Source organism: Arvicola amphibius, chromosome 10 (genome assembly GCF_903992535.2).
Source record: "Arvicola amphibius chromosome 10, mArvAmp1.2, whole genome shotgun sequence".
In the NCBI taxonomy this organism is placed as follows: domain Eukaryota; kingdom Metazoa; phylum Chordata; class Mammalia; order Rodentia; family Cricetidae; genus Arvicola; species Arvicola amphibius.
In genome coordinates, this window is record NC_052056.1 from 67,666,615 (window position 1) to 67,954,972 (window position 288,358).

Here is a 288,358-nt window from a genome sequence, read left to right on the forward strand (position 1 = left end):
ACAGTACAGAAACTTCGAGTCCCTAGTGCCATCTAAATAGTGCTGAAATGCCTCAGAGTCCCCAGTGCCACCTTAACAGTGCTAAAACAGCCCCAATACTCACAACACCCAGGAAGTCATTTGTCTTCCCGACCTGGCCAAGACACAGCTTCATTCCCCAACTAAGTGAATTTGCAAAGCTGTGAACTTGTTACAGAAATTAATAATGTTTCTCATCATTTAAACACAACAAAATGTTGAAATTAAGGACTCATTCTCTTTAACATACAAAATTTTAAAAAAAATTAAAAAAACAAATTTCCCTTCCCCCCATCTTACAATTAATGTATCATGTCTTATTTGACATTATATTCTCACTAAATGGTGTTTCTCCATATATATATATATATATATATATATATATATATATATATATATATATATACATACACATACAGCTGTGGTTCTGGAACACCCAACCATCCCCAAAGAGAAAACCCAAACAAACAAAAACAGCACAGTATGCAATTTCACACACCCACATACACAATGTAAGATTTTCTGGTGAAGGCCATACATTACAACTCAGAGGCACATTTGCCCATTTGCACTTTCAAATACCAATGGGATGTCATGTGCAATGAATGACAGCCTTTTATCAAAGTACATGGCAGGACTGTGGAGCTCATTAGCATATCCACAACACATGCTTTCCGTTGGGAAGAGATATATCTGTGCCAAAATGCTTCCAAAACGTCTAGGGGGAACACCGACTATTGCATGCCGACATAAAGTGTAAGACAAGTCTTTGTGATGTGGTTTAAAAGGCTTCAGTGGAAAGCGTTTTCCCTGACTTGTGGACATCTCTATGTCTACACAGCCTGGAATGGGATGGGTGGAAAACTGGATCTTGACACCTGCTTTGAGGATCAAGAGGAAAGCAACGGCAGTGTGACTCCTGCCACGTGAAAACCACACTCCTCAGTTTCTAGTTGTCAACCCCTGCTCTCATTCCAGACCCTGAAGAGAGGCAAACAAGCCTCCCCATGCAGTGTCTGGTGGACAGGAAAGGCTTTTAAAGGTCTGTTTCCCAAGCATCACTCCATGCTTCAAGAGGAACTTAAATTCACAGTTGGATGGGACATCTTTCTTTATAGTAGAGATTCAGGATTTGAGTCAGGCTTATTTTTCCAGAACATTCCCAATAGATATCACAACTCCCTGTAAAAACCAGACAAATTCCTCTCATCCTGACTAATTGGCCTAAATGCTTACAAAGCAGTGAATACGTATTTTACTTGCTCAATCCAGTAGTGAAATTTAGTTTGAAGGCTATTCTAATGGCAGCAAATATTTCTCTGTTAAATACTAAACTGTTGGGCCTTAATGTCAAGGGGCCACTGTATACTTGGCTATGTCTGATCAGATGTTTGGAATAGCTGACTTGGAACATTTAAGAATTTCCAGAAGAAAAAAAAAATGCTTTCCTCATTCTCAAACAAAAGCAAGAGAGGTTGTCCTTTCCTATAGTGGGTGACAAAAGCAAACATGAAATTTTGCTTGTAATAGCCACAGAGTGAACCAGTCCAACTGGAATGGACACCAGTAACATGAAATATACCGACAGAGAAACTGTGTACATATATACAGCTTTACCTCATAGTAAGCAATGGTAAACACACTGGATGCATCCACAGGTTTGGTGTGCTCAATGCTCAACATCCAAAGAACTGAGAGGACCTATACATCACTGATATTCACATAGACCACTCCACTCTACATATTTGTCACCATACATGTTACCCCGATAAAGGGGGACAGATCAATCATCCAAACAAGCAAATTTCAAAGGCTGATAAGTGCAACTCATTTTCCATTAAATTACATTTAAACAATACTCAATACCCCCACCCAAAATATATATTGTATATTTATATATTTATATATATTTATATATATATAGTCTTAGACTATAATGCTGAAAATGCTTTATAAAAGTCAATGAAGAGTTCTCTGCTGCTTAAAGAGACCCGCTGCTTCTTTGCTAACTTCTATCTAGCAAGGACAACGCATCCTGCAAGCAAGAGTTTTGAAGGCTTAAAGCCAGAATCAGAATTACGTGACAGGTGAGACTTTAGGCAACAGGTAGCCTCTTACTTCTCCGTCCCTTTAGAAACCAGACTGAGAAGGAAAAGGAGAAGCGCTAGCAAGAATGCTTTGAAGATCAAGCAAGTGTGCCCTGTAGGGGCTGGGAGGTGGAAAAAGACAGGACAAGCCCTGCAGTGGGTGCTCATTCCCCTTCCTCTTTGATGCGCTGCTGTTTGTTGCGACGGGAATCCATGTCGAAGTTGAAGTCATTCCACTCGTCGCGGGGTGGGAAAGAGATGGTCTGGCGGAGAGTAAACCGCACGGCATCAATCACGCGCTCACCACGGGTCTCGCTGGAGCCCACACTGACTGTAGAAGCACCGCTTGGGGTCCTCAGGAGATGCGGGGGTGAAGAGAAGTCATGCAGCTGCCTGTGGTCCAGGATACCCTTCCAGATGGCATGCCGGAACTGCTCAGGGATCTTTAGACTTGCCAAATCCTGTGCAACAGGGAGGAGCCCAGACATTAGAAGGCAGACACCTAATCTTTTATTACATGCTGTTTTTCGGTCTTTTTGGTTTTAAAACGATCTGAGTTTATCATCACGAATTTGGCAGATAAAACTAGCTTTCTGACTGACCTCCAGATGTTATGTTACTGAGAATGGAAATAGGACCCAGCTGGGTCACGTGTGCTGCAGACAACAATTCACTCATTTTTCATTGGCTTCAGTTTCTCCATGTGCAAAATAGTGTAGACAGTAGTTAAATAAGAGGGCAAAAATCTCAAAAAGAAATGTAAGATTCTTCAAATCTATGGGGCTTCAGCCACCAGAAGAAAGTTATTAATGGAGTGTCCCTAACAGTGGGGGAAGAAGGGAGGAGGACAGATTTCTCTTAGGGACTGAGAGTTTCCTAAGTACCAAACTATTTAGTTTATCTTCACAATCCTATTTAATCTTGAAATTAGTGCTGGATATTTTTATACCAATTTTATGGAGAGAATAACAGAAGATCAGGTTAACAAGCCCTGTAGTTCTACTACAAGGTAAATAAATTGTGAAATTAGGAGTAGTTTTTGAGCCTGCAATTATCCTATGAACCGAACAGTCTTAGGGTGTGTGGATAAAGAACATCGAAATGCACAGCAGTTGTCTCTATGCACTATGGGAGGGACAAGAGGCCTTTCCAGCAGGGTTAGTCTTAAGTAGGCATGGTGCATGCCTTGCATTGGTTGGCATTAGCTTGTTTAACATGCTTCAGCTAAATGAAGCAGCAAGTTGGGCAGAAAGCAGCTTAGCAGATGGAATCTGTTCTTAGTTCCCCACTTGGATGCATTGGAGACAACTGAATCTTTGCATTCTAGGTACTGTGGGCTCATAGGTGAGGGTAGGTATGACATTCTCGATACTCCAAAACACACACTATCCTGTTTTCATTTGCATTATGAACTCAGCTTTGCATCTGAAGATACTCAATGTATTCAAAATCCTCAGCCAGTAAGGGACACTAAAATAGCAGACTGCTGCAAAGACACAGGAGGTGTCTGTTTCCAGAAGTGCAAAAAAGGATGCTGAGGGGAAGGTGAGAAAACGGAATCGTTTTCCAAAATGTCCCAACTCAGAAACCTGCACCATGCTGTCATATTGTCCCATTATATGTGTTTCAGACCATCACAGCGACCCTAACTTCTTCTATAGCAGAAGAAAGCATAGTAAGAAGACAATAATCCACTAATAGACTAAGTTAGCATGCTAGATGGCTTCCTGCATTCTTTATACCTCTGAGACTCTAAATGAGCCCAAGATTCTGTATAACTGCAGCCCCACTACAAGGCAACATCAACAGAGGTAGACTTGTGGGAATCGCCTCTGAACATTAACGGCTACAGGAGAATCCTGGCACTCCCCAGAGGGGGCAAGTCTACAAGTGAGTATTTTGTAAGGACACAGGGAAACAGCAGACTTTCTGTTCTACCACATAGGACTGCACAATGGGTATTTCTCAAACACAGGGCCACTCTGCTTTCATCCGTGGAGAAACGTGATTTGCAAGTAGTCTAAGTCTGTCAGAACTTACTCCTAAAGCATTTTTTTTATAGTTTCTACCTATGGCTCTATCAAGGAAGCACCAGGAGTAACATTTAGAGTTGGGAGGGATGGGCGTAAGACAGGTGGGTACACACTGATCTCTATGGGGCTGGGACATTGTCATGCTGCAGGGGCATCTCTAGCATCGGTGCTCAAGGAGGGGAAGGAGTCCCCACTACAGAAACAGCAGCAGAGGCAGAGACTATCTCCTCCCATCAGTCCAAAGTGCCATCTGGAAGCTAGAACGGAGAACAGCACATGCCACAGAGAGCGCTAGAAAGAGCAGCCAAGGAGGGAGGCGGAGAACCAGGTTGCCGAAAAGCAAACAAAGTAGCTCCCATGTATGCAGAAGTTCAAGAAATGGAGTGGAAAGCCTGAGAAAGTTCCATCACATGCAGCTTGTTTCAAAGACTTTCCAAGCCAGAGGAGAGAGATTTGTAACTCAGTTGGATTAATTGAGACCCCGAGAGGCAGTGACAGCCTCAAATTTCTCTGCTACTAAAAGTCCTGCCCAGGACGCAGACTTATGGCCAGTAATCATTCCTGATGATAGAGGCAGCGAGCTGGGCTAACAGCATTTCAAATGAATAGAGGGTCTTCCAGTATTAAAAGGTACAGTTGACTCATCCTTAAAGCTCTGCATTAAGAAGAGGTGGACACAGCCAGTGAACAGGGTCACAGCCTAGAGCTTTACAGCCAGGCTTCTCTTTGTGGTACCACTATGAACTCACTATGGCCAATGACACTTTTGTAATTTCTCTGTATGTCCTTCCTGTTCTCTTCCCTGGTGATTTAAATAGACTAAGGAGAACATTGCAACCAATCTCTGAGTAAGCCTCACTATGTTGCCCAAGCAGGTTTCAAACTTCTGAATGGAAGTAACCCTCCTGCTTCAGCCTCCCAAGTGCTTGGTTTTCAGCTACCTGTCTTGAGACTAAAGTTTCTTGATTGCACAAATTCTATATTTTCTTTCTCATTTGTATGCACATGGGTGCAATAAGCCATAGCTTAATGATCAGGTTTATTGATTGCTTAGCTTCTAACCTGGAAAATCTTTCTGACAGAGTTATGGCTCCATCAGAATTGAGGTTTAGAAGCATGACCAACACAAAGTCTAAAACTAGCGTGGATGGAACTATAAGGCATATGGACCAGAGGGAGAAAAATGAAGAAATTTTACTAAAGAGAAAAGTCTAACAGTTACTTACATCCATGGAGTAATGCTCAATCTGATAGATGGTGGTCAGCCCCTGGGTCGTGAAATAGTCCAGACATGATGAACAGCCCAACCTTGCTAAGAAACTGCAGAGGGAGGAGGGAAAAGGAAGGAGGAAACAGAAAAAGAAAGTTCACCCCAACTGCATTGGCGAGATAAAGGAAAACCCATTATTTTGCCCTTGGATGCCCTGCATAAGAGTCTGGGGGCAAATGAAGTATGTGTTGGCCTTGGATTTGAGGTTTGAGGATTGCTAGAAACTCAAACTTTAGGTAAACTGACCACAGAAATTGAGCATAAGCATTCTAGAAGGTGACGATTTTTCAGTTGGCAATCTGAGGTATCCTTTTGAACAAAAGCAGGAGGAGTCATGGGGGCGGGGTACAGGTGAAGGGTCCAGTGGTCAGGTCCCCAGTCCTCTTGCCTCCTGTCTCGTCACAGCAAATTGAGAATCATTACATTTACTCTTTTGTGTTCGGGGGTTTCTTAGAATGTTTTAGACAGTTGAAATATCGCAGGCTAGTACTCCGAAATATCAATACGTGTTGATCTAGATGCTCAACACAGGGATATTTCTCTTTGAGGTACTAGCCTGAGAATGGTGATGTCATTCTCATCCCAGAATCGATTTCTGCTGAGCTAAGCCATGTACTGCATCACCTTTATGGCTAACATTGCACACGGACGAAACATGCTTGACCAGCAGCCAAAGGAACAAAGCATGCTTGCCCCAAAGCAGAGGACACGCCCAAAGCATGGACCATGGAGCTGCATGTGCCTCTGTGAGAAGCGTCTTTAAGGCTTTTGTTAGCTTCTGGCCGTAAGAAATCTGCTTCTCTGGAGTGTCCCCATTTCTCAGGGGAGTGGCAGGGGCTCTTCAAATTTCAGAGTTTTACTAATATCAAAATGTGTTACAGACATCCAACTCCAAAATTATGGTCCTGTGGTGACTAAGAGCTGTGAGGGCCTAGAGAGCAGGAAAGGGAGTAAGAGAGCCAGTTTATGTCCCTCTGGGGAGACCCAGCCCTGAGCACCAATTCGTGGACCACAACTGACCTGTAGAACGAGGAGGGAGAAGGGAGTAAATGAAGACCATGCAACAGGTCTGAAACCTGTGTGCACATGCACACATTTTCACTTCCCCACACTGGCTATAGGCGTTCTCGAGAGAGCTATGCTGGCCACCCTACCGATCAGACTCAACTTCCTCAAATCCCAGGACAGCATCCTTTCTTCTCAACCGTGTGATCAGCCTTGCTAGTGTCTACCCTCCCCCCTCAGATGCCTAGGGCCGCCCCAGGAGCACATGCCGTGCACTCACCTGACAATGCTGCAGTCTGTGGGGTACGGAGGTGGGGGGGTGCAGTGGGAGGTGGATGGCATGGAGAGTGGGGGAGGGAGGGCCTGGGTGGGGCTGAGTCCATTCATGTCTCCAGCCATTGGCATGTGAGTGCCCATCATAGGAACTGGACGGAAGCAGGAGGAATAGAAAGGGTTACTAGACCATCATTCCCCAGCATCCCAGGGGGCTACCTTGCCTTGCTGAGTATTACCAGAAAGCTGTGGGTTTTGTTTTTCTTATTGCAGGGAAGGGTGACCTAATTTCTCTGTATTCCTTCACACACTTCATGCCTAGTCAAGCAGAATAGAACCAGAACTCCAAACTAATTACAGATTTCTAGACCTTTGTTCCCTTAGGACTCTCTTCTCACTCTTGTTCTTTTCTCCTAAGCTGATATGTTCCTCCTTCTTCTGGAGAGAATGGGCTAAAATTCAGTTTATCTTATGCACTTATAAGATAAACTCATCTCCTGTAGCATAGAGATTAGCTCTCATTAATGTTTCTAGCCCCACAGACATAGCAGATTTCTTGGCACAGTGAAAAGCACAAAAGCTTGTCCTGAGAGGGATGTGAGCAAACATGAGTCATTAAAATCAATGCGGAAACAGGAAGACTTGCTATGGTATTGGTTTGGAAACCTTATGCCTAGTAAGAAAAAAATCCCAGATTCTAACTCTGTTATATAATCCATTTGAATTCGCCGATATCACCAATACTTTGGGCGTTTTGCAAAACCATGAGCTTCAAGCATTCACTTACATGCCCACCCCCCAAAAGTTTAGTACTAATAAAATTTATGGAGCAAATTTTGCTTTCTGGAAAAAACAAAAAATAATATATCTAGAAAATAAGAATATAATTTCTATCTTCTTTCCCAACTAGAAGTGTGGCTCAGGGGAAAGACTCCTGTGTGATGTAGCCACCTACAAAGTACAGTTCTGAGGCTTCTCATCTACTTCCCTTCAGACGTCTCTGAGCACAGGAGAGGAGACCTGTGTGCTATAAATAAAATGTAAGCTGTGGAAAGTTGTGTAAATGTCAAGTGCTACCGCTACTACTATCATGTAGCTAGAGCAAGTGGAGATATTTTAATTACTGTTACAAGAAAGAAAATAAAATTGAATGGCTTCCCTTTGCAGTCGGGTTTGGGACCTCGGGGTGCATTATCAGGATGAGAGAGGCAGCCTATTGTAAAGTCCCTGTTGGCAGATTATCTCAATGAGAAATCAACACGGGCTGCCAGACCACTGACAATCCCAGGCTCTCTTAGCTTCTTTCGGATAGGCTGGGATTTCCAAAGAAAAAGAAATCAAAGATTTGGTCACGATAATTAGGGATTTTAAAGGACCAGATGATAGGATCTTATCTTTTCATCGAGTGGGAATTTTAGGAACCATGCAGCATCCCATTCTCTCTATCTGTGAAGATACTATTTATTCTTCTGCATTTTTACTATTATTCATTTCATTCAAATCTCTGCATCCCCTTTGTCTGGCTTACTTATAATAGACAAAGCAAATCTGTTTCTCAAAAAGCTATGTGCCAATTAGTAGCTACTTATTTAGATCCAGTTTTTGCACTGCCTTTTATATCTCCACTGAGTTACTACGAGGAATTCGTATGTGTACAGAAGTAAAGGGGAAGCCTCCTTATGGGTTGATTCCCTGCTTACTGCATATGGAATGAAGTCAGACTATAAAGCCAGAGAGTCATAAAATGCTAAACTGCGGAGGGATTGTTGTAGTGACAGAGCAGGAGAGCAAAGAACTAACTTGTTTGCAGTTGCACAGCTAATTCTGCAAGGATCCAGAGGAGAATCAATAATTCTGATACTTTTAGTCTAGCACTCCACACTTCTTCCCTCATGTCAGATACACTTCAAATAAACCGTGTCAGAGATGGTTGGTGGAAGGTCTCCTTCTGGGCTGTCTCAGTGAGATCTTTATCCCTACTGAGGGAAGACCCCCACCCTCACATCTATCTCTATGACGGTGTTTTGTGGTAAAACCCATACCTCAAGAATGAGAAGCTACCTGGGAAAGCCAAGGCAGTCAACTGTGGTGTGGCACTTAGCATAGAGAAGAACATTTGTGCCACCTTAAAGCATTCTTCTCCTGTATTAGCCCTGTGCATCCTTTGGCAGCTGAAGAGAGAGAGATGCTTACTGTTGGCTCCCATGCCCTCAGGCATGGTGGTGGGGGTGAGGGCGTTGCGCTGCTGTGGGTTGATAAGCTGGCTCACGGAAGGCAGCTTGTTCATGCTGTTCATTTTGCTCAGAGGTGGGGAGCTGTTACCGTAGGAAGACTGAGACTGCATCGAGGTCCTAGGAACACAAACATGGGAACGGTGGTCAGCATGGGATACTGAAAAGTAGGACCGGTCACTTCCAGCAGGCCTTGCCTTAGATTAAAACCTTCCCTAGAACTATGCATGGGCCAGATACTCCTCATGATTAATGACCTAGAGTCCTTGATTGTCCATGAGAGACTCAAAGGAAGGGCTACAAAACCATCACAAAAACCACTATTTTCTGCACGATACACAGGAGTGCTTAGTATCTCATTTGCAAGAGGGAGTATTTACACGCGTCTTTTCTTCTTACTTCCCCCATCGTCTTTCTCTCTCTTGTTTTTCAGCTTGATTAAATCTTAAAACCAATAAGTAGAGACAAGAACTTTGCAAGAAACACAGGCTGGTGAAGAACAGAAAGACACCAAACTCAATTTGCAACTGAAGCCTTCCATTTACAACTTGCCCAGGCATTTTGGGAGGCACAGCAAATATCTGAAAGAGTCAGTCATCTGAGGCATTTGACAATGCTGTCAAATATCCTACAGTCCTATGGAAACCCCAAAGGTATAAATACATTTCCTCAGCTGAGCTCTTCTTGAGCTCTGAGAAGACCCAGTGCATGCCAACCGTGATTCTATGTAGGAGAACCACTGGGGTGTTGACTTTCTATAAGTCTTTCGTGTGTGTGTGTGTGTGTGTGTGTGTGTAAAAATAGTAATCACATAAAGGCTAAGGCCATGTAAACAATAGGGCCAGTCATGTACCCTTGCTGTACGAGCTACACTGTTAGTAGCAGGAGATCTAAAATGCATTATTTTTCATCTTTGAGAGACTCACACAGTAGTGGTTCTAGCAGGGATAACCATCCCTCATCCATTGGAGGACGGATCTAGAAACTGGAGAGGAGATACTAAGGACCGACTGTGGAGACCGTAGCCTTCACAGTGACTAATTGCTAAGACTATAGGATGAGGCTTTGAGCCCGTTCCCAGCCTACGGTGGGAGACATTCTCCTTTACAATTCATCCAACAGCTCATCAATTTTGTCCTGATTTGCCTCCTTTCTACCACGGTCACAGTCTCATCGATGTATTAAAGACAAATTTAACTTTTTTTGTTGGTTTTAATTTTCTAAGTCTTTGTGAAGGATATCAATATTAAATGCTTTGTAAAATTTAAAAACTTTTAAATGATGGCCTTAAATATTTGTACTTCTGGTTTAATTTTTGTTCTTGTGAACCCTTTCCAAGTGGTACAAACAAGCATCATAAAATAACTCTGCAACACCAGCTCACCCTAGCTGATAGGAAACACCTTAGTTTACCTGGCTGTCTTTCTCCCAAGTCTGAATGATTGCCACTACTATGAAACATGTCATGCCATAGTATGGAAGCACATGGTGAACAGATAATTATTATTAATGTTTGAAAAATGAGCAAATATGAAATTCTAAGAAAAATATGGCCTAATGCCCAGAGCCCACTTCAAGATGGATGAATTGAGGATAGAAAAGAGTCTCCTGGCACTCAGTCCATGATTTTTTTTTCTATTTTGGGGGATATGCCTCAAGAAGTAAAGTGATGGTGGGTAACAAGGTTGCAGGATCAAGAAAGTGTTGAAATACTAAGATAAATGTGAAAGGCCAAAGTAGGCAAGGAGCAATGATTACATAAAGGGAATCTAACAGCTACCAAGAAATTCTAAGTCCACACCACCACTGTGTTTCATGAGCTTAATGGGTAGTCAGCACATTCAGATCAAGCCAGAAGCATCTGAAATATCGTATCTAGCACAGGGAGACACAGATTAATGTAGTAGGGAGGTATTCAAGATGCTGCTTCTACACTTTTCTTGGGCCATCATAATGTAGCTAAGAGCTAGTTAGCCACATTCCAGATACAGATAGGACCTTTAATTTGAAAAGACTCCATATTCTTCTCCATCTCCCCAAGTAGGTAAACATACAGCCAACGCCACGATAAGAATAATTTAACCAGTTGGGTGGTAATGGAGCACACCTTTAATCCCAGCACTCGGGAGGCAGAGATAGGCAGATCTGTGAATCTGAGGCCAGCCTGGTCTAAAAAGCAAGTTCCAGGCAGGCTCCAAAACTACAGAGAAACCCTGCCTGGTTAAAAAAAGAGTAGTTTTAACCATTAGTAACTGCAATCGGGATGATAAAAGTGTGTTACTGATGAATGTTGCATTTGCCCCTGGAGTTCAAGTCACAATTTATTGCTATTTCCTGTATCCTGCTAAAACCTGTGGTCATTAATTTTTTTGCTAACTTATTATCCAACTGACTATTTTTTTTACTATAATAAACTTAATTTTAGGAAGCAACACTAGAAAAAACAGATGAACAGTGAAGAATTCTGAATTTTACAGCCAATTAAAATGTTTGTTAGCTTCTCGATATGAGATAAATTTATGAAGTGCCTGAATTTGATCTGTGTCTCACCTGAACTTCCTTTCCTTGGGGCAAGCCTCAGGCTGGCTCTGCAAAAGTGCCTATGGCTTCTGAAGGAACTCAGGTGAGAGTCCTGGATGTCGCCCACTGTTACAGACACTGAGAATCCTCATCCATTCCTGTTTCTTTACAGCCCCATATGGTCAGTTTATAACCTAGTATTTTGTCAAGGAAATGTAAGGTACCAACATACAAATTCATAGGGAGAAATGGCCAGCCTTGACACATATATTTAATTGAGTAGACTTAAAAAATTATTTTGGGTAATGTCAAAAGGGTCATAAATTTTGAATGCACCCACTAGAACATGAGTGAATTTTATGGACTCAAAGACAGAGGTCATGGCACTGTGATCATTACTGACTCCACAGTGTCTGAAATGAACAGCCGTCACACACTCAGGAAACTGTGTGATCCTGGGTGAAAGTCACAGCCAATACAAAGGCCCTGAAAAACAGTCAAATGCTTGGCTATTGCAAGTGCAATACCATGTTCTTGAGCAAACAGTCCCCCCAAAACATCGAAAAGGGAACAGAAGCTATGCTGAGTTGATTGATTGTTCTCACTTGTGCCCTCTGTCCCTGCCACCCACTCCAACCAAAGGTCAAGAACTAAACTGTGATGACAGCTGCTCTAAAGGACATGTGGTATGGTTTCTACTGCAGGGCCTCTGTGGAGGCTTACTAGGGTTTTCTGGGATCTGAGTGCTATAAAGATACAAACAGCTAAGTCTCCTATAGCTATAATCTTAGCAGATACTTGGGACACATTAGTAATACTTAGGAAATTTAGTAAGCCCAAGTCATAGGTTTTGTTTTATTTTTTCAGTGGTGGTGATTGAACCTAGGTCCTTAAACATGTCATCAAATTCTCTACCACCAATCTCATTTGTCCACAGCTCACAATTCCTGGTTTTTAACTCTCAAGCCATTAGCTTCTGTGTGCCTTGCTAAGAATAACATTTAGAATTCCAGGGATAGATGTGCTTTTAATCGGTGGTTTTCAACTTGTGGGTCACGACCCCTTAGGGGGAATCACATATATCAGATATTCCACATATCATATTTTACATTATTATTCACAACAGTAGCAAGATTACAGTTATGAAGTGGCAATAAAAATAATTTTATGGTTGGGGGTCACTGCAGCATTAAGACCTGTGTTAAAAGGTTGCAACATAAGAAAGGTTGAGAACCGCTGTTTTAAATGATCTGGGATTAGAAATTAGGTTTCCTGTTTCTGACTTTCACGACTTTGCGGTGAAAGATAAACTTCATGCTAAGTTCCAGGCTATATCTAAGACCTTCTGAACCCTTGCTTGCTCCTCTTTCTTCATTTAAATCTTTTCATTATATGAACTAAAGCTTTCAACTCAAATTTGGAGACAGCAAAAAAAAAAAAAAATATTTTGCCAAGCCATTTCTAGAATCCTGAATATAGAAAGGGGGAAAGGAATAGGGAAGGGGAAGGACACTCTGAGTAAGAGAAAGGTTAAAAAACAGGAATAAGCAGAAAAATAATTACACCTCTTTTAAGTATTTCCCAAGTACAGGCCACGTCTGTGGCCTGTGCGCTAGGTAAGCTTGACTCTAAAGACCATGGGCAGCAAGAGATCTTTAGAAGGTCGACCATAATAAGAAAATATATTCCATCATTTTAAATACACACAATCATATAAAGGTTGCTATAAGTACAGAGAAAATTTACATAAGAATAGCTAAAAGAGAAAAATGTTTCTGAAAGAAATGTCAAAAAATAATCTAAAAATGTTCTCTAATTCTTTAAGTAATTATGGCTCAAAGTTACTAACTTAAATATAACAAGGGCATCAGAATTTACTAATATACTTTAATCTCTTGTCAAGATGTTTTTGTCGGCCGGGCGGTGGTGGCGCACGCCTTTAATCCCAGCACTCGGGAGGCAGAGGCAGGCGGATCTCTGTGAGTTCGAGGCCAGCCTGGTCTACAAGAGCTAGTTCCAGGACAGGCTCTAAAAAAAAAAAGCTGCAGAGAAACCCTGTCTCGAAAAACCAAAAAAAAAAAAAAAAAAAAAAAAAAAAAAAAAAAAAAAAAAAAAAAAAAAAAAAAAAAGATGTTTTTGTCTTATGCTTTTTATCTGCTACTTGCTTTGGTGCATTTATTAAAATTTCATTGGAAAGAGTAATTACAATAACATAAAGCCCAGAACACATAGAAATTTAAATTTCCATACTTAGGATATTAGCTGCACTCTTGATTACTAGCCAAAGACTATATGGTATATAAACCTAATTATCTGATACATTTGGATTAGTTTAACTTTAATTAGTAAATTGGTTGTTTTAAAACAAAGCTCAAAACTTGTTCAGATGCCGTTTGGTACTCTAGAACATGAAGTCTTCACAGGGCTAAACCTGGTCATTTAGACCGATGTTTCTCAATCTGTGGGCCACAACCCTTTTGGGAGTACATATCAGATATACTACATATCAAATATTTACATTGTAATTCACAACAGCAGCAAAGTTACAGTTATGAAGTAACAAAGGAAAAATTTATGGTTGGGGGTTGCCACAACATGAAGAACTGTATTTTAGGATCGCAGCATTAGGAAGGTTGGGAACCACTGACTCAGGCATTGTAACTAATTTTTCAGAGTGTTAACCTGGATATAATATCTTAAATAAAATTACAAAAGAGACAGAGACCAGGCCACAGTAACTGCCCTGTAACTCTTATTATTTAGACCCATGCATAGCACTTGCAACGCTTAAGATATGAGAATATACTGCACTGGGGGAGGGGAGAAGAGAGACAGAAACAATAACTACAAGATAAACCAAGATGCAAAAGTTTATTGAAAATTAAAACCACACATCCACAAAGCAACAGCGTCTATCACAAGAAATTGTTGTCTTGATGACACAGGAGGAAGCGCTGATGAGCCGGTTAGGGTGCCAGGTGACAGGGACATTGAAGGAAGAAACAGAGACAGTCCTTTGGAGTTGGGAAAATATTTGAAAAGGAAAGAGAACTTGGTTGGCTCCCTGTAATTTCTCGGCTAGGGATATTGATTTTAATACCTGTATGCTTAGAATATCATTCAGTCAGAGAAGAAGTCTCCCAGATAAATGCACATGAATGGTAGTGAGAAATCTGGCTGGTTCTCTGGTAGGCAGGGCTGAGGGCTAGCAGTTCTAATTAAACAAATCAATCACAGATCTGGTGAGGAGACTTTGAACTCTCCCGGCACTGAACAACAGTAAGCAGGTACCTGCTTATATTTCTGGGATAGTTTCAGCTCCTATTAACACCATAAAAAGTAGCTAACCTGCCTTAGCATCTCAACAACCATTTTGAGGACTGTGCAAAGACTATCACGCAGATGCTTAATGTCCAGTGGCAGAGATGGGACCTGGCAAAGCCTTAGTGAACTTTCTCCTTCCGTAGGAAGAGAATACGTGAATGATGCAACTGTTCAACAAGAATCCTGGCCCCAGTCCCCTTGACACCTTTGTCTGTTACTGTTTGCAGTATCACTCCATATCCAGCATTCAAAGGGCCCCAGACTCCCAGTCAATACAATTTGCTTAGGCACAGACAATAACAGATTTTTTTCTTGTTTCTTAAAAATACATCTTAAGTTTGAGACCTGCTCAAAAGCTTTATTATGAGTTTTAGAAACACAACAGAAGGTAACAGAAAAAGATTCCAATAAACATCGTAATGCCTCAGCCCAAGGGATCCCCCTCCCTCCTGGAAAAACAATAGAAAGCTCACAGACAAGCCCAGTTGGAGTTCCTGCCCAACCAGGGCAGGCTCTAAAGATACAAAATCTGCAGTAAGCATCTTTCCTTTGTAACACTTTGAGTCCCTTCAAAGATTCTCTCACTAGTGGCTGCGCCTTTGAGCAGCTGCGTCTCTGAGCCAAAGTGTCTTCAAGTCCTGTTTGTGAGGGCTGGATACATGTACACGCATGCACGCGCTCCCACACACACAAACACACACGGAAACACAACAAACACACGTGCTCCAACACAGATGGGGGTCTTATGGGTACACGGAGCGGTTTGGGGGGTTGGAATGTCTAAAGAAGACTTCAGACTGGGTCGGAGCTTCTCTCCGGGGCTCCGCAAGCTCATTCCTGAAGCAGGCTGAAAGGAGACTGCAGAGAGGAACCAGAGAAAGAGAATGAAGGCTTAGGACTCATGCATCCACATCAAATGAGCACAGAGCTACACCCTTCTACCTTCATGATCATAGTGCCGGCAGCACAGACCAGCTCAAACGCCGCTTCTCTCATTTCCTTTAAAATGCCTCCTTTAAGGCCATCCTGAACTTCTACTTCTCAAGAGTTATGTAAAGGAGAAACGAGGTAAGGCGGGGGCAGCTAATCAGCAGTATACATCAGAATCTTATTTTTAAAAATGCATTGTCCCAAGTCCTCCCTAAGAACTAGCTGGGGCCCAGTCGTGCCCATTTCTTAACATAAAGTGACTCATTTGAGGATTATGGTGACAGGCAGGTTCACTGTTTAGCACAGTGCTTGGCATGGGTCTACTGGACTCAATTAATTGACAAAGGGAATAGAGAGAAACAAGAATAAACTTTGATCCTCTGTAAAAATGTCACATACCCAATTATTATGCCTCATTACTGCCCTGTCTAGCCAAACTCTGAAGTCTGAAGAAATAGATCTTATCAGTGTGGGGGCTGCGTCATCATGCATCTGCAAAGAACTATTAATGAGCATTTTGTATGGGCCCAGATTGAGGTGGGTAAATACCTTAATCCTCTCCGTCACAAACTTGGCCTATAAATGCATATATCAAACTCATGAAAGCAACTTTTGCATAATTAAGAAATCAATTATGCCATAGGATGCCAAGAATAAGCTCTTTTATTTGGCTAAAGGTTGTGCAACCTGCTGAAGTGTTGGGAACTGTTTCCCAGACAGGATTTTCAAATCCTATTTGTTTAGTCCTTTCAAAGGAGCAAGGCCATTTTTCAATTCAATCCATGACCTAGTGTACCAGAGAGATTGGGATGTTTATAACAAAATATGCCAGAATATACATCAAAGATCCCGCTTGGAGACTTCTGTGTTTGGAAGCTGAAGCCTGGAGAATTTCTGATAGGGAAGCCTAGTGTAGTTGGCATGTACTGATCATATCAGTGTTCCAGTGAAGGCAAGACTAGATACACCCTGTGGGTTCAAACTTTCAGACTTAGAAGCAAGGCCAGCCCTACAGGGAGATATGCACAATTGGAGAAGTGATCTAATTGAATTTAATTAACCTCTGAGATTTCTCTCCATTAGTAATCTAGAGGTAAGAAACCTCTGTCTTGAAAAATACCATCATTCAGCTGTGAAGTTTGAAAGTAATACTGTGCTCACTATAAAAATTCAGATTTTTTATAGTTGTCAGGTTGAACAACATGAAATTATGAGGTTGTTTGCTGTTGCTGTTGTTTTCAAATCTACAGAGCTGGCAATTTTCAGCAAATGTTCTGAAAATGGGCGGCTTTATAACCTAACTTAGAAGTGTGGTTTTAATGATTTATATCAATTTGGATATCTGTGTTATTTACTTTTTCCTAAATTCATTAGTAATCTTGAGCATAATGTCTGCTTTTTAATACATGAAGCTGGGAGAAGGGCATTCCTGATTTAAAAAAAAAAAAAACAAGAAAAGAACAGAAAGGATAGGGCTTTAAATGGAAAGAGCAAGACTAAGGACCAAGCAGCCAGCAACCACGGCAACATGGGAAGGGATGCTCCCTGCAGCCTTAGCTGTTTTGTGGGCTTGCATGGTCTTCCCAGCCTTGGTGTGAGAGCTGGAACCAGTCTTGAAGAACCTGCTCACAAGTAGCATCCTCTGGCTTCTGTTTACTATGGAGCCACAATTATGACATCACTATAGAATGAGGGCATCTTAGAGTGTCACAGGGTATATTATAAGTTAATGGAATATTTTCCATAGAGAACAAAATACAGTTTTCCAGAAGGAAATGACAGCTAGGAAAAGTGTAAAGAAGCCATAGTGGTCTGAGAACAGCAGAGGACAGTGAGTGCCAGAGAAAAGCAAGTAAACAAACAAATAAACAAAAAGAAAACATGTCACATGGGGCTTTAATCTAAAAGTTAAGGCTTCCTAAAACAGGTATCAACAAAACAGCCTAGCATTATGAGCCAATGCCCATGGGACAGCAAGGGAGTGGAATTTAGTAAAAAATAATGGGCCCAATTTGTCCTTCATCAGATTTGAGATCTAGTAATCTATATTTGTACTACTGTGGGCAAGAAAATGGAAATATAATTTTATCTTTAACAGTGCAAAGCCCAAGCATGTCTATAATAACTTGAATCATAGCAACTCGGTTCAAAATCTGTTTTCCATACAGCCTATGATCATGAAGGTAACTATAAAGGGTTGAAAAAAAAGAAAGAAATGATAAATCCATGCACAAGTAAAAAGCAAGCAGAGAGAAAACATAGAATGGGAGGCTTAGGAAGCAATTAAACTGAAAATATTTTACTGCCACCTTGTAGGAAGTATATTCCTTTCCCACCAATTTTCATTCTACAAAAAAAAAAAAAAAAAAAAAAAAGATTCCTTACCAGCATTAAATCGGTACTACGTTTTAGAAAGGAAATTACAGGCTATTACAGGCACTTTCTAAGTTAATTTATTCTTTTTGAATGATTGTCAGGAAATTAGATTTCCAGTTTTTCTTTGTCTACTTATTCCTGTCTCCTGCTTTTGGAGATTCACATGAAAATAAAAGAGCTGGAAAATAAATCTCAGCTGAAGACTATAGCAACTGTAGGACCTACATGGATTCATGCCAATCATCAGGGAGACATGGATATATAATGGTATAAACATGTAATTGGACCAAACATCTGTATTTTGCAAAGCTCTCATTTTGCAATCTGTTAGCTCTCCATGCGCAAGCCATCACAGCTGTGAGAGACCAACTCAAAACCATGCACATGATTGTTTCCAACAAACACCCCGGGAGCTGTGCAGCATCTTTAGCTACTCCTGGAAAAGGATAAAAATAAGTCCCGAAAATCTTTTAGACCATTTTTGCTAGCACAACTTTATCATACATTTTCATCTCCGACAAAATAGATTGCCCCATAAAGACGAGATAATAAAACTTCCCTCAGGATCAGTACAAGGCGATCAATCAGCTACCAGCTACTTGGGAAAAATCCTCACACAGAGATACAAGGTCAGTATTTTCACCTATACAATGTAAACACAGATAGCATGAGCCCTTGACCAGAATCAAGCCACTTGAGTCAAAAAGTCTACAAAACAAAGATAGGTTATTTCCTTTCTCATCTAATCTATGCAGTCTTCTTTAATTTATACAATCCTGATCATTGCAAAGCTTTCTTAATATTACAACAGTGCTTTAGTTAGGAATTTACTATTTGATGCAAACTATCGGAAGGCAGAAGCCCTAATTCTTATTTCCATTTTAAAGTCACGTATTATAGTGTGCTTTACTAAAGGGATTATATCACCATGAGCACTTGTTATCTCAGTAGAAATGCTTTATTTGTCATAGAACAAAAGAGATCTATGGTGAAGGCTGCTGTCTGAAGCTGACTTCAGGACTTTTTGTGCTCGTTTCTTAACTCTCTAGAATACACATAATACATACACATAATTTCTGTTGTGATGTGCCCATCCAACAGAAATTCCACTTCAATGAACACAAAAAGATGAGGAGCCTATTCACCTGCAAGAGTGGTTGGCAAGCTCTCCAGCATGGCTCATGAGCTGCCAGTGGTTTTTACACTTTTAAACATGGAGGAAGTAGCAATTACAACATAAGAACATGGTATGAAATACAAGTTTCGGACTCCATAATAAGATATTCCTGTGACAGCCACCCTCATTCAGCTATGGTACCTACTGCTGTCCTCCCGACACAAGCACAGAACCAATCGGTTAAGATGCATAAAATACCTAACTCTCATGCTTCAGAAGAAGAGAATGCTTACTAGTCCCTGAACTAGATGGTTCTTTCTTCATTAGCGAGAAAAACAATGTCTGGAGCTGACGACTCAGAACTAGTTCAACACAACACATTATTATATAATACAATCCTCATCCTACTGGTGTTGGCTGAGCTAAATGTTTTGAGAATGAAATGGAAGCAATTCTCAGAGGAAGGCACTCTTAGTTATTCCTCTGCTGTCTACTGTGTTTCAGCGGTGCATTCCTTTGATGCCCTTTGCATGTTTTTAAGCGAACTAAATGGAATCTATACGTGATTATCTTAACATCCACTGATGTCAGATATCCAAAAGAATACATATTGTTGCCAGTGAGGATTTTGTGTGTTCTGATTTTCCTGTAGAGTATTCTGTATCTCAAAGAAATCACTTGACCGAATTTTATGTCTGGCCTTCAGAACAAATGATAGTTATGAACTGTAAAACGTCCACGTGAGATGCGATAGTCAAAAGGGTCTTACATTATCAACAGCTTTCAGCTGAGAAGGGGGCATGCTCATTTCCCAAGCTTCTGCTGTTCCCCACTCAGAAGTCGGCTATGGTTTTTAGAGATGGATCTAGACCCCCTAGCAGCATTTATATTGCTTAAGTGCTTCCTTTTTTATCTTATGTAAAAGTAGTCAATAATGTCAGAAAAGAACTAGTATTTCTTGCTCACTTACATTTCTATTTTAAAGATCTTCTATGGTCAAACCATATGACTATTAGACTAAATTATCAATGTAGCTTAAAAAGAATAGTAAACAAACCTTTTTTCCTCAGTCAAGGTACTTTTTGATACCTCTTCATTTTGTCCTGAAAGGTTGAGTGTTTAAAATTCCTCCAGTAGATTGAAAATATAGTATAGACATTTATCTACCGAGACTCTGTGGCAACACCTGCACTAATATGCAGTGTATTAAACTCACAAGGGACAGTACTTAAGCACCCAAAGATAGCTATAAGCAGAGCTCTGATTGGCCAATCTCCTATTCTTTCAGAAGAGCTATTTTCTTCTTGTTAGTAACAAAAAAATTAACACTAAAGGTCTGAGTGGAAAGGTGAAACTTAACACATAAGTAGACTGTATGCATATGCTAATAAGGTTGCCAAACCTTTCCCATTTATTTGAAAATGTATTACTGGAAGATAGTTCAGAACAAAGATGCTAAAACATAGAAACTTGATATGACTCTGTCCTGCGCTGAGACATCCCTCCAGGAACAGGGCTAGGTCTCAGAACCCTAGTTAACACAGCAGGCAAACAGTTCACCTCCTTATCCGAAAACCTCCTCGGTCCTCTTTATCTATAGTGGTACCCCAAAAGGGATTGCATGTATCTTAGGAGATACACATGCCAATCCTCTGTGATGAGGGAAGGGTTTTGAAAATGATAAGCTGTTAGAACAGAGTATTAGTAAGTGTTATCATGAGCTGGGAGCTTGTAATAGAACACAAGCGAAAACTCCAGATGTTACACGGCACACAGAACGAGGCCAAACCAGCTCGTCTAAACTCTTATGGACCACACAGTGTCAGCGTCAGCTTCTGCCATTAGCCTGCCACTGATGCGAACAGCCGACAGTCCCCCTTGCTCATGCCTTCCGCAAGGACGGTGGCACACTCACTGTTTCTGGAGTAAGTGCTGGTGCTGCTGCTGCTGCTGCTGCCTGTAAGTTTCGATCGTGTGCTGCGGGAGGTACTGCATGAGCTCCAGGGACTCCTTGATCTTCAGCAGCATTTCGTAAGTCTCACGGCCTCTCACCTAGACAGAACCCAGAAAACGGGGAGGATAAAGAGCTGCAGACCAGGCAAAACTCAGTCGCATCTCACTATTTGCGGATTGTGTACTGGTAAATACATCTCCTCACTAACACGTATTTGCAACCTGAAAACCTGTATAGCTGTCACTTTTCAGCCAGTTAGAGACACACACAGGGACAGATGAGCTAAGTCCTGTATACAAGTTCCCAGCTGAAGGTGAGCAAGAAGAGGCTATGCGCCTGTCTATGCCTTCATGCTGGGAACTAGCGTTCTTTCCCCAGCCTACTTATGCCCATCTGATTCATATTTTTGTGTTTTCTGTGAATGACCTTGTTTTAACTGAGGACAAGGCTGGGCTAGAGTGAAGGCAGCAGCCTACTTGGAGAACCCCCGGGGCCCTGGGAGTGAATGTCAGCTGCATTCTAGACCTATGCGCGTATCTGCCCCACCGTCATTGACCTGAGCACAAACGACAGATGTGCCCAGTTTCTCCTCGGCTGTTATTAGCCTGCTCTCGTCTCTTCTTTCCCTGACTTTAGGGCTGCTCTTCTCCCCACATTTGCTCCTTCACGTGTGTTTCTTCAGCCTTGCTCTACTAAGAACTTCATTACCTTGGAAGTGCTAGGTACTCAGTTTAAGGTAAATGTTTGGAAGGCAAACATTCATCCTTTCTTATAATTGCTTGAGAACTGGCCTATTGGCCACTCAACTTGAATTGATTCCATGGCCTTTCTCATCGTGTTAAGTTGATTTTTGTCAAACTGTTCACTACTTTAGATCCAACTCATCACAGTAGCTCCTTCATGATGGCACACTGGGATTTCCATGAAATATTAGTATAGTATAGGTGTAATGTTTCACCTGGAGGGAAAACATCCACATTCTATCTGTAGCCTTAGAAGCAAGACTGGAAACCTCAGCTGACTGCCTGTCAGATTTCTCTGAGAGCCAGGGCTGGGAAGACTGGGGAGGTGACATGCACACCGGAATGAACCTGCTGAGCGACTTATACTCTAATCCCAGGGTGGTAGCTCAGTCATTGCTCCTGGCACTGTCACCTGTGTCAGTTACAAAGTTTAAGAAGAACAGTAATAGCCACCGTAGGTAGTAAGAACCCAATGAATGCTAGCCATAACCTAATGACGTGATCTCATTAGTGATGGATAGTCATGTAGAAAGGATGGATAGTCTTACATAAGAACTGGGTCAAGCCTTCTGTCTCTTCACAAGGCTTCTGCTTTGCTTGGCTTTGTTTATAACATTCCCTAAAGGAAAACAAAGGTTCCCTGCACATAGAAATGGTGAATGTTTAGAGACATGGACATGCAGATTGCTGTGAGTTGATTGTTACATATGATAAACATGTATCAAATGACCCTAGTGTACCCTGAATATGGAACAGTTGGTGGCTGCATTATCAACTTTGTGAATTGCTTTTGACAAAAATTCAGGAATGGCAATGCTCTGTCACAAATAAAGATATGTGAATTAAATATTTGATTGCAAATGTCCTGTTATGGGGGTGGCTTTGTTAGAATGGGAGAGCGATGAAGTAGAACTCACAATATGAATATATTCTAAGGGAAAGGATCGCGTCATGATTTAAAAAGGAAAAGATCTTTGCTTTATTTGATACCTCCTTCTGCCACTATGATTGAATGTGTTTCCCTTCTCTACATTTCATGTGTTTTACTCCGAAATTCCCAAGTGGTGGTGTTGGGTGATGGGGCCCTTGGCATGCTGTTTAGGTTGCGAAGGTCGAGATTGGTGGATGTGATTAGTGGCCCTGTAAATGATTTCTCAGAGAGCTATGCAGCTTTCTATCCTGTGAAAGAGAATATGCAGAAGACGGCAGCATCTCAGAAGAGGGTCCTCCCCAGAACCTAATCAAGGGCAAGTTGACCTTGGCCTCAGACTTCCAACCTTCAGCCGAAGCACCGGGAGAAATCCATGGCGGTTGTTCACACGCTACATCATCTAAGTCCCCGTTGTTCTTATTCCAGGTGAGGGAGGGTTCTCTCCCTCTTTCCCCGAGGAACTGGGTGAGGACTGTCTAAGATATGCACGCTGAAGGAAGGGGAAATGAAGCGACTTGACAATTCAAGGTGACTCACCGGTAGGTAGAGCAGTTCATCATCTGGGGATCTTCGTTTCTTGATGGAAGTCATCTGGATGCCGTGTGTATTCTGGCGAAAAGCTGGAGGAAGAAGTACATAAGCTTCATTCTGAGAATGTATAAGTGTGGATGCATTGAATCTGATCTCTAAGGATATGTACAAAATAGAAACTGCCTAGCAACATGGAAGATGAGGGATGTCTGTCCTAAGTACCCATCAATTGATGCTAGTTGCTTTTACATAAAGTAAGAAGGTGGGAGAAAGATAGAAAACACAATAGAGAAGGCAAACCCAGGATGCTCTCGTGGGAGGTGGAGGGCATTCAGAGTATGTGCTCCCTACATTAGTCTCTGAAAGGTTGTTAAGAAAAAGGAAATGCTGTTTTCGTTTTTTGTTTCTTAAAATTTTTATGGTTCAGATCATGCATCTCCTAAAGAGTTATAAGTGCATGTTACAGGAACTGTGTTGGCCATAGTAAAATGGGGGAATCAACGAGTGAGAAATCACTAAGGTTTTTAACCTAGCATCTCTAATCAGCTAGGATCCAGGGTGTGAAAATGATCTTTCCATCAAAGCTCAGCTATTCTGTTCTTACTATAAACCACTAAATTGTTGGTAAGTAGAGTCCCCAAGATAGGCTGCGCTATTGCTCCATGCTAGCTGCAGGCGCAAGAGCAGTTAGAATGGGAATATGTATATATGGCACATTTGAGTTATTTGAGGAGTTGTCATGGGGACTGAGGGAATCTAGCAGAAAAACATATCACGCTCAGAAGTTGGAAGTTAGTGGTGATGGGTTCTCCTGTGAAGAACAGATCAAGTTTTAATCCATCTAAATACTAATAGGTAGTAAGATTAAGCCCTCCTCAAGCTGGGCGGTGGTGGCACATGCCTTTAATTTCAGCACTCGGGAGGCAGAGGCAGGTGGATCTCTGTGAGTTCGAGGCCAGCCTGGTCTATAAGAGGAGCTAGTTCCAGGACAGGCTTCATATCTACAGAGAAACCCTGCCTGAAAAAAAAATACTGTGGTACTGTGATATATTTTAAAATAGGCATAGCTGTTTATTCCTGGAATTCCAGAACATAGACTACTGAACGGGGGAAGAGTTGATGTGAGTTCAAAGCCAGCCTGGTACATATAGAGATTTCCAGGGGCACAGAGTAGAATCTCTCTTTAAGAAACCCAAACTAACTTGGTGAGCTGCCATTGGATTGACATTTATACAAAGTGCTTTCTAGAACAGCATTTCTCTATACGTCAGCGGTACATGTGAACAATGGTTTGCAGATATTGTCCGCTGGCCATCAGGACATCTCAGTGGAGGTGACTGAGATGAAGGCACACCCCAGCACAGGTCACGTGAAGCCCTTCTAATGATGGCAGCACTTCTGCTTTCAAAATTGTGTACTGCAGGATTCTTGAAATATCCCAATAAAAAATAGAATTAATTAGAATCCAAATTTAGTAACAAATGTTAAGGTGGCTGAGGCCCCATTCTGGTCAATATGTGCTGTCTAGGCTCAGTGGGACCACATTTGTACATCCCTGGACTGTGCTTAAGGAAATACATTTGCGAACGGTGCTGTTCCTTAGAGCCCCAAGGAAAACAGGTACCACTTTAATCCCGTGCTTAATAACTGAAAGAGAAATCGACACCTGCAGCTTTAGGTAACATTCGACCCAGGTGGATGGCTTACAAAACACAGATCGCTGGGACATCAAAAACAGCAAGTCTAGAGCCCGAGCATGTTCCCAGTTTCCAGGTGTTGTTGATGCTACTGGAGTGGACATCAGATTCCAAGTAATCTCCCGCTAAGATCTCCAAGCAACAGTTGTAGTTTAAGCAACGGGTAGAGTACCCTAGGGTAGGTCCGGTGGGATGCTATTTTCTTTGAGAGCTCAGGTCACACTCGCTCATAAAGCTTACAGCTTTCCTCACATGGCCTTCCTAATCTTATTTGTAGAGTCCCACATCTGGAGAAGACTTGACCTGCCCCATCTGGCCACTACATCTACTTACGGCGCTTCGTACCATCACCGTTCTTTGCGCTGTCCGAAACTTGCTGTTTTCGGATGCTGTCTTCATCGGCTTTCCTGTCTCTTCCAGGGCAAGCGCAGATCCGGGCCTCGAAGCATCGTCGGCCCAGAACTTGCCCACTAGGAATTAGAGAAGAACAACAGGTTAAAGTTACAGGTATCTTTTCCCTGACGTCGGCCCTCATACGTGTGCCCTCACGCCCTTCAGCATGGCTGCTCAGAGCAAGCGCCCAGAAGCACCTGGCAGAACACAGAACCGTGTACATGCCACAAGCAATACAAATAAAGAACATTCCATTCGCTTTGCAAAGACCCTCTGAGCCATTAGCTGAACAGCTGTATTTAGCTACATATTTTGAAGGAAACTTGAGTTAAGCCAGGGGATGTCCCAGGATAAAATCACCTCAGGCATCTCAGACTTCTCAAGGAAACCAGTAAATGCCTTGGGGGCCACTTGAAAACAAACACTGTCTATCAGAAACAATTCCAGTCAGATGTCAAGTATTCAGGTCTGAAGTGACTTGCAAGGCCCCTTGGCTCCCAGCCCCCTTCCCTGACCCACCCTTCTCTGCCTCCACTTTCTCAGATCTTTTAGTGTTTACAGTGGATTTATAGGACAAAGCACCAAATCTGGGGCAGGGGAGGGGGTATGCAGAGGTAGTGAGAGGGCTCAGGATTCTCCTTCACCGTCGGGTGGACAGTCCCACACACGGCACTTACTCTCTTGTCTCCAAAGTAACAATGATTAAAATTGGACGGCGGTTCATTCCTCCGACACAGCTGCTGTTGCACATGAAATTGTACAGGACTGTGGTGAACTCGGTGCCAACCTGGGCAGGAGGAAAAGAAAAGTGTATGTCCATATGTGATGTAACTTGCGCCAACGATGGTGTGAATTGACGCTTTTGCATCTCAGCTCGGCCCCCTTTTGGAAGAACTCTTGTTCCTAGCGGCTTGTTTCTATCTCAGAAAGGATATTGTATAATGCACTGGAGAGCCCTCTATGCCTTGCTTTCAAGAGACCTTCACACTAATGTTCCCAACACTGGAACAACAGATGGATTCATTATACCGGATCATTGCTTGTCGACCCTGCTCTTTTGCAAGCTAATTCAAATTACTCACTTCAGTCTATAACACAGACATCTCTGGGAAAGGCGAGCTTTTTTTTTTTTTTTTTTTTTTTTAAATGCCCAAAATAGCAGCAATAATTCAAGCATATTTTCATTGTGAAGATAAAATAATATTACCTAAGTTTGGATGTACATCTTCATGAAGGACATCCTAGTGCTAAAACACCCCAGGAATTGAATCATCTAAATCGCTCAATTACGCTTAAGGCGAATCAAGCCCACAGAGTCACATAGTATGTGAGTCAAGCCCAGCTCCCGGCTTTGTTCCTCCTGTAGTCTAGCTACTACTACATGCTTTCCACCGCTCCATTCTGCTTCACACACACATTCATAAATGTTCCATCTGTTCAGGGAAACCAGCTAAACAATGTACCGTAGCTTCACCCATTTACAGTCTACTATAAAACACACACACACACACACACACACACACACACACACACACACACACAGCATTTGTTTGCATCCACTACCAGTTCCCTGCCATCCAGCTAACACTACAAAACCAACCTTGAGCTGTGAGGCAGGCAGCACGGGCAGAACCCTACTAGCCAGGAAATTCAGTGCGCACCCACGGTTTTAAAGAGATGTATTCAATTTTATTTTATGCATTTTGTCTGCATGATGCATTTGTGGCATGTGTGTCTGGTGCCCCATCAGCCAGAGAGGGCGCTTGATCCTCTGGAACTGGAGTTCCAGGCAGATGTGAGGAACCCTGTGTATTTGGTGGGGAAGGAGTTGGAAACTGACTTGCCTTTGGAAAAGCAGCAAGTGCTCTTAATGGCTGAGCCTTCTCCCCAGTTTAGGATTTTGAAAGGGGTGACATGGGAACAAGATATATTAAAAGAATGTTTTGGAAGTATTTGGTGGCAAGGGTGAACACAGTGATAAACGCTAAATCCCGCATGTTACCAAATGTGTGGTATTCCTCTGCCCTGCTTTGCTTGTTTACCTGGGGCGGCTCATAAGGGACCAGCACACTTTGCCTTCCTGTGATAGGATCTTCCACATACTGGGCATGGCTGTTCCCTTCTACTCTAATCAAGTGACTAGGAGGGGCAATCTGTCCTGTAAGTCAGAGAAAGACAAAATAGTTAGTTTACAGACCTAATAATAATAAAGACTATGAAATGAACTGTCATAGAGAGAATGATAGCAGTGACCAAGGAAACCCTCTGTGTCATAAAGGACAGACCTTGTTGCAGGTGCCTACCATGGATGACACCTAACACTTTACACCAACACAGAGTTTTGTGATGATCAATGTCTAGGGACGGTTCTATGTTCTGCAACTAAAGATTAACTATCCAAGCTTTCCTAGAACCGTATGCCACATCTCTGATTTTATCCATTGCATAGAATTTTCCTAGGGAAATGGAAAATAAACAAACAAAGAAGTTCAGCCTAAGCCTTTAACTGGTAAAAAAAAAAAAAAATACAAAATGAGAAGTAGAAGAAATTAGCCGAGCAGATGGCTCAGTGAAGGAGCACATGCCTCCTACTTGCAAGGCCCTGGGTTTGAGCCCCACTGCTTCAAACAAAGCAGGTCCAACACTAGAAGGTGGTGAGCACTGCCGAACTCTATTTTTTCTCCTATCCATCTTTAGACCTGGATTTAGTCATAAAGCTAAGAAACTTTCTGGCTCTACTGCGTTGAAAGAGTCCCAGGTTGGAGACAAGAAAAGGGAGCGGGTTTTACAAAAAGTCCAAGCAAAGCTATAAAATTGAGATGTCTGGCAATGCTCCAAAAGAAAGTGTTCTGAGAGGGACCATAAAGCAATCTTTACCCTTGAGGTATCAAGTTCCAGTCTACAAAAACTATTCAACAAAAGTAAAAAGCTAAGAATATCAACATATTCTCTGCAGCACTGGCTATTTCAACAATATTATGCTGAAAATGAAGGAAACCTCCAAAATATTGTTGTTTTGATGGAACACTGGTATTTAGGCAAACTGAGGGTTAAGCCTGCATGTATAGGATATTTTTATGGTATATTATTAATCACAAAGCAAGACACAAAAATATGGATAAGGCAGCCATTTAGACAAAACTAGAAATTATTGTATAAAAATCAGCCTGGATATTGGCTGTATTTTCTCCTAAATATTTATTCAGGCTCTTTCTTCTTCTATGAATTTTTTCTGCAATCCCTTCTGTGCCCCATGTTCACACATTCCAGCTGCCTTCCAACCTGTATACTTGCAATGCTTTCTGTGAAGTCTTCTAAACCCCAGCCCCCCTGCACTCCCAGCCCCCAGAGGATTCCTTTATACTTCCGGCACTCTTTGCTTTCATTGCCCCTCATGGACCCATAATGCCAGATCTATGTGAACCCTTGGGAATACTCACCACTTCTATAACATTCTGGTTAGATTTGGGGCTCCAAAGATGGATATACATTACACATGGGCACCGAACTTAAAGGGAGCCCCCAAGACCCCTCCTGGAAACCTGTCTTTTTTTCCACTATCCATTTGTTTTGCATCTTTTATTTATTTATTTTTCTAACCTACTGTTTCCCTCCTCAATTTTTACTCTTCTTTCTTCTTTTACCTTTTCATTTGTTCATGATACCAGCTCTTTTACGTTTCTTCTTCCAGTCTTCCTTGCCTTCAGTTTCTCTAAACTTGAAATATCACTCAGGGAAAGACACCCAAGTCAAAGGATATGAGAGCCACAACAACTACCATGCTATTATGTTCCTATTTTCTCATACAGACAAATAAATTATTAAGTAGTTCAATTACTGTGAAAGTTACAATTTATCAATATTCTTCATCTGAAATCAGAAGCAGCACCTTTACCATCAAGGAGCCTGACTGGACAGGAACAGAATCCAGGGCCCCACTGTTCTTACCCTCGTTGAACTCGCGGCTCAGCTCGTGGTTGGGGCACCGCTTCACGACCTCAGTGACATGCTCGGCTTTCTTGTAGACAGGCATGGCACGGATGACAGCGCCCTGTGGGGGTGGCGTCATCACCTTGATCTGGATGGGGCATGTCTTTGCAATTTGACAGTACAGCTTCTTCAGTTCCGTGGAATACTGCTTAGAGAGGAGAGGGGCCCACAGGTGGAAGGGAGAGAGAACCGGTAGGAGATGTTACTTCAGATCAGAACAAGCAAACCACAGTCGTTTGTGTAGCCACGTGCTAGGCTCTCACTATCACAAGCGTGGCATGGGGTAACTTTGTAATAGGAAGCTACATTTAATCAGTATCCATAATTAAAGCGATAATTTTTGCTACTTTAAATAAAATTTCGTTTCCAAAACATAGTGCATTTATACTGTTGTTTCTTTAGTGCTTTCTCTGTTTCTCTGTCTCTCTCTTTCTCAGGTGTTTTTTTTTTTTCTTTTTCTTTAAACAAGGTCTCACTATATAGCACTGACTGGCTAGCTTGGAACTCAACAGATATCTGCCTGTCTCTGCCTCCCAGGGACTGGGAATAAGAGCCTATACCACAATGCCTGGCTCTCCACCACCCAAAAAAAAAAAAAAAACCCCACACCCACCCATCTTTGGTTGAGGAAATTAAAGTTCCCAGGGGTTTAAAAAGTATTATGACTTTTTCAAAAGGCCCAAGGTATTGGTAATTAATAGCCTCTGGGAGAGGGAGGGTCAGTTTTTTTTAAGCATATGGCCTCTGATAGGTGGGCCAAACTCCAGAGTAGGCACCACACTCGAGTGTTTGGGAGTTCCAATTGGACCCCATGGGTTTGAAAGGGAGAGAGAAATAGCTCAGGAAGTTGGGTGGGTAGGAAGAAAGAGTTGATCTGGGAGGACTTGGGGAAGGGTGAGCAAATATGGTTAAAACATTTGTATGAATTTCTAGGATAAAAATCTTAACCACAGTAACACCATGAACAACTTCACTGGTTACCAGAGATAAACAGGAAAAAAAATGTTTCAAGCTTTATGGTTGGCAGACTATAATATACCTTATAAGAGATTAATAGGAATTAGTATTTGTGGAACTTGGTTTTAAGTCTGGCAATACTGAAAAGATTTTGTCTGAGATCCGTAGCTAAAACAAGAGCTACAAGAGCTCCCCCCAACCCCGAGTTCTATCCTTATTGTCTGGTTCTGCAGTGAAAGAGACAACACACAGAATGCAGCAGGAAGCATTTGATCGTCTCACTCAAATGGCCAGCCTAATAGGAAGCAGCTAGTCAGGGCTCTAGCGGGAACCCATGCAGCCATGCAGAACTGTCCAGTAACGAGTGAGAGGACTTTTCCTTCCTACTCATTTTCTTCGAGGAGAATGCATGCCCTGGTGATGAGCAGGCTTAGAACTTATGATTTAAAAGGCTGAAGACTTAAGGGGACAAAGTCCTACCTGTATCACCTCCTCTAGCTACCTCTGACTCAGAATAAAAATTGCTCTTTCTAGTCCTAACTCCATGTTAAACTTTATCGTCCCAGCTCCCTGGGTCAGTGCCTTCTCGTTGCCTTCCGACTGACTCCAATGCTGAGGTAAAACCACCCAGGCACTAGAAATCCGGGCCAAGAGTGGGCACCTAGTAACACAGATCCAAACAGAGGGTAAACACTGAAAGTGGCAGACCTACCCTGGCAGCATCTTCCTCCCTGGGAGAAAGGACAGAACAGCAGTCAGAATGACAAAGGACTTCCTTTTGATAGGACTCACCATGACTATGACTAATGAGACAACACCTACCAAAAAGAAGAAGAAAGAGGAGGAGGAGAAGGAGGAGGAGGAGGAAGAGGAGGAGGAGGAGGAGGAGAAGGAGGAGGAGGAGGAGGAGGAGGAGGAGGACGAGGAGGAGGAGGAGGAGGAGGAGAAGGAGGAGAAGGAGAAGAAGGAGAAGAAGAAGAAGGACGAGAAGAAGAAGAAGAAGAAGAAGAAGAAGAAGAAGAAGGAGAAGAAGGAGAAGAAGAAGAAGAAGAAGAAGAAGAAGAAGAAGAAGAAGAAGAAGAAGAAGAAGAAGAAGAAGAAGAAGAAGAAGAAGAAGATTTAAATGGCTTTATCACTTTCTTTTGACACAGAATATTTATTAAAGTAATACTTCATTTTCTTCCAAGCATATGAAGCTCTCAGTTATAATTTCCTAGTGCTAAAATGGTATCGCAAAATCAGTCCTCTGTGTCCACAGGCCAAGGGATTGAAAACAGTCAAAAGGTTTTACATAGCTTGAAGAAAAGGAAGCATGCCAAAAATCAACCATGGAAGTAACTTTCTTCTTTAAAATACTGAACAAAAAGTAGATGAATAATTTTTGTTCCTGTGTTCTTAATTTTATTTACTTTTATTTCATGGGCATTGGTGTTTTGCCTGCACACATGTCTGTGTAAGAGCGTTGAATTCCCTGGAACTGAAGTTAGAAACGGTTGTGAGCTACAGTTTGAGCCTAGGTTCTCTGAAAGAAACCTTAACCACTGAGCCATCTCTCTAGCCCATGCTTTCGTGTTCTTAAATGACGACTGTGCAGACACGTTGTTTTAGGGCGTATTAATAGCTCAACTTCATGGAAAGCTCCAACGAAATCAACAGAACTATTTGTGTTTCAGCTACAAGAAATATTTTATATAATCCTTCCCCATATTTTGGAAAACAAACGGAGCCTTAGGACACTTGACTAAAGATCAGTCTGTTGGCTAACAACTGAAGGCAACCACGGTCTCTGTGCAAGCAGAGAAGGATTATAAGAAAAAGAAGAATAAATGTTCAGAAAGAACAGGACTGGTTCCTAAAAGTGACTATCCACGGTAGTAATTAATATACTATAAACGAAGCTGCGAAGACTAACATAACCAAGAAAGTGTAGGTGCAGGTGAGTAGCTCGGCTGACATAATGATTGCCTAGTTTAACTCCCCAGCACCACAGAAACTGGAAGCCATCTTTGACTACACGAGGAGTTTAGGGGTAGCCTGGGATACAGGAAACAACTGGTTCACAAAAAGAAAAGAGTAAGTTGAGGCTTCATCAAGCACGGACCCTTACTCATCCTCAGGGAGGTAAGTAGGCAGTCTAGCTTCCGACTTTAAATAATGAGCGCTGTCAATAGAAAGGGAATCTTCTCACAAGACTATGAGGAAGAGGTTGCCTCTTATCGGAACACCCCACCCCCACCCCTGGGGCCAGAGGATTCAGTATCTGTAATTGTTTAGGTATTACAAAGGGAAGAAAGTTCATGATGCAGTTATTATGAACACCAGTCACAAGGAATGAGGCCTGCACTCCATGGCCAATGCCAAGCCATCTGCCAAACCCATACATGTTCACACTGACGAGGGAATGACTTCCAAGCCTTCTACAGATGACTATGGCCCAGACTTAGAAAACCAAAAAAGAAAGAAAACAATGCTTGGTTTTGAATTCAGAATTGCAGATAACAGATAATGGACCTCTTACCATCATCATCATCATCATCATCATCATTATCATCATCATCATCATCATCTATATTTTAGATAAGAAAATGAAGGTGCAGCGGGTGAGGCCTTGCTTGAGGCTATACAGACTTTGCACAGCTTCATATTCTCACCCTTTACCACCCTTTACCGCCATTAGCTCCTAGTCTTTCTATTCTCTGGTGAAGGTACAAATTTGTACTTTTACATGTTCCTAATTTGCAGCATTAGGGCTCTTCTGAATGAACTTCAAATGTATACAAACTTCAGGGGCATTAGCATGAAGCTCCATGCAGAGCAAGTCTTTAGTTTTCATTGGTTGTGGTACTTGAACAAAGAAAGCAAGTTACAGGCTGGGTTAGGAGGAAGGCCCTACCTCAACTTTCTGTTAGTACTGTTGGCCAGTAAGGCTCAGAGGAATGCAAGGGCAAGCAAGCCATTGCCTTCGAACATAGCTTGATGAGAACTCTTATCTGGGCCTTTGAATTCTGGCTCGCCCACGTCTTACCCTTCCCAAGCCTGGCTCTTCTCCACTGTGCTTTTCTCAGCCTGCGTTCTACTAATACAAGCTTGTCTCCTCATGTTTTATTTTATTGATCTCAGTATGTTTTGCCTGTATGTATGTACATGTACCATGTTCAAGCCTGGTGCCTGCAGAAATTAGACAAGGCCCTTGGTTTGAGTCCCCTGAAGTGAGTTGTGAGCTACCATGCAGCTTTTGGGAACCAAAATGCAGGTCCTCTGCAAGAGCAACATGTCACCTTAACCCCAAGCCACGAAGCAAGCTGTTTCACCTCTGATATGAGCTTTTCAATGTGAATGAATTAAACACATCATCCGTTTGTCTCCCCAGTTCAAGTGTGCTGTTCTCCGTCCTGCACACGCTGGCTTCCCCTTCATTCTCTACATCAAGCCAGGATAACTAAGAGACTCCCAGGATGTCCTGCTTCAGGGATGGGACTTCTACATATTCTCCCACGCTGACAATGTTTCCTATTTGACTAAATCAATATATCTGACCAGGGCTAAGTTGCATTACGTTGTTGCTTCTGGTGCAACGACCAGGCCTACAACACAGGCACTGGGGGACCAGAAAGGCCTGGCAGGGCCCTTCTTTACAAAGTCAAGTCTCCAACACTCTGTTTCCTTCATTAATGGCAAATGAGCTCTGTGATGACATTATGATTTTCATATCTGACTTTCATATGCAGTCTCCCTGATTAATAACTCCTCAGGTTTGGCCACATCTTTTATCTCTTACAAAATAGCAAAAATGGGAAGCAGATTTACATAAATATTTTTTATATATGCTGGAGATTCACATCAGCAAAGACTGCGATTTGAAACCATTTGGTGTTTCCCAAAAATCTCTAATTTGTTCTCCAACTCTGCCTTGAGGTTTTCTGAACTCTAAAGCCTAATTTGTGCTTTACAAATATTTTGCACGTAGGTCTGTTTCACTTCAATCAGCTTTATTGTTGAATAATATTCTATAAACTATTGTAGTTTTGAAGTGTTTTAAGTTGGTGACTTTTGAAAAGAAAAGGTACGGAGTTGCGTAATCACAGGTCCATTCCAGATAGAGAACAGTTTCAAACTCTTCCGGGGGAATCTTCGCCTCGGTTATTAGCCCTCCCCAGCTCCTGGCCCCAAACAATCATCTGTGTGCTTTCTGTGCACCATAGTCGCACCTTTGTGGAACTTCAGATACACGGGCAGATGGATTACACAGTGTCCTGGGAAGATACTTCTGAAAAGTGTGCATGGCTTCGCATACATCAGCATTCCATCTCATCTACGAGTAGGGGTCTGCTACGGATCATTTCACTATTTCCGGTTTTCTCTACTACGGACAAATGATTACGTACATAACTGACTGTGACGACATGACATTTATGCTTTCCTTAAACAACTGACTTTTCTATGTTGATCATGTAGTATGGGGCTTTGCTAACTTATTTGATCTAGCAGCTTCCAATTTTCCACAGACAATCACGTCAATGGCAAATATAGTCTTACTTTTGACAAAGAGTAATCCTCTAGCCCACAGAGGTCTCCCATTAACTTTTGAGATTTTTCCCCCTGTACATATACATTCAAATAAACTGGAACCATAAAAAAAATTAATCATTAATTTAATATATCATGCATGTTTTAACTTAAAAAATGAAGATGAGCTTTCTGTTTTTATTCATTACATCTTATTAACATCTACCATCCCATTTTCTTTAATTCTGAAGCTCATTTTATATCTCAAGACATTAGAGCATCTTTTCCTTTGGTTTGTATATTGAGAGAGCCTGTCTTCTATATTCTCTACTGTGTTTCCCACAGTGAGTTCTGTGGTATTATATTTCAGATATTGACATAATTTCTCATTTCAAATTTTATTCCTTATGCCATTTATATCCATTTTAATAGCCTTCTCTCATTTTAGCCTGTTGGTCTGGCTTTATTATTTTTTTCTCTAACTTCATGGTGCCTACATTTTTATTGGTTTTTAGAGAAGCCACCTTCTAAAGACCCGTCTCAAATTCCTAAGATATATTCTTTGACTCTTTAAATTGGTTCTCTTTAGTTAACTTTGATTTTACCCTACAGACCCAGAATCTGCTGTTACTATTATCCAAGAATATACCAAGAAATAGTCAAGGCAATGTGTGTGTCACTTTCATGTTTTTCTTTTGGTAAAAGGTTGCACGACTGCATAAAGACACAGGGATAAAGAGAAGAGGCCAGACGTAAATCTGCTCTTTTGACTTCTAATCCAGTAATTGTTGCCCATAATTGTTTGTCAGACAGAAGTCTGTTTCCTGGCTCTGCAACTGGATCCTTTTGTCCTTCACAACAAGACTGCTTTGTTAACTCCAGTGTTACCTTATGTTGGTTTAGTTTCTTCAACTAGAACTATTAAAAAAAGAAACCCTCTCACCCCCATTCCTCAGTGTTTCCCGGTTTGTTGCTGACTCCATTGACTGAGCGAGGTCTTGGGTGACCACTAAACATCTGGGACCCTGTGCTAAAGCCAGCTCATGCATTCAGCTTGATTTTAAAAAGGGGAAAAATAAGAAACTGGCATTGTTTTTATAAACATTGTTCTAAATATTTCCTGATGCTCTGTGCATATCTTTTATGAGGAAAACAAGAATGCTGTACTTTATAAATCCACGCATTTTTTCCCACCTGTCCACATTTTCATTCGTTTTCCCCTGCCTTAATTTTGGCTCTTGATACTTCCTGCCAAAAGAGCTTAGTTAGGTCTTTAGCATTTTTAAGAATATCTTTAAGATTACTCCCATTGTGAAGTTTTTCTTTTCTACTCTCAGTGACTATATTACTTCTCTCCCGCCCCCTTCACTCCCTCCCTCCCTCCCTTCCTCTCTCTCTCTTATCCACAGTCAACCCATCACTAAAAATATCAGCAAAGCCGACTAAAATCCATCTGGAAAATACAGCCCTGTCCCCCGCCTCCCATCCATCAGTTATTCAAGCAACTCTACCTACGGTTCTGCGTACAAACATAGTTCATTCAGTTCACAGTCCAAAAGAGGGAGGAGGATGAGGTGATATGGAGGAAGAGGAAAATTTTACTTATCTGTAATATTTTATTTAATGTAAATTGTGAAGCAACATAAAATACTAAAGTGATGATAACTACTTGGGCATCGTAACTCACTTGCTTTTGCTGTCTGTTTTTATCGTTGAGTAATTACTGCCCAGCTAAGTAATACACAGCTAATATCCCTGCCTCTCAGCACAGAGAAGCAGGTAGATAGCAAGGTCAAGCCAGGCTGGGATACTCAAGGACTCTGCCCCAAAACAAGCAGACAAAGAATACTTCTTAATTTTGATGCTTAATTTTAATGGTTAACTCAAGTATATGACGAAATACCTAGAGCCGGGCAGAGAGAAATGCTTGGATTAGTAAGGCACACCTCAGTTGCTCGTAGGACATTGCTAAGCATCATCCGAACAAGGAGGCTCTGGCCTAAAGAAGGCTTAGTGCACTGATGGATTTGAAATCTGAGCAGACCACTGGGACACGTGGCACTGTGGAAGGCAGGATGTGTTGGGAGACTTAGATCACTGGGGATGTCACCTTAAGGGCTGTATCTTGTCCTGGCCGTGCTCTGTTCCCACCATAGTGTGAGAGGTTCCACTCTGTTCTGCCTACTGTGATGGAGGGAAACCTCTGAAACCATGAATTAATCTTTCTTTCTTTAAAATGGTTCTGTCAGATATTTGGTCACAGTGACAATGAAAATGACTAACTCAGTATAATTTCTTGTGCTGAGGCTAAAACCTCTTGGGCTTTTCACCGAGCTAAGCCTCTAGCCCCCTAATTTATGTTTTCCTTCTGTAAAGGAAGAATGAGCCTCACTAGCCAGTAAAACTGTGTCAGGTCTGTGATTTCAGAAGCCACGGAACACAATATGCCAGGACCCGGAGAAAATATTAGAGAGCACTTTGTCCAAACTTCCATTTCCCTTTAATTTTCAGATATAAAACAGCCACAAAGAGGTGCAGCTTACTCATTAATTCAGCAAATGTGTATTAAGCACTCTATGCATCAGGCTTGGCCTTGTAGCAGTACACTTTCCCATCCAGGAGCTGGCTTTAAGAAACATGGGTATTAATAATTCTACAACTTGAAAATAAGTTATGAAAAAAAAAAGAAAAGGAAAATTAAGGTCCATTTCATGTGAAGGGCATGAAGGCGTTGTGATGCTATTCCAGGCAGTTAGGGAGTGGATTCAAATGCCCCCACTTTTGCAAGGGACTGCTTTCACAACCCATCATATTTTACTTAGAGGGTTTCCTTAAAAAATTCAGCATGGCACCCTTAAGACCAGCCCTTGATTCTGTTCCCATCATCCAGCTACTCTACCTCATGGTATTTTGAGCTTCAGATACTTTGCTAAGGTTTTCTTAGAAAGTAAACTCAGGGAGTTCTGACCTATCAGGACCATGTGATTTAGCTGCTAGATTTACAGGGGAGAAGCTGAAGCCCAGAGATGAGATCGGCAAGCAGACTTTGGTGTGAATTCCAATGAGACCACGGGTATCACTGACTTTAGAGAAGAGGGTTGAACTGTTCTGATGGATAACAGTGAATTAGGATAACTTTCCAGTTACGAAAGCATATGAACTAGTAGGTTGTTCAGACGTCGTATGTTTAAGGCATCACCAACTTTCAGCAGGGCTTTAAGAACACTGCCGTATGCTTTGATTTGGGGGCATCCATTTTCGTCTTGTGCTTTTCTTCTTTAAATATAAGCACATTTTCAGACTGCAGTAAAAAGTAACTGGAATACAAAATGTCTACTGCTTGCTGAATAACCTACTGCCCGAGGTCCTGGGCTGAGTCAGCTGCCGTCCACTGATCTTGTTGCACATTTTGGTAAGGCAGTAGGTGCAGATGTGGCTCTCTAGGAGAGTTTTCTTGTAGTGTGGTTTGGTTTTTCAAGACAGAATGTCTCTGTGGAACAGCTCTAGCTGTCCTGGAACTCACTCTGTAGACCAGGTTGGCCTCAAACTAACAGAGATCCAATTGTCTCTGCCTCACGAGTATTTGGATCAAAGGCATGTGCCATCACCGCCCAGCAAGAGTCTTAAGGTGAAATTATACTACCAAACACTGTGATAGAGAAAACGACAGGGGGCAAAGGGGTGGATAAAGAAAGCACATTTGAAATAATTGGGTTCCAAAGATAAAAGTAATTGACTTCTCCAAAGAAATCACAAACATAGGATGATGCCCTGAGAAGCTGCAGGCAACTCATATGATTCTCCAAGATCGTGAGTTAATCATCCAGATGGAAAAATGAGGGTACTCATTGAGATGATCTTGTATCTTGTAGGCATGTCCAACTTTTTCTGCCCCCTCCTCCTCCCCCTCCTACTTCCCCTGCCTCCTCCTCCTCCTCCTCCTCCTCCTCCTCCTCCTCCTCCTCCTCCTCCTCCTCCTCCTCCTCCTCCTCCTCCTCCTCCTCCTCCTCCTCCTCCTCCTCCTCCTCCTCCTCCTCTTCTTCTTCTTCTTCTTCTTCTTCTTCTTCTTCTTCTTCTTCTTCTTCTTCTTCTTCTTCTTCTTCTTCTTCTCCTTCTCCTCCTCCTCCTCCTTCTCCTCCTCCTCCTCCTCCTCCTTTTCCTCCTCATCCTCATCCTCCTCCTCCTTCTCCTCCTCCTCCTTCTCCTCCTCCTTCTTCTCCTCCTTCCCCTTCTTCTTTTTCTTCTTCTTCTTCTTCATCATCACTGTTGTTATGTGTATGTCTGTTTATGATGTATGTATGGGTACTAGGTGTGGAGATTTGACTCATATGTGCCACCCTGTGCATACACAAATCAGAAGACAACCTTATGGGATCAGTTTTCTTCTTCCTCCTTGAAATGGATCTAAGGGATTGAACGTAGGTCACTAGGTTTGAGCTGGTGGTGCCGTCACCCTGCCTCCTGCACAACAACATTTTGGCATTTGGTCAATAGCTTCTCATGTACAAACCTCATGCTTGAGACCTGTACAAGTGATTAGAAAAGTTTCTTAAAAGAATAGCACAATATTTTAAGAATGTTCATGATTTTTGTTAGGCTGAATGTAGGCTCTGGTGTGGACAGGGCTGCCAGTGGTTATTCTGCTTTGAATATATTATAATTGGTGATGAATCTCATAGAAACACTGTCCTCGGGTTTGCACCCACTCAAAATGAGGTTTTTAAATTAGATAAAATGTTGGCACAATCTTTCTTTGGAAATAAACAAAAGAGTAGAAACCAACATGCATCTAGATACATATATAATCATATTTATTTCTAATTCCTATTCATGCCAAGGAAGCATTAGCTCTTGGTCAAGAAAGGGGAGCCTGATTTCATGTTAGGTCTCAACCAAATTCCCTGTAGACCATCATTAGACCATCAACATGAACAAATTCTCTCTCTAGTGGCCTGGAAGAACAGCACTGGATAGCAGTGGCTGAGCTCAGTTCTATCGTGCTATACAATACCCCTGACCGAATGGAAGAGGAAGCTTTGCTGAAGTTTTGTTTTGTTTTGGGAAAGAGGGGGACAGGTTTGGCATATGGAGAGGAGGTCTGCTCAAAACCAAATATCATGTTCAAATAAAATTATTCCACGGGATTTTGTGAAACAAGGGCAGATTCAGCTCCTTGGCTAATAATATGTTGCAAACAGAAAGGAGGGCCAGGAAAGCATTCCAGTGGTGAGGACCCCACTGCCACCACCTGCCTTGGTGACATACTATATTACACACTCTTGGCTGCTCGACTGGTAATTTGGTACCCCAGTGCATAGAAATGCCAGCTAATATCAGCACACACCTGCATATGTTCTGAGCAGCTCCCTTTCCTGAAGGCACAACCAAGACCTTCCCTCCCCACTACATCAAAAGAACACACAGCAAACAGAAATTAACTCTTTCGTTTTTTTCCAGAAAAGAAATACAATGTGTTAAATTCAATAGGGGTGGCATGAACATCTCTGCAAGGATTAGTCAGTAAGTATATAAACCACATCATCACGTTACCCCTTCTTAAGGGCAGCAACTACATGGGCAATGTCAAAGCCATCCCCAATGCCTTAATTTGAGATCACTATATATCTGCCGTGCTATTTTACTACAAGGAAATAGTTTAATGTTCTCTCTGAATATAATACCACACACACCATAACCCCTTGGGAGGGAAAATACACAAAAAAATGTATCCTTCCTTTATTAACATTTGGAGCAAATCACCTACCCAGAGAACAAGGCTGGGACTGAAGAAGAGGAGAATAAATCTAACCCATGCTTAAACACATCCATAAATATATTAGTCTTATTTTATCCCGTCTATTATTAATAGATTCAGGTTTGTTTAAAATTAAGAAAGAGAATCATCAAATTTACAAATAATTGGAAAGATAGCTCCCCTTCATGAAGAGGATATGGAAGATGGGTTTCTGATTTACGGTCCCCCTTTGAAGAGAGCTCAAAAAAAATGCAAGAGAGAGATTTTGTAGCGCCTCAGATAACCCAAAGAACACGACAAAAAAAAAAAGAGGCAGTGTCAAAAGCAGCCACATCCACGCATCCCAAATGAGTCATTAGTAGTATTACAGGAAGTTCAAAGTCTGTCTTCAGGTGTTTGAGTACTATCTGAAGGCATTCAGCGATCAATTTCTTTTTCTTTTCTAAAGTGTATTATTGAAAATGACCACATTTAATTGACTGTTACAAAGTTAAGGATGTGTGTGATGATGTCATAATTGGAACTGAGAGAAGAGGAAATCACACAACCCCATGCAGCACTGGAAGAGGACAAAGAGTAGAGCTGGCATGTGGTGTGGGAACGCAGAGATTAATATGCCGCAGAGTGAGACACAAGAGAAGCAGACACACATGACGAGCTCTGAGTTTTCATCAGGGGTTTTGGAAAATTAATCCCAACCTCGGTGTTCTAACATATGAATGAGCTGTACCCAGAGAATCAAGTAGACTTGACCTGAGAAAAATATATTGAGTAACAGTCACAGAGTTTGTGTGAGCTGAAGGTATTGCACTAGGAATTTTGTTCTCTACAAGCTCGCTGGAGAAACACTAAAATATTCACATCCAGGAATAGATTTTTTAAACTTAAAAAAAAACAGTTTCAAAGTTAATTTTGTCCTTTCTAAGCAGAACTCCAGGCCGTGTGTATTCTATGGTGGATTCTAGCAAAGGAAAAGTGGGCAGTGAGTATGTGATTTGGGGCGTGTGGTGAGGGCATTTTTAGAAATTTGGTTAAAAAACCGAATTATCAGTCAAGAAGCAACTGCGTCTCCTCTCTGGTGACTCTAGCATACTCCCCCCCGCCCTTTTCTGGAACTAGGTGCAGGAAGTCAAGAGCACAGAGTCCTCTTCTTCCCACTCACTTCCCGAAGCGTACTGGCAAGATCACTTTGGACCCCTACGTCCTGATGAATACACGGGTTGCTTGACCCTAAGACTATCTGCATTGAAGAAGAAGGGCCCTGCAAGTGAGCTCCTAGGCAGACCTCAGACCACCATAATCTCCTGGCTCTCCGGGCAAGGTCAGGCTGGAGCAGATCCCCACAATGGCCCCACAGCCACCTGGCAGGTACTCGGCTTTTCCCCACCTCTCTTCCTGCCGCAGCCGTCTAGCTGCCAGACATGTACGAATTGTGTTCTTGATAGTTTGAAAAAAGAAAAAGAAAAGAAAAGAAAACCTTCCTCCCAGCACTTTTCCTGACAGCCCCAGCCAAAGGGCCGCCTGTTGCCACCTGTCAGTTGTGGGGATTAATTACCTGAGCTGAGGCTGGGAGCGGCACATTCTTCCCAGGGCCTCGCCCGCAGATGCTGACATCAAGCAGGTGGGCTGTCTGCTGGCAACTTACTGTGAAGACCAACCAGCGGGTCCACCCGGCCTGGCAGGTGGGGGACAGGGGATACGGGATACTTATCCTGGAGCCGCAGTTCCGGTGTGAGGAGCAAGCCCGGGGACTTGCCAGGAGGTCATAGCCAAATCTGTGGCAGACTGCGGCACCTAGCAATGGGGAGACAGCGCTCCCTTTTAGGACTGGAGGGAAGCAGATTGGCACCGTTCTTGGGCAGGGGCTGGGGTGAAGCCTGCCAGCCTCCTACTTGCCTAAGGATACGAGTTCGGAAAGCCAGTTAAGAAGGATTTGACACGCTCGATTGGTAATTTTGCGACATTATCTTCGCTGCAGAGGGAAATGGTCTCCATCTAGTCTCAACTGTCAATGTCACCCATGGTACCAGGACCCCGGCCAGGAACACAGTCACAGTCACTTCTCAAAGCGGACGCTGGGAGACATTTGTCTCCAGCTGCCCAATTCGTATCAGTTTGTTTTCACATATTTCTCCCAAGTCATACTCGAAGGAGCAGAAGGCTAGAGAGAAGTGAACGGTGTGTGTGCGGTGTGACGGGAGAGAAAGGCTTGCACACTTCAATAACATGTAGAGAGGCAGCTTCAGGTAGACTGGCTCCTCACTTCTGACCAAACACCTGCAAACAGTTTTCCTCAAGAAAACAACCCCAGAAGGAGAGGAGAAACAGGAATCACCTATAGAGTCAGGTTCTTCCACTCTGGCCTGGAGAGGAGCAGAAAACGCCCACTCCTCACCTCTACCGGGCATATTTAGCGCCATTCCCTCGAGAATGAGAGGCCCAGAGAAAACCTCACACAAGGAGTAAGTTAGAATTTAGAACCCATGACTTCTCGTTTCCAACCCTATAATCATTTCAAGCGAAACACATCTGTAAAGCTCCCAGAAGACGATGCCTGGCCCTCCAGGGTTGAGGGGCAGATAAGAAAGCTTTATGAAGGTCGGGTGGTGGTGACACAAGCCTTTAATCCCAGCACTCGGGAGGCAGAGGTAGGCAGATCTCTGTGAGTTAGAGGCCAGCCTGGCCTACAGACCTGGTTCCAGGACAGGCTCCAAAGCAACAGAGAAACCCTTTCCCAAAAAAAACAAAAAAAGGGAGGGGGGCTTTATGGAAATGGAGACACATAGCTCCCCCCCCTCATTTTCCACCCTCTCCCTCTATACCAATCGCTCTCTTAATTTCACTATTTCTCAAACAGGACAACCCGTAGGTCACAATACCTTTGGGGGTGCATTATCAGATAGCCTGCATATGAGTTACTACAACTTATAACATAGCAAAACTACAGTTATGAAGTAGCCATCAAAATAATTTAATGGCTGGGGGTCACCACAACATGAAGAACTGTATTAAAAGGTCCCATCAGATGGCTTTGCCATCATTTGCCCTCAGGTGGAGAAAAGTCTCCTCCCTCTCCCTCAGGGTGACACAAGGTTCCCAGCAATCTCTAATGCCATGGGCTACCTCAAATAACCCCCAAATCTTTGCTCCTTCTCTTTCATCTGCCTGACCTTAGCTTATCAAGAAAGCCACTTTTCCTTAGTAAGTTCTTCCTGAAACTCAGGTCATATACGGCCACAGGGCTGTCTCTTCTCCCTACTCTGAGACCAAGCCTCACATTTGAAGTTGGAGCTGTCCCTCCCTGTCTCCCCATGATGCTACAGTGGAATTCACTGTCCATGTCCATGCTTAGATAGGCATACCCACTCTTTTCTCAAGATGACTCATGGTAGATTCATCCTTGACCTCCAGGTCCTAATGAGAGCAGTATCCTTCTGGATAGGAAGCTGCTGGAAAACCATCTGATCCTGGAGGCATCTACAGCTGTCTTCCCGTGTAACAGCCCAGCAGCCCAGGCACTTCTGACAAAAGGCTACCACATTCACCAGCACTTTTTTTCTTGCAGAAATGATGCTTCTTTGGAGTTCCATCCATACACCTACTCTAAAAAGAACCCACTTGTGGCCATTTGCTGGTGTCTCTGGTCTATTCTTTTTATCAGAAAGCTAAATAAATCATCAGATAAGATTTAACAGATGAGGACCAAGAATCTGGAAGCAAATGACATGCAGCTGATGTCCACAGAATGTCTACTCACCGTGGTGTGTAGTCCTTAACAGTTTGGAGATCACGCCAACGTCTACTGTTTAATTTCCTCTCTGCAGTAGAGGTATCCATAGATGCTTTGCTTACAGTGACATAAGGGTAGAAACCCAGATTTGGATCCAGGGCATTAACATTAAGTGTGTGTGTGTTTGTGTGTGTGTGTGCATGTATATGTATATGTGTGTATGTGTATGTGCATATATATTTGTGTATGTATGTATATATACTATGTAAACACATTACACAATGCTTCCACGTTTCTTATTTAGAGACCCTGCTCTAAATGTCCAAGTTACTGTACCACCTGCTATTGTGAGAATACATGGAGACCAAGACTTTCCCCAATATTGGGGGGGGGGGAAATCAACATGTATTTGTTTATATCTGACATATGGCAGATGTAGAACATAAATGTAAGCTAGGATTAGACGCAATACGATAGAACTCAGATCCCAAAGTGTTTTCGTGATTCAAAATCCAAGAAGGTTAACTGGGAAACTAGAGAAGCCGCTAACATCTCTCCTGGTTGTAGCTTTGTGAAAACTGCAACAGATAGCTCTGAGCCCTGAGTGTGCGAGCTCATCCTCTCATCGCCCCTCCTCCCCAGCCTCATTGCCTCTTCCTACCTCTCAGCTGCTCTTAGTAAGTCAATAACATTCTTCGCCTAAATTTGGGGGGAGCGGATTGTATTAACTCCTACAAGTATTCAGTTGCTGATTTCAGGTTCTCATTCACACACTGAACTTGGAATAGATATCTATGTGTTTGAGAATTGTTGCATGAGCATAAAAAACTAAGATGCATACCTTTCCATGAACTGCAAGGGTTCTCTCCCCTGTCCCAATATGCTGAAAACCCGGAACAGGGTCAAAAGACAGATTAGACAACTGGAGACGTTTGGTGTGAAGAAAACGCACAGCTAACACGTACTGATCAGACACAGAGTGCAGAAGCTCTGAGAAGATTCAGTTTAGAGGAGTCCCAGCTATCTCTGAAATACATCTGCTTCCCCTCATTTGCCAGTGAGGTGAACTGAGACTCTGGACTTCAAAGAAATGGCCTAGACTTTCAAAAACTAATTTCCAGCCCCATTTTCCGGCCACGGGGTCCTGAGGCTGAGTCATTCAGTACACAGCAGAGGATGTCACCCTGCGTGACTTTAGCCAGGTGATATCCTGCATACCAACCACACAATGCTTGGCTTAGGACAAGCCCTAAGAGAAAGCACGGCTAACTCCAGGCAGTCTCAGGACATCGTTACTGCCACCTCAGAAAACTGCACAGGTATTTGAGTGACATTAATCATTTTCAAGCCAAATTCCTAGAGATTCCTGTTGACTTAGGTCCGGTCACTATCCTGATTGGGGTGATAAGTTCACAGGATGAATTGGAACATTAAAAAAGTAGAGAAACAAAGGAAAAGACAGTAGGCCAGTTAGGGCACCTCACAGATGAATAGCCTAGCTCAATCTCACTTAATTGCAGAGGTTCATCAAATGCACTGTGTTTCATTGTCTTTTTTTACTTTTTTTTGGGGGGGGGGGGCTGAGACAGGGTTTCCCTGTAGTTTCTAGAGCCTGTCCTGGAACTAGCTCTTGTAGACCAGGCTGGCCTCGAACTCAGAGATCCGCCTGCCTCTGCCTCCCGAGTGCTGGGATTAAAGGCGTGCGCCACCACTGCCCGGCGGCGTCTTTTTTTACTTTTAAGACTGAGGGAAGAGCCTCTGCTTCATGCTTCTGTGTGTCTGCTTGCAGGGTATCCTCCAAGACTGTCCTTCTGACAGAAAGTTACAACAGCAGAGAGTTTCAAATAACCCCATGAAAGAAGTCAAGCAATAATTGTTGAGAATTACCATTAATCTGACATTTTTATCCTCCATTCTTTACCTCAAAGAAATACACTCCAGGGTGTAAATAAACAGGGTTTAAAGATGAGGGCAATAGCAGCCATCGGAGTACAAGAGAAAGCAGGCCTGTTGGTCTTCAATTTGCCTTCAAGTGCTAAGTCTAGGAAACTTCCAAGTCCCTTCCGCGATGGCTGTCCCCAAGTTTCTGACTGAGCAATAGAAATAGACAATTCTGTCGACATTACACCAACAAACAGGCAAAATGCTGAGTTTCTTTATTTCCATAAGTACAGGAAGCTAGCATACTCAAATACCAAGATCCTATGGTTACTGTTGCCAAAAGGAGAAGGTGTAACCCAATACATTAGACCAGGCTTGCTGGCCTGTTGCTTTAAGCCAACTTTCACTCCACCACCTCTGTTCAAATAAAGCCTCAGGAACTAAGACAATTTTGAGGCATCTACTTCCATGGCTGTTAATTCGGCACTCCGTGGCCCTGCCTTATGTAAGCGTCTGAGGGCTGGGGGTTGGGGGGCAGGGGGAAAGACTTACACAAACACTGTCCTTGCCTGCAACAGCTCCTACCAGCTTATCATAGCATTACTTCCTATGCCTTTCCAGCTCATCTAAGATGCAAACATGCTTCATCTTGCCCACTTAGCCTGCATTCTTTATAAACCTCATACTCCGGTTAGCTCCAACAGGTAAAAGCACAGCACAACTGTCTTGGCTATTCCATGGAGTTAAAGAATATTTCCTGAAATACTACAGAAATAATAAGAAAAAAACCATAAAGTAAGTCAGTAAGCAGCAACTAGCCCACTCTGAGAAACTCAGAAACGTTAAGTTGGGCATGATGACATGTGGCTGTCATCCTAGCTCTCTGAGAGTCTATGGCAGGAGGATTGCTTAGGATCAGCTTTGGGAATGTAGCAGGGCCCTGATTTGGAAGAGAATAGGGGAAGAAAGGAGAAAGGGGAAAAGATATAAAGGAAAGGAGGAAGGACAGGGAAGAAGAAGGAAGCATTAAGAAGCTTACAGCTAAGTAAACAGGGAAGAAAAAGGGAGGAAGGATGGAGTCTTAGACGAGGCTGTAAGAAATCAGTGCATCACCCAGCTTGAGTTAAGTCGCATGCTCACTAGTGCTAAATACATTTTTATTATTTATGTGAAATCTGTATTTGGCTCGACTTTTGAAATTTTGTCTAATCTAGCAACACTAGCTTGTACAGAAATTCTATTTTTACTACCTGTATTGAAAATTAAACCTTAAGGAACTCCACAAACCCATCATCTGTGTTAAACACTTACAATAATTACCAATATTATGACATAGAAAGGAAAGGGGAAGGGGTGTGTAGGGCAGAGGGCCTATCAAGGTATCCAAAGACCCAACTGTAAGAGAAGAGAGCAAACCAAAGCTCATGCTGCCACCTCAGTGAACTCTGCCTCTGGCTGTAGGGCACACAGATTAAGCAGAAGCCCAGCTCACTGTGAAGGACACAGCGCTCACACAGGCAGAGCCTAGCCCTGCTCTGATGAATAGGTTACATAACTCCTTATTTAAGAAATGAGGGACATGCCTGTCAGCGCAGCAGGGACGTTACAAGGATCAACATGGCCATATTTCTGTGTGTTTTGAAAACTCTAAGGCATTTTAGAAACAGAATGGGACTGACATTAGTAACCCAGGATCGAGCCTGAAAGGAGACTGACTTAAGAGGCCAGTGTGCGTCACCAGCAGTGGGCCATCAGAGATAAAGTTAGACAGATCTTTCTGCCTGACAAGAAGATGGACAGTTAGGAGAGCGTGTCTAGGAGCAATGGGGACTGAGTATCTGCAACAGCTGGACAAGTGGCAGCCCTATGGAGGGCTCACTCTGAAACAGGGACCCTGAGAGCAGGCGAATAAAGGGCATCAGCACGATCCTAAATCAAGTGTCTAGAACATGGGATGGGAGATGAAGCACAAGGCTAACAGTGCCAAAATTTCTAGAAATCCCAAGGAAAATAAACTTTTCCCATTTCTGGGAGAGGTTCTACCTTCGCAACACTCCCAGGTGGCCACCAAACAGCCTCACTTCTCTTCCAGAAAAACTGCCATTAAGAAATGCTAATGATTCTCATGTTCCCCCAATATTGTGTGTATCCATCAATGGATGGAAAGAACCCTTGTACTCTTAGAATTGAGGCTCTTTAACTGTCTAAGTCATACATATATCGTTGATCCATTGCCTTAAATCTTAAATAAAAATAATCTTTTCCCTCAAAATCGACATTTACTGAATGCAGAAAATGGGCAGACCAAGACTGAAATTTCTTGAGCATTACAAATAGCCTCGGGAATAGACAACTCTCTATTCAGTCCAAAGGACAGGCATTCCGAGTGACTTCAAATACAGACCCAGTGGCAGGAGCAAGGATCTGAACCTCTCTTAACCCATGTGTGCAGAACATCCCATCAGGATCTGAATCCAGCTTTGCCTAGTGCGGGCAAGAAGCCATGGTAAGTCAGCGATTGCACACGCAGGAAAAACAGACTGGCTTGCTATTGTTGGAGTAACGATGTCCGGGGCACCAGAGAATATACATACGGCAGGCAGTTCTTCCACTCACGTTATCTTACTGGCTGTCAGGTCAGATTCCTTTCCAATAGGGATGCCAGGAAAGAAAAGAAAGTTCAAGGTGTTCCTAAAATGGAGGACTAGGGAGAGACCACCAGCTGTGATGACCTGTTTTAAAGGCCTTCACAACTGGCCATTACTCGCTTCTCATTTCATTACTTTAGCATTTTGTTTGTTTTGTTTTAACACATTGAATGAGCAGGCTGTCTCCTTTCACACATACAAGTTCATGGTCTAGATCAGCACCGTGAAGAAAGTGACCCACAAGCCAAGGAACCTGTGCCCACTGGCTAGGAAGGTCTGTTCTGTAGGAACAGTATTGTGGACACACAAATGTGTACACTCACTCACACTCGGACACACGTCCACACGAGAACACGCAGTGGAAATGTTCATTTGTTTTCAGCGAAATTCCTCAAGGGAAATTCCAGCGTTGTTCTTTATTGGAACAAGAGACAAACTCATAAGCACGAAGGTGATAAAGGTGACTTTCCCCTGACTAGCAGCGGGCAGGCACAAAACTCTGTTTTCCAAGAAGTGCCTTAATGATTGCCCCTTGCCCCCCGCCCGCTACCCCAGTCTCTCATCCCAAAACTGAAAAGAAAAAAGAAACAAGAGAGAGGGAAAAAAACTCTGCAAGACTATCAAAGCTCTGCCAGGCCAGTAAAGTACATCTCTGCCGTGAGTAATTTTCCTGTTTACTTCAAACACTTTTTTTCCCAAACTCCAACCTGGGCAAGTCTGATCAGGTGAGGCTTTGGAACAGGTAAAAGCATCCCCAATTTCTACATAAACGCTGCAGGCCATGGGGCAGAGACAAGTCTCAACGGAGCTCTCCACAGTAGTCAAGCTTCCCGGCGCCTCTGGTCTTGTCTCGCTCATACCTGACAAGTAGCGTCATGTCTCCTGTGCCTTCAGACTCGGCTTTATCTGCTACACACACACCATACACATGCACGCATACACACACACACACACACACACACACACACACACACACACACACCACTATTTTCTTGATTGGATTTATATATGAATAGCTAGGTACATTGGAACAAATCTGCCTTATAACCATTATCTTTCTTGAGTTTCTTTCCAAATAAAATTTTCTCCTCTGAACTCATTCTTTATGTGAAACCATGGCTGAGTGCAAAAGCATGGCTGATCCTCCTTGGTAAATGCTTTCCTTTCAAATCCAGTGCTGGGGAGGTCTGACTGTTTTATTTATTTATTTTTACAGAAATAATGATTAAATAAAAACACTTATTTTCAAGCTCAACCTTTATGCAACTATATCTCCTGTATAATATGTGTTTTCCTTCCAAGTCAGAGAGAAAGAGGGAGGGAGGGAAGGAGAGAGAGAGAGAGAGAGAGAGAGAGAGAGAGAGAGAGGGAGAGGGAGAGAGAGAGAAGAGAGAGAGAGACACACAGAGAGAGACAGAGAGACAGAGAAACAGACAGAGAAAGAGAGAGAGGGAGGGAGAGAGGGATGGGGAGAGAGAGGGAGAGAGGGAGGGAGGGAGAATTGCTACTCATGATGGAAGATTAGTCACTTGGTATAGCCTACCTCTAAAGAGGGAGGAACTAGGAGTTAGAGTTTAATCTTAGATCTATTTTGTCAATATGGGCAGACTGCTGGGTCTTCTGTAGTTTATTTCTCAATCCATAAGCAGGGCATTATGGAACTCATGCCTCTGTTAGAAACTGGGGAGTTCTGCTGTCCACACTACCCTGCATTCCACAGGTAGGAGGTATCAGCTGGCTACTCAGTGTTACTGAACACTCCCGCAAACTTGGAAGGCAGTTTTCAGGCTGAGGGAACTGTGGTTTTTTGTTTTGTTTTGTTTTCACAGCAGAGATGAGCTAGTACAGATCTGGGAAATGTATTTGCTGCTACTAAGTCCCTCCATTTTTTCCCCTCTAGTCTCCCCTCCATGCTTCTTTCAGGCGGCATGTTGAAACTGAAAGGTAGCCGTGCAGGCTTAGATGCTAGGGTGCTCGTTACTGCCTAACCTCAGGGTTTGAAGGCCAACTAAAGGAACCAGGTAAGAGATGCACCCTGAGAAGGGCTGGTGTACACTCTACGCTTGACCTCTTTATCTCATGAGGAGTACTTCCGTGAGAGAAGCACTGGTGGGATCTCCACAGTGCATAACAGGTGCCAAAGAGTGGAAGTCAGAACACTAGCAAAAGGGCAGAGTTTGCAAGGGCCATTCACCCTTGGGCTTCAGCGCACTCTGTATTTAGCCAGTGGCTAAATACAAAAGAAAGTAAGTGCACCTGCTTCCTGGGGACCTTCCTTCCTGATCCTGGAGAATTTGCGCAGGAATCAGTCACAGCAATGTCAAGTACACTATGGCCTCCTTGGCTCGATGATTGCTAGTGCTGATTACAATTGTGGCTGCCTCATCCAAAGTTTCAGAATCACCCATAAGCTGGATACCCCTAAATATATTAGCATACAAGAAGAGTAACCACAGTCATCTGCTAGGGGTCAAAATTATGCCATGTGTGTCTCGTGAGAGAAAGAAGAAAGCAAGGGTCTTACTTGGTTAGCTTTGCTTGCTATGCTGTTCCTGAACTAACTATTGGGGTGGGCTGATTAGCTATATCCAGCTACAACTGTTTCACCCAAGTTCAGACTGCTGAGCTGGTCCTGCGCCACCTTCTTGGATTTACGATTTTGATCCCAAGGACTACCCACTTTCCAGTGCCTGGGGTTGGCTAACTACAACTGAGCCCTGAGCAGAAAGGTCTCAGATAACCTTCGCAATACCAATCAGTCATCAGGAAAATCCAATGGGGCAAAAGGGATCAGAATAGTCCCATCGTGACAGCTCTCATAGCACACCAAGTTCCAGACCGGAAGTCACAACGCCAGACCAATATTTTGTACATGGAAGCCCATGTCTTATGGGGTAATGATGTCTCTTTTATTACCCCACCCCTGCAGTAGAGAAATACGGTTGGCAGTGTGGGGTGTGGGCCTCAAACCACAGCAGTTGGAAACAAAATCACACTGTACTGCAAAATACACGCCTGGCAAGAAGTCAAAGATTCGGTAACCTACAGAATGAGGTCGTCACTACCTGTGCACTGCAAAGTCCATATTGTCTACACGACGGTGACCATAGCAACTGTTTGAAGCAAGTGTTTGAAGATCAGATGATACTGTGGAGTTGAAAATAAACTAACAGTGATAGTGACAGCCTGCAGGAGACAGATCCAAGCAAGCTCAAGCTAGACACAATACAGCAGGGAGGAGGGAACAAGGGACCCAAAGTCACACTTCTAACTGAGTAGTTATTGGCCTCTGGGAGATGCTTAGAAAGGGAGAGTTAGTTAGACCCCTGTTAGGTTGACTATTCTCCAGGGCAGGCATCACCCCCAAGGCTAGTTAGGGCACACACACACACATACACACACACACACACACACACACACACACACACACACACACACACCTTATTTTTTAAAGAGAACTTGAAGTTAAATGGGTAAGAAAGTAGGGATGGATCAGGGAAAAGTTGGGAGTGTTGCATATGATCAAGATAATTACACAAAATTCTAAAATAATTAACAAAAATATTATTTAAAAATACAATAAAGCCATTACTTAAAAGCAATGCAATGGAGAGAATCTGAGTAACTTTCTGCATATATTTCCTACACTCATATATTTGCATCAGTCAGGTGCATAGGAAATGATCTCCTCAGTTGGTGGTGGTGGCACACACCTTTAATCCCATCACTTGGGAGGCAAAGGCCTGCGGGTCTCAGTGAGTTCAAGGCCAGCCTGTTCTACAGAGTGAGTTCTAGACAGTTAGGGTTACACAGAGAAACCTTGTTTCAAAAAATCAAAAAGAAAGAAGAAAGAAAGAAAGAAAGAAAGAAAGAAAGAAAGAAAGAAAGAAAGAGAAAAGAAACAAAAAAGAAAATGGTCAATTTAACTGGAAATACTCTCACGACCCAAGAACTCTTGAGCAGCAGATCTGAACAGCCATCCTCTACATTCATATCATGGGGTTCATGGGGTTGCAGTGGTGCCCAGGTGGTCTTTCATGTCAGGGGAGCTGGCATCTGGAAACCTCAGAACACCAGAAGCATGAGCTTTGTAAGCTCTGTTGGTCCATTCCATTAGAAAAGGTCATGGCAGAACATTTTTATGGGCAGAACTTTTAGGGTTTTTTTTTTTTTTTTAATTTCTGCTATATTGTATAGAACCAATTTTCTACATTTAAACCCTGCAGAATTGTACATAGCTATTTAATGTTTTAGTTACTCTAGGTTTTATGTCTTACTCACTCTTCTACACTCATTCCTTTTCCCAAACAGGATCTGTGGAATATCCATCTATTCTTTCCCATCTTTAATGTCCTAAAAGAAGCTATCATCGTCCTTCTATAAAACACATTGTCTTTTTCACACCTCTCTGCTTTAGTTTGTTTTCTGTGACAGAACACTGAGTTTCAATGTCTTGCTTCATGTACCTTTCACTCACATGATAGGAACAATAAAATACCACCAGCAACAACAAGATTCCACGCGTGTACCTGGGCATGGGGTACACATTGATCCCCTCAGTACTGCAGAGACCAAGGCAAGAGGATCTAACTTCAAGGAAAGACCCAGTGCGATGGTATGATCACATCTCAAAAAGCATGAAGAGAAACAACAACAACAACAACAAGAAAGTATATTATTTGCCCTCCCTCTCTTGTATATTTGCCTTTTACTCAACTGAAAGCTTTCACACTAATAATACACACACTGGCAACCAGCTTTCAGTGTGTAATTTTGCACAGCCTGCTCTTATCCTTTGTCATGAAAACACATGGCACGAAGAATCAAGTTGAAGGATAAATCAAGTTGTGCTGTTTTCCAAGTCCATTTGTTACCAATGTTCTATACCATAAACTGCGATAGACTGTTTCAAGGCTAGCTCTTGACTCCGACTTTGAAAGGTTTAACTTTATTCAGAACCAGGTCCTTCTAGTCCAATTTAAAGTCAAACTCTAGCTTCGTCTCCACGATTCTTCCGTAACGGTAGTTTCAGAGCTCCTAAGAAGCCTTCTTCCTCTGCCCCCCACCCACCCAGTTGTCCTTCTGGGAAATGGCCACTGACCTCTTCCCAAGCCTAAGGAAAGGAAGGTGGACAGTAGGGCTAACCTTTCACAACTCTTTAAATGCAAGGCACGTGTTGTCACGTGGTAGATGGGACATATCTGTGAGTTCAGCTCACACATATTCCAGAAAATAATATATCCTAGTTACAAGAAGCTAAGGTTACAATTTGAATTGAAAATTTAAGAAATAAAGGGGCAAATATTTCAAGAAAATTAAGAACAATGTAGAATCTCTGTCCCTGAGTTTTGTTAGAAGTAAAAGGAAATAATTTCCAAAGTATCTTTCCCAAACACTGTTTAGTTTTAACTTTAAAGTGACAGAGGCACTCTTCTCAGGCTCCCATATTCTCTCTCCTAACCAGGGAACTGATAGTTGGAGTCTAGTTCGTTCCTACGGTGTGGAACTCAAGTGCACACTCAACAAGTCTGACTACATTATACTTAATTGCAGTGGTCTCCACCACAGACATTTTAAAACTGCATGTTCTAGGCACCAACACAGGATGAAACATTTTCTTGATATCCTGAATCTTTTTTTCTGGTTCTTGGTTCCCTGTCTTGGAAGGTTCTCTGAGTCCAGCTCCACAACACAACTTGGTAACATGGTACCCGACAAGAATTCTGAATCCTTTTTGGAGCAGAAGAAGTAACAACGAAAGTAGTAAATGCTCCTTGTAAGACAGCCATGGTTTCTGTTCTTCAGCCCAAATGGAAGGGTTTTATAATGGAATGAACTGACCCACCATGGAGGATGGCAGGCCAGAGGATAAAATACATTTCTTCTTGCTGATTTTGAAAATGGCATGGCTACATGATAGCTTGTGCTTTGTTTTCATGATGCCCAAAACTAAGAAAGACTTGCCTCCATCTTTTAAAAACTATAGTTAGAGGCAGTCTTTTCATGCAAAGTGTTCATTCCTACTAGGGTAAAAACCAGAAAGAATGCTGAAAGAGTTAGTGCAATGTATTCCTTTCAAAACTGGTAAAGCTAAAAATCTGGCTGGCATAATAGGCCTGGCTCTCTTTATAAGCCACTTCTTCCTTCTTTCAACACTACTTCCTCTCAGACAATTCCAGTGGCGCTGAGGCCACATATATACAGCATGTCTCTATTCAGTCAGTTATGTGTACTTTTGGGCCTTCTATACACAAACCAATCGCATAAATATCCCTGCTAATCCTAGATGAAGAAACACCAAACATCTGAGACATCTATCATTTTTTTGTTTGTTTGTTTGCTAATATGGGTGTGGCAAGAAAAAAATCCTAAATTATGTATAAGAAATGCCACAGTGATAAAAGTCAAAACATCCTCCTTGTGAACGTGGGTCTCTATCTCTGAAACACAAACTGCACTTCTTGTTCTTGTCATGGTCTGTATTCTTATAACGCCTTCCCTGTTTTGTCTCCTTGACCTCAGTCTTCCGACCTCTAAATGACCCTTAGTCATTTCCCTCCAATAGGATACAATATCTTCACCAATAACTGTTTTCCCCAGGCTTGTAAGATGGCGCTTAGTTCTTTGGGATAGTATTCCAAGATTGTAATCCCTCATTCTAAATCTGAGAACTTCTCTCCAGCATCATAGTCTTTCTCCAAATTCTTTGTACTCCAAGGATACTCAGCTTTTCTCTATCCTTGGGTATCCAGGATACATCCATGTCTCCATGAATTTAGTCACCCTCTAACTTGAATATCTTTTCTATGCTTACCTATAATAGTGTCCTGCTTATCACTTTAAAATCTAACAGGAAATATTAGATTCTCTGGGAAACTAGATAAATTAGTATCTTCTGTTCTATATCATAGTTGGTTCAGACAAGAAAGAGCAAACAAAGAAATATTGAGACTTGTTGAGTGCAGCAGTATCAAGATACAATGACCAGACAGAACTACCCCTTCAGACCTTTAAGTATGCATGTTGGGGATGAAATGGGAAGTCTTCGTCTACAGTTAATACTTCAAGTGAGTTTAAATGGATAAGCAGGAGTCTGCCTGGAAGACAAAGGTGGTAGTAGGAAGGACATTCCAGAGAGATTAGAGCCCCTGTCACACTGAATTACAGCCAGCTTTATCACTTCTCAAAGATTTACTGTGAGCCCTTTGAAGAAAGAAGAGGCTAACTCATCTATTAATATGATTCCCTACAGCATCCAGCCCTCATATTAGCTAACTGATTTGTCAGGGACATGCTCAGTGGGCAGGCTCTGGACTATGGGCTTCATACAGTGTGACCTCTCAGCAACCTTCCTAAGAGATTATTTCTGCCTGACAGAAATGGAAATTGAATCACAGAACGGTCTGGTCACTTGTGTGGTTTTTCTATCTAGGTGGATTTTCTTTTTCAAGAATATCTTCTGGCTCTCATGAAATATTCTTCGAAACTAAGTGCTGTTCTATGGGTAATAGCAACTAAGACTAGAAATATGGGATAACCAAACACTCATGTGCTTGACAAGTCCCGGGAGGCTCATTCAGATGTCAGCTTGGCTACATCAATCTGGGGGCGAGTAATTTTGAAGTTACCAAGAAGATCCAACTTTAAATAGAGTAACCAAAACTTTTAAGTGACATCTTCTTTCCACGTCATTATAGAGTTTTGTATATAATGTTAGTTTTTAAAACTTGCTGAAAAATAATGGTATTTGCTTTTTATTAGGAGAATTTCCTTTTATCTAGATTTCACTGGGGCTCTATCCATACTGTATTTTATTCATTTTCTCCAATCAAGACTGCACACATTTTGGAATGTCAAAAAACAAACAAAAAGTAGGAAATGAAAAATACATGCAGACTTACTTCCTAGAGTAAGCCATTTGCTTATATTTTGGTATTTGCAGATTCGTCTTTTTTTTCAGCTTTTTTTTATGTTTTTTTTTTATATTTAAAAATTTCCATCGCCTCCCCTCCTCCTTCCAGATTCGTCTTTAAAGTAGATCTGAGCAAAGGATAAATTCAATTTCTGGGTACAGTCTTTTCTACGATGTAAGCAAATATAATAAACTCAGACTCATTTAAGTGATGCAATATTTCCAACAATCTTCACGTCAGAGAAGGAAATTTTCTATAGGTTTTTTTTTCTTTTTTATTGTTTTTTTCTCCACGTTGTGGTGGCCGTTGGTATTTGTATTATCTACAGTTGACTCAGCCAGTGTGGAAAGACTGGGATTTACCAGCTAGGAAAGGACAAAGATGCTAGCTTGCCGAGAGGAAGTTTGAATGAGTCATTTCAGAACTACTGACTTTTAAATTTCCTTAGTTTTTTTCTTTGCTCTTCCTTTTTTCCCCTCCCCGTCTTCCATCCCTCTCTCTTGTCAACCTGTTTCCATCTTGACAGGAAGGAGCGAGAAGCAAGCTGGAGCTGACTGGGAAGAGAGGAGCAGAAGGGCAGCAGAAGCAACAGGGAAAGGCTTGCTTTCCCAGGCACTCTGGGCATCTGCTATGGAGCACGCCGCCTACTTCCCCCTTTATCGTGTGTTGAGAAATACAGAGCTGTCATACACCTAAAGAGATACATGAAACATCTGTATAAAAAGCTAAGAGGACTCCCCATAATGTTCCCACAAGATATTTCCTTTTCTGAAGGAAACAAAGAAAGCTACTAGGGTTAGAAATAATTAAATTTCCCTCTACTTAAATGATTTGTTCATCACTTAAGCATACTCGCTCACACTGATTTTTGTCTCCCATCCTGATAAGTAGTTTTTAAATCAAGTTTCAGCAAAACTTCAGTGTATTTATTAGCAAAGATCTAGGTAGTTTTTTTCTTTCTATAGAATAACTCTCATGAATATTTTAAAACTAGAAAATGTTGACTTAAAAATATGTATGTGACATATATTTGTATCCTGATGATTAATATAGTCATGAACTGGGCAATCATTTCATATTTATAATTTGTAATCTCATACTGATACTATCAGTTCAGTAGAATGCCTCCCTAATATTTAATAGCCAGTTTGACTCTAAACACTTTAATTCTATTTCATATGGAATTCCACTGTTGCCATTTTTAAAACAAAGCTTCCAGTACATATGCTGGTTATATAAGGAAATAATATGTGAAGGGGAATCTTCTAAAACCTTATAAATCATTTTAAGATTAGACCTGTTCAAACAGGCACTAAGGCATAAACACGTCTTGGCCCCATCCCATGCAGAATGGGTCGGCTCCAGATGTTCTCCTGCAAGCTATGTCTTGCCTAGTACAAGAACATTCATCTCCCAAACACATCATTCCACCTCCTTTGCCTGGAGCCACACACACACACACACACACACACACACACACACACACACACACACACGACACACACAAGACACACAAAACACACACACACACACCCCACACACCAAATCGCAGGGTTTATTATTACTATTATTATTGGCTCCTAAAGAAACTCTGCTTTATTTTATGTATATATTTCAACAGAGAACAGGAACTGAACATCTAATCTTTAGAATGTCACTTTCTAGTGGCAGGGAGGTTTCCTTTAGCCCTTCACAAGCAAATGACAATGGAGCAGTCTAACCAATGTCCTTTGTGTTTTCTTTAAAAAAAATAATAATCCACAAAACCAAAGCCTGGGCCAGCACTGACTCACAAAACCAGAGACATTAGCTCATGGCCATGAATCAGTCGTGAGAATTCTGCTGCGCCCCTCCCCTCTGTAGTGTCCTCGAGGGTAGCTGCTCCCTAGCAGAGATGGCTTATGACCTAGGCACTGTTGTTGGTGATCACTGAAGGCTAATGCTGGTCACAATCAAATGCTATGAACAAATTGGCAATGAGAACAGCTGTCGACGGGGAGAATCCTACAGACTGAGGATATCCCAGTTAGGCGAGTCCTACAGGAAGGCTCTTATCTCCCATAATTAGCCATTCCAATGATTCCAGGAGAGAAGAAAAAATAGAAAAAACCAAAAATCCTCTACCCTCTAGACTCCCTAACTAAAGGGCAGAGGGGGTCAGCTGTGGAGTAAAAGCAAGAGTGAAAGGATATACTTTAGGAAGTTTTAAACTAAGTTGGATAAGAATCACCTCACTCAACCAGAGCCTCAAGCTTAGACGTGTGAGGTTCAGTTCCCAAGTTGAGAAATGGCAAGATTCACTGGCAGCCTCTCTCAAGGCAGAGGCAACAGTTCCCATGGATACCAACTTATAAACCACTTATACCTCGTTATCTCATGTGGCCCTCATGAAAGTCCTGGGGGTAATTATCATTATCCTCATTTTAAAGTTGGGGAAACTGAGGCACCAGCAGGGCCCAGCCATTTGCCTAGATCCCAGCTGGAGCGTGGCAGCCCACTGTTGCTATCAGCTATTCCCTGGGGGTAAGCGACCACACTGGAACCTTCTCTGGTTCTTTCCCATTCTTCCTTCCCTGTCTGCCTAGACATACTGATCTTGTCATCTTCCTCCTGCCTCTCTCACCTCTCCTGACCTCACAGAGTGAGTTAGGTCACAAGTGAGTGGTGTGGCCACCACTCTGTGTATGCACAATGGTTCCCTTTGATGGTCTGTCCCTTCCAGCAGCATCCACACAGGACTGAATTCATCCGCCTTCCATATGATCTGAGCATAACTATGCCTGGGCTTCAAAGGAATATTCCACCTGTGATTTCCAGCACCCTGCCTATAGATGTGTGTCATGGGCTTTGACCTACATAGGTGGGCAGCGTCTTACCTTCACTTACTTAGTTTTCTGTACTTGAGCACAGCTTCCGGTGGAATGGCATTGTCCGGGGGGCAAGCACGAAGGCTTCCATGGGTTTTACTTAGGCTACGGGAAGGTCAACACTCCATTTATAGAATAGCCCAATTGCTTATTCAGCCTTTCCACGACGGCCTAACAGAAAGCTCCATGACAGAAACGAGAACTATCCCATGGAGTCAACTCCTTAATACAGATCCCAACAATAGCTACAGCTGGGCAAGTCTAACCTAAATTCTAACCCTACCCCTATAATCCTTTCAATAAAAGCCAGCACTCACGAGAAGCTGCAATTTATACTCACTATTAACATCTACTACTAATATCATCTTCATATTGGGGAAGATGAAGCCAATAGAGGGACAGGGTTCTGCTGGGGCCAAATTGACAAAGGTGAAATCCAACCTGGCTTCACCTACCAACAAACCGAATTCTGCCCCTTTACTTCTTTGTCTTCTGAGGAACAGATTTCAGTTTGTCGGTTAGCTGAAGTCAGGCCTGAAGCTCTACCTTTGTCTATTTGGCCTCTTCGTGTCTTGCGAGACTGCCAATTTTAAATATTGTATCTGCTATACTTTTTCCTCTTTTTAAAAGCAAGAATTTTGGCGTTTTACTAAATTTGTAGCCTGCAAGACATAGATACACTCTAAGAACCTCTCATTGTTTCAGGCAGTGTTTTGCTTGCTTTATGTCTCACTTCAATTTACCAGGGAGCGTTTTCATTTTAAATCAAGAGTTTATGAAATGCACTTCATTCAAAGCATTCCGTTTTCTGTTTCTGAAGTCTAAATTCCAATGTCAAACACATTATGAAAGCAACAAATTAGGACTGAGTCCATGCCCTACAGCCATACGCTCAACTGACAACTTCAAAACAAATTCTTAAGCCATTTTAAAAAAAAAAAAAAGAAAAAAAGAAAGAAAAAAAGAAAATCTGTTAGCTTGGAAATGCTTCTAAGCAAGCTTTAGCAGGATATAAACCCTCTGTCTGCTCATATTACACTGTGGGCAGTACCTAGGAAAAACATACTTCTTCTAATTCCTCTTTTCCTAGTTTACTTTGTTCTAGAGCTTCTTTAGAATGATGAGGATGCCTATTCCAATGAATAGCAGTGGCAAACAGATAACAATGCTGCTCTGGCCATCTCTTCTTTAAGTGGATGCTCATTTCCTCCGGAAGAGACAGACCTCTGTAGTCCCTGGGCACTCAAAGGCAAGCACTATGAATGCCAACATCAAATCAAAATCCCATCAAATCAGGCTATGTTCGGAATTAGTGGAAAAAATATATCCTGGTGTTATAGTAAGAGACTTTCTGCTTGAAACATCACCCACCTATAAATTCAGATAAGCAAGTGGCTGAAGCAGGAGGAGAGGAGTACTTAAGCCCAGGAGCGTGTGGCCAGCCACGTCGCACACTGAAACGCTGTCCCAACACAACTCATCACAGTGGGTTGGAACATTAAACTAAGGACCAAAATTAAACCCTGTGATTACTCATGGGCAGAGAGTCTTAAAAGTTTGATTGCTTCTCTGTCTTCACTAAATTCAAGCAGATGTTGACTGAGACCTGCCTGGAAGTTTAAAGGCAAATGAGGAAAGTGTATAAATTAGCAAAGTGTATAGAATTACATATTTCTTCATTAACCCCCACCTGAAATATATCTGAAAAGAAAATAGTGCTCCATAGGAAATAGACTTGCAAGAGGGAAAAAAAATCGGATGTGCCCCTCTCTGTTCCCTGTCTTTTAGTTCCCAAAATAACTCAATCAAGTTGCCCAGGAGGAAAAGTGAAAGAAACACGAAGCATGTCCTCACGTCTAAATGCAAAAACACATAATAGACTATGAAATGCAGCAATTAAAGACGGAAAGCAACTGGCTTGATTCTGCACAGTCCGTTTGAATTCGTTTGGGTCTCTTCCCCAAAATAGAAGTCCGTATCATAAACATACACCATGAGAGCTAGTACCGTGTCTTAGGAAACATCAGCTAACAAACACAATGTGTGGTTTTCAGACTTTTGAGTTTCCAGTGAGACATTCCACTTCCCCTGTCACAGCCAGAGTGCTAATCCCAGGGGTGTCTAAGATAATAGCTACTCTTGGGTGGGCGTTGGGGGAAGAGGGGAATATTAAAACCTGGATGACAACTGCTAGTAAAACTTGTTTGTGTTCGCAACTGCGTGTTTATGAACTACCCAGTGCAATGCTACCAGTTAAACCAACGCTTTGAAATAGCTGAAGATAAAATGTTTTTGATAAGGATCATTGAACACAGTAATGAAATCAAGACGCAATGAAGATTTGTTCAATGAACTAAGCGTATTGGTTCTCACGGCTAACTTCTGTCCAAAGTGGACGATAGAATTTTCATTCCCCCTTTCCCACAGGCCTGTGTGTCTGGAGAATGTCTCAAATGGTGTCCACTGAAGACTCACATATTTCAGTTTTCATAGTTCTGTGCTTTCTGCTCTCTCCCATTTTCACTGTTGAACACTGACCCCTCTGCGTTTTCTAGAGAGTTTTATTATTTTTATGCTATCCTCTATAGTTGCTTCTTCTAGGCCACAACTATGAGGCCTTCAAAGTATTATCAGGTTTTTGTGTGTGTGTTTTGTTTTATGTGATACTCGCTATCACAAGCAATGGCAATCTTCACAGATCCACTCCTACTTACACATATGTATGCATTTGGTATAGCCTGTGCTGTCCATCAGGTACCACCTTTCTGCCATCTAACAAATGACAGTCACAGTGAATCATGTCAAGGGAGCCTAGTAAGGAGGTGTAGGGTCTCACATGTATTTCTGCTCCAGTATTCCTATGTTAAAGATGAACATCTGTATTTCCCATACTTTTGTAGGAAAAAAAAAAGCACCATAGCTTAAAATGACAGCTGTTAGAAAGGCTATCCATTCTGGATTATCTGCACATTTTGAATGCATACACTAATGGGTACCCATTTGCTTCTTGGGTAGGAATTACATGAGAAGTCTGTAATTCCTCTGAATGTGGTGCTGAGTGAGTTGATTCCCTGTATCCAGACCCTGAGCTACCCAACTATATCATTGCTCATAGAGCTTTAACAAGAAAGTGATGGGTGCACATTTTTGAAGTTATAGGATGGTTCTTAGGCAGACTATAAACACCTCTGAAATATGCTTCTATTGAATCTATGCATGAATGTGTAGACATTAGGCTTTGAAGATTGGTGAAAGTTAAATAAGCTCTGTTACCAATGAAAGAGGTAGGGGAATAGGAGATTAAGAATGGCCAAAGTAACTCTTAGAAGCTGGCAATCCTATTTTGCAAAGACTGTTTTGGACAATAGGAAGAACAGTTATCAGCTATCTTCTTACATACAGAGGGAATGCAGATATACTAAAGCACTTCAACACAGCCTGTGTTTATGAATACTTGTAGAGCATCTACCTTGTAGACATATGAGAATAATAAATAGAGGGAGAGCCTCCTTGCTGATGAGGACTGGCTTGAAGAAGATCATTAATCAATACAACATGGACAGATTTTCTAAGGATGCATCTCAACTGTGAAAGTACAGAAATAGTTCTTCCAAATTCCCATTATTGAAAATACCCTATTCTGTTGGCTAATCTGTTTTATCTAGTTATAAACCGTCCTAACATTTCTCAGAGGCAGCAACTGCTACTTCCACAGTTTTTTATAAAAAGGCAGAAAGCATAAGTATAGACTACAAACCTACTGTGTAAAGGTAAGTCTCCAGTCTAATCCATCCTCTAGTCCTTAACTTCATCCCTGGTCACCAAGGCAAAGGACTAGAAGTCTCCTTGTTAGGTATTCCAAGCCTTTCTCAAATTTACTAATGTTGGGGGTGTCCTTTTTACCACTCTACTTTTGGGTATAGAGCATCAGACAAGGTTAGTAAGGGTATGTACTAATGTATTTTCAAACTCAATGAGAAACAAAGTTTTTTTTCTTACATGTAAAACCCTTAGTAATTTGATTAGAAACTATACACTATGTAAAAATCTAAACTCGTTGAAGACAATTTTGAGAATATCTGTGTTTTAAATTAGTGTATTAATTTAATGTAATTGAATGTATTAAAATTATAGGACATCAAAATATTGATTAAAATATTTGTTATGATAAAGCTAGCTTTAGGAAAGTCAAATTCATAGAAGTAACTTCTAATATTTTACAAGTAAAACTTAACATATCTGTCAAGGCATATAAGACGGTTAAGCAAACTATAGGACTGTAACAATGTTTTTGACGTTTTGTACAAGTATAGATGTTTATAGCAGTAATTACTTTGGTTTTTTGGTATATGGTTAATTTCATGCATGATTTATTTGATGGAGATTACTTGGTCAGAATGTCCAGGCGGTGATGGCACACACCTTTAATCCCAGCACTCAGGAGGCAGAGGCAGGCAGATCTCTGTGAGTTCGAGGCCAGCCTGGTCTCCAAGAACTAGTCCCAGGACAGGCTCCAAAACTACAGAGAAACCCTGTCTTAAAAAAAACCAAAAAAGAAAAAAATGTAAAACTAACTTATGACACTGTTTAATGTGAATTTTTTTAAGAATACAAAGTATGAAAATGGAGTAGAGGCAATTCACATCATTTAGGGCTTTATATTCACAAATATGAAAGTCCCAAATTAATACACAAGATATAAGGGAAAGTATAAGAAGAGCAATCATAGATACAAGATATATTTGCATCTCAAGTTATCAAAGGGTAATCAACATAAATTCATCCTACTGTTCCTCAGAGCTGGATTCAGTTAAATGTGTTCTAAGGAGAAACTATTTTAAAGGATAAAATAGTATATACAGGAGCAGGAGAGATGGCTTAGTGGTTAAGAACACTGGCAACTCTTTCAGAGGATCTAGGTTCAATTCCCAGCACCCACATGGTAGCTTTCAATTTTCAGTATCTTTCATTCCAGAGGAACCAGCACCTCTTCTGGTCTCTGCAGGCACCAGACATGTGTGTAGGCAAAGCACCGAAACACATAAAATAAAAACAACCCCTACTTTTAAAAAGTATATATTTTTGGCCGGGCGGTGGTGGCGCACGCCTTTAATCCCAGCACTCGGGAGGCAGAGGCAGGCGGATCTCTGAGTTCGAGGCCAGCCTGGTCTACAAGAGCTAGTTCCAGGACAGGCTCTAGAAACTACAGGGAAACCCTGTCTCGAAAAAAAAAAAACCAAAAAAAGTATATATTTTTGTTTAATATTTATACCCAATGACTTAAACATGTAGCGTGTGCCATTTCATATCTTTGTCATTGAGCTGGAAAACCTCAGGAAAGAGGCTGAATTGCCAACATGGGAATGTTGTAGCCCACGAAGGCAAATCGAAGCAACAAAAATCAAGGATGAGGTAATAGCATGCTGTGTTTTGAAAATAGAATCTCCCAGGCTCCCAAAGCACTTCATAAACTTTAATTATACCTCAAAGCCATCTTGCCAAGGAAATATTATAATACCCATTTAACAGATGGGCAGAGACAAAACCACCTGTCCCAGTTCCTCTTGCTTATTAGTCCCCGCACAGTGGCCTTCTGAGAGCCATGCTCTCCTTAATGAGCCGTGTGCTTCGGGACCCTGTCAGATGATGCCACACATCAAATGAGAGCCTTCAAGTAATCCTTGTTCTTATTTGCTACATCTTGGATGCTATTCAAAGAAAAATGCAGAGAATCTTCTAAAATATTCTCCTCGTGGTATTGATTAAAATTTTCCTAAGAACATAAAAAGGCCCAATAACAACAACCACAACCACAACAATAATCCCCTAAACTTTAGAACATACCAAAGGATCCTGTTTAACTCAGGAACTTGAAATTTCAGCATCAACTCCACAGAAAACAGATGGAGACTCAGTTTCTCCAGACACAATGAAATGGCAAATGTAACGCTTGCTCATATGAACCTTCAATATAAATTCAAACTAAACGAGATGGCTCACTCTGTTTGTAAAGGGAGAATCCCTTCTTAATTTATCACACAGTAAATTAAATGTAGGTAGACCTGCAATATGGCTCAGAAGGTAAAGGTGCTTGTCACCGACCCTGAAGACCTGAGTTCAGTCCCCAAGCCCTATGGTAAAGGGAAGAAGCAATACACGTGATTGTCTCCTGACCTCTACAGGCCCACTGTGTCATACCTGTCCACACACATAGGTATGTGAAATAAATAAATGCTGCAGCTTGGTCTTCCAAAAAAAATAAGTATAGGTTCCCTGACTACTTTAAATTTTATTTTGAGTTTCAGTTTGATGATAGGGTTAAGAATATTATTTTAAAACCACGGGAAGGACACCAACAAAAATCTTTCTCTTTGGGTGTTCCTGTGACTAATTACAGGACCTCATGGTCTAAAACTATTCCATGTCTAGGACCCATCATGAGGCCGAAAGAATCTAAGAGTTACCATCCCATTCTACAGAAGATTCCCCTGTAGTATAGAAAGAATAGAGGGCACTGGGCAGAAAACTGAAAAGTCGTCATGTATCTACCACTCCAGGAGAGCAGAAAAGCAGGGTACCGGGTGCCTGGCAACATTTACAAAACTCAGATGGCCACTTCTCATGCCATGGAGGAAAAAACGTAGAGACCAAAAAGGGATGAAAAACTTGGAAGCAATCTAAGTAGTGTATTGATTGTTCTTGACATCCATTCATGAGGCTTTGTTCGAATACAGTTGCTTTAACACGCCCAGTGGCAGATGATGGATGAACACCGTTCAGGAGAAACTCGCATGTGCCCTTTGTGAGGTGGATAGGAACGAGGGGACAGACTGTGCACACTATGGAAATGGTTCACCAGGAAGTGAGAGAAACGAGAGTGTGCAGAGCTCATATATGGGAAAGTACCGGCAGCAAACATCCCACAGTAAGGGCACATCCTTCAGGGCTGATTCTGAATACACATTCATTTTAAGGGATTTCTAGTGACCTTAATGATATAGTATGTTTTTCTTGAGTCATTAAAAAATTCTTCTGGTATTATTCTCTGTTTATGCATCAATTTTCAGGTGATCTTTATTCCAGAACATGCTGTATGTGCCAATTAAAAATAAACTATCAGTTAGTAAGCTGAGAAAATTGATTTGAAGCCCGTTAAACCTCACTGCCCTCTTTTGATTATAGCTTTGGCTAATTTTAGAGTTAAGGGACAGAATTCCATAAATTCTCTAATGATAAGAGCAGAAACAAATAAAATACTTTATGTAAGTCCAGAGCATACAACCAGGGTTTTTATAAGATAAAATTTTATAGACATGAGAAGGTGGGAAGGATAGATAATAAAATAAACACTGTGAATGTATTGCCTGGTTACATGGAATAAGATTTCAATCTCTATGTCCCTTAAAAGGGACAGTGAATTAACACTTAATGAAAAACGGCTGCCAGCAACGGGTAGCTTCTACCTTAGAGGCTTGCAGCTACTTTATCAGAATTCAAGTAACCTTCTCTTGTCTCTGTCAACACATTGCACTGGATGGAAAGTTAGCCTGGCTACTAGTTTTGTTTGGCTTATAGTATTTTACGGGAAGGTATTACTGTCAGTTAAAGATCTGGAGGTGTTACATGCAAATCAGAGTCTCTAGTTTCTCTTTAATTGTTTCATGATAGGCCTCACTTCTCCTAAGACAGCTTGGACTGTAAGGTAGAGGACCCTGCAGGCATGGAGTGTCAACCCATTTCCGTGCAGTCTTTGCGCTAGTCTTCCTGACACCAGCATCTCTAAGCTCTCTCCTCTGGGGTAGTCCATCGTTAGTCAAATACTCTGCTGAGTGTCAAGCTTCAGGTGTCTGACTCTTCATCTTGAAAATGCATCATTCATAGCATTCATAGTGATGGCATCATCAAGATTGTCTCCATGTTAGCCCAGAATTCCAGGAAGGCCGAGAAATGGCACACAACGTGGCTAGGGATCCCTATGGAACTCAGTTGGCCATTGTCAGGGATGACTAATGAAGGACAAGAAAGACAGGAAGATGAGGCAGAGAGACGGTGGGGAAGAAGGGAGGGTGAAAGGAATAGGAGGAAAAGAAAGAATAAGAGGGAAAGAGAAAAACAAGGGAAGTGTTGGGTATTCTTGTTTGTAGTAGTAAAAGCAATAAAAAAATTAAAAAAATTCTGTTGGATCAATGGTCCTTATTCCATCTGCAGTAAATCAATATTAATTGTTTTAAAAGAAACTCCATGCTTCAGCCCACAAATCACTCAGAAGCCAGTGGGAGAGTGATAAACTTTGGATTAGGTTAACTTGGACTTGGCTGGCTGGCTAAGTAATTATGTTCTGGACTGAGGAACATCTCTTCTGTAACATGCTTGACCAGGGAGGTGTGTAAATCCAAACCCCAAAGGCTCTCCCATTAACCATCACTGAGAGTCACGGAGCATGTTATTTGAGACAGAGTCTTAGTACTCCGTGTCCTAAGGAATGGCTTGGGTAACTCATTAGTGTGCTTGATGTACAGAAAAATGTGCTTACATATTTATCATGGACAGTTTATAGAACAGCTTTGCCAAGAACTAAAAATAACCTTGTTATGGGCTACCAATTTCTTTCTTGTTTCAGCAATAAAACCTAGCTGTCACTTAACTGTGAGACTATGCTAAGGCCAAATTAAGGCTTAAACTCTGAGGGTTAAAGTGAGTCAGTGTGTGGAGGGGGAGAAAGAGAAAGAGTGACAGAGAGAGACAAAAGCCAACAGATAGACACAGAGTTAAAGAGACAGAACGAGAGAGAGAGAGAGAGACAAAGAGAGAGCATGCTAGGAATCGAACCCAGAACCTTGTGAGTGCCAACCCTGTACTCCATCACTGAGGTGAGGCTACAGTCCAGAAATATTTCTGCAAATCACAGACAACATGGAGAAGTTTATCATGTGCTTTGATGGGCTAGCCGCAGAGTCTGCATTCCAGAAGGCCATGCAACAGGCCGGCTTGCATTTGATTTCTGCAGAGCTGGCTGCCTTTTTCTGAAAGTCTTACATTACAGGTAACCTGATGACAGGGAGTGGGCCACAAGCACGCATCACAGCCTGCCTGGCTCCCTCTGAGACTGAGACTCAATCGCTAGGATCAATGGAACTCTCCAGGGAACTAGCTGTTCCCTTTTCAAACTCCACCTCTCTAATCTCCCCACTGGCTCTAGGCAGATTCTTCAAAGCTCTGGACATAACCGGAACCCGGTATGATTAGGAAGAGCAATGGAAGAATGCTGTCCACAAACCACAGGCCGAGGCAGAAGGGCCATATCCATGGGCGGCTCATGGTAAGGCTCAGGACCGGAGGATCTGGCTCAACACTAAATACAAACAAGGTGTCCTTAAGTTTACTAAGGACCTACCATGTGTCCCACATTGTCCTGTGTCTAGGTTAGGGTTTCTACCTAGTAAGTCCTGGAAATCTATAATGAGAGAAAGACACAAGAACCCAAATGATTCTCCTCCCCAGAACAATATTATTCCTCACCTCAGTTGAAAAATAGTTAAGAAAAAAAAATAGAGAAAAACCTAACCTGAGAATATTCACAGAGAATTATCTGCTCTGTTCTGGGCTGCTAATTAAATAAATAATGTCAGAGCTATAAAGGGGTGTGACTGAGGTCAGTCATCAGAGGCAGCTTGGGTCAGTCTGTGGATGGCAACCTCATTGCTGCAGTCAGGAGAAAGAAAACCCTCTGCCTTCGGAGGCAGGCTTCCTTCCCTTCATTGTCAGCGTTCATGGGATGCTTTCTTCTCTGTACCACCAGTGTATGGCAGCCATCTAGCATTCTGATGTGCACCCATGCCTCGCTTTACTGAGCTAGTGACCTGCTGTGCAGTGTTTCAGTGCGAGCCACGTGTCTGAAGAGAAGTCAACAGCAATGTCTTCAATAAGTAGCATGCACTGCTTTCCTGACCGTACAGGGAAGCAAAACAACATCCTAACATACAAAATAAAATTAAAGGTAATAAATACGTGTGTTAAATCATGAAGTTTTGTAAGTAGAAAGGGCCCACGCTAGTGCTGGCAAGCTGAAGAAGCAAGACAGCCAATAGCTGTTGGCACTCATAAAAGCCTGTTTCCATGGTGTGTCCTTTGCCGTGTATTTGGATAGTGGATAATTCTATAGTCCTGTGGGGCTGAAGTATGCATGTTAATATCTACAAATCATCAAAAAATTAATGGAGACTCTCTTCTTATTTTTTTAAAAGATTATCCGTTATGTAACTGCACCCTCAGCAAAACAGCAATAAACTTGCAATACAAAAAGACTCAAATTCAACTTACAAATTCAAACCCAGCCAAATTAGACTCAATGAACACATGTGTGCCTATGACTAACTGAGCACTAATAGGTATATTTACTCGTCTTGTACTCTTTACAACCAAGTATTAATACCCATGCGTGTGAGCAACGAAAGTAAGGCTCAGAGAGCATGAATCTGAGGGTAACTCCACACGCTACCAGTGCATTGCAGAGGTGAAATCTGTGCTTGCGTTTCTTGACATCTTCTAAGTACCATTGTTTCTTATACCCTGTGGCTGATGAGTCTCAGATCAAACGCTGGGCCATTCATGTATTATTAAATAACAGGCCTCTCTAACTGGGGTCAATTTAATTGTGGAGATAAGAAAGTCTGAAACAAAACCATGAACTTGTAGTTGACAGGTGTGTATGTGTGTAAAACATAGAGTAGAGGAACCTATTATCACACTTCACTTTATTTCCTTGGGAGAAATTATACATATATACTATATATAGTATATACAGCATACATACCATGCATTATACATATATATTATTTATATTTATATATTTATATAATATATATATATATAATATTGTTCCAGAACTAGAACAATAGCCCTCCAGCTATTTAAAGCAGAAGTGATGAAGGTGCCTGTCCCCATGCTCTGAAAGTTGGCCTCCACTAATGACACCTGCTTCTTCTGCTTTGGGTTTGTGGGAGAGCCTAGCATCTGATATAGAATAAATTGCTTTAAATGCATAGATGCCTAGGGAGTAAGTGTCCAAAATACTCTCTGCTAGTTGACATCAGGGTATTGGAAGACAGCACTACAGGACACGGGCATCAGCGAGCTCTACAGGACATAGGGGCATCAGCGAGCTCTACAGGACACAGGGGCATCAGTGAGCTCTACAGAACACAGGGGCATCAGCAAGCTCTACAGGACACAGGGGCATCAGCGAGCTCTACAGGACACAGGGGCATCAGCGAGCTCTACAGGACATAGGCCTGCTCCTGCATGCCTCTACTTTTTGTCAGTTAGAAAGAGTGACAGTCTGGAGAGCATAGGAAGGATACTCTCTGGAGCAAGGGCCGTGCGACAGGATTCATCTTGTGATTTATTTATTGAGGCTTCCCATTTTAAAACTGGGGGTAAAAGACTTAGTCATCAGGTTAAAATAAGACAAATACTTATGTAACTCTTCTTTGGGGCTGGAGAGATGACTCAGCAGTTAAGAGCCCTGACTTCCTGTCCAGAGGACCTGGGTTCAATTCCCAGCACACACAGGGCAGTGCAAAAACTATAATTCCAGTTCCAGGGATTCCAATAGCCTCACAGACATACATGCAGTCAGAACATGAGTGAATGTAAAATAAAAGTTAGTAATTCTTATTTAGGATGCAAAGCCTGTGCATGACACAAGAATATGTAACTTGGCCCAATAATTAGATGTTGCTATATACAAAGTATAGTTATCCCTAACTAAAAAATGTTGTCATCATAGATGGTCACCTCAGGTACCTGACAAGGACTCCAGTGACCTAGAGTTTTGAAGAGATGCTTGTGACCTTGAAATAAGTCTGCTTGAGAGTGAAAAATTAAATATAATAAAACTATAGTTAGTGTGCAATACGCTAGTGGGACTGTTATTCTACAGAGATTGTAGACAACTAAACAGAGTCATCCAAGAGATGTCAAACTGTCTGGCAAGTACTGCTTTTACATGGCAGACAGTGTACATGCTGAGAACCTAGTCAGCTCTAAAGCTTTCTGTTCCAATTATTAGTACTGTCACCTCATCTCTGACAGCACTGTCACCATCTTTGTCCCACCAAAGCACCATGAAACTCCAGATGGCTGAAGTGACTTGGCTAAGGCCACACTGACAGTCACACTGCCATCTAAGTACATATATATATATATATATATATATATATATATTCATTCCTGCATGGGCTTCTGATACAGCTATACTACTGCAAGGATATTTTATACTACTGCAAGGATATTTTATCAGATTTCCAAATCTGTTTTCCTGAATCTATGCTTTAAGCAGGGGGAACTCCAATGCTTTTTGTGAGACGATTTGTTTCTTTGAGAGAAGATCTTTGATAGCAGGAAGCTAGGGTTTGTGTTAATGTCCAAGTGGGTCTTGAGCTTATTGAGAAAGGAGTGGTGGGGGCGGAATGGAGGAAGGCTGGTTTAATGCACTTGCCCCAAGCTTTGCTTCTGTGACTTTAGAAAAGACGTAATATTCATTTGGTGGTCTCAACATGCTCTTTATGCCCTCAAACAAGCAGACCCAGGACTTAGTAAGCAGTCAAGTAATGATTGCTTCTGAGGCTCATAAATACCACCTTCCACGTGCCACTCTACCCTCACATGCCTTTGTAAAAAGGTGGCTGTCCTGGAGGATAGCAGACCATCACTGAGAAATCCCAGTGGGTTCTGAAGGCCACTCCGGGATTGTAAATAGAATGAGGTAAAGAACTGTGACACAAATGACAAGCAAGACATGCAGGGAAGATCAAGGGTTAATCTGGCCCTTACATCCACGGCTGAAATATGAGCCATCACAGAGTCGCTTCTCGGACCATGAAAGGAGAGCCCCGAAGTAAGATACATTTGTAGACAGTTTAGGAACTTCCTGCTTGGGAAGCAACAAAAAGCCAAGCTATACTCCACTGAAGGAGGCAGATTCTAGAAACAGCCCAGCCCCACAAACTTAAACAATATCACTTGGCTTAATCTGCCTGTTTTCCACGTTTCCTCCCAGCATGACGAGGTAATAAATCCATGCTATTGGCTGCACAAATGAGAGGGAAAAGGCAAGGACCAGATGCGAGATGATGCCAGGAAATAGTAAGCGTGATGACTGTAGACAATCCTTAAACTCCCTCACCTGGGTGAAGGCAGGCGGTCAGCTGGGTACCGTCTATAGGCTAAAGGTAGAAGTACTCTCTAGAGAGTCGGGCTTCATAGAGTGGCAAAGAACTGGTCAAGCTCTAAAAATGCTTTTCAGTAGAATAATCATTTTTAGAAGGTTCTCATAACTAGTAAATTGTTCGATAAATCTACACACCTCTATGGTTGGTATCCTTTGGTTAAACTAGTTCAAACCTGTTCTGTAGGCGTCTTCCTTTATGTATTATGGCCATTATTAATGTTAGCCTGTAGTACAATATAACAACTGAAAAGTGGGATAAACATTCTTCTACTTCTCTCGCTAGGGCCTCGGATACAGGCCCAGTCTTTTAGCAATGGGCTATACCCTCCGTTATCCACTTCCTTTAGACTGGGTCTCGTGAAGCTGCTCAGTCTGGCCTCATACTCTCTGCATAGCCCAGGAAAGGAGCTGAACTGCAAATCTCCTGCTTGAGCTTCATGAGCAGTTGAGATTACAGGCCAGCGTCACCATCCCTAGGTCTTTTTCTTTTTTGATTTGGGAACATGGATGGATGGCCAAGCATTAGAAAACTTGTATCCAGAACATATGGGAAGCTAGGTTCTTCAACATTTGAAATCAGGATTCATTTGCACTAACTCATGGCCCTAAATAGTGGTTTTTGATGGGGGGATAGGCATTATAAACTAAGTAAGTATATACATACCAACAAATTACGACCCTTGCTATAGAGTCTACATGAACAAGCACACTGGTCATAGGAAATGATGTTTATTGCTTTAAATGATTGAATTGTTTTTGTTAATCACTTCCTTTTTTAAATTGATTTTATTGAGCTATTCATTTTTCTATGCTTTCCCGTCTTCCTCTCCCCTCCCCTTCAACCCTCTCCTATGGTCCCATGCTCTTAATTTACTCAGGAGATCTGGTCTTTTTCTGCTTTCCGTGTAGATTAGATCTATGTATGTCTCTCTTAGGATCCTCATTGTTGTGAAGGTTCTCTGGGACTGTGAATTGTAGGCTGGTTTTCTTTGTTTTGTGTCTAAAAGCCACTTATGAGTGAGTACATATGATATTTGTCTTTCTGCCTCTGGGTTACCTCACTCAGTATGATGTTTTCTAGATCCATCCATTTGCCTGCTAATCACTTCCTAACGCTATTTCTGGTCGCAACACTTTCCATTGTCCTGAAACTGCATACAGAGTACCTCTCAGGAGTGGGTCACAGATAGGAACTCATGGGCTGACGTCACTAGGCACTGGTCACAACTGGAACATTTGGTTGCCAGGCTAGGCCAGGTTTTTGCATTGACTATCACTTACATGCTCCACAAATGTTAAACAAGCAAAGACATTTTTTTCCCTCATTAGAGAGGCAATATATAAACTTGGAAGAGAGAAAACTGGAATCTGATGAAGACCGCTCTGGGTGTGGAGGTGAGGTGCACTTACCGTCCAGGTGGCCGACTTGGCGGTGCTTGACTGCTGGAAGGACACATCGAAGCTGTGTGGGCCTGGGTAGTCTGTGTTGGAAGGGATGGCAGGGGATGGAGAGAGGGCATCAAAGGTGGAGCTGGGCTGTGCGTAGGGCGAGGGCGCCGTCACGCTGTTTTGTGCGTGGTCTGTGTTGTAGGGGCTGGTAGATGACGAGCCATTCTGAATCTGCTGGTCCATGCTGTTCAGGAGCCCCAGGTTCGTGTACTGTGGCTGCAAGGACACCCACACACCCCAATGTTAGTCGTGTAAGCCACAGCTTCTTGCTCAATAGAATAATAAAATAAATAAACAAAAAGCATCATTTGGTGTCCTTTGTGAAAAATTGGATATAAGATCCCAAATACTTCATAACAAGTAAAGGCATCCCTGGTAAAAGGAAATACCCAATACAGTTGGATGAGTGTTGGAAGACAGAATTTATGCTAACTCAAAACAGGTACAAACTGCCCAGGGCACAGTACTGCTTAAACATTATTTGAAATAAATGCTGTCTGCATTTATTGCTTTCTTGAAAAAATGCATACAATATTCACAAGGAAAAGAGACCAACTGATAGATTTTAGGAGTTGAGCATAAAATTATTGTAAATATAGGGCAAATTTTCTTTTTAGCATTAAATCTAAATTTATTTGACAACCAAGTCAATTCTCAGTGAGATGTTTATGGAATTCGTCAAAATCTTCTTATTTACCTGCAAAACAACTTTCTCATTACCAAAGAGGGGAAGTGATTTTATCTAAGCACTGCCCACCAAACCGAGCAGAAGTTCTGTAGCAGCCTTAGGTCAGCTGGCAGTGACAGCCCCCCTTAAGTTATATTGAGCCTGTCTCCTGAGGGGTCACTGGCCTGTGGGGCTTGTGGGACAGTTTCTCTTGGGGGGAAGTCTTGTTTCCCACCTAATGAAGGGGAGGAGAACCCCCTCCCACTCCACTGGTGCATAATTCTTAAAAGGAAACAAGGAGGTTAGTTTTTCGATAGGAATATAACCTCAAGAGACCCAGACTATGGAATATAAGGAAGAACTAAAAAATATTTTTAAATATTAAAAAAGAAAAAAAAAGAAGGAAGAAAGAAGAAATGAGGGCTTGAATTTTGTTTTCCATTTCAAACTTTAATAACAAGATAACATGATTTTATCCAACTTAATTCTGTCCCAGGGGGAACTAAATGGGCTCAGTCATTCCATTCAGTCCAGAGAGCATCTGCCGCAAGGCCCAGGCCGCACACCCAAGCCATTACATTCATGGGCTCACATTCCACTGCCGAATGCCACCTCCCTTTTGCTCTGTAAAGAACCATTAATCTATTTACACTTAGCCCCATGCTGACAAGAGCAGCTGCTCATCTCCTCTTCTCTCCCTTCTGACTCAGGCAGCTCCTACCCCTCCCCTTCTAGCCTCGACCTCCCTTCCAGACAGGTGCGCTGTGGCTAAGCTACAGGAAGACCCCTGGGGGAAGGGGGGAAATAAATAAATAAGACCCGAGGAGGTACAAAGGTGTCTCTGCCTTGCTGAACTAAAGCTTTTAGGTACCAGGCCGGAGGCCACGGTTTGGGAAAGGAATTGAAGAAATCTTATTTGTGTTTAGTTAAGGGTCAGTATACAAAGCACTCTAGAAAGTCCTGTAGGGATCAGATAATGCTGGCAATGGCGCGTGCTTCCCTATAGCAGGACAATTAGGGAGGCAGTGGTCCCTGACCAGAAGGAAAGAGAAGCTGGCTGAACACTTTCTCGCAGGCAGTAAATGACTGCCGTAGCACCCCTCCCTGCCCCTCCGGCTACACAGCAGAAACATCAGCTAATTGTGGGCTTGGAGGAGAACAAAGAAACACAGGCCCTTTGAATTCCCACCCCCTCCTCCAAATACATAGAAGGAAAAAAGTTGGGGGCCCCAAAGTTTTAAAAGCCAGTAAGCAAACACATCAATTCTCCGAGGACTTAAGCAAAAGTCAAATTCCTTTTACAGAGGCATCTCAAAGGCAAGCCCTGCCCTGGCTGCAAGGCTGAACACAGTTGACACCGAAGAAGAAACTTCCAAAGAAGAGTCTTCCACAACTCGCTGAGAGCCCCATGGCTGCTGACAGATCTGCTTCAGATGCCATGCTAAGTTCTACACAGCTGAGTAAAATACTAGACTAGAAATGACTAGAAACAGCATGATTTGTTCTGACGAATTCCTTAATAGACACAATATAAACCTAAAGTTCTCAGTATTGAGTAAACTCAATTTGTTATCCAGCAATAAAAAGGAGAAAATCACTTCAATTTAAATTCCTCTGAAATTATGCTTTAAAAAGAAATCAATCCAAGTACTGTACTCAATTGTACTCTTTTTTTAAAAAAAAATATAAATCCAGCACTTCTTATTGTGGGCTTAGATGGGAACAAAGAAACACATCTTTGACTTTTTTCTAATATCAATAAAGAGAAATGAATAAACAAGGGACACAGTAAAAACATATCCGGGGAAGCCCTCCTTAGACACATTTCTTATGTTGTTGGGAATCAGTAAGTCGACAGCCACAGGAAATAGCTCTATAGAAGTTGAATTTGAAATATTCAGTATTTAAACGAGTTCTTGTTTGTTTACTTCTAACCAATGCCCAATGGCTTTCTGGAGATGCTCCCTGTAGGCCTTAAATGGGAAGTTTTCACTTGACTGTGCTTAATCCTAATAGAAATCACCACTCATTGAAGCTGGTGGTAGAAGCCTCATTCTCCAGCTAAGTGAAGCTGGTGGAGGGGAGGAACGGCACTGCCCCTTCTTTACTCTTGGCAATATGGTGAATACACAGAGGAGCAAGGGACTTCTGCTGGAATGCTAATTGATTATTGATGATGACAAGGAGGCGAATCAGACACTAGAATGTGACATTTGTGCCTCAGACACCAACACTGCCCTGGGAAGAATTCCACGGGGCATTTGTATTTCTTGTGTAACAAAGAGTGTCAGGGTATTTGAAATGAAATATGGAGAAGAGTCTCCCTTTCTAATGACTAAGGGTCTTGATCTCAGGTGCACACATACGCAGAAGGAATGGATGCCCAAGTTAGACCCTGTCCTGTCACATGTGACAGAAAAGGCAGCCTTCTTTTCAGAAAACATGAACACAGAAACGGGCACAATTTGTCTCTTACTGACTACACTCCTTATAAAATATGACAATTGATTTCCTCTGACTTTAACCAGTTGGTTAATTTTCTGTAGAATTTACTTGGAAATAAAAGACTCCCTGACTGGACCCGAAATATCAGCCAAGCTTCTCCCTGAAGCATCTTCACCTTCATCACAGATTAGCTGATCTTCACACTGAGAGGGTGAAGCAGAGTGCCCACAAGGCTAGACTACACTCTGGGATATCATGGAACACCCTTAGAATGTTGGGGTGCCCAGATACAGTTGTAACAAAAATAGGGGTCCCCATAGATAAAAATCTGTTTGCTTTCATCAGGAGCAAAGAACATGTAAATTGTCAGTTACCAAATAGAAGGGAGAGCATTGCCTCTGTCTCCCCCTTCCGTGTGAGTTCTGCATGCTCCAGTTGACGGCGCCGATACCTATGCCACTGTGCATCAGAATTAAGACAGCACCAGAGGAGACTAGATTTTCTCTGCATGATTTTTTCAAAATGTCTTAAGAACACAACCCTTGTGCCTTATTTTATTTTTTCTTTCCTAAATTATGGTCTTGTGGCCACTTTAGATTTTGAACATGTTATGTACCTGGATTTTCTTCTTATGAGCTCAAAAAAATATATAATGTTTTGATATGTTGTTATAAATAAAGTCCTTCTTAAATACCTGAATTTATAGCCATTTGAAGCTCAAAATTTATCTTCCTATACAAAATTAACACCAATAAAGTATCAAATCAAGTTATTTGAACACTGCCTTGCAAATGGGTCTTAAGTAAAACTTGTGTATATAAAAAAATTGTCTCTCCCCACAAATTCATCACTAAAAGGCAAATATACCAATCCCTCCTTCTTAGATATTGCTGTCTATGCTGGGTAGGTTGAGATCATGTGGAAAAATAACTAGCATTTCATCTGGAAAAGTATTTTTGGCTCTTGACTGTCTGTGAGGTAAGGCTAGGGGATTAGACAGCCTCGGCACTTCTCATGTTTCTATTGGGATTTTAGAAGTGTAGCAGAGCTCTCAGGCTGGTGGCATGGGATTAGGGCCTGGCACTACCAGTGATGTGCTCTTCCCCCCCGGGGTGAGGAAGGTGAGCAAACTTGACCCCAGTTTCCTATGGGCTCAGAATCTACATAAAACCACGAAGGCAAAGGAAAGACAACACCAGTTCTCACATTCCAGTAGCACCGCTGCCAAGTAATTTTTAAAATAGTGTTAAGATCCTACTTTCACAGCAGGTTCATGAAATCATCATTTTGTCTTTGTTAAGATTTACCTGGTCAAATCTTTAAAAAAAAAAGATCTGTTTTCAGCAGCATAGTTAGTTTCCTCAGTGGGTATAGTCTTTGGCCTCGGGCTTAATGGATGGGTCTCTGAGAGCTTTCTATGGCTCCCTTGGGAAAGGAAAACAGTTTCTTCATGGCCTTGGCTTTATAAAGTATCCATTCCCTTACACGTTAGCACACAGACAGCATTTTCATCCACAAATATTAGCAGGGTAGAGATTTTCAACACGCACTGCCTGAGGGAGAAATGCTTGTCATTTTTAAATCTTCCGCCACCTGTCCCCATTCAGAAAATGATGGTTTGCTCTATGCTAGAATTGAACATAATTAACTTCAAGCATTCTGTTTGAGGTCAAGAAAATATTTATAGAAGAATGTTGAATTAGATCAACATATTTTTACCTTAAAGGTGTAGGTACTATGATCTTTTCTGAAAACAGTATTTTATTAAACATAAGGTATTTTTCTTCTTTTGTTTGTTGCATAATCATAAAATGTGACTACCTGGAAACAAATCTACCCATTCATACAATGAACAAAGTGCAAGAAGAAAGTATTAAAACAAAAACAAGTCTAGAGTATAGGCAGAATGCTTACTAAACTATTTTATCATAAAGTTTTGAGAGTCTTAGAAAACAAAGTTTCTATGACTTATGACAGATGTCTTTAAGAACTCCATGAACAGTTGAGACAAACAGATTAAAGTTTGCTGATCAAGGGGACAAGGATGTCAACAAATGCTATACAGAGTTTTGGAAGGCAGAATATGTTGAAGATAAAACATAGCTAAAGAGAAGTGTAAAAAGTTTAGTTAAGGAAGAGTGAAAATTTAATTCAAGAACTTTATTAGGTAATCACTCTAGTAACCAGGACAGAGAAATACAAACCTTGAGGAATTGATACCATTATACACCATGAAAATGTAAGCACGATGGAAAGAAGAAATATATACTTTTAATTAATGCTATAATTATTGACAAATCAGAGAAAGATATTCAGAGCTTCGATTTGTTCAACCTGGCAGCTACTCATTAAAATTAGGCAAAAGTATGCTTGCTTATGGCCATTTTCTCCTATTTTGCTCTCTAAGGGCATCATCAGTCTAGAGTAATCATATATTTTGCTAGATCTATTTACACATACGGTAATGTTGGAAAAAGACAATATATGCTAGTAAAGATCTTTAGTGAGAGCTAGTCCATCTACATGGAAAATACAATCCAGTTACCGCCAAAGCTCGACAACAATTTCAGTTCATTTGCTTTGTCTATATCGGCAGCCATGACACAAAACAATGGGGCGATTTCATTGTAGTAGATGTATCAGCTCATGACGACATGAGGCAGAGGACACTTATTTCAATAAAATAACGATGAATGTCCAAGATAAACCCCCCAAAATGTGACATATATTTAGTATTCATATGCAAGGCTCTCTGTAGAAAGATATTAGCTATTATTGATGTTAATATTTCTATTAAGTCTTCAGCTGGGCCTTTATGGTATTCAACCACTTTGTACTTTTTGCCCATGTGTCCTCATAGATATCACATTTTATGTTTTTTATAGCTGAGGGAACTTAAACACAATAGATTAAATAGTACCAAGAGTCATAATGTGACACTAGAGAAGTTAATCCTCATATTAGCCCTTCATTCTGAGCACCTATGACAAGAATGGAACTGTCTACCTTGAATTCCCATCTGAAAGCTGCTTTCAAGGAAAGCACTTCTTTCATATAGCTAAAGGTTTCCCGCCTGCCCAATAAGCCATTACTTGTTCACAGGATTCCTCTACTTAATATATAGTTCCAAAAAGAACCCTAACTCCCTGGAGCTCCCACAGAAAACACATTGCAAATCTCTTCACGACACTCTTAGACTCTTCAAGGTGAGCCCCTTGAGAAGACCCGTATTGTCTTAAAAAATGGCCCCGTCTTTAAATTGACCTTGGAGGTAGTGTCACTAAAACTCCCCTTTGGCACATAGCCCTTCCTTCAACTTTTCAAAAGTGAACTCCAGCTTTGTTATTCAATTTCCTGCTTCCATGTCCTCTGCTCATGTCTCATCTCACTGCCCAGACAGATGATTTCCCCACTGCTTCCCATGTTCATAACCTTTCCCCTCGGTGCTACATAATTATCACTGCGACTGTCGTCAGGAATACTGTAAACATTGGTCTGCTCTGCCAGATAATAACCTTAGGTGAGATCATATGTGTTGCAGTCAGTGACAATTCCCTGCTACCTGGGAAAGTGTCTGGGGCACAGCAGATGTCAGGAATCTCTTAAGAAATATATAGAAAATCTGTCAACTACCAATCACATTCAAAACGTCTTTCCTTTATCCTAGCACAACAAAGCCATGTTAGTATATCCTGAAGTAGCTCTGCATGCACACTGCATTCACCTCAGCACTCAACTGTCAGTTGAACAATATAGGGCATCTCCCAGACCCCCTGTGTCCCTTGCTTTGTGTTCTTCATGCTCTTGGGAGGCAGGGAATCAGGCTTTGAGCTTCAGCGTTGGTGGGAACCTATAGCAGAATAGCCAGAATTGTCACTCCTGACGCAATGAGTAATAGCTGGTGGCTCACACCTAGCTGCTGAGCTTACTGAGAAGCCTCTACTTCCTTAAATTGAACATATAGTCACTTCTGTGCCAAGGAAGGGATCTTTCACCTGATGGTCTAGACTTTCTTCTCAGTGCAAGTATGTCAGCAAGAAGCGTTGCCGTCTTGATGGCCTCACTATTATTTACTTCTCCTAAAGGCAATTATGGGCAAACATAGGTTCTTTTGAAAAGAAGCCACTTAGAAATAAGCCTTAGCTTCTAATATATAGGTCATAGACTTGGCCCCGTCCTGTCTGACCGCCACAGTTTTCTACCCAGTAGTCAGAATTCTGTTCAGAATAATAACATGATTAATGACTTAGAAACGTAAGTTTTGAGGAATCAAGACTTTGGTATATCAAGCTTATAAAGTGTTTCGTGGGAATGATCTAAATTTATGACCTTGTTCCAGACTCTATAATGTACACCCAGAGGCCTCCACAGCAGCCTTTCCTTAAAAGGTGTGTGCTGAAACAGAAGAAAGCAGTGTGCTTCTGGAGTCTTTACCTCACTCCATTTCTGTTTCCTTGTCTTTGCAGTGCCAGGGATCAAAACTGGGGTCTTTCCTCCACGAGGCCAATGTTCTGCTGCTGTGCTCTGCCCTAGCCCTCTAATTTACTTTGGCTGACTACTACATATTTCACCTGAGGTAAAGCTTTCGGCGCTTTGCTACACGTTGTAATAAGACATCATGACGTACCAAGGGTTGGGATATTCTCTAGGCCGGCACTTCTAACTGCAAAACAAGACTGAGGTTAGCAGCTATGGCAAAGGTATGCATCATTCTGAAAAGCGTTTATTTCCTCAGCTCTCCCTCTTTACCTCAACCAAAAAGTGGCACTCCTTCGGTCAGCTCAACGGTGCCTTTGACAGAAAAGACTTCCATGTCGTGTTTAAGTAAAAGCACTCCTGATTTCTCGGAGCATGGAAAATAATCCGAGGAGCGTGTTTGCTTGTCATCAGGCTCCTTCACCCAGATGAAAGTACCCACCTCTCTGGGGATGACCCATGGACACACAAGAGACAGACTGAATCAGGGAAACAAGGTAGAGGCAAGCAAACACTTCAGCTGCCCTACAAGATAAAGATCTAATCTCTTCGCTTTGTTTTGCTTTTATCACACACACATTCTCTGCCCTCTTGGGTTTATCAATTAAATGAAAGTAGCATGTACTCCACCCCAAGTGCCTGTTAGCTAGCACACAAGCCAGCTGTAAAACAGGAAGCTGAGCCATTCCTTCAAAGATGTTGCTTGCTACTTGAAATTTACTGAAAGTGAATAAAACTCATCTTACTGCAAGAACCCCAAAATCAACCAACCAAACAAACAACCTGCCAAACAGCAAGGAAACCATGTGTTTCTGTTACCTACAGGACATACCAAGGACAAGGCTTGCGTGTCTTTATTATTCGGCACAACATTTAAAAATAGCATTTATTTTTAATAAGAAGGTACCTGGAACCGTACACACTTCTGTCTGAAAATACCATTTAAAGCCAATGCAATAGATGGCTTTCCAAAACATTCAGAGAACACTATTTAGTAGCCCTGGAGAAGACTCGCAAGTAAATATGCGCTCTCTATCCTTTGGGGTTGATTCATCAGGAGAGAGAGAGAGAGAGAGAGAGAGAGAGAGAGAGAGCGCAAAGACACCTGGCACACACAGGTCCAGGAAACTGAAGTCTTGCTCTGAAAGTCAGAATGAGGGACTTCATGGCTACAGTTCTTAGTTTCCTCAGAGCCTTAATGACTGCAAGGGGCTTCATCTGGAGATAGATGATCACGTGGGTACTGGAGTACCGGAAGGAAACAGGCAGAGGGGTCTTCTCCTCCATCTCCTCAGTCAGATTTTGAGCCTTTTAAGCACTCGGACATTGTCTGCTGAAGAATTTCCTGTGTACTAGGCTTACAAGAGTTTCCTTGACCTCTCCTGTGCTGCCAGCTCTCTCTGTGTAGGGGTCCGATAGGTCCTCCCAGGCTCTATTTAAAGGGAGTCAAGCCATTCCCCTGCATCTGATGTTGTCCTTTGTGAGGGGTAATGGTTTTCCTTTTCATTCAGAGTCCATCAATAGAGTGACACTAATCCAGACTGATTTGAGTAAACAGAGTTTATTCCACATTGTCTCTGTGATCTGAGAAAGAAGCACCTAGAGAAAGATCACTACCTGGATTGGAAACGGCCCCTGTGGGGCTTTTGCCCAAGCTTGAAAGGCAGACAGAAAAGGCCTGCAGCAGAGACCTGTCCAAAGCCAGCCCTCTTTGGGGGAAGGGGAGATGGTAATTCTCCCAGGGGTATTAGACTAACTGCACCTATTAGTGGCTTCTGCACCAATAAGAACAGAGAACTGTTTCCTTTGTAGTGTTTCCAGAGTAGCTGACCAGAGTGGCTCATGGGTTTCTTCCTCTGACAACACACCACGGCTTTTAGAAACATTTGTTATTAGGTTTTTGCTTGTTTGTTTGTTGTTGGTTTTTCTTTGTTTTGTTTTAGCTCTTAAGAAGCAGGAAAAGAAATGAAGTTCAGGTTATAAGTTTTAATGAAATATCAATTTTTTGAAAAATATTTCATACTTAGCCCCGCTCCTATCATCAATGTGTGACTCACCTTAATACCAGTTAGTTGATTTTAAATTGACAAATGGATATTATCTGGGGAAGGCATCTCAGTTCAAGTCTACAGTTGTCCAATCTTACTTTGTCTTCAAAGACGAAACCCGAACTACTTCATTTAAAACTTAGGGCATATAAACCAGTCACAGTAAAACATCAAAGAAGCTTAGAAATGAAAAGTCCCATGTCAGAAGGGTGTGGTGGCGCACACCTTTGATCCCAGCACTTGGGAGGCAGAAGCAGGCAGATCTTTGTGAGTACCAGACCAGCCTGGTCTACAGAGCGAGTTCCAGGACAGTCAGGGCTGCACCAGAAACTGTGTCTTGAAAAACAAACAAACAAAAGTCCCACATCTTTTTTTTTCACTAGAAAATGTAGAGGAATACAATTTTGAGTAGAATACTACCAGATAAAGTAAGAAAAGCAAACGTCGAGTATAAAGTACTGTCTTTGTGAAGACTCTATAGCTACTTCATTCAATTACTTCTTCAAGAGGCTGAAGAGCAAACAGCAACAGTTTTGTGACACTTTTCTGTTTGCTCTGATGCATGTAGAGCCAAAAGTTTAAGGCTGGACACTCCCCAAATCTGCTTGGTTTAGGGGAGCATTGAACTGGGGAGGAAAAGACAGAAAGAGAAACAAGCATGAGGCCCCTTGTCCCAGAGCCTAGCTCCTTCCCTGCCCACCTGCTCCATTTGTCTTTGTTTGCATCTTGATTTTTTTGTATGTTTGTTTTGAGACAGACTCTAGCCTGAACTTACTGGGGAGACTGGGGTAGCCTCAAACTTGCAGCAATCCTGCTGTCTCTGCCTCAAAAGTGTTGGGATTACAGGTTTGTACCACCACAGCAGATTTTTCTTGGCCTTTAAATTAAGTCACTAAGCACTCCGTCGCCACCTACCCACCCCATGGCCTGGCCTGCCCCTATTGTTCTTCTACCCTTTACTCTCTTTGGTTGTCTGAATGCCTTCCTTGGAGAAACAGGCAATGGAGGCGTCTGTGGCTACTACTTACTTGTTTCTGCCTTCCTTACAAAGATAGTTGGTGTGTCTAAACTTAGTTTCTAGGACATACTGAGTCAAGTGGAAATGTTACTTCTAATGGAAAAAAAAATAATCCGTATGGTTTGTAGCTGCTGTCTGATCTACAGACAAATCTATACTACTTCTCATTTGGGGGTCTTTATTTAGGAAAAGAATAAAAAGTAGAATAGAGTCCAATTATAGAGTAACTGAATAATTTGTGTACTTACTAGGACATTTTTGCAAATAAAAAGGGGTACTATTAATAATTTTGTTGGAATAGCAGATATAAACAGGCTAAAACAACACTAAATATTCGCAGTTTATCTATGGCAGAAACCACAGCTACTAAAGAGAGCTGCGGGCAGAGAGTACGTCAGTTGATGAGGCCTGAAACAGTTGGTTTTGACGTGAAGTGGTGGCTCTTCTTGCAGAGCTGGTAGCCGATGTAGAGTGCAAGAACTGTGTTTTTCTGCTTTCAAGCAGCCCCTGGCCAAGCCATGTATCCTCCCCAAGAGCCCTGACATAGGGCTCTGATTACACACGTCTCTACTCAGAGCCCATCCCACATTTGCCACGGCCACGATGTCAGCACACTCCCTTCTCAGTAACATGCTTCCTTGCTCAGCCGCTCTATCTAAGATGTCTGACTCCATGTCCCGATGACACCTGCTTTCTCTTCCACTGAACTGCAAACATGACATTTCTGAGCATGCCAGTGGCAGGCCAGTCCTGTGCCATCTCTGCTTGATCACTTTCCCGAAAATCTTCCTTCCCCCCTGTAAACCTAGGACTCTGGAAGTTCTATGTGTCTATCCAAGTTCAGCTGCATCCTACATCTACCGTGGAGTTTTCCTGGTCCTCTTATCAGGGGCTTTTATTCTCTCTCCTCTGACACTTTTCATAAGGCTCACACTTGCCCACTGTAGCAAGGACATCTATCGTCCATGTCACTGTGCTTTTGAAACTTTACTCTTAAGGGAATGGAAATAAGATGAACTTTGGGTCAACTGCCTTTCTTGAACCTTTCAAGTCACTGTGCTCTAAACCCAAATGCCCTGTCCTGTTGGATTCTCTCTATATGTGCCATTAACATTAGGACTGGATGACAGATAACACTGTGCCCATCACCCAACCTTCTTCCCATCAGGTATCAGAGAAGGAAAACCTTGCCATCTTTAAAAAAGTAAAGCTCTTGTAGCAATTATAAAAAGACTTTTTTAAAAAAGGCTGAGTTCTCTTTTGATTGTTGGCACTGTCTCTACTTATTGATATAAAAGAAAAAGTGAAAAATACTCAAAGGTAAAGGGAAATGTTTAATTTGATAGCCATACGGGAAGATATATTAACCTATATCCTTCTTTCCTATGTCATCAAATGCACATCAAAGAAAGCTAGCGTACTTTTGTGACAACATATTTCTTAACTCGTTTGCTCAAATTCTTCTCCATAAACAAGTCTCATGGCCACAGATATATACTTGCCTAACATGGCAGCATACAGAATTTATTGTAAATCCTCTGCATTCGACTCTAAGAAATCTGGAGCAAAGCTGTATTCAGGAGATGAAGGTATTCTGACGGAAGAACAGCCATGCCGTTTGGTGGCTGTGGATAATATCCATTCCTACTTCTCCCCTCTGTACACCCCCGCTGAGGATCGCTGCTCTTCTGAAACAGTCAAACACGCTCTCCCTTATCTAGATAAAGGATGAGTGTTTCATTATCAGCCAATCTCTTTTCCAATAGTAATGAGGAAGGCATGATCTATGGCCTGCCATCTAAGATCTCTTTTTCCCAGTCCCTTCTGGGCTTGAGGGCACCCAATTGGAAAACAGCAGGGCGAGGCAATGCAGTCGTGTGGAGAGTGGAGACAGCATGGCTAATGCGGAATTCAACCTGCTGCTGAGGCCTGCCACGCAGCGTTCGAACCCTGGGGACTTCCATTTTATTGATGAGGAAGAATGTTCCCTTCCATTTAAAACATAGCCAGTAGAAACAGGACAGAGATAGGAAATGCTTGCTGAGGGCATGCAGGCCCTAAGGTCAGCTGAGTGGGCAGTGACTTGGCCTTCCCCCAGGACCTTGCTGCTATCTCAGCGCTTTCCCCAAAGCTTTTCGTAAGGGTTTCATGGAAAGCTCTCTGGATAGCTACAGTGAGTTACAATCGTCTGCTGCAGAGTACATACAACTGTCCCAAGGCGTGTCAGATAAAAATAGTAGTAAATGGCACGCAATCGGACACACAGAACACTCTCAAATCTAAAAAGAAAAAACAGTCAACTCTGAGTAGGAAAATGGGAAAATGGAAGCTTGGAGTCTTGGGTTCTGTTTAGGATCAATCCACCAAACAGTCCTCTGTCACCAAAAACTGTACAAGGGTTGTTTTAGCAAAGGTCTCTTTCTAAAATGGAGCTTCTCTCTGCTCTCTCCCTCTCCACTCCCACCGCCATACTACACAAGCACTCATCCCCCTCTCCTACCACATATACTCATGAGCATGTGCGCGCTCCCCCCCCCCCCCCCTCTCTCTCTCTCCCCTCTCTCTCTCCCCCTCTTTCCTCTTTCTCTCCTCTCTCTCTCTCTCTCTCTCTCTCTCTCTCTCTCTCTCTCTCTCTCTCTCTCTCTCTCACACACACACACACACACACACACACACACACACACTGAGATACCAATACAGTGCAGTGGAGTGTGGTGCCAGTCCAGTGTTTTCGTTGTGTTGTTGTTTTAGAAAGTAGAGCTTAATCTGTAAAGAAATGCCTTTCTTGTGACATTTTATCTGAGTCTGGGTTGGTCTCAAGCTTGGCACTGGATCCCAGTGCTTGCTTGTTGTTTCTCCATTGTCACAGCAGGGCAGAACGTGAAGCCCTGCCTGTCACATCTTGCCCATATCCTCCTCCCCTCTGGACCCTTTCCTCTTCCGGCTTTATTGGAGGGAAATAACTGGAAAGTTAAAAAAAGTGTAGCGAAGGAGCATATTGTGCTTTTATTAATTTTATCAGTTCAAATTGTCAGTAAGTTAAACTAAAAAATTAATTAAGCCAGAAAGTACATTATAGTCATTTAAATAAGTCTCACTAGATATCTTAGTCCTTTTATAACACAAATCTGTTCAGTTTTAACAATCCTTGCTATTTTGATATTGATGGGTTCTTATAAACATGAATACCAAAGTGCCACAGCTTTTTATTAAATCTCCATATTCGCAGAAACATGTAGATCCAAATATGCTACATACTTATATGGAACAGTGCGCTTTGAGGCAGTGGTACATATGAAAGAAAAGCCTAGGCAAACAAGGGGGCCGGTCTTAGCAGATCCCAGCCATGAAGTTAACACACAACACACACACTGGTGGGAGAATATGAAGCTACGAAGCCAGTGTACAAGATGACAGAAGACAGTTGCTCGCTCACTTTCTCTTGTAGCTGTTTCCTACGTAACTCAGCAGCAGCATTCCAGCAGCCAGCACAGCCTCCTCGGGAACCCTGACCATTCTTCTGCCGAGCATTCCAAAACCCCTAAGCCTGTGTAGAGGAATTGCTTTCACAATGAGGCTGCCATATTCTCACGAAAAAAAAAAAAAAAAAAAAAAAAAAAAGGACTGTGTCTACAAAAGGCAGTCTTCCCACAGAGATACACTATTGCCATGGGGTTTGTAAGACTGTCTTTCTTTTCTGACACTATATTTTCTTTAAAGCAAACATTTCCTTTAACCTGACACCAGGTTTGAGCTCTCCTCACCCGTATCTCCGAACCAACTTGTGCTCTTCTTTCATGCTTACCCACAGATAGCTTTTTCTTAGACACTTCCGAAATCCTGCGCAAACTAGCTCACAAATACAGACAAAATCAGACGGATAGAGCGATCCTCTCTTAACTATGAAAACAGGACAACATCAGACCCAGTGGAAACAGCAAGAAACGCAGACTAGGTACAGGCATTTCTTTAAATTGTTTGCTAACATTTTAAGCTACCTTTCAGTGTTAAAGCAAAACGAGAAACTCAAGTTTCTCTGGTAAGGCCAAGCAAGGCTGCGTGCCGTGCCTGCTTTAAAGGAAAGCGGGCACTTCCTTTTCCTCCTTGAGATAACTTGATATTTCCCCTGTTCTATTTGCACAGTTAGGGCGTCTAGACAACAGCATGGTCAAGAACAGTGCCGGCCCTACTTGCTGCCTTTGTGTGTCTTCCTCTTGTGGTCTGCACTGATTGTTGTGCGTCCTGTTTTGACTTTTAAGAAGCTTGACTCCCATACCCCAGTACCCCTTTCCCTGGCATTCACCTGTAAGTGTTCTCGTCGGAAATACTGAACTCTCTCTCTCTCTCTCTCTCTCTCTCTCTCTCTCTCTCTCTCTCTCTCTCTCTCTCTCTCTCTCTCTCTCTCTCTCCCAACAGCCATCCCCTGGACCCCTCACCCCACCCTCCCACCCCAATCTGATTAGTGTCAACACAGCTGCCTCTTCCTAGGAATGTAAACTAATATTGTTGTTAGGCCTCTTGACCTGAGGAAACTTCCTCAGAGCCGGCCAGTCTCATCAGCCACTTACTTCCCCGACATCCCGGTGTCTAGTGATTTAAATCCCTACATCAAACTCGTGAAGGATCGAGTGCTCACTTTCGTGTACACATGCATAAATGGTTAATAGCGCACTATTCCAAAGTAACTCATCTATCTGTCCACAGAAAACTTCTAAGTCAGTCAGCACACAATGCGGACAGGACTTGAGGATCTTCAAATTTAACTGAGCTTCCAGACTGATACAGTGAAAAGTGATAGCTTTGAACAAACCTACTTCATTACCTTAAACAAATTCTCTTGCTTTTAATATGAAGCCTGAAGAACTGAGCAGTTAATGTACAATCAATTGATTTATCTCCCTGGTACATTAGCTCCCATCAATGTTCTTAGCAGAATGTGCTCTGCTTCTACTGCCCTTATAAAAAAGTAAATTTTCTATAATCCGAATATTGTGTTTCTTCAAATACATATGTCACCCAGGAATTTCTGCTTTCCCCTGTGCTTTCACTGTTTCATCTGATTCTCAAGGAAAATCAAAGACACTCTTACAGCCATGGCAGAAAACATTAATGAAGAAAAGGAGATTCCTACATACAACTTGCAGACACAATACATTGGGTCACTAGAACCACAACTACGCAAGTTATTATTTAAAAGAATAAGAAGAGAAGAAAAACAGAGTGCTAAAATCTAAAAGCCTTACCTCACTAAATTGAGTCTGGGCATTGTTTTCCAGGTACAACATGTTAGCAGTGAGACTGGTCAAGGCTGCTCTTCTCTCTTCTGCTTCCAGGGTTTTGCCAGCCCCCCCCACCCCCTCTGAGAGCCTTTCGCTACGAATCTTCTGAGAAGATAACAGAAAATCAGGTGCCTCTCTCTTTCTCTCTCTGTACATACTTTAAAGTTCCCTAATATATACCCAACTATAGGCATGAGGGGCGGGACTCTTCACTTTACCTGTCCAATCCATCAACTTCCACCTGGGCTCCTCCACTCCAATGGAGTGAAGCCTCTCCCATCTCATTAAGTAGTTAGAATTCCTTATCACCAATCTTTAAAAGAAAAGGAGGGGGGAAGAAAGGCAGGAGACAGACAGGTAAAACTTTCCCTGTCTCTTTCATAAGAAAGTGCACTCTGTCCCAAAAACAAAACAAAACAAAACCCTCCTTCAATCAAGCCTACCCCCACCACCCCCACCACCCCTAGCAGGACAGGTAGAAGGCAAGGCATTGCACAAAGTTCTTACTACACTTTTGCAGTGGAGAAGCAAAAGTTCTGGGAAAGTTTTGGAAGGCTTCTTCTTCTTCTTTTTTTCTAAACTGCATTTGGGATTTTTAAGAATGACTACAGAAAGAAAGTAGGAAAATGGCTTGTAAATTTTCTCAGTATAAACCTTAAAAAGGTATGTTTTGCTTGCTACCCAAGTGTTCAATATATTTTCATCATACATTAACAAGGCGATTGATATCAAACAACGCCAGCAGAAGCCACTTGATTTTCCAGAATCTATTTCATCAAGCAATTAAAACCCCCAGCCACGCTAAAGCTGTCAAAGCGAACATCCATACTGGAAACAATAAGCACAGGCATTGGGAAATACATCCATGCTCCTCAAACCTTCCTCTTACTTGTATATATCTTTTCTCTATTATATTCAGTTTTTATTAAAACTGAATTATTCGGAGATAATATTTTCTTAAAAGTATAATAAAATTCAAATTGATTATTTTCTGTCAGTGACTAAAAGAGTGTATCTTTCATCATAATTAAATGGATTTGCATAAATGCATAAGGATAATCTTATAGGCTCTGGCTCTGGTTACCAGACTCAGTGGAGATGGAGTGTACCCAAGTTCTGAGGTGATTGCTAACACTCCTTGCTCTGTCATTATCACCCAGGGCTTGAAATGCAGCTAGCCTTATATCTGAATACTCATCTGCTCTGAATCAGAAATGCGGTTCTCTCAGCTATACCTCAGATTAGAAATGGGTATTAGGTTTCTTCTGAAATTTAGGATACAAAAATCAGAACAAAAATCTTAGAAGTCATACTAGATTATTAAAATATCAGAATTAAAGTTTACATGTTGTCATAAGTTTATTTTTGTTTCCATTTATTTCTCTTTTATATTCCAGGCTTCATTTAGGGAAGGGATGAGATCATTCGAATCAAGGTTATTTTAAGCACCAATGAGTGATTATCAGTAATGAAGCTTTTTTTCTTAAAAAAAAAAAAAAAAACTCCCATAACATAATTTGATCTGAAATAGTCAAGAATAGGAGATTTTAAATTCTACAAAATCATCTCACACAGAACATTCACCTCTTTACTTAGATATTCGGAGGAATGGCTTTTCTTACTAACTTAAGTTAGCCAAACAGGAAGTGGGTGGGAGGGCTTAAAAATATAGGAGAATCATTAACTCCACATCTTTCCGTTTACTCCCACTGACAGGTTAAGAGTCAGTATAAAATCTGGACGATCCCAGGTATGTCTTTAAAAGCAGGTATTGGACCCAGCGCCCCGCTTGGAATGGGGTCCCCAGGAACTGCAAGCCCGACAGAGGAGTCTCATTCAGCCTCATTCAATCCTGAATGAATTTTGCTTGAGAATCACTGTATTAAAGTAAATCTGTCACTGCACTAATTTTTATACTAATTTGATAGGACAGTCATTTGAATCCCTTAACTGAGCTATTAATTACATATAATCAAAAGGTAAACAAACTTCTTTAACAAAGTTTAAAGATTCCTGGTAGGATTTGGGGAGGAATTATCTTATTCTTTTTATATGTCAATCACACACAAACAGCTCGTTCTGTGGCTTCAGTCAGACAGGAACCGAGATTCAGACAGAAATCTCCCATTCTTGTGCCAAGGCTGTTTGAGAACCTTGGGAAGTTGAGGAAAGGAGCCTGACAGGGAATTTGGAGAGGTGGTGTTTGCAGTTCTGGCTTTAGCAACCTTCATGCCCCAAGGGCAAGTTACTCAACCAGTCTAGATTCAGATTCCTCCTTTGGGAAATGACAGCGTGGAGGAGCTCAGGATTCCTAAACACTTTTACAAAGAGGGAAGTCTGTGTCTTTGTCCAGGATTAAGAGACGTGCTACAGAGGTTTCTCTCATTTTATCTGGATAGCTATAGCTGTACGTCAGTGTGCTTGTTTCTGTAATATACAGATGATGGACTTAAGCCGTGTAGATACTTAAATACTCAAAGGGCATAGAGAAAAAGAAGCAATGTATTGGGAACCAAACCACATGTTGTTTATTTATGTTTTTTTGCTTTAGGACAGTCCCATGAGGAAAAAATTAGCTAATTGTCCATATCAATTTGAACTTAACATAAACATATTCATGAGTGCTAATTAAAGTGTATCTGATAATGTTCGGTTTCAGAATTAGCACCCTGGATATAAGCACCATGTACTTAACCAAGCTGGAAGTTATGGAGAAGTAACAGTTCATTGTACTGTGCTTCCCCTGGGATCTCAGCGGTTCTGGAAAACTTCAACCCAGGCTATGCAGGGTTGAACAAGGAGCATCGTGGCACATAAAGAGCTCTAGACAATGAGACATAGAAGCATCTTTTGTGTATAAACAATAAGTCTATCCTAGCGGTGGGGTTAGTGCAGCAGAAAGGGAAAGTATAGGCTTTGAGGAGATAAGTTGTGTACACAGTAGAGTCCCCATCGAGAAACTCATTTTCTTAACCTGAAAGAGAAGGGAGGTTAGCAATACTTGGGATTATTTATTTGTCAAAGGAACCCCACAATTGGCGACTTGTTTTATGGCATCAGTTAAACTCTAAGGAAGGATGTATATCTAGCTAGCTCTCAGTTTAGTCATATTTTGATGGCTACCTGACTGAGCCAACAGAAGGAAGAAATTCTCTCTCCTGGAGTCATCATCATTCCTTTACCTTTCCTAGAGGGGATGATGGGGCACTCACAGGGTGTCCCAGTGACAACTATTAAGAAAGAGGTTCTGGTGACACACATCTTTAATCTCAGCACTCAAGAGGCAGAGAAAGGTGGAGCTCTGAGTTCAAGGCCAGCCTTGTGAGTTCCAGGGCAGGCTCTAAAGCTACAGAGAAACCCTGTCTCATAAAAAAGAAAAACAAACAAAGAGAGAGGGGGTGGAGGGAGGGAGGGAAGGAGGGAGGGAGGGAGGAAGGGAGGGAGAGAGGAAAAAGAAAGGAAGGAAGGAAGGAAGGAAGGAAGGAAGGAAGGAAGATGTTCTAATCCATTGGCATCTGTCTAATCTCAGCTTCCTCTTCTCCACACTCCACTGTGCCCATTGCATGAGAGCCTATCCAGTCACTGGTATCCCCCTCTTCCATCTGCATCTTCCTTTGGTATTCCCTATTCTCTTTAACTTATTCATGTTAACCTGTATTCCATGTTCACCTGACACAAACATTTGTTTTGATATTCTTTTAACACTATCTTTAGGAGAATTCTCTAACCTCCTAGTTGAAGTAAATATCCTTTTTTTTTTTCAAGACAGGGTTTCTCTGTGTAACAGGCATACTTTGTAGACCAGGTTGGCCTTGAACTCACAGAGATGCTCCTGCTTCTGCCTCCTGAGTGCAGTGCTGGGATTAAAGGCATATGGCTACCTCTGGCAATGTAGAATTGTACATTAGAGGATGTTAATTAAAGCAGCTGTGAAAAATCTACCTTTCGATAAAAATAGTGTATGCTCCTCCATCAGACTATACATTTTTGAGGTTAGAATGTTTTCCCAGTCCTATCCTAGTTAATGTCTAAAAACTCAGTGTGTCAAACACTTTCATTCGGTAAGAAAGAACAGGAGAGTTGAACAGCAAGTCTTTCCCAAAGCTTATTGTGAAACAAACGTTTATTTTCATGGGATACCTTTCCCATAAAAATCAAAGCACAGTACTTCATTAGAATAGAGAGGAAAAATAATGACTCCAATCTAAGCTCAACATCTCAAATCCTTAATAATCATTTGTGGAAAGGGAAACTTGCCAGCTTGATAAACCTGTAATAGTCCAAAAAAGGTTGGGGCTTTTAGAGCAGGGGGGAAGCTGGGAGCTGTGGGGACTTTCCGAGCTGCTGCAAACAAAATCAGCCACATCTTTAAATGTCAGCCTCCATCCAAATTAAAGGGCTACCGGCAGAGCGCAGGGAGGAACTTTTCAGTCTCTGAGCTTCTCTCAGCTAAGTGACTTCCTCCCCTCTGTGTTTCGCACTGGTGACAAGAACTAACATTCATAAAAACTACTGAAGTCACCAGATCAATTTTCTTTTTCGTCTAAAACTGCATTCAAAATCAACATCTATGACCACATCCAGTTTAGGGTTGCCAGTCGGGCTCTGACAGATGGGGAAGCCTTCTGAGTACAGAAGGGGAAAGGGGACTCTGACCAAATCTGAGAGTCGTATTTAAGACAGAAGACTTTTTTTTTTTTTTTAAAAAAAAAAAATGTTATTGGAAAAGGTAAAATAGGCCGCACTCAGTCTCTCTCTCTCTTTTTGAATCTTTCTCTCTCACTGTCTGTCTATCTGCATTTGAACCTTTTATTAGTCAAGTACTCTTCAAAGTATTTTACATCCATAAAACTTGTAATTCTTGTGAAAAATCATGACTGGAAGTGCTTCAGTGCCGCTTCCCAGATGAAGACATGGAGGCACAAGGCAGGAAGAGAGAGAGAATGTGTACATTTTTGACCCAGAATCTACATAAAACTCTGGTGCAGCCGGCCGGCGGTGGCGCACGCCTTTAATCCCAGCACTCGGGAGGCAGAGGCAGGCGGATCTCTGTGAGTTCGAGACCAACCTGGTCTACAAGAGCTAGTTCCAGGACAGGCTCCAAAGCTACAGAGAAACCCTGTCTCGAAAAACCAAAAAAAAAAAAAAAAACCCTCTGGTGCATGATTAGGCTCCAGCTTCGTAGTTCCTCTCATCGTCTGGTTAACTAGCATCCAATGCCATGTGCACAGCAGCCTGCTGTACATCCAGCCCGCAGCCCACTCTGTGATTACAGGATAGCAGGAGTTTTATCACATCACATGCCTGCTTTTAGATAATGCTCGGCTTCGGAAGGTCTCCCACCAACCCACCTCAATAGATGTAGAAAGATACAGATACAATCACCCGTCACATAATTTTTTATTATGGCGGAAAATTAAAGCGTAAATGCCTAAGTAGAAGCAAAAACTGAAAACTCCGGGTCTGAAGAGATGATCAATAGTTAAGAGCACTGGCTGCTTTTCCAGAGGCCCCGAGATCAACCTTCATGGTGGCTTGCAACCATCGGTAACCAGCCCCATCGGATATGATGCCCTCTTCTGATGGGCAGACGTACAGGCTGACAAAAACAGCTATATCCATAAAATAAGGAACTAAATCTTAGAAAAGAAAAACTGCAAACTTCAAATTTTAAGAACCAACTTTAAACCCATGAACCATTGTTAAAAGTTGCAGCCTCCCAGATTTACATAAAGTGACAAAAATTAACTTAATCCTCCATATTAATTTTGTTAATTATCATCATAGTAATATGAACAATCTCTTGGTAAACAGTCACAGAACTACAAGTACTGGGCCAAGCGTTAAGGCCTAGTTACTAGACGGGTATGGTATCCCCTGATTTTCCAAGACCACAGCACCAAAGCATGTTCAGAAGACTCACCATCACAGCCCTGCAAAATATCCTTTCTAATGTCAACCATGGAAAGGGAAATTCTCGTTTTAACGTGGGTCATTGGCTTGCTGGGGACACTGTGTGTCCACATTCACCAGCCCTTTGCATCTCATTGCTAATTCATCTGTTTGAAGTGAGGCTCAAGGTCAGGGCTATGTGCACACTGGGCCTTGATCTTGTAACAGTCCTTCGCTTTATTTCTGAGTAGCAGGATTACAGTCCTAAAATGCCAATCCCAGCAATCTGAAGGATTTCTCCTTCAGATGGTTGGTAAATATCCTATGTTTGCCCACAAACTTCTGTCCTATCAGATTTGTAAGTTTTCATTACTTGCAATGATAGGAACACTAACAAACTGATCAAATATTTCCAAGTTCCTTCTCTTTTGATTAGATATAGGCATAAGAATCTTGATTACTTCTATGAGTAAAATGACTTCTTTGATACTTAACACCTGATATCGCATGTACATATTTTAAACTATATGAAATAGAGTACACAGTATAAAATGCCATCATGTACTTTAGAACATAGAGGCAACCCCTATTAAAACTTGATATATCCTCAGACAAAGGAACAACTTACATATAAGTATGTATGACTCATGAACTATATATGCAATGTTAAATACTGAAGATATATTTTAATGTAGTGGCCATAAATCAGTGTAATATGATATTAAGAAAAATACAGCAACTTAAGTTCACTAATTCAATTAGCACATAATAGTGCCTAGGTGGAAACATGGCTCAGCAGGTGAAGTGCTTAGTATGAGAGCAGAAGAACCTGAAGGGCCTAGAGCACGAGCGTGGGTCTGCAGTCACTGTCATGACAGTGACGTGGGAGGCAGAGACCAGGGAGTCCTCGAAAGATCTTTGAGTCAGCTCCCCTGATACACACAGCAGTGACTAGTAAAAGTGTCCTTTCTTAAAGAGGTTGGAAAATAAGACTGATAGTCAAGATTATCCTCTCACTTCCACATACTTGTGGTATATGCAGACCTACACACACACACACACACACACACACACACACACACACACACACACACTATTCCAAAAGCTGATAGCTACCACCCATTGTTCTCTTGTATTTTTAGCCACTGTAGTTTTTATTGAGACCATACTGTGGTTTGGATCTTATGTGTTCCTCCAAAGCTCACATGTTGGAGGTTTGTTCTCCAGCTGATGGTGCTATTCAGGGCCTGAAATTTTAGCAGCAGGCCTTACTGGGAGGAAGTGGGTGTGGAAGGTGTAAGGAGTTCTCTGTTATGTTCTCTGACACTTGCTCAAGCTATGATGGTTTGTCTTAACACAGGACAAAAAGAAACAGGGCTGCCTGACCATAGCCTGATACCATGACCCTGATACCATGCTCCCAAACAAACATTTTGGTTTTTTTCTAAGTTGTTCATCTTGAGAATTTTGCAAAAATCTAGAGCAATCCCACAATACAAAATATACAGTATTAACACTAGTACCTAGTTATTATTTAAACTACTTTTTAATATCTTAGTATACAATCTCATTCTATAAGTAAGTAACTTCCTCATTTGGGTAGCTGGCATGCCTCACTAAACAGGCTCATCTCCACACCCACTGGCTTGATATACAAAGAATAGGTCTTCAAATCAAACCGGTTCTCATCAAATCCTGGTTAGGTTTATTGAATACTTTTGAACACTTCCATCTTAAACATCAGCATTTTATTCTATATTATATTTGACTTGCCTAACTAGCCCCATAGCAGTAGCTTACATGATAGATTCTACAAAAATAACTATCGTCTTTATTTCTTCGTGTGTACAGTTCCATTCTTTGCTATGAATGCCATCCACAAATACTTATTTCCAAAGCATTACACTGTCTTAAGCTTCAATAGTCTGATTAGTAAATATATCCCTGTCTTTGGCCGTCCCTATTTGCTGTCACAATGTCCATAGGGCTGCCAGCACACCAAGTGCCCTAGGCAGTGAAGTTGTCAACAGGCAGGGAGGGAAGGTTTACCACAGTAAGAGACAGAAACATGGGTCTGGGTCCTACAATGGCTTTAGCTTAGTCCCTTTGAATGAATAGATAATGAGCAAGTATTCATTCAAGAGAATTACAGAGCATATCAAGTTGTTTTCTACAATCTACTCAATTATAGCTCAATGTAATACCGTATGTTAACACTCTCCCTATATATAAAAATATAGAAATAGTGACCCTTGTTGCCTGTAATGATCATGTAAGATAGGCTTCTGGCTTTTGTGACTATTCCAAGTACAAGCCTTCCCTTTCAGTATTTCAATCTGTTCTTTAGACTCTGTCGTCACGGTTTGGCCCCTGACGTGACTATGACCCCAGAGTCTTGGGAACTTGCATTTGTCTATTTGACCGCGATATAAACTTTACTATTGGTGAAAAGAGACAACGTCCCCGTGAGCCACTTGTCCTCCTGGAAAGACTGGTAGGGCGGACGGTTTCTATCCAGCTTTAGGCCTGGGGACTCCACACTCCACTTTCCTCAAACTGTCGCTCCTTAACTTCAGGTGGAAGTCACAGCCTTTTGCCTTTGAGGAAACTTGGAAAGTCCTGCCTCTCTCTTGCCCGCAGACGGCACAGATCCTCTGACTCACAGCCTCTGCCCCTTGTTTCCAGCTGTGCTCTGCTATAGCCGCTTTGGGTTACACTACAAGATGCTAAGCATTAAAGGCAAGTGCACATGCGTGTCCTGGATAAATCTACTCTCCCAGTAATTTTCTACTTTCATTTGTTATTGCCTGTCTACTCCCTGATGCGCTTTAAGTGAATGGCTACATCCTGATGTATTTCTGCAGTAATTCTGTCTGTACCCTTGACGGCTTTGCCTCCTTAGCATTTATGCATATAGCCATGGATGTTGTGGTCCAAATCACCCTTTCACTAGAAAATGCACACAGAAATCATGACTATCTTCATATTAAAAACCAAAGAGTGGAAATACCAGAGAAATGACAACTGAAGCCCTAGGCGGATGTACAGTAATTGATGCCTCTCCCATCTCAAACAGGTATGACAAACTGAGACCAGCATATGGTAGATACCCTTCCAGACACACGTGGCATCAGGCTTCCTCATCTTCCATTCAGGATGATAGAGCATGGGAGGAAAAACTATGGTCTAAATTAAATACGTGCTAAGTGACTTCACAGTAGAGTGTCGTCTTTCACGGATGTGGAACACCTGAAGCATTTGTTAAATCCTCTAAAGGCCAACAGGGTTCATAGCATCAGATTTGAATGCAGCTCCTGGCATTATTTTCATAAAAGAAGACCAAATTTTCACATTGTGATAATTCGCTAGGATTGTCTCAAATGAGTACTTATGGGAAAATCTACTTTAACTGACAAAGAGGGACGTAGCAGCTTAGAGATATGCAATAATTGCTTTTGGATTTTATTTTCATTGTGCCTTATACATAGCACACATATATTATGTTTTACTATCTTTCAGCTAGTTCCATAATTTTCTCCAAAAGGAAAACTCGAACAAAAAAAAAACCCCAAAAACAAAAAACCCCAGCATTCTCAAAACATGCCACCGCCACTGCAGTCAACACATTCTGCTACATACTCAAGTGTTTCTTACTCATTCATGTTTCCTTATTTCCTCTAGGTAGTCAGTTGCTAATTTCTCCCCAAATTTTTGTTATTGTCTATCTCATCTTAGAACCTTGTGCTCAAGACTTTACGACTCCTAGAATAAAGAGGCCCTTGAGAGTAGTGGCTCTGCCTCCTTCACTTCTGTATTTCCTGCAGCTTGAGGACTGTACCATCAGCAAAAGTTCTGCTAAAGAGAGGTCTGGTTTGGGAAACAAGCTTGTTCTCCTTAGCGTTGGTTCTCAAATAAGGAAATACGCTTACAGAGAAATTAAATGTATAATGAAGTTCACACATAAATTATGCTTATAGCTGAGCTCAGAACTCAGATCTTCTGGCTCCATCCCCAGGCACTCACTCTGTGTGGCACCAGTGCTCATTACAGAAGAGATTAGTGTCTTGCACGCGTGCCAACAATGTGCGAGAACGCAGCCTCAGAAAAAGGCACTTTTTGTTTACATGGTCTGCAAGGGAAAATGAGAGGTCCTATGGACAGAACAGACTTCAGTGGACTGCCGCTTCCTTTCAGCAATGTGCCCCCTGCTAAGCATGGCTTTCCTGAGCCTTCTACTGTTACAAACATAGCAAACTGACTTATTCCCAGCTTCCCGATCCTGATTCACAACTCGATTAAAACGTGGTGCAACCAAGTAGGTGTGCCTCTGAGTCTGGGTGGCTGAGCCAGATCTACAAGGCTATGGAGGACGCTGTTTTGATTTTGTAAGAAAACATTATCTGTATTCATCTTTAGCTGGAAAGATCTGTCGGGAAGAATCTTAAAAGTTCCAAGAGAAGTGTTGCATCTGAGAAATATATGCAGCTTCAAGCAAACACTGAAATATCTTTCAGACTGACTCTTTTGAGACAGCAACAGGAGAGTAGCTCAGTAGTACAGTGCATGCTTAGCACCCATGAGGCCTCGGATTCAGTCCCCAGCATGGCAAATCCAACAAACCAACCAACCAAACAGAGACACCTAAGTCAAAACATCAAGAAACACAATTAAGATTATAGGTTAATAATAAGAATAATGAAGTAATTTATTTAAATGGAGTCTAGTCCAGGTACGTTCAAGTCATAGAAGGAAACAAGTGGTAAAGCCAGGCTTCAACATGTGTATCTAAAAACCCACATTGGTGTTGCATGTGCGTGTGTGCACATACATATATATCTACATATGCACGCCTGTGCATTCACACACAATTACAGTCACAGGCATATACACACATACACACTGGAACAGTGGATCTAACAACATGAAAAATAAAAACACAGACACTAGGGTCTGTGACATAGCATTTGCCTAGCATGCAAGACTTTGTTTGTTATTCTTATCAACACAAAGAGATAAAGAGATAGACAAGACAGGAGGACAGGTGTTTCTGTGTGTGTGTGTGTGTGTGTGTGTGTGTGTGTGTGTGTGTGTAGAAGAAAGAGGAGGCAGAAGGTCCCATAGAGAGACAGAGAGGTAGTGAATAAGAAAGGTTATAACTGACTCTGATTTGTAATTGGGTTGCTAAGTGGATCCAGCACTACTCACATTCTAACCCACTATGTATGATTTATTGCTTTTTACTTCTGGGAATTTCTACTCAGAAAGAATGTAGAATGGGGAGCTTAAGCTATAATGTCCCAGAGTGGACTTAATAGTATAGTTGCTGCAGCCTGGGCTTAGAGAATTATACCAAAGTCAGGTTGCTGATTCTTCGGTCTGAGCATTCTTAGAAGACACAAGATACATTCACCATCTTATTTCCTCCCTTAGTGCCCCAAAGGTCCTTTGAATAACTTTTTTATTTAGCAGCTATGATATGTTGTTAGTCAGGGCCACTAACTTGGCACTCACGTAATCAAACTGGCACTGATGCACGATCCTCCACCACCACACAAGCTATGCACCACTCCAGAGTGGAACAAGTCAAAATGCATTGGCTCTTGCACTGTGCAAAAGTGCCAACTGCAACCTTCTACTTCCTTTCCCTTGTTAATAGGAACATAGACAAAGAATATGAAAGTCAAGATTTAAAGTTAGTTGATTTAATTAGAACTTAACATCAAACCATGTATCCATAGAAAATAGTAAGTCTAGAAGGAATATTACAGAGTCTATTGGAGAGCAAACATACGTTTGCCCACATGCATATTGCCTTTAAGAATAAGCCTGCATATTTTATTACATATGGTCTATGAAAATATCAAAACAACAATATGATGCAGTGTTGCTCCTAAATCTTCCCCAACTAGTAGAGATTTCTATATAGACACATAGAAGGATCAGGATGATAACCATTCGAGATGATAGCTAAAATAAATGTTAGCATTCAGTTAAAAGTCAAAGTCACAGTACCCAGAAACACTGAAAGAGGGGTCACTGATTCTTTTGGGGGGATTAAAGAGGTTGATCTTTAAGATGGAGAAGGATTTGGGAAGAGGAAGAATACATCCTTAAAGCAAAGCATCAGCTAAAAGACAAGAAAACTTTAAAGTGTATCTGAGCAGAAAGCTGGAGTTTTTGAGCCTGGGGTCACATGGAAAGAGATGATCAGAAAGGTAGTACTGGAGTAAGACTGTGATGGGCAGGCATTCTGTACATATTACGCACGAGGTAACATATGCAGGCAGACTTTGTGACTTATAATCCATGCAAGGAAAAAAAAAAAAAACACATGGGCTAGAGATCACCTTTTTCTGACCATGACTGCTTTTCTATCTTTTCATTTACCATGGAAAATCTTCATGTGATTGAAAGTCTATCTAAAAAGACCATATGAGCGGAGAGCTTATCTTCTGGGACTGCTATCACCAAGATCAATAGCAACTCCTCATCTCCTTCTCACCCTCCCCAAGGACGTGGGCCAAGTCCACCCAACTGTCACAACAGCATTTACCCTCTGACCCTCAGCAAACAAGGGGACAGGATGCCTTTCTGCACTGCTGGATGCCATGCCTTGTACAGACTGACCTCTGTGGCCAATTACAGAGTACGACCTCACCCCGAGGACTCCCAAACACACTCAGACCCGTCTCCGGCAGATCTATGGCCTTGAAAGAGACTAAGCCAGTAGAGAGTGGGTGGAGCTTTATTCTCAGGGTAAAAATTTGAAAATCTAAAGGAGAATCCATTTCTTCACCAACACTGACCTGTGAAGTCAGGAGTAACAAGCAATCAGTAGTACCTCAGATGTCTACACACCAGTGCTGGTTTTCAGTATTTGCTGGGACACAGTGAGCGCTCAGTACCCAGGATATCTGATTTTTTTCTTCTCCAAGAAGCGGGGCAAGCCTAAGAAGAGTGGTGACGGTGTCCCAAAGGAAATGTGGAATTCCAGAGACGAAAGGTGAAGGAGAGGCGGAAAGAAAGGGCAGATGGTGGGGATTACAATGCCAAAGTTTGGGGAAGCGAGAACTAGATGTCACCGTAGTGGGGACTGTGGACACCACGACCAAAGGAACGCATCTACAAGTGAGCAGTAGAAAACTGCAGGTGCACAAAGACTGGTACTTTGCCACTCCTGTGTCAGCGCCACATGGCTTGTGTGCGTACCGTACCCCACATTTGAAGACTCCCATCACCTGTGACGTGAACTATAAGAAACACAAGCATTTCCCGTACATGGTATTCTGTATTTTTATCAATGCTGTCTCCCACAGTTCCTTCTCATGCACCTTTTGCATTCTGCTGTAAAATAAGTTATGATTTATTGCCCCCAGGACAGACTCCTCCTACAAAGTTCACTATTGCACAAGATACCTTTGGCTTTGGAGAAACATATTTCTGCTCTAAGCATGGAGACCATAAAAGATATCAGAAATGGGGGACTATAAAAGAGATGGAGAATTCGATAGCAGTAAAAGAAACAATGACAATAGTCTTCAAAGTAGTAAAGAAGTATAAGAGTGACCGAGCCTGTTGAAAGCCGTTTATTTAAAAGAGAATGAGGGAAAAAGAGGGAAAGTCATGAAATCAAGAGAGAAATGTGAGGATAACTTGGGAAATGCTGTTGAGTCTGGATATGGTCTAAATACATTGAATTCATGCATAAAAGTACCACAGGGAAACATCTTTTTTTTTTTTTTTTCAAAAAAAAAATAAACTGAGATGGGAAAAAAACCTAGAATCAATGAGAACTCTAAAATAAATGACAGACAGCAAGTAGAGGAACAGGGCGACACATGAGGACTAAGGGTATCCAACGCTGTTTGAAACACATCTGTCACAACTTAGAGTGAAAGAGCTTTGTTGAGCCATGGGTTCTGAGACTGGCTAGGTCTGTGACGTTAGGAAAGCCTCTTTGAGAGGGGGTACCACCCGCTAAACCACCTCAGTTAAACATAAATGTGAGTGTTGTCCGGGAGGATTATTTTACCACTCCTGAAGTAGAAAGAGAAATCGTAGAAGAGTAGAACTAGCAAGCATATATTGAAGTTTCCAAAACAGCAAAGCATAAACCTTAGGCCATCCTTGTCCTCAACACAAACTGACCACAATTTCTTTCGTATTTTCTTTGATCTCACTTGTGAACAATCACCTCATAAAAGAATCTGGATGCTGAAGCCGCAGCTCAAGTGGCAGAGTGCCTGCCTAGTATCCAGGAGCCCCTGTGTTCAATTCCAAGCACAGCATAAACCGGACATGGTGGAGCAGTGGCATTCTGGAATCCCGGCAGTTGGGAGGTGAAGCAGGAGAGTCCGAAGTTCAAGGTCATCCTCAGCTATACAATACGTTTGTGATGAACCTGAGGACCCCCGTTTCAAAAGAAACAGAAAAGAATTTGGCTACAATGAATGGTGACTTGTGGAGGTCCTACTTCTGATCTAATATTTATAAATTAGATATTCTGTCAAGTCTGAAATCATGTGCTCCATTTGCTTTTGTGTTTTGAGTTTGCAGTCCTAGAAGTGGGCTTAGCGGTTTGCATGAGCAAAGAAAACTCTCCACTTGAACCACAACCTTGTCTTGAAGTTTGGGCCTTCAGGGAAATACTTAGCAAATGTCAACAGTTTGCCTTAAAACAAAGCCTGAGCATCTTTCCACATATGAGATGGTGTTTTTATTATTGTGCTATTTACTAGTTTCTGTTACTTACTTATCGATACCTAGTGATGTATTTTCTTCTCTCGCTTTGTGTGTGAGTACACATTTCATGTATGGTGAATGTAATCCATGTATACATGTGTGCATCTGTATTGAACTAGGGGAAAATCTCTGGATTCATTCATTCATTCTTAGGCACCACACACCTTTTTGCTTGAGAAAGGGTCTGTCACTGGCCTGGGGTCCCCGGTTAGGCTACACAGGCTGTCTGGCGAGCCCCAGGATTTCTCCTGTCTTCAGCTTCCCAGCACTGACCACAAGCACACAACACTCCCATTTTTCTTCAGGTGGATTCTGGGGATCAAACTCTGGTTTTCGCACTTGTGGGACCAACACTTTATTGGCCAAACCATCTCCCTAATTCATCATTTTTTCTGTGATCAGAGGATGAACCAGATGACATTTTCCCCCCACTTCCCTCTAAGAGAATTAGAAGGTAGATGCTTCCAAATTGTAATTATGGAGTTAAAGGCCAGACTGCTGGGGAGGTTGAATCTGGTGACCTTTGTGATCTTCCCTCACCCAAGGATTTCTATAATTACACAGACACACAGGCGCTCATGCACGCACTCACTCACGCACTCATTCATCAGCATTAAGGAAGCAGGAAAATGCCATAAATGAACGCAGTTACTAAACAGTATTTTTTTTAATGCCAGCACCATGCAGGCCTGGCATGGTTCTCTAATTCTCCTGGGAGCTGACTTCTGATTTATCTGCTATAATGAAATGATTGTTGGTTTGGCAATGTATCTGAATTGTCTGAATTTCCAAGATGTGTACAAAATTAATGAAGGCAGACTCCTCATCTCTAAGAGGGTCCATCAACCTTGCTAATACAGCTTCGCTTAGTGTGGCTTCTTGCAGCCACAGTCTGACAGATTGACTGTCTGGGCTGACCTAAAATAAGATTAACAAGGAAAAGATTGGAGAAGTGAACGATTCTGACATAACCAGAAGGGATTGAATAAAGCACAGGATACTTAGTAGCATAGAAGTTTTGTGTTTAGTTTTTCAGGTTTTTTTGTTTGTTTGTTTGCTTTCAGAGTCAAACATTGTGGAAGAAGTGCATACAGAAAACATTGCATCAAGATCAAGATCACTTTCAGAGGTATTGCTCCATATCCTAATGACTTAGTTTCCCAGAAAAAGAAAAAAAATGTTACCACTGGTAGTTTTTGGAACATCTTGTACTCATTTATCAAGCAGGGAAAACAGCCAGAAAACATGAGCAGAGGCCGACCCACCCCCCTGCCACACACAGGAGGGGCCTTGGTATTTGATGGAACAGCAACCTTCAGCTGCTCAACAAAAGACGTTGAGAGCAAACCCAAAGAATTATCTACTTATTACCCACTTATCTGCTTATTCTCCCCTTGAAGTCCACTTCTGTCTGCAGTATCAATCACGTCTCTGGCAGCTTGTCTTACTACAAAGGGAGGATTTGATGCCTTGCTTAGTCTTCTAGAAGAAGCAGACTCCTGCAAAACTAATTCATTTTACCACCAAGGCTGTGGGATGAGGTTGTCTGGGGGCTGGGCATAAAAACAGGCTATTACAACATAATTCTTGAGAATAAAACAGAAATTCAATCTAAATTTCAACGAAATGCCACAGTCTAGGCACTAAACTTGGCACCGAGTAAACACTAAAAATAGGAGAGGAAACTTCTTACAAATGACAGTATGAGAACAGCTATCCAATATCATCTTCAGAATGTTGATAGTATTGCTGAGATAGAGTTATCATCACAAAATTATGTATTATTATTATATAGCCACACAATTTTAAAGGATAGACACATCCTATGGTCAGGAATGGACTTCTGGCTGGCTCTTTCCTCATCTGGCTGTGTGATCTTGGTCTGGGCCCTTCCTTTGCTGTATTTCTGTTTCCTTAGTTAAAAAGCTTTGACTGCCAGGTGATCGTCACCATCCACCCTGGTGCTGACATTCTCAGTGACATGGCTTTCCAGTAAGTTCAAAATAGGTGCCCTGCTTGGGAAGATACAAGTTCGGGCCAGGGACAAGAAGCAAATTAGCTGAATGCCTCCGTGAACCCTGAGACTCATTATAATAGTTTGTTTACTTAACTGTCTTCATTCGCTGCTCTTGCTTCATCAAAGGAATGCTTCCAGACCCTTACAATTAGACATGTAAACAGAAGCACCGTCTATCACTGCCATACTGAGACAAACAGGGTTTCTGATCCGCGATCAGTCCTACCGAGGATGACAGCCTCACTAAAACTATTAGGCAGGCATGCAAGTACTAGGGCAGTATCTATAGGAAAAAAATAAATGAAGTCACAAACTTCCCGAACGTTGATGGGAGCAGACCTGCTAATCAACACCTTGACCTTTCCACCATGGGCAATGGGAAACCTGGATCTTGCAGAGAATGATCGGCCAAGCAAAGCTTTATGCAATTTCTGATTGTGTGGGACTAACGAATATACCCAGCTCTTCTACCGAGGAGTCCCATATCAACATGTAATATTATTAAAGAAGTAGCATTCAGATCAGTAATTTCAAAGATGAAAGTTTTACTACCAACCCACAATATCAAAAATTCTTTGCTTTTGTTCTTTCTCTGTTTCATTATTTGTTTGGTTTGGTTTTTCGAGACAGTGCTTCTCGGTGTAGGTTTGGAGCCTGTCCTGGAACTCACACTGTAGACCAGGTTGACCTCAGTGAACTCAGAGATCCGCCTGCCTCTGCCTCCTGAGTGCTGGGACTAAAGGCGTGCACTGCCCACTGCCTGGTTCTCTGCTTCATTATTAATGATGTCAGTATGTATTATAATATGACATAATATGAAAATATTTAAGTTTTGAAATCCTAAACTTTTAAGTTGGGGAACTGAGAATAACATTCATATTTTCACTGATAGCAGAGGTCTGAACTATTATTTAGACATAAATACTAAAATATACACTTAATGGAGTTAAGTGGCTTTTAGTGACATTTTAATTGAACAACAAAAAAATAAGATAGTCCTGGCGTGGTGGCATATGAGTGCAGTACCTACAAGTAAGGAAATGGAGGCAGCATAAACCCAAATTTAAGACCAGCCTGGGCAAATTATCCAGATTCAACCTAAAAATAAAAGGTGAAAAACTATCTGGGGATTTGAGTGAGTATCAGACAATTTATCTAGCATGCTTCAGGCTCAAGAATCGATGCCCAGGGTTGGGAAGCAGGTGGGAGAATAAAGAAACAGTTACTTTGCACTTAGACTGTGCATTATATCAAAGACAATACTAGACAGAAAATAAGATTTTAAAATACAGAGAGCTATACAAAGCATTTTTTATGACCACATATCATTTAAAACCCTTATTGCAATTAATTTCAGTGCGTTCAGACAATCACTTCTGACATCTTACATCATTCGTACAGCGGGAATGGCTCACTACTCTCAAGAAAAGAGCTTGCAGTCTTAAACGTCTCTTCTTGCCTAACAATCTGTGGCAACGATGGCTTGGACTGGACTCTTTAAATTTGCATAAATTGAGAGCAAAAAAAATGTTCTTCAGAAAGAAAAAAGAACAGCCTTCCAGGCACAAGGCCTTTTGATAAGCTCCCAAATGTCCAGCCTTCTGCTGCTTAGCTACATTACAAAAGGCTTACTAGCTGCCCAGGAAACATTTTAAAGTCTACACATTCTGATTGCACAGAAAAGCAGTAACTAGCATATGTGAATGGTACAATACCCACCAAGGTGGATAAAATCATTAGAGAAATCACATTTGCTCACTAAAACTCACAGCGGGACAACCTAGGGGAGTTGGAATACAGTTCAGTAAATGGCACATGCTTTCAGATGTGTGAGGTCCTGGGTTCAGGCCTCAAGAGCAAAAGTCAGAAACAAAACAAGAGACTACACCCCACACAAGGTGAGCCATCAGGAAGGCTTGAATTGTACGGCTTGACTGAAGGGGCTAACAAATTTTGCAAGAGATAAGCCCTAACCATTCACCAGACATTTGCTGAATGTTGCTAGGTGCCAGGCTTTGTAATGTTTCTGTGTTCTTGGAGCTTGTAGCAATCTGCTGCAAATCATGAATCAATCTGTGACTCATCGCTGGAATCCCACCAACGGTGACAAATTTTCATCCTTTCAAAAAACGTTTTCCGCCGAAATGAGTAATCAAACTAGGTAAGATTATCAGGAAATAAGTAACATTAAAATAACGACATTTCAAATTCTTAATATGTTTGCACTGAATGGAAGGGCAAAAGAGACTTGAAGCAATGAGATTTGCTCGAGTTCACTTGTTAGAGACTCCTCTGAAGTTCTAAATGTATACAATCATTTAAAAGTGCATTCTTTTGATGATTCCTTTGCAGCGTACAAAAACTATCTATACATGCATGTTTATTAGAACTGTGTTGTTAACCAAAGACATTATTAGTATTAGATATTGGATTAATTAGTGACAAAGAGTGTTTTTTTGAAGTAGCTTTCAACCGAAAGTAGGAAAAACAAGAATAAAGAAGCCTTTACATCCACAGAGCCCACAATCTCTCACCCAGACATATGGCAGAGCTCTGACTTATCACAGATAAATCACAATAAATGTCTACAAACAACTTCTAAAATATCATTTTATTGTCCAATATCCTCAGGTAGACTAATTAGTAATAAGCTTAATAAAAAGCATTTTACCTTTCTTTTAGCTCAAAATAACTTTCTTCGCTGTTATTCAAATTGATCATTGCATATGTTTAAATATTTGGAAGACAATAGAACTTATTAAAGTATGAACATCAAATAATTTTAAAAATTCACTATTTGTGAAGTTGGGGAGATAGCTCAGTGGGGAGGTACTTGTGCAAGCAGGAAGACCTGAGTTCAAATCCTTAGGTCCCTCGGCTGCACATGCCTGTCATCCCAGCGTTGAGAAGTGGGGACAGGTGGATCCCAACAGTTCACTGGACAGCCTGCCTAAGCAAGCCCAGGTTTAGCTAGCAAGAGACCCTGATTCCATGCGATAAGGTGAATATGGACAAAATACACTCTGTGTCTTCCTCTGGACTCTACATTCGGGCACTCAGGCCCACAAAACTCATCTGCACACAATAGAAACACATACATGATACACACATACAAGGACATAAACAGTTTCAGGATGGAAATAGTGAACATTTGTTAGACACTTCTTAAGTAAGTCTCAATTCTCAGACTTGACATACATATTCTGATTTAACTTATTGGCCCAAGAGGGATTATTATTATGATCCCCTTTTTATACACGAGAAAGGTACACAGGTAAAAATGTAACATGTCCAATATCATGTAACTAACAAGTAGGAAGACCAGGACTGGACAGGTCTCTGGCAGCCGCATTAACTAGCTTTTGTGCTTGACCTTACAATGGAATTACTTCATCTATCTCTGTGAATGTACCTATACTTCTGAGTCCAATTCCACAATCCCACATGGCAGAAGGATAGGGATTGACTTCTGCAATTTGTCATGTGACTTTCACATGTGCTGTTGGCATGTGTATACCCACACAAGCACACACAGACAAGCTAAATACATATAGAGATCTTAAGATGGAAAGTAAAGTCCTAAATATCAAAGTTACTTACTATTATACTCAGGGTATCTCAACACAGAAGCCAAACTACTTAATCTTTAAAATAAATATCTAATATTAAAAGTCATGTACTTCACTAAATGTATCAACATACTATATATAATTTCACATTGCAATGAAATTCTTTAGAAAACCTATCATCTAGATTTGAATATCAATTCTTAAGTGATAAAACAAAATAATCAGAGTTGGTTAGTGACATGTTAGTTTATAGGACTCACGAGTCACAGCTAAAATGCTAGAGATTGATCATCAGAAGGAAGTTTCTGGAGCTGGTTCCATGCACAGCCATCTGCTCCCAAGGATGCTTATATCCAAGCATGCTTTGCGGGTCAGCCAGAGAAGAAGGGTTGTTTCCATGGGCCCTCAGACAGTGCGGCAACTGTCACTCAGTGTGACATAAACTACTACGTCTGGTTTGCCAGCCACGAGCTACTCATCAGCTGACTTCTTGGTGGGTACAGCTGGCATCCTGACTCTGTGCCGGGGAGATGCTGGAATCAACACCAAACTTCAGATCAACTCAAGTGCTTATGCTCTGAAGATGATATATGAAAAAACAAAATCGGACAAAGAAATGCCTTTTGTTCTTTCGTGTTTGCATTTTAATGAGAGAAATCAACAAATTCAGCTTATATAAGACTGAACTACCATTTCTATTACACAAACCAGGAAATGGACATACTTTTCCATCTTTGGGAGGCGAGATTCATTTCATTATTTGTGAAGAGTGTTTTGCTTGCATGTATTCATATGCACCATGTATGCTTGGGACTCATGAAGGCTAGAATGGGACATTGGATTTCTTGGAATTAGTGTCATGGTTGGTTATGAGCCGCCACATGGGTACTAGGAACTGAAGCTGGGGCTCCTGCAAGAGCATAAGGGATAGTCTCTCTCTCTCTCTCTCTCTCTCTCTCTCTCTCTCTCTCTCTCTCTCTCTCTCTCTCTCTCTCTTTCTCTCTCTCTCTCTCTCTCCCCAGTCCCCTTTTTTCTTTCATTGAATACAAAGCACAAACTCTCTCTATTTAGTTAGAAACTTCATATATTCATATCAAGAAAATTATCTGAGACAGCACTAGATTTTTTTTCTTTATTTTTAAAGTCCTTTTGTAGGACTAAATAAAGAACTGGATCAAAGTATAAATAGGAGAGGAAAACACACCAATTCCTTCAGCTATGGCTTCAGATAGCATTGCTCACTGAAGTGAGCTCACGTGTACTAAATTTATCGGCATTAAACGTTTTTATATATTTTTCCATGGCTTGGTGAGTGACAGTTTTAATTTAGATCTTTTGTTTCATGTATAAATTGCCGATCCGAAGGCACCAGCAAAGAATACACACACTAAATATCTTCAGAAAACCACCCGTAGGCTGCAGGGAGAAGGGCAGGGAGAGGTGTGCAATAGGAGGAGAGATTACATCGAGAGAGCCTAATCCCTGTCACCCAGAGAACAAATGCAACCTAGGGGGAAAAAGTCTCTAAAAGGAAGAAGGCAGCAGAGAGTTTAATCACTTTTGCTTTGGCTGGTTCAAAATGGTAGGTAGGTCTGTGCACTCAAAAAGAAAACAATAGCAAAAATTGTGTGTGTGTGTGTGTGTGTGTAACATTTACTACTTAAAACAGCAACATGATTTACGCTCTTAGAGTGTTTCAATTTCAGAAGAAATCTGAATGAGGAGATAGTCTGTGCAAAGACATTCCGATGAACTGGTTAGGCAGGTCCCTGTTTGGAAGGAACCCTGCCTGGGGCTGGCCAGGGAGATGGAGGCAGCTTTACTCCAGGGAGTGGAGAGCCACAGAAGGTGCCTACTTTTCCTTTCACCTCTCCACACAGGACTCACATTTATGACTAATCTCTATTAGCACAATCTGTTGCCACCCACAGTACCTTCTGACGGTAGACTGGGAACCAAGCGTTTTCGCAGACCGGAAAAGTCACTTTTGTGTTAGGTTTGCAACATTACAAACACTCTAATTGGTTAGGCCACATGAGTTTCATTGGTGTTGTGTTTGAACCAAGGTTCATCCAGGTTCTATAGCCCCTGCACCTCCCCACTAGAGGAACCCCAGTAAGATGGACTCAGGAGTAAGGGCCTGACAAGTGCAGCCTTTACCAAGCATGAGACAAGGGAGCTTCATCCTGCTGGGACCTGTGCTCTTCCTGATCGGCTAAGGAAACTAAGTGGAGCGGGAGAAGTGACCGGTGTCGGTCAACAGAACCATTAGTGCCAGCAGCATGGACACCAGAACCTGAGACTGTTGACTTGCAGGCCAGAGTTTCTTACCCAAACTTGACTACTACAGACGTTTGTATGCCGTTAGACATGCTTCATATTTTAGAGAGCCTCAAACTAAAATCTTCTCATGGCAAGAGACCACTGAAGAGCTCAATCTTGCATATGCTGTATCCTTTATTTAGTGACAAGGAATCAGAGATCGCATATTGGGACACTAGCTTCCTTTATCATTTATTCACCAAACAGATAGTTGTCCATCTCCAAACCCTCTTGCTTTTTCCCGTTGGGTCCATCACATGCACCGGAGAAGTCTCTTTTTCTAACTGGGCTATTTTTTTTTATCATTAAGAAGCACATAAAACAGCATGGTCAAATAAGGAGCGGGCTGCATGTCTTTAAGGCAGCGGCTAGGAGGCTTTGCTCTGCTTCCTTTCATCTAGAGCAGCCAACATCACCCCAATAAAGTTCCGTCTAACCCCAAATAATCAAATACCGCACCCAGACATCTAAAGGAGAGGCCACTTTACAAAGCCACATTTTACAAGGTCATCCAGCTCTCATTGGAAGAGTAACAAGTGGCAAGGTTCAGGAGGCCAAAACATGAGCTGATGTTGAACACAGTCTCTGCGTCCTTACCCTGTGCCGCAGAGGGACCGGAGTCACTCCTGAAAATCCCTGCTCACTTTCCACTGCTTTAGGAAGGTGTGGCACGAAATGACTTAAGTAATATCCATTAAGAATGCCCAGTTTCTTGGCAGGATGGTGAGTAAGTAAATGCAAAGGGGCCAGACCTGTTCCCTGTTGTTATTCTTGCTGTCTTGTCTTGTTTTTAACATACAGAAAAGAACTGTATATCTTTTCTAAACACAAAGACTAAGTTCAATAGACAAAAGAGGCAACAATGAAACTCATAGAGCTGCAGGAAGGATACTTCTGGTGGCACCAGGGGGCCCCCAGTGAGATGGAGAGTCACAGGCAAGAAGGGCTCTAGAAGAGTTCCCCAGGAGGCATGGGCACCCCACACCCAAGTGTGAATGCCATGCACACCTAGAGGTCTTCCTCTACCCTGGAGAGGTCCCTGTGACCCTGCCAACCAGAAATGACACACACAGTTGTTGGTATCGATTAGCTTTGTTTTATGCTGCATTCCCAGCCCTCCATCAATGTGGTTCTTGTATTCTAGTTACTAGGACACACAATTGTTCTTGCAATAGCAAAGCTGAGAACACTGATTTTCGTCTCTGTTGTTATGTATGAACAAGCCGTCAGTTCTCAAAAAATACGGGCAAGATGAATAGGGACTGTTTGAAAAGCAGACTGAACCATTAGCACCCCTCGAAACCTGCTTTTCTTCCTGATGAACTACAGAGAGGACAGAAGAGGAGACCATAGACATGTGCAGGTACCTTATGTCTCCCCCAGCTTCTAGGTACTGATGTCCAGCTCAGCAAGGACATGGCTTACAAGTACGACTCTTTTTCTTTCCTTCCTTCCTTCACTCCTTTTTTTTCCCTCTGAGACAGGGTTTCTCTGTGTAGTCCTAGCTATCCTGTAACTCACTTTGTAGACTAGGCTGGCCCTGAACTCACATAGATCTGCCTGCCTCTGCCTCCCAAGTACTGGGATTAAAGGTGTGAAGGTGTGCACCACCAAGTCCAGCCACACAGCTCTTCTCCTTTCATCTCTTTTTTCATATATATATATATATATATATTATATATATATATATCATAATTATTTATTATTTTGGGGGGTATTTCACATCAGACACACCAATCCCAGACTTAAACCCAGGGTTGTGCATTCTACGCAAAGGTCCTACTGACTGAGCTACATCTCTGTCCTTCCAGGAAAAGCTCCAAACTGTCATTTGAGTCACTAGGTGATTCACGTCTCTTTCCTTTCTTAGTAAGCACCACCATCCATTAACTAACATTCGCTCTTTCATGTATCTAGGCTGAATCCTTCCTTTCAGTCACTCCCTGTCTCCAAGAATACTTGCTGTCTTTTTCATTTTCAATAACCTGATTATTTCCTCAGCTTCCAAACAGAAATAAGCTCACTGGGATTCCTGCTGTAGAATTAGTTCCCTGCTGCACAACACCCTTTCCCTCAAGAAGGGCTGTTTGTACAAGGTGCTGTCTGCCAGGACCTAGGAAGTCCATGGGAGAGACTTTTTTTCTCATTTATTCCTTGATTCTGAAGACAATCGAAGTGTAGTAAGTTTAGGTGCCTGCCAGATGCAGGGTAACGAAAATGCTCTCTGTCAGTAAGCACTCTCTCTTATAGCTCCTGGTGAAGGTTGTCTCTGAAGCCTAGCAGTCATCCTACGGGACTGACCTCTGGGCTAATATTCTAGGATAAGTGCACATTTTTCATCTTTTCTATTCATCCTTCGGTATTCAGTCCTTAACCATTTTCCTGAGGAGCCCTAACAGAGTGTCATGAACTTTGAAGACTATAAAGAACAGGAAATGACATTGTAAGTTTTATCCGGGGAGGACACATGAATGAGCCAGCTCTATGATTAAGGAAGTACAGGCGAAGGGAAGCAGAAGAGAATCTGATCAAAATACATTGTATGAAATCCTCAAAGATTTCATAAAAATTAATAATGAATGGGAAGGTAATGGAATTTTCTTGCTTTTTTCTGATAAAGCATATGCAGTCAAACATTCAGTAAATATATTTTAGCTACAGTATTATACTTAACATTTGATTTGGTTTTCTTGTTTTTGTTTTTGTTTTGGATATGGACTCTCCCTATGCTGCTCAGGCTAGTCTCATATTCATGAGTTCAAGTGATTCTCCTGTTTTATCCCCCCCCCCCCACCTAGTTATTATTACACACTTGTGCCTCGCAAACACCACACCCGGACTTACCTTCTTATTTTCTTAATGCCACAATGTAGCAAATCCTTGCACATATTTTAATATGAGCCCCAGTCAGAAATGCCTATTTTAGAGTAGACACTGATCTAGAAGTTTCTTCTCTGTCATTACAGTTTTATAGCCTTGCCCAGTCACCTTAACCTCTGAATTGGTTGTGTACCTATGAAAACACGCATTAAATGTTTGCCCCAGAAGCTTTGCCCATCAGAACACCTGGAGGGTGTGGAGAAGTATGGACCCTAACATTTTCCCCATCAGGTTCTGACTCTAGATCTGGAAAAATACCCAAGAATTTCCAGATCTTAACAAATTTTGAAGTACTCTTGATGCTGTTGTTTCTCAGACTGTGTTTTGAGAATTAAACCATGTATTGGGTCTATGTAGATCTGACTTTACTGTTGTGTTAAGGGTTAAACCCAGGTGGATCTGTGTGTTGAGCCACTGAAGCTCATGTTCCCAGTCACTCCACTGGGAGAGACCCACTCAATGACAACTGAGTAACAACATATAAATAGTTAAGTAAAATAGGTATGTTTTCTAGTGAGTTCTGTGAGACCTCAACATAAGAAAGATTACCTTGGTTTTCAAAAGAAGTCGTCAAACTTCTTCGGCAACAGTTTGGAAATAACAGAAACCAGAAAAACCTCTGTTATGATTTATGGCGTGAGTGACCCTGGCAAGTCCCAGGTGGGTGAGGGACGCGCCAAGCAGAGAGAGCATTGGTATAAGGAGTTTATTTCGTGGGTATTGGGAAGATATGGGAGGGTAGGGGTGTGGGGGGAAGGGAGAAAGAGAAATAAAGGGAGAGAGAGAGAGAGGGAGGGGGAGGGAGAGAGGGAGAGAGAGAGAGAGAGAGAGAGAGAGAGAGAGAGGAGAGGGAAGAAGGGAAGGGGGAGAGAGACTGAAAGCTGAACGCTTCCGAAGGTGGAGAGACAGAAACGGAAGAGAGTGGAGACCAGCTTGCCTCTATCTGGAGAGATTGGGAGTGGGTGGAGAGGTCTCTTAAAGGGACAGGGTACTGACAGGGAAGGCCAGCAAAATTATAACAACCTCAACCATGTATAACTTTAAGTAGGAATGGCCAAGTCCCATTTCACAGTATGCTAACATGTCAGAAATAACTCTTGATTTTAAAAAGGATAAATATATAGAAATTTCATACTTTTTTTTTCTTTCGTCAATAGTAACTACCGCTATTGAAATTAAATTAAAAAAAATCATAGTTTTGAAAGTGATCACATTTTAGCCACACATATGTTACCATTGAGCAGCAGGCCCACGAAAAGTACAGCTCTAACCACTTTGTGCTCAAAATTCACATCTCAGGATTGTCTGCCTTCTGTAAGTAATAACAGTGCCTTCCTCCTCCATCCTGAGAGACAATCTCAGGAATATTCTGTACTTTTCCTTTTTGAATTTTTTATTCATTTTACATACCAATCCCAGTTCCCCCTCCCCCCCCTCCTCACAGACCAAAATAGTCAGCAAGAGAGCTGAATTAACTGCAGTCAGCTGGCTGTTTGCATCCAGAGACTGGACTCTTCAGATTACTTCTCACAACAGCCAGAGAGGTCTAGGAGCTCTCAGAAAGCGGGGCTTACCCCCAGAGCTCATGTTTATCAGACATGTCCCCAGGGTCACTTAAAGCTTAGTTATCTCAGAAAGGTGTGCTGGGCACTAGGGCATTTCCGAAGTTCCCATAATCCTCTAAGAGTTTTCCAAGTTTCTCTGGTTGAAACTCTGCCTCTTGGCTGAGGGAAAGCCTGTATTCTTTCTTTTCAAGTTGGCTTGCTAGGATGTCAACCTGCTGAGATTCTGAGACCAAGCAAGGTCACAATCAGCTCTTCTGTGTCCGCTGAAATCCCCGTCTGTTTATCTGTCCTTTTCAACTTCGGCATTGTGACTGCCGGCACACTGAGCACAGTGTCTTAAGTAACTTTACTGGGGTTACACCAGAGACAGGTGTTAAGGAAACTATTCCCCTGGGGCGATCATTTCGAACTCTCCCTCAGCAAAAGGAGAGGGAGGGATAGAAGGGAAAGGGTTTCTTTTCAGATTAAAGCAGGGACTGCAAACACCTTCCCCCGGGCAATACATTCTCTGCCAGTGTGGGCTGCAGTTTACCCAAACACCAAAGCAAAAAGCAAACAGCCTCTTTTGTAAGGGAAGAGCTGTCAGCTGTCAAGTGATATTTGTGAATTTCTAGAGAAGAAAGAAAGAAAAGAAAACCCTTGCCCTTATTTTATTAAGCAGCCTGTTTGTTCAAGGTTGAAATGCATATGTGTGTTTAAGGTAAAGTCTCTCAGTTGGCACTCTGGAACAAAGTGATGTCTTCCTATTGGCTAGGCCATACAAAGAAGAAAATAGAAAAACAATCTGCTGTCGGGGACATCTAAACTCAGTCTACACTAAGTGTAGAGTGAGCTTCCCCATACGTAGAATAGGTAATTACACGCGGATTCCGTAGGAATCGCTAGAGCATTAATTGTTTGGTGGAATGTTTCCTTGCTCCCATGTTTTAACTGTATGCATAGAGTGAACACACGGAGCTCAACAGCTGAGGGGATTGCCACGGCTTCTGCAGGAAAGGTTATGAAGTGCTGGAGGAAAAGGAGAAAATGATGTAGCCATTCCCATGCCCAGGACAAATTCTAGCCCCTGCGCACACTGTTTTTCCACCATGTCTTTGGCACACTGTCCCCATCACAATTTGCCCACACATGGACTAGCTGTTCCGGTCCCCAAGAGGACTTACTTCTCCTCAGCCACAATAGATATCTCAGCCCTGTGAATCCTTCCAGTAACATGACTAAATGAAAAGGTGTCAGTAAAGGAGGCCTTTCTGCATGGTGTGCAATCAATGGACAGTAAAGGAGGCCTTTCTGCATGGTGTGCAATCAATGGACACTTCTTCTACAGATATTTGCATTTTTTCACAGAAGATGCTGTAACACCAACATTATCTCCAGCTTGTAAACCTCCTCACAGGTAATGAGTATGCATAAATGGGCAGCAATATCAATAACAGAAAAATTCATCGAAACAAGCCCATTGTATATACAGTTTTATCTAATAATTATGCATTTAAGTATCTATAAGAGAATATCCATATCTAAATATATTTCTAAAAATTTTTACCAATAGAAAAGTTAAAGTATGGTAAATCTGAACAATCTATATTATAAGAATTAAGTATTTTTTGTGAAGATTAGCAAATAAGTTCTATGATAGACATACAAAAGAACATTTTATAAAACTTATTTATTACATTTCTGCCAGGGAAGCAGGAGAACATTTTATCTGGAACCACCAGTGGACCACACCTACAGGAATCCCAGAAGAATTTCCAACCAGGCAACATACAGCCACCACACTCTCCTAAGAACCAGAGAGTGAACAGAAATCAAGGGAGAAAACACCCATCCAACAAAGACAAGACCAGATATCCCAAGAATTACAATCTTCCCAACCCCAGATGCCTAGACACTAGCATGCGATCAACAACAGGACAGTATATCTCCACCTGAGCTGATCAACCCAACACAGTGGGGCCTAAGGATTGCAACAGCGCTGAAGCATGAGGAAAAGACCTTAAAATAGCCTTTATGCATATGATAAAGGTCCTTAAAGATTAAAGAAATAAACCCCATAAAGAAATCAATGACAGAACTAATGGGAGATCACCAACTCCAGTTGGAATGGGACTGATGGAACATGAGACCAAACCAGACTCTCTGAATGTGGCCGACGGTAGAGGCTGACTGAGAAGCCAAGGACAATGGCGCTGGGCTTTCATTCTTCTGCATGGATAGGCTTTGTGGAAGCCTTCTCAGCTTGGTTGATCACCTTCCTGGACCTGGGGGGAGTTGGGAGGACCTTGGTCTTAACATAGAGTAGGGAACCCCGATGGCTCCTTGGCCTGAAGAGGGAGAGAGGGGGAGTATGGGTGGAGGGGAGGGGAGGGAAGGGGGAGGAAAAGGGGAGGAGATGGAAATTTTTAAATATAAAAAAGTAAACCAAAAAAAGAGAAATCAATGACAGCACAAACAGTGGAAGGAAAGGAAGAAAACTGATCAAATCTGAAAGTGCAAATAAAATTAATAAAAAAAACCTCAAACTGAAGGAAATCTGGAAATGAAAAAAATCAAGGAACCTGAATTTCAGAGGCAAGCTTCACCAACAGAATACAAGAGGTGGAAGAGAGAATCTCAGGCATTAAAAAATTATAGAAAAAAAATGGATACTTTGATCAAAGAGAATGCTCAATCTAAAAAAAATTCTGAGACAAAACATCCAGGACATCTGAGGTAGTTTGAGAAAAAAAAAAATCTAAGAATAATAGAAATAGAAGAAGAAACACAGGTCAAAGGTACAGAAAACATTTTTTTATTGTTTCTATTGGGCTTTACATTTTTTTCTAGTCCCCTCCCTTCCTCCCCTCTCCCCTTCTACTTCTCCGATAAAAAATATTTTTTTTTCAAAAAAAAATCACAGAAAAAAATTTCCCTAACCTAAGGAAGGAGATGTCTATCAAGGTACACGAAGCATACAGAATATCAAACAAACTGGACAGGGAAATAAATTCCCCTTGTCAAGTAATATTCAAATCACTAAACATTAAACAAAGAAAGAATTTTAAAATCTGCAAGGGAAAAAGACCAAATAATATATAAAGGCAGAATTATTACAATAGCCCTGAATTCTCAGTGGAGATTCTAAACGCCAGAAGGGCTTGCATAGATATTCTACAGCCTTTCGGAGACCACAGATGTCAGCCCAGACAACTAGACCCAGCAAAACTTTCAATCACAATAGATGGAGAAAATAAGACATTACATGAGAAAACCAAATTTAAGCAATATCTGTCTACAAATTCAGTCCTCCAGATTAGTAGGGAAGACCAACATTAAGAGATTAACTACACCCATGAAAACATAAGGAATAAATAATCTCAAACCAGCAAATTTAAAAAGGGAACACACACACACCAAAAACAAATAACAAAGTTACAGTAATCAACAAACACTGTTCATTGAAAACTCACTTTCAACACCAACAGTCTCAATTCCCCAATAAAAAGACACAGACTTATGGATCAAATATGAAAACAGGATCCATCATCTGTTGCAATCAAGTAGCACATCTTAACATCACATATCAGCATCACCTTAGATAAAAAATTAGAAAAATATGCTTCAAATGAATGGACCTAAGAAGCAAGCTGATGAAGTCATTTTAGTATCTGACAAAACAGACTCCAAACCAAAACTAATCAGAGAGATGGGGAAGGGAGCTAAATAATCAAAGGAAAATCTACCAAGAGGATATCAATTCTTAACATATGTGTGCCAAACAAAAGGGCACCCAAGTTCATAAAAGAAGTGCTAGTGCAGTTTAAATCACATATTGTCCTTCAAACACCGATAGTAGGTAACTTCAATACCCTACTCTTACCAACAGACAGGTCACCCAGACAAAAGCTAAACAGAAGAATTATGGAGCTATATAGACTATATATTTATATACATTATATATTACATACATTATAAACTAAATGGACCTAACAGCTATTTACAGAACATTGCACCAAACATAAAAGAATGTACCTCCTGGTACATCACCTCCTGGAACTTATTCCAAAATTGAGCACATACTCAGACAGGAACCTACTCTTAAGAGCAGGCTTCATGCCCAGCATGAAGGCAAACAAGAAGTGAATTCAATGGTATCATTGGAGCTACCTTGTCTCATAATGCCATGTCAGGACTTTTCCTTCTTATTTTGTAAAAAATTTATCTTATTATAATTTTACATATATATATACATATATACACATATACACATACATATATACACATATATACATACATATACACATATACATACATATATACACATATATACATACATATATATACACATATATACATAATATATATATATATATATATATATATATATATATATATACACTTTTCTTTTTTCACCCTACAGGTCCATTTCACTCATATTATAGCTCCTGTTTAGTGTTTTTATGGTATACCTGTGTGTGTGAAAAAGTGGGTCTTTGTTTCTTGCTGTGTGAGGGTGGTATACACCTTTAATCCCTGTACTATTATTTGTGACATAATCCAAAATTACTTGTTTTTTTTTTTTTAACTAAAGAAGAGTAGGAGAAAATTGCAATCTTCATGTGTATTATAATTGTCTAGGGACATACATACTTTTGAGAGTTATAAAGTTTTTTAAAATTGATTATTATCTAATTAGGTAAATTTATTAGTGTTATTCTCAAAGCATTACATATTTACTGTATTTAAAGAGCTTATATACAAAACAGACAAATGATGATAAAAATAAGTTTTTGACTCTAGGTTTATATGTGAGGAACTTGGAATGAAGCAAATCACCATAATTCTCCTGGGTAAAGATGTGTGTTAGTAGACTTTTCTATGCAAATGAGAAAAGACATGTTTGTGAATGCATAGGGCCTCTTTACAGTTCTGAAGAAGCAGCTCCAACACCATTTTTCCTAATGGTACAATCCCATGATGCAATTTAGCATGAAAGGTAAATTGTGTGGAACTTCATTGTTAAAGGAGGGCCACTTGTCCTTCCCAGCCGCTTGGCTAGCTTAGACCCAAAATAATCACACAGAAACTGTATTAATTAAATCTCTGCTTGGCCCATTAGCTCTAGCTTCTTAATAGCTAACTCTTACATATTAACTTAACCCATCTCCATTAATCTGTGTATCACCACGTGGCAGTAGCTTATCAGCTAAAGTTTCAGAATGTCTATCTCTGGTGGCAGCCCCATGGCTCTCCTAACTCCACCTTCCTCCTCCCATGCTATAGGCTATGCCAGTTTTCTTTATTCATTAACCAATCAAATCAACACATAGACAGAAGGTCCTTCCTACACCACTTTATCACATACATAAAGTATTCACTGACCATTTTCTAATGCTTTTAACCAAATCTACATATACTGAATTCAACGAGTTTCCTAAAAGGCCAGACAAGGGTGTAGATGAGAAAGGGGAAAGGCATGAAGCAAAAGATGGTGATGCTTTGAAAATGGCTCTAGAGGCCTCATGGGAGCCAAGATTGAAAAAGAAGAGAAGAGAACTAATGATCCCTTTTTTTAGAGTAAGTTCTACCCATTGGCTCCAGGCTTAGCTGTGATAATGCACAACTCCAGAACCTGGGGACAAGGGTGCACAGGAAATGACAAATGAATTCACCCCAGAGATTTATGGAGTCAGGAGAGGGCATATACTAACTCCTGGATCTGATCTAAGTTAGCCAAAGCAATTTCTATGAACAACTTCTAAATGGTTTGCTTCCCCGCAGAGGGTATGTAGTTAATACATATATAAATCTTAAAATTTAGCAGATGATGATGGCATGACATTATATATGCCAGAAACTGCTATGACTTTATTCTCTAAAACTAGAATATCAATGCAGTTAAAAGTGCATTGCATGTGGGTGCATTCATGTATGCATGTGTACCTGCAAGTTGGGACAGAGGAAAGGAAGAAATTAAGAGTATTAATAAATTCAGATCAATTCAAGACTGCACATGAGAATTGAACTTGTCTTTCTGTTCTGCTTCAAAAACACAGGCACTGTTTACTTTGAAAAGAGCCATTCTGGTAACTGAAGGGTAATTTAGCAAAGCTCAGTGAGAACTGTAGTTTTCCCCCAAACTGATAAGCATCTTATTTAATAAATAGCCCATAATTCTTCTCTTGAGTTCACTGCTTGGGCAGTTGAAAGTCAAACTTCAACACTCAGTAGTCAATATAACAGGAGACAGAAAAACAGAAAAAATTTAGTTCTCTCAAGTTGCAAAGCCAATTGGATCCAATTGCTCTTTATAGAACTTTCCACACAACAGAAGCAGAGCGTGCAGACATGTACTTCAGTAGTATACTCCCCAACACTAATAGGTCAAAATTGAAGTTCCAAAAGAGGGTGAATATATTTAAAACCAAACAGAAACTGGAAAAAAAACCACATTGGGTACATCAGTATTTATTGGATGCAGCTAAGGCAATGTCTAGGGGGAAATTTATTATTGTAAATGCTAACTTCTCCAGGAGAAAAAGATAATAATCAACTCACAAATATAAACTTGTACGTGAGAAAGCTAGGATATTAGAGCTTTGATAGGGTGGTGACTGTGAGGAAGGAAAGGAGAAGCGGGGAAGGAGGAAGAGCAAACAGAAAAGAGCAAGAAAATGAGAAAAAGGAGGAGGAAGATGAGAATGAGGACGAGGGAAGGGGGAATGGTAAAGGAGGAGAAAAATTCTGAGAAAAACGGGGGAAGGAAAGGAGGGGTGTAAACTAAAACCAAACACACAGAAGTCAGGAGAACAACCCAGAAACAAATGAGGTTGGACAAAGAAAAACATTAGGAAAAAGTTAAAGTAAAATGTGAGGTGTTTTGTTGAAAGGTAATCCAAATCGGCAAGTCTCTGTTACTGAAAGTTTCCAACATAATAAATAAAAGTATAATTATCTTTTTGGTATTAAGAGAACACAAAGGAAATATTCCAAACAATTCTGTATGCATGGGTTTAGCAACTATGATTCAATTTATCATGTTCTCAAAAACTACATTTTGTCCAGACTCGCCCAAGATAAAATAATAGCAGCAGTGCAATAAAGACGTTCAGTTTCTTGCTTCTGGAAAAAACTTATCAGACCTAGATGGTTTCATTGGTAAATTCTACCAAATGTGTAAAAGGGAATATTATTCCATAAAGCTTTTCAATGTCAATCAATGTCTTGCTGGGAATAGAACCCTGGTCCCCTGGAAGCGCATCCAATGGCCAAGTGATCTCTCCATCTCTCAACACTGCAGGTTTTAATGCTCAAATTTTGCTTATATATACTCATTAGTTGAATTTTTCAGCCTGACCTCTTCATACTTCAGAGTTCCTTCAAGCTATGCTTTGGTGACATCAGTTTTGGAAATGTGGGATCATGTTGCCCCTTATAATCAAGTTTACTCATATTTCAAAGTCTAATTACAAATCACTCTTCTGTAACATATTGCTTGTCTTTCTCAATCTTAATAAATCAATACTTTGTCCTGTTTCTATAAGAATACCAACACATCTGAGCAGATTTCATAGGCAACTTTATATCCATTTGCTTTTAATGCTAGCTGTTTCACGGTCTTCTTGGTGGGGGAGAACCAATGACTTCCTCATCTGCACCATAAGAAACATGCCATATGTAGTAGCTAAATTATAAGACTGTTTGGACTTGTATACAGGATGGAAATATTATATATGTTTGGGCCATATAAGTAGGGTACTATGATAGGTCCTAGGACAGGTGCTATGGCCTATTCTACCAAACACACACATGCACGCATGCACACACACACACACACACACACACACACACACACATACACACACACATACACAGTACAAGTCTGTTGATATGTACAGCTGAAGACTTCTTAAGTGTATCTGGGATGAATCAGTAAGGATTTATAAAAACAGAGAATTTTAGGTAATTACCACACAGTTTCCTTAAAGAAAACTCTGATTAACGTGAAGTATAGAGGAAAAATAAGTGCAAAATAGTTACTTGGCCGACATCTGTCACTAAGGAGAATGATTAACTGTTATTATTTAATACACATTTTGAACATATTAGAGACATGCGTACACAGATCCAAAGCAAGGCAAGATAGAAAAATAAAGTAATATATAAAACAATAGAATCAAGAATCATTAAGGCACTTGAAAAAGCAGATTAAAATATGAATTTCTTTTGAGATATTTACTCACCCTCACTCTTAACCCAATAGAACTAATTTTCAGAGGCATAAAACACATTCTAATTTTTAAAAAGATACACAGCATCTACAATTTGATACAATGTAATATAACATCCATACATTAACTTTCTTTGTTAATAACCAGACCAAACATCATGATTCTATTTCTTGGCTATATGAAAAATCAGAAAAGAATAGAATGAATTTCTCAATTTCTGCCCTTAGCAATCTGACATGTCTTTTCATGCCCATTATAGAGTTGCATTTCTTATACAGTGAGAAAAGAATTGGCTGAGTTCCCAACTTATTAAAATACTATATTGATGGGGAAAGCAATTTATGTGTAGACTTTACAAAGTATTTAGCAGTTGACTGATAATGGAAATGTGAAAGACTGCTACTTCACAGGTGAGACAAGCCTCACACAGTAGCACAGCTGTTGAGAAGGACCGGGCATCTCAGAGACACCCTAGTTCCTAATTCACAGAGCACAGCACTGCGGCAGCATCCTGTGCAAAGCCGCTGTTTCGCCATGCCTGCTGCTGAGGCCTGTTGTAATTTGGCCCTGTGTGTGTATCTGCCAATCATCTTTAACTATGTGTGTACAGAGATAACGATAAGAAGGTATTAGAATAGTGCTAGTATAAGATAGAAGCTGACAATTCATATTAAATTAGAATTTACGACAATTGTAAAATCTTTTGGATTGAAAACAGGGTATCCACAGAAAGGTAAGCTTGTTTATTTGTTGAAATTCATTTTTTCTCTTTTTCCCTGGAACATCAATACTGCTACCTCAAGGGCTTTCTTATTCATTTGTCCTCTCTGGCCAAACCCTATTGCCTTCTTTCTGAACCCCTACTCTGTGCTCTCGAGAACTCCAATGACAAAAACGTGGCCCCTGATCCCTGAAAAGACAGAGAAATAAACAGGTATAGTATTGTGTAAGACAGAACATACCGAACATTAGCATCACAGTTGCTTCAGAGGGATGGTATTTAATTCCAGGGGAGGGAGATAGCGACCCAGAAAGGAATCCAGGAGAAAGCAAAGAGGGCAGTGAGGAGCAGGTAAGCACTGGGCAGAAGGAGGGAAAATGTGGAAATGGTGTTTTGGAAGAGAATGTTTTCAACAGCAAAATGAAACAACAGGACAGCCTGGAACATCAGGAAACCAACTATGTCAGTGTGTAAATCAGAACGATCATAGGGACTGGGAACTTAAAAGCTTGCCATTTTAAACTTCCTAACTTTTGGTATTCCCATGTGGCCAGCAGTCAGACTAGAAAATCTTTTCAGCACAAGAACACACAACTTCTTTAAGATAGGCAAACCTCTGCTGGGAATAATCTGTTTTTTTTCCTTCTCATTAGCATAGGTATTAGTATTTTGATCTGGATCAAAACTAAAAGTAATATTCCTGACCTAGCCAGAGATGGAAGTCACTGGCATGGTTTGGCCATTAGCTAGCTAGGTCACAGATCTTACATCCTAACATGAGGACTGACACAGTGGCAAAGCCCAGACAATACAGCTTATTTGTCGCCTTTGTTCATTTCCTGAGTGCACGCACAGAAGTCACTTCTTCCTTCAACATTACAGTGAAGCCAAACGTGAAGAGCGGTTCCCACAGTGGCTAGATCTGGGCAGAATCAGCTCCAGTTTCTGCTTCTCTAGGAGGCTGAAAACCCTGGTGACATCATCCTCTCTAATTTGGGTTTAACATGAAGAACAACTCAGAAAACAACCAAACAAATGAAAAGAAAAACCAGCTGATCATTTCCCAGTTCACTAGGTTGGCTCTCTTCCCAACCTTCTGATCTGCTCAGAACCATTTCCTTCTGATTTGCCCATAGCCTGGCCCACAAACTGAAGAGGAAGCTCAGGGTACTCACCCACATGGGGTCAGTGAGGTCTGAATCTTGCATGCGGATACAATCCATGCTAATCTCAATCTTGTTTGTTGCACCATTTTCTGATGGTTCTTCCACAAAGTTCAAGTCGATGGGCTGTACTGAGCATATGGGCCTAGCACAAAGAGGGAAGAAGGTGTGCATCACAAATTGGGAGACGCTACAAGGCACTTGACTACTTAACTAGTAATACTGAATATGCTCTGTCTCGATGCTGGCAGGTCCCTTGCTTAGAAATCGAAAACCCCAGGTTCGCATCTGGACTCAACCATTTCCCATGTGAAGAATCGGAGGAGGGGCAAACTAAATCCTACTTGGCAAGTCGGAGGCATGATCTCTGCTTCTCTGCTGACTGACATGCAGGCCACCATGGACAGATTAGTGACAGAGCTATGTGTAGGTCCTGGAATGTCAGCAGTGTGCGGGAAGCACTCTGGTGTCCCCCTTCATCTTCAGAGTACCTTAACTAAAACCTGGTATCCATCGAAACAGTAAGAACCATTTTCCACAGGAAGGTTTAAATGACTCCTGCAATGGAGTGCTTCACCATTGGGGACATTTCTTCAAGGAAAAAGAACAGGCTTTGAGTGTCAGACACCGACACTGGGGATGATGTTTTGGATTGTTCTGGGGAAAACATTTAGAATGTCTGCAGTGAGCTACTTGAAGACAATGATCTTCTTTTGGTATTGGAAACTAGGGGAAAAAAAACTAATTTATTTTCAATGCAAATATATTATCAAAGGCCTTACGTTTATAAAAGTATAACTTTTACTAACTGGTTTTTCAAAAAAAATATTCTGTAGTAAATGATATTTCATTTGTGTTTACTTATTCTTAAAAAGTTCAGGTACACTTCTTGATTAGATGATACTTACTGTTCCAGAAAATCCCAAATATGCTGGAACACTTCCGGGCTGAACAACTCACTTGTTTGGGAGCTCTGTGACATGGCGGATCGGTAATAACTTTCTTTCCAAGAGAAATGAGCTGGGGTTTCTACGAAACTTAAAAGGACAAAGAAAATGAAGCTAAGATTATAGTTTCTGTATTCACGACACTGGCTAATGAAATCAAACTCTAAACGATCTGCAAAACACCAATGAGTCTCTACAGTCAGACGGGCGTGTGTAGCCCCGTTGCTGCATTGCACAATGGGTGCATCATTCGAAAGCAGCACGAACTACGCTCTGCATGAAATCAAGGCAGAACTCCCAATGCGAGACAATCAAGTCTCCTTTATCAAATTCATCTCTCTTAATTAATGGCATTGTTACCCTATGCTATACTTACACTTCCCAACAGAGTGTAGATTTCAAAAAGAAAACAAACACCCCTTCATTAAATCTGTCGGCAAGTCTGGCCTATCATTAAGCCTGTTTTATAAGTGCCTCAAATGGTTATCTGCACTTTCTGCCTCCAGCAGGCAAGAGGGAGAATTGAAAAACAGAAGTGATTTCAGAGAACCTAAGTTTCACCCTCAGATTAATAACTTCTCTTGTAGCTACAATTTTAGCGTCACACTCTCGGACAATAAGTATAAGCTCTTGGACCTAAGGCTTTATTTTTTTAAATCACTAGTTGTTTACCAGGGTGTGTGCGGAGGTGTCGCTTAATTGGAGTTAGAATTCACAGGTTAACTAAGGGATAAACAAACACCAGGGTACTGTGCGGGTACTGTGCCAATGAATGCCACTTCAATTTGTTCATTTTGCTGCTAGGTCCTCAAGTATGCCTATTTTTTTAAAATTCAACTCTCATCGCTATTTATCTAGGGTGAAACTCCAGCTTTCACAGTTGATGTATTCTCCATGTCTGAATACTATCTGCCTAGATAATCTGAGTAGTGATTTGCTATAATGATCAGGAGGCTAATTTTACCTCAGAATGAAATCAGTTAGCTCTTAAATCATTGCTCTCCCTATAAAAATTAATTAAATTAATAGTGTACAAGAACAGTAAATCCTCTTCCCTTTCAAACATTTATTCTATATTCTCTTTACATAGTAGGAGGTTGCAGTACTGCAGTTATTAATAAGTGATACTAACCTAACTCATCAGTACATTGATCAGGTTAAATATATAAAATAATGAAGAAAATATGCCTTGTTCACCAAGAAGCATATGAGTATTGAAAATAAAAAAAGTGAGTGTGACTGTCTCATTCCTCTGGAGGGTCACGGTGGAGGCAAGAGCAAAACAAATCCATAATAAACATGGTGAGTATAAAAGTCTCTATTAAATCATGATATATAATTTCTGAAGAACCAAGGGAAGAGCCAAGTGGCTGAGGGAGAAAAAGCCAGCGTAATGAGCGCTGATGTGCAGAGTAGGCAGAAGAGCAGGAGGCCAATCAGGTGTCTGTCTCTTCCACTTGGGGCTACAGTAAAAGATGAAGTGCTAAGATGGATAATAACTTGGTGCATGTGAAACAATTTGATGTAACCCTGTGTTAAGGCTGTGTACAATGCTGGACACAGAATGTGGAGCTATGCAGTGTTTGAGGATATGGAATTTACATGTGCGTTTAAAGAAGCGCGGGCTCTAGAACTTACAGTGAAGGTCCTTTAGCCAGCTATTCTTTCAAGGTTTCCTTTTCATTTTAAACATGTGTACGTTCCTGTGTCTGTGTGGATATATGTACATGAGTGCAGGTATCAGGGGATGCAGAAAAGGAACTGGATCTCTTAGAGAGGGAGTTACAGGTTGTGAGCTACCGGGCGTGTTTACTGGGAACCAAACCTTGCAAGGTCCGTACACACTCTTGTCCATGGAGCCGTTTCAGCATTACCTTTTAAGCCATTTTAAATGGATTTCTTGTCTCAAGATAATTATAGATTCATAAATGATTATAATAAATACTATAGAGAGATCTTAAGTATCCTTTATACAGTTTTGCCTAATGGAAGTATCTTACAAAAAAAAAAAAAAACCCATCATCTACTGACATAGCCAGGACATGACTTTAATGAGATTTACAGATCTTTCCCAAAAATTCTTAGTGTCACTTACATTTGTGTGTGTGTGTTGTATGTGTGTGTGTGTGTGTGTGGTGTGTGTATATGTGGTGTATCTATTCAAGTTTACATGTTTATCACTGTTTAGGGCAATATACACTACCTCCACAAGGCTAAAGGATTTGAACCATGCAATGAATGCAATCAGAATATATATTTAGTGATCTGTCTGGATATTGCAGGGAGGAAGGACTTAAAGTGATTGTTTAGAAAGTTGTCATTAACGACGTAGATAAGAAAACTGGAAGAAAACAAAATATTTATGCAATTCAAACTCTAAAATGAACATAAATAATCACAGGAATAGTCATCTATATGTGAGACTGGATAGGTCAGGAGACAGATATGAGGGGGAAAACCATACATACATCCCAGGAGCAATTTCTTCCAGTGGTCAGTGTGTGCTTCATTTCTGTTAAACACCCCTGAAGTCGTAGTTAGGGCCCTTTAATTACATCAGAAACAAAGATACAAAGGAAACTTCCCCAACAGCCACACATGGACACTAATAAAGGATCTAAATTAAGAAAAACCACTCTGATATCATAAAATCATTTGGAATGTAGTTTGACTGCCTGTCCCCCACCATGCTCCTGTGGGCTTTTAAAAAGAACCTGGATATGAATGTCCTAAAATGGGGCTGTGGGCGTGGCGCGGTGCTCTCCCAGAGACCTTGAGTTTGGTGCCCAACACCACTGTCTGGTGGCTCACAGCTACTGACAACTCCAGTTCCTGTGAATTTGATGCTCTCTTCTGGGATCTTTGGGCACCTGCACACAGACGATATAGAGAGACAGACAGACAGACACACACACACACACACAGAGACCCTTTATAAAAATGTGACATACAGAACTTAAAAGGAGATCCAGTCCTCTAGTCCTTTGTAATTTGAGATGGGTAAGAGTGCTACTGTTCATCAGTAGCATATCACCTATCTCGTGCATATTCATTCATGAGCATTCCTTTAAATTATGCAATGCAGAAGCCAATGGGCTGGTACCAGCATCTTCTGACATACTCCTCCCTTCTGGTCAGTGGCTACAGTCTGTTTCTAAAGCATGCTGTCCTGTGCTTCACGTTGCTAAATAAACTTCCTCTCCAACTGGGTGGATTTTTCTTCCTCTCTAAGAATCTAAAAATTTAGAAATGCATACCAGGTAAAATATTGACCTCCTCATGGAGAGGAGGAAACGATAGGGGCAGGCAGGTGCAGGGGTGGTGCGGGGAGAAAAGAAGGAAGGTAGAGGAGGGGAGAAGAGTTCAAGGATATGTAGGACGTGTTCACATATCTCCTTTGCAAGCAGAGTTAGTTTCTTGCTCAGTGTGTCAGCATACAAACACCACAGGGTGGGGGACTGGAGAGGTCACCCGGGGCCACAGGGCATGAAGGGTGAAGGAAGCACCGCCCATCTTTTAATTCCTTGCCTGTGGGTGAATCTCAGTATCAGTTACTCACGCCACAATGGCTCCCTTCAAAGGTCTTTGTCAAAGCCGGCACGCCGGAACACTGGGAGTCTGAAGATGTATTTTTTTACAACTTTTTTTTTTTTTTTTTTTTTTTTTTTTTTTTTTTTTTTTTTTTAAGAACCATCCTTCACTCTTTATACTAATTCAGAAAGAACACTTTTTTTGTGTGTGTAGGAGTTACTGGAAAAATGGAAAACACACATCAATCAACAGTTGGCATCTTCTTTTGCTTTCTCATTGCCCCATCAAGCAGAACTTCTGCTCGATTTTGTTCATTTATTACATGGAAAGGCTGAACTAAAACACCAAACTAGAGAACAATCAGGCCAGCTCTGTTATGCTCTAACTTGGCTCTTTCCACACTGTCTTTAAAAATGCATTAGGACATGCGATGCTAAAACGTTCACACCTGAACCTACCTATGGCTTCTTAGCAGTGCCCACGCTTATCACCTGTCCAAGAGCATAAATATGGGGAATTAATTTTAATAATAAAGTCTCCCTGTTTCTGTTCAGAACATATAGAGATAAATGTATAAGCCTAGAAATTCACTTGATTCTACTCAAGTGTGCCTGATTAGCAAGGCAAGCGAGAAGTTTCTGGCTGCTGCTAGATTTCCTGTCTCAAAGAGCTCTTGATCTCAGTCCCCATGATAGAAAGGAAAGCAACTCTTCTGGAAGCCTCTCCAGCAGCTGGGATCACACTGGAACTCACATGGGCTGCGGAGATGTGTTCATGTCCATGCCCGAGTCTCAGCTATGAAGGATGGTTAGCATACCAAGTGCAACCTGTCTCATTAACATCACAGCACAGCTGAGGTCCCAATAGCAGGAATTGCCTCAAGATCCATCCTTGTGCTGCAGTGTTGGCTGTGGAGAACAGAAAATTCACTTCCCTGGGACTTTCCAAGCAATGGTTAATCACAGCGATTACTCTAACGTATTATTATGAAATACATTGAAAAGAAAGTTACACTAAAATGCAAAGGTGATAAATGCTGACAACTCATCTCCTCTTAATCATTTTGCTATCTAGCGTCCATCCAACTGAAAGCCATTTTAAAAAGAAATATAGTAGGATGGCTTAGGTAAAAATAAAATAATCAGTGAATTCAGTACCATCCCTCTGAAATAATGCACATGATATACTTGGTGATATGTTTCATAAGCAAGGGACTCAGCCATCTACAGAGATTCTAGCATGTGGGAAAGCAAGCAGAGGGGTTATCTAATAGATAGAGCATGTTGCATTTTTGAAAGTGGTTTTTTTTCATGCTATTAGTAGAGTGTTTTTAAGTTTTTCTTAATTTTTATCCATTTTCATAACACTTTGCGCACAAATTTCTAATTTCCTACTGGTCTGTGGCCATCTTAGCAGCAGAAAAGCCAACACGGGTCGGTCCTTTCAGCTTGTGCTCTGCCGCTCTGAGGACAGGCAGCAAAGCATTGCTATGGGTTAAGGCAATATCTCCAAATGGGGCCTGCTTTTCCAGTTATGCAGAGGCCCTCTAGCCTCAGAGAGGAGAAGCAGGTTATTCAAGTTCACTCAGGCAATAAATGATAAAGCTGAGACTTAAATACAAGATTGTGTTGCTTCAAAGTCATGCCTTATTAAATTGCAGATATAATATCTACTTTACATTCCCCATAAAACTTTGGAAGCATTGCATTTTAATATTTAGGAGACTTTTTAACGTTAAAAAATCTACCGAATCTATTTTGTCACAATAGGTATCCTTTGCCAATAGAATGGGCATGAGGTAACATTAAAAACTATGATCATAAATGAATTACGCCCCTATAACTGCCATCCAAGCTCTGTAGAAAAGATACGCCTGTCCCATCCTTTCTTACTTGTGAAATAAGTGTGTTTAGTAGGCACAGAGGATTCTGAGCTGAAGCTAGCCTACAAAGAAAACAACAACCCAAGCCTTTCAGAAAAATGGACCTAGAGATAAAGAATCTGCCAGGCCTGGAGTGGGTGGGAATTCCACCACCAGCCAAATCGTTTCTCTTTTGAAACAGTTGGGGGAAAGGTTTTAACTCCATTTTCATCCTGTACTTAAGCAAACCAAAGGTAACAGTCTTTGTAAGAGAGGACAGGGAGAATCTTGAGTTCGGGTCCCCTTCTCCCAGCCCAGAACCAATTAGATGTGTATTTTCTGGCCTTGTTTCATCCTCTACATAAAACTGGAACACTACATCAGGAAAACAGAATCAGTAATCTTTCTCTCTCCAGTTTGGTGAAATTGTAAATAAGTTTGCATTCTTTGTACCAATTTGCTTCCTGAATTCTTTGAAATACAGGGAAGTCATGGCTAGGAACTTGTAACAGCACCCGCAGGGGTGACTCACAAAGGCATTGAGAGAGGCTCTGATGTAGTTCAGCCTTGAGCAGTTGCACAGCCTTGGGATCAATCCTCCGCATCAGCTCAGAGGGAGGAAGGGTGGTGGGGAAGGGAGTCTACATATGGAGTGTGAGAAAACAGCCAACAACTTCCTTAGTGCTCAAGAGACCTTGATCACTCCAGTATTCGGGGAGTCTCTTCAACTCTCAGATTAAAGTCGATCCAAACTCTGAGAGTGACTTCTCCTTCTAATATCTATCTATTGGTTGATAGTATTTTACTAACTTTTCTAGGCCTCTGAAGCATTTTAGATCACATAATTCCTTTTACATTTTTAGGTCAGAAACCCTTAAAATCTTTGAGTTCCACTATTATGGTCATAATAATTAGCATCATTAGGAATACAAATATTAACTATGAATATCTAGCTTTAAGGAGGCCAAAGAACATCTTGAAGCCTTTTGGGCACATTGTCTTCTTTCTCATACCCACCACTCTCTAAAGGCCCCAAATGACTAGATTTACTCTTAGGACTGGGTAAAGCAAACCTCCTCACCATGATTTAGAAACTTTAAGTCAGGTCCATTAGCATATTTTCTTCCTTCGATGGCAGTTTTTCCTCTACCATCATGTTGAAAACAATCAATGTATTTCTTGTCTCTCCATTTGTGAAGGTTACTTATGATTGACACTTGGTTGGCTTAACAAACACATAGGGAATTAGTGGAAGACTTCTCCAAGGATATCTGGGCCAGTATGTCCACAGGCAATTTTCAAAAGGGTTAATCAATTCAATGGGTTAATCGTTTATATATTCATAATATAATTGCTTCATTGAAAGTTAATGAAAACTATAAGGTGGGCATAGTTGAAAGAAATAGGTTACCTTGATGTGTTCCTGGAGCAACATCTTGCTCTGGTCCTTTCTAAAGCCTTTTTTAATTCTCTGGGTGCGTGTGCGTGTGTGTGTATGTGTGTGTGCATTATACATTTGTTCATATGTGTACACATATGTGTGAAGTGATATCTACATGTGTCCACATATATATTGAGGCCCAAGGCTGATGCTGGCAATCTTCCCCAATAGTTCTTCACATTATGCTTTAATGCAGGCTCTCTATGAACCTGGATCACATAGATATGGCTAGTCTAGTCAGATTTGCCCCAGCCCCGCTAACTAAGTGCTGGATTTACAGGCAGGTTGCTGCTTTCAGTTGTAACATGAGTTCTGGGGTTCTATTAGTCCTTATGCCTACTACTGGTACAAGCAAGCAATTGCCTCCTGAGCTATCTCCTCAGTCCTATTAGTTATTTCTAGTTCCTGTAAACCAAGAGTAAACACTATCCCATCTCACATGCTCCGATGATCAGTATACAATGCCAAGTAGCTGCGGAGAAAATGGAAACTCCATGCTATCTAATAGAATTCTGATTCAAAAGATGGATACTCTGAGCCTTGGAGCCAAAACAAATCTTCCATCTCTTGTCCACGTCGGGTGTTTGTCACAACATCAAGAGGAGTAGTTAACACATCTTCTACTCCGATGCAAATCCACTCATCAGCTTTACTCTTAGGAAGAACTGCATCTGAAGCACATCCTACACCTCAGTTGATCTCAGTTTACCCTAATTTATGGAACATCATAATCAAAGGGGTTCTTCCAACAAAACACTGAAGGGATTAATATTAGGACGAATCTCCTCTATGCCCATTTCTCTACTATTCGGGCATTTCGCCAGTTAGTAACCTCCTTTCAGAAGACTCCCCTTTTCCTACCACAGTCTTTCTTAAGATTCCATGTCTATGCACCCCAAAAGCCAACTCAGAACCTGAATTATGACAAAGCACCTCTCACTTTCACATCTCGCTTTCACTTTCTGTCATAGCCAATTTTACTTTGAAGGCAGTGATGCTCTCTCTGTGTATAGCTCCCTTCTCTTACTACCCTGTTCCATTATAGCATCTTTCTGGTTTCTTTCCACTTGTTGCTATTCTCTGCCAAATTATGAGCCTACATGATGCTCAGTCTTCCCCAGCTCAGAGCCTGTACTCATTAACTTAGGCCCCTCTTTGCCCTCATTCCCTTCAGGGATCATTCTGTTTCACTGCCACTAAATCATTGTGGAGCCTTTGTTCCTTTGTGCTTAGAATCCTATCTTGTCATGGGGGAGAAGTTTTAATAGTATCTGGAGTTTGATTTCCGGAGATAAGAAACACCTTTTAGCCTCTGTTTTTTCTGCTTGTGCTTTCAGCATAGCACGAAAGCAAATACTAGTCAAGGGAAACATTGAGCAGTGGACCAGAAGCCGTGGTGCCAGTAGCTAGAGCCAAAACAGCAGCTAGCATCCCAATGCACCTGTTAGGGAGGTGCCCTGCAAGCACCCAGCAAGCCTTGTTTAATTTCACAATGGCCTTTGATGCAGATACCAACATTCTCAAATCTTACAGATAAGACTGCGCTCAAGGCCATGTGTGGATTCAGAGAATGGGGACAACATTTATAAGGCCATGGCGTCAGAGTCAATAGATTACCATTTTCAAGGCTAATCAAAGCCCCGGTTTTTTTTAACTGTACCAACTAGGAAAAATTGAGGTCTCTAGGCACAAGGAAGACCTCAAACCTAAGCTAAGAGGCTACTGACTCCTCTAGTAGGAGGTAGGAATCATCACCCTGTAAAGGTAAGGAGAATCATGGGAGTATTTGGGGGGAATGCCAATGCTAGTGTTTTGATCCCAATGATGTGGTATGGACCTGATCTGGTGCATAAGCCTGTCATGCAGGTTGAAGGCAAAAGGCCCCAAGTTCAAAGGCATCCTGAGCAATTAAACAACACCTTATCTGGAAATAAACAGTAGAAAAGGGACTAGGGCTATATTATCAATAGAGATCAATGCTGCAATGTCTTGTACCAATAGATAGATAGACAGACAGACAGACAGATAATGTGTGGCATAAGGCATAGAAATCTGCACCTTAAAGACAGAATGTATAAAAACTCAACACCTTGAGGATCCAGTTAAATTTCAGTCTGTCTAGAGTTCAGAACACTTTTATAAAAATTAAATTTTCCCTAAATATCCATCCTCAGGTAGGCAATGAGTCACAGGCATGTCCCTCTGGACAGCCCATTACAAGGGTTTCTGGAAACAGTAGGGATTGAACCCTGAGCCTTGAGCATGCTAAGGAATCAGAATACCACTTCCCTACATCCCAGCCCTCAGACACCATTTCAGTACTAAACAAAACAGCGAGGGCAATGATTACAATGCTGTAGAACACAAGTAGCCTGCTGAGCATTTTCTAAATACTTTTGGCTCTAAACTCATTTGGTCCTTTCAACACCCTATGATAACATTTTGCTAGTCGAATCTTCTCTTGAAAGGTGAGGAAACGAGGGTATGTACCGAGAATCAGCTTCCAGAGAAGGAGGCTTCGTGGGTCGAGACTGGAACAGGTTTAAACCTAGTGAGATGGCAGCACTGCCTGTGTCCCTAGGTCTCACACTATGCCTCGTCTCCCAGTCATGGACCACACAGAGCTCTGGACACAGGTTAAAGCTGTGCCTACTGTACAGCCCTGATGGTGGCTTTCAGAGGCTGGGGTCTGGGGCAAATCTTTGCCATCTGGGGTTCAAGTTCATCCTCAGAGAAAGGAGGTGGGTGACTCTGGATGAATTCTAAAATGCCCCGTTCCAAAGACTTTAGTGTTCATCTTACTGTGTTATTGATCCACTAGGACTGCATGGCTCCTGACAGAAACACACACACACACACACACACACACACACACACACACACACACACACACACAAACACTGCCCTGCTATTGTTGCTGCTACTTTTACCTGTCAATTCAAACTGTTCCTCTCTGAGTCATTTCCCCTTGTCAAGCAAATGTCCCGCGGACCAGTGGCCTAGAGAGAGGGTTGCTCCGTCTTCATGGAGTTCACTCGTTCTGACACCTGTCGGCTGAATTTAATCTGACTCTGCAGGACTTTCACCTGAGTCTACAGGAGCCCCACCCTTCTCCCTGGAGCTCAGCAGCCTCTGGCCACTCTTTTCCAAGCTTAGGCCCCAGGACACCCTGCCACCAATGCATCCCCAGTCCCCTCCCCTGCCTGTCCTTCTTACCTACTGCTTTTTTTTTTTGCCATGGTCCTACTCTAGGCTTAACTTCTCCTGCTTCCCTTAACCCTAATTTCTCAAACCTGGCAATGCATTAGAATACTTGGGATGTTTAAAATGCAAATGGCTGAACCTGACCCCTATCCGAGTAAGTCAACAGTTAGAGTACAACCTAGGATAAGGTGTTATTCAGAACTTTGGGGTTCTACAAGAAGGGCTAAGGTGTGGGATGGCTGAGAAACATCCTGGTCCAGCTCTCCTGATTTCCAGACCCTGGGAATCAGAAGACAATCACCCTGGCAGGTGGATCAACCTCACCTCAGGGAGAGAAGTCTGGGCATGTGAAGTAAACAAGTAGGGGCTTCTCTGAAGCAGCTTTAAGAAACAAAGTCGTAAATTGTATCTAAGGTCCAGCGCAGTACTCTCCTGTCCTGCGGTTTTCCTTCTTCATACCCCAGCCTCAGGCTGTTTACTGTGTACTGCCCCGAGTTCATCTCTAACCCTGGAGAGCAGCGACACTACCCTACTCCACTAGCTGATGAGGTGACCATGAGGGTCCCTGTCCCTCTTTAGGCTGCATTTAGCTGGCTACTGGATTACTAAAGAATTGCTGTTTTTTTCCCGTTCCATTATTCTGATACTTTAAGGCCTGCAGCTCATCGCCCTTCACAATTACAAAAGCAACTCCAGTTCTTTCTTATTCAGCTGACAACAGGGGATTCATCCAGTAAAGCAATTCATGGCACCTGCTGAAGAACACCTGGTATCCAGCACCTCGGCCTGCACAAGGCCCACTTCCTCGCTATACCCAGAGCTCTCGCTGCAGTTTTGGGAACAAAATCCGAATCACCACATAAAACCTCCCAGGGTGTAGGAATGGCAATTCCTTCTGAGGGTAGCTCCTCTTGCAGCTAGGCGATTCTCACCTCCTCAGATGACTTTATGAAGGCGGCTCAAGAAGCCTAGGTTGTAGACTCCACGCTCTCGCTTCAGCGGCCTGCTGATGCACTCTGGGTAATTACTGTGCACCCCAGCTGCAGGGAGCCTTTCTGTGTGTTTGCTTGCCTCGCTAAGAGGGACAAACCCGGAGATCTACAAGCAGAGACTGCCTCTCCCTTCCCTGGTGGGAATCCTCGGCTTTGAGAGACATTGCCACAGGGGCTGGAAGCTTCATATGGGTGTTTTTATTTTTTCCCCCCGCAAATAAACTAACAATTCAACAGTGATAATGAGGACCATATTTGACAGTATAAAAACTCAAAGCCAGGAAGGAGTCTTTATGGGTGTATTCTTTTTTAAAAATATTTATTTATTTATTATGTATACAATATTCTGTATATGTGTGTATGCCTGCAGGCCAGAAGAGGGCACCATACCCCATTACAGATGGTTGTGAGCCACCATGTGGTTGCTGGGAATTGAACTCAGGACCTTTGGAAGAGCAGGCAATGCTCTTAACCTCTGAGCCATCTCTCCAGCCCCTATGGGTGTATTCTTAATACTATAATTTTTTATTAATACTTTGAGAATTTAATACAACAAATTTGGATCACAGTCACCCCAACTCCCCCAGATGCACCCCTTTCCACTTCCTGTATCATTTTTCCTCCTTTAAAAAAAAAATTGCATTCTGACCACATTCCTTCTCTCCTCCCAGCCCCTCCCCCATACATTCGCTCTGCTTGCATTTCTATCCAGAAAAGGGCAACCTACTATGGATATCAACACCCATGGCATATCTATCAAGATGCAGTAAGATTAAGCACCTCCCCTCAAAATAAGGTTGGGCAAAGTGACCCGGTATGAGGAGTGGGGTCCCAATACCCAGTAAAAGAGTCAGAGACAGCCCCTGTTTTCACTGTTAGGAGTCCCACAAACAGAGCACGCTATACAACTGTCACATATATGCCAAGGGCCTAGGTCGCTCTCATGCAGGGTCCCTGATTGTCTGCCCAGTCTCTGTGAGTCCCTGTGAGCCCAGCTTTGTTGATTCTGCGAATTTTCTGGTGATGTCCTTGACCCCTCTGGTTCCTACAATCTTTCCTCTCTCTTTTCAGAGGGATTGTACTTATGGGTTTTGATAGTCTTCCAGTGATCAAGATTCTTTGACTTCTGTGTTGGGGAAACAGAGAAGAGACAAGATGAAGGACACATTTAATAAGGGAAGTTTAGCTTAATGCCCTTCAACTGCAATAAGGGCTCTGAGAGAACCGGGGGTGAGAAAATGGGAAATTGATGGGGTTTGTATGCTGGGGGTGATGGACAGACCATGGTGTTTGGAAAGGAAAAAGAACAAGAAAGAAGAAAGAAAGGCATTTTACGAGCCTAGAATAGTCTCCAGAAACAGAACATGTGAACATGTCAAAAGAAGTATATTTTTTTCCTCTGTACTACTTAAATGCAATACCAGTAATGGAACAAACTCATTCCAGCCAAGGGCACAGAGCGTTTCGTGTTAAACACTTTTAGCTACAAGAAAGGTGTTGTTGGTTTTTGTTTTGTCTTGTTTGCTTGTTTATGCTTTATAGAGAAAAACAGAGGCATAATACCATATAAAAAGGTTGTCAAAGCAGATTTGATAGAAGATTAGAGGATCTCATAAACACGTGCCCACAAACTGTCAGCCCCCAAATTGTTCATTGCTTCGGCATTCTGGGACTTCTGCTCCACATGGCCAGAGGACAGACGCTGTGACAGTGATCAGACTACAAAGCTAAACAGGTTTGTTGTCACAGGGGTTTTCTGTGTAACCCTGGCTATCCTCAAACTCATTTTGTAGACCAGACTAGCCTTGAACTCAGAGAGATCCTCCTGCCTCTGCCTCCCGAGTGCTGGGATTAAAGGTGTGTGCCATCACCACCTGGCAAGTATCAGACATTTTCAGAAATGTATCAACCCCCATTAAAAAGTAAAAATTTAATTTCCTAACCAGACTAGTTTAAAGCATACAGGAGAGACTGGATATGTACATTGGTTGGTGTGCTATAGTGCTCATAAAGGCAACTTTATATATAAAATGATCTCTGATTAATGGATGTAAAAGCAGCTGTGAGAGCCAGGAAGAGCAGGTCCCTGACATCATGGGGTTGTAGGGTAGATCTGGAAGCCTGTCTCTGAGGACAGAGTTGAGTTTCTCCAATGACTACAGCTCAGTCTTTAAACAGATGCTATCCATCTACAGATGAAAAGAAACTCTGCTGGCCAGAAGCAGCCAGGATTCCTGAAGAACAAGTCTACTCATTTCCACCAAAATAGCCTCAACTCTGGTTTTCTGCAGGTGGGCTACTCCCTCTGGTGATCATGGACATTCTTTGCCCTACTTTTTGGTTACCATTTGGGAATTGAGAAAACTTTATGTTTTCACTCTGGCCTCCTGGTTGAAGAAGGAGGCTCTTCAATAGACCACTTCTGTACGGCGGGTGTGCATCTAAACACGGTGCTGTTCGTATACTTGGTTTTGTTAAGTACACTTCTCTCCATCTGAATCTGGTATCCACTGAGGTACTGCTTAGCACCTGTGCAAGGCCAGGCCTTCTATCTGCGGCTCCAAAACTAAAAACTATAAAATTCCCTTTCCGGAGATATGTTACCCTGTCTTTCTCTTGTATTGGGAAATGATTCTGTTTTATGAGTAAATGATACTGTGTTTATACCATTCTCTCTCATCCTATATCTCCTCACTTCCTCTCAAATGATTGAATTCTTCACTAATTTACATTTACATGCACTCACAGGTGTGCATGTGTGCATACAAACACGCACATATATACAACCTGTCGAGTCCATTTAGTGTTGCTCACATGTATGTGTGCCTAGGGCTGACCACTGAGGATTGCATAACCTATCCGTGGACTTCTACATTGGTTCCATCTCTATTCCCCCACGTCCTGTGTCTGAGGATGTGGTGTCTTCAGCAATGGCATCTTACATCCTGAGAGGAAACTAAACATACCAGCAATAGCCTGTACTGGTTTGGAGTCTCTTGGTCAGAAGAAAGCAAAATAATGAAATGTGTGGGTAAATGGCTGGAGCTAGAAAATGCTATTAACTAAGATAATCAAGAAAGATAAACGACGCATGTTTTCTCCTGTTTGCAGACCATAGCTCCTAGTCCTTAGACATTAGTGTACACCCTGGAGTGAGGGTATAACGAGGCAGGAGCTCAGAGAGCAGATGAGGGTATTCAGTTCAAAACTGTGATATCAGGCTTCTGAGACTCGCAAGTCATGGGGGTTATGATGAGGAGCTTGATCTCATCCTTGGGAGCCTCAAAATGGACGTAGACACAGGCTAATTTCTCCATTTTACGTCTTCTTGGTTTTGTTTTATTTCTCAAGGCAGGGCTTCTCTGTGTAGCCCTGGCTGTCCTGAAACTCAATCCCCAGATAAGTTTGGCCTGGAAGAGAGATCTGCCTGCCTCTGATTTCAAGCTGTGCAGCACTATGTCTGGCTAGTTCTTGATTTCTTTTTTCTGTTCTTTTCTTTTTTTTAACAAAAGAGAAACAAATCAGTGTACAGACTGTTTGCAGATAAATCTTGTCTCTCCCACAGAGCTCCATGTGTTTTCCACAAGGTATCTCCATTCTTAACAGGACTAGCTGCTCTAATTTTTAGTTTCAGATGTATATCCCATCATACCTGCCCCACACACCACAGCAGATATGGTCCCAGACTCATTATCTGTGGCCCGGTACTATTTAGAGGCATTTGACCTCAAGTTTGGGATGTAATTATAATTGCAATTTGCTGACATGGTACACCTAAGAGTTCTTGTGTTTATCAAAATTTACTACATCAAAGAACAAAAACTCGTGCATTCCTAGAGAAACAGGTGAGCCATTCCCAGGAGCCTCATCTTCCAGGAGACCAGAAAGTTTTCATAGCTGTCACTTTCATAGCCAGACTGAAGTACAGAAGATCACTTCTCAGTATTTTGCCTAAGATCAGGTGTAAAACAGAACTATAATAAAATGTAAATGTGGTAACTCTAGCCCTGTCCCACCATCGAACGCCCTCACTCACATCAAGTCTCATTAGGAAATTTCCCTGCAGGTGGCTTTCATGTTCAGTGTTGTCCCAAGTGTCTCATACATCTTAGAGTCCTTTCCTCAACTGCTCAGCTACTCTTAGAATCTTAAAGATTTCCTTCGGTTTCTTTCTATCCAGTCTGTAGGCAAAGAAGGAGTGGGAAGATAAGGAAAGGGACAAGAAAAATTATCTAGAGAGCAAGGGAGGAATCTTAGGTAGTTTTAGGCCCATCCCAGCAGAAACATAAAACACCCCTGCTCATGACTCATGTCAGCATGCCTGACTTCAGGGGAAGCTATAAGGTGATAGCTGTACCGAAACGGAAATCAAAACAAAACAAAACACACAACATTGTCTTTCTCATAGCAACCTTCCCATTAAGTGGGAACATTGTTGAATTTGGGGTTTTGTTTTGCTCTAGTTTCAGTGTGTTGTGTGCATGTGTGTGTATGTGTGTGTGTTCATGAGAGAGAGAGTGAAAGAGTGAGTTTATGTATGGTATTACACTCGTCTGTAGGTATTTGGCTGTAGGTGCTTTCCTCTGTATCTCCCTATGTTATCTCTTTGAGACACAGCTTCTCACTGAACATGGAACTGGCTGTTGTTATTTACACTGCTCTCTCCACCCTCCCAGGGCTAGGGTTACAGATGCTGCACTTCCCATTACACCTGATTTTCTCTTTATCTACCATGGGTGATAGAAATGCAAACACAGTTCCTCATGCTTATACAGAAAAGTACCCAACCTGCACGGTCATCTCCACAATATATAGACAGCCATTTTTAGATGGTTTCTACCTGAATTGTGTGTGTGTGTGTGTGTGTGTGTGTGTGTGTGTGCACATGCATGAGTGAAATGACTAAATCTGAGGAGGATGTTAAACTAAACCATTGATACTCATTTATTTCATCTTTTCAGCCTCTCCCAAGAAACTAAAAGATTTCTAAGTCTTCAGAGAATCTTGGAGAGATATAAAAAGATGTAAGGTTGTTGTCCCACTAAGCGGACTCCATCAAAAGACAGGTACAGCCCAGCAAGGGAGTTCTAGGAAGAGAAGCCTCTAAGACTAAACTATGTTGTGGCATGTCACAAAGATATACTGAGAAGGAATCTCCAGGCAATTGACTGTAAGAGGTAGCTACTTTAAATTTCTGCCAAAACAATAAGTATTTCTCTCCTGTTTATGTGGTGTTTGTATTCTTGGAGTATTCTCCTATATAGTCTGTGCTTGAGCAATGAACCTGGTTTTTTGAGCCAGAGTTTCTCTGTATAGTTTTGCGGCCTGTCCTGGAACTCACTCTGTAGACCATGCTGGTCTCAAACTCATAGAGATCCACTTGATTTTGCTTCCCAAGTGTTGGAATTAAAGGCCTACACCACTGCTGTGGGACAATGGTCTTGTATCCCATAAAGATTTGTCACTTGTATTGGTTTAATAAAATGCTGATTAGCCAGTAGCCAGGCAGGAAGTATATAAGTGGGGCAACCAGAATAGGAGAATTCTGGGAAGAGGAAAGGCTCAGTCTGCTCTCACCACCGAGATGCAGAGGAAGCAAGATGAAAATGCCTCACTGATAAAGATACCAAGCCACATCGCTAACACAGACAAGAATTATGGGTTAATGCAAGATGTAAGTGATAGTTACTAAGAAGCCTGAGCTAATAGTCCAACAAATTTATAATTAATGTAGGCCTCTGTGTGTTTCTTTGGGACTGAATGGCTGTGGGACCTGGTGGGGCAGATACCTCTGTCAACAAAGAGCACCTAACATGAGGCTCGAATCCATGACCCTGAAATTAAGAGTTTCATATTCAAACAACTGAGCTAGCCAGGAGACAGAGAGCATGAGCACACGCTTTACATTGGCATTTATAGTATAAGAGGCCATGCCCAAGTGGACTGGTATCTTAAAGGCTACTGACTAAAGGAATTCCCACAGCACACAACCACTGCTTGACTGAGCCTGGACCACTTGAAGGAACAGCTCTGGGACTTGTGAAAACCTTATCTCTTTGCATGTGTCTTTTCAACTTTCAGGATAAAGAAGAGCACTGGCGTTAGGCAAGAGTGCTGAGCACAAGACCACTGCCCCAAAGGTCACAGCCCAAAGCAGCTGAGCATGGAGCTTAGAGATGGGAAAACAGGGACGCTCGAACAGTGCCATCTCTGGTTGCTTTGAGAGTTCATTGTTAACTGGGAGGTGGTGGCACACACCTTGAATCACAGCACTTAGGAAGCGGAAGCATGTAGATCTCTGTGAGTTCAAGGCCAGACTGGTCTATAGAGCATGTTCCAGGACAGCCAGGGCTACAAAGAAAAAAAAAAAGAATTTGGTGTTGTCACACATCACACAGCATAACCTCAGGGTCTCCTACCTGTATACTAGCAGTTTCCTGGTTATGATCACCTTCAGTTAACACTAACAAAGCACCTAGTGTCTGTGAAAACCTCATGCAACATACAGATTTGGAAGCCCAAATTTATCTAAAAATGGTTCTAGGCTTCATATGTATTCTTGGTAAGTGGGAACTATTAATATATGAAAAATATGCCTTGGAGAACATGAAAATCTGACCACATTTCTCACCATAGACAATAAAAGATGCCTACTTGATCAAATAGTTCCTAAATCCTAATTCTGTAATGTCATAAAGGACAGGAATTGGTGTGGGACTTTGAGTGATATCTCATTTGGCAAAATGCTTGCTGAACAAGCATAAAGACCAATTTGGTCCCTAGAAGCTGCATACAAATATTTGGGTGTGGCGGAATACACTATTAATCCCAGATCTATGGGAAATAGACATGTGTGAATCCTGGGAGTCCATGGCCAGCCAGCCTGGACTCACGGCAAGCTTTGAGCTAAAGAGATATTTCATCTCAAGAAAGAACGTGGAAAGCAACTGAGGAATGGCACCCATGGTTGAATCTGGTCTACATACACATGCACATATATGTATACATGCAACCACCCAAACACACATGTCCACTTAGGCACATGCATACACTCATGCAAACAAAATAATTTGTTTCATAATTACATTATTGACTTGCTTGTTACTGTATGCAGTTCTAAAGCCTATTTTAGCCATCAATTACATACATTTTATAATGCCAATTACAATTACAAAAAGAAGTATAAAAAGTTCTAAGAAATCCTCAGTGAGCTATTAGGAATAATTGTACTGGATATAAATGTGAGTTTATGATTTACGGATTCAACTGTGGTATTTTATAAGAAAATAGTTCTTTTAGAAAACTGTTTAAAATCTCTTATTGCAAAGACTTTACTCACTTTTTTTTTTTTTTTTGCTCCCCGCATCTCAAAGAGCAAATAAATCAGGGAGGTGTGAAGATTGACTTTCTGAAGTGAAACCCAGACCAGAACAAGCAAGTGAAGAACATTTAACACTGTTCCCCAAAGGTTGGGTAAGATAACCTTGAAGGAAACTCATTATTTATCAAATATTGTCTGAGTAAAAGGAAGCCATCAAAGGTTGGCTTTCTCTCCTGTTCCAAACCAGAGGGACAGATATGTGTGGATTACTTATTCAAGCACTAAAGTGCATTCCTCTACTGAAGGAAACAACTTAACTTTTTTGTTAAAAAAAAAAAAACTTAGTGTTTTGTCTGATAATTCAGCCAAACATTTAGTGAGTACCTATTACTTGTCAGGTAGTGTGTTAAGTCCCAGAGACACAGAGACTTGTCTAAGTCCAATAGAATTGTCTAAGTGGCCAAAGTGGAGATGAAGATAGGTTGCAAGAGAGATCCATCAGGATAGCTTTTCTCATCTCAATTCACAGTTGCCTCTTGAGTTCAATTATCAGGATGCCCCGACGTTCCTCTATTACATGGAGGCCCTAAGGGAAGTCCCAGCCACAGCTATCTCTTTATTGCAACTTAAAGAAACAGCGATGGACAAGCCCTCCATCCCCGTCATTTACAGATAGGTCATCCAGTGTCATACTGCAGTTGAGATGGTTCTTTATCAAGTCGTATAGCCAAACCCTTCAACATAACTCTGCAGACATTTAAAGACCTCATCCTAACCCCAGCTCATCTGGAACCCTAAATCCTAACCTCATTTTCATTTCTGAAATGGTAGTTGACTGTTAGGACAGCTTTCTTTCCTTACTCTCCCCCACAATCAAACACAATGTTCCACATTTAATTATTAGTGTGGTCCGAATGTTTATGTCCTTCTACATTTATGTTTTGAAACCTAACATCAAAGCTGATGGATGGGGTGAAGATGGGCTTTGGGGCAGGTCATGAAATCATGATGTCAGAGTCATAAGGGTGGGGAAAGCACCCTTATAAAAAGAAGTCACAGAGAGATGCCTTGGCCATCCACTGAAAGAGGACACAGTCAAAAGCTGCCATCTAGAAAAAGAAGAGCCCTAACGAGCCTCTTCTATGGCTTTGATCTCAGTCTCCCTCGGTTCCAAAACTGTGAGAAATAAAATTGTCTTGGTTTACCAACTCAGTTTGTTGTATTTTGTGTCAGTGCCCAGAATGGCTGAAGATACCTATTGATAACCTGGTTATTTCTTCTTTAATTTCAGAGTGAGTGTTTCAAAAATAATTTCTTGTTCCTCCCCAGTTAAAAATAGACCTGTCTTTTACCACACTATGGAGATGAATTACCAGCTCTCACTGGATTTGATAGTATCTGTATATTTCTGTGCCTGTCTCCCTTCCTTATAGCTGGGAACAGGGGAGGCATGTTGTGTCCCAGTAACTGCTACTCCCTATTATAGTGTTTGTGTATGCTGATTGCTAAATATAACATGCCAATTCAAACTCTTCTGTCTTTCTTTTCTAGACTGGCTACTAACACTCTACAGAATCTTTCTTTGATTTTTCCAGTACCTACTGTGGTAGTTTGAATGTAGTTGACCCCCATCATCCCAAAGGGTGTGGCCTTGTTGGAGGAAGTGTACAACTGTGGGTGTGGGCTTTGAGTTCTCATGTGCGCAAACTACTCCCATTGTTACTGACCATTTCCTATTGCCTGCGAGATGAGGGACTCTCAAGATACCTATAGACCCCCTTTCCTTTGTTCTTCCTGCACCTACATTTTCCGTGCCCACCCACACCATCAGGACAGCCTTCCATTAGGGATGCCCCATCCATCCACTCGGCTCTCCTTCCTACTGTTTAGTCACCTCAAACAAGGCCCACGTCTGTGTAAGAATCTAACCAATGTCGCTGAAGCCATGTACCCAGTAGGAGGTAAACAAGCCATCTTACTTTTATCACGGCCAGAAATAAAAAAAAATGATGGCTTTCTAATCATCGCAGCCCAGTTTCAACACAAGGAACACACATGTCTGATAATCTGTAGAGTGTCTTTTCTCTTTTCTGCTTTTGTTTCATTTCCCCCTTCTCCTGCAATTCCCCATCTATCTCTTCTCGAGCACCCATCATTCAAAGTCTATACCCAAGGTTGTTTCCTTCTTGAACTTTCTCTCGTCACCCTGGATGGACTTAGGAATCTCTCTGTATTCCTACTGCGTCCTTCCCACAACTCCAGCATCTCTTCTTCACAGCTGACATCTCCCTGCCTTGGTTCACAGCCATGAGCCTTGTCTGACTTACTCTGTCACTATCCGCTCAGCAGCAGACCTTGCACATACCAACTCTCCATATGATGAATACAATTACACGTATGTTGAGTTCTCACCACTGAGCAGAGAAGAAACTGGATGCCTTGCCCCACATTCCACAACATGGTTTTTGAAAATCAAACTGGGGTGAGAAAGAAAAAAAAAATCTGTGCTTCTGGGATTAACTGATATTCACACAAATGAAAGATCCTTAGCTCTATCAAGTCTGACATCTAACCACACATACCGCATGCCATGTTTCTGGAGACAAGGGCGCCATCGTTGGTGTTCATACATACGTCAAAGACTTCAAGTGGACGGGTAGGCATTTACAATTGATGCAAAAAAAATCCTCCTAATATTGAACTTATTTATAGTTCCAGAGGAGAGAGAGATGAGTGTGCCGTTAAAACTCTAGGAACTTGGCAGCGGCCTGTGTTCAGGAATTCCCCCTGCTCTGCATTTTAACGCTGATGTGATTTGTAGGCATCACTATTTAATGAGGCCCACAGCTGCGCAAAAAGAGCAGGAGGTGGAGATTGGCAATCAAGAGCCAGCAAGCAATCTGGCAACCCCCGCCCCCTGGAATTTCCCTGACTCTGTCAAGCCACCCTTGCTTCCTTGTTCCACCTTAGAGCCGGGCTCTCTCTGAGCTGAACACTTCAACAGCATAAATAACTGTGTAGAGTTTGAAGTTCATCCCGTCCTTGAACTTGTCTTTAGCAAGTGTATTTTTGTAAGTCCGGGAACTACAGTTGGATGAACCGGGAAGGTAAAATAAGAAATGATACAAACCAGCAGCTAAAAGTGAAATGGAAACACTGAGAGGAGCTTGGGTTAATGTTATAAATCATTCGTTTTAATTAAATTAGCCCCACCCGCTCCGATTTTAGCTGCAAGCAGAAGTTTCCACAGCAGCAGCGTGGAAGCCGAGAACCTTGTCTGGGGTCGGGTACAGCTGAAGTTCCTAGCTCAGTTCAGATCCTAGCTAGGTCCTGTAGTGATCCCAGGAGTCAAATTACCTCATTCCTTCCACAATGTGGAGCGAGAATTACCTCCAAAAGGGCACTCAGGATGCATTTTCTCATCTTAACAGCCCTTCCCCTAACATGTGTACTGGTCTCCATGACATGAGTGTGTATTCCAAATCTAGTAATAAAAAGAAGGAAGGAAGGAAAGAAGATAGAGAAGAGGAAGGGAGGAATAAAAAAAAAAAACCCTTGCTTTTAAAAATAAAATAAATATTTGACAAATGTATGTCAAGCAACACATCTCTCTTGGTATTACTAAGTAGTACAACCTGATCATTGCACCTTTTTAAAAATGATTCAACACATTTATATATCCCCATTAAATATAAAGAAAAACTACTTGGGCTGGAGAGATGGTTCAGCCATTAAAGGCTAGGCTCACAACCAAAAGTATAAGAACAAACACTTTCTGTCTAGTGAACAAAGAAAGAGGGGGAAAGGCTGCTGCAAGATGCAGAGCTTAAGAGAGAACTACAGTACTCGGGTTTTGTCGTACCTTAATGGAGCTTTCCTGGTAATGGCTCCCACATGTATGTCCTCTTTTAAGTGTGTCCACTTTAGAATGACAATGACAACTCAGAGGAGAGAGCAATGTCCTATAGAGACATTCATTTAGGAAAACAGGAATTTAAAAGCATCTCAATTTCTCAAGGAAAGTACACAAACGTTTTCTTTGCAACCTTTTCTCAGGTGAAATAATAAACCAATGGGACTGGAGAGGTTGCCCAGATGTTTACGAATACTTGCCTGTCTCCCATAGGACCCGAGTTGGTTTGCTGCATCCATGTCCAGTGGCTCACAGCTGTCTGTAACTCCAGCTCTAGGGGATCTGACACTTCTAGCCTCCCCAGGCATTCAAGCCTGCATATACTCTAAAAGATAGACGAATTAACAAAAGGAGCATGGTGCTACACACTTGTAATATCTGCTCTCAGGAGGCTCAGGGACAAGGTGGTAAGACCAACCTGAGCTGCATAGCAAGACTCTGTCTCAAAAATAATGTAAGTTTTTCTTGTTTTTAATTAGGGCAAGGTTAGCTACCACCTTAAATACACAAGAAATGTGTTTCTGTTGACATAAGTATGAATGCTAACATAATAATTCATAAAATAATTATGCAGCAAGCTAATGGATTTTAGGTGGAAAAAATGAAATCTGCATAACCAAATGGTCACGTTATGGTAACTTATTCCTAGGGTGTGGGCAGATTGATTCTGTAGGAACTATATAATAATACATTGATACTCTAAAATTGCTTACTTACGATGTTTAAGACTGTGATTATTCTATTCAAACGCACTTACAGAACTGGCAAAATGGCTTAGCAGGCGAAGGCACCTGACACTAACTCTGTTGACCTGAGTTCAGTCACCCAATACCACATGGTGGAAGAAGAGAAGCAATTAACCAAGCCCCCCAAGTTCTCCCCTGGACTCCACAAATATGCCATGATGTGTGCATCCCCGCCACACACAAAAAATAAATCCCTCTAGTCAAAATTATAGAAGTCAAACTTACACATGCCTCCTTCTACGACATGTTTACTGTGATAACCCAACATATTTTCTGGGTTTCTTATAAGCTTTACTAGAAATGCTGGCGTGCCATGCGGTGTGGGTTTTGCCTCCCCAGTTAGAGTTATTTGGGCCGGAGGTGAAATGCACCGACCAAACTAAGTGCTATTGTGATGTTGGAGTTTATGTTTTAGAATAAAGCATACGGATGAAAGACCAACAACAACAGAAACCAGGCTTTAGCTGACAAAAGAAAGAACTTGAAAGATAGATTGTGCTTTTCTTGTTCAAAACAACAGGTTGTTTTCTGTAAGTGGATATAGTCCTCATGACAACTACAACTGGCAGGAAGAAGTGTTTGCTCCGAATGTGAAGTTAAAAGATAGCACACAGTCATTTGAAGCCAGTGTTGGTAAACACTTCCCAAGCACTAGATATTGTCACGGCTGCTTTAAGTCTCCTTTCCAATCTGTTGATCCAGATCAGGAAAGCAACTTGGCAGCTCAGAAAACAAAGAGAAAGAAACGCAAACAGCAATGGAAGCCTCTGATGTAGGCTAAAACACAACACAGCCAGACGACAAAACGAGAACCCACGGCATGGAGTGTAGGTATGTAGTACCTTCTGGAACTCTGGGGTTTATTTGTAGATGTACCCATTTGTGTGTTTTGTTTTTGTATGCCTGGAAAGTTCAATAAGCTAAGCAGACAACAACTTTATTTTTTCTTTTTTTGCTAACGCTAAGAATATTCGAAACCTGAATTAAAGAATAAGTAAGATTCATTTTCATCTGAGCATGAGCTTACCGAGTCCATTTTAAAAGTTTTAAATACAGGTTATAAATTTTCCTTCCTGATTTTAACTTTAGTATGGTAGTGATTTTAGTACTCAAGGTATTAATATTAATATTTATGATACGTTTTAAGCAATCATTTTCTAGCATAATGATCTGATTTTTGCTTAATGAAAAGCAATGAGATATGTAAAAGAGCAAAGATGCCATTTTCCTATAGCTACAAATGCATTCTCATCCTTTGACATAGCAAACCTTTCTGGGATTATCTTATCTACAAAGGAAAATCTTTAAAACAATGAAATAAACATATGTATTTAGACGATTATAGGTGTATTAACAGTAACAAAATAAATTTTACTCTCCTAAACTACACTGCAAATATTGATTGTAGAACACTGGCTTAATATATTCAGATAAATCTGTAAAGACAATATTAAGTGTAGGATTAAAGTGATCACAGTGATAAGTTCAGAAAGTGTGTATGTGACACATTGAAACAGTGTCCTTTTTCTATGCTCTCATTGCTGATATCCAATGTGTGCCAGCATCTAGCTAGACTATAAAAGGGAATAAGAAAATATCAATGTTTAATATCCATGAATGATATGTTTTATTATTTTTAAAACCTACATTTTTAGCTAATGTGATATAGCTATTAAATAGGATGACATGATTCTAAAATGCAATCAGTGTTGATAATAATTATCAGCAAAGCTAAATGTTTAATCTGCATATTTGTACTGCTAAAGTCCTGTTAGAGAGCTAGTAAGAGAGACATTTCAGAGAATTGTAACAAAACAGAAACAAAATACAAAACGAGTCTCAGACATCCTGAAGGGTAGGCTTTGTGCACCGAGAGGAAACAAAGCTATATAATGAAGATCCTTCCTTCTGGAGGCGGGGAGGCTTGTGGTTTCCATTTGTGGATTAGGGGTTTGGAGTCAGAAAGACTCCCCAGTTAAAGACTGTTATTCCAAGTCATCTGTCTGACCTTTATCTTTCAAGGCTGCTGATGGCATGTGGCCTTCTGGCTTTATAGTTTGTTGTAAAACTATATCAATTAAATCACTGCTTGGCCTATTAGTTTTAGCTTCTTATTGGGTAGCTCTTATATCTTAACTTAACACATTTCTATTAATCTGTATATTGTCACTTGTCTGTGGCTTCCCAGCACATTTCCTTCCAGTGTGTCTCTGGTGGGGCTACATGGCTTCTCTCTGACTCCACCTACTCTCTCTCTATATCTCTTTTAGCCTGGATTTACTCTGTTAAGCCATTGGCCCAAAAGCAGCTTTTTTATTAACCAATGGCAATAAAACATATTCACAGCATACATCAACTCCCCTTTTCTGCTTAAATAAAAAGAAAGGTTTTAGCTTTAATATAGTTAAATTACATATAACAAAATAGGTATCAAGCAAGAATTACATTTATGTCTACTTTATCTTTTATTGTAATTAAGGAAACTATAACTATCTATTCTTCAACTCCATCAAAGATGCCAGAAGGATATATTACCTAAGTAAACAGAAATGGCATTGTAAGCAACTTCCAAAATTCTGGAATTGACAGAGACATCTTGTTACCTAGACAGTCACCCGTAGGTCTTCTGTAATGTTGCAGGCCATCTTCAGTCTACTGGTCCATAGTATCTGGCAGGAAGCAGGAAATTTCAAAGACAGTTCCATCTATATTGGGAGTTTGTCAGTTACTTTCTTCTGTGTCCTCCAGAATGTCTGGGAGACTCTTTCATGAAGCAGGAACCCCGAAGGATCATCTCACCTTTAGGCAAGTTCAGTAGTCATTTCTCTGTGGGTCCTGCATGTCCATTTTATACAACATAACATCAAGCAGTCTAGGCAAGAGCAGTTTCTTGCCCAAATGGCTAACAAATTTTATAAGGAGTCTCTTTGGTGCCCATTGTCCTCTTGAAGTAGATTGGTGCTGCCAGGAGCAGATGTGTCTCATTGTTATGAAAAATCTAAGTTCTTAAAACATTTTAAATACCATATTCTGTAGTCTTTGAAAGATTTGAAGAATACCTGTCTAACTGAAATATATCTCTATATATCTAGAAAACCTAACAGACTATAAGCTTGACTATTATAGATGATTAACTATTAACCTATTTTTAATTATACATCACATTTTTAAAAGAGCTGCACAAACACAATACATTAATCAAGAACAGAAATATACATATATAACAAAATTGGTCTTAAATTTGTACCAATAAACCAAAATCTATGCCAATGCAAAGTATTCATATGTATAGCAAGTTTGTCTTTATATCTAGCTAGTTATATAAGATCTAAATAGGCTGATTTGTAGGTATTGGCCTGGAAAGACAGAATCTATAGCCAAAAGATAGAAATCACTTTCAGAACAAAACAAATAAAGAAGTAACAACAACAAAACAAAACGGAAAGATACAATTAAGGACGGAGGTCACAGTTGCATGCCTTGTCCCCTCATGTTCCTAAGTCTTTTGTGTTTTGCCAAATCCATGATTTTAATTATGATATTGCTGTATGCATATTATGTGTAGAAGAAAGTCAGAGGGATTAAGAGGAAAGAACACACATGGTATATTCCAATTTGCCAGGGAGACTTTCTTAATAGCTAAGATATAGGGTGGGCAAGGTGGGAGAAGACGGTGTCTTTACAGAATCTGTCTGGACCAAATGTTGCTCAGTCTTAGCCTTTATTTGTGCTATTCTACTGCTCTGAAGTATAGCAGGTTCTGCTAAAGGATTGCATCACCAATCCACAGTGGACAGCTATGTTCTCCCTTGCATGACTGGTTTCTGAGGACAGGTGATCCTGTTTCAGGACTGAACTTGTCATCTCTTCTATCGCTTGGTTAAAAGGCTCCACACCTTGGATCTCTAGCATACCCACCAGAGAAGGCATCTCCTGAGCCTCATGAAATCAGCACACTTCTTTTCAAATTTCAAACATAAAATTGTATCATATACTAAACAGTTTAAAGCACTCCATATTTTGTCTCACCTACTTCAGTTTCTAATTTAACATGGCAATGATAGTCCCACTTATGGTGGGTGAGAGGGGCAGCTATGAGCTAAGGGACAATTCCATGTATCAGAAAGACATGTGTTAGGTATCACCCACCACACTGATATTTTTTTAAAAAGAAGAAACACCTAGGCTGCAATTTCTATTAAATCTGATAATTGGTGTCATAGGAATATAAATCTACATGTATGTTTAAATATTTCTAATCATTTCTCCCAATTATAACTTAAAATGATCAATCTCTAAGTTTCTCTAACATAGCTGGAAGAAGGGACATGTTTGAGAAATGACAACAGTACTTAGCTCTTCCAGGCAGAACTATTTAATTTTTCCATTAGGACATCCTGGAAAGCCACAACTCTCAGCAGTGCAAAGACTCTACCCCAGGCACACTGAATCCGCATATGTACAGTTTGGTTTGGAACATCAGTATTTCTCATAAGCTTTGCTACACAATTCAAATGTTTTTGCCAAAAGTCAAATTTCTGGGTTCTCGGGTCGATTGCAGAGGGCATTTGTCTAAGTCACCTGTGTTTCTTTATCCAACCCCACCGGGAACAACAGCTGGGTTATGCTTGTTTAAGTTGTCTGCTTCCTAGTAAAATTTCCCTGGAAGCAAAAGCTCTCAAGTACAGAAAAGGAGAGCTGTCACAGCCTAGATAACTGTCACCTCTCCCCTCAGGAAGACTGAAGCCCGTGGCCGTGTCCAAGGCTCCAGTGTTGGTGATAAAAGGAAGTTGGTGGTGACTTTACCCTCTTCCCATGCTCAGCTGTGTGTGGATGGCTGTTTCTACAAATATGAATCCAACCGGAAGTGGTTAGAACATTCTTTTTTTTTTCTTTTTTTTTTTTTGGTTTTTCGAGACAGGGTTTCTCTGCAGCTTTAGAGCCTGTCCTGGAACTAGCTCTTGTAGACCAGGCTGGTCTCGAACTCACAGAGATCCGCCTGCCTCTGCCTCCCGAGTGCTGGGATTAAAGGCGTGCGCCACCACCGCCCGGCTGGTTATACCATTCTTGTAGTTTTCATATCTATATTAAAAGTCAGGGTTTCGTGATATACAATTAATTTATAAAAAAGTCTGACATTTAGCACAATTTTAATTAGTGCACACAAACAGTGCCTGAATACCTGTAGGGGCTTAAAAAGCTGTTTGATAGCATAGTTTCTGCTTTTCTTCCCTAAAATTCTGAAAAGCCTATAGTATTATTTTATCTCATTTGTTTATCTGGCAATTTATGGATATTAGAACTAAACCCACTTTCTGTGAATATGGTCTTTGCCCTGAGCGATACCCCAGTCCCAAATCCCTTCATTCATAAGAATTCTGCTATTATGAGAAACTGTTCTTCTATTGAGAAACTAAAACAACAAAATCCTCTTTGTTGTTGATTTCTGTTCCAACTTAACACATACTAGAAACTAAATACTGCATGTTATTTTATTTAACATTTTTATTAATTCTGTGGGTGGGTTTTATTGTTATGCCCATTTTATACATGGGGAAGCAGACACTCAAGTTTCCTGAAGGATCCTTCTAGAAAAAGGCACTGAGAAAGCAACTCGTTCTCATAAAATTCCAACCTCTTGGGTCTGTCCTTCCCAGCTTCCCAGAATGCTAGGGTATTGAAATATCTGCACCAGACACTCAGTGGAGGATGCTAGTGTGTAAAGAAATAGTATTCATCTCTGGACAACACTCAAGGGAAGTCAAACAACTGAGCAGACATCATTTCAAAGTCACAGCATTTCATAAATATGGAGCACTGCCGTTCTGTGAATTTTTATCCTGTCTCTCTAGGAGAAAGAAGTGATAAGAAAATAGGAATCTTTCTAGCTGGCTGACTGGATTTATTAGAATTTACAAACTTCACGGGTGAGAGGTTTTACACTTTTCACTTATCTGAACTCTCTTTTAACACTTCCACGCTGCCAACAGTTGGCTAAACTGTAAAGGAACTAAATTCACCAGCACACAATGACAGCTGCTCGTGCAGTCCGAGACTCTACCCGAGATCCGCTTCATGTGGGTGGCTCCTCTAGGCCCTGAACGAGGCAAGCGTGGACAAAGAGCCCTGTCTTCCCTTCAACTTGAGGGAGACTGATTTCACTTCAGTCAAGCACTGCAATTACCATCAGGGAACTGTGACAAGTGCATGGAGGAAAGACTAGAAGGGACAATGACAGCGTGTATTAGGGGCCTAAGCCTCATATCAAAGTGTGTTTCCCAGAGATGGTGACATTTAAACTGAGCTCTGAACAGTAAGTAGATGTTATCTGAGTGCTAGGCTGTCTGGAAAGCTGCGGAAACTACTTTGTAAGCTATGGGTGGCTTCACAAGGGAAGCAGAGGGAATTGGAAGTTGAAAAGGTAATTCAATATTATGTGGAGAGCGAGGAAAAAGAACATTCTTGGATAGAACATAGCATGAATCCATATGACCCTTAGCACACCTCTTTAATTCTGAGCAGAACACACACAGGCAGCCCCTTATAAGTACACACACACATACATGCACATACACACACACACACACACTCATACACACACACACACACATACACACACACAAACTTTTCCACTTTAGATTACATTCACCCAGATAAATGTCTTCCATCAAGTACTGGCCATATGTGAATGACGTCTCTGATATACACTGTCTTGCTTACCATTTAGTTTATATCACTTATCCTTCACAGAGGAGTAGACAAAGTGAATGTTAAATCTGGCTAGTGAGTGCCATGAGCTTCCTATAGGTTGGTGGTCCATACGTGAATGCACTGTCCTCTGGGACAGACATCAGGGAGGTTCTTTAATTAGTATTTAAGTTGCCGTCAGGTACTGTTTAGTGAGTGAGGTATTATTAGGGATCTGGAACATCTCTAACCACAGTGAGTCCCTTTCAGAAGCCAAAGTGAGGTTGCATAAGCAGTTGGCCTGTGTGGAAGGGACTTGTGTTTTGGCTTCAGCTCGTCTAAGAACTTGTCATGTAATTCTGGATAAGTCAGTCAGTCATGGCAACTTTCTGAACTTCTGGTTCCTTCTCTTTATTGGGAAGATACAATAGCAAGGCTCTAAATTCCTCCAAGGAGCCCTGGCAATGATGGACACACATTTGGAGTGCACCGTTGGTGTACCATTCAGCCATTCTCCCAATTAGCATAAAGCACCTGAACGTTGAGATTTATTTTTATTGAATGTCTTAAAGATCTCTGCCTCCAAGTCTTCTTCCATGCCTGTCATGTTCATGCCTCGGTCTCACTAGTAGTTACTTGCATCATCTTTCATATTGCCTGAGACCCAAAAAATAGCACCAGTGGACCCGGGTTTCTGGCTGCAGGGTATGGATGCTAGAGTCAGCTGGTATCCTAGTTCTGCTGTGGTACTCAACCGCTGCCTGGGAGTAACCTCACCAAACTCAGTGTCCCCTCCACAAAGTGAAATGGTGCTACCACCCATAGATAGAAAGGAACGGATGTGAGAACATGTATGAAGGACCATTTAATATTTTTTTGCTTCTTTGTCAAAAATCGGGTATTCGAAAGTGTCTGAACTAATATCCAGGTCTTTGATTTGGTTCCATTGCTCCTCCTGTCTGTTTTTATGCCAATACCAGGCTGATTTCAGTACTGTAGCTCTGTAGCAGAGTTTGTAGTCAGGGATTGTGATGCCTCCAGAGGTCTGATCTCCAAAATATACAAAGAACTCAAGAAATTGGTCATCAAAAGAACAAATAATCCAATAAAAAATGGAGTACAAATCTAAACAGAGAACTCTCAACAGAGGAATCTAAAATGGCTGAAAGACACTTAAGGAAATGCTCAACATCCTTAGCCATCAGAGAAATGCAAATCAAAGCAACTCTGAGATTCCATTTTACATCTGTAAGAATGGCCAAGATAAAAAACACTGATGACAACTTATGCTGGAGATGTTGTGGGGTAAAGGAAACACTCCTGCATTGCTGGTGGGAGTGCAAGCTGGTACAGCCCTTTTGGATTGATATCTGGTGATTTCTCAGAAAATTAGGAAAAAGCCTTCCTCAAGACCCAGCAGTACCACTTTTGGGTATATATCCAGAGGATGCTCAATCATGCCACAAGGACATGTGCTCAACTATGTCTATAGCAGCATTGTTTGTCACAGCCAGAACCTGGAAACAACCTAAATGCCCCTTGACAAGAATGGGTAAGGAAAATGTGGTACATTTACACAATGGAGTACTACACAGCAGAAAAAAAATGATAACATCTTGAAATTTGCAGGCAAATGGATGAAGCTAGAAAACATCATATTGAGTGAGGTAACCCAGACCCAGAAAGACAATTATCATATGTACTCACTTATAAGTGGTTTTTAAACATTAAGCAAAGAAAGCCAGCTTACAATTCACAATCCTAGAGAACCTAGACAACAATGAGGACCCTAAAAGAGACATACATGGATCTAATCTCATAGGAAGTAGAAAAAGACAAGATCTCCTGAGTAAATTGGTAGCATGGGACCATGGGAGAGGGTTGAAGGGGAGGAGAGAGGAAGGGAGGAGAGCAGAGAAAAATGTAGAGCACAATAAAATAAGAAACTGTAGAGCAGTCATGGAAACCCATGACTTGGCAGCTCACCCCACCAAAAGACACACCCTTCCTTCCTGTGCCACCTGCCCTGCTCATCACACTCTTGGCTGGTAACCTTGAGACCCAGGTAGAGAACAGATTGAGTGATTCTGCCTTAGTTTGCAAAGGAGAGAATAATTTCAAGCCTCAGGAAAGAGGTGATTTACTAATCAGCTCCATCCCCCAACAAGTCAAGAAACAATAGGGAGATAATCTTCCACAGCAAGAAAAAAACAAAACAAAAAACCCTTAAAGCCCTAAACTTCCAGAGAGGCCCTGAGGACTTCAAATCTGAATCAGTTAGGCTTAGAAAGAAGTTGGTTTCAAATTAGCCTTTGGAAAGTTGAGACTCACTCAATAAATATCAATAAATATCCCCTGATTTTTATGTCTGATGTATCACATTAGATTAAAACTTGTAAGCCCCCCCCCACCCCAGAAACTTCCAAAACAGCAAAAGTCACCTAAGAGCTTGGTGACTTACTCCCTGATGCAGCTCACTCAAGAACCAAGAATCCTAAGAGGTCCATTTAGCAGGTCCAATACCAAAAACACCTCCAGAGCTGATACAGTGCTCTAAAGGAGATCATGCACTGGCTGTTGGAAACTCCAGAGTGCGGAAAAGCTACTAATTCACCTTGCTAAGGTTAAACTGTGCACGGGGGGCTCTTCATCTACCTATACAAGTAATGGGGAAAAAAAGTAAAAAATCGCTCCCTCAGATTTGGGAGAACATTCAACCAGTCAGTCATCCTAGATACAACATGTGCCATTCGTGCTTGGACAAAGCAGAGCACGAACAAGGATTCACCCATCCAAAACAGCTTCAGCCTGGAAATGAAGGTCTGAGTTCCCCAAGGGCAGCTGTGGGTCCAGACCTTCGTCATGGCCTTGTGTATTAGTTCTACCCCCCTCTCCAGTGGCAACTCATCTTTAAAAGGACTTCTAACCCCCATGTTCCCAAAAGTCTTTCATCCATCCTCACCTCTAAGCCCTTGAAAGGTTTTGAATATACAGTCAGACTTGCCTTTGTCTCTTACTCATGCTGTATAACCTCACTTCCATTACTATTTTAATTTTCTTCCATTCACGGGGACCCTCCAGAATCACAACAGAGGAATTTCAGTACTGCTAATAGCCTGACACAATCAAATTTTCTTTTTTTCTTTCTTCTTTTTTTTTCTTTTTTGAGACAGGGATTCTCTGTGTAGCCCTGGCTGTCCTGGAACTTGCTTTATATCTCAGGCTGGCCTCAAACTCACAGAGATCCACCCACCCGTCTCCACCTTGCAGATGCTGGGATTAGGGCATGCACAACCATTGTTCGGCTAAACAGAAATTTCTTATATAAACCCCTTTGGTATTTGTAACTGTTAAATAGCACCGACTGGACAGAAAAGTCTGAAGCCAGGGGTTCTCTTGAAATGTGATAAAATAAGAATGGCAAAAATAATAAATGAGCAGTAAGAAAAGTTATCAACAGCATTGATTAAATCTCTTAGAATGCTTCATAAATACTTGATCATTTAATATTGACATTAATTATAAGGGGGATATAATAGTCTTCTCTTTCCTATTTGGGAAACTGAGTCCTAGGGAGTTTATAAAACCTGGTGGAGCAATACTCTGGTAACATGAGAGAATTAAAGGTATAATTAATTAATTAATTGTAAAAGCTTTGTTTACCAACCTTCATCATCAGAGATGTGAATAGATAATGGTCCCCAAGTTTGTCTTGCAAATAAACATAATTGTAATCTCTATTTTTGAAATATTTTATTTTTCACAAATTTTATGGTTTTGGCAATTCTTCATAATCTGATTGTTCTTTTTTATTGATATCAATTCTGTGATATATTCATTTTCAAGATTTGGCTGAGGCTAGCATGGCCCAAGGCTTCCTACATTCTCAGCATGGGATGCTATGATTTACCCTTATCTTAACCATCCCCAAGTTAATCTTCGGAAAATTCAGAGGAGGTAAAGGAACTCACAATCTCGACTTTAAAAAGTGAGGGCCCCGTCGGGCGGTGGTGGTACATGCCTTTAATCCCAGCACTTGGGAGGCAGAGGGAGGTGGATCTCTGAGTTCGAGGCCAGCCTGGTCTACAAAAGCTAGTTCCAGGATAGGCTCCAAAACTACAGAGAAACCCTGTCTCGAAAACAAAAAACAAACAAACAAAAAGAACAAGTGAGGGCCCCTACATCTAGCTACTTGTTTCTAGTTCTGTGTGTCACCTCTTTCTGGTAGAGGACATCAGTTTCAAGATGAAGATGGAAGATTTCATCTAAACAAACAAAGAGATGTTGACATCTTATTGTGCCAAAGCTACCCAGACCCAGGAGTCTTTGGTCCTGAATATTAGTGGCATATTCTTGTATAGCATCTCTCTACCTACCTATCTGATGTTGGAGTTACTGCATTTTACTTAGAGATCTGCTCTGTGCTCTGTTGGCTTTGCAGTGAGCATTTCTATTTATTAGGTGCCGTTCTGAGACAACAGTTTGTCCTTGGGAGGAAGTACCAAAGTGAAAATCCAGTGAGGTAGTGTCTTGGCCTGCCTCACAGAAAGATATTGAATGAAGGCCAGGCGAAATGCATCTCCAAAGAATGGCACCATGTTTTGTAATACTTGAGTTACTTCCCATATCAGGAATCCATTGTGCAGCTTTTCTCGCTCAGCACAGGCTGCCTTCCTGGTATGATTTAAGAACCCCAATTAGGAAAATCCAAAGAATGATATTTAGGAGCCTCTGGGAAGGCATTTCATCTCCGGTTGTCGCACAAAGTGTTGATCCACCAATTATCAGACTCACTGCAGACACTTCAAATGTCCTACACAGGGTAAGGAGTGAAGACCGCTGAAAAGGCGAGACAATTTGTCTACAGGGCCCTGCAATCAGACAGGCGGTTCTGCGCCAGCACACATCGCCCTTGTTTCTCAAACAAGACCAAGCCGAAGCTGAGCTAACGAAGCTAAGCTTTATTAGCTAATGTCTGAGTTCGTAAACATTGGTGTAAATCACTAAGAACTGGTGTTTTATTAGCTATGTTGTGTTAACGTCCAAATAAAAGGCCGACTTTATATTTATTAAGTCAAAAGAAAGAATTCAAGTTCTCTCTAATACAGAAACAACTCAATGAAAATCAAAGCAGGTATGAATATAGCGATATCAGAGTACCCACGTTTACAGTTTTACAAATGTTGGCGTCTATATGTGTGTGTGTGTGTGTGTGTGTGTGTGTGTATTTATATATTGTTAATGTTAACAACTTTGTGTTTGCAGAGCTCAAGGAAGAAGAAAGTGACTTTTCTAAGGTTTACTCATTCTAAACTTTTTAATATCTTCACTTTGAAAAGACATTGAACCACTAGTAATGATCTGATGACGCTTGCATTAAAGCCCAGTGGCTTATAGCCATTTGAATCTGCCTTTTGGTGCCTCCCCAAATCCAATGCAAAACAGTACGGGTGCGTCTACCATTTTTTCTGCTTGTCATTGAACCCAGAGCCTCATACATGCCAAGGACATGCTCTATCACTCAGTTACATGCCAAGCTCCATGTATGAACTTTTTATTTGGATTTTTAATTCAAATTGGGTATAAAAGTTAACAAAATATTTTTACCAGATGTCATACTTATATGTAGAAAGTGACTGAGCAATTTTGTGATGTGACGCAAATCTCAAAATTAAGAGCAGCGTCACAGGGTTGCTATAGTCTTAAAATAAGGAAGTAACTGTACACACTTTGGCCAGGGAAGATCCTTACTATGTTTTGTGAAGAGTAGACCTTTCATTCACAAAAGAGTGAGTTTGCTGCATGCAGGGCCTGTGTTGTCCATTGCATCATTGTGTGTCTACAGTCAACTATGCAGTGTACAGTGAGCTTATGTGTACTTAAGCCTGAATTCTGTGTTTGTCTTCTCCAGCCTTTTCCTTGCTCTGACAAAACACCTGACAGAACCTACCGAAGGAAGGAAAGATTGGTTTTGGCTCACAGAGGTGCCAGCCCCCAATGGTGGACATGGCATCACGAAGCAGCAAAGCTCACATCACTATGTCCTGGAAGTGGAGTAAGCATGGCCGTGCTGATGAGCTTGTTCCTTTACTGTGTCTGGGCACCTCTCCTGTGTGATGCTGCTGCCCACCAAACATGACTTCTTAATCAATCCTTGCTAAAAATGCCCTCACAGACATACCTAGAGGGGAACTTGCCTAATCTATTTCTCATTCCAGTCAGTTTGGCAATCAAAATTAACCCATCACAGAGTGTAGCAGTCATTCCTTTTCATTCTGATATAATTTATGTGAGACATGCATAATAATAGGCACTACTTGACATTCTGCAGCCAGTTGGTTCTCTAAGTAAACAAGGGAATATCAATTATTCAGATATTTCTAAAAACGACTTTAAGTCATAATTTCAATAAAATCAGCACACCTTTATCACGTTGTTAAAAATAATTACAAAGAAATACAGAGCTATAAACAACAATATTTATATCATTTATGACATTTCTGATACTCTTTTAAGAACATCACATACATTAGCATGCTTAGTCCTCAAAGAGCAAGGTTTATTATTAGCCTCTTTATAAATACAGAAAATGAAAGAGTAATCAGTATATGGTCTCTTAGCTCATTAAAGAGGACAGCTGGCTTGGAAAGTCAGACATATCAAGCTTTAAAAATGGAACGACATTATAGCTGGTGAGATGGCTCAGTGTACTAAAGTGCTTGCTGGGCAAGTTGGATGACCTGAGTTTAGATTGCCAGAGCTCCCGCAAAGGCTGGGCACAGTGGCGCAGACATCTCTAGTCCCAGCACCCTCCTATGAGAAGGGGGTTGTGGAGATGGGAGAATTTCTAGAAGCTCATGGACCAGCTAACTAGGGTTAGCAGCAAGCAGACCCCGAAGGTTGTCTTCTGACATGCCAACATATACTTTGGCATTCCTATGTTCACATGCATATATGTGAGCAAGCATATATATACCACCCATCCACACCACACATACACACACACACACACACACACACACACACACACACACATACCACATATACACGAGCAAATAAAAAGGTGTCAGTAGCTACTCTGTCATATCCTTGTTGGAGGATTAACCTATAACCTCTGTCTTAAAGGAAGGAATGACTACTCCCTCTGATTAAGACGAAACAAAGTGAAGGATATAGGGGCGTGAAAAGAGGAAGGGATGGGTTGTTGAAGACTGAGAGGTATTTCAATTTCAACTCAGTTAAAATAAAAGGCTGCTGCTCCAAAGTCAAGTCCTAGCCCAGCCCCTCTTAAAATTCATTCTTTTCTGAGATGGGGTCTCATTACAGGAGTTCCAAATTGTTTTGCTGCCTCTACCTCCACTGAGCTGTGATTCCAGGTGTGTTCTGCTGTGCCTGACTCTCCAGTTTAGATTCTATTCTTACTGTCTAGTTAGAGGTAACTATTGAGGAGTAGGTTATACCACACTCCTTTTCAAAGAGAAATCTTTATTGAAAATGAAAGGAAGGAGAGGAAGAGGAGGAAGGGAAGGATGACAAGGAGGAAATAATAAGAAAGTAAATAAATGGCAGAAAAGGGGGAAGAAAGAACAACGGGGAAAGAAGAAGGGGATGCAAACGTGCGAACGAAAACACATGAACACATAATCAAAGAGCAAAACCCATGTTTCAAAATCACTTTTTATTTATTGATGTCTCTAAGGGGAACCTTCTACAAGATGGTGCTCTTGCAGGAAGGACCCCAGGGGAGCTTGTTAAGGCGTCTCAATAGGACCAGCTCACAGGAGTTTTAGGCCCATGAGAGAATGAGCATTGGAATTAGTGCTGCCAACCTGAGACCACAGCTGCCTTCAACACCAATCCAAATAGCACACAGAGAGAGGGAGCTGCGGTGGAGAAGTAAGAACTGGGATTCTACATTTTAGTACAATCTTTAACCAGTGTGGCTCTGAACAGCCCATACTCAGTGACGTTTTGAATATGAACATCTCTGGCAGGTGATGTGATGATCTAGCCCAATGGTTCAGTTCTCAGTACAATGGTTCATAGTTCCGACAGATACCTCACTGAGAAACTAGCTTGTTTATACAACAAATGGTAAGAAAGTTCCAGAGGATAGCAATAGCAGGGCAGAAAGTGTCTGGTGCTCTACATACCAGGGGCGACAGCAGAGATGTTCAGCCTTCTCAATGGGAAGCATACTTTCTTTTTACAGATGGTGACCAAGCAGCATGGAAGGAAATCACCACTGAAAGCTCATTTGGAAATGTGTGGCCACCTTTCTGCCTGATGCAGCTAATGAAAATGTCATTAGAGGAATATTTTGTTTTAAGAAAATTCAAACTGTAGAATACCTTCATGGACTCTTGCCTAGCCCCTCTCCTGTGTTAGAAATAAGCAATCTGAAACCAAGAATGAAGATATAATTTAACTCAGCTCTCAGGATGTACACATGGGCATACAATTTGGGGATATTTTGACATGCATATGTTTTACACACACTGTAGGAATTATTGACAGAACCACAAATTCTTCAGATAAAGAAATTTTCGGTGCAGACCAGGTTGACATTACCTCCCTACATGGCTTTGATCAAGTTAGATGCTTGGCGCTGTGATTTCAGGAGCCAATTACACTCTTCGACACTTGAGTTTCTGCGGTTTAAAGTGAGGGGGCACTGGGTAGCTCTGCTGTTTTGAGACACTTAAATCAAGGGAGAGTCAGAGGTGCAAGGCAATAGTTTCCTCCCTAATAAGCAGTCAGAACTAAACGCCTCTGAAAAGGAAGGATCTCTCTCAACCCACCTACAAAGGAAAAACACAGAGCTCCTGGCTAAATCCTAGGGCGGGACAGGTGAGGACAGATACCTACAGCTCTCTGGATATCAGTTTCCTTTCCAAGGCCAGTGGCCATAAACTTTTGAAGGATTGAACCCTATCAGCAGCCACATCTGTCCTCGGCAGCAGAGCACAGCAGATAAGGTCTCTTAAATTTTGAAAGAATGAGGCAGGAAGTCCTTTCAGAGCCAGAGGACACAGAACAGCTGTTCCTCGGGCACAGGGGCGGTGTCACCCAAATTGTCAGGGTCAGGAGTGCCTCTAAACTGCCTTCTTTAAAGTAAGAGGCATCTGTTTGTGCCGGAGGAGCCTTCCTCAGGCACCAAAGCACTGGAATAAATCTGCCAGATTTTAGGGATGATCACACCCTCTACTCTCATTCACCCAGGGCAGTTCTGAAGTTTGTGACCTGACAGTGGGAGGTTGGCTTGAATTATATCCCCTCTTCTTGGTCTCAAGTTACTCACCACCAACATGTGTGTGTGTGAGCAAGGAGAGTTGAACAGGCTCGGCTGGGAGATATTTTAGACTCTGAAGGCTTTGCTTTTAGTGAAACTTTCTTTTTTTTTTTTTTTTTTTTTTGGTTTTTCGAGACAGGGTTTCTCTGTGGCTTTTAAATCGAAAGTACCTCCTGAAATACTATTCTTTTGATCTTTGGTTTCTTTTCTTTTCTTTTCTTTTCTTTTTGGGCAGGGGGTGGTTCAGTGAACTTTATTGATGGTATTTAAGAGAGCAGCACTCCCTAAGCACCTCGATTTCTTCTGGGGGTATAGGATGAAAACCGTGAGGTGAGATGCCCATTGTCAGAGGCTGAATTTGAAAGGCCTCTTTCTTGCTTTTGTACTCTTACTGGGGTGGGTGGCCCAGGGCTTCTTACTCCCCAGAGGCTATGTAGGCCATGAGGTCCATCACCCTGTTGCTCTAACCATAATCATTGTCATGCCAGGAAGTGAGCTTTAAGAAGTGGTCACTGAGAGCAATGCCAGCCCCAGCATCAAAGGTGGAAGAGCGGGAGTCACTATTAAAGTCACAGGAGACAGCCTGGTCCTCAGTGTAGCTCAAGATGGTAGCTCACGATGCTCTTTATTGGATCCTCGAATGCCTGCTTCACTACCTTCTTGATGTCGCCCGACTTGGCAGCTTTCTCCCGGTTGTGACATATCAGATCCGTGACAGACACATTGGGGGTAGCAGTGTGAAAGGCCATGCCCGTGAGCTTCCCTTTCAGCTCTGAGATGACCTTGATCACAGTCTCAGCAGTACCAGTGGCTATGAGGATGATGTTCTAGGTTGCCCCATGTCCATCATTCCACAGCGTCCGAGAGGGGCAGTCCACAGTCTTCTAATTGGCAGTGATGGCGTGGACTGGGTGTTGTCATGAGTTCTTCCACAAAGCTGTCATGGATGACTTTGGCCCAGAGGGTGGGTGGTAAGGGGTGGGAGGGGTGGAGGGGGGGTCTAAGCAGTTGCTGCCACAGGCAGCATGGATGGCAATCTTGAGTGAGTTGTCATACTTTCTGTGGTCCACACCCATCACAAACATGGGGCATCAGCAGAAGGGGCAGAGATGATGACACTTTTGCTCCCACCCTTCAAGTGCCCTGGTCTTCTTCATGGTGGTGAGGATACCAGTAGACTCCAAGAAATACTCAGCAATAGCATCACTTCATTTGAAGTTGGAGGGATCTCACTCCTGGATGATGGTGATGGTCTTCCCACTGATGACAAGCCTTCCATCCTCGGCCTTGACTCTGACCTTGAACTTGCCATGGGTAGAGTCATACTGAAACATGTTGACCATGTAGTGGAGGTAAGTGAGGGCTCATTGATGACAATAATATCCACTTTGCCAGACACATATATATTATATAATATTTATTTTCTATTTTATTATATAATATATATGTAATATGTGTATTTTGTTCTATACAATACTATATGTTTAATATTGTGGTGGTTTGAAAGAAAATGGCCCCAAAGGGGAGTGGTACTATTAGGAGGTGTGGCCTTGTTGGAAGAAGTGTGTCATTGTGGGCGTGGGCTTTAAGGTCTTTTTCTCAAGCTTCATTCAGCGTGACAATCAGCTGACTTCTTATTGCCTGCAAGATGAAGGACTCTCAGCTACTCCAGTACCACATCTGCCAGTGCTCCACTGTGCCTCCCACCATGATAATGATGGACTGAACCTGAAACTGTAACGGAGCCCCTCAATGAAATGTTTGCCATGGTTATGGTGTGTCTTCTCAGCAATAGAAATAACAAAGACATATGTATGTATGTATGTATATATATATATATATATATATATATATATATATATATATATATATATGGACCATGGAGATGGAGCCTGGTATGGAACTCAGAGCACACTCCCCCTGCCTTCCTTTCCTTTCCTTTCCTTTCCTTTCCTTTCCTTTCCTTTCCTTTCCTTTCCTTTCCTTTCCTTTCCTACAATCATGAGTCCTAGCCAAGCATTTTCTTTCCTTGCCCTTTCTCAAAAATTCAAACAATTGAAAAAACTTCTCTTTCTTCATTTTGTAGGGTCAGAAACTCAGCATGGATATGCAAGGAGCCAGTATAGCTAAGGGTAGTGCCAGGACGCTGGTTATGCTGCTCTGCCCTCTTCTTTCTTCTTTGTCTCCCAGGTAGTCTTTATACTGCTGGGCTTGCTGTTTTGTGAGGAGTTCTCAAACTATGGGTCATGACCCCATGGGGGTCTAGTGACCCTTTCACAAGGATTGCCTTAGGCCATCTGCATAGCAGATATTTACAATACGATTCCTAACAGCAGCAACATTGCAGTTCTGAAGCAGCAACAACGGAGGTGGTCACGACAACATGAGAAACTGTTTTAAGGAGCTGCAGCATTAGGAAGGTGGGGAAAACACTGGAATATTTGATGCTCGATTTTTCCTCCTGCCCTTTAAGGATAAGGTGAATGAGAAGATCCTACTTTAAACAATGGCACCAGACTTTCCATTCTGTAGAAAAGTCACCTGAGAAAGCAATTTCTTCTTCTTTGTTTTCCTTTCCAGCCTTCTTCCATTCTCCCACGAGCACGTGTTTATGGAGGATGAAGTGGGAGACAGTTGTAGAAATAGATGAAATGCCCATGCCCAACTGCAGTTCACAGGAAGTGAGGCACTCTGGGAAGTTTGCAGTGCACGCTACAGGAATGCCCAAGAGCTAGGAAACAATGAAGTCAGGCCTTAGGGGACAGAAGTTGGGCCTAGAGGAGAGGGGCCTGATGACCAAGAATGATATTTCTAGAACTTTTCAAAGCAGAGTGAGTCAAAAGCAAGAAGCTAAACACAGAAGGAGGCTAAACTCCATATCCCCAGCCCACTGACTTTACAACGCTAACTCTTCTAAGAATGGACAGTTCTCATTAACCTTTTTATCCACCCATTTCCTTTCAAGCGACTCCCCTTTAAGAAAGTCCCTAATCCCTGGAGTAATCAATCAACCTACTTATTCTGTCATTCTTTATTGGCCACATTTTAAAAATAACCTCATATGTTTGGGGGGAAATGTCAGATTTTTCACCAGAGCCCATTTGACTCTTCCTGTTTCCCTGGCTCTGTCACATTTTGTTGTCATCTTATTATCTCCATCTACATCTATCGCAATTTAGCTGTTTATTTATTTCTATCACATACTCACTATATATATGTACATATGTATATTCTCTCACTATAAAAATGTAAACGTCACAGATCACATGCGAGACAAAAGTTACCCTTTTATCTATCCTTCCTTCCTTTCTTCTCAGAATCAGCATCATTAATAGTTTTTATCTTTATACAGCTATATACTTCTATCTAAGTAGCTATACTTCTTCATGTCATCCATGAAATGTCAGTTTATTCTATTCTATCCTCACTTGTTACTCTCACTTTCCAAAACGTGAATGGATCCACAATTCTCAAAATTCTGCTCTACCCACATCACTATATCTGCGTGGATTTCTCCATCTCTAATATCTCCATTTTACTCTTTAAAGCTTTGCAATGTAGACTTAGTCACTCTATGAGCTCCACCCTCTGGTCACTACAACATTTATAACATGTATTGAAATCAATCGTGTCTCCTCCTGATAGGATTGTCAGTTTTTTTTTTTTTTTTTAACAACAGTGAGTGTACTGGGCTGAGCTCACTCTTTCTGCACATAGCACACTGCCTAGCTTACCAGAATTCTCAAGTGAGTATCGACTTGCTGCAGGAAAGAATAAAGGATGCAGCGAAAGTGTCTGGGAAATCCAGTGCCATGAGCTTTATACAGAATCTATATCATGTAGGTCCTGTTTGCTAGTTCCGGCCATACGGCCATCACAGTGATAATTTCCCGAACCATCTTCATGCAGTTACTGAAGCTGCAAACAACTTGGTTGTAATCAAATCTCCAAACTTTGAATGTAAACCTTTGCGCAGCCCATTTCTCATCCTAGGTGACACGTCTACATTCTGTGGATATCCTTCTGATGAGAACACTGTACTCTTTAGCAGGTTGCGAACAGGTGCTGAGTTGTTCTTACTCCAGGTCATGCAAGACAGAGATTCTACGAATTCAGAAGCACTGAGCAGGGGCTCATGACTGGCAGGCTACCACGATGACTTCATGTTCAAGTGTAAAGAGGAGACCGAGTTCCCGACAAAGGAACAGAAGATGAAGTCATCGTCTTGGCTTTGTTTGGAAACTTGAATTGTTCAGCACTATAGTGGGACATTCAATACGCCAAATATGATAGGGGCTGGAACTGACTCACCGGAAACTAAGAAAGAAATAAAGCTCTCGTTTTTCAGAAATAGCATGTGTTCCTGCTGCCTACTGTGTGTCTGCCACTCTGGCATCTTGTACTTCAGCAAGTGGGTTGTTAAATATGTGTTTCCAAGAGGGAGTGAATAGTTGAAGCGTGTGCTATAACATATTACAAAACACCACATCTGCAGTAGGGGTTCCGCAGGGCAGCAAAGAGTATTGGATCTGGCTTCATTTGGGCCCTAATGCTTTCAGGACAAAAGCCTTGGGTGTAGTATATAGGGGCTCCAGTTTCTTCATTTGTGTATGGGGATGGTAATAGTGTCTCTCTTGTGAAGCTGTTGCTAAGTTTAAGTGAGGAAATACAGAGAAAGCACTTACTGCAGGCCCTAGCTCATAGCTGTCTAATGTATATTGTTCTTTTAGGTACTACCCTTGTGATCATTAAGAGTTTTATTCATGGACTAACACAAATCTGGGCTTATACCTCACATTTACCATTAATTAGCGACATAGGCAATTTAAGTGCTACTTCTATTTTGTCATCTGGGCAATAGAGAATATAGAAGCATCAAATGTAAGATAGTACATGGGAAGGGCCTAACGTGGTTCCTGATGAATTGAAGGACTTTGCGGTATCATTTACTGTCCGCCAGGAGTCAACCAGTCACCAGGCTTGCAGGGCTTCACACTCACTCCCTTTAAGACTCTCAGTCAAGGGCACAATGCAGGTTCAGAGGCTTGGGCACCGGGGAAGCAGTGGTGTCTGTGTGCCTTTGAATAGGAGATTGCAGAGCAGAAGGGGGGAATAGATTAGCTAAAAGCCGCAGAGGATAGTTCGTCATTGATTTTCTTGGGTCGTCCTTGGCTTTATAAATAATGCTTCTGTGAATCGCACCACAAATAGTCTCTACCCTGTTCCATCTTTGAGGCAGATTCCAGGAAATAAAACTTCTAAACAATCAATGTGTTGAGGGAGGAGCAACTCAAGGCTGGGCACATGTCAAGAAAGCTTACCTCCCCCTGTGGGTGAAGTTTTCCTTTGGGATGATGCAACAATGTAAAACTCTGTAACTCTACACAGCAATGGGAATTAACAGTTAAAAAAGAAAATAAAGGTACCAATTTATCTATCAGACGATGACAGGTTGCTTTGAATTTTGCTCTCTTCAATGCTGAAAAAAATGAGTGTTTTGTATATGCTTTTGGCACGGGTATTGTTTCTTTGAGGAGTTATTTATTAATGGTCTCTGTGAATTTTCCTGGGACCTGAGATCTTGTGTTTTGCATTGTCATGTGCTAATAATATATGTACAATATATTGATCCTCTGTCATGGATTGAATATTTTCCCAGTATATTTAATTTCTATATGATGGTATTATTTCAATTTCTAGGCAGATAAAATTTTGCAAAACGGATCAGTAGTCTTATGTCTATAGCTTTCCCCTTTGTCTTTATACTTAGTGAAGATTTCAAACTTGTTAAATGTACATGTATAGCTACTAGGCTCTTTTCTTCATTTGCTGCTTTTTTTCTCACCTGCACTGAGTACTAAATATCTCTCCATAACACTCTGAGTTGCAGCACCAAACATTAAAACCCATCCCTGGGATTCTTATGATATTGTACTTTTTTTGGGTGGGTGGGTGGGGGTCTATTGCTCTACTCATATTATTATATAATTTTATTATCATAAAGGTGTTCTATGTTTCAGTATCTAATAGTAAAAATCTAACTTTTGATTTTCAATTTTTTTCTGGGACATTTATTTCTTTTGATCTCTTTTATCCGCCAAATTCTAGAAAAAAATAAAATCTACTGGAACTATAGCTGGACTCCCACACCACCAGCACCATTCAGAGAGTTGATGACTTTGTGCTATCACAAAATGATTTCCCCCTGAATTTACTGAAGTCTCCACACCATTCTGTGTGGAGATTTTGGAATTTTCCACAGAGAGCTGGTAGTTTTAATTGTTGCTAATTCATATTCTTGTTGTTGCTCTAAATAAGGTATCTCTCAAGAACTATTTTATGTGATTTTGTTAATATCTGGGAATTCTATTAATGTCTAAATATTTAGCATTTTTATCTACCTAATTACAAACTTTAAAATTCATGCAAATGGGTATGATGTCAGCAACATGCCAAAGCAGTAGAGCGTCTACTGAAGATTCCAGTAACAAGCCCAACACAGATCTGTTTACCTACGTACACTCTCTGGCTGGACTGAATGGTAGCAAGGTTCCTTTGTTAAAGCTATCCCATCAAAGGGGGAGGGAGGGCTTACTTACTCAACAGTGAAGCCACCAACAAAGATTCCAAGGATTATAACAATAAAACTTGATACCACATAAGGAAGAAAACAAAATACACGTGCCTGATCAAGAAAGGAAGGGAGGAAGGAGGAAGGGGAAGGGAGAGGGAGAGGGAGAGGGAGAGGGAGAGGGAGACGTATATGGAGAGCGAGAGAGAGAGAGAGAGAGAGAGAGAGAGAGATAGAGGGAAAGTGGGCTCATATAAATACATACTATTTACAAAGAATTCAAGATTCTCAATAAAGTCCTAGCAAAGTAAATATAAGAGAACATTAAAAAGAATATTCCACATGACCAACAGAAGAGACATTTGACAATATACAATATCCTCTGATGATAAAAATGGCAACAAATTTGTTATGGAGGGAATTTTTTTCTACATAACGAAGTCTCAGACGCTTCAAGAGCACAAATCCTAAAATCCTAAGACAGAAGCAGAAACTTTCTTTTCTTTTCTTTTTAAAGATAAGATAGTTCAGAACTGGAGAGATGGCCCCGCAGTTAAGAGTGCTATCTTCTTTTTCAGAAGACCTGGGTTCCTTCCCCAGCATGGCAGTTCACAAGTGTTTGTTACTCCAGTTCCAGGGGACCCAACATTCTCACACAGGCAGACATTGCAGGTAAAACACCAACTCACTTTAAAGAAAGAGAAAGGAAGAAAGATAGGACAGCTCTTACAAGTGAAGAAGAAAATGAATATCCAGATGAAGCTCAAATAAACCCAAGCATGTTAAATATGAGATCTTTGCTGGCATATGTGATGCTCAAACCACGCAAAGAGATACAGTGATGTTTAAAGGATGCAGAAGAAAATTTGCATAGAACTAGAAAATCTGGAATCTTTTCTGTTCCACCTGTAAAGAAAAAGTTTTGAATGCGCAGCTAACATGTTAGGATCGGTGCACCTGCAATGTACGAGTCCTTATTAGATCAAAGAATTCTCCCCCTCTAACATTTTTATCCCAGAAGGCACTGTCGACTGTCGAATGCTTTCTCTTCCTTTGGTCATATGCATTATTCTCTGTGCTGTGCTCTTATATTTGCTTTGCCAGAGTTTTGTTCAGCATTTCTGCAGCCCTACTCACCAAACATATCAAGTTCTCATTTTCTTTATTTTCAAAGTATCTTTGGAGTTATTAGCATAATACTGGTCTCCAACTGTGAACTATCTAAAAAAAAAATCAGTGATTTAATTTATTCCTTTCTGATTCAAGCTTCTTTTATTTCTTTAGGCTTTTGAGAAGTGAGCGTAGTAAATTCCTCTAGTCTTACCTGGCAGTGGGACATTGCCCCAGGAGGGACTGGAGGGAGATGCTGGGGGAGATTCCTCGGCAAGAATGAGGATCTGGGTTTGTATCCTCAGAACATAAAAGGCAGGCATAGGAGCACGCATGCATCCCATCTCCAATCCCAAGGGTTTTATGGGGAGGTGGGAGGAGGTGAGAGAATATGCAATACACAGACCCTGAGGAATCAGTTAGCCTGACATATGCAGTGACATAGGACAGAGAGACTATGCCATAAAACAAGGTGCAAGGTGAAACCATCGACTGGAGTTGCCCTCTGACCTTAATACAGTTTCCAGTCTCTCCCCTCCTACAAGTTGTGGTTCAGGTTTTTGTTCCTTTCTTTCTTTGTCTTTGCTTGTTTTTTGTCCACTTGATATAAACCTCCACATATCTGGGAAGAGGGATTGACCTAGAGTGAAGGTATTTTCTTAATTGATTGATATGGGAGGTCTCGGCTCATGGTGGGTGGTACTACCCTTGAACTAGCTATGAAAGTAAGTCAGGAAGCAGTATTTCCCCCATGATGTCTGCTTCAGTTCCTGCATCAACTTCCTACCCTGACATCCCCCATGATGGATTGGGTCTGGAACATGTAATCTAAAAGAAATCTTTTCCTCCACAACTTGATTTGGATATTTTATGACACCAATAGAAACCCTAAGATGCCACTCACCCTGCAAATAAAAAAACACTGTTCCAAAAGCTGGTATAGATGCAGGCAGAGCTCTACAGAAAAACCTGGCTGAGAATCTAGGGAATGTTTGTTTGTTTGTTTGTTTGTTTGGTTGGTTGATTGGTTGGTTTTTCTAGACAGTGTTTCTCTGTAGCTTTGGAACCTGTCCTGGAATTAGCATTTGTAGACCAGGCGGGCCTCGAACTCACAGAGATCCGCCTGCCACCACTCCGCCAATAATCTGGGGAATGTTTCTGGCCTTTAAGTCAAGTGAGCTGATAGAAAAAAAAAGAAAATAAAAAAGAAGATATTGCCAATCTGCATCTGTGTTATATAACAATGATGTCAGGTTATATTTTTTAAATGTAACATTAAAACTGTGTTTGGGTGTCACTAGGAAAGAAGACCTCTAAATGACTGGCTCATGACAGCTTTGACATCCTAAAGAAAGATCTCTTGTGAGGAAGATGACTCTTTTCTTGTATCAGTACAGAACACAACCGCCTCCCTCCACCGTGAACCAGGAAGAAGATGCTCAGTAGGCATCAAGTCTCCCAGACTCCAGAAGTATGCAAAATAAATTTCTACTGCCAGGAAGCTGCCTAGTTTATGAATTTATGAAAATAGAAGTTTTTCAGACTTCGTTATTCTCGTCCCAGAATTAGTAGACTGAATAAATCCAAGTCTAGTTTTAGACTTGGTATACTAGGTTCTTTTTATTGTTTTTTTATATTATTATTATTTAATTTTGTTTTTTAAGATATGCTATTCCAGAGGTAGGTCTTGAACTTGTGACTCTCCTGTTTCTGCCTCTGAAATGGATGGATACCAAGAGTGTGTCACCATGAGAGTCATATCTCAGGTGTCTGGCAGGTCATTATGTTTCTTTTTAAAAAACTATTTGTGACTTATTTTATTATGTAAATGTGCATTTTGATTGCGTGTAGGCATGCCCATCACACGTCTTCCTGGTGGCTTGCAGGGATCAAAAGAGGTACCGGAGTCATGAGTGATAAGGAGCTGCCATGGGTGTGGGTGCTGGGAGCTGAAAGCAACACCAGTTCTTAACCACAGAATCACCTCCCCAGTTCCATTTCTCTCTTTGTTCTTGTTGTTTGCTTGGTTGTTTTTCTGGGTTTTGTTTGCTTTCTAAGACAAAGTGTTACTCTGTAGCCCAAAGTGGCTATGAATTTGTGGCAATCCTCCAGTCTCAGCCTTTTAAATGCTAAGATTAGGCCTCCTCTGCAAGGTCAGGTCTATATCCACTCAGAGGACAGATGCCAGCGCCACCTCATTTTTGTGTAGATCTGCATTTTGCTTCTTTGCCTTCTTGGACACTGCAGAAATCTACTCAGCCCCTTGATGTGTGGCTGTATATGTAACGACCAACAGTTATAGCTGGTGACCCCCGAGGGAACCTATGTAACCAAGCCTGCAGACTGGTGTTCTAACCTTCTCTTGGGCTAATTCTGGGAGTTATTCTGTATGTTTCTCAAGAGACTCTTCTCAGGTGAGTCCTTGTTGTCCACAACAGTAACCTCAGTCAATCACTTTGTATTGACTGACCCCAGCTTCTCCTTGGTTCTCTCTGCGCCTTATCTCTCTGTGCCTTCCTTCTTCCTTCTTTGGGTCATTACCCGAATATACTTAGAGCTTGCAAGTTCTTGACTCAGGCTGTGCTTCAGAAAACTGGGGGTAAGAGTTGGAGGATGGCCACTTGTGGTCAGCCTCCAGACAATATTGATAACTGTTAATTTTGGAGTTTTTCAGATTCAGGATCCTGATCAGAAATCTTAGAATAATATTTCATTTTAAGGGATTGATTTCCATTTCCTCGGACATATTTTTTTTTAGCCAGCTCCTCTCTGGAATAAATGTGTACAGTGGAGGGCTTTCCTGGGTGGCCCTTCACTGACTGAGAAGGGGTCATTCTTTCCTGGCTCTTAGAACCTTCCAGTAAAAGGATGTTCAACCCTGAGAAACACCTTTTCACCCTTTATTCCAACAATTATGCGACTTTCACTTTTATTAGGATGATGTAATGAACTTAAACGGCTAGTTTTTCAAATTTTGATCAAAACTTAAATATTTTGAATTTAAAAGTTTTGCTCATTGTATGTTAGTGTCTTCAGCGCTGCTAAACTGATTTGTCATATTATTTTTGCTAAAATGTTTGTATCTCTTCATGAGAGCTAGGGGGATGGCTTCCTTTTCTTTTCTCTTTTCTTTCTCCTGTTTTCTGTAATGGCTGTGCAATGTGTGCTGCTGTGTTTTCTTGTCAACTTGATACAACTTAGAGACATCTGGAAGTCCCTTAGTCAGGGAACTGCCATCCATCAGATTGGCCTTTGGCCATGTCTGTGGCTTTTTTTTTTTTTTTTTTTTTTTGATTAATGATGGATGTGGGAGAGTCCAGCCTCTGTGGGTGATACCACTCCTGGGGCAGGTGGTCCTTGTTAGTATTAGAAAGCAGGCTGAGCACACCATGAAGAGCAAGCCAGTGAACAGCATTCCTCTATGGTCTCTGCCCAAAACTTGCTGCTTGAGCTTTTGCCTGGCTTCCCTAGATAATGGACCGCAACTTACAAACAGAAATAAACCCCTTTCCTCTCCAAGTTGCTTTTGGTCATAGTGTGTAATCACAGCAACAGAAAGCCAGATGGACTACACAGCACTTTTGGCTTATAAAAATGAGTTGGTGAGTATTCTTTCTTGTATATTTTGAAATAATTCACATAAACTTGACATTCAGATTCTTGATTAACATTTTGATTGAGATGTGAATCTATCTGGGCCTGTGTTGAAAAGCTTTGTTAACAAATCAGTGGATTTAATAAACTTAGATCTTTTTTATTTTTTTTAACTTCTCCGTGTTACTTTTGGTAAGTTATATTTTTCAAGAGTAGGTGCATTTCATGTAGACTGTTGACTTTCCCGATGGAAAGGCTTTCCTACTCTCCCAGAACTGTCATTTGTCCATGTGTCCCATGTCACATGAATATAGCGTGAATATCGCCCGTCATTCACGCTAGGATCACTCATACGCCAATACTCACTTTTGAGATTTGTCTCCACTAATCACTCTTGCTAGAGGTTTAACCAATTATCTTAATCTATCTGAAAACCTCAAACAGTGCTTTTTGTTTAATTTCCCTAGCATTGATTTCTCCCTGTAACTTAATTTTACTCTTTTGACTTACTGTATCTTTAATGTACTCTCACTAGTATTTTAATATCATAATTTACATAATTTATTTTAATCTTTCCTGGTTTATACAGATATTTAAAATGATATTCTCCTAAGTACTATATGGACTACATCCTACAAATTCCATCCTTTTTCATCATCTTTAGTTCAGCATATTTTCCTTTCTGATTTATTTCCTAACCCATGAGTTATTTATAAAATTGTTGTTAAATTCCATATATTTGGGGAGCTTTAAAAAAACTCACATTTACTGCTTTATAATCTAGATCATTTTGTCAAAGGACAAAATTTTCACAATTTCAATATTTTGAAATGTATTGAGGCTTTTATAGCCCAGAATATAATTAATTGTGGTGAGTACTCAATGAATATTTTATGATAACATTTATTTTGCTTATATTAGCTTTTAAAATTTAAGGCTGGAGAGATGGTTCAGGGCTTAAGAGCACTTGCTGTTTCTAGTACCAGAATTTGGTTTAGAGAACCCATATACAGTGGCTCACATTAGCCTGTAACCCTATTTTTAGGAGATCCAAAGCTCTCTTCTGGTTTGTGAGCATCTGAACTTTTGGTGAGCACATGCAAGAGCACACACACACACACACACACACACAAATTACAAAAAAACCCAGAACATCAAAAATTGACCATGTGACCTTCATTGATAACTAGATACAAAATAAAATTGGATGGACCTTAAGCAAGTAAATAGACATTTTTCATTATTAAAAAATATTTAAGATACAGCTCCTCAAGCATATATAAGACAATATCAAGGAATCTTAGGACTGTTCAACTGAAATTCAAAGAGATGAAAGGAGAGTCAGGGATTTAATGAATACATTAGTGGTACCTTCAATATCATGGTAAACAATTCTCAATAAATCCCTAGTAACTCCAGAAAATAGCAATCACATAAAACCAACCAAACAAAATTGTACCCAAACACAGTACAAACACATTCCTAAATACCCAAGATAAGGAAAACCTTGAAAGCTACAAAAGACAGTGAATTTTTTATCTATGGAATATAACTGATGAATAACTTCTTACTAAAAAGTAGAAACTGAAACACAACAGTATGACGTCTCTTATGCAGAGTATGAAGTTAACACAAAAGGATCCTATTGAGGGGTTGGATTGAAGGCTCAGCTGTTAAGAGCTTTTACTGATCCAGCAGAGGAAACAGCCGCCATTGCCAGCACCAATATGGCAGCTTATAATCTTCTGTAACTCCAGTTCTAGGGGCTCTAGGCAACCATTCTGTCCTCCAGGGTATAATGAATGTATGTGATTTATATAGATATGTGTAGGTAAACATTCCCATAAATAAATACAAATAGATGAATCTTCTTACTACTTCTTTAAGTTTTTGATATTCTAATATACTTATATCATTTTTTTTCCTCCCCTTTTTTCCTTCCAAACCTGAGAACTAGTTTTTATGGTATCAGAAGGAAACATGCACATTCCTAAGGGAGGGTCTCAATCAACAGTCCTACTAATCGATAATAGCAATATCCCATATCAATAAGCAGTGTGGCATAATAACCCTAAGGGTGCAGTAGTGGTGCACTTACCTTGATAGCAGCCAACAGCTCTCTAATTAAAACTGAGGCCTGCTCAGTCATTTCTGGTACCAGTACCCGATCATCTACCCATAGCCAGTGGACTCATGAATCTTAGAGGAGAATTTACAACCCCATGACTTTACTACACCAGCATATAATTCTTAACTAGATTTATCTACAATCAAGATGAATCCTTTTTAAATATCCTATTCAACTGGGTTTTTATATCTGGTAACAACTTTGGATATATAATATTCAGCTATTACATTTTTGCTATATATATAGTTTTATGATTTTCATTTAACCTTTTAGATGTCTCACGAGTCACATAATGTACCATTGTTCTTTTGTACAGTGAGATTGTTAATAAATAATCCTCTAACACTGTGTTTCCTACGTACGGCTTTGGGCTTTTGTCAACCTCTGTTTTACTTAACCTCAGTTTTTACTCTTATTCAGTAATATTTTTTTAAAAATTCAATGATGTGATTTAACTATACTGGATTTTGCTATTGGTTTTGAAAAATGTAGACTGTGCCAAAGACAACAGCGGAAGTACCTTTCTTTGGTTTAGTTTTTCTTTGGTGGAACACATTAGCATTAATGCAGGGGGCAAAGTGTTCTCAGGTACCTCTAACTTGGTGAGCGTGAGTTCCTCCCGTGGAGATTCTCAAAGCTGAGCTTTAAGCTTTAATGAGTAGGTGGAATATGGGCCTCATTCGAGAGCCGGAGTCAGCAAACCATGGCCTGTGGGTCAAAGCTCGACAGACACCTGGGGATTTGGTAATTAAAGCTTTATTAGAGCATACTCATGCCCATTCATTTATGAATTGTCTACAAAAGATATAGCATCACAAAAGCAGAGCAAGAAGATGCAAAAGGGGTGTATGGAAAGAAGGATTTAAAATATTTAATTTCTGGCCCTTTGGAGAAAAAAAAAAAAACTGCTGACCTCTGCTTCATCACAAGGTCCAGTTCTTTCGCAGGTCTCATCTGAATGCTTGGGGACAGTAAAGGTTTTCTATTCTGACTTCAATGGAGTGCCACAGTCTCCCAGAACTGTGGAATCTTGTCTCTCTTTTCTCAAGTCTGGAATGTATATTCTTACTATTTGCCTCCAGTAGTTTTTTTTTCTTGAGTTTAGGAAGTCCAACTCTTGACTTGAAATGAAGACACTTGACTTGAATTGGTTTTGCCCTACATACAAACCCTAGGGGCCTTATTAAGCTCAAGGGATTTTTTTTCCATTGTGATGTGGGAGTCCCCTCTATGTGCTGTGATTACCATTAATGAATAAAGAAACTGCCTTGGCCTGTTGATAGGTAGGGCAGAACTTAGATAGGCAGAGAGAACTGGACTGAATGCTGGGGAAAAAAAAGGTGGAGTCGAAGGGAGACTCCATGGAGCTGCCAGAGCCAGGCATGCCAAATCTTTGCCTATAAGCCACTGCCACATGGCGATATACAGATTAATAGAAACAGGTTAAATTAATATAATAGCCAATTAGAAGCTAGAGCTAATGGGCCAAGCAGTGATTTAATTAATACAGTTTCTGTGTGGTTATTTTGGGTGTAAGCTAGCCTGGTTGCCGGGAAGAACAATCAGCCCCCTCTGTCCAACACCATTGCTTTTCCCAAAATTTCAACTCCTTTAGAAACTGAGTTCTCATCTTTGAGGTAACATTAGCGGAATTATTAATCTCTGATTGATTCCCGGCTTCCTTTCTCATAATTTAGGAAACTTAGCCAGATTGTCGGGGTAATCTTGAGATTTGCCCATGGGGTGCCTTAATTTTAAGAATCAGAATCTTCTCGAAGGTGTAAAAGCAGTTTCTAAAATAAGTTCGATCAATATTAGATGACTTGCATATGGTCACAAACATATATTCCCTCTATTGTCCTTGAAAAGTATTGAATCCCCCTTTCTGCAAATGTACATGACTTTGTGCAGATACTGACACATGAAAACCCTTTTTATAGACAATGATCCAAATATGACATTATGCTCATGACCTTGGAAAGATAGGCTTCTAGGCATCATTAACTTAGGGATATTTATCATTCTGTTCATCCAAAAAGCTTCAAAGGGTTTCTTTAGCTGTTTATCATCTGGAAGCTAACATCTCACGAGGTAAAGGAGCCAGTACATAAGCCAATATCATGCTATTTGCTCTAGTATTCTGTTTGGTTTACTCGATCAGAGAGCAATATCTCATACCTCTTTTTCCATGTCTTTTTTCATTAGAGTAGTATTTGAATTCAGGATACAGGATGGCTTTGAACACTTCGAATGTGGGTTTTGCTAGAATACACAACTTCCTATTTGCTGTAAAGTTCTCCCCCCCTCCCCAGTTCTCTCTTCCCCAAGAACACTGCCCACAGTCACTGCCTTTGTAGTAGTAGTTGTGAACTCTATCATAGCCTGAATTCAGGGCTATGGAGTTGCCGTCAGTGGCTCCTTCTATTCAACAGAACAGTGTTTCTCTACTAAGGGATCACATGTTTAATAACATGTTAAGGTATTTAACTTCTAGAATTTCCAAGGAATGATAGTGATGTTTAATTAAATGTGACTCATCCGCTTCTAATTGGATGCATGCTTACTGATGTTACATTTGATAAATACACTATTAGCAACCTCCAAAATTAATGGACTCCACACACATTTGCAAGGCTGGCTTGTGATGTAACTTCCTCTGCTGAAGAGAACGCTATTGACTTTATGTTCTATATTAAGTATTCATCACGGTCATCAGTGCTCATAATTATATGAACATACATTCAGACTGTTCATCCTCTTTTTACAGTTCCTTTCTGGTTGCAGTTCACATAATGGACCTAGGTTCAAATAACACTTTCATATACTGGAAGCTATAATTAATTCAAAGTTGTACTTAAGATTAAAAATAAAAAGACAAGCTTTGAAAATAGAAGTGCTAATAAGACCTTAGGTGAACTTCGCTAACTGTCCTGGCTGTAGAAATTATCTGACTTTTATCTATAAAAAGAGTAATTGGTATATTAGTCAGGTTATCTTCAGCTACAAGGAATATACACCCCAATTAAATGTGGCTTTAAAGTATATGTTTCACATGACAAAAATGCCTGAAGTGTGATCCTAGAATTAATTAATTCAAAAGCATGACCAAGAGCCTGGGTTCATCTCAACTTCCTTCTCCATCATCTTCAGCATACTTTGGTCCTCAGAAAAGCCCTTCAGTTGCAAAAAAAATTACAATTGCTACAAATATGACATTCATCTCAGCCTTCAGCTACAGAGACTCCAGCCCACATGGGAGTTTATACAATTTATACAAAGCTTGGAACTCGTGAGTAAAAAAGCAGCCTCCTAAGTATAAGTATGAGATGGTAACACCCTTACAGACATTATACAAAATAAAGATGACTATTTGCATGTATTATAAAAGGACATGAAATATTATTATATTTAATATTTAAATAAAAAAACTAAATAATAACCTGGGATCATTATAATGTTTTATCAAACACAAAAATAAAGAATAAACATTCTTCCTATCATATTTTATTAAACTTTGAGAGAAGAAAAGTTAGATTGGATATGTGATCTTTTCCATGAGATATAGGACCGAAAGTTTGCATTATGAGTCAGTGATTTTTCAGCTTCAAAACTTGTTTTGGAGAGGGGAAGGAAGAGAAAGAAAAGAGAGGAAAAGACAGGGAGAGAGCAAGAGGCAGGCAGAGGAGACGACTGATGAGAAGTGAGGAGGATGGAGGAGAAGGAGGAGAAGAGGAGAAAGGAGGAGGAGGAGTGAGTGTGTAGTGGTGGAGAGGTTGAGAGGTTAGAGATGAGGCTCGCTTCTCGCCAAAGCACGCGCCTCTCCTCCTACTCACCCCGCATCTCCGTCTCCGCTACGAATCCCGAAGAAACCTCCGCCTCACCGAAAAGGGGTATTGTTTCATCGACCCATCTTTCCCCAACCATATGACTTTTAAGGGCGGATGTTACACTGGAGTAGAGAGAGAAGGTAAAAGACTATGGTCTTAGAAATTAGTTCTGTCCAAGTAAGTTTGAAGTTCAAAGCTATGCAGAGTGTTAGGCTTGTAATCTAACATCTCATCTAATTTAATCTTTGTGTTTTAGATCATTGAAATATTTCGAACTGCAAACAAACTAAGCAGATATTCGAGAGGTGATAGCTAATGTTTGTTTCTGTATCTAAAGAAACTAATACTGTGCTTGAAGATGATAGGAATCTTATTGTTTAAATAAGCTATGAGTGAATGAAAGAATTAGTCCATGAAACTCTTAAGAAGCCTGGCATTGTCTCCTGCTGCTGGGCAAGGATTAAAATCACTACAAAAGCAGCTGCTATGCACTGGCTGCAAGAACCGCAGGAATGGGGGCATGATCCTCCTATTCAGGCATCCAAATGAAATGCTAAGCTGAAGTCTGCCTTCTTCCTCTCACTCTTAGATTAAAATACCTTCCAGCTAGCAAAGATGAAGATGGAATTCACTGAGAGCATGTGACATTGGAAAATAGGATGATCTGGCTTAGGAGGAATAGAGCCTAGGGATGTTGAAACCCAGGAGAAGGGTTTACAGGAAATAGCTGTATTTCTAAGTCAATAATACACATATGGAAGACTGTAGATCTTTCCGTTTGGACTACTCATCATTTGTTTGGTTTGTTTTATTGACAGAAACTTTTGAAAAATGCCTTTTGTGACATTAGAATACCCCAAAACAGCAGGGCGGTGGTGGCACATGCCTTTAATCCCAGCACATGGGAGGCAGAGGCAGGTAGGTGAGTCTGAGACCAGCCTTGTCTACAAGAGCTAGTTCTGGGACAGGCACCAAATCTACAGAGAAACCTTGTCTCAAAAAACCAAAAAAACAAAAAATACCCAAGACCCTCAAGGTAATCAATGGCATGGCTCTTCTACAAATATTCCACTGAAAAGCAGTTTCTAGAGTGAGTTCCTGCAAACAAATAAAAAAGGTGCACTAAAAGATTTTATAACTTTTATCTTCTACTGAATTTATGACATAGGAAGATAAAATTATTAGCACTCTAATAGCAAAGCCAGTGAACAAAATATTTGTTTAAGCTAAAATTAGAGTGATTTTATTGAACTCTAATGCATAGAAGAACATATGCTATTTTCTTTCACATCTATTTCAGTTTAATAACCTGCATTTTTCATCAACTGTAATTTTGAGTCTTTGGGATGATGACTTTAGAGAAGAATGTTAGTAATATTTTTTCTAAGCTAAGTATTAATTTCATGCATTTTGGGAGATAATTCTAAGTGGTTTTAAACTTAAAACTTGTTGCTGGCAAGTAGGACACAGCTTCCCACTTTTAGCTAATAAGAAAAAATTATCCCCCAAATCAATAGGAGATTGGATGTATAGCATTCACTATAAATAGCATAACCATACAGAAGAGGACCTACTCATTTGATCCTTTAATCCCTTGCACCCTACTAGGAGGATCACTGAAATTCAGGAATTTCTCTCCCAAGCACAAAGAACTAGCAAGAAAAGCCTTGAGATGCTACTCCCTAACATATTGTTTAAATTTGAAAATGACAAAGAATAAGAAGCTATGGGTATTTAGTCCTTTAAAAACATAAAGGTTTTAGAACAACGAACATGAACCTAAACATGTTTGGACAAAAAACTTTAAGAGAATGAAGCATGCAAAAAAATTTTGTTTCATTATTACAGCTCACAAAAGTTTGGCTGCTATACATCCCGAAAGTTGAAAGTAGGGTCCACAGAGAACCCAGAAAGCTAGATACCACTTTGGAAAAATCAGAGTCAAAGGCAAGTGACATGAATTTAAAGAAGAAACTATACTGTTTTGATTCCATCAGTCTGGATTTAGCAATTGTGGGAGTTAGAACTTAATGAGGATTTTAGAAGATAGTCCATCGTGGGGGGCATATAATCGTGGTAACGTAGAACCAGAAATAAGACTTTGTGAGTGGCGCTCAGTGGAGCGGACTAAGTGACCAAAGAGACAGAATGACTACCTCCCACATCTAGAGGCAAATCTGTCAACTATTTAAACCCATCAAAAGGAAGAAAGAGCTAGTTGGGTTATTGGAAGTGGTGTTGGTAATCAGTCAAGGTAGAGCAACCATTATAAGGGTGTAGATTTAGATCCCAGGGTCTCTACCTCAGCCCTGGCATGCCAGCTATGTATGACTATGGTCCTCTTCAGCCTTAGGGAGATCAATACACAAGATAAATTACACAGCTGTCTTCTGTCTTCCTACTGTGCCATATTCAACCAGTAATATTTGGAATCAAATTTTGTCCCTAACAAAAATGTTTCCAATAGCTCCAAGAAGCCTTCTTGGAAAGGCTTCCTAACGCACAATGCCCAGGCAGCATGAGAGATGGACGAAATGAAAAGTAAGGTGTTAGAATTCCCGAGAGACATCTCCCATGTCTTTAAGAACAAGTCATATAGAGTTTTCCAAGAAAATATAATCAATCATTTTTCTGTGCAGTCTCTGGATCATAGTGTGCAGTGTGTATACTCGAGGAAGGTCTGTCGAGCTGGGCCCTCTCTGGGCAAAGTTACTAAAGTATGGCTCTTATTAATAACTTTGGCGAACTGTTCATCATCAAAATCAGAAATGTAAAATGCCTTCACATAGATCATCATAATTTTAGAAATTTCTGCTATTCCAAAGAAGTCTACCTTTTGAAGCCTTGTCTCATCAAGGAGAAGACCAGAATGACGGAATGGGCATTGTCAACCTAAGATCTTAAACTGAAGGTCTGTAGCATTGGTGTTAATGTCTGGGTCTCAGACATTCCCATTATTTGTGAGAATCTACCCACCTGCAGGCTGGCAGAGAAATTGGAATCTATTTGTCAGGTGAGAAAGTGCTAGACAAAGGCCGTTATTTACGGGCTGTCTCAATTCAACAAAGGGATCCTACGAGATGGTGTTGCCAAACACCACATTATTATCAAGCCCGGTAGTTCCATTTCAAGGTTATTATTGGTTGAGACTGAAAGGCATCATTTGGCCAATGGCAACCATGGCATTCCCTTGTGACAGGGGAAGCCCATTTCAAACTCAAGTTGCCCCTGTTTCCAACATTTATAGTGCATTTCTGCTACTCATTTGATAGGCAACCTAACCATACCAAAACAATAAATAAATAAATGTCAAGAATAGTCAGCAACCTTCTCCAATCTCAATAAAAAATAAACAAATGAATATATAAAATTCATCCACCTTTCCCATATCTATGTTAAACTTTATTTCATAAGATGCATTTCTGTTGTTATGAAGAAACAAATCCCAATTGTTCAGGGCCCCATTTTTCTTGTTTTTACATTTGCTATTTTAACTTGACATGAATCAACATGTCATGAGAAAAAAGGGTGAATGTGTCTGAGGGATATCTGAAGAAAAATAAAAAGTCATTCCAATTCAACAGGTATTGATTACCTACTAACTGTATCTAAGACTCAATGTGCAATGTATATGCTAAAAAAAATTGACTTGTCATCTACATGTATACAATCATTCATGTCATATATATATATATATATAAATGTAAGTTGTTATTAGAATAATAAACAGACACAATATTTGGGATGAGGGTCAAATGCCTAATTTACTCATCCATTCATTCATCCCTTTCCTATGCGTTTATCAAATGTCTACTTTTGCATACAGGGAATGCCAAACTAAGTAAGATCATCCCTATCTGGGACCAGTGCACAGAAGCTTCCCAAACTTCAGTATGCACCAGAATATCTTGATGTGTGTGTTTAAAATCATGACATGGGCCACAATGTCAGGAGTATTTATTCAGATGTACTGGAAGGCTTGATTCCCAGCACATTCCCTGAAGCACATTCTGCTACTGCTGTCTGGGACAGCACCCATGTCTGGGATGTTAGAACAATGCTTCTCAAGTTGAGCTGCTTGCAAGTCACTTGTAGTGCTGGTTAAAAACCAAAATCTTGGGGATTAGAGAAGATGGCCTGCAACACCCATGATGGTCTGTTAGACTTGTCAGGCAACAGCAAGGGAAATTAATCAACACCATTAAAAAAGTTGGGTGACAGCCACAAGGGCTCTTCTTTCAAGACCAAAGTGAAGTGAGACCCAATACAAGGCAGAACATGAAAAGTCCAGAGTCTGTGCTATAGAAATGATCAGAATCAGAGGAGCTTCCCATTGCAGTGATGACTCGAGTCACTGCAAAGAACCTCAGAAAATCACCGATTCACTTCTAGAAACAGACATTTTCAAGGCAAAAAGAAAAAGAATAAAGAAAGAAAAAGAAAGACAAAGGAACAGAGGAAAGAGATAGGTTGTACATTGTAGGGGAACAGCAGAAGAGAGGGGGAATGCCAGAGAAGACACTCAGGACTGCAAAGTCATCATGTTGGGACATTTTTTAAAGTGCCCCTGATGAGTGCACAGGTAGCGGTCTATAGTCCCAGAGCCTCTGTGGCCCCCATTCATGGGAAACACAGCAAATGTGGTGGGATGCTCTGCTGAAACTCAGCCAGAAAGGTACCACTAGACTGGGACAGACACAGGTTAGAACTGAATAATATTTAACTATTTGTTTGGATTTTCTTGACTGATATTTTAGTGTTGTAAAGTGTCTGTATCATCTTATTTTTTGAAAGACATTGCTGCAGGCTTTTGAAAAAAATCATGTTGCCTTGATTTTCATGTTTCTTATGGTTTTACTTTAAGACTTGTGAATCTTTATTTGTACATGAACATGATCATTGGTTGAGGTTTTAAATCACACTTCTCTCCCTCTTTCTTTCTTCCTTCCTTCCTTCCTTCCTTCCTTCCTTCTTTCTTTCTTTCTTTCTTTCTTTCTTTCTTTCTTTCTTTCTTTCTTTCTTTCTTTCTTTCTTTCTTGGTTTTTTGAAAAGTCCTGACTGTCCTGGAACTCACTCTGTAAACCTAGAAATCCACCTGCCTCTGCCTCCAGAGTGCCAGGATCAAAGACGTGCACCACCATCACCTGGCTTAATCACACTTATTTCAGTGGAAGTCTTTACAGTGCTTAAGATGGGCAAGGCTCTAATAGGACTGAGATGGGAATTGTTTCTCCTTGACTGGGCATCTATCTCATACTTAAATCCACCAAGTTTGATCTCCATTACTCCCCTGGGAGTAGAATAGTATCTACAAAAAAGAAAGGGTAAAGTCACTATGAAAATATAGTAATAATTTTTAAGAATCACCATTTAAGTGCCATTATTTTAGGTAGTAAAGGAATAATGATACCACAGTGTGAACTGTGACTGAAATTAGTGTTTTATGAATGGAAAAGGAAAGTCAGAGTAAGACTAATGAATTGCCTTGATTTATAGAGCAAAAGTAGAGAATGGAACAATGAATAAGGGGGAAATACAAGCAGGCAATGCAGCAGCTCTGGCTAAAGAAAGATAAGGTAAATTCTGGATTTTAAAGTGGAACTCAATAGCAAGAAAAATGATTAAAAAAATACAAATTAAAAATTTAGAAGTTCAATGGGACAAACAATGGGCTCCTGGGAGGCCACACACATATACTGGATCAAAGAGAGGACAAGACAGGCAAGGTAGATGAATCAGGGCAGTTATATAATTCAAAGTTAATAAGCAAGCAAGAAGAGAACATATATGATCTATACTATACCATGAAAAGACAAAACCTGTGACCAATGGAAATCGAAAAGGAGCATTTTAAGCTAAGGACAAAAATACTCCAAAGACCAGAAAGAGGTGCCCATTTAAGTAAAGAAGACATTTTGCATATGAAACAGATAAGACCAGAAAACATTTTACCCATACCATAATACAATTAAAAATACAAAATATACAGAACGGAAGAAGCATATTGAGTGTCATGAAAGAAAAACATCAAGTCACATAAAAATTGGGAAGTCCAAGAGAAACTTTAAAAGCTATCAAGCCTTGTAATGTTATATTTCATATTCTGAAAGTTAGTAACTACCAACCCACATGACTAAATTCAGAAAATCTGTCTTTCATAATTAAAGGAGAAGTAAACGTTTTCATGTTAAAAATCCAGTTAAAAAAACTTGTGATTTCTATGATAGCTCAAGACATAAGCCCCCAAAGAAGGAATCCTTCAGTCTGAGACCAATACACTGAGGAGACCACAGGAAAGGAGAAGGCAATATTAGAAGAGCAGTTAGCAAAGAAGGAATAAGAAAATATCAAACACTATACAATCAAAATTATAGAAATAAATGTGTATTTACCGCAATAATCCTAAGTATTAATGATCTCAACATAGCAATCAATAAACACAGACTAAGAAATCAGATTAAAGCACAGAGTACAGCCATGCGCTGTCTCTAAGAAACACATCACACCATCAAAGACAGATGCAAGCTTAGAATGAAATGATCCAAAAAGTACTTCAGGGCATGGATCCAGGAAGCAAAACAGATGTCTTCTAGTGAGCAATACATCAAGACAATATTATAATTTTAAACATATAAACACTGAACATGGGTGTACCAGCTTCCCAAAATAAGCAGTACCCTATATAAAGGCATGGATTAATCCGCCATAACAATATTGGTTGACCACAGTGCCTGATTTTTAGCAACTGACAGGCCTTCTTAACCACGACCACCACTGACAATAACGACAAATTAAACTGAATTAAAAATACAGAAGAAAAATAGGGACACATTGAGTTAAATTATATCATAGATTAAATAGATCGAGCAGGCGTCTATATGACATTTCAGCGAAACATTTTTCTCCACAAACCATGGAACTTTTTGTAAAATAAATCATATAATCATGCACAGAATAAATCTTAAATGCAGAAAAACTGAAATAATTTCCTGTGTTCTACCTGACCACAGTGGAACAAAACTATAAATCAACAGAGGAGGAAGTACAGAATATACAGGAAGTCATAAGAATGAAATAACACATCACTAGATAATGCAAAGGTCAAAGAATTCAAGAAGTCAATGAGAACAGATCCCCAGAATTTAAAGAAAATAAAAGAGCAATATATAAAATTTAATGAAAATAGATCTGAGAAGGGTGCTTATAGCCATAAGTGCTTTTATTTAAAAAAAAAAAACCTGAGTTATCTTAAATAATAGCTATGTACCCTAGGGTCTTGGACAAATAAGAACAAACCAAATCCCAAGTCAGTAGACAGAAACAAATAATTAAAATCAATGCAACATTAATGAAATAGAAACAAAGAACAAATACCAAAACAAACAAACAAATCCACAAAGCTTAAGAAAAAAACAAAGAACTGTTTTTGTTTTTGTTTTGTTTTGTTTTTAGTAAGACTGACAAATCCTTAGCCAAGCTCAGAGGAAGAGACTTCTCAACCAAATTAGTGGTAGAAGGGAAAACATTATAAAACATATCAGTGGACTTTAGAAACTTGTTAGGGCATACCTTAAAATCTTTGATTCCACTCACCTGGAAAAGTCTGAAAGAAATGGTTGCATTTCTAAATGCATATCAAAATGAAGGCAACATAAGATAAACAACTTAAGGAAATCTAAAACAAGGAACATGAAGTATTGATAAAAATAATCTGCCAACTAAAAATGCTCAGGCCCAGATGCGTTACTGCAGAATGCTCCCTAACATGCAACGAAATTCTTCTCAAATTATTCCATAAAATAAAGACAACAGAACACCACTGAATGAACTCTTTTATGAAGACTTGGTGCTAAAAGCAGATAAAGCTACACAAAGATGAAAATTATAGGTCAATTTCTTGTATGAATATAAATAAAAAATTCTTAATAAAATAGTTTTGAACTGAGCTCAAGAACACATTCAAAAGACAATTCACCCAATGAAAAAAAATAAACTTTTGCAAATCTATAAATGTAATCTGTCGTTTAAGTGGACTAAAAGACAGCAATCGTATAACACCTTAACAGGTGTGGAGAATGTTATGACAAAATCAATATACCTTCATGGAATGAGCATGAAGAAACTAGACATAGGAACAATGTGTCTTAACCCAAAGACTTCATACAACACAGCTCTAACCAAAATGATAACAACTGAAGGAAAGCTCGGAATATTTCCACTGAAACCTAGAATAAGTCAGCATTTCTGTTCTCTTTATCAGAATAGTGCTTGGCATCTTGGCCAAAGCAGGATTCCTGAGAGGGAAATAAAAGGGAAAGAAAGGAGCCAGAGAATCGGAATTTGAGACTGATGCAATTCTCTACCTCAGAGGTTCTCCCCAAAACTAGAAAACTTGTACATCTGGTAAACACTTTCGGCAGATGACATGACACTAAAATCCTATGCAAGTCTGTATACTGATGACAACCTGGTGGATAAAGAAATCAGAGCCGCCATCTCATTCCTAATTTCTTACCCAAAGAAAACTATCTCTGGGAGAGCATAACCAAGAAAATTAAAGAACTCTACAAAGAAAACTTTATTTCTTCTTCCCAAAGAGATTCAAGTGTCGCCCCTTGAAGCCCTTTGCTACCTAGTCTCCCTGGGTCTGGGGACTAATGCCCACTTATGAGTGAGGACTTATGTTTGTCTGCCTGGGTGTGGGTTGCCTCACTCAGAATGATTTTTTTCAAGTTCCATCCAGTTTTGTGAGTAGACTAAAAGTGGGAAGAATGGGAAGAATGGGAACATACGCAATGAGGTTGTGGGGTGGAGTACTGAAAGAGATGACAGGAAGGGAGCGCATTTCAGGATCAGGTAGAAACCTGCTACAATGGATGTCCCAGGAATCTACAAGGATTACCCCAGCTAACACTACTAGCAATAGCGGATATATAACCTGAACTGGCCATTTTCTGTGACCAGGCAAGATTTCCACTATTGGGACACTAACCCAGCCATGTAACCTTCAACCTGCCAATGGGATGTTCTGGGGTAAGTGTGGGTTAGAGATTGAGTGGTTAACCAATGCCTGGTCTAACCCAAGACCCATGTCATGAGAGTAAGCCCACCCCTGAAACTGCCTGGGGCACAAGAACCTACAGGCTGGATGACCCAGAGACCTAGAATAGAACCAAATACGGCTAGAGAAAAAAGAATGTCTATGTAATGATGCGTAATAATATTCTGCTGTACTAATAGATTAGTGCATAGCCCAATTGTCATCAGAGAGGCTTCATCCAGGAACTGATGAAAGCAGAGATGGAAACCCTCAGCCAGACATTAAGTTGAGCTTGCAGAATCCTGCTGAAGAGAGGGAGAAAGGATTGAAGGAACCAGAGGGGCTAAGAACATCACAAGAAACAAACACAGAATCAACTAACTTGGTCTCATAGCAGGTCACAGAGACTGAATCAACAACCAGGGAGCCTGACCTAGGTCCTCTGCATAATATGGGATAGTAGAATAGCTTGGTCTTCTTGTGGGATGCCTAGCAGTGGGAACAGAGGGTCTCTGACTTTTTCTGCTTTTTGGGATCCTACTCCTCATACTGGGTCACCTCACCAAGCCTTAATACAAGGGGAGGTATTTAAGTCTTACTGATGTGTCATTTTAAGTCTTACTGATGTGTCATGTTTTGTTGACATCCATGAGAGGCCTGCCTTTTCTAAATAGAAATGGAGGAGGTGTGGAGGGTGCAGGGGAAGTAGATTGGAGGGACTTGGAGGAGGGGAGGGGAAATTGTGGTTGGGATATTAAATAAATTAAGATAAAATTTCCATAAGCTCAGAAAAATAACTAAAGAAAACTTCAAAATACTAAAGATATTGAACAAAACTATAGAAGACAGAAGGACTTCTCAAGTTCATTGATTGGAATAATTAACATTGTATAAATGGCTCTGGTGAAAAAAATCTATAATCTGTAGATGCAATACTTTCCTCATAAAACATCCATTTGCTACCCAAATTGGAAAAAAAAAACAACTTAAAATTCATGTAGAAGCTCAGAAGGCCACAGACACCCAAAACAAGACTGAGCAAAAGGAATGCCTGAGGTAGAACCTTACCTGATTATATATTTTACTATCAAGCCATATAAATAAAACAGCATGAAATGGGATAAATCAAGACACCAAATCAATGGGATGGAACCAAGAATCCAGATAACGATCCACACAACTGTAGCCGCTGTATTTCCGACAAAAACACTCTAACCTTTCCTGTAGCTGTGACAAAATATGCAAACACAGAAAAGTCTATTTGGACTCATAGTGTGAAGGTGCAGTCCAGGGTGCAAGGGAAGGCCTGGCAGTGTACGTGTGACATGGCTCAGTACATTGTGTCCAAGTCAAGAGAAGATAGAGAAAGGGAGAGAGGAATTCCGATATTCAACTCTCTCCTTTTTATCCCATCCAGGAACCCAGCCCATGGAATTGTGTCCCCTACATTTAGGATGGGTCTTCCCACCTCATTGAACCCTCTGAAAAATCCCTCATAGACATTCCCAGAAGTTTGTCTCCTAAGTGGCTCTAGAGCCCATCAAGCTGACAATCTACATTAGCCACCACAGATGCTGAAAATACACATCAGGGAGAAGATTGGCCCTTTAATAAACGTGCTGTAAAAAGTAGATTTCTAGGGATTCAAGAAAAAAACTAGATTCCCATCTTCTACCCTGTATAAGATTCAACTCCCAATGGACCAAAAACCTCAATATGGAATCTAAAACTCAAAAACTGTTACAAGAAAAAGAAGGAGAAATCTTCACTATATAGTCATAAGACAGCACATTCTAAATAGAGCTCTAGTTGCTTAGAAAATAATGGCAGAAATTCTCCAAGGGGATTCATGACATTAAGAAGTTCTTCATAGCAAACTGTTAATCTAGCAGAAGAGTAATATCTAGCACACACAAGGGGCTGAAATAACTAAGCAACAAGAAATCAAGCAACCCATCCATAAGTAAACAGATGAAACAGACACATCATGAAAGAAGAAACACAAGTGGCCAAGAACTCCATGATAAAATGTTCATCCTCACTGTCCATGAACGACTTGCAAATTTAAAGGAAATTGTCATTCTTGTGTTACCTCAGTTAGATTAGTGAAAAACCAGCAAATGCCGGCATGGATGCTGCCAGAAGGAAACCCTTACACACTGCTGGTGGGAATGTAAGCTGGTCTAACCACTAAGAAAATCAGTCTAGTGACAATTATATGGGCTCCACCAAGTGATGCTAGACCTATATGGGTGAAAGGGTCTTCTCATCTGGGCTCATCTTCACAAGCCACATGGTTCAGGGGTCTGACCTCCCCTTCATAATAGCCCCAGTGTGTATGCGAAACTGTTAGAAAGGAATCCAGCTTTGCCTCTAAAGGCTCGTGTCAGCCTGGCTGCATCTTAACCTTCAGCAAAAGCTCTAAGGATCTCAAGGATCGGGGTGATGAATTCTCTTCCTGTGAGGCATACTTTCCCTACGATTTAGCTTGATTGAAACCTTGCCTAATTTTAACTCAAGACTTTCCTCATCCATTGCTCTGGGAGGAGTCCCAGCCTTGCTTGTTTACTTAAGAGATGGAAGTGTTTTTCCAGCTTGCCGGTTCTAGGCGGACCTGTTGGTAATAGGAATAGAGTAGGAATGAGATCTCTTGAAGCTGAAGAAGCAGCAGGCCAGTGCAAAAGTATCGCAGGAAGGTCATCAAAAGAAAAATGTACTTTTCGATGAGTTGGAAGACATCCCAGTGAAAAGGGAAAGAGGCCCCATGACAGAACAGTTCTTGCTAAAGGTTCTCATTTTGTCTTGAGCTTCTGAAAGCCAATGTGATCCCTGCGGTTCCAGACAACAGAAAGTTTTTCTTGACTAAATCCATCCAGATTGGTAGGCTCAGTTAAATTATGAAACGGGGGAAAAGAGAGCATTGGTAATGAGAAAAGGGGGGAAAGCAATTAATCTGATAGGGTTTATAGTATGTAGAACTCAGCGAATTTCAAAAGCTGAAGTTAGCAAACAGGATCTGTGAATTGACAGGGAACAAAATTATTGCATTAGAAATCAATTAAAAGGGGGGTGGCTCCAGAATAATCAACCCCAAGTTTCCAAGCTGAGTAATTCCTGGCTTTCAAAGTTGAAGCCCTGTGTGGGAGGTCTCTGTTATTCAGAAGAAGGCTTTTATTCTCTAGACAGAAATAACTTCCCTCAGTTTTGACTCTGTGGTGTTATATTAATAGTGAAAATGATCCCTCAAAATTTATGTCCTTTAGGACTGGGGCTACACCTTAGTGCTTAGTGCATACCTAGCATGTACAAGGTCCTGGGTTTAACCCCCAACACCACGCAAAGCAGTCTTAAACATTCATGTCCTCTAAAGAGTTAGAACAGTTATTATATTTTAAGGGACCTGTCTTAAATTTATGTATACAAGACATTCCTATTAAGCATGGGAAGTTTTAACTGACTATGTGACTCTAGGGTCAGGGTCATTGCATATTTCAGTACCAGCTGGAGGTAAGTCATCTATTTATATGCTTATGGATTGGAGAAATCACATTAGAACTCACAACAGCCTCTACAGAACACTAGAGAAAAGCACTCTCGGTCTCAAAGATTCATCCAATTAGATCCAGCAGTCAAGATGTTGAATGAGAATTCTTCGTCTTTACTAGCAGTCTTGTGATTGATAAACTTGCTCAAATTAAATTTGAGCTGGGTAATGGTGGCACGGGCCTTTAATTCCAGTACTCAAGAGGCAGAGACAGGCAGATCTCTGTGAGTTCGAGGCCAGCCCGGTGTACAAGAGCTAGTTCCAGAACAGCTAGGACTCTTACACAGAGAAACCCCGTCTCGAAAAACGGAAAATATTAATTTGAAAAAAAAATCCTATCAAACAGAGCATTTTCCTTTGTTGTCTGAAGAAAAACAAGTAGAAAGATAAACAGATTGAGAGATGGGCACAATGTCATAGAAAAGCTAAAAGTGAAGTAAGCAGAGCCTCTCTGAAAACTTATTTCTATATTCTAACTTGTACGTAAGAAACAAGTGTAGAATTAAACCTTAGACATGAAATAGACATATCTGTGAACTTGGATAAGATGGGAAGAAAGAGAAGCCAATTTTCTAATTATTTTAAAATGTAAGATATTATATTTGTTATTTTAAGAAGTGCTCAGAAGGCAGAGGTAGGCAGATCTCTGTGAGTGCCAGGCTAGCTTGGTCTGCAAAGTGGGTTCCAGGATAGCCAGAGTTGTTACACAGAGAAAGCTTGTCTCAAATAACCAAAAGACAAACAAACAAACAAAAAAGCAAAAACTACCCCAAACCAAAAAATGAACAAAACCAAAAACCAAACAATAAAAACAACTAAAACACAATCCAAAGCTGGAAGCTAATGTCTCTATTACACTGTTATTCCATGATACGTTTGTACTGTCTATTAATTGTTTTCCTGATGCTATCAAACATCTAACAAAAAAAAAACTTACATTAAAAAACTCTATGTAAGGATGTGACTGATAAAATCTCACACCTCTTTCCATTTTGTGTTTCGAGGCTCAAAAGATTTCCTCTGCCTTATTATTTCAATGCCACTAATTTTGCCTTCAATTAGGAGAGACAATGTAAGCTAATGGAATTTGAGAATGGCAGTTTGCTTCTGAACTGGGAAAATTAAGTTTGCTCATTTGAAACAAAACAAAAAAAATGACAAAACGTAATAGAACTTTGTAAGTGTCTGGAGAATGTGAGTCATTAGATTCTTGTTTCTCAGCCTGAGTGGTTGCAATCTCATTGTCAGAAAGTCAAATTTATAATTTGAGGAGAGATAAGTGAGAATGGAGAAGGTAAATAATGCCAATAAACATTAGAATACAGACATAATTAATTTTCGCTATCTAAATTATTCTCCCAATTCTATGGCTTAAGGCAAAGAAAATTTAATAAGTGTCATTTCCCAAAACCTTGACTAACCAATAAGCACACATCACTCGTGTCCCTTTCTCATCTTCTATTCTATGGAACAAAGTGATTTTCAGAAGCCGGGAAATATGTAATTACACAGGCAGGGGATGGTGGCCTTTGATCATAATTACAGTGCTTTCTCCATCCATCACTTGTTGCTGGAGGACTAGTCCTTGTGAGTCCTTTAAAGGAGCGGGGAACCCTGTCAAGACAAATTTGAGCTTCAGAACAGCTCATCAGAAACTCAGCTTTCTTGGCCCAAAACACAGATAGAAATTGTCACTTTAATCTTAGAATCCATTTGCCTTTTAAGTAAGTGACACCATGAAGTCTTTCTCTAGGAAGATGCATCCTGGGGGACATTTACTTTGGCTTCTTTTGGGGGAACTGGGTCTAAGTTTCTTGTTCTTAGGTCGTGATGTACAAACAAGAGAGGCATTGGAAGTACTTGATAAAAATGTTGATCTGGCATTGCCTTTATGCTCCATTTCTCTATCTCAAATCTCAGATGAGTGAGGAGCCTCAGAGCACAGAGAGCTGTTTCTTCAAGTGTGACCTGGTGGTTCTGCAAATCAGATCATTTCTGTTTATTACACAATTTCAGGACTCCAGCCAAACCTGCCAATCTCAGCCCCCAAGCATGGATGGGACATTTGTCTCCGTACTTGGAAGAATCAGAAGTAACCATGTACATTTGGGCTCCAGAGTCTTAGGGATATTGTCAAGAAGTTAAGTCCGGCTTTACATAAAACAATCCGACACATGTTAATGAACACTTTTAACAAAAACCACTACCCCAATTTGCTCCCTCTCTCAAACGGGCTGCTTCCAGTCCTGCCCCTTGGCAGCCTTTCCAGCACCCTGAAACACAAGTGATTGAGGTGTTATTCTAACTAGTTTCCACACAGGCCATTCTACTTGAGGTAACATGAAAAACACGAATGCATCTCGTTCATCATCTCCCTTCCTGACTCTTTACCATAAACACTCTCATAAAGAGAATATTTTTTAGTCAAATAAACTAAAGCAAGACATAGTTGGTTTCTCTACGGTTTGGGGATACAAATCCTGTGTTTGGCAGACTCATTTTTTATTGCTGCTGTAATAAGTACCACCTACTTAGTGATGGAAATCACCCTTCTTCATTATGTTACAGTTTGGCAGGTCAGAGACCTTACACAATGGCTGAAACCAAGCAAGGGATTGTCAGGGCTCCTTCCCTCTGGAGAAAAATTCATTTCCTTATTTTCCAAGCCTTTGGAAGCTGCTCATCTATCTTGCCTCATGACTCCGTTTCAAAGAGTTCCAATCAGCTATGTTATGCTGTCTTTTTCATATTAGATCATTTTGGACACTTCTATCCTTAAAGACTCTTGTGATTGCAATGTACATATATAGATAATCCAAGTTAATCTCTTTCAAAGTTGGCTAACTAGGATCTTTAATTAGTAGCTGTCCAGAGATTAGGATGTAGCTTCCTTCCCCTGGGGGCCATCATGCTGCCACCTCATCTTCGACCTTCCAAATGGATCGAATATACTGAGCGATCCTTAAACTAAGATTTTATATGTGAATCTAATAAAACATTCTTGTCATTGTCTTGTGATGTTGAACCAGAGTTTGGAATTTGAACAAGAGTTTTAAATTTTCATCTTCTTTTTGCTAGTATTTTGATGTGTACCAGCAACTCAGCCCATCTACGGTCCATATTACTTAATTCTAAAGTGCAAAAATTCAGAGACACGATGATGTTATGACCCTGAAGGTCTCAATCTCAACTCCCAGTAGCCCTAATTTTGACAATCTAAAGAATTCAAGACCATAATGAGATGATTTTGAAGGTAGTACTGTAGTCCAGATCTTTGGCACACAGTATACACACTCTGCTGACAAATTTCCCCATTTCTAGAACATTCAAATGGGCTAGAATCTCCGAAGCAATATAGACCATTATAATTGCATTATGGTAAGCACTTGAAGTAGTTCTTCATGACTGCACCTGATGTATATACTAGACCCTGCACATAAATTACAAGTCAATATTTCTTTAATTGAAATGTATATATTTGTTCCTATCTTAGGCCTTTAAGAACTGAATTTAGACAACATAAGCCAACTACAATGTTCTGCCCTTCTTGTCATCTAGACAAGCCTAATTGTTAGAGAGACACAACCCTGATTCCCTCATTGAAAGATGCATCTAGTCTTTATCCAACACTAGAAATTATATTAAGTATGTATTATTTATTTAGGCAGTCCTCCTAAAACACATAAAGATTTTTTTTAATCTTTGGTTTTTTGTTTGTTTTTTTTGTTTTGTGTTTTATTCTGTCTGTAATTAGAAGTAATACCTTTGTTGTGATTCCCTGGAATTTGCAGTAGCTAGAAGTCTTTATTACATTAAACTTTTCTTTAAAAAAAAAAAAAAAGAGAAGACAGCAATTGCTGCAACATGTGAGCCTGGGGGAAGCCCTTCTCACAAGGTCTACCTGTCCAAGAAGAAGTCAGTCAGAGAAAGTCTGTCCTGAGGTTATGGCGCCCATGCTGACTCTCTTCCTCCTTTTCCCATTGCCTGATGTCAACAAGAAAGGAGAGGGCAGAGGAGCTGTTGCTGCCATCCTTGGGAGCCAGTGTACATTGTCTCAGAGTAAGAAGGATGCCAGTGTGGAGAGAGGGCAAGTGGCGACGCCCACACTAGGCATGCTTCTGCCTTTATGTGAGCTTTACTCCACAAAGGAATGGTCTTCCACTGAAAGTGGACTGTCACCACCCTTCCTCTTCAGATATATTTAGAAAGCACTGTTAATAAAGTTGACCTTTAAACAAATAACACAAAATTCACACACACATAAAGTACTACTTCATACGAGAAACACTCATGAACCAACTGTCTTTGAATTGAGGTTCGCTGCGAAAGAATACAAAATATTTTATAAATGGATCACATTGTAAGGATGTTTACTTTCTTTATTTTTGAACTTTATCACATGATTTCAAAATGTAATCTTGATTTATTTTTATTTTCCACAGGCTTATATTTTAAAAAGGTGTTCTGAAAGAATTGAATGCCTCACAGAATGGACTAAAAAGGTACTTAATAAGCTAGATGGTAATGCTAAAAAGAAAATCACTTAAAGGACATAATTTATGCTGCAAGTGATACACAGCGACTTTGATTCTGAGATATTGACGTTTACGTTCTTTTCTACTACTTATCCAGCCAAAAACAACCAATAAACTTAGTGTACATATGCTTTGCTTATTAGGAAACTAACCCACTGATTTATTTGCTGATTTGCAAAATTTACTCATGCTCTGATATCTTTGTTAAGCGGGTCAGAAATCAAATGACAGACTTAATGACTTTTAGCCCTCTTCTCTTGTTCTGTGCAATTGCCAATGTCAACAAATACAAATATAATAAGCTCCGCAGATACGGATGCCTTTCTTGTTTTCAGAAAAGTTTTTTGCAAAGATGGAAGTTAGTATTGATTCAAAACACAACCAAATCGATTATATGTCAATATAATCAAGTGGGAAAAAAACAGCGAAATCTCTAATAGATCATAGTACTTTGTATTTAAGCTGTCCTTTTTGGACTGGCACTAGTATTCATCAATTAGCGATAACAGCATGCTATTCATTCTGTTCTATATAAAAAAAGGAATTCATGAATGACAGAAGCTTGGAGTTAAAAATATCCATCTACCCCGTCCTGCACTAACACAACAACAATAGCAAAATGCGTCTTTATGCTTCCTCAAAGACAAGGTCGGGGAAGGCAAGTTTAAGTATGTAGATGACTATGATTATGGACTGATTAAATTTGGTCTTTCTTAAAATAGATTTTGTAAACTGAGAACTGCCAAGGTTGTCTGCTTAGAAAAATCAACTCACGCTATTCACTCATTGGACAGCTAGGGGAACAGTACTGGATTCTTGTGTTGTCATAGATTTTTTTCTTTTTTTTTAGTTGAAAAAGATTTCATACAATATATTTTAATTATGTTTTCCCCTACCATAATTCCAATCTCCGCAGAAATATTTTACTCCCTCCTTAATTCACTAAGGAGGGATAATAGTAGCCAATGGGAAACCGACCTATGTAAAAAGGTTAAAATATTTAAGGAGACATCGACTATCAAATATGTAAGTATTGTAGAGTTCATCAAATGTCAATAATAAACATCATAGCTTTTTTTCTTTTCTTTTCACAGAGGATATCACTAGCTAGTCTAGAATTTCAGTCCTCCTGCCTCAGCTTCTTGAGTGCTGGGATTACAAGCATGAGCACACCACACCCACATTCTCATGAACTTTCGTGGTCATGTGCCTTACTCATGAGGCTGAGTGGTCCTATTTCCTTCTCTCTGTGTTACTTGATGTTACTTCATTATAAATGAATAAATATTTTAGCCTAAAAAAAAAAGCTTTCTAAGTCTTCCCAGACCATATTGAACCACCATGCCACAGCTCTGCACATTTTCTTGTGCCTGTTTCCCCAGCTGGGAAGGCGACTCTAAAACTGTGAGCTATTTAAGAAGACTTTGACTGCTTTGCACTTTTCGGTATGCTGAGACCTGAGGTTCCATCTCTCCGTGAGCTAACAGGTCGCTGGGGCTACATGAAAAACAATTTCTCTGCTTGTATTTCTTTATTTTCTTTTCTCTGCTCCATCACTGGAAATGCTCACAGGGAGAGGTGTGGAGGATGGAAGGGGCTAGCCAATTAACAAACTAGGGAGTTAGCAAAGCTGCTGGGAATCCAGCACAGTCCTCAGGAAATGCCCGGGACAGAACATTATAAAACCTGCTGCTGAGTCACGGCTGTGTTCTTAGAAGCTTAGATCCAAAAGTTGGTGATTGGCCTGGGTGATTTTTCAGACTGGAAAAAGGTCTTCGATAACACAATAATCTTGGGTCTACTGCTTTATCATTCCTATGCCCAGATTAAGCTAAATTTAATGTTTAGGTCATCCAAGAAGATAGAATCTGGGTCCATTTGTTTTTGCTAATACAGACGGTAAGGGAGGATTCAGAGGACCATTCCCATTTCCGGTTTCAAGCTGGGAAATCAATACCAGTCTCTCTCTGCTTCTGCCTCTGCCTCCTTCCTTTCCCTCTCCTTTGAATCTGTAGTCTCTTTTCTTGCTGTACCCCCATTCCCTTTATCTTTGCTCTTCTGTTTTCCCACCAGAAACCTCACAGGAAAAGAAAGAGTCAGCCCTATGCCAAAGCGAATTACACCGATGAAAACAGAATATCTTTCATAATCCGAGGCAACGCTCTATGGTAACCGAGCCCTGCCCAGAGCTACCGACTCAGATTCTAGTGTGAGCCTCCAGCAGGCACAGGTGGCAAGCGGCAGTTTAACCCCTTTCTAACCCCGCCGTTTTCAACACTCGGGATCTCTCTCATTAGGCGTACAAAGTACCAAATTCCAACCTCAATTCTCATGCCGTTAAATTAACAGCATCACACTGCTTTGTGTGGTGTGAATGTCTCCCATAGCTTTGCACGGGAAACACTCTTCAGATTGCATTTACCCGTTTAAAAATAGCAAACTCTAATCTGAGACACTCTCTTCCCCCCCCCCCCCCCGACACAGGCATACTATTGTGAACTCTCCCTGGTATTCCTTCTCAGTGCTAGGTAAATATTTTTCCACAAACACAAATAAAATTCAGTTTAATCGCAGGTTTGAGAAGTCATAGTTGTCAAAAAGATGATGTTTGTTTTGAAACAAATCAAAAAGAAAATATTCTTTAGAGTTAAAAATGACAAGGCACAATCTGTTTCATAGAACAATGGCCATCTATTTTTCAGATTTAAATCACAATTTCTTGTGTCGGGTTTGACTTGAAGATTACCATCACATCCCCGCCCAATGAAATTTCTTTTCCTGGGGTAGGTGGGAACCGAGCATGCCAACTAATATATTTTAATATTTTTAACAACTAAAATGATGTGAAAATTTTTACCTAATGTTTTGATTAACACTCTGAGAATCATACTCATCCCCCTCCTCCAACCTCCTACATCTCCTAGTTCCTGACTCATTTTCTACCCACCCTTCGTGTTCTCTCTCTCTCTCTCTCTCTCTCTCTCTCTCTCTCTCTCTCTCTCTCTCTCTCTCTCTCTCTCCTCTTATTGAATCCAGGGGTGTGACAATTTTTTTAAATGGATGTTATCAAACTTTGTCACTCAAGAAATAAAGCAAAAGACCACTCTAGAAAAGATGCTAACAGACCGTCTCTTTAAGTCCACACAAAGTACGAAGTAGTATTCTTGTACTCACTAAACAAGGAGTGGTTCTTTTGTACCCAACTGAAACACTCGGAAAACACAGGCACACCAGTTCAGTTTTGACAGAAGTCACGTCATATTTAAACTCACCGCTGGAAGTAAGGGTCGGGGCAGTACTGTAGGGTGGAACACCGTGAAGTTTCAAAATTCATTTCCTTCACCTCTCTTTGGTACCAACAGATGGGGAGCAATTCTATAAAATACACATATACACCTGAGAATATCTAGGTATGTAGCCAGGGAGGCTGAAAGCAATAGGGTCAAATGCCATCAGACATAGAAGTTGAGACACTTCCCCCTCTTCGCTCAGATTTGCAAAGAGGCGGGGCATATCTTCCTTTCAGCCAATGAGAGTCTTCAAGTCACTAGAGCATCATAAACAGTCAGTTCTTACCAGCTGGGCATCCTCTCTAAAACTGTTCTTCCTCTCTGCCACAGTTTGAGAGCCCCTGACGTAGAGTGGCCGCACTTGTTGCCAATTTGTAGGCATCTCCGAACTTTTGATCTTGCTCGTGATTGGGTGTTGGCATGAATGGTATCAGAGGTTAATCTCAGGAGCCAAGACTTGTGTCATTGAGCTAATAAATGTCCGCCTCTCTTCAGCTGTGTAACACCGCCTCGTATCTGGATCCTGATTTGATTCGAGAGCTTCTGTCCCTGCTACTGGGGCTAGAATGTTTTGCAGAGAAGCTTAGGAGAGTCTTTTTTTTCCTGTCTTCTCCCCACCCCCCTCCTCCCTTGAGTCTCCCTTTCAGCCAACCGCCTGTTGTGGTCACAATCTCAAATAGCAAAGACAGGGAAATTCCTTGATTATATTTAACCTAGAACTCACTCTTCGTTTCAACTACAGAGAGAGTTATCATGCCAACGTCCCTAGAATTTTTTCTGCGCCAAATAAAAGAGACTGTACTCTTTTATTTTATCCATACAGATATAAGTAACAGCATTTTAAAATGTGGTTGTAAAATAGGAATGGATACTTTATTTTATAAGGTTTTTGAATTAATTTTTTTCTTTGGATACTTACTTAGAATTATTTCTAATTAAGTCTAATTGGAAAATAACGAAACTCTTTTCAAACTCTGTTTCACTCTCTTAGGTCTCATATTTGCTGTTTTTAATCCCTCTTGACCTACTTTGCTATAAAATAATATTGTTCATAATTCAAGAATTAACATATTATCAGACAAAGTCACCGTGAAGATTAATTTGTTTCCTTTCTGAATGTAGGCTGTAAGCCTATCCTGGCCCTGTGGATTTAGAAATTGAATGAAATATGATTCAGAAGCTAAATAGGAATAGAGTCCAACAGGGAAATAAAAACTGTGTGCCCGAGTGTCACTGACATGGCAAGCAACACATCTCCATTCATGCTGTAACCGTAGCCACCTGCAAAGGAGTGACATCAGAAAATGTCAGAGTTGTGAGACAAGCCCCTGGGAACGCTGACATTTTCCTGTAAGAAGTTCTGGTTCAAAATGTGTTTGTAAAGATGTTTGATTTGTTGCTCCAGCCAGGGAGAAGCTATTTAAAACTTGACATTCTCTTCCTTTACTGAGACTGAGAGTGTCTAACATCTGTGAATTGTGAAACTCACGCACATGCTGGCCCGAGCCCCAGCCAAGTCAGACAGCTTGCTCTAAAAACATGGGAAACTTGAAGCAAAGATCACTTCACTAATTAATTATAGAACCGCTCATTGGCATTGAAGCGTTCGGCTTTCTTCCTCTCAGCAAATGCAGACGACCTAATAGCAACGTTCTCAAATTGAGAAGAGGCAGTGTCCTGTGACCATGGGGGAGTTCCATCACATAGGACCTGAGTCTTTGGAGGCAGAGGTGAGCTGATCTCCTGATCAAAGACAGCCTAACCTGTCCCCCAAATGCAAGAATGGGGGATATAGTTCAGTGGCAAAGCACGTGTCTAGGGTGAAAAGGTCCCGGGGTCAGTGCTCAATTCTGAAAAGCAAGGAAGAGTAAGACTATGATTTCAATGGTAGAGTTTCCTAAGTGTTAATAAACCTGGAAGTGATTTGGATTTTTTTTTCCATGTAGAGCCATGGAATCTGGCTCTTTAATTCCAGGGTGGGGTTTGAGATGACGCTTCTAACTCTGGCCAGGGTGGTTGGCTATAGGATCAGGTCCAAAGTGGTGAGATCTGTCCTCACTGCTGGTCGGCTAGTAATAATTGAGTGCTTGCTGGAAAGAAGAAAGAGTTTGTTAAAATATTTTACATTAACTTTCCAAGTCATAGACTCCCACATGCTCAATTTTCAGGCATCCTTTAGGATTTTTTGTTTACAGTTTACAGCTTAATTTGAAAGGTTTGTGTCTAAAATAATTTAAAGTACACGCCATTTCATCAACAGCTGTTACAAAAAAATTACTAAATTTGTTTGGGTAAAGAAGACAAATTATTAAGTGCCAATAAATTTTATAGAAAAGCAGTAAAAATAGAAAATAAAAAGGGATATTGGTTCTTATTGCTTAATGGTAATAAAGAGTTAACCTGATTTAGAGAAAAGCAAACTCCCAGGATTTAGCAACAGATCTACAGCATATGAACATCCATGACCTGAGAAAATACGTGACAATTATCCTGCAATTATTATACCTGCTTCATTTCTGTATTGCGCGCCCCCCCCCAACATTCAAGTTATTCCCCAAATGTGTAAATTATTTCTTTGAGATACAAATTAGAAAATTTTCTGAGAGTTTGAAGCCTTTTTGTCGGAAAGTGGAATGGGATAACTCACACAGACATCTAGGAGAAGGCAACGGCCTTTCCTACCTACGTGCTTGAGAGATGCATGGGAACATCCTTGATTTGTATGAAGAGGGAATAAAGAGCACAGGGAAACAGCAGTGCTCAGGATGTGGTGCTCTGGATGTCATGTGACCCAGAGACGTAAGTCTTCCTTTGCGGCTTCCAGCAGCTGCGAATGTATCTGGCTTGATTCAGGTGTTCAGCACACAATCTCTCTCCCAACCCTGTGTGGCGTTTACCTCACGACTGCCGGGCCTACCTGGTCCAGGCTGCACACTTTTTTCATTCTTCTGCTTTGGGTCAGGCTTTGTTTTCCACCAGAGATGTTCTCACACCTCATCTGTACAACCTTCGAAGAACAAATGGTTCCTGTGTCTCTTCAGCTAAAAGGAAACGACTTCATCTCTCACGCTGTAAATCCTTACACTCAACGGCTATGGTTAGAGTATAAAATGCCCCCCAGAGGCTCATGGATTTTACAATCATTTTGAGAGGCTTTAGGATCTTTGGGAAGTGGGGACTAGTAGAAGGAAATGATTCTGTGGGCCTGGGCTTAAAGATTTATAACCTAGTTCCATTGCCTGTCACATCTCTAGTTCCCAGTTCACCCTCATGCTGCGGCCTCCACAGCTCAGACACGCTCTGCTTGCTTGCTACCATTCCTTTGTGCCTTGACTGTGAGAGTCTCAAGACAAGGGAGCAGTAAGTGCGGGGTGGTGGAAAACAGATGCTACCATGAGCAGATTCCCCCAGTTTGTGACTGTGGCCACTGTTAATTAAAGAAGCTAAATTCTGAGTGATTCGACCTTAGGCACCATCCTGCCAAGCTCATGATGGCCTATACCACTTTAGGCTATGGCAACACAAAAGGAACCTTCTAGAATACATGGCGGTAACTTACCACCACATGAAGGGACTATCAAGAATGACATTTTTCAACACCTCACCTCAGTTCAACCAGTCTTTATCCGTTGAGGGGGAAAGCTAGGCTCACTTTGGGAAGAGGGTCTTACAAACCCTCCCACCTTGTGCTCCATATTTCTTACGGACAGTCTGACAGCAAGGCAGAGTAAAGGTAGGGCCAGGATTCCCGAGTGGTGATAGTGACGGAGAGTTAATTCAGTGGAAAAGCGTGCTTTGCAGACCTAGCTCCAGGCTTTGGATTTGACCTTGAGCTTCTTGCAGGTCTTGGAATCCATCAAATGGAAATATTTACAGCTAAACTAATGACTAGAGTCTATTCAGAAGGGAGAAAAGGCTTCAGGGGGTTGTCCCTGCGAAAGGGAAGTTTTGATTCAGAAGGCATGCAAGGAAACAGACGCCAATTAAGCAGGGAAGAGGTTGGCAGGTTCCCTAACAGACAAACCTGATACCCTCGAAGTCACACCCAGTGTCCAAAAGCAATGTGGGTGGGCTTCTCTTCCAGACATACCCGAACAGCTGTGTGGGGGACGCTCCTCACTCCCACCCCCTCCTGCACTCAAAGTCCACGTGAGTGGGAGATAAATAAGGAAACACAGGAAGTCCTTATTTGGTGCTGCCCAGATTTGTTTTTCCGGAAGCATCTGTTAGATGCAAGACAAGATGTGCTTTTCCTCTGCATGTTTCGGTGTGTGTTTCGTAAACGAAGAACTCGCTTACATAACCACGGTTCAAGCATAGAAACCATGAAGTGCACATCCGTACAATTTTTACTTTCTGCGTCCATTAACAGTTGCCTGTCGTGCCAATCATCCTGGAGAGTAGCAGAAAAGCCCCGCTTCGTGCATTGCCCCATTTAGTCTTTTCTCACCGGGAACAGCCCCTTCAGCTGCCTCACGACACGGCTCTTTGGAAAGATGACGGGCCAGTTGCTTAGTTTAGTTTGGGGGTGGGGGGGCATTTTCTCCTGATTCAGTTATTCACTTTGGACAGAAACAGCATGAAAGTGGGGCTCAATACACCAAATCAGGACTTGTGTGGCTTTTCAGATACCACCAGTGGATTTCCCCCGTTTAAACCCCAAAGAAGCAAATCATTTTGAAGCTTTCACAGAAACTTCAAGACCTCAGGAAATTCCTCTGTGGTTCATTCATAATATCATCTACTTGGTAGGTTGGCTTCTAGTGTGTGGAGTCACTAAAGGCTCGGGTCGCAGGCCACCACAGGATCACTCTAGGAACTGACAAGAAAAGTTCCTTTAACAGGAATGCAAAATGGTGCAGGAAAAACGGTCACTTTAATATTTACTTAAAACATAAATTGTTTTCTATTATCCAGCCTATGTATAGTATTCAGTACACATAGTATATATAATGTCTGTATATATTATATGATATACAATTATACATATACTATACATGATAAGGTTATTTTGAGAAGAATATATGAAATAGAAATTATCTTAATTTTGGAGGACATAAGCACTCACATCTCTGAAGAGCCACAAACAGTAAGGATGTCTGTGAAGTTTCAAATTGGCACAATAGAAGAAAAGCCTAGGGAAGATTCTTTCCAACTCCAGGAACCCAAGACTCTATGGCGAGTAACTTCTTAAAAACTATATAAATGTTTGATACATCCAAGTATCTAATTATATAAAGCCATTTGGCTACAAAAATCATGCTTCTAAATTGTCTATAGATTACAAAATACATTCCTGGTGTTACCAGAGTCTGGGGGGGGGGGGAGGGAGGAGTTGGAAGTGGTTGTTTAACAGGTATTAGGTTTCAGTTTTGAAAGATGAAAATCTTCTGCACATCAGCTACATGACGGTGTGGCTATATTTAGCTCTACTCAACTGTACATGTAAAAATAATTATGGTAGCAAAGAATATGTATAATTTTGCATACTGAATTTTAAAAATTAAAACTATGTATGGGTAAATGATGGAATCAACATTCAGCATATAAACATCAAAGGTAAGAGAAACAAAAGAGAATCAGAGAGTATTTCTTCAGAAATATGCAACATCAATGTCTATACGTGTTTTAAAGGGTCATTGATGTGTGATCTTCTAAGAAGGATTTTTAAAGTCATAGATTAGGCTCTGTTATGCAAAGCATGTTCTAGGTATATAAAATCTGACCGAGGGCTAGGGGCATGTCTCAGTAAGGTAGTAAAGTGTTTGCTTGGCATTTATGCAGACCTGAATTTGACCCTCAGAAGCCAGAAGAAAGCTGAATATTAATGTGGTCATTCATAACCTCAGCTCTAGGAAGCTGGAGACAGCAGAATGATATGTGAAATTCACGGTCAGCCAGCTTAGTCTACTTAGTGAGTTTCAGGCCAGAGTTCCAGTTAAAGATAAAAGAAGCGAGTGGACGGTCCCTGAGGAGAGAGTCTGAGACTGCCTTCTGGTGGCTACATGTGCACACACGCATACATGCACGTACATAAATACACGCACACACACACACACACACACACACACAAATCTGTTGATATAATGTTCAGAGTGATCATTCCTTCTGTACAAGGAGCTTAAACTTTTAGTCTCTGAGTCTAACACATATGTTTGTTGCTTTTGCCACTGTAGATCAGTGACCATGGTTGATGTCATGATATGACCTGAACCATTTAGCATGGTTCTGGTGTGTTTCCCCAAGATAGAGCATTCATTTATTCAACAACTGATTCATACAATCCCCATAAATAATTCTTGATGGTCTCCTTTATGTAAGCATTGGTGTGCTGGATCCTGCTGGGAGCAGCCAGATCAATTAAGAAACAGTCCCTATGTCGAAGTGGCTCCCAGAGCTCTTGAGAATGACTTTCTTTCCCTTTTTGTTTCTTAAACTTTGTACACAACGAAATGCAATATAATACCATAATAACCCAGAGTCTGCCATGGTCCATTTAAATACAGGTAAACTATTAAAATTTTGTCTTGTTCCTTTTTCTTGCCACTGCATTTGCATTAAATCTTTCTCACAAAATTTCATCTTAATTAATGTTTGTGAAAGGAAAAAGAAAAAAATAAGTGAAAAGGGTTGGAGAGACGGCTCAGAGATGAGGAACACTTGCCTGTTCTTCCAGAGGACTTGGGTTCAGTTCCAAGCACCCATATGGCAACTGTCTGTAACTCCAGCTCTAGGTGATCCAATACCCCCATACAGACATAGCTGCAGGAAAACACCAACACACATAAAATAAAAATAACCAAATCAATAAAAATAAGTAAATAAAAAGGAATGGTTATGGCACACACATCTGTGAGTTATTGATTGGTCAATTTGCTTGCCTGGATTTTGGTCTGGGGCAGATGGTACCTGATTGGTGCTGATGAGGCAACAGGATGTTCACTAGCATCCACGTAGCTTGGGTGTTGGCAGGGAGAGAATGCAGCATTCTTAATGGTGTATGTGAGACCAAGAGACCACTGTGGCAGCTCTTCTCTCCAGATAAACATTCATTTCTACCTTGTAGCTTCGGTATTGTTCCTGGGGAAACCCTAAAGGTCATTATTTCTGCCCAGAAGGAAGATAGGTATGAACCAAGATCTGCATATTCCAAAGGCTGTGGCAATGTTGTGTCTCTTTGGTACTTTGAGTCCTGAAAACAATACCTATAAAGTAGAGTACAACAATCAAAACAAGGAGAAGAAGCAGTTATGAGTTTCTAATTTTGAAAATCAATTATATTTAATGTTTAAGAGAATTTAGGAATCATTATGTGAAAGATAAAAAAAATTCCAGCAAGCAGGATAATTTAAAAATAACAACACTTTCTCGTATTTTCCAGGGTATCACCTCATCTCAACCTTCTAACTTTTCAGTGAAGCCAAGGCAAGTAGAGCCATCAACTTTTCTCTACATAGAAAACCAAAAATTGGTGTTGGAATCAATATCAAATTATATCTTCCAATAATAACCAATAATCCTGGCCTATAGTAGAGCCAGACTTGAGATCACCATCGACTCAGGAAAGCAGCACTAATTAAATGCCTGTGGTATTCTTCACAATATACGGGCTTTGGCAAAATAAAACACAATGCCTTTTACTAAACAGTTTGTGCCCATGTCCCATTTATGTAAATGCGAAGAACCCTGGTGATATTTTCTCCACCTGAAGTGAGAAACAAAAGCTGGGGAGTGTGTGCTCCAGGTAGTGATGGGGCCAGGATCGGAACTCAGGTAGAGCTGATGTCCTAACATCACCACCTTGCTTTCATAGCCCTGGCAAGATTCAGAATGCTTCCACATACATCTTGGAGTCTAAATAAATGGTTCTAGCATGTGTCCCTTGGCTTCTTTTTCTGGTCCTGGGAGCCTACAATACCCTAAGCCCCACAAATACCAGCCTCCAAATGAAGGCATGAGCTCATAGCGAGCACCCACATTTGGGCCGAGAGTCAAGAATGTTAACTCTGCTTGTTTTGAAATTGGGTTGTGCATACTGTTTAAGCATGCAGAGGCGGACTGACTGATAAAACGCTTCTGTGGGCTGGAAATAATTCTCAGGGCATCCTTACAGGGATATCCCATGCAATGACCCCTGGCTGAGTCTTGTTTATAGCAATACCCCTTTCTTTCTTTCCCTCCTTCCTTCCTTCCTTCCTTCCTTCCTTCCTTCCTTCCTTCCCTCTTTCCTTCCTTTCTTTCTTCTTTTCTAATTTCCCAAACCTTATTAAAGTAAAAAAAAATTAGTGGTGATAAATCTCTAGAGCATGTCATTTTCCTGAGATTTCGCCCTTAAAAATGAGACAGTTGCCTTCCAAACACATACCCATGACTCATTCCATCCATACTAAGTAAGTGTGTAGCTGAAATCCAGGGGTGCTCATCTTCCAACTTTCCCCAGTCCGTCTTTGGGTCAGCAACAACTGTGACAACTCCGACTACTATGGTTTCATTAATTTTTGTCTATAGCTCTCTGAGCACTTCTATATGCAGGAACCACAGAATTCGAGCAGCCTTGTTAAGAACCACATTCCCTGGGTCAAAAGCAAGAAAGTTTGTCCTAAAAAAGAAGCCACAGGTAAGCTCTTTTCCATTCGATTTGCTTTAGCAATTATATGCTGTGTTAGACCCTCCTGAACCAAAAGGTGAATTGCTTAAAGTATCACCAAGTAATCATCATGACACTGAATTGGAAGTTAGCCAAAACAATTACACCAGCCTTAAAATCTCAGCATTATTTACTTTCAGGTTGACCAATGCCTCTGCACTTTCATCTGCATTTTCGGTATTTCTTTTCTATTATGAGATATTAGTTCCTTTTATTTTTCAGCATTGTCTCCATATTCAACTCTCACAGCTAAAATAGTAAGTCAGTCAATTGCTTCTTGCTGATCGTGAATCTTGAAAGGACAGTTAATGTCTTTGAGATACTTCTAGAAGAACTCGGGTTACTCACTGCTCTGGATGTTTCCCAAGTTACCCCTGTCTTTGATCCTGCAGCATCTGATTTTCTGGTCTTCAAGCCAAACAATAATGTTTCTAAACTCTGTTTAATCTTTGTAGTTGAAGCTCTCAGGGTTATAGAAGGCTATGAGCTCATATCTGAACATGATCCCTCCCCCCCAATTGCACTAGGTGCTTGGGGTTCTTCATAATGTGTTCCAGGCCACCCAGGTCTACATAGTAAGACCCTGTCTCAAAAAATAAAGAAAGAAGCCGAGCGGCCATGGCACACGCCTTTAATCCCAGCACTCAGGATGCAGAGGCAGGCGGATCTCTGTGAGTTTGAGGCCAGCCTGGTCTACAAGAGCTAGTTCCAGGACAGGCTCCAATAAAGCTACAGAGATACCCTGTCTTAAAAACAAAAAAAAAAAAAAAAACAAAAAAAAACAAAAAAAAAAGAAAGAAAGAAAAGGAAAGAAGAAGACATTTCTTGAGGTACGTAGGATATTAGAATATTTACAGTTCTGGTGGAAAAACAGGTGAACTTAACTGTTATATGCGTTACTGACATTGTCCTGGGAAGACCTCCATTGGAGAGGAAGATTGTCATGAGCGCCAAGTTCAGGTTTTTGCTAGATACAGATAAAACAGTAGAGTTGTGTGGTTATTACTAAGCAATAGTGACACCCCAGAGAGAGAGAGAGAGAGAGAGAGAGAGAGAGAGAGAGAGAGAGAGAGAGAGAGAGAGGGAGATTGGGAAACCGAGGGTTCCTATCATGCAATTAAAGGGTGAGTATAAGAGACAAATGGTCTCTTTATCACTTATGAGGAGTCAAGAGCCTCTTCACAAAAACAAACAAAACAAAGCTGCAGGCTGAGAACCTCGTGGTTAAAGTCCCAGAGCTTAAGAAACATTCGAGCTCAGGGCAGTTTGGCTGGAAACACCTGTTACCCTGAAATAAAGGAGGGGACCTTGAATAAACTCCATTAATAATTGTTCAGACTATCCTAAGCTCTCACAGACTGAGATGGACCACCTTTCCCTTGTGAAAGCTATGACTTCCTCTTGCTGGCGGGTTCTGGAAAAATATCTCTACAGCAAGCTCCCACTGCATGAGTGCCTTTGTTTTCTCTTTAGGGTCCCAGCCTTCTACCTAAGGTTAGATTCCAACAGAACAAGAAAAGAGATATCCTAGTCATAATAAAAGGGAGCAGGGTAATCAGAAGAGTGGCAAGAATTTAGTAGCATATACCAGCTGTGATAAGGAAATCCTTAAGGTTGCACATTGCGGGTACTTCTCTGAAGGGGCTGACAAAGAAGGCATACAAGAGTTTGGTAACTTAGGTACATTTTCTCACGGGCTTTAACGCCCTGCTAAGGACTTTCACGGCCAGGGCAAGCCTACTACTACTATTAGTTATTAGTTTGCTCTAGAAAGTCTAAAGGCAATGATAATCAATGCTGAGTAAAGATGTGTTGCATGAGTTTCCCTAGAAGAGAAAAAAGGGAACTAGGGGAACTGAACATACTAAATTGGAAGTGTGAAGTCAAGAGATCCAGCGGAAGTGGGAGGGGGATGCAGATGGGTGGGGCAACAAAGCTATCAGGCATGTGGAAGGTAGGGTTGCACTAAGCCTAAACCTCTCAATGCTATCTCTTCTCAGTAGCTCAGGCCTAATAATAGGAGACATGATCAGAGCTGGGCTTCCTCCCATCGATTCATGGGGATGGCATCCTTCTACTCTCAAGCAGGAAGAATCAAATGGTGGTCTTTACCTGTCAGAGAAAAGAAAGCTGTAAATGTAATAGTGACAAGCAAGAAAGCATAGAGGTGAGGCCAATGGGCTTGACCTGCAAGGAGTTGTAGAGATGTCTAGCTAAGACATTCTTAAAAATAAGACCATGGCTGTCAATAAAGAGTATATCTTAACCTGTAAATCCAGACCAAATAGAGTGGACTGTATGAGGCTGAGAGATGTTGTATAAATATCAACACCTAATTCCTTAATTCAATTATTGACCTGAGCCCATTTTTAGACTCATAACTCATTAGTTAAAGTGATATCTTGGTCTTTAGAAAAAAAACCAAAGAAATACATAACCGGAATTTTTAACCTGACATTGAAACACACTGTTTTCATCCACAAAGCTCACACTTGAGAACAGTAAACTCAAGTTACAACAACATTTTCCCACCCCACCCCCATGCTTTAAGTAAACTTCTAGTTTGAAGGCTGCAGGTCTCTGGTTGGGCATGCCTTTATAGTCTGCAAATATATGTCATGATGACTGGTCTAGACTTCTCTAAATAAATCTATTGGTAAGGATGCTCAGAGAAATGCTCTAGGCTCTGCTCTTAAAAGGACTTATTCTATATTTATGTCCCCAGAGTCAATGACTTGAAATACTTAAAACAAAGTCCATAAAGAAAGAGCTTTTCTTTTGCATTTTCATTTGTTCTGGACCATGCAAACTGTCCAGTACAAATTGTTTATAGCATTTACTTGAGTGACAACATTGAATACCGAGGGTCTGATATGAGGATGGACTTCTGTTTGAGCTGCGGATCACATGGGTACACAACAAAAAGAATATTGGTTAAAGTCTAACTTGTTCACTGTATCTGGAGACCCACCCCATGGTCATTATTCCAGTTCACAAGTATTCTATTGGAATAGTAAAATAAGCAGTATGATACTTACACTAAGATCTTGGCTGCAAAGTAAGAGCTTTCAGACTGAAAAGCCCATACAAAACTTCTTTCTTTGCCCTATCCTTCCTCATCTAGAGTTGAAACTGAAAAGAAATATTATATTCTAAAGAAGGGAGATATTAGTTCTTCCATGATGATGGCTGAAAAGGGTAGATCAGGTACACAGGGAACATCATTATTATAACTCTGTTAGATGTCTCAATATGCCCACCCCCCCAAAAAAATTCAGATGAGTCTCAGAGACCAAATTTGTGGTTTTATAATGTCAATTCAATAATTTAATAATAACCTGTGTACAACTTATATGGGTTTTTCCCCCCTCATTTGTTTTGTTTGCTTGCTTTCCCTTTGCCAGAGAAGGCTGACAAGATTTCAGGTCCATGTAGCTACTTGTTTAATTTGATGATAGATGAGGACCAGAAATAATTCATATTCACGTGGGATGTGTAACAAAACTTAGAGCTTTACTTCAGGGTTGTAAGACTTCTTCTGTTCCTTGTTATATTGTATACTGAGAATATCTGGGTTGCTTGTTCCACCCACAACGCATCATACTTCATATTCTGAAGTTACTGCAAGTAAATAGCTTGTTAATGGGCAGGACAAACAATACAGGGCTTTGATGCAGGAGTTCTTGATCAGACAGCTCTAAGTGTACATTTGTCAAAGAATGGATCAGTGGTTCTCAACCTTCTCAGTGCTGTGACCCTTTAATACGGCTCCTCATGTTGCGATGACCCCCAACTATAAAATTATTTTCATTGTTACTTTGTAACTGTAATGTTGCTACTGTTAGGAATTGTAATGTAAATATCTGTAAATAGGCAACCCCTGTGAAAGGATCATTCGACCCCCAAAGGGGTTGCAACACACAGACTAAGAACTTCTGAAACAGAGGATAAGCCCCAGGAAGATTCAGAACCTGAAACTTGAATGAAACTTTTAGCAGTCCTTATGTTAGGACTTTGCAAATGATACCTTCTGAAGGAGAAAGAAAAGAAAGATTATTGTTTCCTGAATTACTTACTACCATTAAGGAAAAAGAGCTTAGCATCAGTTCTGAGCTCTGGAGGCAGCATATCTCATGGCTATTTATAGAGTTCTGGATCAAATGCTGGCTAACAGTTCAGTCCGGGTGCATTGGGGCAAAAGACGCAACCTGGAGCTAAAGGAAAACCCATTGGCATGATCATAATGTACACATTGACATGCAAGAATAAACTCAAGCCATACATACCAGAAAAACATTTTTTTTTTTTTTTTTTTTTGGTTTTTCGAGACAGGGTTTCTCTGCAGCTTTTAGAGCCTGTCCTGGAACTAGCTCTTGTAGACCAGGCTGGTCTTGAACACACAGAGATCCGCCTGCCTCTGCCTCCCGAGTGCTGGGATTAAAGGCGTGCGCCACCACCGCCCGGCTCAGAAAAACATTTTTATAAATATCTTTATAAATAGTCAAAAATAAGTATCTTTAGCCTATTCTAAGTCGCTATAAACTGACATTGTTTCATCTTGAGCCATTATCTCAGGACTACAGGGGTCTTGCCTGTTGCTGCTTGTTTAAGTTTACTAGGACAACAGGTAGGCACATCTCTGATTCCCAAGACAGGTCCTACAACATGGGTCAACTGCAGGCACAGACCATTGCAGCCAACCTGAGCTGTTCATTGTCTCTTTGAAGGTCAGACTTGGCTATGCATGCACTGCCTTAGGATGTGTGTGAAGGTGTACAATGTCTGGCAGAGAACTTTTGGATGAATTTGAAAGATACAACATCCAAAAATAGTCTGGAAGCAGTGAATAGAGAACCCACTCACCTACTTTGTGAGAAAGAAAAAAATCCCCCAAAGTAACAAAGTAAACAGAGTTCTGACAGTGACCAGTGACTTGGACACATTGGCCAAGGCAGAAAGGAAGGGAAGGATTGGAGACAGTGCAGCCAGAAACAGGATATAGGAACACAGAAACCCATTGTGAAGAGGTTACTGTCACATATTCCTTCTTATCAGGACCCAGGAAGAAACACTGGCAAAGCAAATACACACAATTATGCCAGCATGACATTCTCAGCACCTGGAAAAAGACAGAGATCATGTGAGATTAGAGGGAGGGGAGGGGAGGATGTGAGGAATTCAGATTAAATAGCATTGAATAGCCTTTTTAGAGCTTAATTTTTCTTTCTTTTTTATTTTTATTTTGTGTGTATTAATGCTTTGCCTGTGTACCATATGTAGGCCAAGTACCCAAAGAGGTCAGAAAAGGGTATCAGCTATCCCAGAACTATAGGTACAGATGATTTTGAGCTGCCATATAGGTGCTGAACTTAGGGACTCTAGTTGAGCAACCAGGACTCGTAACCACTAAGCAGCCTCTCCAGCCCTGGAGAAAGCCTTTCTGGAGAGAGGATCTTGAGAATGATAATGAGGCGTTCATCTGAAGAGTAGGAGAAAGAGCATGATGGGAGAAGGGAGTCAGGCAGGGCAGGGCGGGGTCAATGGGTTGAAAGCAGAGTGTTCACGTGGGCCAAGGTGACTGAAGGGAGATGGCATCAGAAGAGACATTTCTTCAGGAGATGGGATACACCGGGATCTTAATTAAAGACTAATGGAAAATTTTTGAAATGTTTTAACCAGATATGTGACATGATCCAATTAATACATTTTTTGTTGTTGTTCATAAAGATGCTGGCTTACCTCTAAGTTGGGAACAGGGTAGGAGGATCAGTTAGGAAGCTCCCCCGATGGCATTTAGGTAACAATCCAAGTCACACAGGACCTCACCTGCCTTGTGAATGGGTGCCATTGTTTGTTCCTGTGGAGGCAGTGCTTGAGGAGGCGGATGACACATCCTTTGTCTCACAGCTGGTATTCCAGGGTCTGACACTGGGTGACCTTCTCCTTCTCCAAAACATGTGGTCTAGAAGTCTTCTAGACCAGCAAGCGCAGCACTGGAGTAACGTCACTAGACTATGCCCGTGCCAACTCTCTGAGTATCTGTCCCCACATCACATCTTTTGAAAGCCAAGTTCTATTAACTGGTCTTTGTGCCTAATTTGATGCTGAAGTAAAAAGAGGGATCAGGAGGTTCTTGATGACAATTTCTAATTCTTTGCGACAAACCGGTCTATTCAGATTGATCACCTGGTCCTGGTTTAACTTTGGTATATGGTACTTATATAAGAAAATGTCCATTTCTTTTACATTTTCCAATTTTGTGGCATACAGGCTTTTGTAGTAAGATCTAATGATTCTCTGAATTTCCTCTGTGTCTGTGGTTATGTCCCCTCTTTCATTTCTGATCTTATTAATTTGCGTGTTCTCTCTCTGCGTCAGACCAGTAGAATTGCCTGTGTGTTATCAGCATGGGGCAATATAATCCAAAGGAACACAGCCTCCTCGAGAACATTCGTGACCATCACAGTCCATCACTTTACGACCTTAAAAGCCACCAATTGGGGTAGGGAGGATGGCACATGATTTAGTGACTTTTCTTGGGAAGACACAAACAAATCTACTCATCCGTGACAGGGCACCTATGATAGACAAAAAAAAAAAAAAAATGAAGGCATCCAAGTCTGGCTTAATGAATCATTGAGTTTACAGGGGTCACTTCAAGGAGTCTGAGCATCTCAATGGCTGCTGAGATGCAGGACAAGTCGTTCAGCTTGGAGGACAGTTCATGGAAGCTGTTGGGGAGTGGTAGTCTCCCTACACAATGTGTAGGCAGCTTATAGGCAGGTTGGCCAATCAGAGCCTCTTCCCATCAGCAATTGTTATTGTTTCTAGGACCATGGGGAGAGGCCCTCTGAATCGTCTAAGACTTAGCAGCTTCATAACTCTTGCAAGTTTCACTTACATTCTGCGGCGTCTCTTTGCTCCTCACAGTGAGGAGGAAGGGATTTTTTTAGTTTGGAAAAAAAATCACTACGCAAAGTACACTCACCCTATTGGTGACTTTATAACCTGATTTCTTCTTGTGTTTTATTAACCTGTCAAGATTATTAAATATTATCACTTTCCCGAAGAGAAAAGAGACTGCATTTAGCTATTATACTTGAGTCACGATTTTCTCCATGCTGCATGAGCATTATTTGCCATTTAGATACAGAAAGACATCTGAAGGGAGTTTTAAAGCAATAATGGAAGTGTAGGACAATGTGACTTCTCATTTATAGATAGTGTTTTTGGTCAGAGGTTTTACCTCAGTAGTTATGAAATTAGAAAAATATACTATCTCACTGATATAACCTGCCCCACAGTATCTCAACTACATCATCAAAAAGAGCAAAGGAAAAAGAAGTTATATGAAACCTCGATGCTTATTCCTTGAACTATAGTTTCTTATACATACACATCAAATGTATATTTCCTGGGCTAAGGATGAAGTTCAGCCATACAGTACTTGACTACCAACAAATACAAAGAAATGCAAGAATAAGTGTATTCTGATGTGTCAAGACTTAGAAGGAAGGCTATTCTACAGACCAAGAGGCAGAAATTTTGTGATGTCCTTAAAACACACATTTTTGTTTAAATCGGAGGTTTTATTAAAGATATTTTGACATATGTTTAACCATGAGGGTTAGGAGAAAAGAGGTGCTTAGAAGAAAGTCATAAATAAGGTTTTCTCCAGTGGGTGCTGCCCCTTTAGATTTTTTTTTACAGAGTTGTTGTGATTGGGTTTCGTGAAAGATGTTATAATATGCCTAGGGACAATTCTGAAAGGTTAAGGTTTGGGGTTTGGCTAATAAATTAGAACAATTTTGGTTTGACCATAAGTTAAAGTCTGAAACACAGCATAGAACAACTTCAGGGACAATAATTTATGACAATAACTGTTAATATATTTAAGTTACTGCTGTGTTAAAGTTGTTTGGAAATGGGGAACAAAATGGATGAAATCAAATTCATCAAATAGCCCAAGCCATAAATATATACAAATTTTATTTATGTTAACCTACTTGGTGAATTTTGGATTCATTATAATCTAACCTGGTCGTGGCCTGACTCTGTTCTTTTTCTGACGAAAACAGATAATCTGGGCTCGGAAACCCCGTTTATGATATAATCAGGACCCGGCACAGAAAACTCCTTTCTGTAATTCTAGCGGCAGCTAGCCAAGGAGGAAGAAGACAGTGAACTGAGAACTCCATCCAGGGCTCTAGGCCTTATAAACCTCTTCACTCGGTCTGATGTCATCCTACCAAGTCCAGCCTTGAGATTTCTTAGGGACTCTCCTAAAAGCCCACACAATCCACCCCTAAAGCACACACTTACAGGAATCCAAACAGAGGCAGAACATTGAAAACTGTTCTACTCAGTAACTAAGATGTGATCGCCTCCATAAGTGGTTTCATTCAACGAGTCATGGGAGTGCAGTTATCAATCAGCCTAACCTTAGAATTGGATGGATTGAACCAGTTGAGATCTTGTCTTTTCTCTGAAGTCAGATGAAGTCCTGAGTTGAGTTTGCTAGCCTCGCGTCAAGTTGCACCAGCAAATATTTCCTGAGTGTTGTGAGACTATCTGTTCTATCAAAAACATTCTGTGCTTGCCCTAGGAACCGTATAGTCCTAGGGGGAACATATTATGTTCCTGAAGTAGCTGTTGGCTATCCAATGGCATTTCCTTCTGACTTTTGTCCAAAGGCATATGAATTATTGTATGTGAATATATATGTGTGTGTGTTTTGTTCATAGATATGTCATTCTACTTTTGAGATTTGTGTTAGGAAACACCTTATATTCTAGCAACAGGTTATCATTTAATTGCTTCATACCTACTTCCTGAAAGGCCTTTTTTTTTTTTTAGCTATTTCACTGTAGTAAGCTACACTTTTAATTTTTATAATTGGAAGACTTATTATTTGTAGTAACAGATAAGATTACAATAGATACTGTCTCATAAATATATTTCTTTTTGTATTTAATTAATATCTCAAAATCAAGCTTTCAAAAATCTTTGAAACAGTTTTGACTTACAAACATGTTTCCGAGGTACCCTGGGCATCCCTAAATGCTCCTTATCCACCTGCCATAGCAGATTTGAGGAGCTGTTTTCTTCATGTTTTCTATGATTTGTGTCATTTGTTTTGAATTTGTGTTAGTCGGTGACTTATTTACTTTTATTGTCAGATTTGTAGCCCAGGGCCTCATTGGACATGAGCATATAATTCTCTTGCCTCGGTCTTCTGAGAGCAGAGAACACTAGCCTGCACCACATGACTTGCACGCCTGGCACACATTTCCAGATGAACATGAACTGTACTGCAGGCTCTATGCATATGCTACCAGGTCTGACAGTAATGTACTGCTTCCTGCTTCGGGAAGGGCAGGATGTCACACATTGGTCCCCAGTTCTTTCACTGGCTGTGACCTGAATCAGCATCTCAAACTTTCTTGTACTTCAAGATCGCAAATGTTTAGATATTCAAGGAGACTGTCCCAAATTGGTGGCACATGTTTGTCACATAGCAAAGGTGCATGAGGACACTGTTATCAGTGATTTCAACCTAATCATTCTTTTTTAAAAAAAATAGTATATGAGTTATTCTTCTGGTTTTTGTGTTACTTTGACAAAAGCAACAGAGAGGGCTTAGGCCTAGACTCACAGTTCAAAGTAGACTTGGTTGCAGGAGCTTAAGCTCACTAGTGACAGTCTCTGGGAAAAGAACCTCCCTCTGCGTCTGGTCATCTCATGACAGAGCCGAAAGGAAATGGGATATCCAGGAGATGTGCTTTGGAGAAGGGACTTTCCGTTTCTTTCTTGGGTGGCTCAGGATGTACTTCTCTTTGGGTCCAGGGAAACTGTGCTGTGTAAAGCCAGGGCTTACTTATTTCCAGGGAATTGCCACACATCCCCTGAGATACCTGAGCTGGACACTTGGCAGGTTTAAACACTGTGATGGTGAGAGGGCATTTTCTCATTCCCTTTTCCAGATGAGGTAACATAATTACGTGCGTTGACTTAGATGGCTTATTTCCCAAATTTCAGTCCACCACCCCTCTCTCCATCAACTGAAACAGTTCCATCCTATTGTTAGATTTTTAAAGCCAGGTCCTGGCCCTCAGCACTGGCTGCCTGAGATGTGAATGGCAAGACCTTGTTTACCTCATACCTAGGAATCATCTTCAATGGAGGATCTAAATGAAATTGGAAGAGGCACAAGTTTCTCTCTTATCCATTGGAACATAGAGAACTGATGTGGGACCTAGCCGGAACTCACTATATTTTCTAATTTGGGATGAAAAGACTTTCAGATGTGCTGAACATGTAGGAATCTAGGTGGAGATGGTAAAGAAGCAGCATCAGGTCAGCGTAGACAACATTGAGAGCGAGAGAACTGAAGAGAATCCTGAATTTAGTAAAAAACCTCCATTCTAAACATTGTGCCCATTGTTCTAATGCTACCCACCTCAACATCTAGGACTCATTATTTCACAGATGAAGTAGGAACTCAGAGGGAAACTGACTCATCCAGGGACAGCCCAACAAGTCAGAGATCTCAGCTTCAGCCCCCGAACTATCTGATTTCACCCAGCACTTCTCCAAAATAGTAAAGGTGTCTGGCTTCACTCATTGTTCTTTCTTGGAGGAAAAGGGGCTTCTTTCTTTCCAGAAGTCATTCAGTCCTATTTATCCCGCTGTCAGCATTTTAAGATGAGCTATCAATTGGAGTGTTAACGTCGGGGGCTGACCTTTGTGAGCAAAACAACTTTTATTTGTATTAATTTTTTTTTTCTGACAGACGGTATGAGAGAAATCACTTCTTTTTCAGAAGTGTACTGGGACTTGGAATGCTGGCATGAATAATTTTCTTTTAAGGACAAAGTGAGTCTCATGTATTAAGTGGGGGAAGGAATATGCAATGTGATGTCAGAAAAATAAGATCGATGACTCTAGAACTGTGATTCGTTGTATCCTTGACAGCATCAACAACAGCAAAACTCCAGGAAATTTGCATGTGTGTGGAGTCCAGGGGTTTTTGCAGAAGGAAAGGAGAACTAACAACTCACATGAACCGCTGTTTCTCACCTCCCTTGAGAAGCAAAGTAGAGCGGCTGCTCAGAAGAAGAAACCCTGTGCTCCCCATGAGTGTCTTCATAATCACAATTATGGAAACCAATTGAATACAAACCTCAAAGCAGAAGCAAAAACAGAGGTAGGAGTTGAAGGAGGACAGAGAAGAGGAGAAAGAAGAGGAGGAGGCCAAGAACAAGACTGGGGAGGAAACAGAAAGACCCAGATCTATCAAATCAGTCCACTTTTCCCCTTTAAACGCTGAGAAACACAAGCCCTTCAGGGCCTGGCACAAGACACGGCCATCCTCTCAGAGCACGATGCTGGTCCCATTGCTTTATTATTTCTTAATTAGCAAGAACTAAAAGTGGGCCATTGCCATCGCAGAAGCCAACAAGAGTGTCTGTGGCACCAAACAACTGGTTTGCAGCCTAACAAGCAAACCCTGGATTCTTTGCCTTTGACTTTCAGCCTTTGCCTTTGTTTGCCAGCAGGGCTGATGAGTTGCAAATGAATTGGTAACCCAGGTGGGCATCTGTTGCAGCATACCAGCACTGTGCTCTTACAGTAAAGCATGTGCCTATATGTTAACAGCAGGAGACTCAGTGAGCTATTCAACTGAGTAGAGGACAATCCTGATTTTGCAGAGGGAGCTTAGGTACGAAAAAAAGCATATGTGAAATCGGTGTCCTGATGCAATAGCTCTTCCTGCAGCTTAAAAGCACGTTCAAAGAGAGTGAGTATTTCTGGCTCGTATGCATCACTGGCTGCACAAGGTGATTTTGCTGTGCATTATTCTTTAATTATAACTGCGCCATAGCCATCTGCTCCACTCCATTCCCTAATTATAGATGCAAAAAGCATTTCACAACTCCCACCCATAAAAAAGATCTGAGGGATTTCATGGCAGGCTTGCTCTGATCACCTCCCGCCTCTTTTGGCCTGTGGATGCTCCCTTCAACGGTACATCTAAACAGACCCAGGAAATGCTTGGGTTATAGTGATGGCTGCCTGAGACCTGGGTGTTGGAACTCTTTCCATCCATTTGACTTGTGCTTCTTCCTGTATTATGTACATGTTAGCCAGTCTCTCCTGTGCAGTGGTCAAATGCAACAACCTGTTCACAGTTTCCTCCCACAGGCATTGTTCCTACCATTTCAAAGTTCGTTCTCGTATTTGCTGGACCATCACTTTAAGCATCTCTCCAACGCCTGTGTTTTCAGTGGCGAGAAGAGATGCTGAGGGTTTTCTAGTTTGCTTCTAGGTGAAACAGTTGGTAGACTTGAAGGTGTCACTGTAGGCTCAAGCCCATAATCCTGCCACCATAGTTTCCCTGCGTCTAAAAAGAAATTAGGTAACACAAATTGGCAAAGGAAAATGTGTTTGTCTGTGGTTGTGCCAAACTAGGGGAACAGTCTAATTTCCATGCCTTGCTTATGGTCATCTTCTACTTTATAGAAAGCAAGGAGACAAAAGCTGGAGCCCGTGCTCATTTGGCAACAGAACCAGTCCCTCTCTGGCACAAAGGAGATCTGGGATTGCTCATATTATAAAGACACTTTTTTTTGTTTAAGTCTCAGTCTAGGAAAACTGAGTTGTTAAAGATTCCCCCATTGTTGAAAGAGAAAAGAAAATCAGATTATTGAGATGTAAGATTCCAACCTATTACTGCTCTGGAAGAGTTTTTTGTCTCCAAAGCCATGCTTCTGACAGGCGTAGAGTGGAAAGCCCAGAGTAGTTTTTTTTTGGAATTCAGCTTTAGCTCAGATTCCTAGCATGCTGGTTAAACACATCAGTTTCGTGAGGGAAAACGTGACTGAAATGGGGGCACAAAGGTGTCTCTTCCAGGATGTCAGCATGGGTGCCTGGAGAGCCAATCCCATCTGCAGACACTGAGTCTCACTTCCCCGTAGTCGCTGCTTCCACACGACATCTGAAATCCCCTCTCGGCTCCCAGAACCGTAACTGGGGCCACTTCAAGAAGAGCCAAGTCTCTAAACGAAAATACTTAATTTAGACCACAGGAAGTCATGGGACATCAACTGTAATAACAGAAATAAACAGTGACTTTCTAGGCAGAAAATGAAGCATAAGCTTCTTATTAAAAATATCTAGTGAAAAATATCCATTCATAAGGTGACAGAAACAAGACACCCTAAATTCCAGCATATGTCATAATTGGAGATTCAATTAGATTCCCTGTATAGCAAAGACAGCTGCATCAGATGTTATGATTGATTCGTAATGTACATTCACGTTTTTGAGTGTGCTGATCTCAGAATTTTATTTGTGGTGGTCTCAAAAGTATCAAAGTTGATAAATATTAATATGAAATTAACAGATTCTACAGATTGTTTTTGGCTTCTTATTGAGTCTACCTTTAGGAAGTCATTAATAACTAATTCATTCAAGAGTCCATTAACATGTATAAGGGAGCTTTACTAATTGTAGCTCTAATGTTAACCAGGTCACCTAGGGCAGTATGGAGGGGCATGCATTGCAGGGACTAAGTGGATTTGGCAGTGAACTGCCTGCTTCGACTTCTTGATGTGTACTTGTACTTGCTGTCAGACCTCAGGCAACCTTTTTTATTTTTCTCTCCCATAAAATAGGATTTTATGATAGGATTGATTTTTAAACAGGATCTTTCAGCTAAACACAAATAGACTGTAGTTCTCCAACAGGCTCAGGAATGGTTTTTGAAGAGCTGAGTATTCATTTGGGAGTAGGAAAAAATGGTGTAATGACAACAGAAAAGATCCAGGGAATAGTATAAATGTGCTTGAACTAGAGCTGTGGAGGTGGTTTAGTGGCAAAGAGCACTTGCTATATACTCATAAGGAACTGAGTTTGAACCCATAGCATCAACTCAGAAGGCTGGTTGACCAGTTGGTCTGGCTGAAAACTGGCAAGTTTTAGGTTCAGGGAGAAAAATCTTTTTACATTTCTCAAGGGTATAGGGCAGAGTAGAGTGATAGAGTAGAACACCAGATGTCCCCCTACATGCTCACTCAGGCACACACGCACACACACATGCACACACACACGCACACACACACACACACACACACACACACACACACACGGAGAGTAAGAGACTCAGTTACTCAACGATTGTTGGGAAAATTGATATTGGATTTAAAACTTTGTCCCTAAACTAGAAAGCTTTCCTTAAAAAATTAGTAACTCTAAAATTTGGATTAGCATTATAGAATCTGCTGGTGTTTTTTTTTTTTTTTTTCTTAGTAATTTCCTCAATCTGAACTCCCAATAGTTTCTAAGAGAGAAATTGCCTGGCTGACTTCCTGGATCATCACTCTGGTCGTGGCTCACTCACTCCTGGCATTGACTTTTAACTCTAATTCCAAACAATATTTGTCCAGATGCTGGAGTTGTTTGTAAGGCCTCCACTTCCCGGCCATACTTTTACCTTTAGTCCTTAGTCATCTCAGTACTTAAACAACCCCCCTGCTCACTTCTCTACCTGGTGCAAGGCTGCTTTCTACTTGGTCATCTTTAGTATCTCCCGTGTACAAATTGGAACTTTCTTCCACCAAAAAAATGCCACAGTGAATGTGGAACTCAATAGTTATGCTTTTATTGTTTTAAGACTTAGAACGCTCACATCAGGCATGTATAATTTTATTTTAAATGCCTTCAAATATATGCTTTATTTCTGAAGCCCAGGCTTGATATTCAGCCAAGGCTGGCCTTGATTTCCTGCCTTCATAACACATACTATTAGTTGAACTGTCTTCAGCAAGAAGGTTCACATGATCCAAATTATGCTAACATGGAAAACTGAAGTTAATCAAACAAGGTTAAATATGTAAATATTAATCAACAGTTCCTGCAGAATTCGACTTAGTAATAATCTGTATAAAGTTTCATTTACCTTCAATGTTAATATTTTCTGTTTTTATTTATTTATTTTTATTCATTTGTTTGTTTTACATCCCAGCCACCACCTACCCCTCACTCTCTCCTCCCAGTCCTTACCCTCGCCTCTGCTCCTACCCCCACCCTACAATCCCCTTCTCTATCCAGGAAAGGGCAGGTCTCGCATAAGTATCAATAAAACATGGTATGTCAATATTAAGCACCTCCTCATGTATTAAGACTAGGCAAGGTAAGCCAGTAAGGGGAGTAGGGTCCCCAAAGCCAGTAAGAGTCAGAGAGAGCCGCTGTTCCCTTTGTTAGGAGTGGCACAAGAGGACTAAGCTACACAACTATAACATATGCAGACCATGGGCTCCCTGCTAGTCTGTTCAGTTTCTGTGAGCCCATATGAACCCAGGTTAGTTGATTGTGTGAACCTTCCCATGGAGACTTTGACCCCTCTGGCTGCCACACTCCTTTCTTCTCCTCCACAGCATTTTTTAACTCTGTCTAATGTTTGGTTGTGGATCTCTGCATCTGCCTCCATCAGTTGTTGGATGGGCCAATTGTCAGCAGAGAGGCCCCATCCAACAACTGAACTGAGAAAGAAATCAGGGAAACAATACCTTTCAGAATGGCTTCAAAAAAATTGAAGGGCTAACTCTAATAAAACAGTGAAAGATTTATATGCTAAAAATTTTAAGGCACTGAAGAAAAAATTAAAGGAGATATCAGAAAATGGAAAGATTTCTCTTGCTCTTGGATCAGTAGGATTAGTATAGTAAAACTGGTCATCCTACTAAAATGCAATGCAATTCAAAACTCATCAAAATTTCAATACAGTTCTTCACAGATCTTGAAAGGGTAATTTTAAGTTCATTTTGAAGCAAATAAACAGTGAAATCCAAAATAGCAAAAGCAATCTTGAATGCTAAAATAACTGAAGGAAGTATCACTGTCTCCTAGAGTAATAAAAACAGCTATAGTAATAAAAACAGCAAGGTATTGGTACAAAAAAGACACATCCAACAGTGGAACAAAATTGAAGACCTAGAAATAAATCCATACATGTATTAGTATCTGGTTCTTGATAAAGAATCCGGAAATACACACTGGAAGGAAAGAAGACATCATCTTTAACAAATGGTGCTAATAAAAATGGATGGCTGAATGCCAAAGAACACAATTAGATCCATATTTACCATCCTGCATACAATTCAACTCCAATTTAAGGCTAGGAATAACGAAATCTGGTAGAAGAGAAAGTTGAAAATAGTCTTGAACCCATTGGCACAGAAAAAGACATTCTGAACATAACTCAGGTAGTATAATCACTAAGAACGATTAATAAATGGGACTTCACAAAATTGAAAAGCTTCTGTATGGCAAAGGACATCATCAATTGAACAAAATGGGAAAAAAACTTTATCAGCTATACATCCAATAAAGGGCTAGTATCTAAAATATATAAATAACTGAAAAAATTTACTTGAAGAAAACAGCCCAGTTAAAATTGTGATACAAATCTAAGCAGAATATTCTCAAAAGAGGAAACCCAAGTGGCTGAGAAGCACTTAAGGAAATGTTCTATCTACTTAGCCATCAGGGAAATGCAAGTCAAAACTATTTTAAAATTTCCTCTTACAGAGTCAAAAATGGCTAAGATCTATAATGGAAGTGACAGCTCATCCTGGTTAGGATGTGGAGCAAGGGGAACACTCCTCTTTTGGTGGGAGTGCAAACTTGAACAGTCACTATGAAAATCAGTGTTGCAGTTTCTCAGAAGTTGAGAATAGATGTGTGTCAAGATCCAGCTATATCATTCCTGGCCATATACCCAAAGGAAAATGGTTCATCTTACTACAGAATGACTTGCTCAACCATGTTAATCGCTGCTCTAATTACTATAGCCAGAGATTATAAGCAACCTAGCTGTCCATCAATGGATGGATGGATAAAGAAAATGTAGTAGTTTATACAATGGAATATTATTCAATCATTAATAAAAAGTAAATTCATGAAAGTTTGGGTAAATTTATGGAGTTAGAGAAAAAAATTCCTTAGTGAGGTAACTCAGACCCAGAAAGAATTATATGGTGTATAATTGCTTACATGTGGATAATAGCTGTTATGTCTGATAAACAGCTACAATCTGTGTAAAAACAGAAGCTAGGTATAAAGTATGGGACTAGTGAGGAGAGATGATTTCCATATGAAAGGGAAATAGAATAGATGGATATGGATGAACAGGATGGGAAATGAAATGGGAAAATCATTCCACCGAATTGGAAAATCTAGTGGGAAGGAAGAGGAGGACAAAGTAAGGAAAACAGGAAGAAACACCTAAAACTAAGGGCCATTTAAAGGATCATATGGAAATGTAATAATACCTAATTCTCACATAAATATATGTCTGAAGACAATCTAATGGCAGTTTAAATTGCCAAAAAAATTAAAGAGGCAGACCCTAACTGGACTTAGAGTTTTATTCATTGCTATGTTACTACTGTGTTACACTTATTAATTTCATGTACTGAACAATCCTTGCCTCTCCATAATAAATCCTACTTTTTGTGGTGCATGAACCTTTTAGTGGACTGTTGTGTGTTGCATTTACTAATAGGTTTTCATATATTTTGTATTCACATGAATTAGATTTGCTGACTTGAACATTTACTTTAAATCAAAAAATGGTTGATTTGTGCTAGTTTGGCAATTAACCTGCCCATCCTTTTCTTGTTCCTTAGGTTTTAAAATTGGGTTCATTCTTTAGCATTTTACCTCCAAGGAGATATATTTCATTATTATCTCACTATTTAGACAAGGTTTTATTGGAGCTCAGACATTCCCATATTTTGTTTTATATATCACTTATATCTTCTTTTCATTTTGACATTTTAAATTTCATTTTATTTTTCCTCTTTTATCAACTGAAAGTTCAAAAATGAGTTGTTCAGTTTTTCACCTACTTGTCAACTCTATAATGTCCTTTTTTCTTATGTATTGTTTCATAATGGTGTTGTAGAAAAATTAGTGATGTTATTTCAAGCATAAGTTTGTTAAAAACTCATTTTATAGAGTACACATGGCATTTCTGAGAGATACCATGTAGTAGGAAAGAATGCTGCTGTTGGCTGGAATGCTCATTAAAATATATGCCCACACACACACACACACACACACACACACACACACACACACTTGTTATATTGCAGATAGTAGTAGTGTATAAATTTATAGTATGTAGTGTTCCAATCTCTTGTTATTGGTTATCCCCTCTGAATAAATCATTAATGGCTGAAAGTAAGCTATTGAGACATTTTAGAAATGGTCAGTGGTTAAGAGAACTTGCGGCTTTGAAGAGAACCTGGTTTCAGCTCCCAGCTCTACCAAGGCTGCACATAATCATCTGTAGCTCCAGGAACTCCAGATACAGAAGAGCCAGCACTCTTCTCTAGCCTCCATACTGCCAGACATGCACACGGTACCCATATCTGCAGGCAAAATCCTTACGTAAGTAAGATAAAAAATAAATATTTTAAAAATGAAACCTATTGAATTCCTTTTTTTGTTACTGATGTTATTTTTACTGTATTCCTATCTGTGTTTATAATAAGATTTCTTTATGTATTTAAGCTTCACAATGTCAGTTACATACATGTTTTAAATTTTAAAGATATTTGATTAATTGCTGCCTATATGATTACTTTCTTTGTTCTTTATGGCAGTTTTTGCTTGGACCTCTGGGATGTATGATAGAAGCATATAATTTTGGTTACCATTTGTGTGGCAGATTTGTTTTCAACCCACCTTTAAAGTTAAAGTTAGTTTATTGAAAGCTGTGGGGTTTGAATTTCTTTTCTTTTTCTTTCATTTTAGCCAATCTGTACCTTTAATGATAAAATTTAATCCATTTACATTTAAAATAGTTACTGTTAGTAAGGAATTACTCTTCCTGCTTTGTTGATTATTTCTGACAACAGTTTGCTTTCCTATTTCTTCCACACATTCACATGTTTTTCTTCTTTGGTAACTCATTTTTCATCTTTATATGCATTATTCCTTTCTCTTCCTATTTTGCCTAGTTTGTATTATATCTGTGCATTTGTAAAGATAAGTACATTGTTCATCTTTCAAAGGTATCATAAATAAGAGAAACTCTTGAAAGATTAATTAAGTCAAAGACTCTGGGCAGAGGGGTGGCCGTGGGACTGTGTATAGGTTTTCTGATTTTGTCCTCAGGTGGCCAGAAATATTACCTAGTGGCAGTCAGGCCTACTTCTTGGGTTCATAAAGCTGCTTTGGTACCTTGCTTTGTGGGAACTATCCTAAATTTTGAGAAGATCTAGAAAATAGATGTGCAACGTTTGGCTTGGCTTTTAAGTTTCCAGAAACCAGTTCATCATCAAAGTTATAAAATCAATCAGAGGTTAGGATCCATGACACAGATTTGGATTTTCTCTAGGTACCTGGCCTACCCATCCACAGGTCTTGGAAGCCCAAACAATGCCAGGGATGGGTTCCATCTCATGGAGCAGGCCTCAGTTAAAATCAGATATTGATTGGTTACTGCTATAAACTCTGTGCCACTATTGTCCTGGTGTCTTTAGAAGGAAGGCTACCATTGTAGGTGGAAGGGCTTGCATCTGGATTGCTGTTTACCTTTCTCCTCTGGTAGCATGCAGAGAACCTTCCAGTATCATGAACACTAGTCAGTAGGCTTGAAGGCTCTAGGTAGACATCAGCTTGACTTCTCCACGTTTAATGAGTTAGGTGTTTTCTTACGAAATAAGGCCTTACTGTCATTTGTGGAGAGAAATCAATAGCCTGAGAAATACTTTGAGTTGCTTGTGGATTTCCATGGCAGTCCTTTTGGCTCACAACTCAAGTTCCAATACTGGAAGCTTTGTTTGGTTACTGGAGATGTCCATTTGGGGCTCTGTCTTCCTTACTATTAGGCGATATAGTTGCTGACTTTTTTTACTTTCTCTGCATGGGAAGGAAGAAGTCAGTTTTCCATTGCTATAGCAAAGTGTTAGTGCTTTGGTGCCTGCAGCAAAGATAGCATATCATGGCTGTAACTATCTGGTAAAGTCTGCTACTCACATCACGCCATCAAGTCATGAAGGAGATAGGGAAAGAGATTAATGGCCCACTATCTCCTTCAAGGGCACCCCCTTTAGGTGTTGTTTCTTCTTAGTCCTGCTTTCAGTAATGCCACACTGCAGACTAAGCTTAGGGATATCTGAGGAGAGGAGAGCCCAGGTTGAAACTATGGCATGAAAGTATCTTTTGTTGGACTATACTAAGAGAGCTGGAAGGATGAGAGTTGCAGGCTGTAAAACATGTCATCCCGGCCCTAGACTACTCTCATTCTGGATTCCACAGATGAATAATCTCTCCTCTGGATTCTCTCCCTTTTTGAAATTATTTTCATGGATAAAAGTCTTTCACAGTAATGTTTCTGTGACAAGTGTGAATTGAAATATTCTAACATTCTTCTGAAGTCATCCATATCTCTGCTATGGCTATGCTTTTCCTATTTCTCTTTCTATGTCTTTAGAAATATCAACAACAACAACAAAAATAACTTGTCATGTATGTTTACTTCACTATGCATCTAATTGGTTTCTTTTTTATATAAATCTATAGGTGTTTGACGTGTAAACGTGTGTGAACCACATGCATGCCTAGTGGGTGCAGAGGCCAGAGGAACTGGAGGGACAGAAGACTGTGAGCTGACGAATGGGTGCTGAGAAGTGGCCCCAGGACCTCTGCAAGAGCAGCTCATGTTCTTAGCAGTCATTTCTCCAGACAATGCATTTACTTTTAACAGTGTCAAAATTCAATGATATTTTGGGCCATTCTATAAATCCTATCCATATACACAATTGAGTATATATTTAAATAAAATATATATACATATATATGTGAATGTCTTCTTATCTCTCTCCCTCTCTCTACATTATATACACACACGCACACACACACACACACACACACACACACACACACACACACACACACACACACACCTATATATCTAATGTGCATGTATACCAAGCAAAGTGATCTGGTCAAATTTATTGTGCTATTGTAAGACTTTCTTATCAGCAGATGCAGCAACTTTTCTCCCACAAGGAACCCTGTGTTTGTTTCACTGCGGTACACATAAATACATAAAAAGTCAACAGGTTTTGGCCACCTACATTAGGACTGCACATCCCTCAAGACAGATTTTTAAAAAATGAAGGGCTGGGTGGGTGATGAACCAATAGCTCAGCACCGTACCTTCCAAGTCCATCACTGTTTTTACAAGCCATCACAATTTTGCAGTGATATCTCAATTAACACAGTCTTTGGAACAAAGCACCTTTATAATCCAGTTGGCCTCACTGACAATAGCTCATAAACATAAAATGCATGCTACCAATGTGTCATTCTGATCAGTGACAAGGTTCCAATTAGGCAAACATCAGGGCACATAACTACTGTTGGCATGAACAGCCAATGGAACCAGTTTCAGAATACCTGCGGAGGAGGTGACTTTCTTTTCTCCTCCTGACAATTTTCTCATCTCTGTTTGACATCTAATGGCTATACTCCCTCACCGGAGTTTTTGGTGATACTTTAGCCACATCTCTAATTTAAAAAGAAATTTTAAATTAGAATTTTTTTTCATTTAAAATGAAAAAAAATAGAGGCGTTTATATGGCTTGCTATTCGTATTTGTGGCTTGCCTGGTTGAGTAAGTTCAGTCTGAAGCACACACTTACATTCTTGTTAGTACACATTGTTGAACTGGAGCTACAAGTCATACTGGGGCTAGAAAACACACATTTTAGCAGGGGCACTGGAAAGAAGTCTGCACGATTTGCACCATAAGGAACGAATTGCTGGATCACCACAAACTCGAGTATTCTGTATCCTAAGCTGGATGACCTCTATGGACTGCTCCAGACATAAGGTGCCTGAATTGAATTCACAATTGGAAAGGGGATTCTTTCTGTGAGTTTCTCTTCCTCTCATTCTCCCCCTCTGATTATAAATGATGGCTGATCTACTTTATGGTTTGATTCAGAAAAGCAGACAAATTAACTTGATCGGATATTATTTTTAGTGGTATGGCTGACAATCCCTTTGGGGAGAAAAACGTGGAGAATGGCAAAACAGATTAATGAACAAGACGTCTGTAATTCCCTGAAACTTGACAGAAGTTTTGGGTCTCAAAGCATGATTCACTGTGTGTCTGTCCTCGGCATTCATAGGCATACATACCCAAAAGTCACTCCACCGACCTGTGCGCTGCGTTGCTGTGATGACTGTTGCTGTCTATTGCCTCACTTGGGGTTTGTGCTGAGAGGGGCAAACACAGCATTAAGCAACTGAAAAGAACAAAACGAATTTTTGGCATCATCATGATACATTGTCGGCCCAGCTTCCTGCCACTGGGAACCGCCTGCCCCAGGCATTTGGGGGTGGGAGGAAGAATTCAGCACACAGAATTTGGTCATACTGGAACCTACCCTACTGATAGAGAGCAACCCTCGGCATTTCGCCTGTGACTCTTTTGAGAAAATTTACTAAGGGCTCTTTCCAAACTTAGGATTTTGCTACTGTGATCTTGAGGGGCTTAATTACGCGTTCATTGGTGACAAGAATATGGAAAGCTATATTTATTTATTATTTATTATGTATTTATTTATTTATTTATTTATTTATTTATTACTGTTATTCTGTAATCTCAAATTGATCAGAGCATTGGAGGATATGTTAGCCAAGAACCTGGCCCAACAACCTTCATACTCGCGTTAAGTGAAATCCAATTTCTGTCTGACCTTTGCCGCTGAGCAGAAAACACACTTCCTCACAAGAGAGCCAGTGACTGAATTCTCGCTGTTTCGTAAGTCCACACCGCTGTGATTTCCCTTCATACAGTTGCCCCCTCTAACTCGGAATGCTACAGATTAATTCTCCCAGTCCTTGAGAGCCCTTGAAACATTTGAAGACAGCTGGCACGGGTCCTTCTTAAAACTCAAATTCTTTTCTCAGAGAAGGAACACGATGCAGAAAATGAGTTTAGGGAAGTGATAATTGTTGGCGCCTCCCATGATTTCCAGGTGGTCGTATTATTCTTATTAGTGTTGCTGGTGCAGGTGGAGTGAAAATTAGGTGGCAGAAAAGCAGTAAAACCTTCCAGGTCTCGCGGCTCCAGGGGCCCACTGAGCCTGATTTCTCAGTAACAGCACGAACAGAATGCAGCTGGGGTCAGCTCTTTTGAAGCAGGCAGACTGGATTTCAGGGACCCCATTTTCATTTCTCCTCTGGCTCCTTCTGTTGCTAATTATCTGAGATAAAACTTTTGCTACACGTTCGCTGATGACTCGCGAGACTCGGGAGAACTGGCAGGATGGCTAAGGACAATCACAGAGTTACACGGAGGATGAGTTCATCCTCCTGAGATCACGGGACCATTTTCCAGTTGGGAAAAGCCCCACACTGAACAATTCCAATGTGGGAAGGAGCAACTGAACTCGTCTACGTTTCATCCCTCAGAAACACAGAAGATGAAGTGAGAGGGTGGGCGGCAACGAAACACAGATTAGGAATGGCAGGGTTTGGTTTTCAAAACAATGTGCCCTGACTAAATTAATAATAATAATAATAATAATAACAACAATTATAACAACAAAAAAAACAATTATAACAACAACAACAACAAATGAAACACGCCTTTCATTCCAGTACTCAGGAGGTAGATGCCTGCAGAGCTCTGTGATTTCTAGGCCAACCTGGTCTACAAAGCGAGTTCCAGTACATGAAAGACAGGGTTACACAGAGAAACACAAAACAAACAAACAAACAAAAGTACAAATAAAAGCTCCAGTTCCCCAGTCCTGGAAGGATTCTTGCAGACAGAAGACCACTATGCTCACATCAAGTTAAGGTTACCAAAGAGGCTAGGACTATAGCTTTCAGGAGTGTGAACAGCCTAGGAGATTTTTAGGGAGAACATGGTGGGTAGGTAGGTCGGAATGATTTTAGAATGAGGGCCAAAAGCTTTGAGAATGCTGAACTTGGATTAGAAAGAACCAGTGAGAAAGACGAATGACTCACATAACAATGGGAAATTCGAGCCGGTGTAAGGTGGAGAGCGGTTCAGAACCATGGCCGCTTTATGAAGTGGGAATGATCTAAGCCCACTGAGTATCTCAGGAGACGGGAGACTGAGTGCACAGCCTGGCTCCGCAAGGCAGCTCAGGAAGCTGCTGGACACAGTAACTCCTCGGCCCCTAAGACAGAGGAGGCAAAGGAGAGAAGGAAAAAAAGATATTGGAAAGGGTGAGGGGAGGGAAGGGAGGGAAGAAAAAAGAAGAAAAGGAAGAAAAGAAAATTCAGAATGACATGGAACCCTGAGGTTTTTCTCTCAATTTCAAGCCCAATATGGAGGAGGGATAAAGACCACACACTAGAAGCCCCAGTGCTACAGGAGCATTCCGTAAAACAGTTTCAGAACTTGAAGCAAATTATTTTTTTCCTTTTAAAAAAAATTCAGGGGCCTATCCTTAGATAAGAGGTTTTCAAATATGAAACCTCACTTACACAAAATTAATTCAATAAGTTAATTAAGGGGTGCTCAGGCCCCATTGGAACATGTCTGCTATCCTCTCCAAGACTCTGGGACCATTGCAGAAGACGGAGTGGGAATGTAGCCTAAAGCTGTCTTCTGGACATGGCAGAACTGTGGCTCTCAGGAACACACTACAGTTATGGTTGTCCACACAAGACTCTTACAAGATTGGGCCCATCAGCATTTTATCCCAGGTGAAGGTTGGCCCAGGAGGCTCCACCTCTCCCGGAGGAACTATTGCCAATTAAAGCTCATTGGATAAGGAGGTGTCATTTTTTTTTTCTTCATTGGTGTATCCACCGTGAAGTTGCCTTCCGTCCATAGACTAATCCCTCACCTAGGCTCAGGCACACAAGGGCACAGACAGACAGGAGAAACAAATATAGAAGACAAAAAATAGTGTGTCAGAGGAGGGAGAAGGATGAGGACAGGAAATGATGTAAGTTTATATACAAGCACGCGCGCGCGCGCGCGCGCGCACACACACACACACACACACACACACACCACGCACACACTTCAAGACTAGAACTGTTGTTCAGAAGGTAAGAGCACCTATCCAAGCCTAACAGCCTTACCCTGACCTGCGTGTTAGATGGAGAGCACCAACTTCTGTAAGTTTCCACACATATGCTAAGACATACATACAAATGAAAATAGATAAGTGGACCTGGAGAGGTGGCTCAGAGGTTAAGAGTGCTCACTGCTCTTGCAGAGGTCCTGAGTTCAATCCTAAGTAACTGCATGGTGGCTCACAACCATCTGTGATGAGATCTGGTGCCATCTCTTGTCATGAAGGTATATGTGCAGGCAGAACACTGCATTCATAACAAACCAATACATCTTAAAAATGAAAAGCGATAAATAGAACTATATATCATGTTTCCTTTCTTATGTGAAATATAGATTTAGGTCTATAAACCTAATGTCACTAGAAAGGGGACTATGAGAAAGGAGGAAGATATTTAAAGGAAGGGGAAAATGGGACTCAGAGAAGGTAATGAAATTTATGTGTCATGAAGACAAAATGGCCACTTGGGAGAAGGACGAAGATCAGCAAGAAGGGAGCTGGAGGAAAAAAGAATGAAGAGCAGATGAGATCTTCCCTCAAGACACTCCAAGGCAGCCATTAAGAGGCTTCTTCCCATTTCGTACATGTATCTGTGTAACATGAGCTACTTAGAGCATTGCCAGTGGTGTGTGGGAGCTTGGGGTATAATATATGTGTCATCTATCATTTTATATCTCATAAAGTCAGGGGAAAAGAAACCACCAGGCTTTGAAGATAAGCAGGAAGGTTACTTTATTAGTAAGCGATTAAGCCTCTGCTGCTGAAGTACTTTCTGTGCAAACGTGAAGACGTGAGATCAGATGCCCAGAAACTGCACATCCTAGTGAATTCTTTGCCACATTGCTGTGTCACAGCTCCCTCTGGATCTGAGTTTCTTCACTTGTAGAATGTGAATGGCTGTGTCATTCAACAGGGGTCTATGGGAGACCAAAGCACACAATGCCCAAGAGGGCTGCCATTGGTTATCGAAACCATCAATATTTGTGTTGACCTAAAGGAAAGGAAATTTAAGCATTTGCATGAGGAGGGGAGGGGCACTGTTGTTGCCTCCTTTTCTTTGCCACTAGTCACATTCAATATCAGTAAAAACGGACTGAGCTCCCAAAGTTCTGATGAGGAGCAGAAGGAGAGAGATCATGAGAAAGAAAGTCAGAACCATGAGGAATGCGTTCACCCACTGAGACGGCAGGACAGAACTAACGGGAGACCACCAAGTCCACTTGGAATGGGACTGATGGAACATGCGACCAAATCGGACTCTCTGAGCGTGGCTGATGGTGGAGGCTGACCGAGAAGCCAAGGACAATGGCGATGGGCTTGGTCTCTACGACATGGACGGGCTCTGTGTGAGCCTTGTCAGTTTGGTTGCTCACCTTCCTGGACCTGGGGGGAGTTGGGAGGACCTTGGACTCAACATAGTGTAGAGAACCCTGATGGCTGTTTGGCCTCAAGAGGGAGGGAGTGGGGGTGTGGGTGGAGGGGAGGGGAGGGAAGGGGGAGGAGGAGGGGAGGAGATGACAATTTTTAATAAAAAATAAATAAACTGGAAAAAAACGGAAATGCTAAAACAGAAATCAGATAATGAAGGAACTGCAAGAGTTTTCCTGAGTAGGTCGCCCTTAGAGCAGTGACTCTCAATCCCCCTAATGCTGTGATCCTTTAACACAGTTCCTCATGTTGTGGTGACCCCCAACTGTAAAATTATTTCATTGCTACTTCATAACTGTAATTTTGCTACTGCTATGAATCATAATATAAATATCTGATATGCAGGATATTGGTTAGGTGAACCCAAAAAAGTCATGACCCACAACTTGAGGATTACACCTCCTTACAGCATCTCTGCATATCTGAGCAGCAGCGTGCACATGGTGTGATTGTCCTTCATTTACAACTGAGAGCACCGAGGCTTATGGTCGAGTGACTCAGACTGACTTGCTCCTTTCACTGAAAGGTCCTAAGATTTCAAGTCGGTTCTTTTTCTTCCTGGAAAACCTGAACCCTTCCTACTTAGTGTTCCTGCTTAATCAGACACTGCTGATATACCCATGAGAAAATCTCAATGCTTCCTTTGGGAATGGGGATTGAGAAAGGGAAGGTAAAACAGCTCACTCCGCTTCAGAGACATCAAAGAAAATTTAGTGCCTCCTTGTCCCTACAGAAGGCAGTGTGACATGGCCTGACCTCAGGGACCCATTCCTCGTACAGTTGATCGGAAACACCAGCTTCACAGCCTCATTCCACGGCAGAGTTTGTTCCTCCCTCCCTCTCAAAACTCATGCCTGTTGGAGGCTAAGTGCCTCCCTAGAACTGTTCCTTCTAAGCCTTGTCCCTGCTTGTCTAAAGACAGACCTGGGCTCACTCTCTGCCTCCCACCCCTGGGTTTTGCAATCAATCACCCTTGGGTCTTTTGAGGAGTCATACTTCCTCCTGGGGCTGTCCCTGAAGTTCATTAAAAAAATCTGTTTCTCCTGGCAGAGCAGTTACTTACAGAGTCCCCTGAGCTCTTGGCTAAGACTTATACATTTAAGGAGATCATTGAAGTAAGTCACAGCAAATCACCACATGGGAGGCCTGGTATAGGAAATCCAGTAAAACTTTTGAGGCAGCCATTATCAGCACACTTCGCCCACCTTCCTTTTCCACATGCCCAATTGCCCCAAACTCATTTTGGATACATTTCATTTTGGAGTCACACATGTACTGAAGGGAAAATTTGGCACTAGCCTTTCAATTCCTCAGGGCATGGCAGGGTGTATGTACAACCTATAATTCTCTGTTCAGGATGCATTGCACTGAGACAGCCATTTCAAGAGAGGGCTGGTTTCTTCACCTTGGCCGAGTTCGTGACAAGAGAACAGAGTACTGGCCCCATGCTAGCCTCAACAGGAACACCCTGGCCTTCCTTCCTCTGTGGATTAATAGAGATATATCTAGAGGCTTTCGATAACAGCTCATCATTAGCTTCTCCGCGGCCATAGTTTGGAAAGAAAAAAACAGTGGCAATCTAAATTAGTATTCAAACAAATTTGAGGATGTAGTTGCAACCACTCTATCCTAATAGAACAAGCCCAAAGCCAAACAAAACAAATTCTGAGAACACATAGCAAGGAAACATTTCTGAAAAGGAGCAGGTAAGGGAGAATCATCAAGCATGGTTCTTTCTGCCTGTCCAGTATCTTCAGTAACATAGAAAAGAATGTAAAAGAATCATCAAGAGTGACCAGACCGTTGTCCTTTAGTTAAATAAGGAGGTTGTGTTGAATGCTCGTCTCTGTACTCTAAAGCAATGTGAGAACAAGGATGTGTTGCCACATCTGCTTTAACTCCAGAGAATCTACAGCTCTTCATTGCTGGAGAAGCATCAGTTAAGTTCTAGATCTCCAATCTCTGTGAAATCCCAGGACATTTGCAGATCACGGCGGTCATCCATAGTGGAGGACCCTGCACATAAATAGACTTTAGAGAATAGTTGAGCTGCTTTCCCTGGAATCCTTCCAAACTGTCTACAGAGAGGTATACGTAGGAAGAATGTTGAGAAATCAGAATTGTGTGGGGAGCTGTGGACCAGACATAAATGAGAAGATGGTACCCTGTGAGTGGAGGGTGGTCGCAAGTCCTAGGAAGTCTTCATTGAAGAAATGGTCTCTGGAAGGGTAAAGTTAGCTTAGACAGAGCGTGGTCATCAGAAGGGCTGAAGGTCAGCCTTATTCAACAGTCAACCTTCCCCCCAACAGAAGAAATAAATCTTTCCAACTTTTGACATCAATGAAATCCTATTTGAGAAACATGACTTTTCAGCTCAAAAGGCTTGCACACTCACTGGGATTTCATGTGTGTACTGTGCTATGGTAGAGAGGCCACTGGGGTGAAAATTGGGGTTTTTGTCCTCACCCAGATCTGTGATGCTAGCAGTAGTCTGTTCTATTGGTTCTCTGTTGCTTCTGTTAGTCTAGCTGTAGGACCCACAGAGCACTCATGTCTCTATGAATAGAAGAATGAGCACAGAAATGGGGGTGTGAAACTGGGTATCTGTTCGCTTGTCTAGATTTCAATTTCCCACTTGCAAAATGAACAAGCTTGAATGAGCTCTCCAAAGTTTCTCTCAGAGGTGATGTTTAATGAATCTAAACATTCTATGGCAGGTTATTGCTGGTAAAACTACCCCTTTAGACGAGAAAATAAAAGAGACCTCCTACAGGCACCAAATTGAGTATTGGATATTTTTCAGTTAAATTGGTGTTGACTGGAATTTAGCATCTTTTGCACAAACAATGACTCAGAAAATTAATTAGCCTTTGCTTTAATTAAGTAGTAATTCTATTTAGTACCAATTAAAATACCACATCTGAGTCAATCTGCTGGAGAGAAACATAGTTGGTACGGGAAAGAGCCCTATTTGCTGTGAGGAGCTGGGTGGGTGACTGAGGTGCCTGGGCTCCTGTTTTCCAGAAAGGCACTCGGAGTTTGGAAACACAGAAAGACTATTCCCAGAGGTCCTAGGCACAGCCTTCTCTGGTGAAATCTTGCATGCTGTAGCTTTTTTCATTTGATGATTCTGCTGGTCTTGTCATTAGCATTAAAAGCACAGAGAGAAGTTTAATAGCAATTCTGAGAGTTCCAGATGCACTACCAGCAGCCACTTTGTCCCGTGTTCCCAAAATTCCACTCAGTCCTGGACAGAAGACACTTTTTGACTTCTGAACTTTAGTAATAATATCATCCATTAGATTCCTGATTACCTGAGACAAAGCATTAGCAAGTGGAGTAAAAATTTCTCTGCCGCTGTACTAGATTTTGTCTTTGCTTTGATTTTGAACTTGACTTTTGTTTAAAGTCACTATGTCAGCAATCACGGCCTTGTTCAATTTCAGTTTCATAAGTAACTGCCTCATATCTGACTACATGATGTCTTACTGTTTCGACTTAATAAATCTATTTAATATAGGTTGTTTGCTTGGTGTATATGTAGAGGGCTGTAAATATGTCTTGGGTACAAATGTGTGCGGCGATCATAGAATAACCTTAGATGTCATTCTTTAGGAGCTGTTTTATGATACAGGGTCTCGCATAGGCATAATGGTGACCAATTAGGCTAGACTGGTTAACCAGCAAGCTCTGGTGAGCCACCTGTGTCTATACTGGGATTACAGGAGTACACTACCACTCCGGAGGACTTTATGTGTAGGTTCTGGGAATTAAGCTCAATTCTTCATGCTTGCCAAGCAAGCATGCTAGCAACCATCCAACCAACCAGCAGCAGCAGCAGCAGGAGGACCCAGCTGCTTTCTTAGACTTCCCTGTGTGTTAGTGCATTCGAGCCTAGCTGTGTACTGAAACTTTCTGTCTTCTATATGCGCAAATGTTAAAACCCCGACTCTGTGAACTACAGCATTAGAAAAAGAGGCCTTCCTAGAACTCACTGGATCATCAGAGCAGATAACACAGGAGGTGAATTAGTGACCTTATGAAATGGCAGCAAGGGAGCGTTCTGGGGTTTTTGCACCAAGTGGTACACCAGGAGAAGATGCCATCTCTGTAGCCAGAGATCGGTCCTTACCAGATGCCAAATCTGTCCGTAACCTCACAATAGGCTTCCTATTTTCAAAAACTTGTGAGGAATAAGCATTTGTTTTGCATTAGCCTCTCAATCTGTAGCATCTTGTTAAAACAGTCTAGACAGAGACAGTTTTCAGTATAACAAGGAGACAATGGCTTGAGGAGGACAGCAGCCAGAATTCAACGCCATGTGACAAACATATCATGTGGCATTCCATTTGTAAATGCAATTTATATGTTTTTATGCATCAGGGGAAAAGCAAAGTTTACTTTCGGAAAAATTTTCTAATGGTTATTCATCCCCTTAGAAAGTCGAGAGGCCCATTTGGGCCAGCATCACAGATTTGACCCTTCCTTTTCTTGACTGGAGGCACATTCCTACTGTTGAGCCCATGCAGTCTTGAGCTTGTCCAAGAGGGCCACTTGAATCATGTGCCTTTTGTCCTCAACAAAAACCAACTGTGCCACTTTATATAGCTGCTTGGCCAAGGGTTTTCTAGTTGCCGGTGATTTTTGGTGGATGTCATTATATGACACAAGGACATTTATATTTGTGTTCATCATCATACATGTATCCACATGTTGTTTGTCTCCAGTTTCCTTGAGCAAACATCAAGGCTGATAACCATGTTTTGTCTCCTTGCCTAACATTTCCTTCCTCATAAGGGATCCTATAATGTGTTTTACTCAGGCCCCTACTTTGGTAATATTCCCTTTCTGCTCTGTCTTCTAGGTGATCATTAGTGAAAACCCCATATATTTGTGGCCTGTACTTAAACATCAAGTCAACCCATTTGTAATCCAAACGTGAGTTTTTCAGCATCATTCAAGAACTCCTTATTGTCATTGGTGCAGCCAGGGGAAGGTCACCAGTAGAGCTGAGGCGGATGGCCTGAGAGGATTATATACTCATGTATTACATAGGTCAAGCCTCTCACACAGGCTCAATCCCAGCTTTCACAGGCCACCTTGCCCCTGGAGGCTTCTCAGCCTCAATTATTCTGTACACCTCATAATGAGCAGCTATTAAGCTTATGGGGTCCTTCTGACATTATTTCTCAGAATTCTGGGCATCTCAGAACACAAGGAATAAAGAGTAATTCCAAAATCACAGCTTGAGTTCCTTATTGGGACTTGAGCTATATCTAAATGAAAATCAAGACAGCAAATAAAGATTATCACAGAGGGCAAATACCTAGGAACAGCTCAGAAATGGGGGGTGGAACATGTCATTTAATCCCTCAGAAGTCATCCCTCTTTCTACTCTGATTGTCATCCACTGTCTCAGCCTCTCATTGGTGCTCTCAGCTGTCTTCACACTAGCATGTACCGAGAAGTCAAATTTTAACTCTCCGATCAAACACTGGGATCACTGGCTGTACATAGTGTGACTCAAATGGGGAAGCTAGGAAATATACGAAGACTTCAGAAAGCTTAGACAGTCAACCATGGAACCAGATGTTTAAGCATTTGGTCCTTGCAACCCCACAATAGTCATAACTGACTGCTGACATCATTTTCTCTTTAGACTAAACTTGAGACTCCTACATGGCATGAGCCTCCAAGCATAACCAGTCCTCACACATGGTGCCCATTACTCTCTGAATTAGAAAGTCGATGTTGGGCTGAACATTGTGTACATTCCTAGATTATATTGATCTCACTCCAGGGAACAAACTGTTGAAATTCACTGGTCCAAAGCATTGGTCAGCAAAAAATTTATACGCGTACATCTTAGTATCATTTTTTGGGGGGGTTATTTTTCAAGACTGGGTTTCTTTGTATAGCCCTGGCTGTTTCTGCAACTCATTCCATAGACTAGTTTGTCTTCAAATGCAGAGATCTGCCTGCCTCTACCTCGCAATTTCTGGGATTAAATGTGTATACCATCAGGCCCATCATTTTAGTATAATTTTTAAATTAATATTTAGAAAAAAATTCATGGTAACTTAGGCTAGATGTGTTGGCATACACTTTCAGTCCCAATACTTGAGAAGCAGAGGCAGGTGGATCTCTGTGAGTTGAGTTTGAGACCTGCTAGTCTATGTAGTAAGTTCCAAGATAGCCAGGGCTATGTGGAGAGATCCTGTGTCAATATAAAAACAACAACAATAATAAGGTCATAATAAATAACTTGGAATGTTTGCAAGTGTAATAGTGCAAATATTGACTGTGATGTCTGATTATTGGTTGTCAACTTGTCTACACATAGTTTTAACCAAAATGGTGCGGGAAAATTGTTTGTATTCTGTCAATCATGTTTTAAATAAACGCTGATTGGCCAGGCAGGAGGTAAAGGTGGGAAAACCAGACAGGAAGTAGAAATGATGTAATGAGAGCAGGAGAATTCTGGGAAGGAGGAAGTTGATTCCTCCCACTCCTGCCCAGATCACCCAAGCAGCAGGATGTGATCTGCCCCACTGAAAAATGGTACTGAGCCACATGGCCAACATAGATCAGAAAAATGGGTTAATTAAGATGTGAGAGTTGCCAGTTAGAGCTAGTGAGCCAATCATCTTTATAACTTAAAGAGATCTCTGTGTTATTTCTTTGGGGCTTGCTGGCTGTGAGGTACTGGGCAGGACAGAAACCAACAAACAAGCAGGCCTGGCCCAGTTCATGTTACACCAAAACCCAAGCTGGTGAGTATACCTGTGAAGGATCTGTCTTGATAGAGAAGATCAACCTCAAAGCTGGGCCACACCTTCTGGTGGCAGCCAATATAAAGGACTTGGAAGAAGGAAGCTCTTGGTCTTTGCCTGCTTACCCTCACTCTCTCTGGCAAGTTCATTTCTTCCCTAGCATTTGAGCATACTTCTTCAGGATTCCAGTGGATACTGTAGACCAGTTCAGATGTCTAACTTCGTGAACCAAACAACTGTTAGATTCTTAGACTTTCCGCTGATTGACAGCCATTGCTGGGGTAGTTGGATCACTGACTCTAAACCATGCTAATAAAGCATATTTTGATAATGTATAGCTAGATTCATCCTATTAGTTAATGAGCCTGGCTAACACAACTGACATTAAAATAAAACAGTTGAGTGTAAGATCATTTAAATGCATCTAACAGAATGTAAAAGCAATAGTAATATGACATACTAAGCTGATGTCTTAAAAGTAAATGAAAAAGAACTTCAACATTTGGAAATACTACATATTTTCTCAACTATATATTATTCAATTTTCTCAATATTATTTTACCTTCTCGCAATGTATTTTTGTTTATGAGCCACATTATATGATTCTATATCTCTACATCTAACAATAAAGTGTATCAATAAATTGAGCTTCTTTTCCACATCCTCAAACAAGTAGACTAACTACAGTGCTAAAATGTGACTTGTGAGCTAAAGTGCAAAACAGTTCCTTTAAAAAACATTTTAATTTATTAAACTGCATTTAAACCAACATGTTAAATATTCCTTTCTTAGGATTCTTGAAGAATTTGACAAATTAAGGCTTGTGTAATAAGAAATTGGGGGTAGAGATACCCTTTGCTACTATAGTAAGAGGGGACAATGTCACAGTAGAGACAGTAAATTCCAAGGAAAGTGTGGGCTGGAGAGATTTTTTTTTTATGAGTGTCTCCTCTGATTCTAAGATGATGACAGCCATGCCATACACAAGAAGACAGGATTCTTTAGTTATGTCCATGCTATTTCTTCAGTGTCTTCAGTACATTCTGTGACCAGCTTCTTCTGCACATGTCACTCAAGCAAACCTTTGTCATGGTTCTGTCATAATCTCAAAAAGGCTGACCTATCATCTGTGTGAAGATGGATCCTGGTGCAGTAAGCAAGAGATTAATGAGCCCTACAGGGAAGAAGAAGCTAGATGCTGGCGGCAGTGTGAGGCGCTATACCCAGGACTTCTTACTGACAAGTGTCATTGTGTCCTGTGTATAGCTATGACCAAATTGGAGTTTGAATTCAACTCTATTGTGTTCTTTTTCTTTCTTTATTTCTTTGGTTTTTGGATGAGGAGATGTGTGTCTTAAGAGAGGCCTGAGGAATTCATATTATTTTATCTGTGCCTTGCATCTTACTCGGGCATCTTTGTGCCCTCTACTCATCCTTGGATTCAGGGAGGAGAGCCAGACCACACTCTGTGTATGGGCAACTCTCTATGGTACAAACAGTTACAGAATAGCAGAATGACCTCTCATACACTAGAAAACATGACTGTGTCAGGATGCCAACATTTTCCAAATGTCGCTACAACATATAGTGGCAGTTAGGAAGAGAAAGGAGACGAAGAAAAAGGATGTGCAAGGTGCCATGCATTGCATACCCATTAGCAACCATGATGGCTTTATCTAACTTTTTCTTTAGCAAGCAATATAGACACTTCGACAGAAAAGAACATAATACCCCTGGGTTTGATGGGAAGGAATGAAAGTGGATTTGGGGTGTAGAATATGTCTCAACAAGTTACCCAGGAGTTCAGTTGATACTTTCCCCTCCAAAGATTAAAATACAAGTTTTCTGATCTAGGCTTCTGCAAGGAAAGTTAACTCAGGATCTGAACATGACAAACTAGCAGCCTTGCTTTGAAGGGAGCCGACATCGTGCTGCCACGGACAAGCGTTTCTTGTCATTGACTTTTCGCAGAGTGTTTTTCTTTGCTTACCAAGCGTCAAAACAACGGTAACTGAGACGCTGCCATCAGTGTGAGTGACAGTAAGTGTACCAAGACAGTCACTTGATTGATTGATGGTCGATGATGGCTGTTGTCTAAAAGAACAGAAAGCTGTGTTTTCTTTTTGAAACCATGCAAATTTGGACACATAGGCCAACAATCAGGCATTCCTAAATTTAATGCGAATGCCATTTTCAAATAAATGAGCAGCGATCAAAACCACCGCCCACCAGGAATCACAAAGTAAGTTCCGACATCAGAGGCTTTCTCACCTGCACAGATGCTGAAGTCCCAGTTGATGAAGTGACGGTGACAAGCCCAGGTATGCAAATTGTAGAAAATGATCATCATGGCAAAGCCTCAAATTTCTACAGCAGTTCTTGGTAACTTTTGTTATTTGTGTCCTTCACATGATGACTGTAGAAGGGACCTAGTCAAAAATTTCCACTTTATTTCAGGTATAGAAAAACCAAAGCCTTAAGGGGGACAGCGCTGTGGTATATTGTGGGCAGAATCGTGACTCCTTTAACTCCACGAACCCAGGTTATATTCTTGTTTTATTTTATTTAATGCCACTATTTAAGTGATAGTTCAAAGTGATCCAGATGTCCTGTTGAAATTAGGATAATTCATTTCTGTTTGTCCATAGTTTATGCACATATAAAAGAGAATATAAATACACAATGATGTATTTATATTATAGTGTGTGTGTGTGTGTGTGTGTGTGTGTGTGTAGATTAGGTGAGAGAAACAACATCCACACCAGTGTGCCAACCCAAAGCACAGGAGATGGGTGAAGCTAGAAAAGCTGAGTCTTCAGAGCAGCTGCATTAAGGAAGAGCAGGTGATCCTTGGGGAAGGGTAGTGTCAGGAGCTAAGACCCAGAGACATAAGAACTTCACACCTCTTCCACTGTACTCTGACTTCCTGTTGGAATCACTCATAGACTAAGCAGATCTGGAGAGCAGAGAGCATTTTGATAGGATCTGCCATGCCAGGCTCATGGCAGAGAGCTTACTGGAAGATGGTATGGAAGAGAAAATGGATGATGCCTGCCATAAAGTCTTCACGTGCATGTGTACAGAAGCAAAAAAGGAAAAAAAAAATGCAAGAAGCAAGGGAACTCTCTTAAAACATGCTTTTAAAAAGCCATTCGGAGAATTTGCTGGAATTTCCCATCAACACATGGCTCGTGGATGTGTAGCATGGAATTTTAAGGGCTAGGAACTAAAGTCAAGAATGGCCTTTAACACTGAAGCCACAGCTTATTTATTTTCATTTGAGTATTTGACACACAGTCTCAGTCAATGGGATACCTGCAGTCTGGTGCTGCCAGGGTTAGATCAGCTTGTAAAACATAGTGCCAAGCTTTTGCTTGGCTCTTGACTTAGAGACATCCCAGAATAAAGAGAGAAAGACAGTTGTGAAGAATGACACATAAAATGTTGCAATATGTTCATCTCCCATCAAATAACCAAGTCACCTATGTTTTTAATTTACATTTTAAAAATAAGGGAATGGAGTCAGACAAAAGAAATGCTAACCCACTGTAGTTGATCTGCATTTTTATTTCTAAATGGCACTACCCAACAAGTGCCTAGGCATCTAATCGAATATTGGCTGTCTTCTGATATGTTTGGTGACTCTCAGATTGTACCAGAAGAAACGTTTTTCTGGACCATGATCTCCATTGTTATAGTCTCCTAGGCCACATACCCCAAGAAGCAACATTATTCACCTTGACTTCTTGGAAATGTCTTATGACTTCTAGCATCAAACAAAATTGGAGTCTGTTCCCTTTTTCAGTGTTGATTTCCCCTTGTGAAATACGCATTTACAAGCCTTTCAGTTTATGAATTCTGTCTCTTTCCTTGTCTTTTCCACTGGGCATTATTATTTGTTCACTGGTAAATGAGGTCTGGTTCTTGATGTGAGAAGTCCTTCTGTATATGTGTTGTTTTTATTAGTTAATGAATAAAGAATTTGCTTTGACCTGTGATAGGGCAGAATAAAGCTAGGCAGGAAAACTAAACTGAATGCTGGGAGAAAGCAGGCAGAACAAGTGAGACACCATGTAGCTGCCAGAGGAGACAGACTCACTAGAACCTTGCCGGTAAACCACAAGCCTAGTGATACAATATAAAATAATAGAAATAGGTTCATTTAAGATATAAGAGCTAGCTCAAAATATGCTTAAGCTATTGGCCGAACAGTATTGCAATTAATATAGTTTCTGTGTGATTATTCTGGGTCTGGGATGCTGAGAACGAATGAGCAGTCTCTGCCAACAGGCTCTGTAGAATCTCTATGGTGCTTACTATTTTATACTAATAGGGCATATGTACAATCTGGGAACTTGAATGATATCATTACCTAACTGCTCTAACCTGGAGTCATCCTTGATATTATATATGTATTATTATGCATATATAACCATGTTCCCAGACTTCACTATTGACCATCTTCATCCACACCACATCATTTTTGACTCTGTAATCAGCAGTCTAATTCCTTTTTTTGTATTCTCAACCCAGTCTTTGGCTTATTTATAGGTCATCAAATTGAGATTTAGGTGAATCACTTTGAATGATGCTTTTATCAGTAGGGTCACCTGAAGAAAGAAAGAATAGGGATCTCGATCATAGTAGAGAGCACAGCTCAACCAGCTTTATTCCTAAACGTAAATGTGAAAGAAGCCTCTCCATGTGTCAAGCAGCAAAAATTCAGTCTCTGGATCCCAGAAGCTGCCTCTGTGGCAGCAGTGGCTTCAATGGCAGAAGGCTGGATGCTTCCTTAGGAAATCCCTCAGAGGCAGAAGTATGACATGTGAGACATTGTCATAGACAAAATTCCACCTTTGAAGTCAAACACTTCGGACTCTTGAACACAGAGATGCCAAAAAAGCATACAAGTCATAGAGGCCGGGATGCCCCAAGTCTACAAAACTGCAAGGTAAAATGGAAGCCCGTGGTCTCTCCCCTGACTTCCACAACATTTTAGTCTGAAAAAGCCTATGTTTATATGCTAAACTAAAACCTGTGTACAGGTGCCAAGTCACATTAGAGACACCAGTGGGTAACCAAACCAAACCAGTCAAATGAGTCCGTTTCTCCCAGCAAGGCAGAAAAGAGCAGCCACCTGCAGGCTGCTAGAGTGGAATTGGCAGGAAAAATGTGAACACAAGAAATTCACCTCCCGCCAGGAGAGTCTACACCTTAACTCTCATCTTGCTGAACTGCTTCCGAATTATCTCTAAGCAAAGCAAGTGCCATTCCAACAAGTCCAGGTACTCACAAGTCCTTGATTCACCTGGTTATGAAACTTATAAAGCCCTAAAATACTTCTCTGCTGTGCTTTCAAATTCTATTGTACAAGTTAATGAGCACTCCGTGTGGAACAATGCGATACAAATGAGCAAAACCATTTAAAATACCTGGGAAAAAGCTCTGTTAGCATTATATCCTCCGAAATTTTGTCCATTATACATGTACATCTATATAAACATATATACCCACATGCATATATACATCCATCTGCCAGGTGAAATAGTATAGTTTCTATTCTACCATTTTTTTGTACCACAATTACATGATTAAAGTCATTTTGTGATGGTTTAGGATAGTTAATCATTTTGTACTGGCTTAGTATTCTGCATATATGTAATTACTCTACCCATTTCAATTCTGTTAGGTATACAATTTATTTGAATGCCTCATTACTATAAAGAAAGTTATGGCAAGCACCTACTTAGTGTTGTCTTTCCACACACCCTTAAGTACTATCTTTAGTTGAATTGCTTAAAGTGGAGCTGCAGGGGTCAAGATATAAGTGGAGTTCCTCTGGAGATCAATCCAGACAATGTGTACCACGTTGTTCCCACCCTATACACTGTGTACCACTTCACAGGAGGATTTGAGCATCCCTTTACTTCCTAATATCTTGTTTAGGATGGTCACTTTAAAATCTTATGTTTAAGAGTGAATTTGATGCTGAGTTTAATCTGAATTGCTTTGGTTTCTGTTAGGATCATTACAATCTATTTCCCTGGCTGTGAGGACTTCCTTGAGTAACGGCTCCTCTGTGTTTTGCTTGGGCTCTTGCCTGTGTTTTGTTGTTATGATCTCTACTACCTATTGATGTGTGAAAACTCTTCAAAAACAAAACTACAAGCTATTTGAACAATTAATTCCATTCCATTGTTTTCCTAGTTTTACTTTAGCACTTTAGCTTTGTCCATGATGCTTCGGTTGGCAAATCCAGTTGAAGGGAAGGGTATTTGCAAGCCTGTTATGTAAGGGAGCCAAGACAGATGCCTGGAGTGGAGACTCTGGCAACGCTGCACCAGGGACTGGCTGCTGCTGCTCCAGCACACATGTATGCACCTTCACATGTACCAAAGATTACAACAACAGCTTGCCATGGTTTTTATCCAGCACCAAGTATCAACCCATGGTTGTGACTGACAGCTACATTTAACCTCAGTGTGAATCTTGCTTGGTATTCTTTTTATATATTAATAAGAAGAACCATAAAAATATTCTACAGAACTTTGGTTTGTAAATAATTAAGTGACTTGTTGTGCAACCAGGCAATAGTTTAAAAAGATGTCTCCTCACAGTTTTGTGTTATCTATGTGTTATCTATAAAATATGGCTTGAGACACTGTGACATTATTTTGTATCATGCATCACTATATATCTACATAAAGTCTTTTTAGTCTAGCTATTTTTATTAGTATTTTCCTATTTGTAACTAAGTTTAAGTAATTTGATTTTACGTTTGTCTAATTTTCTTTATACTGTAGATATGTATGTATGCGTGAATGTATGTATAACTAATGGCTCTTTGAGTTCTTTGAGATTTGGGTTCAGAAAAGCTTTTCTTCTTTTGTCTTATTCTGCTATTTTCCCCTCTTGTATGTTTTTTTTAAACAAAGAGTTATTCAAATTCATGTACTCATTTAAATTCAAATATGTATCTGCTATGATTCTCACCTACTATTGTTTCTATTTCAGGCATTATAGCTTCCATTTCTAGAAGTTTCTTTCTGTCACCCGTGCCTCTTTTGAAGACTTCTAGATTGCCTATAGTTTCCACAATGCATTGAAAGCAACCATGATAATTGTGGAAATATTTTTGTATGATGATTATATAGCCTGAACCATCCCTATTCAGTAGTTTTGATTGGTTTTTCTTCTTATGGTGGTTTTATGTTTTTGATTCTTTGCTTTCCTCTTATTTTTTAATTGAAAATATTAGCAAGTGGAGAACTAAGCAGTTTTATTTTCCTAAAACATACTTTGGCTTTGTACTACTAAGTTGCTTTGAAGTGGTTTTCATCTCCTTGGATCGTATTATTAACCTTTACTAGGGTAGGACAATTTGGCATTTAGTAGCTATCTTCCCACACCCTTTCCATCTTTCTTGACACAAGAAGAAAGTTCATACAGGGAGTAGGAACTTGGGGGAAAATAGCAAGCTGACATAACACTTTGAATATGTAGCTATGGAAGAAAATGGCTTAATAAATGAAAATGGCATGGTGTCATCATTTTTCCAGGACTTTCTAGAACGTGAGAATCCTGTGCCCCAGGCTGTAAGTTCCTGTTGACTTCTTTACCAAGCAGGAGAGAACAACAGCTCTCATCTAGCTTCGGTTTTTCCATGGAAAGTCTGAGGCATTTCAGAACAGCCTTGCCTGGGGGTCACAAATCTGAAAAGGCCAAGATGTTACATTTTAATGTTCAACCAACCCATCTGGTTTCAGAAGTAACCATCAGCAGCATGGCTGACTCTAACAACCATCTCACATTCATTTCTTTTTTACCCATTATGTTTCAACACAGTCTTATCTAAAGGAGAAAATGAACAAAATATTCAAGTGGGTACAAAAAGAAATGTCTAGTATGAAAACTGCTGATGTCTTCCCAAGTTCTCCAGATGACTATGGGATGTGTGAGAACTGACATCCACAAAGTGCTCAGATCAACAGCAATTTTTTGAAAACTTAGCATATTGCTTTTATTTTTTTTATTATGCCCCTCGCCTTTTTATTCTTTTTAAGAGCTGAAAGTATTGTGGGAATTACTTTTGTTGTTGAATAGAGTTAGCTATTTTTTGCAGGTTAAATTTTACTTAGAGATTTGTAAAAGAGGTTAAAATGCTTTAGAAAGTATATTTAACCTAAAACATAAAAATTACAGTCATGTAATTTCAAAGTGGAATACTAAGATAAATGAATACTGAAATTATTTTTATTGAGAGCAAAATCAGTTACAAAAACAATGGGCTATGAAGATCTCTGCTAACCTAGCAAGCTGGATTTTGGAGGCTCGATTTTTTTACCTATGTTATTAACTTATTTGGGGAGTCTAGCAAATAAGAATGTTAATCCTTGTTAATAGTTTTACATCTTAGCCCCAGATTCAGAGGGAGGTTATGGGTGCTTTCTGGAAAGTTATAATGCATTTGAAAAATTAAAAGTTGCTGTTAATTTGGTGGTATCTCCATATTCTTTGCTTGTTGGAGGGTTGGGGCCACTTGTTCTTCTCAACCACCTGGCTAGCTTATACCTGAAATAATCACACAGAAACTGTATTAATTAAAATCACGGCTTGGCCCATTAGCTCTAACATTTTATTTGCTAACTCTTACATATTAATTTAATCCATCTCCATTAATTTGTGTATCACCACAAGGTCGTGGCCTACCAGCAAAGTTTCAGCACATCTATCTCCGGCAGCGGGTCTGTAGCATCTCCCTGACTTTGCCTTCTTTCTCTCAGCATTCCGTTTAGTTTTTCTCCACCTACCTAAGTTCTGCCCTGTCAACAGGCCAAGGCAGTTTCTTTATTCATTAGTAGTAATCACAGCATACAGAGGGGCTCCCACATCATTTGCTACATTCATTCTACAAATGAAGGAAAATAATCAATAAAGAGTGTCATTTTGCCACATATCAAAGTAAGGGATCTACTTGGGACTTAACTGCCTGGCCAAGCTGCATTGTATTGTTCTGTAACTAGCATTGGCTATTGCGTTAAAATTGACTCATCTACTGAATGGCATAGTATGATGAACAACATCAAAACAGAATAGATTTCAAAGGCATAAAAGCTTAGCTTTGAATTTAGGTTTTGTATTTGTTAGATGTTTGGTTTAAACAAATCATTTACCTTCTCAGCTTCAACCTCTGAGTTATAAATACCTTCTTCATGAGAAGCAATATCTGCATTAAGTTATTGTAGGAAACACACAGCAGTTACATAAGCTTTCAATATACAAAACAGCACCACCCTCTTTTATGCACATCTACAGGCAGCAAACTGGGAGAATATGTATAAGAACTGGTATACAAAATTTACACAGTAATTTCCTAGAAGAGGAAAGATAGAAAGGATGGGAAGGAAGATGGGATAAACAAGGAAGAAATCAAAATGTATTTCTAATCTTTTTGTTAAAAAATTAAAAAAAGAGACCTGGAAAAGAAAAACGGAGGTGATGAGAAAGAGGGAAGGAGAAAAAGAAAGAAGGGAAGGAATAAAGGGGAGAGTTCATGAGAGCAGGTGACTTAGAGAGAATACAGGAAGATATAAAGAAACTACAAGAACTATTTCTTTACAAAAATTATTTTTATGTGGGCATGCATATGTGTCTGGAAAAGAAAAACAGAGGTGATGAGAAAGAGGGAAGAAGAAAAGGAAGAAAGTAGTGTAAAGGGTTAAGGGGAATAATAGAACAAGAAGGGTTAAACTGGGATGGGAATGGGGAAGCAGGTTAGAAGAGGAAATGTACATGGGGAAGGAGGACTAATGACATTTTGAAAGATTCATATGGAAACCTACCACTGTAGAGGTTACATGCACACACACACGAACACATACACAAACACGTAATTATCCTAGAATGGGACAGTATCCCTTCTTTTAACCCAAGGTGAAATGACAATATGCATATGACTAACTATTTGCACTTTATTTGTTTTATAGAAAGATGAAAAGAAAAATAATTTTTAAAGTTCTTCCTTAATTTATTGAATATTACCCCAGAAAATCATCTTTTCGTTTATTTTTAGCTTAGTGCCACATATATGGAAAATTTCATATCTTCATTCTTTGTGAAAGAGTAAAACAAAAACAATAAGTGAGATATCAGATACAGTGGAAAATTCAAAACGATTAGGGTGAATCTATAATTATTTTTAACCAACTAGAAGAGAAGGTTGAGTGGCCACTGTGTTGGTTGACTTTTGTCAATTTGACACCAACAAGCTCATATTGGTGAAGGGAACTTCATCAGGACTTGCCTCCATATGACTGGGCTTTGGACAAGCCTGTGGGGCATTTTCTGGATTAACGATTGATGTGGGAGAACTAGCCCCCTATGGGTGGTACCACCCCTGAACTGGTGTTTCTGTATTGCGTGTGAAGGAAGCTGAGCAAGCCCTGGAAAGCAAGCGTGCAAAGTGTTTCTTCGTGGAGTCCACTTCAGTTCCTGACTCTAGATTCCTGCTTGAGTTCCTACTTTGTCCTTCATCCATGATGAACTGTGACATTAAAGTGCAAGAAGAAATAAACCCTTTCTTCCCAAGTTGCTTTTGCTCATGGTCTTTATTACAGCAACAGAGAAGCCATGGGAAAACAACAATAAAGAGGGATAGAAAGAGGGGGAGTGACATTCATGAGGAGTGAGCAGGACAGCTCTTTGAAGGTCTTCTAAAGTGTCTCCATATGTATGAATTCAAGAGCTGTATTTTTGTCCTACATATTTTTAAATATAAAATTTTTTAAAAAATTTATTTAAAAATTTAAAAAATAAATATAAACATTTTAGGAATTGTTTTTCATGTAATATTGTTAAACACAATGAATGGATTAAAATGGTGAACACGGAGATCCTCTTTCATGTTGTTTATGTGCTACTTGGGGGGCGGCATGCAAGGGATCATGTCACTTTAATGAACACCCCTCTAGCTCTCTCAAAGGAGAATATTGTTGCTCTTCCATCCTAACATTGGAGCCATGTTTCCTTGAGACTCATTGTATGTCCCACTCTCCATTGGGCATTTTCACGTGCTTAATACATGGACCTTACAGGCGTCCTTGTCACACTCAGAAATGGACGGAGAGTCAACTGTGACTTTGTTTGTTCTCTCTTCTCAGAGAATGTCTGGCTTACGGAGGTGCTAAATCACATCTCATAAACAATCAATTAAGACCTGAAGCAAAAGAGCACAGGACGGAGCTCTTCCAAGGCCCCTATTGAAAGAGCTCTCTTGGCATCTTCCCCACGTCAGTGGAAGGAGGATCTCATTAATGGACACTCTCTGTCTTGCCAAGGCACTCTGTAACCTGAGGAGGGGACTTTTGCTCCTGAGACACCTGTTTGAATTCATCCCAAGTAGACAAAGGGTGGAGGTTACTGCTGCCAATATGAAAGGAGCTCACAATGGATTAAGGTTTAGATCCCAAGGGACAGATGTTCTTGTCATAAAATTCCCCATAACTATGAACACCATTGGACTCAGAAAGAGCCGCTTCACAGGTTTGCATGTCATCCAGACATCCGATGAGGGAAGTGTGTGGTCTCAGTGTAACACAGGTATGCGAGTACGTGGAAGGTGGTAAGCGGATTGATGTGATGCTAAAAGTGTATGTGTCATGCTGCCCTGTTTTCATTTTGACAAATTATTTTATGACTATCTTCAATATTATACTATAACCCTGAAGTCACCTATTTCTATCAATGTCTTAGCCTTTTAGTGGCAAACTTGCCTTTAGCACCACAACCCAGCAAAGTTCATTATCATTTCCTCTACACTGTTTCTTGAAGTGATGGTACAGGAAAAATACACAAATTTCCATCTATTTAAACTCACTTACTTTGGAATATCACACTAGTGCTTTCAATACTCTTTTTCAGGATCCAGACTCTTACTCACCGTCTCCTATGTTGTATCTATCTATTCTTTCCTTAGTCCACAAAAGGAGGATCATAGACTTTCATGGCAGTGTCTGAAGCACTGACCTGTCTCTACCCCTCAATTGCTTACTTCCTATGACTTATGACACACCTAGCAAGATTAAACCTGCTGTCCCCAGCATAATTAGCAAAGACCGAGAAACAAGGTTTTCTTTGGTTCTTCCCATTCTTTTCCCATTTTTAATGGTTGTGCCATACCCATCTCCTGAACATATGGCCATGACTTAAAATGCTCTCATTTTTGACCTTATTGTGAGTTCTTCTGTTAGGCGCTTTCCATCACTATGACAAAATACCTGAGGGACATAATTTAAAATGAGGGAAGATTTATTTTGCTCATGTTTGCAGAGATTTCAGTCCATGGATGCGGGTTCTGTATACCATGGTTGGAAAATAACATACAAAGTTGTTCACGTTATAGTGTCCAGAAAAGGGTGGAGAAGGGCATTTTGACAAAGAATCTTAAAATTCCAACCCTCTAACTACCAACATCCTCTAGCCAGTCCTTACTTCCTTATGGTGCATCCATCTACAAATTCATTAATAAATTTATATGTAGGTGGGAATAGTAACTTCATAAACCAAACATCCATCAAAATCATCACTGACTGGCATTTCTTACTGTTTCATATTCAGCGTAGACCTGATGATGATGTCTAACAATTGTGACTTTCTGTATTCCCATGACTCAACTGTAAAATACTCCCTAAATTCCCACATACCCCTAACTTTGTGCTATTCTTTTCTAATGAAAGCAACTCTTGCTGCATAGAAGATTTTCAGCTTGTATTTTATTGAGAAGTGTAAGCATGCTGTTCCACCTTTCAGCACAAAGGATTACTGCTGAAATAGTTGGATACTGATCAGATATCCTACTGTGTACTGCAATGCTAAAAAAATAAAAATGCTGACTTTATATCATCTTGGTTCTGATTACCTGCTCCAATTTCCTTGTCTCTTCGCAACCCTTTGTCTACATACATCTTTGTTCAGTTTTGGCTGTCAGTGCTTCTCCACATAAGGGTCCTTTGGGAAAGAAACACTGATTTCTGTGTCATGATGCATTTATAGGCACATCCCTGCATGAACCCATTTTGATCTTACTTACCAGAAGCTGCATCCTGCCCATATGACATGAGTCTGGGCAGATTCTCTAGTCACAGCTGTTTGCAAAGCTGACCTAAGGTGTTTTACAGTGAATTCCTGTTGCTGATGTTGGTAATTTCCTTCTTTTAGGCATGTAGACTCCCTCTGCACTTCCTACAGGGAGATATCATACTAAGAGTGGTGTATATTGGCTCCAGTGGAGTTCTTGGTCATCTAACTTAATTATATAGGTTATTCATTGGCTTCTCTGTCTTCTGCTTTGCTGTTATACCCCAGTTGCTCTGAATTTTACATAGAGGGTTGACATCACTGGGAAATAATGCTACTATTAATCTCAAGTGCTTTAAGGAATTTAAGGAATTCTGAATAACAAATCCTATTCTTTTTACAAAACTAGATTGTAGGAAACAAACTGCCTGTGCTTGAGTCAAGACAGAGTTCGAAAATGCCTCCCACTGGTTTGCCATGCTGGGGTTACTGAAGAAGATTTTCACCATAGCAGAGGAATCACATCACCCCTGCCTTCACGGGCAACATGACGGGGGGAGGCAAATGTTAAAGGATGCCACATGGAACTCACGAACAAGCTCAATCTGAAGGACATTCTACAGGAGCCCTGAGCCCGACTCTCTGCAGGAACTGACAAATAGAGCAAACACAGATGAGAGACATCACTACCCAAAGCACTGAGCTGATGTGAGTTTCTATGTGATGTTTCTCCATCATGGATGAAGGAAGCCAAAGGGGCAAAGAAGGACTATAGTAGGCATGTAGTCTCATTTTCTACATGCTTGGAAGGGAAGGTTGCTTGTAGAATTCCCATAATTCTAAGGGAGATTTTGCCACAATTTTAATGTTCAGGGAGAACTTTCTGTAAAGTTCATCTTGAAAACAGCATTGTCTTTTTCTTCTTTGGTCATTGTCTAAAAATATAATTCTGAGCTTTAACATGTTTTAAGAAAGGTACAAGGAATACTTTTCTTGAACAATTACTAGAGATATTTCTGTAAGTTCACACCATTCCTGGATAAATTACCAGGAAATATTGATGTAATACTTATGGTATTCTGTCATACATTGCTCTCTCTCTCTCTCTCTCTCTCTCTCTCTCCTCTCTCTCTCTCTCTCTCTCTCTCTCTCTCTCTCCTTCTCCCTCTCTATATATACACACATTTAAAAAATATATATATAATATATATAATTGTCCTTATATGCAACATATCTTCACATATCGATATGTATATATATACACACACACACAGAGGCATGCACACACACACAAACCCTAGCAAAGAGTCATTTAACACAAACCATAACACAGCTATCAAAATGAAGAAAGAAGTGTTCATACATTACCACAATCTGCTATTTCAAGTGTGTTTATTGTTCAGTTCCCAAAGTGTCCTTGATTTTAAAATGGTAGACAACAGCTTACATTGCCTTCATTGACTTTCTCATGTCCCTTAATCAAAAGCAGTTCTTCAGCCTCTCTTTCCCTTTTCTAGCCTTGATGCTTTTGAAACATATGGCACTCTCTTGTCATTGACTATTTATGAAACTATGAGGGGGTAGGTTTGCCTGTCTTCAGTGATTTTTTTTTTGTCTTAAATTGCAAAGTGGATGAACGTGATGACCAACACACCTCTTTGAAATGTCCTAAGTGTACTTTGTCTCAGAGACTGTTTTCTCACATGAATCTAGGGATTCTTGCTTCAGTGTAAGGACCTGTGGATTGACACATGTGTGTCATGTAACAGAAACCATCAATCATAAGTCAAGAGTCTACATAGAGTCTACTTTTTTAAAGGACAGTAACTTTGGGATATTCCTCAACTTAAGACAATGCCAAAGGCAGTGAGCAAGTTTGGTTTTATAACAAAGCTGATTATACCTATTAAACTAAGATTCTATTAAATCAGAAAGCACACTGGCTGCAGGTGGGTCCAGACAGATGCTTATGTGGCTTTAGACTCAGATCCACAGTCATCTCTAGCAAGAAGTCTCCATACTTGTTGAGAGCATGACTTCACATTACAGTCAATCAGGAAGCCTGCCTCTCAATTGTGCCACTGGGATCATGGCAGTTTTATATTAAACCTTGGTGGAAAGCAAACAAAACCAACCCTCATAGCTGGTGGCTTTATTTTAGCAAAGTGAACAAACAGCATGGGATCTTGTTACAACTGAAAAAGAAAACACACTGTTAAGTTGAATCAATTGCCAACCCACACACACTCCCTCAAACCCCAAAGAGTTAACACAAGCCCAAGGTGGTCAAGTGGTTTAACCACAAGTATCCTGGCAGTCATGGGATTCAACTTCAATTTACACAACTGGAATGGGATGTGGGTCCCCTGGTTAGCACAAGGAAGGAAAAAGACCGTGAAGGATGGGTACCTGGTGGGGTTAAATATGGTCACAGCTGCCTTCACATTGATACCTTGAGTGATCCTTGTCTCAGTACTAAAATAGAGAGATGTGGGAAAAGTTCATCCAGGAAAATATCTAGTATACTCTGGAAATTTCCAGGTTAGGAAAGGGTAAGAAATATGACAGAAATAGAGAATGGCAAATAAGCAATGAGAGTTTCCCTCCAGGCTGGCTAGGACATAGAATGGAAATTATTATACACAACATGAAATAAAGTCTATACTCTATGAAACAGAAAAGAAAAACTGCTTGTGTTAATGGACTACCAGGACATCTACATTAAAGGGAAGGAAGGGGACTGGCCAGATGACTTAATGGATACAAATGATTGGCACACCAGTCCAAAGACTGGAGTGTGGTCCTCAGAAAAAGGAGGAAGGAGATAACTAACTCTGTAGGTCCTATGACGTCTACTGGTATCCAAAGTATGTGGACATGCCCTCATCTACATCATATGCGTACATGTGCACACAAATACACACACGCACACACACACACACACACACACACACACACTAGATTAATTTAATTTTTAAATGGAAAAAGGAAGGAGGAAGGGAGAAAGGGGAAAAAGTATGTCAAATGAAAGTGGTTAGTCTCTAGATGGAGAGCAGATATCCTCACTCAGGTGAGAGAGCTAAGAGCTTAATTTAATGGGGAAGAGTGGTCAGTTGTAAGTAGAGAGAATAAGAGGGGAAAGAGTTTGGAGGGAAAGGAGGTAACACTACAGCCCTATAAGAGAATTCAGTACTAAAAGTCCTATAAAACTACAGTATTGATCAGGAACTAGAAACAGTTCAGCTTCTCAGCTTAAAGATGGGAAAGTAGAAGAAGATGAAATATTACTTACCTCATATGTAAGTAATCATCTCGTATTCCATACATACACATTAGCTAAGGTCCAAGTGTAAGTCAAAGATTTCTTTGTTATTTTCTTATTTTAAAGTTATTATTACCTACAATATCTTATATTTAATACTGGAATTTTTTCAAAAACATCATTTTTAGTGATTTTCCTTCCCCTTGGACCCTCCCAATCTCCATAGTCTCTTTCCTGGGTTTGTGTCTTTTGTGTCCTCTTGCCCATTCCTTATTTAACACCGAATTTCTGCCTCTCTTCCTCTCTTCTCTAGCTTTATAACTTACACACTCTCATTCTACTTACACGCATGCATCCAAACATTATAAACTAGAATCTGTGTATGAAAAGAGCACGACTTTTTCTTTCCGAGTCTTGAGTTACTCCCTCTGAATACAACACTTCTCAGCTCCCCCCACTTTTCAACTAATTTCATAATTTCAGATTTCTTTACAGATACATACAAGTCCATGGAGCAAATGAGTCACATTCCCCTTCGTTAATCTCATGGTGGATATCTAGATGGTTCTATTTCCTTGCTATTGTGAATAAAGCAGAAAGAAACATGGATCTTCAGATATCTCTTAAAACTGGATGAGTGATTCATCACTTTTTAAAGGCTTTTCCCTAGAAATGGCATTTTGCACTAATCACAGGTCAGAGTCACTGTGATCTACCATTTGGTCCTAGTCATTAAGGCTTGTCTCATCGTAAGGTGTTCATAGAAACACAATCACGCCATATGTCTAAACTATTCAGTGACCAGCTGTGAGGAGTAGAAAGGTCAAAGTCATTAAAGTTTAGTTCCCAAGCTAAAGCTACTTTTTCAAAGTGTAGAAAGATACCTTGCTGCCAAAAACCAGCTCAAAAATAATTTGCTGAGAGACGTGGAACAAGTCAGAAACTATGAGAATCTGTCTTAACTGTGAGTTTTTCATCTAAGAGAAATGGGTTTATAGACATATTCTTTTATTCCCTCTTGCTAGGAATGGGTTTATAGGCATATTCTTTTATTCCTTCTGTGCTAGGAATTGAACTTATGAAATGTCTCTACCATAGAATATTCCCGGCAAATTTTATATTATAATAAAGTATATTAAAGAATGAGACTGTAGTGATAGCCTAGCCATTAATGTTTGCCAAGCAAGCACGAGATTGTGTGTTAAACCCTTATAATCTTTATGAAAAAGCTGGGTATTGTGGCTTATGCTTGCAATCCCAGCCCTTAGAAGGCAGAGGCAGGCAACAGCTTTGCCTTGCTGGCCAATCAGCCCTGCCTACTCAGCAAGCTCCCAGCCAAAGAGAGAACCTCCATCATAAAACAATATGGATCACATTTGGATAACTATACCAAAGACTGACCTTTGACCTCTACAGGTACCTATGCCACCACACCCCCAAGGAGCATAGATTAAAGGATCTGTGATATATATATATATATATACATATATATATATATATGTATATATATATATATATCATACTATGTTCCTGCTGGAAATAAAGATGTTGTTCTTAAGAGATTAAGCCATGAGACTCTAAGGAAGCATCATATTTAATAAAAGCTTAGTTAATTAATGATTAACAACTGTGTGTGCCACATGCTAGTACCAATAGTTTTGAAATTAAGAAAATTGAAGGTATAGTAGTTTATCTTACTGCGATAAAACCCTCTGACAACCAGACACTTGGGGAGAAAAAGGTTTATTTCAGCTTACACTTCCAGGTCACAATCCACTGTTGAATTCAGGAAAGGAACACAAGCGAGGCAGGAACTGAAGCAAAAGCCACTGAGAAATACTGTTTAAAGAATAACTCCCTGGCTCTCGCTCATACTGTCTTCTTCTACAACCCAAGTCCACCTTCCCAGGGGTGACAAGGTCACAATGGACGGGGTTTTACCACATCATTCAGCAATCAGGGGGATCCCCCACAGGCATGGCCACATCTCAATCTGATCTGGGAAATCCCCAGTTGAGACTACCCATTCCCAACTGACTTCACTTTGTGTCAGACAGTAAAACCCCAGCAGGACAGAAAAAAAAGTTTGCTCGTGTATTTGTGAGCTTTTAACAGCATGTCCTCGTGTGTGTGTGTGTGTGTGTGTGTGTGTGTGTGTGTGTGTGTGTGTGTGTGTGTGTGTGTGTGTGTGTGTGTCTGTGTGTGTGCATGTAAAACACTACAGCAAAAACATTATTTATGATTTTGCTTTTGATTTTGCTGGGAAGTTGTTGAACTATTCCCTAAACAAGCACCAAAAGAGGGATTCCTGAGATCTATCTTACTCTTTTATTGAAGAAACACAACGTAAGTTAAGTATGCATTTCTACATACGCACAGGAAGAAACAAAGGAGAGGATGGGTAGACCAGAAAAGGGAGACAACAGTGGTTAGTGGCAAGGCACTGGGCTATCAGACTTTGTTTGCTTACAAAACGTTCAGCTACAGACATCAGCCATCACCCTATTTGTCTGGCTAGAGAAGCCTCGGAGGCCAGTGTAGATCTGCTCTGAAAACTTGACCTTGTACAATACATTTTTCCTAATACACATGGTAGAAATTTCTAGGCTGCCAACTTCATGACAGAATGGAGGTGATACTGGAGGATTAATAGGATTAATCTTGTTCTCTAACCTGTCTGAGGAGAAAGGTACAACATAGCACACAGCCCCAAAGAACACTAGCCCCATTTGTTTGGTTGGTTTTTTGTTGGGATGGGGGATATATTTTAAGCAATCTTTCTGCAACTCAGTCACATTCCCAACCCTATCCTTTAAAAGAAACTTCAGTATTATGTGCAAACCAGACTTGCCAGCCATAGATTCCATTCTGGTCTCTTTAATGACTTCTATTCCCATTCTATGCTTGGCCATTTACAACTGTAGGGAAGGCATTGGCAAGCAATGAAAAAACTGACTTTTAGATATGGGGGGCATGGGTCGACTGAGGGCACAATGGAGAGGCAGAGGGTTGCTCAGCAAGCAGAGGACTGCCCATCCCAATTCCATTTTACTTCAAGAATTAAGTTAGTGACATCGTTTTAGTATATGGTGTAGGAGTGCTTTGCCTACATGTACGTCTGTGCATTGTATGTGTGTAGTGTCCACAGAGGCTGGAAGAGGATTATGAAGAAAGTGACTGTATGTTAGAAGCCACCATGTAGGTGCTGGGACTCAAACACGGCCCTTGAGAAGAGCAGCTGGTGCTATGCAGATCCATCTCCCTCTGAGTCTTGCTGAGTTGCCCAGACCAGCTCCTGCCACTGCCTCAGCCTCCCAAGGAGCTGGGATTACAGGACTGTGCCTCTAGGCCTGCCCTCCCTCACCCTATTTTAAGACTTCCCAATTGTTGGGATTCTGTTTTGTAACAATGATTTTACAACTTAAACAAAAAGTTCGCTGCTCTTCTAAAATCTTATTTGCTAAATCCATCAGTCAACTCAGAAATGATGTCTAAATCTGTAACGCAGATACATTTGAATGCTTCTGTTTGTCCGGTTTGCTCTTTTGTTTGTTTTATTTTATTTTTTTCTGAAGCTGGGCAACTTTATAAAGAAATGACAGTTACTCAGGTCACAATTCCTGAGGATCAAGGTCATGGCCGTGGCCCTGCCTTGACTCTAATGGAGACCTCAAAGGCAGATGACTTCTCATTGGCCGGAAGGCCTATGTGAGGAAGGGATATCACAAGACAGGAAACAAAAATGTCAATGAGTACCCACACTTGTTCTCTTCCATCAGACCCCCTGACAACTGATCAAGGACCCCATGAGAAGCACTTCATCCATTTCAAGGGCAGTTGTTTGAAGAGCCTCTTGTGAAGTCCACCTGTTAAAAGCCCTAGTGCCTCTCAGCTCTGTCACCCCAGAGGTAACCCCTCGCTATATAGGCCTAGGGGTATCAACATCTAAACCCCAGCAAGAATGTATAACAGACACAGCACGAACTTTAGCACAAAGCATTTGCTGCACCTTCCTGTCTGTTGGAATGAGTTCTAATGTTAGGCTCTTTGAGACCAGTGCTAGCACCAAAGACATGGATTTCCATGATAATTAAAACAAAATGAAATCCTGGGCTATTCAGATAACCAAGGCATTCGCTTAGAGCCTACATTGGTTAACAGGTATCAATAACACATTCCAGGCCTTTCACAGAGATACCTTGCTCCTTCCAATGTAGCTGTATATGCTTCTAATTTTGAATTATAGGAAGCATGCACAGGATCTGGAGACAAAATAGCTCAGGCTTGGGCTGAAGGGAGAGGCCAAATGTTTGACTGAACTGACCAGGTTAATTAACACCCCCAGGTAAAGCATTTTTCCATTTCTTTGTTTTCCAAACAGGATTTCCAGACGTTACTGGAGATGAGTTTTCTTTTAAAAAAAAATTATGTGTATGATTGTTTTGCCTGCTTGTATATATGCTTACCATATGTGTGCAGTGCCTGCGGAGGCAAGAAAAGGACATTGGAGCCCTTGGAGCTGGAGCTACAGACAGTTGAGGACTGTCATGTGGGTGCTGAGAGTTCAAGCTGGGTGTTCTGCAAAAGAGTAGCCACTGCTCTTAACTGCTGAGCCATCTCTCCAGCCCCTGGAGGTTTTTAAACTATAACCGTATAGAAACATTATAGATCCACATTACATATACATGTAGTTCTTGTATTAGCGGCCATCTTTTTTATTAGTTTTAAAGTAGTTTAAGCATATGTCAAAGAATATTTAAAATACAAAACTTATCAAGTCTTCTATGTAAAAATTGGAGGTTTGTTAAATAATGTCGAATAACTGGTAACTGAAATACCTTATGCATGGCTAGTACATTAAAGTGGCTATCCTTTTTTATTACCTTATGTCATTATTAAATAGCTTATTAATAAACACTAGAAATATACTATAGGTGACATACCAGGTACCAGAACTAGAACCAAAGGCTAAATGATTGCCATCTAAAATGATACTGTAATTTCTGTTCTCTCTCTCTCTCTCTCTCTCTCTCTCTCTCTCTCTCTCTCACACACACACACACACAGTTTTCACCTGTTACTTTATCCCCATCTATCTACTCAAATATATTTTACTTCATTTAAGATCACTTTGAAAATGCCTGTGATGTTTCTATTTATGCATTTTGGTAGAGAAACACTTCATAGTTTTGTTGAATTCGTGGCCCCTGAACCAAGAGCTCAACCCATGCTCGCCTACTCTAGAAACTGTCTCTACTGCTTGCAGTCACTTGGATGCATTCAGCCCACCAGTGTTAACCACCAGGGTTATGCAGAAAGCTCAAATACAAGTCTTTAATTTAGCAGTTCCACCCACAAGGTTCCAGAAGCTGAAGTCAGCATGAGTCTTTGGGAAAATATCACCCTGGAAAAAAATAGTACATGTGAGAAAAATACTGTGAATTTAGAAGCATTTGTTTTACAAACTACAGATGCAGGCTGAAAGAAAATGACATCTCGCTTTGATATTAAGCGTCCCTCCATAACACATCCATCTGCAACATGTTTTGCAGTCAGTTACCCGCTAAACCTCACCGCACACAGATTCGCACATGAGGCACAATACAACTGACCCCGTTTTGCAGATGGAGAGAATAGAAACACAGAGAGTAAATGAACTTCTCAAAGTTTCCCGTCAGTTTCCAGACATCTGCCGTTGGCAGGAAGGAACTCACTATTCTCTTAGGGAGTTGAAAGAGGAAACTGTGTTGGTTTTCAATGTTGCTTTCTGAGTGATCGTTGTAGGCTCGGGTCTGGTTAGAAAAGAGAAAGTGTTAAAGCCATTGTTTAGCAAATCCACAGGTTTTGGGAAGGGAGTATATGTTCATTCTAGGGTTAGGCAGGACAGGCTGGTCGTCGGCCAAACTAGCATCCATAAGTGGAATAAAGTTGCCATACAGAATAGCAATACAGTTGTGAGATGAGGGGGCTTTGCCTGGGAGGGAGGGTTGTGAGGAAGCCTGGGGTATGGGGGATGGGAGAGGGGACTGTGAAGGAGCCCCTCTGAATAAACCCTGTGGTAGCCCCATTTTTGTTAGGCATCTTTGCTTCTTACTCAGTTTCAACCATTTAGTACCACCTCTCCAGGTCTGCCTCCTGGGCCAGCATCAGCAACAGCAGCAACTTGTTAGGCAGCAAATTGCCAGGTTGAGGAAACAAATACCCACTCCAGGAGCATCAGGTGGGAAGGGGAGTTGATGGAAGGCAAAACCTGACAGCCTTTGGCCAGAGAGTGCTAGCGGGTAGCCACCACTAAGCTTCTGAGACAATCATGTTACGCTAATGATGAACTCTGTATTTCAGATATGCTTAAAGCTATACCAGGGTTTGGGGAGAAAGTAGTTAGCAATCTTCCCTATTTTCCTGCCAAAGCAGTTGCGGGAAAGGGTGAAAAAGGTATAGGAATTGAGAAAGGAGATGCTCTATCAGGATGCCTCCAGATACAATACACAAAATACTCCTTCTTCTTTCTTTCTGCAGCTCACGTTTGGAAACACACACATGCACATATACACACATGCGTACACACACAAATGCACAAACACACACCTGTGCAGCACTGAGCACAGATGACTTTGGGAGCTTGCCGGGCAGACTCTTCCAGAAACAACTTCCTAGCACATGGTCTGGGCAGATTGATCAGATTCAGGAACTAGACATAACAGAGGGGGAAGAAAATGTTAAATGGAAAGTCTGGTGGTCGGTTAAAGGGGGGGGGGTGTAGGAAACTGTTTATCTACTTTTACACTTTGTTGTCTTTCTCTCTCTCCAGCAAGTTCTTCAAACTTTGCTGGCCTGCTCTGTGCCCTGGAAGTTGACCTGTTTGACTTCACCACCTAAATTGTCTTGTGCTTTCTCTTATGGTTGGATTTAAGGAGTAGAGAGTGGGAGAGGAGAAAACACTGTGTATTTGTTCATCTTTTAGTCTACTACGGCCGTGTCACCCTGAACATGGCTGACCTCATCTGTTCAATCCCTTGCACTGTCTCCTGTGCTCTAGAAATGGCAGTGCCAACTCCTGCTGTCTGACTCCTCTTTCGTACCCCAATGATTCCAAAAAGACCTTCCATCATTCCTTGTTGATGCCCCGCTAGGTCTGCGGTGGTAACCACATCAAACATTGCTAAGGTTGGGTCTCTATTCCAAGCTGGTTCTCTTGACGCTGCCCATACCTATTCAGGCAGGCCATTCTAAAACCTCTTTTCAGCTACGACATGGACCTGCCAACTAACTGGTTGGTTGCTTCATAAAAGTGGCTTCCAAATTCTACTATGCAATCTACTTACCAAGGCTTGCTGAAGTTGATTATGATTTACTGAATCTAAAACAAGGATAGAAATATGTCTTTCTTTCTGATACAGTTCCCAGCAATGATGAATCACTGGTCTGGGGACATCATTCAGAGACTATGTGATAGCAATTCCTAACAATACGTCAGAATCACTTCATTAACTAAAGACAATGGCAGATCATACAAATCTCTCTACATTTCCCGAGAGTGGCAGAAGTTGGAAATGTGCATTTCCTCAGGTTTCTTGTGTGGTTCTGACAAAGCTAGACTACTTCTTCCAGGCTGTTCTGACTCTGAGACGGTGAGAGCAAGATGCTGGACGTTCTGCACTTGTGGTTTGAAGGTGACAGGGAGGCCACGATGATCTGAGAAAAGAACCAGAAGCTTCTCCTCGCTTTCCCTCCAAGATGCCGCAGCTTTAACTTTGGAGAATAGCTTCTTCTTTTGGCCCTGTGAGAGTCACTCGTGTCTTTCAGTTGCTTCATGTCAGACCCTGGCACACCACTTTCCAGTGACTGCATCTGTGGCATTTAGTACTTCCTGCGTCTTTGTGTCCTAAGGACATAGGGAGTCCAGCCCAGAGTGAGTGTATGGTAGGATTGGAAGACTGTTGATAAATAAGGGAAATGGGGGAGGGGGGTGGTGAACGGATGAATACTGTTCCTTTACATCCTTTGTCACAGACCCAAATAATAGTCCTACACCTTTATTTTGCCCTCACATCTTGATATTTCACAAAGAAATTTGCCCACGCAGGACAACTTGGAGCTAGATGACCTGATGGAGCTTCCCCATCTCTTTAACTTCTTTGTTCAACAAGTAATTGAAAGGACTCAGTCTCATGCTGACTGACAGTTTTGACAGCCGCTGTTCTCGGGATGTCAACGCGTGCTCTGTCGCCCTGCTTTAACAATTTAAAACTGAACAGAGACATATGTCCTGCTTGTCTCGTTCCTCTGATCTTGCACCTGCCCCCAGCCCCCTCTTCTGCCCTTTCCTATCCCCCCCACCCAGATGAGTGACATGCCTTTAAAGCCTGAACGTTGCTCTGGTGCCTTGGCCTGGAACTGGAGGCAGGAATAGAGCCCGTGTTCCATGAGAATCATCATGGTACTTTCACGGCAGAATCTCCAGCCTCCTCGCAAGCTAACAGGGCATCGTAAATTTGAGGCTCTTCAAGTAATAAATGAATCTTTTCTCTATGTTTAGCCAAGGGAAGGGGATATTAAAGTGGATAAGGGCAATAATAAAAAACCAAGTGAACAGCATGGTATAATTAAAGTGAATAGCTCACACACAAAAAATAAATCTCTGAACACTGACTTCCTCTGAGACACACCCCATTACGCCCAGACCTCGCCTCAGAAAGGTATGCACGCTTGTCATCCTGATGCAAGGCAAACACCTACCTGCATGCCTCTCGGGTACAATAGGAAGATGATTTTGTCTTCTCCAGTTAAGAACCTTTCCATCTCACAAGGGCTCGACACATTTCAAAATTTCAGAGCTCAGTATGCATATATATATATATATATATATATACACATACATACATACATACATACATACATTTCCTCAGATCAATGGGCTGGTTGGCTTTAATGACAGGGACTGTCACCCGGGATCTTCTTTGTGTTGCCAGAGCACATTTTCATCTGTGGGTAAAAGAAGAGCAAGGTGACTGGTAGGAATATTTAGACCCCAGATTGGTGGATCTCCCCAGGGATTTTCTTCAGACACTTTCCTCACAAAGTGTGAGCTTTGACGGAGCTTGGCTACTCCTCTCTGGGTAGGGCGGTTCACATCTGTACTTGCTCCCCTGGAGCCATGTTAAACATGAGGACAGTTACACAGACTAGAAGATGTCTACTTTCCTTTCTCAAGAACACTGAGTCCAAGCCACCCCTGGGATGAAGACAGGAAACTCTTTCCTTATTGTTCTCGATTACTAGAGTCTGGGGAAAGAAAGTCTCCGGGACATTAGTAAGCAGGAACAGGGCATGTGGCTCCTTTCTTCCAGAAGGACTGTTTACCCAGAAGTCTCTTGGGTTAGAAGTCGCTCTTCAGGAAAATCAGATTCCCTGTAAGTTGATTATGTATGTGATATAAACAGTTTTTAAATCTTGGTGACATCACATTTTTACTACTTCAGTTTCCTGTGCTTTTTTTTTTTTTTTTTTTTTTTTTTTTTTTTTTTTTTTTTTTTGGTTTTTCGAGACAGGGTTTCTCTGTAGCTTTGGAGCCTGTCCTGGAACTAGCTTTTGTAGACCAGGCTGGCCTCGAACTCACAAAGATCCACCTGCCCCTGCCTCCCGAGTGCTGGTATTAAAGGTGTGCGCCACTACCGCCCGGCTCCTGTGCTCTTTTGTTTGGTTGGTTTTGTTTTTATTGTGAAAACATGTATGTTTAGAAATGGGCAGCCAGAATCAGTTTAGGTGATCCCAGATTTGTTGAGTGTGAACAACAGCTGAAATACAGCCTCCTCTCCCCATCAGGTTTGAAAAGAATGACTTTGGCCACATTCTTTTCAGAGAGTTTCTTCACACCCTGTCTGACCTGGTTTTGTTAACCTTGACATCCACACTAAACACAAATGTCTTATCTTCTGTCTTCTTGGCTGAATTGGCAGACAGAGGGAAGTTGATGATGATAAAATGTATAAGCTTGTTTCTCTCAGGGATGCTCTTGTGGTGGAACTTGGGGCTGCTTCTGGAGTGACAGGGTCTCAGAGGTAGGTGGGTGATATGTGGATCTTCTTTGGGGGGCTGGGAATACCTCCTTCTTGTGTTTCAATGGCCTTAACTTGGCTTTGGATGGGGGAGCAGAAAACTTACTTCTTTACTTTGGGCGTGGCTTCCTTCTTCCTTTTCAGCACCCTTCTCTAAAGAAGCAGGGACGAGGCGTGCTCTACAGTTGCATAGGAATATATATATAGGATATAGGAATATTGAGCTGTCATTAAGTCTAGAGTTTCTCTCAGCTTGAGGAGTTCAGATTTCACAAAACTCTGGACCACCAAAGCCACCCAGAGCTGGTGGCTTTTAGGTTCTTGTTTTGAATGAAATCCAGAGACACTAGAGTATGAGTTTTAGAGAGAAATTTATTACAGACTCATAGGTGAGAACTAGAAAGAAAGAGAGAGAGAGAGAGAGAGAGAGAGAGAGAGAGAGAGAGAGAGAGAGAGAGAGAGAGAAGAAAGAAAGAAAGAAAGAAAGAAAGAAAGAAAGAAAGAAAGAAAGAAAAAGATAGACAGACATGACACTGGAATTACACCGGTACGGCCAGCCACATGGCAGCAGGCAGTCACATGGGAAGAAGAGATACTTCAGAGAAAGAACAAAGAAGGTTGGAGTGCCAGAGAAGGTGAATGTGGGCTCTGGCCAGCATCTAAGAGAAATAGAAGAGAAACAAAAAGAAATATTATTCCCCTCTAAGGCTCAGAGGGGGCAGGCAGGCCTAATGAAACCTCTTGACAGTTACTAGGGTCTGCACTACGGTTGGGAATTCTAGGAAGGAAAAGCATATTAACTCAGAAAAGGGCTAATTATTCTTTCTATCTCTTTAGAGAGATTCTTTCTATCTCTTTAGAGAGATGGTCCCTTGACCAGGTGACTGACATGCCTACCTGGTTTAGCTCTTAAGAGAGCAGATGATGCCATCTGCCCACCCAGAGGTGGGTTTCAGCTAGGAAATAACAGCTTTCCCTCAGTGGTCATTCAATGCTGTGGTGACAGTAGCTTTGGAACATTTCTCATCCTGTGACAAATTAATACCCAGGGTTGGAGTGCTGATGTAATATGGAATTTTTCCTCCCACTCCACCAACAACCTACTGACCCCCCCCCCGCCCACCCCGAGCTGCCCTCCTGTGAATAAATATCTTTCAGAAAGAGACAGAGATGGGATGGCCTTCTACTTTCGGTGGAGCAGTTGAGAGCCAGTTGGCAAACTGAGAAAAGGGAGGCATGAATCCGAAGTCACCAGAAGTTCAAGTCATTCACTTTGATGACTTTAAAAGAGTTCTTTTTGTCTCCTATGTCATATTTAATATTTACAGTGTTAAGCATGTTTATCATGGAATTCTGAAATATGTTAAAATATAATTCATTGCTCACAGCATTGAACCCTGCTTACCATCTGAGTGATTCACTTGACTCTTTGGGGCCTGTGCTCTCCTGTTGAGAGAACGGTGAAGTGTTGCTATTGAATTGCATTCGAGCTCAAAAGTTCTTTGTTCTGCTGTCAATGGTGGATGATTCACAAAAGACTACCTTTATTAATTTGATGGTCAAGAGTTTAAAAAGGATTCTTATGAATATAGGATTTATATCCACGTATTAGAAATAAAAGCCAATCCCTCAATGCTTGCTGGAACTTTCACACCTCAACATTCAAATAACTTTATATTATGATTTTAATTGGTAGAGCAAATGAATAAAAACCCTGGACTTAGAATTTTCATTCTGTATCAGCTAACCTTCATATTTCACTGAACTGTATGACTATAAGAAGTCATTTCATTTCCCTGGGCCTTGAAGATTTCATCTGTGAAACGGGAGCAGGTAGTAGGGCAGGGAAAGAACAGAGATTTTATATTACATTTTTCCCCAAAGAGTCCCCCCAGTTTTACCATTCAATAAAACAGGGATGTGGAATAAATGTCTAAATATTAATATTTGTATACAGAGGTCTATAAACAGGGAAAGAGCAGGCCCTAGAGCCAATATCTATATGAAATAAAGTTCCAATGGGTTTTGGGCTTTGTGGGTGAGGTCTTTTAGAGAAAAGAAGCAGCATAGATGGTGGCAACAAGAACCCAGGCCTTAAGTGTGGGCATCTCTAAACCACTGTAGGAACTCTTCGCTTCAACCAACTAATGTCAGCTAAATCCATTCATTTACATCGATAGTAAGTGTCTAAATGTGACTTTTTAAAATTAAGACAATGAAAGAAGTTTCATTTAGGTATTGAGTTATGACTTAGAGTCTTGAAAGAAATCTCTTGATAGAAAAATTAGGACATATCAGCAAGGTCAAATCATTACCCAAAATGAAATGTGCGATTTCTCAGCTTAAATTCACACAGAAACAATGAGGAAAGGAAATGTGTCCTTGTTTCTGAACTTGTCACACAGCCGCCACCCAGAGATAAGCTCTCTGAGCACAAGGGCAGCAGCATAATGTCTCCCACTTTTGCACACACACATGCACACACAAACACACACACACACACACACACACACACAGAGACAGAGACAGAGACAGAGAGACAGGGAGAGTCACTTGCCTGGACCTTCAGGAAATGGAGGCAGGACCAGACATGTGAAAGAGAATTTTCCTCACCGTGCTGAGAGGATAATTCCACAAAAATGCCCAGAATATTCTCCATCATAGGAACAAATCATCTTTCCAGCATCAAGGAAATAAAAAGCGGTGAGATGTCCGAAAGCAGAGGTGTGTCCTGCCTCCTCCCTCAGGTATAGTTACGTTCCTCATTGTGAACCGCATGGTCAGTGTACTGTGCCCAAATCAATGAAAGGTGGCACTCTGCATTGGGAATCATATACCATAGTTTATATGATTTACTCTGTGGTAATCACAAAGATGATTTAGGCAATCACAGGCACAATTAAACAAGCTTGAATCACCTTCAAGATGTGTGTTTGAAAGAAAATATGTGCTTGCTACTTTTAGGAAGAGTTCCTCTCTCAGGGCGTCAAAGGACTGAAGCAGATCAATAATGCTTGGTGGTGGTGCACATTAAAATGCCTTGGGGATCTTTAGCAACCTTGGTGCTCAAACCTGGCCTCACACCATAGCCTTGGCTGGTAGGATGTGGGCACGGGTCGTTTCTACAGTTACCAAGTGATGCTGATGTGCACCTCAAACTGAGACACACAGGGACTGTCCAGAAGCAAGTGTGGAGGGTGTCAGTGAGGATAGGAAACTGGTCTTACACTTCAAGTTGATCACTGGAATACTGGTAGGGAAGGATGTTAGTAAGAGGACATGCACGTGTTAGTCCTATTCCCTGGTCCCGCTCTCAAATCCAGCCCTTGTGTAGATGGCAAACTGAAAAGCTCCCGTTCTAAAGTCTCATGACATGGCTTTCAGTTCGAGAAAACCTGAGATTTCTGTTTCTTTGGGTTTTTCTAAAGCAACCCTACTCACAGGAGGCACTGAAGATCTCCCTGCCTCCTATGAGTAGGGTTGCTTTAGAAAAAAAACCACACCAGCCAACAGAATAGCACCCCCAAAAGTGCTATTGCTTCATTCTGGCAACAAGAACTGTGTTTTCCCTCAGGCTTTGCTTCGTAGGCTGGAGTTGCCATGGGAAGCAAAGCTTTATTGGGATGCCAGAAAAAACAGGCTCTGAAGCCACCCCAGCACAACTTAGAGAGTTGCCTATAAATCAAAGACAGCCCTAGGGTCAAAGCCACTTAGACACCACACACACACACACACACACACACACACACACACACACACACACCCCACAGGATTACAAAGGAGAAGGCGTGTCAGGGAAATCCAGCAAAAAAGACTACACAGAGGCAAGACTAACAGAAATTTATATGAGCCTTTCATCCGCAAAGACACCGAATGTGCTAAGATTACTTGTCTTTTGAAAGCTTTCCAATACCCAGCGGGATCAAAGAGGGGGGAATCTTACCCATAAAATAGGCAAGTGGAGGTGGTAGCAAGGGGTCATCTATACCGTGCTTCTGACTCCAGCCTCGATTGTGATGAAAGCCACGATTTTCCTTTTTGATTTGGCAAAGTCAGTTCTACACCATATCAACCACCAGCTTCCACCCAGTGAACCCCAATACTCTCGCTGTGATTATCACTGACAAGACAGGACTTAAATCCTGACTTCCATAGCACTTGAGTCAGAAACCTCAGTGTGTTCACTCTTAATCTGGCCACTTTCCTCCCCGTCCTCTTTACCCAGCCAGAATCTTCTTTTATCGCAAATACCCCTTCCTCCACTAAAGGGTGAGATCATTGCGTATGTACAAAGAATAGAATCCTATAAGATTTAGAAAGTTGTCAAAATCCCAATAGCCTTGATATTTAAAATTATTTCTTTATTCACGCTGTATTTCTGAAAGTTGGTTTTAAGCCCTATGAGCTTGCTCTGTCCTCTGTGGACAAGGGGGCATTGGCCATAGCTGGGAAGATACAGCAGCTGCCAGTTCTCCCCTATCTTTCCCTCAAGCTGTCCTTTTCATTTTAATCATGCAAACATAAAGTGTAAGCTCAAATCTGGACACTAGCAAGGTTTAGAAACATCATACGTTTCCACCTAATTAACAACTGTCCCTTTGTGTAACTGATAAGGACATTTGGTGGAGGGTGAGTTGCCTGAATGTGTCACACTCCTTGTCTGTCCCTCCTCTCCCCAGTTATTGCGGTAGACACCTCTAGTTGTGAGTACAGACTCAGCCTCGCTCAGAGCTCGAGGGCCTGAAGGTGATTTGGAACTAGCTTAGGCTCCAGGGTAGCATCTCTGGTGATACTCTTCACCAGTCTAATCTTGAAATTGGGGCCCCATGTTCACAACTCCGTTTCTCCTCTTTGACACCCAGCTACCTCTTCGGCCAGAATCTTTGACGGAATTCTTGGGTCTGGTTTATCTTATTTGCAACTTGTTTAGCGTCCCAGCCTTCCTCAGCCAGGCCTCATTGGCTGGCTTTTGGGGTCATGCCTTTGAAATTCCATGGGGCGCAGCGAGTGTCTGGGATGGAGAAAACGGACTGGAAGGGAGCTCCGAATGACTCTCACATTGAGTTCTGAAGTCTTGCTTGTACTTTTGTTTTGGTCCTATAGTGTCTGGTGTTTGACTGGCTGTTGATCAGTCCAGACTTAATGAGAATGTCAACTCTTGTGACTAGTGTACCTTGCTCCCGTTGAACTCTCTGTCTTTTCCTTGAAAGATCACGACTCGTCCCCCAGGCCTCCACGCCGCTGTCTTTTCATCCGACCTCTCTGACTCAGCAATCGAGCAAATATATAAAGTAGCCATGTTGTGATGAAGCCCGAAGACCCCCGACTGGACCGAGCGATTCATCTGTTTACTGGTGGATTAAATGTGCATCATTTATTACTTTGTTTTTATTTCCAGGTGCTGAGGAGGGAATGAAGACCCTCAGGCCCTGCTAAACAAGCCCTGTGCCATGGAGTACCATCCTCGAGTCTCCAGTAAGTCATTTGACTTTTCATCGGCTCACACTTTTTACGGCATTTGTTGGGGATCAAATGGCATGTAGGAACTACACCATGGGTAGGCAGAGTGCTGTCTTATTTGATTCTCACGTGATGGGGGCAGAGCGGTAACATTTTCAAAGTCTCCTTACACAATCCCTCAGAACAGTGTCCACCGAATTTAGACAACTGTCACGGTCAAGTGTGGTCTGGCTCCATTTTGGTCGCTGTCGCTAAACCACGGTTTTACAATTTCTTGTAGAGTGCAGGCTGAGAACCTGCATTTCCAGCTCTAATGCACATTTTCCCCAGATCGTTGCTTGAACACTCTAGCTAAAACAGAACTTCAAAGGCGTCCCAAGCTATTAGGCAAGCCTCAAAGGCTTCCTGCACGGTCAATTAGCACCTATAAAAATTATCTCTGTTGTCACTAATGGCTATTAAAGTAAAGTGAGGACCAATGAGGACTGATAGCTACCACCTCCCGAGACTGTTACTACTTAAATGGAAAATAACGCTTAACTCTCTGCACTGAATTCTCAATACGCTAGAGGTTTAAGATTTATCTATTTATGTTTTGTTTATCTGAGGCAGGGTTTCACTGTTTATAGCCCTGTCTTTGCTAGAACTGACTCTGTAGACCAGGCTAGCCTTGAACTCACATAGATCTGCCTGTCTCTGCTGCGATTAAGTGCTGGGACTAAGGGCATGTGCCACCACCCAGCAAGATTTATTAACTATTGAAGATTTGAGATTCGTTTTATGATTCTTATGAGGAGGTAGTTGCTGTAGACATGGCAACAAACATAGCTTGGGGCCTGTTTGGCCATGACCTCAAGTTGATGTGATTGTGGCTGGAAGGAAAATGACTTCTGGGCATGCCCTGTAGGTTTCAAAGCTCAAATGAGAATGAGCTACAGGTAGCACTAGGCAGAGGGGCAGGGCAGCTCAGATCTGATTTCTGTCATCCGGTAGCTTCTTGATCTTGGGCGGATTATTTAGTCCACCTATGTCTGTTCTTATTTGCAAGAGGAAGTTGATGAACGTACTTACTCCCCACATTGATGTGCTTAAGGAGGAAAACAAAACTTTAAAGCAATAGTGCAGGACACTCGCTTCTCTGGCAGAGAATGGACCCTGGTTGCATTCCCAACATCCAAACGGCAGTTCACACTTCTTCTGTAATTTCATTTCCAGAAGATCCAATTCCTTTTTCTGATCTCCAAGGATACCAGGTTCTCACATACTGCACATCACACACGCAGGTAAAGCAGTCATACGCTTAAAAATATTATATATATAATTATTAATATATATTATATATAAGAGGTGAAATCTTTAGTTTTGATGTTTTATTAAAAATAATTATTCAAATAGTTATTAGATTATCAACTATTATAAAGAATATTTTATAAAATAGAGATAAAGTGACTCAATATACAGATTCTATTTCTTTTTATATCTTCTGATTATAAAATTAATACATTCTAACTCTTTTTTAACAAAATAAAAATATACAGGAGCAAGAAAACACTCACAGACACATGTCACCTATGTGCAGTTATCTGAAGGCATCTGCTCTTGTGTCACAGTCCTCTGAAAGCAGAATCCTTAAGGAGGAATACCACTGGCCTAAAGATAAAACCGAGTATTCCTGGTTCACATGAGCACTTAGGTTACATGGGAAATTGCCCACAAAGACATCACTGGACACTTACTGACTGATAGTGGCTTTTTAACATTCCAGTCTACTTTCCTTAATTCTACTCCTTCAAGCAGCATTCTGAAGCCTGAGTTCATGTTAGAATCCCCTGAACTCTTGAAAGAACTCAAGACGACCTGGAGACGGTGGGCTCGCATGGCCTCTGGCTTTCTCCAGATGACTCTATCCTGCACACAGAGTGAACACGACTCTTCCAGAGGGACTGGTTTCTTCCTTCACTTACAGGAGAGACTTCTCTTCGACACAGCAGCTACAGTTGTTCTTCCGCAGCCCTGCTGTCTCCGAAGACAGGCTGAGAGGCCCTCAGCAGCACCGGCTGCAGCTCCTTTGGCAAGTTATATATAACGCCGTTCTTCTGTCAGTACCTTTCTTTACACAGTCACAAATTAGTGCCTATAACACACACACCACACTCAACCACACACACCACACTCAACCACACACAACACACACAACACACTGAACCACATACACCACACTGAACCACACACAACACACTCAACCACATACAACACACACCATATTCAACCACACACACCACACTCAACCACACACACCACACACAACACACTCAGCCACACACACCATACACACATACCACATACACACACCACATACACACACTACACACACATATACATATTACACATACATACATACCACACATTTACACTATACACTGCACCCATACACATACCCATAATATACAATCATATCATATACCATACACACCACACACATATACCACACACAACACACACATAGCACATATACACACCCCACACATTTCACACACACACCACACACATACACTATATACCACACATACCATACACATATACAACACACATCACTCACCACACTCAATCACATACAACACACACAATACACTCTTCTGAGTTTTGATCCTGTTGATTTAGAGGGCCTTGTTTGTTTTGTTTTGTTTTGTTTTGTTTTTTTTTTGTATCCTCCATCCTCCCTGGCTCTTTCATTCTTCCTGTCTTCACTTCTGCAGGGTTCCCTGAAGCCCATAGAGAGGGATTTGATGGAGACATCCATTTAGGCCTGAGTGCTCCAAGATCTATTACTCTCTGCATAAAGTCTGGTTGGGTCTCTGTTTTGGTTCCCATCTACTGCAGAAGGAAGTTCCCTGATGGTGGCAAAGCAGAGCAATGAACTATTAGGATAGAGGAATGTCATCAGGAGTCATGTTATTGCTACTTTTTTCTTAGAACAGTAGTATTTGGTTTTATCCTAGCTAACAATCTTGTCTTAGGTTCTTGGTCACTCAAGCAGTATTGGGTATGAGTTTTATCTCCTAGGGGGAGCCTTAACTCAAATCAGATATTTTGTAGTAACTCCCACAGGCTTTGCATCACCAATGCCCTAGCCTATTCTGTAGGTAGGATGCTCTTGCAGATCGAAAGGTTGGTTGGTGGGTTAGTGTTTACATTTCCCTTTTGGTAACGTACAGAGTATTTTTTTTTGTACCAAAGATGCTAAAGCTAAAATGTAGGGTTAAAGGCTTTATGTATGAATCAGCTTGATTTCCCCATGTTCAATGACAGGTGTAAGCACTGTCTTGTCTTCAGCCACTGGGACTTAATGTCAGTTGGTGGAGAGCAACTGTGGTATAGACTTGGCAACAGCCTGGGCTGTTTGGGAATTACCATGGGACCCCCTTTGGTCAATAATTTAATTAGATGAAGCCCAATCTCAGGACTGGAAGCTTCTTTTGGTGACAAGAGATGGCCAATTTGGGGCTCTGTCTGCCTAAATACTTGGAGATTTCAGTTAGATCACCTTCAGATGCTTACTTATTTTAGGAAGCTTCTACAATAATAGTTTTTCATTGTACCCCCCAAATGGCCCTTATTTTAGCTGTCTCTCTCCTTATCTCCTTCTTGTCCCCTTCTTCCCTGTATCCTCCTGATTTTATTCTCCTGATCCAGCCCCACCATTCATTCATATTTCTATTTCTGGGTTAGCTCACTGAGGGTGACCTTTTTCTAGTTCCATCCATTTTCCTGCAAATTTCATTTTTTTTTTTAGTGGTTAAGTAAACTCCATTTTGTAAATGTACCATATTTTCTTTATCCAACGTCCTGTTGAGGGTCATCTAGGTTGTTTCTAATTTCTAGCTATTATAGTCATAGTATGAATTAACATGATGAAGCAAGTGTCTCTGTGGGAGGATGGAGTACCCTTGGGCATACCTGGATCCTGAGGTATACTGAGTTCCTGAGGAACTGCCACTCTGATTTCCAGAGTGGTTGAACAAGTTTGCACTCACACCAGCAATAGATGAGTGTTCACCTTACTCCACATCCCCACCAGCATGAGCTGTCACTTTTTTTTTTGTTGTTGTTGTTGTTACTAATCTTGGCCATTCTAACTGGCATAAGATGAAATCTCAAAGTAGTTTTGATTTATATTTCCCTAATAGCTAAGGATGTTGAAATTTTCTTTGGGTGCTTCTCAGCCATTTGTTTTCTCTTTTGAGAATTCTGTTTAGATCTGTACCCCATTTTTAAATTGGGTTATTTGTTTCCTTGATATCTGGTTTTTATCAGTTCTTTGTAAGTTGGATATTAACCTTTTATCAATTGTGGAGTTGGTAAAAATATTTTTCTATTCTGTAGGCTGCCACTTTATCTTAATAACAGTGTCCTTTGCCTTACAGAAGCTTTTGATTTCATGAGGTTCCATTTATTAATTGTTGATCTTGATGCTTGTGCTAACAGTGTTTTGTTGAGAAAGTCTTTTTGTGTGCCAATCAGTTTTATAATATTCTCTTCTTTCTCTTTTATCAGATAAAATGTGCCTGGTCTTATGTTAAGGACTTTAACAAATTTGGAGTTGAGTTTTGGGCAGGGTGATAAGTATGAAATTATGGTTTTATTCCATGAAGCTGCCCAGTTTGGACACCATTTGTTTTATCCTTTGTGTGTTTCCTGGTTTTTTTTTTTTAAGGTATCCATAAGTATGTGGATTTATGTCTGGGTCTTCAATTAAATTTCACTGATCAATGGTCTGTGTTTGTACCAATACCATGCTGGGTTTTTTTTTGGGGGGGGGGGGTTTCGAGACAGGGTTTCTTTGTAGCTTTGGAGCTTATCCTGGACCTAGCTCTTGTAGACCAGGGTGGCCTCGAACTCACAGAGATCCACCTGCCTCTGCCTCCCAAGTGCTGGGATTAAAGGCGTGTGCCACCACCGCCCAGCTATACCATGCTGTTTTTACTACTATAGATTTGTAGTATAATCTGAAAGTCAGTATAGTGAGATTTCCTTTAGTTCTTTTATTATTCAGGATTGTTTTAGCTTTCTTGTTTGTCTTTGTTTTGTATGTATGTGTATATTTTCAGATGAAACTGAAGATTGTCTTTTCAAGATCTGTGGAGAATTGTGCTGGGATTTTGATAGACTTTGCACTGAATCTGTCAATTGCTTTTGGTAGAATAGCCATTTTTACTAAATTAAGCATATTAATCCATGAGTATGGGAGATATTTCCATCTTTTGATATGTTCCTCAATCCCTTTATTCACTGACTTGAAGTGTTGATCCTTCCACTCTTTTATTTGCTTAGAGTTACCATGAATATTATATATTATTTGAAGCAATTATGAAAAGTATTGTTTCCCTGATTTTTTTCTGTTTGTCATTTGTGTATAGGAGGATTACTGAGTTTTGTGAACTAATTTTGTATCCATCTACATTGTGAAAAGTGTTTTTCAGATGTAGGAGTTTTCCAGTAGAATTTTTAGGCTCCCTTATGTATACTATTGTATCATCTGCAAATTTTAAGATACTTTGCTGCCTTCCTTTCCAATTTATATCTCTTTGATCTCCTTTGGTTGTCTTATTGCTCTGGCTAAGATTTTAAGTACTATATTGAATAGGTATGGAGAGAATGGACAACATAGTTTTGTCCTGATTTTAGGGGAATTGCTTTCAGATTATCTCTATTAAGTTGGTGTTGGCTATGGGCTTACTGTAAACTGCCTTTATTATGTTGAGGTATGCCCCATATAGTCCAAATCTTTTCAGGACTTTTATCATGATAGGATGTTGAATTGTGTCAAAGGCTTTTTCTGCATCTAATGAGATAACCACACACTTCTTATCTTTCAGTTTTATACAGTGGAAAACGTTTACTGAACTATGTATGTTCAACTGTCACTGCATCCCTGGGATGAAGCCTACTTAATCAGGGTGGATGATCATTTTGATGTGTTCTTGGATTTGGTTTGCAAGTATTTTATTAAGAACTTTGCATCTATGATCATAAAGGAAATTGGTCTGGAATTCTCTGTCTTTGTTGGTCTCCATGTGGTTTAGGTGTCAGGGTAACTGTGGCCTCATAAAATGAATTTCTCAATATTCCTTCTATTTCTGTTTTGTGGAATAATTTGACAAGTATTGACATTAACTCTGATTTGAAAGTTTTGTATATTTCTCCCCTAAAACTATCTGGCCCTGGACTTTTTTGGTTGGGAGATTTGTAATATCTGTTTTCATTTCACTAGGGCTTATATATATATATATATATATATATATATATATATATATATATATATATATATATATATCTGTTTAAATTGCTTATCTGATCGTAATTTAACTTTGCTAAGTGGTATATATTGGGCCTATTATCAATTCCTTTTAGATTTGTGGAGTACTAGTTTTTAAAGTATGTCCTTATGATTCTCTGGATTCCCCCGGAGTCTTTTGTCATGTCCTCCTTCTCATTTCTAATTTTGCTAATTTGGATATTCTCTGTCCTCCTTTTAGTTAATTTGGGTAAGAATTTGTCAACTTTCTCAAAGAACCAATTCCTTATTTTATTCTTTACAATTTTAAATTCTATTTTATTGATTGCAGCCCTAAGTTCGATTATTTCTTTTACTTTGGGGTGTAATCTCTTTTGTTCTAGAGCTTTCAGGTGTGTTTAAGTTACTGGTATGAGACACCGCCGATTATTTTCACATTGCCACTTAGTGCTATGAACTTGTCTCTTAGAACCACCTTGATTGTGTTCCATACGTTTTGGTATGCCGTATATTAATTTTCCCTCAAGTCTAGAAAGTCTTTAATTTCTTTCTTGACCAATTTTTCATTCAGTAGAGAGTTGTTTTGTTTCCATGAATATGTAAACTTTCTGTTGCTGATGATATGAAGCCTTAGTTTATGGTGGTCTGATAGGATTCAGGGTGATAGTTCTCTTATCTATTGAGTATGTGGTCAATTTTGGAGAAAGTTCCAAAGGGTTTAAGAAGAAAGTATATTCTTTTGTGTTTGGGTGACTTGTTCTGCAACTATTTGTTAGGTCCATTTGTTTGACACATGCACCATTGAGCTCCAGTATGTCTCTGTTTAAGTTGTGTGTGGATGACCTATCTATTAGCATGTGGGGTATTAAAATTTCCCACTATCCGTGTGTGAGGGCCACTGTGTGATTTAAACGGTAGTAGTGTTTCTTTTACAAAGTTAGGTACCCTTGTGTTTGAGACATACATGTTAAGAATTTCAGTGTCTTATTGGTGGGTTTTTCTTGTGATGAGTACATAGTATCCTTCCCTATCTGTTCTCTTTAGTTTTGGTTTGAAGTCTATTTCAAATCAAATGTTAAAATGGTTAAAACAACTTACTCTTTAGATCCATTTGCTTGGAATATCTTTTTTCCATCCTTTTACCTTGAGATGTCTATTGATGTTAAGGTGTGATACTTAGATGCAGCAGAAAGATGGATCCTGTTTTCATACCCATTGTGTTACGTTATGTCTTTTTATTGGGGAAATTGGAGCACGGATGTTGAAAGATATCAAAGAACAGGGTTTGTTGATTCCTGTTAATTTGTTGTTGTGGACTCTGTGTGTGTGTGTGTGTGTGTGTGTATGTGTGTGTGTGTATGTGTATGTGTGTGTGTGTATGGTTTTCCCTCTTTTGATTTGTTGGTCTGGGATTATTTATTCCGTTTGTTCTCAGGTGTGGTTAAGGTCATGAGGCTGGGGGGCTGGATTTGAAGAGACGAGGGAGTGATGAAGATCTGAAGTTGCCCTACTGGCTGCCCTGGCCAGAATCCCAAAGCTTTTGTTTGTCTTTTTATTTAAGTTGAAAATTTAGTTTGTTTGGTCTGTTTGAGGTTTTAGGAGATGTGCGGCTGAACAGAAGTCGTTTCGAGGAAGCTAACCCGTATTCCTTTTCTTCAAGAGGGATCTGTTCCTAGGGTGGTAATGAAGTGAATTACTATTCCCTGATGGTTTATTGTAGACTCATCAAGGTGGTGATCTCGCAAAATAATGTTGTAAGGGTAGATAGTCAGAGTGTAAAAAAATATTAATATTCCCTTCTGTGCATCATTTCCCATACCAGTTTTTGCTTTGGTGTCTTTGGGGGAAACTTTTTCTGTCATCTCCCCATCACTGAAGTTCAAACAAAGCTAGTAATTTCAGTGAACTCCGCATCCCTCATTGGAATGCTTGGGTCCTTGGCCTACAGCTCTCGTCTCACCTAATGTTTTCTCTCTCACTTTGATCTGAGTTTGATGTCTAAATAAGGTTTTATAAACTCTATTACACTCTAATTTCAGGAAGAGTTTTTATGGTATTCTTCAATGCAGTGATTTGCATTCAATAAATAGTTTTGAGTTTACTGAATGAATCTATTTTTGATAGCCTACCACTGTCTCTCTTATCCCTTCTCCATTTTCTCTCTCCTCCTCTCATTTTATAATGAACACATATTTTACATATTATTATTTGCGGAAAGACAATTCTTCTTCTTAACTTTAGCTGAGTCATGGTGAAAAAGAAGACTACTCAGGGAGAGAGAGAAGAAAAAGAAGTGTTTGTCAGTCTCTAAAACAGTTGTCAATCGCTGTCAGAGAAATGGAGAAGAAGCATGCAAAATCACCCAAAAAGTAGGGACTTCTTTCATGAAAATAAAGTTCCAACGTCCTCTCCTGTAAAACTTAATATCACCACAATACAGTAATGGAAAGAAGAAACTTCATAATTGATAATCATATCAATAATGGTTCTTAATGCCACAAGGGACCCTTATGTTTCTATGCATGGCTAATAACTCCAGCTGAGGGGAATGGGCATAAGAATACAGAGAGGCAGGGTTGCCTGTCTTTAACCAGCAGCTGAGTCCTAATGTCAGAGAATAAAGCATGCATGGGTTCCTAGAACTGCCACCTACTGATGAGGGAGTTCAAGAAATCAACTCATTAAAAACTGTTGAATAAGAAATAAAAGGAAAAAAAGGAGAAGCTCTGTTCAACTACTACTCAGTCACAAATCTGTTAAAATGTTCATCTATTCCCTTCCATTACTTGGCTCTCAGACATTCTTTACTACGTCCGGTAGGCCCACTCATAAGCACAGACATGTTTCTCTATTTGCATTTGCACTTTCATAACATATAGGTCTCCATATCAGCATAACTGACCAGAACAAATGATTTCCACAGCTGTCTCGAGTCAAAATGTTTCTTCAATCATTTCATAAAGTTCTTCATTCATTTTGCCATGGTCATTCAGTTCCCCTTTGCTTGCTTGTAAATCTTCCCTCCTAAACGATCCATCTCTGCTTCTCCTTGGAAATGTGAAGTTTCTGCTGAAGCTGTTCACTCTGCTAGACCTCTGCAGCTTAAGCTCCACACATCAGGTTTAGGGCTGTGCTTCTTTACAAGGACTGCGGCTCAGTGCATGCGCAATGGGAACAACTGTGACCGAAGACTCAAGAAAACTAACATTACCCTAGCTCTACCTGTGGCTTCTTCAAGTGGAAAAATCTTGCTCCAAGCACAGGG

General features: G+C 40.9%; 1 protein-coding gene and 1 pseudogene across 6 annotated transcripts; both read right to left on the reverse strand.

Annotated features, from left to right (window-relative positions):
* Nucleotides 1-2,269: 2,269 nt before the first annotated feature.
* Tp63 (tumor protein p63) lies at nt 2,270-204,995 on the reverse strand. Of its 6 annotated transcripts, none has more exons than XM_038345216.1 (14): nt 204,934-204,995; nt 128,286-128,414; nt 127,390-127,522; nt 74,322-74,576; nt 29,382-29,568; nt 27,476-27,591; nt 26,111-26,220; nt 25,386-25,510; nt 23,350-23,432; nt 21,100-21,236; nt 8,880-9,037; nt 6,694-6,838; nt 5,365-5,458; nt 2,270-2,566 (listed from the first exon to the last, which is right to left on the reverse strand). In XM_038345216.1, the coding sequence occupies exons 1-14, from the start codon at nt 204,993-204,995 to the stop codon at nt 2,270-2,272; spliced, it is 2,031 nt and encodes a 676-aa protein (XP_038201144.1). The 6 variants fall into 6 exon arrangements, with proteins under 6 accessions (XP_038201144.1, XP_038201143.1, XP_038201145.1 ...); XM_038345215.1 differs by having other exon boundaries at nt 25,374-25,510; XM_038345217.1 differs by lacking the exons at nt 5,365-5,458; nt 6,694-6,838 and having other exon boundaries at nt 2,541-2,566; nt 25,374-25,510.
* Nucleotides 204,996-206,131: 1,136 nt separating this feature from the next.
* On the reverse strand, nt 206,132-214,100 carry LOC119824277 (annotated as a pseudogene).
* Nucleotides 214,101-288,358: the final 74,258 nt, after the last annotated feature.

What these genes read in the sequence shown, in the direction of transcription:
- Tp63 (XM_038345215.1), bottom strand. Translation starts at nt 204,995, where the DNA reads ATGAATTTTGAAACTTCACGGTGTTCCACCCTACAGTACTGCCCCGAC. An exon ending in ATTTGGGATTTTCTGGAACA is followed by an intron (nt 127,523 to 128,285) that starts GTAAGTATCATC and finishes TCTTTGTGCTAG; the next exon opens with GCCCATATGCTCAGTACAGC. An exon ending in ACAGACTGCAGCATTGTCAG is followed by an intron (nt 5,459 to 6,693) that starts GTGAGTGCACGG and finishes CTCCCTCTGCAG; the next exon opens with TTTCTTAGCAAGGTTGGGCT.